Source organism: Phascolarctos cinereus, unplaced genomic scaffold (genome assembly GCF_003287225.1).
Source record: "Phascolarctos cinereus isolate Bilbo 61053 unplaced genomic scaffold, phaCin_HiC Scaffold_1;HRSCAF=81, whole genome shotgun sequence".
Classification (NCBI taxonomy): domain Eukaryota; kingdom Metazoa; phylum Chordata; class Mammalia; order Diprotodontia; family Phascolarctidae; genus Phascolarctos; species Phascolarctos cinereus.
Genome location: NW_027555514.1, coordinates 211,241,961 through 211,498,906, shown reverse-complemented (window position 1 = coordinate 211,498,906; position 256,946 = coordinate 211,241,961). Strand labels below are relative to the sequence as shown.

General features: G+C 42.9%; 5 protein-coding genes across 13 annotated transcripts; 3 read left to right on the top strand and 2 right to left on the bottom strand.

Moving 5' to 3' along the window:
* The first annotated feature begins 15,483 nt into the window (after positions 1 to 15,483).
* On the top strand, positions 15,484 to 95,984 carry FMNL3 (formin like 3). Of its 5 annotated transcripts, none has more exons than XR_013487617.1 (27): positions 15,484 to 15,992; positions 63,274 to 63,357; positions 65,309 to 65,389; positions 65,654 to 65,730; positions 73,024 to 73,107; positions 75,293 to 75,448; positions 77,251 to 77,359; positions 77,695 to 77,771; positions 78,101 to 78,194; positions 78,655 to 78,729; positions 82,464 to 82,574; positions 84,941 to 85,090; positions 85,777 to 85,878; positions 86,573 to 86,849; positions 87,332 to 87,400; positions 87,750 to 87,874; positions 88,086 to 88,288; positions 88,708 to 88,942; positions 89,104 to 89,172; positions 89,303 to 89,383; positions 89,536 to 89,665; positions 91,776 to 91,936; positions 92,553 to 92,654; positions 92,973 to 93,065; positions 93,540 to 93,663; positions 93,830 to 94,025; positions 94,666 to 95,984. XR_013487617.1 is itself a non-coding variant. In XM_020966044.1 (27 exons), exons 1-26 carry the CDS (start codon positions 15,867 to 15,869, stop codon positions 93,919 to 93,921), a joined length of 3,084 nt encoding a protein of 1,027 aa, XP_020821703.1. In that variant the 5' UTR covers positions 15,484 to 15,866; the 3' UTR covers positions 93,922 to 93,947; positions 94,666 to 95,984. The 5 variants fall into 5 exon arrangements, 4 of the variants coding, with proteins under 4 accessions (XP_020821703.1, XP_020821702.1, XP_020821704.1 ...); XM_020966044.1 differs by having other exon boundaries at positions 84,944 to 85,090; positions 93,830 to 93,947; XM_020966043.1 differs by having other exon boundaries at positions 93,830 to 93,947.
* A 345-nt stretch (positions 95,985 to 96,329) lies between these two features.
* PRPF40B (pre-mRNA processing factor 40B) lies at positions 96,330 to 113,535 on the bottom strand. Of its 3 annotated transcripts, none has more exons than XM_020966055.2 (26): positions 113,391 to 113,535; positions 107,544 to 107,624; positions 106,559 to 106,702; positions 105,984 to 106,049; positions 105,261 to 105,288; positions 104,998 to 105,023; positions 104,783 to 104,893; positions 104,296 to 104,416; positions 104,157 to 104,181; positions 103,750 to 103,926; positions 103,423 to 103,537; positions 103,263 to 103,327; positions 102,646 to 102,810; positions 102,414 to 102,522; positions 101,876 to 102,026; positions 100,925 to 101,076; positions 100,297 to 100,411; positions 100,055 to 100,146; positions 99,649 to 99,765; positions 99,060 to 99,197; positions 98,786 to 98,872; positions 98,446 to 98,532; positions 98,114 to 98,288; positions 97,496 to 97,557; positions 97,141 to 97,287; positions 96,330 to 97,004 (listed from the first exon to the last, which is right to left on the bottom strand). In XM_020966055.2, exons 1-26 carry the CDS (start codon positions 113,391 to 113,393, stop codon positions 96,912 to 96,914), a joined length of 2,652 nt encoding a protein of 883 aa, XP_020821714.1. In that variant the 5' UTR covers positions 113,394 to 113,535; the 3' UTR covers positions 96,330 to 96,911. The 3 variants fall into 3 exon arrangements, with proteins under 3 accessions (XP_020821714.1, XP_078012944.1, XP_020821717.2); XM_078156818.1 differs by having other exon boundaries at positions 104,344 to 104,416; XM_020966058.2 differs by having other exon boundaries at positions 100,925 to 101,058; positions 113,391 to 113,534.
* A 9,830-nt stretch (positions 113,536 to 123,365) lies between these two features.
* FAM186B (family with sequence similarity 186 member B) lies at positions 123,366 to 147,239 on the top strand. Its single transcript, XM_020966047.2, has 8 exons — positions 123,366 to 123,878; positions 124,624 to 124,849; positions 125,344 to 125,526; positions 126,122 to 127,805; positions 128,523 to 128,715; positions 141,526 to 141,713; positions 142,484 to 142,669; positions 144,731 to 147,239. The coding sequence occupies exons 1-8, from the start codon at positions 123,762 to 123,764 to the stop codon at positions 144,819 to 144,821; spliced, it is 2,868 nt and encodes a 955-aa protein (XP_020821706.1). The 5' UTR covers positions 123,366 to 123,761; the 3' UTR covers positions 144,822 to 147,239.
* A 20,886-nt stretch (positions 147,240 to 168,125) lies between these two features.
* Positions 168,126 to 180,560, top strand: MCRS1 (microspherule protein 1). The gene is made up of 15 exons (XM_020966240.2): positions 168,126 to 168,432; positions 169,719 to 169,826; positions 170,285 to 170,423; positions 170,860 to 170,998; positions 171,753 to 171,911; positions 172,084 to 172,193; positions 172,785 to 172,893; positions 174,981 to 175,119; positions 178,048 to 178,123; positions 178,663 to 178,691; positions 178,904 to 178,996; positions 179,296 to 179,378; positions 179,504 to 179,591; positions 179,867 to 179,994; positions 180,102 to 180,560. The coding sequence occupies exons 2-15, from the start codon at positions 169,817 to 169,819 to the stop codon at positions 180,186 to 180,188; spliced, it is 1,389 nt and encodes a 462-aa protein (XP_020821899.1). The 5' UTR covers positions 168,126 to 168,432; positions 169,719 to 169,816; the 3' UTR covers positions 180,189 to 180,560.
* Positions 180,561 to 180,573: 13 nt separating this feature from the next.
* On the bottom strand, positions 180,574 to 222,199 carry KCNH3 (potassium voltage-gated channel subfamily H member 3). Of its 3 annotated transcripts, none has more exons than XM_020966236.1 (15): positions 221,728 to 222,199; positions 217,765 to 217,998; positions 216,709 to 216,843; positions 213,820 to 213,953; positions 213,224 to 213,467; positions 212,718 to 212,875; positions 212,389 to 212,596; positions 190,757 to 191,041; positions 190,023 to 190,222; positions 189,343 to 189,592; positions 184,573 to 184,790; positions 184,037 to 184,368; positions 182,464 to 182,567; positions 181,708 to 181,787; positions 180,574 to 181,515 (listed from the first exon to the last, which is right to left on the bottom strand). In XM_020966236.1, exons 1-15 carry the CDS (start codon positions 221,801 to 221,803, stop codon positions 180,916 to 180,918), a joined length of 3,258 nt encoding a protein of 1,085 aa, XP_020821895.1. In that variant the 5' UTR covers positions 221,804 to 222,199; the 3' UTR covers positions 180,574 to 180,915. The 3 variants fall into 3 exon arrangements, with proteins under 3 accessions (XP_020821895.1, XP_078012941.1, XP_020821896.1); XM_078156815.1 differs by having other exon boundaries at positions 180,574 to 181,320; XM_020966237.1 differs by having other exon boundaries at positions 181,708 to 181,784.
* Between the last annotated feature and the right edge of the window lie 34,747 nt (positions 222,200 to 256,946).

Genomic DNA, 256,946 nt, shown 5'->3' with positions numbered 1-256,946 from the left:
CCAGGTCCTGTCTGCCTCTCTTGTTCCCTTTCCCTGTTGGAACATCTTCCTCTGATGATGTCCCCCCGCAAAAGATTGATTTCCTCATCAAGGTTCATGGGATATGACAGCACACGAAATATTAATTAAGCTATTCCTTCTTCCTTTCTCCTAATTTAAGGCCACCATAAATTTTTAGTACCTTAGGTCATTTTTATCCTTTGATGGTATCTCTTTATTTCTTCTTTTACTCTTTAGTTCACTTTTTTTTTAAAGCCTATAACCATGAGAGAATTGATTTTGTTACAGTTTTTCCCCCCTGTGGAATAACCAGGACAGGAATTCCAGACCAAAAGAAGGGCTGAAATTCTGCCACTCTGCACCAACAGAGCATTCCAGGTGGCTAATAGTAAATGATTACAGTAGCAGTTTACTGGAATTCTAAATGGGGCAAGCCCACAAACCTGTTAATCAGGTCAAGACCTTGCGGAGCTCAGACTGGGTGGAGGGTAGGGAGAGGGCTGAAATCAGACTTTGCCCTGAATCAGCATACTTAGGGAACATTGAAAATGTGCAGATCCCAAGCCTGAGCTGCCCATAAGATCCTGGAATAACACAAAACTCAATACCTCAAAAAAACAGCAACAGGACCAGCTTAGACATTCCCTCTAGAAATTCACAGAGCCTAACCCTAACATAAAGTTTGGAGTTATGCTTGAATAATGAGTGAACAAACAAGAGTCTCAACCATAAAAAGCTATTTTGGTAATAGGAACACTCAAGATTCAAATCCATCTGAACATAAATTCAACTAGAATTCCTGGCAGAAATGAAGCAAGAGTTCTTAAAAAGAGTTTAAATTTTTTTTTTTTAGGCAATTGGGGTTAAGTGACTTGCCCAGGATCACACAGCTAGTAAGTGTCAAGTGTTTGGTCTCAGGCCGTATTTGAACTCAGATCCTCCTGACTTCAGGGCCGGTGCTCTATCCATTATGCCACTAAAATTTTTTTTTTAATAAATGAAAAGAGTGCTAGAGAAAAAAATGGAAAAGAAATGAGAGCTATGGAAAAAAGAATTAGAAAGTGAATTAATAGCTTGGCATAAAATGCATGAAACCTTGCCCAAGCAATGAGTTCCCTGAAAATTAGAATGGACCAAATAGAAGCTAATGACTCCATGAGACATATATATATGTAAATGAAGCCAAAAGACTATAAAAGTTGAAAGAAGTTAAGGTGTACTCATAGCAAAAATAAACTGACCTGGAAAACAGATCAAGAAGAAAAAATGTAAAAAAAAATCAGTGAATGACCTGAAAGCCATGAATTAAAAGAGAACTGGACACTGTATCTCAAGAAATCATTAAAACAAACAAACAAACCTTATGCAAACCTCTTAGAAACAGAGGGCAAAGTGGAAATAGAAAGAATCCACCAGTCACTTGAAAGAAACCCCAAAATGAAAACTCCCAGGTATATTATAGCCAAAATCCAGAGCTTCCAGGTCAAAGGAAAAATGTTTCATGTGACCAGAAAGAAAGATTTGAAGTACAGAGGAGTCCCAGTCAGAGTTATACGTGATTGAGCAGCCACTCCACCATAAAGAAGCAGAGAATTCCTTGATACTTGAATCTGACTCTCATCTGAACTGATCAAAGGAGAGAAGAATACATACATACAGAATACATACATACAGAATACATACATGCATATATAGTTACACACACAAACACAGACACACACAAAACTGTTTACAGAAATGTATTTCACTAAGGAAACAGGAGGGAAGCAAAAGAAAAAGGGGAAATAAGTGGGAGAGTAGTACTGAGCAAAACAAATTCTAAATATATAAAAAAAATATTTATAGCAGCTCTTTTTTGGGGGTGGCAAAGAATTGGAAACTGAGGGAGTGCTCATCACTTGGGGAATGGCTAAAAAGTTATATAAATGTGATGCAACATTATCATACTATAAAAAATAATGAAGGAGATGATTTCAAGAAATTTGGGAAGATTTCTATGAACTGATGCAGAGTGAAGGGAGCAGAATCAGAACAATTTATGCAACAACAACAAAAAATACCTAAGTGGTTCAGTAGAAAAAGCACTACATCTGGAGCCAGGAAGACCTGAGCTCAAATCCAGCCTCAGACACCTACCAGCTGTGTGACCCTGAGCAAGGCACTGAACCTCTGTTTGCCCCAATTTCCTCAACTGTAAAATGAGGAATAATAGTAGCATTAACCTCCCAGGGTTATTGGAGAGAATCAAAGGAGATTATTTTTGTAAAGTGCTTAGCACAGCGCCTGGCACATTGTAGGTGCTGTATGCATGCTTTTTCCTTTCCTTTCTCTTCACTTTCCTATTAATAAAGACAAATAACTTTCAAAGACTTTGGAACTCTGACAGGGCAATAACTAACCTTAATTCTAGAGGTCTCATGTTGAAACATGATACTCCCTCCTGATAAAGAGGTAAAGGATTTAGAGTACAGAATGAGACATAATTTTTTGACTATGTCCAATAAGAAAATTTGTTTTGTTTGGCTGCATGTTTGCAACAGTTTTTTATTTTCTTTCTTTCTCGACTGGGGGCAAGGGATGAGAGGGAGAGCAGGATTTTTGCTGATAAAATAAAATAAAATTGAACTTTAAAAACCTAAAAGATTCATATAGTCATAGCAGAAGAAAGATATTTAACAAGGATATGCATTGAGATTATTCAGTTGAGTAAAACTACCCTGCTTCTGAGTTGCCCTGTGTGGTCTGCCAGACAAACCTCAGGCTGTACCTATAAACTCTGGCTATTTCAAACTGTGTTCAGGAAAGCAAGAAGAGATGTCAGTCCAGAGCCTTTAGTCCTCTGAGCCTATCTGGTGTCAAGAAGAGTTTCAATATCTTTTAAGGATAAGATACCTTACTTACATGGGTGGGGGTGTTAGCTTATTACTCTCATAACAAAGAGTATATATAGCTTATAAAATTGGAGAATAGAATTCAGAATAGACAAGGAAGGAAGAAAAATAAGGGTGAAACAAAGGAAAACTTCTTAGAAAAAAGTACCACCAAACTAGGATGTGTGAGGGTAGAGATTTTGAACCATATGCTTAGCTGGGCAAGGAAAGAAGAATCAAAAGAAAGGGAGAAATGGATAAATAAGTAAAGGGAAAGAGAAATCAGTTTAAATAAAGTGAAAGAACTTGAGATAATGTTGAAGAAACAACATTAATACCGTATTCTGTATTTTAGGCACAAGTCCGTGAGAAGCAGTTCTTATTAAGTATACATCTAGGGGGTGCGCTGGATAGTGTTGGACTTGGAGTCAGAAAGACCAGAGTTCAAATCCTTCCTCAGACACTAATGGTGTGAACCTGGCTCATCAGTAAAATGGGAATAATAATATCAACCATCTCACAGGGTTGTTACGGGTATGTAATGAGATGATGTATGTAAAGTGTTTTACAAATCTTGAAGTGCTATGTAGATGCCCGCTATTATTAGTAACATTATTCTAAATCTGATTATTTCTAGCTTGGAGAGAGAAATGTCCAAACTGACATAGTGCCCCTATTCTCCCAGACAGCTTTCTCCCCATGACAATTTGAAGTCACATTTATAGTAATCTTGAATAAGTAAAATGTCACAGAATGTCAGTTTCAGGTTAACATTCCACTTCATCTAGTAGAACAATAGTCACTTAATCTTTTGGAACACCCCTGCAGAACAATCCTCCTGCTTTGACCACTGGCGTCATTTGGTCACAAGTAACCTGACATAATCGAGAGGACCTCCTCCTCATTAGATCATACCCTAATTCCTTCAGAGGTGGGGGAAGAGGGGAACACCCACACATGGGTCAATAGCCTCAGTCACCTCAGGGGTAGGGAAGGCAATGTTAAGGAGATGTGAGATATTTCTTCTCAATTTGGTTACCACTTTAATTCATAATCCCAGGATCTTAGCTTTTTCCTAAAGGAAAAAGGGTTTTAGGCTAGAGAAATATTTATTTATTAATATTTTCAGTTGACCTAAAAAGGAAGCAAGAGGTTTTTACTTCCACATAGGAGCAAGAGACAAGGGAGAGACCTTGTAGAAAGGGCATCAGTGTACTGTAGTAGAAGCAAAAGCATAATGACTCAGTGCCGCCTAAAAGATAAAGGGGATAAAAGTATTAAAAAAAGTAAGTGTGCTGCATATAAGAAGCATATCTAAAAAACACATATGGAACGAAAATGAGAAGCTGGAAACAGGAAGTTCCAAAAAAGCAGGAGCTGAAGTTATACTATCAGACAAAGCAAAAATAAAAACTCATATGGTCAAGAAAGATAAACAGGAAAATTATTTAATGTTAAAAGTACCATACAACAAACCTATTTTTTTTTCTGGATTAAACTTGTGATTTCATTGGTTAGGCAACATTCAACAAAGATACTCCCTTTACCAATATAAGTTTCCTGCTCTGTAACTTAATAAGCTTCAAGAGTTTCCTATGGAGAGGTTAAGTGACCATAAGTGGCCATAATATGTTAAAGGCTCAATTTGAACCCAGGTCTCCTTAATGCTGAAGCTGGCTATCTCTCCACTCTAGTCTTCTGCTTTTCTATGCATACATAAACCAAAGGGCACAGCATCTAAATTCACAAAGTGAAGGTTAATAGAATTGCAAAAAGATATATAGCAACACAATATGTAATTATAAAAGACTTTAACATTCCTCTCTCAGAACTGAATACATCTAACAGAAAGATAACCATAAAAGAAAATATGGTGCTAAAAAATATTAGAGAAGTTAGATTTAAAATGCCTATGGTATCCCCTGAATGGGAACATTAAATAATATACAAATTTCTCAGCACTAAATTGTACCTTTACAAAAATAGACCATGTGCCAAGGCCCAGAGAAATTATAAATAAATGAAAAAAAAGCACAAATGCTAAACATATCCTTTATAGATCATATAGTAGGATAAGGACTAAACCTATGATTTCACTGGTATAGGGAACTGCTGGATGAAGAAACTCCATCTGGCAATGTGATCAGCATATGCTGTGCAATTTATAGTCTTTGAGATTTGGGCACTGAGAGGTTGTGATTTGCCCAGGGTCACACAGCTAGTGTGTGCCAGAAGTGGTATTTGAACCCAGGTTTTCCTGGCTTCAAGGCCGTGTGTCTATCTACAATGCCATTCTGCCTCTTGGACAATAATGTAACAAAGATAGTAATTAATAATACATGCATAAGCATGTATAAGACATGTACTAATACTTATTACATGTATAAGCATGTAATAATACATGCATAAGACATAAAGGAATATGAGAGGAGCTGTGTTCTATAGTCCTCAATGTCTCATTTTGTTTCAGTTGCAAGCATGAATGCTTAACTGGCTTGAATCAATCCTGGCCAAGAATAAGGAGATTTTGGGGTATTAGTCACTAAATTGTGGGGAAAAGTTAGAAAGGATTTTGCCTATGGAAGCAGGGGACCTGATTTTGAATCCTGTATTACTTACTACCTGTGTGATCTTAAGTCAGTCACCCAGTGTACTGGTGTTTCCTTATCTGGAAAATGAGTCCTAAAACTATGATCCTGTAAGCTGCTGAGAGACTTTAAATGCTTTGTGGCATTGTCAGGATAGATTGTGGGTAGGGTAGAAGGCCGCCTATAGGGAGCAACTAGTTAGCCTGTGACTCAATTCCAACAAAGGCAGCAGCTTGCCTCGTGGGCCAAACTGTTAGTCAACTAATACAGTAAGAAGAGGATAACTATGAAAAGTGACAGCAATTTAGCGGGGGCAGGGGATATGCTTGCTTACTTGGAGGATAACACACTGAGTCCTGGCTAAGACATGCAAAGCTAAAGATAAAGTTGATTGACTAAAACTTTTCCCACAGGCACCAAAATTTAGAGAGTATTACCAATATATTTTGTAGGTAAAAACATTAAGCCTAGCATTTAGCTATATGAAATAATTAATTAAAATAGTAAAGCACTTTCTCCCCCCAGTGGCTGCACTCAAGGTAAAATCCTCTCCAGATTGGGCCATGCCCAATTCCTTTTCATGGTATCAGCTTTGTTGGCTCAGAGACTCTGTCCTCTCACTACAGAATAGTGTTTTAAGATGTCTCTTACCACAAGTCGTTGTGTTCTAAGGTTTCTCCCCAGGATCCATTTTCTCTTGTTTACTTAACTGAATTTTTCTTAAAAATTTGAGAAGATCTTTTCTGCTGCTTGCCTTGGACACCATAGCATGCCACAGAGATAAGGCAAAGAAATGTAGGATGCTACTGCAGAGTCTCAGGGAACACACCTTTGACATCACATGTACCCTAAAGAAACAGTAATCTAATGTTTGTGGGTACTGGGTAGGCAATTTGATGACACTGTGATTGCAGAGAATAACTATGTAAAGTTCTTAACCAACAGAAGGGAGAAAAGGACACTGACATTTTACTAAATTTGAAAAGGATGCTTTTAAGAATAGTAATCAAAGGGGCAGTGATTGTGGAGCTCATGGAATAAGCTGGCCCAAGTGATCAAGGGGATGCTCTATGATGAAATGTTACATTGCACATAATGCTGTGTGAGCACTGAGAGCAGAGTTGGTGCTCTCAAGCAGGAAAGTGGAGATTAGATTGATGGTAAGATTAGGGAATAATTTATAAGTCTAAACGCTTTGATTAACAAAAGCAACAAAGAACAGAGCAATGAACTGGACACAGAACTAACAAAAACCAGAAATGTAACAAATGAAAAAACCCTAAACACAAAAACAGAAATTCTGAAAAACAAAGATAAACAAAATTAAAAACTCTCACAACCCCCCCACCCCCACTGAATTGATAAGTAAAACTAAGGCCTGTTTTTTAAAAAATAAATGTTTATTTTTTATAGTATTAATACAATCCTTAATATCAAAGCTCATTTCAAAGAAAGCAGCCTTATAAACTAATGCTTCACGGTCCTAGGGATAACACCAAATAGAGAGAAAAACACCAGATTTGGAATCAAAAGACATCAGTTTGGTTTCCAACTCTGCGACTAACTGCCTAAGTGACTTTAGAAAAGCAATCTTATGACTCTTAGTCTGAATTTTTCCATGTGTAAGATGAGGGCTGTAGACTGGGTGGTAATATTCCTTCTAGGTCTCAATATTAGCATTCTTGATCCACCCTTTATGCAATTTCTTGCCAACAAATCTGGGTTTGAACAAAATTGGGAATTAGAAAAATTTTTCTTTACCTCCTGCCAAACCCCATTCTATACCCCCTAATACCTTTTAGTTCCTTCATTTGTTTTTTGACGCCTAGTGAACATATTTTAAACCCCCAGATACCCAGAGATTTATAAAGCCCAGTGTTTCACTTATTTCCCCTAATCAAAACCTATCTACCTTTCCTAAGACAGATGTTCTATTAAGAAATTGAAACATTGATTTGGCAAACTGTCAGGTAGCCACATTTCCCTTTATGTTTGCAAAGCTAACTTTTTGAACCCAAATACAGGAATTACAGTGATCCCCATTAAATGTTATCTCTTAGATTCAGCCTGAAAATCTAGTCCATCAAGTTCTTTTTGAATTCTTACTGTACTATAAAGTGTTAATCATTCCTCTCAATTTTGAGTCATATGCATATTGGAAATCTATACCTTTATCCAAAGAAATGCATGCCTAAATCTAAATAATAGCAGTATTAAATAACATAAGGCCAATCATAGATCCCTGATCTACTTCTCTACACTCTAACATTGAATCAATAATTACTACTCTTTTCCTACAACTCTTCAAACAGTACTATTGTGTAATAACTATATTTCTATCTCATGCCTAAGAATAGCAAGAGTGCTTTGAATAAAACCTTTGCTAAAGTATACCTAATCTATATCTACACCATTTCTTGATTATATAGTTGAAAACTCAGCAGAAAAGGAAGTTATTCTGGTCTGATGTGTTTTCCATAAAGGGGAAAGAATGACTTTGTTGTTGTTATTCATGATTCCCTTTCTGTAATGTTCACTACTATCCTTCTAGTAACACATTCTCAATTTTTGCCTGGAATTGAAGTCAAGCTCGCTGTCTCATAGTATGCAAACTAGAGTGCATGGGGTATTCAAGGAGGACGAGTACTTCTGGTGTGAGGGCTTGTGAAGTCCTTTTCAGGGCTGCTAAAAGCTCATTTTTTATTTTCATTTTCATTTTATTTTATTTTATTTTTGCTTTTTGGTGAGGCAATTGTGGTTAAGTGACTTGCCCAGGGTCACACAGCTAGTAAGTGTCAAGTGTCTGAGGTCCGATTTGAACTCAGGTCCTCCTGACTCTAAGGCCGGAGCTCCATCCACTGCGCCACCTAGCTGCCCCCAGAGTTCAGTTTTTGAAAAGGAAATTAATAAAATAGATAAATTGTTAGATAATCTCATATTTAAAAATATAACCAAACAATCTACATCAAAAATGAAAAAGAAATCACAACCAATGAAGAGTGAATAAAAGTAATTGTTAGAAACTATTTTGCCCAACTTGTTTGTCAACAATAATAACTTAAAATGGATGGTCATTTGCATAAATATAAACACTCAGATTAATAGAATATTTTAATAGAGAATTTAAATAACCCAATATCAGAAAAAAATTGAACAAGCCCTGAAGGGACTCCCAAAGAAAAAGAAGAACCAAGACCAGATGGATTTGAAGTGAATTCTATTAAACATTCAAAGAACAAGTAGTCCCAAATTACATAAATTCTTTGCAAAAAATAGGGAAAGAAAGGATTCTACCAAACTCCTTCTATGAGATTAATATGGTCTATAGGAAGCAAAGTGGCGCAGTGGATAGAGCGCTGGCACTAGAATCAGGAGAATCCGAGTTCAAAGCTGACCTCAGATAAGTACTAGCTGTGTGACCTTGGGCAAGTCACTTAACCCTGATTGCTTTCCCCCACAACCCCTCCCCCAAAAAATTAACATGGTTTTTCTTTTTTTATTTTTATTTTTCAGCATTCACTTTTATAGGATTTTGACTTCCAAATTTTTTCTCCTCCCTCTCCTCTCCCTTCCGCAAGATGGCATACAATCTGATATAGGTTATACTTAATATGGTCTTAATAACTGAACTTGGGAGAGATAAAGCAAAGAACAAAAGCCATAAACAAATTTCTCCAGTGAATATTGATGCGAAGATATTTAATAAAATACTAGTAAAGTGGATCTGACAACATAGTTAACAGATGACCAGGTTGTGATTTATAGTAGAAATGCAGGGTTGGTTCAAGATGAAGAAAACTAACAGTGTAATAGTACAAATTAATAACAAAACAATAAAAAGTATGTAATATCAATAGATACGAGAAAAAACTTTTTTATAAAATACAACACTCCTTTATGTTTTTTAAAAAGTAAAAACATAAGAATAAATTGTTCTTTCTTTAATATGGTAAATATTATCTATCTAAAATTAAGAAAGAGATAGAAACAAAAATTCCATTTAAAATAACTACAGAACGTAGGAAGTATTTGGGATTGTACCTACCAAGATACACATGACTTATATGACTACAACTATGAAACTCATTTCAGAAATGAAGGAAAATATAAATAATTGGAGAAATATTTTTCATGGTTGGGCTGTGGCAATATAATAAAAATGACAATACTATCTAAATTAACTTACATATTCAGTGCCAATCAAACTAATGAAGTTTACTTTGTAGATCTGGAAAAAAATAAAGGCAGAATTTATCTGAAGGAAAAAATTTACGGAATGCCAAAGGAAATAGTGAAAAAAGTTGGAAGGAAAGGAAGCTAAACATAACAAATCACAAAAGCAGAAATCATCAAAACTATTTGGTACTGGTTAAAAAATAGAAAAATTGATCATTTGAACAGACCATGCAAGACCCAGAAGCAGTCAAATATAGTAGTAATATAGTATTCAATAAACCCAAGGACTGTACTAGGGTAAGGGCTCACTATTTGGCAAAAAATACTGGGAAAATTATAAAGAAGGTGGGAAGATTAAAATAAATACATAGCCTACACATAAAAGATGAAATCAGAAATAACTTAGAAGAGCAAGCAGAGAGACAACATTCATAACTACTGATAAAGGGAAAAAAATCTTTTTTTTTTCCTATCACAACTTCCTCTTCTCATCCAGGGCTTATCTTGACCACAGCCCCTTCTCTTTTTTTTTTGCTTTTTGGTGAGACAATTGGGGTTAAGTGATTTGCCCAGGGTCACACAGCTAGTAAGTGTCAAGTGTCTGAGACCAGATTGATAAAGGGAAAAATTCTTGACAAAACAAAAGAAAGAGAATATCACAGGAGACAAAATAGATGATTTTGAATACATAAGATTGAAAAGGTTTTTTTTTTAACAAAAAAAATTTAGCTAAAATCAGAAGGAAATAGTTACTTGGGAAATAAAATGTCTTTGCAACAAGCTTCTTTGATAAAGGTCTGATCTCCAACATATATAGAGAATTGATATATTTATGTAAGAACAAGAGCTATTTCCTAATAGTTAAAAGGTCAAAAGGAATTGGCCCATTTAGCTAACTCTTTTTTTTTCAGCTAACTCTTTTGTTTCTTCTACATATCTCTTAATTTTTTTCCTGATCTCCTTTAATTCTAGTGCCTTTCTTTTGTTGATTATTTCAAATTTATCCTGTATTTAGCTTGTTTGAATATAGCTGTTTTCATATTGTCTCTCCCTATTAGACTGTAAACTCCTTGAGAGAAGGAATTGTTTTTTCCCTTTCTTGGTATCCTTAGCACTTAGCACAGTGTCTAGCATATAGAAGCTGCTTCATAAATGTTTATTGACTAACTGATTGACTCCTACTGTCTTGTTAATGCCCCAAATCAGAACCTCCTAGTGGTCAGTGACTCGTCTTTTTCTTAAGAGGTAAAACTCAAGAAATTAATCTTTTTGTCAGATATTAAGCCAACAATCCTTGTATAATCTTCCCATAGTTTTCAAACAGTTGATTTACAACTTTTTCAGTTATAACTTTTAAATTAGCTGATGGACCACAATTCCCTACAGCCATCATAAAATCATTTTGCCTTCAAATAGATGCTTCTAGGGAACACATCAGAAGAGATCCTCAGAACAATTTTTGTCTCTCCACATTTTATCTGAGTCACTGTATTTCTTTATAAGTGGATTTTTATTAGTTTTCCTTAAGCAAATATTCTTTTCCAGCCCCTTTCTGCAACTAATCTGTTTCCATATAAAAGCAGCAATATTTTATACAAATCAATCAGGCTTCAATGAAGATACCCAAGCCTGAGGGAAGGTGGCCTGAGTCATTGCTTCCATAGAGGCAAGGTTGACCATTTTGAGAATACACTAAAAGAGTGCAGGCAAAGAAGCTAGGTGGTATTTGGATAAAACTATAGGCAAATAGGCTCATGAGTTAGCTATATTAGAGAGGAAGATTAGCATTGGTTTTTCTGAAGACAAGTTTACCAAATCAGCATTGGGAAATAGAGACAAGGGTTAAGAAGTGCTATCCCTTTTTTTTGGGGGGGGGTTAGTGAGGCAATCAGGGTTAAGTGACTTGCCCAAGGTCATACAGCTGGTAAGTGTTGTGTCTGAGGCTGGATTTGAACTCAGGTCCTCCTGACTCCAAGGCCAGAGCTCTATTCATTGTGCCATCTAGCTGCCCCTGAAGTGCTATTCCCTAAATTCAGAAAAAAAGGTATCCCATTCTCTCCAGATATTTGTAAACAATCAGAGGAACATGGAAACAATAACTGATTGATCAGTATGTGCCAATTTTCAGGTAAGACATATGGCTTGCTTGAGACGCACAATTATGAGAAAACTCCTTGCGTCAATCTTTGGATTTGATTGAGTTTTTGGTCAGCATAACTTAGGGTTTGATTAAAGGTCTCTAAATAGCCAACAAAGGGGGTCATTTCCCAGCCATGCAGGGCTAGGTTCAAACAATGCAATGAAGTTTTCTCCCGATTTCCATAACTGAGTGAAATTTTTCTCACAGGACAGAATTTGGACTAGACCTATAATTGAATAGAAAAGGAACTGAGCTAGCTCCATAACTGAGTCACAATATGGAGTCAGTGTGGTTTACCTATTTCCCATAATTAATCACTTACTATCCTAATTCCCTTAATTCCCTCACCAGCAGTGACAGTAGAGTGCCTGTCCTCATGTCTTTCTACTGTTTTCATAGCTCTAGGGCTGGGTACTTGTAAGCTTTCAGTGTTTCTAAAGTGGTATGTTTTGAGGGGAGGTCTATTCAGTTGCCCTCCTGGTGGTCTGAGTTGTGTGAGTTCCTGACCCAGGTTTGGGGCTATCGGCTTGATTCTAGTTGAGGGTTACAGTAGGCTTCAACTAGACTCAGTTACCATTGGCCTGCTAGGAGACTGTGAACTGCTGGCTTCTGTTTGGTTTGGGACTCTGCACTCTAGTACTAGTGTTAAGATTAGAGGTTTAGGGGTGCTGGGTCCTGGGTCACGATACGTGGGTCCTGCCTGAATGAATTCTACCCAAGCCTTCTTTTAGCCAAAGACAGAGTTTATTAGAGCATTGAACAGGGTGGGTAAGATTTAAAGAATCCACCATATTGGCCAGACTCTTAAGGAATCTAAGCATTTGTATCCTTGGCTAGATTGTAAGAATCTGAGCATTTGTATGGCTAATGCAGATGGGCCAGATTTTAAGAATCTGAGTACCTCAATGGAGGCCAGAAAGACTGTGGGAGGGATCTAGGAATGGCCAAGTAATCTGGGGTGACTGGAGGAGGGGTCTAAGGAGGATCTGGATGGGAGTAGCCAGTAAACTAGGGTGACTGTAAGGTAACAGGCCAGGGACCAGAACTACTTGGCAAGGGTGAATGGAGCCTAGATGGAATTAAGGGTGGGAAGTGGCAGGGGCCACAGGGAGGTAAGACAATGGAGGGCTAGGCTAGGTTAAAGGTAACAGAGAAGTGGGAGATTGGGCATAGGCATGAAAGACCAGTTGATAGGATTATAGCCTCAGGGGAACACCAGAGGTTTGGCCATGTGGGAAAGTCCCAGGCTTTTCCTTTTGAGTCCAGAAAGTCTTTTCCATTTAGGGGTTCAGTTCTCATCCCCATCACTGGGATCAGAGCCACGCACACAGGTACTATTTGCTTTGCTCAGTACACAGCTAGGGACCAACCTCATAACTACACCTTTCTACCCTAGATTTGTGACCTGGAAATGGGTAGTGGATTCTGTACCCAGTGCTTGCTTAGGGGTTCCCTGGGATCTTTTTTTTTTTTTAACCTCAGTGCTTTCTGCACTGTTATCCTGTCTTGGATCTCTCTGCTAACACACAGTGTATTCTTGGCCAACCTCAGTTCCCACGATCTGCCTGCATACTTCTCTATACTTTTCCCTAACTTTCACTGGGCTGGAAAAATGGCTCACTATGACTTTGTCTTAGCTTTTCTGATCAGAATTCCCATCTGTCGCATTATTTAGTTAGAGGTGCCTTGATCTGACCCACAAAACTTCTGAGTGGGCCCAAACTAGATTAAAATGTAATTGAGAAATGATTAACAAAATAAATAACACTACAATAAAACTTAGATAATGTTAATATGTGGTTTTCTAAGTCAATATCGTTATCAAGGACATCCAGGACAGGCAAGACTGGGGAGTTAGCAGGGGACAAGCTGCCTTTGCCCACTGCTTCCCCAGTTGCAAGCCAGTAGAGAGTTGAAATAACAGGATACAGTTCTTTTAGTGATGCAGGCTACAGCTCTTTTAGAGTGAAGGAAGAAATTCCTTTATTCAATTTTCACAAAAACCAGGTACATTCCCTCCCAAGAAGGAAACACTCTGAGCCCAGAAGTGAGAGTGAGCTTCAAACTATTAGTCTGATCCCCTTACCCCTCCGTCCAAGACTGGGATGGGTCCAAGTTACAATCAAAAGTTTCACAATTGATTAGGTTCACAATTCCATATTCTAATTAGAGAAACCTCTAATTAGTTACAATTGGTAGAAAATCCTGATCCTTTAGCTAGCATGTGCATGAGGTTCACTGAGCCTGAGTAGTAGCAGATTCTTGTGCTCAGACATTGACCCCCAACCTGATTGGACTGGTTCCTATGTTGGGCTGTATAGATAGGAGCCCTGCTGTCTTAACTGGCCCGAGAAATGTCATTCTCCCCTTAATTAGTTAGCCATTCAGCACCTTTCCTGTTTTTTTGCAACTTACGTAGGAATCTAATGATTCAGCATTTCTCACAATATGCACCCTGAATATGTTTTCATTTGAGTTTGCTCTAGATCTTTGTCAAGATGATATATGTATGTGTGTGTGGGGGGGGTGTTGGTGTGAGCTAGGCTCCAATGCTTCCTTTCATTCTGCCATCTTCATTCCATCTCCCAGTTTTGTCTTTATATCATGAGTACCTGCTACATAGTAGCTGCTTGTTGATTGATTGGTAGGAATAAAAGAAAGTCAAGAATTGTTTGTCTGAGCAGTTCGAGATCAAGTTGTTATGAAATAATGTTTCCTGTTGTCTTTAGGTGAATTCTTTGGTAGGATTTAGTTAGGTGGATAGGCAGAGATGGATATTTTAAGTTGTAGGAATGGGGAGAAATGGTAATAATTAAGTCAAGGAAGTATGAGAATGAACAAATGCTATCAAGAAGATAGTGCATAAAGCACTCTGGCTGTATCAGAGAATTTTTGTTGTGGATTGTAGGGAGTAAATTTGGAAAAGTAGATTGAGGACAGATTATGAAAAGCCTTGAATACCAAACTAAAGAGTTTGAACTTTATCTTGCAGATAGAACCAGAGGAATTTAGATTATATGGCTTTTACAGAGGAGTCTTGAGAAATGTAGAAATGTAGAATGTAGATAAGACAAGGATCACTGAGGAGTATTGGGAATATCACAGATACCCTGGTTTTGAATTCCCACTTTTCTGCTGTCTACCCTGGCTAGATAACCTTTCAAGGCCTCAGTTTCCTTTTTCTTTTTTTTCAGTTTCCTTTTGTATGCAAAAAGAGGGAATTGAATCTTTAAGTTCTCTTACTGCTCAAAATCTTAATACAGAAAGACACTTAAGAAGTGTAACATGGTGAAATTTGGGGATAAGATTAGCCTAGTGGTGTTATGGATTGAGGGGCCTGGAAGGAGAGGAATTCGATCTTCCAGGCAATTTTCAGATATAACGGGCTCTCCTGCAGTGGCTTTCCTAACAGACGCCGCCAGGGGGCGCTCCTCGTCCCCTGGTGGGAGGAGACAGGGGTGGAGTAAGGCGAGACGGAAAGGCTCTTTGTCCTAGGATTGGCTAAGACTCTCGTCAATCAGCTACGAGAGGTGGGACGATCTGTCCAATGACCGAGGGAGGGAGGTGGACCTCGTATGAATGGGTGGCGAGTAGAGCCAGGCTTAAGAGTGGAGTGCTAGGGAGGCTGAGTCTAGACTGAAGTGGGTGGGAGAGAGGAAGGGGAGGGGAAGGGAGAGGAGGGAAGGCGTAGGAAGGGAAGAACCGGGGGAGGGGGTGGCGGGGGGGCCTCGCGCGCACGGATGCGGTGCTGGGCTCCGGCGGGGAACCCCGGGAGGCTGCGCGGCTGAGCGCGAGCCCGGAGCCTCGAGCCCCTCGCGCCCCTCCCGCCTGGACCCTCCGCGAGGCGCTGGCGGCGCGAGCCCCTCGCGCCCCCACTTCTCTTCCCCCATCCCGCCGGGAGCCTCTTCGCGCCCCACCCGGACTCCTCAACCTGAAGGGAGCGAATCCGCCCCCCTCCCGGCCACACCGCCCGCGGCCAGGCTGAAGAGACGGAGGCGACGGCGTGGGGACTGGGCACAGTCTCCGGGGACCCGAGCACTTGGGGCTGAGGATCCCGACTCGAGTGCCAGGAGCCGGGGGGGCTCCGCCGGGATGGGCAACCTGGAGAGCGCCGAGGCTGGGCCGGGAGAACCGACCCCCGTGCCACTGCTGCTGCCCCCGGGCAAGATGCCGATGCCGGAGCCGTGCGAGCTGGAGGAGAGGTTCACCCTGGTGCTGGTGAGACAGACAAACCCCCTGCTTGCCACCCCCCCGGCTCCGACCCTCCGAGTAGAGCCTTGCCCTGCGCTCCCTGTTCCACCAACTCAGCCTTCCTCCAGTATTAGCAATCTCGGCAACCCCCCCCTGCCCCCATCCTACTTCCAGGGGAGCTCTGGAGGGGTCCCTCGTTTGGCCGAGATACAGCCAGCCCTTCCCTTCAAACTTCCACCCGAGCCCTAAGGGTCCTCCTCCATCCCTAACTGCTAGAGACCTAAGGGAGAAGTGTGGGCACCTCCCCCTTCTCCACCCCAGATCCAAAGATAGCCTTCACTAACCACTTCCCTTCAGTAGCCTCGATTTTCTCTTCTCTCTCCTCCTCCCCTTTTGCCGTCCCCATGCTTCTTCCATTAGATCCTTAGGCTTTTACTTAATTAAGTTCAACTAACTTGTATTATTCACCCATTTTGTGAGAGGCTCTCTGCTCCAAACAGTTGCAGATAAAAGAAAAAAAAATAGAAGATAGATTCCCTTGGACCCTGATTTGGGTTGGGGAATTGAGAAGCCTAATCCCCGTTCCACTTTTCTGGGTTATTCGGGTCACTTTGAGTCGATCAGTCTGCTAGATGGTAACATGGAGGTTTTCTTCAGAGTGGGCCCCCTCCCAGTTTGAGGGAGGAAATAGAATGGATGGTATTGCTTGGGGATGTGGGAGAGTGGAATGAGGAAAGATGCCATTCTGCCTACAATCATTCTAACTTTTTAGCAGTTTTGTCCCCAAAAGATTGTGCATGTGGACAAACTTAGACATTTCCAATGGAAACAACTCCATCATACATCCCTTTTTTCTTTCTTCTCTTGGGCCTGTTTTTTTTTTTCCCTTCTATACTTATTTTCAGTACTACTGTAGAGATACAAATGAACAAAAGTAGACAGGGCAGAAATTGGTGGTTGCCCAAATTCCTGAAGGCTTTCTGAACTAGAGGGCCATTAGGAAGGGACTGGAAGCTAGATTCAAGTTCAATATGGAGCAATAAGAATGTTTAAAAAGTGAACTGGAAGATGGAGCAGTTACTAACTGAAGCAGGAGATAAGTTGCAGGGGAAATAGGTCCTAGGTCACCTGGGTTCCTAGCTCCAGGGCAGCACTAAATTGTGTTTCTTGTATTAATGGTCCTGCTGAGCAGTCCTTTGACCATAAGTGTCAAACTATGGAGTTAGCAGCCTTCTTGAGTACTATCTGGCTTGAAATGGGGACATTAAATCTGGTGATTTACAGTGGAGCATCTAGAGATCTTGGACAGCAGTTGACCCAATTGAATCAGAAGAATTGGATTAGTTTGGCTTGGGTGAAAACATAGCATCAGTCTGTTTGGTACCAGAGCTGGACCAAAGAAGGCCCAGCCCATTCCTAAGGGGAAACAGTATATGTAGAATTAAATTAAATTTAGAACTAAAAAAGTGGCATCAGGACATTGGGACTGCCTCACTATACCCTGTAGTACTCCTTAATCCTCCCCCCTTTAACCCTCTTCCACATTTCCATAAGTCAGTGGGATGACTAAGTAATTACTAATGTCCTGTGGCCATCTCAGAGAAGGAGAGACAGGGACTTCATGCCCTGAGAACAAGAGCTCAACTGTTGGGGGAAAGAATGGGAGAGAATCTGAGCTCTTGGGTGCCTGGAAATCCCTACTATGCTGAAATAGGGTTACTACCCTGAGCGAGGAAATTGGAATTCAAGGAACCCAATGCATAAACTTCCAAAACTGGAGGAAAAGGAGAGACTTTATTAGATTAGGGGAATGCTATAGAGAAAGAATTAGGAAAGTGACCATCTGATCCAACCCCTTCATTTTTACTGAGGAAATTGAGAGGTCCAGTGAGTTACCCATAATCTCCAGCTTATTTATGGAAGAGCTAGAACTGAAACTCAGGTTTTAGAATTACATTCCAGTTTTCTTTCTAGTATATTCTTCTGCTTGGCATGTACAGATTTCAGCAAGGCTTTTGTCAAAATTTTGTTATGCCTGTGGACAAAAGAGAGAAATACAAGGTTACATGATACTTATAGTTAGTGGATTCATAGCAGATTTGAACAGCGTTGTTCAAGGTAGTATTGATAAATGTATCTCATCCTGGAGGGGCATTTTTAAGTACTCTATACTGTCAAATTAGAGAAGAGCAACCAAAATAGTTAAAGGACTTGAAACTTATGTCATATAAAGAACAATGGAAGGAAATAGGGTTATTTAGCCTGGAGAAGAGAAGATTTAGGGCAAATATGATAGCTATGTCTAAATATTAAAGAATTTGTCATGTTGAAATTGGGAGATGGAGATTATAATTATTCTCTGTAGTTCCAGAGGGGAAATTTCAGAGTCAGACTCTTGGCTCAGTATAGCTTCCTACCTGAACTGTCTAAAAATCAAATGGGCTGCTTTGTAGTAGTGAGTTCTCTGTAACTCTAAGTGTTCAAGCAATAGATGGCCACTTGTCAGGGCTGTTGTAGAGGGGATTTCTGTGTTAGATAGGATGTTGGATTGATAGTATGAAAAAGACAAGAGAACCAAGATTTAGTCTGTAACTAATTGCTTTATGCAAATTGCTAGTGTTGGACTAGATCTGGGGATCCTCACCTGGAACTTAAATTTTTTTTTAAATGACTTCAATATAATTGGTTCCTTTGGAATCCTATGTATTTTATTTTAGACATTTAAAAATGTTATTCTGGGAAGGGGTCTGTAGGCTTCCATAACCTAAATAAAAATACTTGGAATAGATTATCTCTTGGGTACTCTATGATTCTGTAATTCTATAAATGTCCTCTAGAATTCCTTAGTTCTTCAACCTGGGGAAGGGAGTGGTTGTTGTCAAGGGACAGTCATTTGCCTGAGAAGAGTATGGAATTTTTCTCAACCTTACTAGCCCAGAAAAATAGTAATTTCCTGGGATTTTGAATTCTTCTTTCATTAGGAGTTCTCAAAAGTTCCCTCTTGGTGGGGGAGGGGAGTAGAGACTTTTAATAATTGTTCTAAAAAGGAAAATTAAGATGTAAGGTAGTAAGTTGTTGTTAGGTGATAGAACCTGTAGAACAGAGCTGGAATCCATCCTCAGGAGTCCTGGTATGCCACCTCACTCTAAGTACTAACAAACCTTTGCTGAGTGAGAGTTAGCTGTTTGTGTTTGTTAGCTCTGGAATCTCTGCAGATACATCTTCTGTGTCTTTTTAAAAATATATTTTTTATTCTAAACTTAAACATTAAAAACCTGTCCATTTCCATGTACAAAGCAGAGCAGAGAGGATTGCCTAATGAAGCCACAAATATTGCATCTATCTTGCTTTTTTAAAATGTATATGTTCAACCCCTTATTTTTGAAGCTGCCCTGGGTTTCTTTTTGAACTTCTTTCTGTTATCGTTTGAGCACTTTAAAAAATGTTTCATTGACCCTCTTTCTTTGGGGGGAAAAGGATTAAAAAAACCCTTTTAGCAAATAAGTATGATCAAACAAAACAAATCCATGCAACTGCCATGTCAGAAAACAAGTCTTATTCTGAACTTTGAGTCCATCATCTCCATCAGGAAGGAGGCAGCATGCTCATCATCTTTCCTTGGGATTTATCATTGTATTGATTAGAGTTAAATCTATCAAAGATTTTCTTTACAGTGTTTTTTTTTTAATGTTTTTTTTTTTGGTGAGGCAATCAGGGTTAAGTGACTTGCCCAGGGTCACACAGCTGGTAAGTGTCAAGTCTCTGAGGTTGCATTTGAATTCAGGTCCTCCTGACTGAAAGGTTGGAGTGCTATCCACTGCGCCACCTAGCTGCCCCTGCAGTGTTGTTCTTGTGTAAATTGTTTTCCTGTTTATGCTCACTTCATTCTCTATCACTTAATTCATGAGTTTTCCCAGGCGTTTCTGAAACTGCCCCTTTGATGGGCATCCCCTTACTTTCCAGTTCTTTCTTATAACAAAAAGTGTTGCTATTAATTTGGTACAGATGAGTCCTCTTCTTTTCTTGATCTCATTGAAGTATAAGCCTAGTAGTAATATCGCTGAGTCAGAGGGTAACTTTTGGGGTGTAGTTTCAAATTGCTTTCTAGAATGGACTTAGCTCTATCAGCAGTGAATGTATTAATGTGCCTGTCTTAACACAACCACTCCAAAAACTGTCATCTTCCTTTTTTTAAGCCATCTTTGCCAATGTTCTGTGAAGTGGAACTTCATAGTTGTTTTAATTTATATTTGTCTTGTTAGAGGTAATTTGGATCATGTTTTCCCTCCATAGCTTGCCAGTTTTCTTTTGAGAATTCCTATTCTTATTTGTCTATTGGGGAATCAATTCTGTTTTGGATAGCAGTCAGACTTTTATCAGAGAAACTTGCTTCAAAGATATTTTCCCAATTAATTGTTCCTTTTCTAATTTTAATTTATTGCTTTTGTTTGTGCAGAATCTTTTCATTTTTATGTAATCAAATTTTTCCATTTTATCTACTTTGATCATTTCTATTACTTGTTTGATCAAGAACCTCTTGGTCCATTAACATTCATTCACAGGCTCCCCACAACAGAGTACTGAGAAAAGATGTCCCAGCCTTGCTTCTTTACTTGGTCAGTTTCTTTGGGAATCATTTGGCCTGAGAAGAGGATTTTTGGCAAGTAGGGGTAGTTGGTTTCTGTGGTGTCTCAGAGGTCACTTATGCTTTTATTTGGAAATCTAAGTGAAACCACTTAGCATTCTATTTAGTGTCAACCCCCAACTTCCCATCCTAGTCCCTTCCCTTTGCTTGGGAAGTGGGGCTGTTTGGTTGAGGTGTCTGCCACCTTAGCTTCTGGACTAGCCCATTAAAAATATCCTTGTGATGAGAAGCTGGAACCAGCATAGGTTCAAAACCAGAGTATCCCTTCTGTAAAGGTTTGGGGGTGGTGGTGAAGAATGTGACATAATAGCTAAATGCTGGACTTGGGGTCAGTAACAAAAATGAGGGTCCCATCTCAGACCCTCATTAGCTATGTGATCAATGACAGGTCACTTAACTTTTCTGGGTCTAAATTTTTCTCATCTGAAAATTAGGAGATTGTACTTGATGACCTTTGAGGTTCCCCTCCAAATCTAAATCTATAGTTTTGTAATTCTTTCTAGCCTAGGGATATGATTCTGACCTGTGAGTCAGTAAGGAGAGTTAGGTAGGAGAAACTGAGGTAGGAGGAACTATTTTCCAGGGTTAGCCTATCTTAATAGTTTGATATCACACAACCTCCTAAGATTCCTTACTCTCATTTTGAACAACACTTCCCCATTGTGTCTTGATCTGTAGAATGTTCAGTCATTTGGGGTATGGGTGGGGTTCTTTGGCCCTTTCTAAGCCTTCTCTTGTCTCAGAAGGAGAGGCATTGTGGGGCTCCCAGGTTTAGGAGTCTTGATTCCAACTGGAACAACCTTTCAGGGCCTATTCCAGGGGCTAAGATTTTGTCATCATTGAGCATTCTATGATATTAGTACAAAGAAGTTAAAGGGGGTTACAAAATCAACACTTTGGAGTGATTTCCACCTTTACTAAATGCATTGCAGACTTGAACTGGAGTCTGAAAACCTTGAAACCAGGCAAAGACCTAGTGCTACCTCTGTCAGGAAGATTCATGAGACAGAATTGGGGAATAGACTTGCTGAGACCCTAGCAAGGTCTTGGTTGGTTGAGATCAGATGACTTCTCAAAAGAAGAAAGCAGTGCAGCTGTTACTACTAGGTTCATATAACTTTTAGTACTGAAAGGGACGTTACAGATCATCTAGTTCAACTCTTTTGTTTTTTAGATGAGGACACCGAGACATAAAGTTATTGTAACTCTTCCTAGAATGATCCATTTGGTGGTAGAGATGGGAGTAGAAGAGAGGTCTCTAGATTCCCAGTTCAGTGTTCTTTCCCAAGGACTATACTGTCTTTTGGTTGGCCAGAGTGGGAATCATAAGGACTAGGGGGCAAAGTCCTCTCCTCAGCTAGAAAGAACCTAGGATAAGGATCAGTTTCCAAATGTGCATTTTGAAAATTTTTTTCAGGGGCAGCTAGGTGGCGCGGTGAATGGAGTACCAGCCCTGAAGTCAGGAGGACCTGAGTTCAAATGCAGCCTCAGACCAAACACTTGACGCTTACTAGCTGTGTGACCCTGGGCAAGTCACTTAACCCCAATTGCCTGGAAAAAAAAAAGAAAGAAAGAAAAAAAGAAAATTTCTTTCCAGCTCTGGGGATTATAGTTGGTTGAGATAATACATGGTGGGAAAAGGACCTTGACAACATCTTATTATAAAGGATCCCCTTTCTGGCCACAGACCTCACAAGGAAGTACCTTAGACTTCAGAGAAGGTCCTACTATTCCTTTAATTTACAAGTCTGATACAATTTAGGCTTTAGTTAAGATTTTTTAGGTAGTGCAGTGTGATGGGATGGTATTGATAGTAGACTTATTCCTGTTATTTGCAAATTTTTTTGCTCAGTATTATATTTTTGACTGAGGTAGAGGGATTTCTGTGCAATAGGAATTGTCTGATGTGATTCCTCCCCCCCACCAAAGCCTTTTCTGAATCCATGGAAATTTCCATCATACATCTTGTCTTTGCTTTTGCTTGGGAAGAAAAAAAAATTGTTTTAGTGTCTGAACAGTTGGGGTGAGTATACTGGACTCCAGCCCAGGCTGTCCAGGTGAGCTGCAGTTGCACAGTGTCCCCCCTTCTCTCCCCACCTCCCCCCTGGAAAAACCACCACAGCTGGTAGGAAAAGGAACTTATCTTGGCAGAAAGACCTAATCCTTTCAGTGAAGTGACAAAGGAAGCTGAGGTGGAGAGGAAATTAGATTGCAGATATCTTCCCCTGTCCCAGAGAGTTGCCTGGGGAGGGCAGAGCCCAGCTCCTTTCCTTTGGAGAAGACCGAGTCAGCTATCACCCTCCAGAATGACAATGGGAGTAACAGGCCTAGGGACTGAAATTGGGATCTGATCAGCTGTATGTGAGTTTTACTGCATTGGGCAAAGCTTAGGATTCCTTGGTTATTACTTTTAGTTTTCCGGAAACTTTGCATCCAAGTGAAATGAAGCAGGGTCAGAGGAAAACAAAGGCATCACTCCAGTTTGGAAATGAGGAAAGGAAGAATCCTTGTCTTCTGGGATGAAAAACTTCCTTATAATAATATAATAAAACTGACATTTGCATAGTATTTTACACACATTTCTCATTAGCACCTTCACCACAACCTTGTAAAGAGAGGTACTGTATCTATTGTTACCCAGTTTTCCACATGAAGATACTGAGGCTTAGAGTGATTTGGCCAGGATCACAGTGAAATCCATGTCTTCCTGACACTAGACCCAGTCCGTGATCTAGCCGTTCTGTTGCTGCCCCTTTGCCGTATGCATACCAGGGGGAGTGACCTCAGGAATTCTGAAGCTGTGGTCTATAGAGAGGAGATATGGACTTGGGAATAAAACCAATCAGAGGGAATCAGCATTTCAGAGGATTATTTTCAGTTCTTTTTCAGTTCCCTCAGAGAAACTATTTCTGAAAGGCCCTCTTTGCCTGCTTACTGTGATTGAGGTGGAGAATAGCTTGAAGGGAGGGGACAGGGACTGCTTTGATTCAGGTCTTTCTTGTGTACAGGATGGATTCCTAAAGCTGTGAAGCTCCTTCTGTCTTATTTCATTTTACTTTTATCTTCTTGATATTTTTTGTTTTTACATCACCTTCATTTGAGATGAAGAGAAGGGGAGGATAGGAACTCTGGGTGAATGGCTTTTATTAGAATATATTGTTTAAAAAAATGTCAGTAAAGAGTGAGGCAGAAGGGCAGTTAGGTGGCACAGTGGATAGAGCACCAGCTCGGGAGTCAGGAAGACTTGAGTTCAAATCCAGCGTCAGGCATATAACACTCACTAGCTGTGTGAGTGTGGGCAAGTCATTTAACCCCAATTGCTTCACCAAAAAAAAAAAAAAAGAAAGAAAGAAAGAAAGAAAAGAGTGAGGCAGGATCCTAGCTGAGAGAGTAGGTGGAGGGGGAGGTGTGAGATGTCAGTCAGTAACATTTATTAATCACCTACTATGTGCCAGGCACTGGGTCAAATGCTGGTGATACAAGGAAAGGTAAAAGATGGTTCCTGCTGTCAAGGAGCTCAAAGTCTAATGGGGAAGACAACGTGCAAACAACTATGTGCAAACAAACTATAAATAGGACAAGCTGGAAACCATCAGTAGAGGGAGGCCACTAGAATTAAGTGGAATAGGAAAAGGCTTCCTGTAGAAGGTTGAGATTTTAGCTGGGACTTGAAGGAAGCCCACGAAGCCAAGAGGAAGAGATAAAAGTGGGAGAATGTTGCAGGCATGGGGGGACAGACAGTGAAAATGCAAAAGTTGGAAGAGGGAGTTTCTTGTATGAAACAGCAAGAAGGTCATTGGATCAAAGAGTTCTTGGGTGGTTGGGTGAGTGGGTGGGCTGTACGGATGTTTGAGAAGAGAAAAGAAGGTTTGAAAAAGCCATGTAAGAAGTGGTTTAGAGAATCAATTAAGGAGTAGTAAAAGGATAACTTTGTTGTAGTGAAGGCTTAGTTGAACTTAGATGATATGAATTTGAAGTGGACCCAGTTAGCAAGATTCCTCCATTTCAGATGAGTAGCATGTGAGTAGGTGCTCACCATCATGAGTTATCCCTTATAGCAAAGATTAAAAAAGGCAAGTGCAAAAGAACAGTTAATCACAAGGGACTGTGTATAACTATGTGAATGTGTGAAATATTCCTCACTCAGTGAAGGATGGGTTAGGAGAAAGAGGGTAATATAAATTATTATGGTTTTTGGAGGAAAAGTATTCTTTGCAGTTCCTTCCTGTTTCACTTCCCCTGCTTCACATCCCAGGGAAGAATTATTAGCATATACAGAGCACTCTGAGATCCTTAAAAAGGTATGTATTTGTGAGGTGATACTCTAGGCAGAGTTATTTATATTGATTTTGCAGCTGGGAGAGGAGTCAGACTGAGGTGACTCAGTGATGGTTCACATCCTTAAGCCTGAAGCTTTACAGTTGGTTTTTTTTTTGTTGTTGTTTTTTGGGGTTTTTTTGGTCATGGAATCAAAAAATCTGCTCTGGAAAGAAATGAAGCTTGTTTGTGGCAGCTGCTCTAGAGCTTTTCATTGGCCTGATATCTTTCCTTGCCTAGCTTTGTTTTGGGCCTGCATTGCCCAGTCCAGTACTCCCAGCTTTTGTATTTTTTTTTAATATAAATTTATTTATTTTAGTTTTCAATATTTACTTCCACAAGCTTCTGTATTTCTTGGGACTTAAAAACCCTCTTCTTTACACCTTGCCCTGCTTGAAAACAAAGAAAGGATAGGTACAACTCCTGCATCCATGTTTCTTCATATTCTCCCAGTTTACCAGTATGCCCCCTTTATCTCACATGTTCATAGTCCTTAACTTGGCTTGTATATTGAGTTCCAGACTCCATAATCAAGGGTAAGATGCAGTGGATAGAGTGCTGGGCCTGTGGGTCAGGAAAACCCAAATTCAAATTTGAGATCAGATCTGGCCTCAGACACACACACACACACACACACACACACACACACCCCCATGTGACTTTGGGCAAGTCACTTAACCTCTGTTTGCCTCAGTTTCCTCAACTGTAAAATGGGGCTAATACCAGTACCTACTTCGAAGGGTTGTTGTGAGGGTCATATGAGATGATAATTGTAAAGTGCTTGGCACAGTAGGCACTAGATAAATGCTTATTCCCTTTCCTCCCTCCTCCCATCCCTATTACTTGTGTTGAGTTGGTTTGCCATTGACAGTGAGAATTTTAGAGTCATTAGGGAATCTTAGAAATCATCTTTCCAACCTTTCTAATTTTACAGATGAGGCAACTGAGACTCAGAAGCTAAATGACTTGCCCAAGGTCACACATTTGATTAATAGCATAGCTTGCACTACAGTACTGCTTCTTTTTTTTTCTTTTCGGTGAGACGATTGGAGTTAAGTGATTTACCCAGGGTCACACATTTGATTAATAGCATAGCTTGCACTACAGTACTGCTTCTTTTTTTTTCTTTTCGGTGAGACGATTGGAGTTAAGTGATTTACCCAGGGTCACACAGCTAGTAAGTATCAAGTGTCTGAGGCTAGATTTGAACTCAAGTCCTCCTGACTCCAAGGCTGGAGCTCTATCCACTGCACCACCTAGCTGCCCCTGCAGTGCTTCTTAAACTGTGCGTCGCAACCCCATAGTTTAAGATGCCCTGCACTAGAACATAAAATCTCTTTAGTCTTACTTTGCTCGTCTTTCCACAATGCCTCCGGCAAAAATTCTGTATACTTGGGAGGCATTGTTTTTTGTTTGTAATAAAGAAAAAAAGATTATTTTATTTTTCTGGAGGAAATTGTTGGAGAGATCCAGTGACTTTAGATAGATTATAGGTCAGGGGTTCTTGACCTTTTTGCATCCTGGATCCCTTTATCAATGTCTGTCTGGTGAAAGCCTATGGACCCCTTCTCAGAATTTTTTTAAATGCATAAAATAAAACACATAGGGTTACAAAGGAAACCAATTACATTGAAATACAGTTATCAGAATTTATTTTTAAAAAGTAAGCTCATGGACTCCAGACTAATCCCATATATTAGAGGTGTCAAAATTACAGCCTGTGTCTGGAGTTTGGCCCAAACCAGGTTAAAATATAAATTAGGAAATGTTTAACAAAATAAATAAAAATATAGTTCAACATAGATGATGTTAATTTGTAGTTTTGTAAGTCAATATATGGCCTGCAGGGATCTGTTTCTATTTGAATTTTACATCACTGGACTAGAGGAACTGAGAATTAGAGCTTTGTGAGGGAGGTTAGGTGAAAGGGATGGTTTAAACTCTTATAAGAGTTTGTGGGATCTTTACAGTACATAAAATGTTGATGATACTAAAAAATATTAACAAATGTGAGCTTTTCGGTGTACACAGCACAAAGAAGAGAAAAAGAGGACTGTATATGAAATATAAAACTGAATCTCTATTACATGTAACTTGTTTTTTTAAAAAATATATATATGTTTATATACACACACACAATAGTATCCATATTGCCTTGCTTATCCCTTTCTGAACTTCCTTCTGCTGTCTTCTATTTTTAAAATGTTTCGTTGACATTCTTTTCTTTCTTCTTTTTTTTTCCTGCATCCCTATCGCTGCTTCTTTTCTTCCCAAATAGAAGTCCTCCTTCATAACAAATAAGCATAATCAAACAAAACAAATCCACACATTGGTTGTATCTGAAAACATATGTCTCATTTAGCACCTCTAGCCTATCACATCTTTGCCAAGAAGAGGGAAGCACGCTTTATCAGTCTTCTGGAACCATGATTAATCAGAGTTCTCAATTCTTTCACAGTTGTTTTCCTTTACTTTATTGTTGCCATTGTAGAAATTGTTCTTCTCACTTCATTTTGAATCAGTTCATACATGGCTTCCCATGTTTCTCTGAATCCATCTCTTTTGTCATTGTTTTTCACAATGCAGTAATATTCCATTATAATCATATTTGTTCAGCCATTACCCAATTGATGGTGGAGTTTCCAATTCCCTTAGTTTCCAATTCTTTGCTGCAACAACAAAAAAAGATTGTATAAATATTTTTGTGCATATGTATCCTTTTACTCTTTGATCTTTTGGGGGTTTATGTTGACTTTTGGGGTGTAATTCCAGACTTCTTGCTTGAATGTTTGAACCATTTTATGTTCTACCTATAGTGCACTATGGTGCCCATGTTCACACAGCCTGCCAATAATTGTCATTTTCTTTTTTTGTTATCTTTGCCAGTGTGATGGGTTCATAACTTTTGAACCTTATGACTTAACATTGACTAACTAAGGGATCACTTACGTAGTGAAAGGAGCTGAGGTAATATTGGTAAGTGGGAAGAACTTGGTGTGATTTCCTTTTGGGGGGGCATGCTTTTTCCTGATGGGCAGGTGTTATAGGCAGGAATTTCAGTTGATTTTCTCCGGCTCAACCACAAATTTCACCTTAGAGGATACGTAGCACAGCTTTCTAAGCTCTTCTTCCTTCCAAAGATGTGTGGGTAAGGTATTGCTATATACTGCTTTGGAAAAGCCTCTCCCTATGGGTACTTGCCTGCCTGGGGTATCTCCCTGAGGTGAGCTTCTCTATTAAGCTGCATATCTGTCTGAGTATAGCCTGACCCGATTCCTAGACTCCTTACCTTTGGATCTCAGCATCTAGGTGGGTAAGGTTAATAATTCTGGCGAATATTGATGGGGCTTCAAGAATTGTTAAGTATTGTTAAATCCCATGTGTGCTACATGTGAACATGTGTAATGCCAAAATATGTCAAAATACAAGTTCAATGGACTATGCAGTCATTGGCTGGGATAGAAATGGTCACTGGAAGCATCTGTCACAGGATTGATATGGCTTGAGATCTCTGTATAAAATGCCCTTTGTTTGTGGCCAGTTCTAGAGAACTGGTTGGCATTTAGGATGCACTCTCAAGGCTACCCACTCAGTGTTCCCTGGACTCATAGGCTGTCTCTCAGGATCCCTTGACCCAGACTTCTTCCTAACATTCCTCTTGTCCCGTCACACAGATTGGAGGGTAGGGAGGACAAGTAACCGGGCTGTCCTTTCCTCTTCTTCCTTCGTGTGTTCTTTCTTGCCTAAGGAGAGTAACAGTACTTTTATTTCCCTGGGGAAGTTAGCGATTTTGTTGACTGTCACCACTCTTTGCAGGTCCAGCCTGAAGTGAGACTGGATCTGCCCCAAACCGAGGTTGGGTGTGAGAGTATGAGTGGGAAGCGAACCCTATCCTAAGGTTTGGTTCAGGAAGATGTTAGTGTTGCTTTCAGGAAGGACTATTCTCAAGTTAGGTTCAGCCAATGCTGGTTGGCCTGCAGATGAAAAATAAGTGAGTCCACAGTGAAATGTTTGCTAAGGATCTCTTCTCCACCATCTTATCCCTGGGACATTTTTTGAGGCATTTCAGAGGCCCCTCATGGGGATGACCTGTGAGCTGGTTTTGTGAGTGATTACACAATCCTTCCCTTCTAGTTATATGGGGCTCTCCCAGATAATTATAATTGTTAGTCTCAGAGCCAGTAATCAGGGGGCACTATCATTTACCCTCCTATTCCTCCATCCCCTTTGCCCTTCATCTTGTCCCCTAATCCATAGGTCCCCCTTAGGGTAAGGCTTCCTGTTCTCTAGCATGCTATGGCCTAGACCTGATTGAACTCAAAAGAGTACCAGCTTCTGCTCCATGGGCTATGGTATGGCCACTGTGTTTTTCTCTGTAGCTTTTTAGCTCTAGGTGTAGAGGCATCAGTGGGTATGGGGTTTTTGTGCCCTAGAGTGCCCATGCGCCTCCCTCTTTATTGCCCAGAGCTCCCCTTGGGACAAGGCCTCTTTTTCTTTTATTGCACTAGTAGGAATTTGTCCTGGGGTTTCTTTGTCCAGGTTACCTTCACCATCATGATGTACTGTCCAATACTGCACCACGTCCTGAACCCCAGGGGTGTCCATTAGAAACAAATGAGGCCTTAGGTAGGGAGAACTTTTGCCAGAAGCCCTGGATCTTTTCAGTCCTGTGGTGAAGGTTGGGATTTGCAGTCATATCTGGGAATTTTCATAGATCTAGCCCCACCATTCTAGTTTCTAAAGGAAGGCTGCTTTCTTTAAGGGATCAGTTCACTAGTCTAATTTCAGGGAGAAGAATCTCCCTTTCTGAGCCTTTGGATTACTAATGATACCTCTCAATATTGGAACAGGGTCAGGAGTACATGTAGCTTGTTGTACTTAGTTGTTTGCACGTTGTTGTCTTTGCCATTCCATGAATAATACTTCATCTCATATTCTGGCCTTTTCTCTGCCTGTTCCCCATACCTGGCATGCTGTCCCTTCTCTGCTCGGACTCCTGACCACCTTGGCTTCCTTTAAGTCCCTACTAAAATCTTATCTTTTATAGGAGGGCTTCCCTAACCCCTCTTAATTCCTATTTTAATGATTTCCTGTTTATCCTGTATGTAGCTTACTTTGTATGTAATTGTTTGCATGTTGTCTCTCCCTTTGGATTGTGAGCTGCTCTAGGCAGAGACTGTCTTTTGCCTTTCTTTGTGTCTCGAGTTCTTAGCACAGTGTCTGACACATAGTAAGCACTTAATAAATATTTATTGACTGATTTGTCTATTGGGGCTGTATTAATTTGGTGTGCTAAATTGAAGAGGCGCCAAAGATTGCCCAGGTATTTAAATTCTCCAATTTAACATGGCTTTTACTAATGTTGCACAGTTGGAATCAGTAAAGAAGCCTCTTTGCTGGATCGCGTTGTAATTTACTTTGCAGTTGGCCCAGTTCTCTGGCAGTGGGATCCTCTCCCATCACCCTCCCTGGCTCACTGGATTGGTGCCTTTCCTGCTTATTGAATTATTTGGTGCTAGTGACTGGGCAGGCTTTTTCAAAGCCCTTTACAACCTAGCCCTCTCATACCCTTCCAGTCTTCTTATACTTTATTCCTTGCCTCATACACTTTCATCCAGTGACAGTGGCCTCCTTGCCGTCCCACAAATAAGACACTCCATCTTTTGGCATTTTCTCTGGCTAACCCCCTCTCTTGGAATGCTCTCTCTCCTCATCACTGCCTACTGCTTCCTTTAAGTCCCAACTAAATTTTCATTTTCTACAGGAAGCTTTTTCTAACCCCTCTGAATTCTAGTGCCTTCCCTGTCTTTCTTACTTCTTGTTTGTGCATATTTGCTTGCTTGTTGTCTGCCCTGTTAGAGGCAGATTAAGTAGTGTAGTGGATAGATCTATCCATAAGTGTAGATGCCCTCTTTGCCTTCATCTCCTCCTGGGTCTTTTTCTTCCAGGCTATGTTTTTAGACTTGATGAGGCATGCTTCTTAGTCTCACTCTTGGGATTTACGCCTTATGGTCCATAATTTTGGGGTACCTGGATATCAGAAACCCATATCAGACCATCTCAGCACTTGAAGGTGTTTCTTCCTGTTGCTACCCTTCTAGAAACATGATGCCGTTGTACCAGGGCCTTCTCAGGGATGACAATCTGCTGTAAGAGGGCGTTTTATCCTGGAAAATAATCTTTATTTGCAGTAGATATGATTGTCGTTATAGGGAGGATATCTATAGAGTACAGCTCCCCATGGCCTTCTTCCCTACAAAGACACTAAAGGATCCCTCTCTCCACCCACAAAAACAGGAGAGATCACACTTATTCAAGAGGGTCTCATGCCCCTCACTCTCACTGCAAGTAGAGTAGGTGTGGTAATCCTTAGAGGCTCTTGGGGGAGGCCTTTTCCTATAAGGTGATTCCTTGCCATAGCCAAACCTGTGTCCCAGGGCATCTACCTGAAGAGTTGCTTATTAACTTGAGCTGTGTTTCTGTAGTGACCTGACCCAATTTCTGGCCAGCCACAGTAGGTATTCCCTACAGGAGATATAGAGCCCTTAAGAAAAACCTAGTTTGATTCTCATGGAAGTCTTTGTAGCCATTGAGTCTATATTTTGGTTTTTTCTTTTTCTGTTTTACAAAATCCATTCCACCTCACTCATGAAAATGACTGAGGTAGTTTCTCTGTGGGCCTCTCTTGTCTGAATCCCATGTTTATATACTTCAGAACAATTTCACTTCATACTGAGTAAAATTCTAAGATTTCATCTCTTTTGGGAAGGAATGTCACAGCTCCAAGTAATAGAGACCATTGACAGTCCCTCCACTCTTTACTTTTTAAGAACTTAAAAAAATTAATAAGTGTTTATTTTCTTTCCTTCTTCCTGTTTGTCAGGGTAGGGAAAGGAGGGAGAAAAATGAAACTCTTGTAACAAATAAGCAAAGTCAAACACATTGACCTTGTCTGAAAATACATTTTCTCTCTTAGCCTGTGTTTGGAATACCTCATTTCCATGTTGGAAGGTGAGTAGCATGCTTCATCACTGGTATTCTAGAATAGCGATTGGTCATTAAGTTGATCAGATTTTTGAAGTCTGTCAGTATTGTTTACTGAGACAGTGTTATTAGGCTATTATTTGTTCTGGTTCTGCTCAATTCCACTCTGTACCAGTTCATATGGTGACTTTCCCTTTTAAGGGAAGAGGATTAGCCATTGATCAACTCCCCTATGTCCAAGAATCACTTCTAGCCTCCCCTCAAGACCAGAGACAAGGATGCAGAAGACCAAAAAGGAAATGATGTGTTTTTCAGTACTCATTGGGAGATAACAATCCAGAGGAATCTGACCTCACCAGAGAGGGTCTAGTCCATCTTGGACATACTTGATGGAGAAACTTAGTTGAGACACAGATCAAATTTATTATCTTTCTTTTACTGACTTTTATATATTGCAGTTCTGCCAAGATTGTTTGTTTGGGGTGTTTCCTGGTGTAGAAACAAAATGCATCTAAAAATTAGTCTTAGTTTGTAGGCAGAGTCATACCCAAATTTAAATAATTAAAATGTAATTTTATGGTAGACCATCACATCTCAGTATTCTTTCTCTTGTGTAGGTCAAGGAGTGGAACAATGTCCAGTTACTTATTTCTTCCTTTCTACTGGCTTTGCCTTTCGGCTTGGAGCCAAATGGTTGGTGTAGGAAGGAACAGGTCACAAATTTTTGTTTGTCACAAAGTGGAAAGAGATACATCCATAGAGGACTTGGAGAAAGATATTTACCAAATCTTACCATGTCAGTTTGACTCCATTCCCTCAATACGTTTGGAACACTTCCTGTGTACTATTGAAGCAGAGAAGTAGGATATAGGATGAGATACCTGGCCTGAAGGAACTTCAAATCTAGTTGGAGACAAAATGTATGTATTGTATATAACTAAGGAACCAAAACCACTGTGTGATATTGTACAGTAGATGGTCCTGTAATGTGCAGAGGAAATACAAAATAAAGGAAGGAATATGTCAGGAAAGCCTTCTGAAGGACAAAGAACATGGATTGTCAGAGAAGAAGATGATAGCCAGTCCTTTTGACTTGAGATGCTACATGAACAAAGCAGTGGTGGGAATAAACAAGATACATAAAGAGGACAGAATAGTAGCTTGGTTGGAGCATAAGCACCTTAGTGAGATGAGGCTGGCCAAATATTAAGAATACGATGTTTTACTAAGGTTTTACTTGACCTAAATGGTGGCAGCAAGTACTTAATCAATAATCCCTGTCCAAATTTTCCAAGGGCACAAGATCTGGTTGGCAAAAAGTCCTGGAGTTTGAGGTAGTGCTGTGATTAGGTCCTATGACTAAGAGAATCAAAACAATTTTAAACTTCCCTTTTATGCCACAAAGTGAACAAACTTGTCGCAGCATGACAGATGTGGAAAACCATCAAAGTTGTTTCCTCTCATCTTTCAGATTTCTTAAACTGATTTTTTCCCTAGTCAGGGCCATTCTGTCCTCAGCCCTCACCTGCTCAGCCCACTAGGTACAAAGAACTAGTCTCTCTGAATGTGTAGACTGTGTTTTATATTTTGTACTCCACAGTGCACATACAGTGTAGGTGTTCCATAATTAGAGGTTGGTTGGAATAGAAATGTCATGTGGACTATACAGATTTTTATACTTTATAGAGTATTTGTATTTATATTATTTCATTAGATCATCACAAAAATTCTGTGAGGTAGGTAAGGAGATGTTACTACCTCCATTTCACATGTGATGGAACAGATAAAACTTAAGTAATAGTTCATATTTTTATAATGCTTTATGGTTTACAAAGTATTTTCTTACGACAATACTATGAGGTAGATAGGACAAACATTATTATTCCCATTTTACAGATGAGGAAGCTGAGGCCCAGCGTTAAATTACTAAAGGTAATACTGCTCCTGTCTAAGCTGGGACTTGGAGTCTTGCCAAGTCCATTGCTTTTTCCATCATACCGTGTTGCCCTTCACATGGAAAAATCCGTGAGATGTTCCAGTTGTGATGAAGCTTTTGCAGATGGTCTCAGAATGATCGCCTTCCCATGCTTGGTGCTTGGGAGATTCTACTCTGGTTCTCACTGGACCCAGTTTTGAGTAACTGCTTCCTGTGCCTCAACAGGTTCAACTTTGTGCTGAGCTGCTCTTGCTCCTGCCTCTGCTACTCAAAGGGCAGAGCAAAAACCAGCCTGGCTCCAGGATTTGCCATTCCAGCTCCCCAGCCTTAACCTATAATTTTGTGGTTTGGCTGGTTACAAAAATAAAAAGTGCAACCTGTAACTAAAGCAGAGTGGGTTCAGCGGAGAGGGAGCTTTTAATTTGCAGAAGTTCAGGACTGTATTTAACTGGATAGAAAACGTGTCTTCTCTCTAGGCAGAGTGACTGCTTCTGTTTTCTTTCTCTCATACCTGGTTAGGGCTCTGAGGAGAGCCAACACCAGTAGGTTTGTCAGGAGGAAGATTAAGGGAGTCAGGAGAGAGATTTGGGGAAATTGCCAGACCTTTATAGGTAGGTCAGACTGGGTGTCACAGAAAGAGCTTGATGCCCTCAGCTTGGATCCCACTTGGCCTTCAGATTGAGGAGCCCAAATTGGAAATTTTCCTGGGAGCTTTGATGACCAAGATGAGAAAAGGAGAAAGGAAGAAGTACGAGGGAGTGTCGCATGGTTTGTGGATCCCAGATACCAAGTGGGTCATACTGCTTGAAAGAACTGGACTGGGCAGTCTTTCAGAACTGTGTGCTGGGTAGAGTTAGCAAAGGCGCCTTGCTTGGGCTTAAGCCTTGTCTCTGTATGTCATCTGGGTCCTTGTTTGCACGTGGGTTGCTGATTTTCAGAATTGCCAATAATGTTTGTAGGATCTTGACTAGCTACAGACAGGTACCAGTTTGACAAAGGTTTGTTAAAACTAATTATCTTTTTAAAAAAAGAATCAATATGTAAAACTTTTCCAAATTTAAAAAAAACAGAAAAAGGCAATTATATATGAGACTATAAATCTCTATTACATTATTTTTTTTAAAGTTTCTAACAAATTTAGCACATAGTTTTAAGGCTTCTCTTTACTTCTCTTTACTCCCCTCTAAACTTCCTTTTCTCTGAATTAAAAAAAATTAGTACTTTGATACTCTTTTAAGTATCACCATCACTAATACTTTTATTCCTCTCCTACCACCCCCCTCGAGCAAAACCTACCTTGTAACAAATAAGCGTAATCAAGGAAGACAAATCTATACATTAGCCACGTCTGAAATTGTATGGCACGTTTGTACCCCAAGAGTAGACCATCACTCCTCTGTCAAGAGATGGGAAGCATGCTTCATCTGGTAGTCATAGTTGGTCATTTTATTTGTAAGGTAATGGCAGTTATGGGGCCCTTCTGGGGTGTCTTCCAATGGGATGCTGCAGTGGGCTAGGGTCAACATCCACACTGTGCTGGACGTGGGGCCTCACCCAGCGTGTGAAACACCCCACGGCTCCCTGGATCTGGGCTCAGTCCTCTAACTTGCTGTCACACCAGCAGCGCTACGCTCTCAGAGAGACCACGGTAGTTGCCACACGGTTATGTTTAGAGTCCTAGTCGTTACCCTTTTGTGGGGAAAGTGCTTCCCCTGTTTACCATGCTAACTCTCTAGCCCCTCTGCTGCCTTCACTTCTCACTAGGTTCCTCTTCCCCTCAGGCTGCTATCTTCTCTTGCTCTTCTGACGTTCTCTTGCTGTAGTAGTTACAGTTCGATGGCTTCATTAAGACCCTCCTGCCTCTCAGCAACTCACTTTTTATTTAAAAAGTCACAACTCCCTAAATTTCTTCTAGCTAATTGATAATATTTTCAATTATACCTCAGTCTCTAAATGTTTGTATGATTTCTCACATTCTTAAGTTTTATACTCCATCAGTCAAAGGACAGTTGCATGCAAATCAGGTTAAGTCCCTACCCTTCGTGGTTCCTCTTAAGTCACCACAAAGCTATTTTGTCTCTTTGGATAGTCGCTCGAAACTGTTTCTTTCTTCACATTCATATTCATTTGCACAGTTTTTTTAAAAAATAAATGTGAGATATTTTCCTGCCTTTTTATAACATTAAACTGTTCTCACACAAGTGAAAAAGGCCTTAAAGAGATAATGTATACTTTAAATATTAATCAGCATTCTTAAGTATTTCAAAATTATAATTTTTTTAAACAATGTTTTAATCATTGTTTAGATCATTCTCTTGCTTCTGCTGCCATTACTCTGTATCGGTTCATGTAAATGTTCCCAGATTTCTTTGAACCCTTTTGTCATTTCTTATAGCGTGGAAATTTCCATTCCATTCCATTCCAAACGTACATACATACATATATATCATAGTTTGTTCAGTCATTACTCTGTTGATACTTTGATAATATATAGGTAAATATAGATTATCATGCTACATAGATAAAACACTTATTTTATTTCCAGTTCATGACTGCAACAAAAAATGCTGCTATAAACATTTTCATACATGTGGGTTCTTTCACCCTTTAAAAAAAGATCTCTTTGGGGTATATGCCTGGCAATGGTATTGCCCGGTCAAAGGATATGCATAATTTAGTGACTTGTGGGGTATCATTTTAACTCTTGTAATCCTCTCCATCACTTCCTTTGGTCAAGAACTCTTCCCCTATCAATAATTGGGAAAAGTATCTCTTCTGTACCTCTATTTTGTTTATAAGGGACCCTTTATATGTCCAAGTCATTTGGAGCTTTTTATGGTGTATGGGATGAGATGTTTATCTAATTTAAATGTAATTTCTGCCAGACTGCTTTCTGATTTTCCCAGTAGTTTTGTTGAATAAAGGGAAGGGAAAAGGGGAAGTGCCAAGCACTGTTTACCTGTATTATCTCATTTGATGATCTCATTTGAAAAAGTAAGTCTCTAACCCAGTAGTTGGGCTTACCCAACACTGTGTCACTATGTTCTTTTGCTTCTAGATCTTGTGTACCTAATCTGTTCCACTGATCAACTTTTCTGCTTTTTAACCAGTAACAAATAGCTTTGATGATTTCTGCTTTACACAGTGTAGTTTGAGATGTGGTACTGATAGGGCCCTTTTCTTCCTACTATTGTTAATTCCCATGAGATTCTTGACTTTTTATTCCTTCAGATGAATTTTGTTATTTGAATCTGTAAGTTAATTTAAATAGAATTATCATTTTTATCGTATTGCCACAGTACAGCCATAAATTCTCTTCAGAAATACATCTCATTTTATTTTTATAAAGAGTATTTTGTAGTTGTGTTCATATAACTCATATTCAGACTCCCAGATGTTTTACATATTCTTTAGTTATTTTGAATGAAATTTCTTTTTCCATTGCTTTGTGATGGATTTTGTTAGTATGATACAGAAAGGCTGAATATTTTTGTTGGTTTATTTTATATCCTTGTCTTTTGCTAAAGGTATTGTTTCAATTAATTTTTAATTGAACGGTATAGTTCTCTAAGTTAGCCATCATTATCTGCAAAAAGCAATAATTTGGTTTCTTCTTTGCCTATGTTTTTTCCCTCAATTTCTTTTTCTTCTCTTATTACTTTAGCTAGGTTTTCTGAAACTATATGAAACAATAATGGAACCAGTGGACATCAGTGCTTTACCCTTGATCTTATTGGAAAAGTTCCTGGTATTTCTCCATTACTGATTATATTAGCTCTTTGTTTTAGATGGATACTACGTAGCATATTAAGGATAGGCCCGTTTATTGCTGTGTTTTTTAATGTTTTTACCAAATGAGTATTGCATTTTCTCAAGAAGTTTTCCTCATATCTTGATATAATCATGTGATTTTTGCTGTTTTTATTACTAACGTGGTCCATTATGATTGTAATATTGAGCCAGCTCTGCATTCCTGATGTAAATCCATCCTAGTCATTGTGAATAATCCTTTTAATATGTTGTTCCTTTGCTAATATTTTATTCAATATTTTAATATTGATATTCATCAAACATATTGGTCCATATTTTTCTTTTCCTTTTAATCCCCTCATTACAACCTGCTCTTCAGAGTTAAAGTTGGCTGTTCTTGTGTCTGTTTCCCCCTGACTCTGTCTTTGACACTATGTCTAAACCTCACTCTCTCCCCTTCTCCCCACCTATTTCACTGTTGAGCTTTGTGTCTTTCTACACCAAACTTGTGTGTGTGTGTGTGTGTGTGTGTGTGTGTGTGTGCATGCGTGCATGCACACCTGCGTGCTCATACTCCTCTTTATGGGGTTCATGAGGTGCCTGCTCTCTCTGTGCAATCTCCATGTTTATATACTCCTTGTACGCCTCAATTCTGAGAAACAGTAAGTTGCTTCCCCTTCTTCCTCATTTCTTTCTTAGTGTATTCCTTTTCCCCTACCTTTTCTTTTTTCCCCTAAAACCATCAAAATAGAACAAAACCATTTCCAGGCCCTATGCTTGTCTTTCTTAATAGTGATAATAAGAATAAGAATAGCATTTATATACTGCATTCAAGTTTATAAAACACTTCTACATATTCTTTCCTTTTTTTTGAGGCAGTCAGACTGAAGTGATTTGCCCAGGATCACATTGCTAGTAAGTGTCTGAGGCTGGATTTGAACTCAGCTCCTCCTTACTCTAGGGTTAGTGCTCTATCCGCTGCACCACCTAACTGCCCTCATATTCTCTCACTTGATCCTTAAACCATCCCAGTGAGATTAAGTGCTATTATTACAGTTTTACATATGAAGAAACTGAGACTGAGACAAGTTAAGTGACTTGCCTAGGATCACACAGCTAATTAGCATCCAGGCAAGATTTGAACTTCTTTTCCTTGACTCTAAGCCCTACATTTTATCCACTACTCTACCTTGTTGCCTATTACTTCCCCCTGTAACCCTTGAAGAGGGTGGGGTTCTTAAGGGATGCTTGTCTCTTCTCCCCCATTAGAGTGTAAGCAGTTCATCAACATTTAGTCCCTTCTAGTTGCTCAACTATATTTACTTTTCTAGGTTTCTCTGGTCTCCAGAATTTACATTTCAACATTTCTGCTCAGCTTCAGTATTTTCATTAGAAAAGTTGGGAAGTCCTAATCTATTCTGTTTCCCTCTGTAAGGTTATACTCAGGCCTATGCCACATAATATCCATCTAAAACAAAGAGCTAATATTATCAGTAATGGAGAAATACTAGGAACTTTTCCAATAAGATCGAGGATAAAGCACTGATGTCCACTGTTTCCATTATTGTTTTATATAGTTCCAGAAAACCTAGCTAAAGTAAAGTTACTCTTGGTAGCAAGTCTTTGTTTTTTGCATTTTGGATCTCAAGAGTTTTTCTTCTATATGGTAGTTTCATCATATTCACGTGTGATCTTGACTGTGGTTTCTTGGTACTTGGATTTTCTGACTTCTCATAATAGTATTTCTTTGACTTAGAAGCTCTGGATTTTGACTGTGGCATTCTGGATGTTTTCGTTTTGGGATTTCTTCCTGGAGGAGACTGGTGGATTCTTTCTATTTTATTTTTCAGTTTTTTCACTTTGTTCTAATATTCTTGTCTCACAAAGTCACCATTTTGTGGTCCATTTGTTTCAGTTATGTCTGACTCCTTATTGATCCTATTTTGGGGCTTCTGGCAAAGAAACTGGTTTCCCATTTCCTTCTTTAGCTTCTTTTACAGGTAAGGAAACTGAGGCAAACAGGATTAAGTAGCTTGCCCAGAGTCACACAGCAAGGAAGAGTCTGAGGCCAGATTTGAACTCGGGAAGATGAGTTTTCCTGACTCCAGGCCTGACATTCTCCATCCACAAGCCACCTCACTGCCCATCACTATTTTGTTTGCTCCATTGTATTTTGTAGAGAGTACTCTTACTTGGGCAAAGCTGTCTACCTTTAGCTGTTTATTCTCTTTCTAATTTTTTTCTTTTATTCTTTTTTTCCTGGCATCCTTTCTTCTAGGTACTCTTATAATCTTTGTGACCAAGCCGTTTTTTCCTCAGAGGCTATGCTTGTGATTGTTCTGGAGTTATTGTCTTCTGAGTTTACTTCTTGGGTGTCTCCTCCCCCAGAATATTTCTTCATTGTGTTGGGAGTTTTATTCCATTTACTTATGTCTCTAACCTCTCAGTTCCTGGTTTGAGACTTTAGGCCGGGCCTACACGCAAGCCCTTTTAGATCCTGTCTCTGATTTCCAGTGTTCCTCCTTCTGGCTTTCACTTACCCTAGCGTGTCTGGGATCAGAGCCCTGACAGGCTTCAGCCTCCCTTTAGAGTGTCTGTAGTCAGAACTGTGGGCTTTTGGTCTCTTAGAGAGTTCTTGTTTGAAGTGCTGTGGACTTCAGTCCTCCAGAGTATTCCCAGGCACAGTGCTGCAGGCTTCAGGGCCTCTTGAAAAGTCCTCTTTTGGAACAATTGCAGGGTTTGGCCTGTTTACCTGAGTTCACATTGGCTTCCCTGTTGGGACCCCTCAGTTAGCACCTGTAGGCTTTTGGGTGTCTTTGCATAGTGCTGAGCTCCTGTCACCTTGGAAGTCCCTCTGCTAATTATCTCAAGATTTTCTCAAATCACTCAGCTTATTTTCTGCCAGGGGAGGAATCCAAAGGAGTTGGGAGTCCAGGAGTAGATCAACAGCAGTGAGGTTAGAGAATATTGGATAAACCAGGAATTCCAAGACTGTTAGCTCAACAAGGGCAGAGTACAGTTCAGAAAATATGAACTTTTCTGAAAGCCAATATGGTGGTAAAAACACTGGAATGGATGCCCAGATGGTGTCTGACTTGTTCTCTGCTCCGCTAAAGTTGATCCTATTTCTTGTGTATCTGAAAGATTTATGTCTATGCTGCTGTAGGTATTTGGGCCTGGTTTAATCCTGGGTACATACTGGTTTTTCCACAGTATGGCCGAACCTCTGTTACAGTCATTGAAACCACATGACTTCTAGTAGTCTTCTGAACTGGAGAACAGAACAGCTACACTAGTCCAGACTGGTAACCTTGGCCTTTAGATTGACTTGGAGATTCTGAGGCTTAGGGGTGACAGAGGAAAAGAATATTGTTGGCCTGTGTAATTTTATTTCAGTGTGGCACTATCATAAATTGACAAAGCCTCTTTTCATTTTGGAAGAAAGTGATGAAAAGTAATGAAGAACAGGAACCTAAAAAGTGTCTCTGTACCTACTGTGGCCAAAGTATGCCTGGGTGCTTAACGTTATATTCTTCTGGGGTTTGGGGAGTTTTAATTAATGTTTAGCAAAATCAGCATCCTTGTAGACACTAATTGTGTTTGCATCCTTGTAAGGCTGAGCATCGGGTGAAATACTATTTCCTTTTGAAGTGCTCAGGTTTGTAGATTTATTTTCTGATACATCTGGCATCAGTACTTGGCCAAGTGATTGTCTTTGCCAGCTATTAAATGCTTCCTATATGCTTGGCAAATTACTGTTGTCATTGTGACTAAAGACCTAGGTGACTAGAATTAGCCCTTGAGTGTGTATCGCAGAATAATAGGTCCTGGTGGGATCCCAAAGCATTTAGTTGTCATTTCCGCAGAATCTGAAGAGTTGTCAACCCAGTCTCAGGGAGTTGAGAGGCATCGATACAATGAAGGAGTGTTTGATAGCATGTTTTTTCCAATGGGTTTCCTTTAAGGATCAAAAAGAAAACCATCCAGTGCAGGTTGGCTACAGATGTTTGAGAAAGAGCAAGTGCCATAAAATTATTAAAGCAACATAAGATGCTTGTGCATATTATGGAGACAAGGGAGGAAAAGATAGTGAAGGAAAAAGAAGTGCAAATTCATCTCATCACTTTGGGAAGGTTCTGAGATTCTGGGACCACAGAAGGTTCTCCTCCTGCCCCCCCCCCAAACTTTTAAAAATCTCATTTTTGGGAAGTGTGGTCTTGTCTGGTCAAGGAAAGAAATGTGTGATCTTTGAAGGTCATTGGAAATGCGAAACTGGTATCTGCTCTCTGTGGCAAGATAATTAGTGAAGTATGAGGCCAGTCCGTTAGCATCTTTCTGCAGTTGTGACATTTCTCTGGAAGAGATCAGTGCTTTTCTACTTGCTGGGAGGCAGTAGAGACCCTCTCCAATCTGGAACATTGTCACACATCACTTATAGAACTCAGAGCCTAGGTTTTTAGCCTCCAAGATTAGTTGTTAGGCTTTTACTTTCCAGAAACAAAAGGTCTTAGCCTAATGGAAAGAGCCTGGATTAAAGCATCAGGAGACTAAAAGTTTTAGAGCTAGAATCTTAAAGCTGCTCTAGTCGAACCCCTTCATTTTGTATGGCTAATCAAGGAGCAGAGTTAGGTCTAGAATCTGGTTATTTTGATTGCAGATTCAAGCTAGATGCCATGCTATCTCTTGATACTAGGTCTAGATCTTTCATTAATCTGTGTGTATGACCTTAGGCAGGGTATTTAACTTTTCAAATAAAATAGTTGATGTGAAAGCACTTTGAAGGTTTTGAAATGCTATACAAATATGAAGTATTAATTGTTATTGCAAGGGGGTGATTGCCCTTTTTGTTCTGCTCAGGGTTGTGGCTTCTTATTTTAAGATTAATATTTCAAGCCTCTAATGTACTCAGTTAAATCCAACAAATATCTACCATGTGTTTACTATGTGCCAGGCACTACTCTAGGTGCTGTTCCTTGACTTTATGAAATTTCACCTGGTTTCATCCAAACTATATGTCCTCGAGAATTTTTATTTAAAAAAAAAAAAGAGGAAGACTTTATTAGGTGATGTATAGACAGAACCTCTGTCCTTGGACCCTAAACAAAGATGGCAATTTTTAGACACACTGTGATATTCTTGTGACTGGGCAGCAAGAAATTTAGGGCTAAGGGAATAATAGAATCTTAGGTAGCATGGGGAAAGGGAAGGTCCTGAAGCACTTAATACTGGATTTATCCACACCAAACATGGTTTCTCTAGCCTGAACAGTTATGCTAGACCACATGGCTTAAAGGACTCTGGGAACTGGAGTATGTATTGGAAACTGTATACGTGTGCCATTTCAGGCTACAGTGTATATAGGCTGAGAGTAACTTTGTAACTATAGTGAAAGGTTCAAAAGCAAACTAGCTTGACACAGGAGCTAAAGCAATGCTTTTAGATGAGCTATAGCCCTAGGTTTTCATGATCCTGTCTCTCCTGGTTCTCTTCCTACCTCTCTGACTACTTCTCAGTCTCCTTTGTTGGATCTTCTTTCATATGGGTCACAGCTGCTACATGAGTGTCCCAAAGGTTCTGTCCCAGGCCTCTTTTCTTCTCCCTTTAAAATATATATATATATATATATTTTTTTTTTTTGGTGATTTCATTAGCTCCCATGGATTCAGCTGTCATCTTCATGCGGATTATTCTCAGATCTATTTGTCCACCTATAACCTCTCTCCAATAAACCTCCAGACTTGCATCTCCATATTATTGGATATCTCAAACTGCATGTCTTATAGACATCTTAAACTCAGTATGTCCAAAACTGAACTTGTCTTTTCCCACAAACCCTTTGGGACAGCTAGGTGGTACAATGGATAAGAATGTTGGGCCTTGAATCAGGAAGACTCATCTTCCTAGGTTCAAGTCTGACCTCAGATACTTCCTAGCTGTGTGACCCTGGGCAAGTCATGTAATACCATTTGCCTCAGTTTCCTCATCTGTAAAATGAGCTGGAGAAGGAAATGGCAAACCACTCCAGTATCTCTACCAAGAAAGCCCCAAATGGGGTCATAGAGAGTCAGATGTGACTGAAACGACTGAACAACTACCACCACAACCTTTTTCTTCCTGTGTTCCCTGTTACTGTCAAGGGTACCACCCTCCACCCAGTGACCCAGGCTTGCAACCTAGGTATCGTCCTCAACTCCTCATTCTCTCACCCCCTCTCATATCCAATCAGTGCTAAGTCCTGTTATTTCTACCTTGGTAACATCTCCATCCATCCTCTACTTAGCTGTCAAACTGAATTTTTTTTTGGTAGTTGTGTTTCAAGAAAGCTTTGTTACTGTAGGCACTTAGTTGAGATGGACCATTGGATCAGGATAAGCACAGGTCAGGCAGGGAGGCCCAGCTTCTTCTAGTCATGTTTCAGGCTTAGCCTCTCAGAGCAGGAACTCACTCACTTGCAGGTGGCACAAGGTGGTCAAGTGGTCGCCCAGATGCTTCAGCAGCAGCATCTCCTCCTCCAGGTAGTGGCTCTCTAGGAAGTCGTAGAGATATGGGTCTCCCTGGCTAGAGCCAAGGGTGTGCGGCTTCAGTAGGACCTGAACTGGCTTAGAGGCCGTGTCCTTTTCTAGGCTCAGGGCAGCCTCCAAGTTGCAGCAGTCCTCATCCTGGGCAGGTTTCTGCACAGCTTGGAGAAGGACATGGCCTCCACGCTGGTTCTGGAACCATGGAAGGCTCTTGGCTACCTTCATGCCAGCTCACAGAAAAAATCTGATACTCTGGGCAAAGCAGCATCATCCTGATTGAAATAAAAACTGAAGGGCAGGTAGGGCAAGTAGAGATTGGGTAGGTGGTTAACAAGTGACCTGGACCTCCCAGGAGTTTTGTTGATTTGGGGGGTGGAGCTTGTGACACAGGAGACAGGAGGCTGGCAGCAAAGGAGGTAGCTGGTCTCAGAAGCAGGGGACTGGTGACAAAGGAAGGTGGCAGCTTCAGAAAAGTGAAGGTCAATGTGAGGAGCCCTGGGGGGCCCTTGGATCTGTTCTGACCAAACACTATTGAAGCAAAAACAGAGATTAGGTGATGTGATCTGCAAATTGACCTTTTTTTTTTTTTGGCTAGGCAGTGGGGTTAAGTGACTTGCCCAGGGTCACACAGCTAGTAAGTGTTATGTGTCTGAGGCTGGATTTGAACTCAGGTCCTCCTGAATCCAGGCCCGGTGCTCTATCCACTGTACCATCTAGCTGCCCCCAAATTGATTTTCTTAAAGCATATCACCTTTGACCATGTCACCTCATTATTGCCTCCTGGATCAAATATTAAATCCTCTTTTGGCTGGCTTTTAACTCCTTCCATTACCTGGCTCTTTCTAAACTATTTAGTCTTTTTACACTCCTCCATGTAATCTGGGATTCCATGACAATGGCCTCCTTGCTGTTCCTGGTGCAAGGCACTCCATCTTTTGACTCAGTATTTTCATTGCCATCTGCTCTCATCCCTTAGGCCCCTGGCTTCCTTCGAGTCTTAGATAATGGCTTCTTTCTACAAGTCCTCCTTCATCTTAGTGCCTTTCCTCTGAGGTTATCTCTGATTTACCCTGTATATATACTGTTTGTACATAGCTGTTTGCATATTTTCTCCCCCATTAGACAGAGCTCCTTGAGAGCGGGGTCTATTTTTTGCTTTTGTATCCTGAGTGCTTAGAAAATAATAAGTAATTAATAAATGCTTGTTGACTGACTTCTTATGTTGGGACCTTCTCCCTCTCTCTACCCTTCCCCTCCTCCACCCCAGTTTTTCAGCAGCTTTTGTGTGTTGTCTTCTCCTATTAGAAGTAAGTCCCTTGAGTGTAGGGATTGTTTTTCTTTCTGCTTGTGTTAGTATTCCCAGGGTTTAGTGCAGTGCCTTGAACATAGTAGGGTGCTTAATAAATGCTATTCAGACTTAATTTGATCCTAAAATCTCAGTCCCTGATGAGGAAGTTGAAAGGACACCTAGGTCCAAGTGAGAAGAGTAGCCAGACTAGACCAAGAATACATTAAAGAAACCCATGCTGGAGCTGACCATATCTTGAAAGCATTGAGAGATGAATCTGTAACAAATTTTTTTCCCATTTAAAACTTCTGAATTTAAAAAACATCAGTTAAAATGAGCACTTCCATATAAACAATAGAACAAAGAGAGGGTTGTACATGAAATTACTTTTCTTTTTAAGTACGTAATAAATTCAACATGCTACTTTTCAAGCTGACCTGCTTGTGATTCCTTTAGCCTTTTCTTCTGTTCATTTCAAAAACATGTTTTAATGGTCTTTTTTTACCCCCTCATTTCTTGGACAGCCCTCTCCTTTTCTCTCCCCTCCCTTTGAAAAAAAAGAAAAACAAGATCTTTGTAACAAATGTGCATATTTACGTAATTGAGCAAAACATTCTCATATTGGGAATATCTTAAATGTTATATCTCATTATGCAAATTGAATCTTTTACCTTCAATTCCTCTGGAATTCCTCTGGAATTGTTATTTGGAGTTATGGCTTTTTAAAAAAGAAATCTTGGTATTCCTTCAGGGAGGGGAAGATGCTAAAAGAATGGGAAAATTGCAGATCATAGCAGAAATCTAAATCTAAATCTAAAAAAAGCCTATCTGGAGCACATCAATAACTATTGGCCCATATGTCTAATTTCTCATATTTACATAATCTTTATGAGAATAATCTACATGGATCTCAGAGGCACTCTTTTTTTTTTCTTTTCACATTAGTCATGTTGTAAGGAAGAATTAGAACCAAAAGGAGGAACCACAAGAAAGAGGAAACAAAACAAAACAGAAGGGAAAAAAAGAGCAAATAGTATGCTTCAATCTGCATTCAAACTCCATAGTTCTTTCTTTGGATGTGGATAGCATTTTCCATCATGAGACCTTTGGAGATGTCTTTGATCCTTGCATTGCCGAGAAGGGCTGAATCTATCAATGTTAGTCATCATCGCACAATGTGGCTGTTATTGTGTACAGTGTTCTCTTGGTTCTGCTCACTTCACTCAGCATCAGTCCATACAAGTCTTTCCAGATTTTTCTGAAGTCTGCTTGCTCATCATTTTTTATAGCACAATAGTATTCTATTACATTCATATATCACAGCTTGTTCAGCCATTCCCCAATTGATGGGCATACCCTCAATTTCCAATTCTTTGCCACCACAGAAAGAGCTGCTGTAAATATTTTTATACAAATGGGTCCTTTTCCCATTTTTATGATCTCTTTGGAATGCAGACCTGGAAAGTGGTATTGCTGGGTCAAAGGGTATGCACATTTTTCTAGCCCTTTGGGCATAGTTCCAAATTGCTCTCCAGAATGTTTGGATCAGTTCACAACTCCACCAACAATGCATTAGTGTTCCAATTTTCCCACATCCTCTCCAACATTTATCATTTTCCTGTTTTGTCATGTTGGCCAATCTGATAGGTGTGATGTGGTACCTCAGAGTTGTATTGATTTGCATTTCTCAGAGGTATTCTTCATGAAAATGTTGAAAAATATTAGTACTGTAGTCTGCTATTTAGGCACAGGTGTTTCAGAAACATTTTTAAAATGTAATATCCTAAATCTGAGCATTTCTAGCTACAAGAGAGAAATGTTGAGACTGATATAGTCCCCTCATACCCTCTGACACCTCTGTACCACAAGACAATTTAAGGAAACATCAAAATCTTTTTTTTAAACTATTTTTTGTTTGTGTGTTTGTTTTGTGAGGCAGTTGGGGTTAAGTGACTTGTCCAGGGTCACACAGCTAGTAAGTGTCAACTGTCTGGTCTGAGACTGGATTTGAACTCAGGTCCTCCTGACTCCAGGGCCAGTGCTCTATCCACCTAGCTGCCCCAAAACATAGAAATGTTGAACAGTACGTTAAATTACAGTTTTGTGTTAACATTCTACTCTATCTAATGGACTAGAATGTTAGATGTTTAATCTCATTAAAACCATGCATTTCTTTCTTTGACCTTTCTTCTCAAGGGTTCTAAGGGAACTTTTCCCCACAATAATTATCCTAATCTCTTCAGAATGGGGAAAAAAAGATACTATCCTTATTTGGGTATTAACTGTGATTCCTGTAGTGTAGAGGTGTCATAACACACTGCCTAGTTTGGCCTGAACCCAGTTAAAATGTAATTGGGAAATATTTAACAAAATAAATATATGATAGAACATAATGTTAATATGTGATTTTCTAAGTCAATATGTGGTCCACCAGGGATCCTTAATGTATGGTCCTGTTCTTATTTGGGTATGGCATCACTGCTTTAGAGGATAAGAAAGGCTGTGATTTGGAGGTGTTTCTTGTCCTGAGTTTGATTACCACACTTTAATCCATTTTTCCTGGCTCTAGCTCTTTTGTTCTTGACCTTTTACGCTTTCCTGAGAGAATTAGTTTGAGTCTAAGAGAAGAGGAGAAGGTCTGGAAAAGATACTAGAGTAGAGAAATAATTGCTTCTTAATATTTTCAACTGTGTTTTTTAATATGTTTCCACAAAGTGCTAAAAATGAAACAGGCAGGTTTTTAAACCAAAATATCTTTATTTTTATTGATATATATTCATACATGATATTCATTTGTGAATATATCCCTGATTTCTCCTCTCCCCTTATAACAAAAATCCAAAAAGATAGAGAAAAAACATTTCAGCAAAACTAAGCAACACATCAACTATGTGTCTGACACTATGTACGTATTATATGTCCATAGTCTTGTGCCTTGCAATAAAGGGAGGCAATTTCAATTTCTCAGCTCTTTTCTAGGTCGTTTGGTCATTATAATTATGTAGCTTTCAATATTGTTTGTCACGTGGTTCTTTCTATTTACATTGTTGTAGTTATGGCTATTGAGCAGCTAGGTGATGCAGTGGATAGAGCACTGGGCCTGGAGTCAGAAGACTCATCTTTCTGAGTTCAATCTGGCCTCAGACACTTACTAGTCATGTGATTCTGGGGAAGTCACTTAATGCTGTTTGCCTCAGTTTTCTCATCTGTAAATTGAGCTGGAGAAAGAAAGGCAAACCTCTCTAGTATCCTTGCCAAGCAAACCTCAAATGGGATCATAAAGAGTCGGACATGGCTGAAAGAACTAAACAACAATAAGTCATGTATGTTGTTTCTATCTGCTTGTTTTACACTCTGTAGCACTTCATAAAAATCTTTCTATATTTCTCCAAGTTCTTTGTATTATTTCTTATAGTGCAGTAATGTTTTGTTGCATTCATACACCCTGATTCATTTAGCCATTCTCTATTTCCAGTTTTTTGCTTCTTTAACAAATATTGTTGTGAATAATTTGGTGTTCTTAGGACCTTTTTTTTTTAATTCTTCTGTATTTAGTCTTTGAGTTATATGCCTTAGTTATATGGCCTCTCTGGATCTATGGACATTTTAGTCACTTTCTTAGCATCATTACAAATTGCTTTCCAGAACAGATGGACTGTTTCTCGGCTCTACCAACAGTATATCAATGTACTTACCTATCTTTTTGCAGCTGTTCCAGTAATGACCTTTTTAAAAAAATAAGTTTTTATTGATATGTTCGGTTTGTTACATCACCATAGTTATCCCTAGCATCCCTTCTGCTCCCAGAGGGCCATCCCATATGACAAATAATATTTTTTAGAGAGGAAAAAGTATCAGTACATTTATGTTGCAAAAATCCAAAAACATATGCAGTGTTTAATACCTGTAAATCTGCCACATTCACAAAGGAGTGGTTTGGGGGTTTCCTGTCATATTTCTTTATTTGAGTCCTGCTTGGTCTTTATAATTTTTTTACATTTACTTTTGACTTTTTTGGTGTATAGTTCTTTCCTTTTACATTATTGTCATACTCTGTATATTGTTTTCTTGGCTCTGCTTACTTCACTCTGTATCAATTCATATAGAACTTTCCATGTTTCTCTGTATTCATCATTTCTTATAGTAACAGAATTATTCTGTTATTTTCATGTACCACAGTTTGTTAGCTGTTCCCCAGTTGATGGGCATCTACTTTGTTTCCTGTTCTTAACTCTCACAAAAAGTGCTGCTTTAGTATTTTAGAGTATATGGTGACTTTTTTTTTTTTAGGTGAGGCAGTTAAGTGACTTGCCTAATGTCAGCTAGTGTCAAGTATCTGAGGCTGGATTTGAACTCAGGTCCTTCCGACTCCAGGGCCAGTGCTGTATCCACTGCTCCCCCTAGCTGTCCCAGGACTTTCTCTTTATTATGCCCATGCAGTGATAATGAACGCTGCTGAAACTCAAAATGGGGTAGTGAATGGAAAAAGTTTAAGAAGCCCTGGATTAGAGAATGTTTGAACAAACCATGGTATATCCATGTAATGGAGTGCTGTTTGTATCATAAGAAATGAGAAATTTGAGGAATTCAGGGAAACCTGGGTAGATTTGAAATAAGCAAAACCAGAAGAATGAGATATGTGATAACAACAGTGCAGATGAAGAGCTCACTAAAAGGAAGCCAAACGCTTAAATTGAAAAACCAATAACTACTCCAGCAAAATGATGAAGAAACATGGCTCTCTCCTCTTAATAGAGAAGCTGGGGACCATACAGGCAGAATGGTGCATATGTTACCAGCTGTGCTTGCTGGGTTTTTTTTTTTTAATTGTCATTATTAGCGAGGTTTCAGTTTTTCTGTACTGGGATAAATGGGGCCTGTATCCAGAAGTGACAGGTATAAAATCAAAAGGCATAAATAAAACTTATTTAAAAAAACAAACAAACAAGTGAAGGGAGTAGGCAAGAGACTTAACAGGAAATAAAAAAGACAAGAGTTTATGAAATGAAGTCCAGAAAGAGGAGTATGCATTTACTGGGAAGGTTTTAAGAAAAGGAATTGATCCTGGCAGTAGCATTTTAAAATAGCTAGGCCATGTCACTAGGTTGGCAGTGGGATGATAAAATTTTTCAGCCATAGCATCTCCCAAAGGCCATCTAATAAGGCATAGAGGAGTTACTCTCTGTGTTTTTGGAGAAGGAGCTCATATGGATAAAATCACAGATCATTAATGTATTAAATGAATGAAAAGAAGGAATCAAAGGTGACTAAATGTTCAGTCACCTCTTGCCAATGACCAAACACTTTAATAATGCAACACCAGAGCCACTGTATCCTCTAAGTGGTCTTTTTTCTTGTTAGGGTCCCTTATGTAGGACTACTACAACTCCTTGGGGAAAGAGAGAACACTGGCTGGCCAGTGGGGCAATGTAAGGTTCACAGGGAATGGCCAAATAAGCTGGTATATAAATGTGGTGGAAAATTACTACACGGGAGAATGACAAATAGGAAGAATTCTGAGATATGTGGGAAAACTTTTAATGAGATGACATGGAATCTCAAGCATAGAGCCCAAAGAACAATACACTCTGTTACTCCAACAGTGTGAATAAAGTCAACACTAAGAGGCAACAACAGGTAACATCAGTACCATTCTTTCAGATTTAAAGCGTATGACCTTCCTTTTTCTTAACAATTAGTAAACTACAGAATTGGAAAATGATATAATTTTTACTATCAACGCTATCACATTAGGCAATTTTTACTTAATTGTTTTTGCATGTTCTCTGGGTAGTATCTATTATATTAAAACAGAATGGATCAATACTTTTTTTTGGTAAATAGTACTTTATTTTTTACAATTGCATGTAAAGATAGTTTTCAACATTCTTTTTTTTTAGATTTTGAGTTGCAAATTTTTCTCCTTCTCTCCCTCCCCTTCTTCCCCAAGATGGCAAGATCTGATATAGGTTATGCATGTGTGATCATGTTAAACATATTTCCGTGGATCAATATGTTTTAGAAAGAGAATCTAAGGTTCTTTCCACAAAGACATTGAGAGTTTAGTTCTCCTCAGATGATTTGTTTCCATTGTGAGTAACTAGGAGTGTGCCTTGGTCTGGTTAACCACCAGTCTGAGGCATCACCGGGTTGAGAAACCAGCAAGCAGACCACGTTCCTGCCAGTGGCTGGTCTGCTGAGTCCTGTGAGTTTGGAAGAACTAACAAGCTTTTTCCATAACTGAGATTGTTAGTTGTTGACAGACCCAAGCAGGGCTGACATTGCTGGCTCTTCTGAAAGTGATTGTTGGGGAAAATTGGGATCCCATGCAGATGATAAGAAGTCAGAGTTTAGGCATCACTTATCTGAGGTTGGACTTAATGAAAAAGTAACTGAAAGCACTTTGTGAGCATCAAGTGCTACAAGAATCTAAAGTAATTCTGTCTTGTTTTTGCTTGTATATTATATTTACTTTGTGTCTCTCCTGAACTTGTAGCTCTGGCCAGCGCCATTTCCCCATGTGGTGTTCCTTTGCATTGTCTAGAAGTGGCAATTGGTTTGTTCTTGCTTTTCTCTTCCTGCTTAGGATTACTGAGAGGGACAGAGGAAGCTCAACTCTATTTGAAGAGCAGAGTATGATATAGCAATGAGCAGAACCATATTGCTTTGCTCCTAGCTTACCACAGAGAAATCACAGACCTATTGAATGTTAGGGCTGAGAGAGCATTGATAAAACCAGGAGGCAAGAATAAAAATTCTAAAACTCAGAGTGGTTATCATTTGCCTACAGTCCTAACAAAAACCCAGTTTTCTGGGAAAGTCTTTGGCCTTCTGGTCTAGTATTTTTTTCCTATGGAATGCATCTCTTTTCCCTTGTCTTTTTCAGATTCTATTGGAAGATCCTGATAAGGGAGCAGTCACCCAAATGGATCCATTTTTTTCTTCCAGATCTCTTGGTGACTTGTGCAGTAACTGCTCAACAAGACAAATATTTGGGTCACAAATTCAGTAGTGACCACATTGATATGGGCTTTGATCCCACTGGAGGTAGCTGCTGATTAACATTTAGGACCCAGATACTGAGGTTTCACTCTAGAAAGCCATGATCCAAGATTGTGTTCATCAACTGTCAGTGTTCAAGTCGAGGAGTCATCCATTTTTCAAATAACTTTAGGCAGAGAATGCCTTGAGTGTTTTCCTGTAAGCTTGGAAGTCTTGCTGACAGAGAAACTCTCCCTTCTATAAAGGAGCCCCAGTGTGGCTACTTCCTTAGGTCTTGTGAATGCGTTGGGCACACGGAAGAGTTGTGTACCCATAGAGTTAGTGGCAGCTAACAAAGAGTGTAAACCCATTTGGAAATTGCTGCCTGCTACTTCTTCACTTTCTCAAGTCTTTTGGTCTGGGGAAAGCCAGTTGATGAGAGTCACAGTGCCCTGCTTCCATCCTCCCTACAGTAAGCCAGGGGCTGGATCTACCTCTGGCCAAGTGTCATTAGCTGTTCCTGCTATTTCCTTTCTGCCACAGGATATAGTTCTCCCAAAGGCTTTTAGTAATTGACCAAGTCTCATTCCAGGACTGTCTGTCTCAGATTCTCTTCTCTGAACTCAAACTCCAGAGGTGGGGGTTGGGCAGTAGGGAGAAAGGCAGAAAAAGCAGCTTTGGTGTGCTTTGTCGTCATAGTTGACCACAGAGTCAGACTGCCTGGAGATCACCCAGTCAATAAGCTCAGTCCTCCCAACACTCCCACTATCGGCAGTTACTGCCTATAGGCTGGAGGAAAATGTGGGTGTTTTAGGGGGGAAACATGCCTTTTGTGTTCGGACATAACGTTTTGGCTCTTTACCTTTGATCAAACTTCTTTATTACACAGAATTGCATTTTATTTAGGAGTTAGGAGGAGCTAAGCAGAAACAAGATAAACAAACAGTGAAGGCAGTAGTGTGGGCTATGAGCCCTCTGGGAGGGCTGGGTGGAGGAGGACTCCCGCCCAGCGTACAAGCCAGCTGGCTTGTGTTAAAGTCACTGGCTGAAAATAACCCTCATTGTCTGGGAGCTGCTACTGCATCAGGACTGACTGTGGTCTCAGAGGGGAAGCAGGGCAACATGAATTGAGCGTCCTGCCATCTTTAGGTTGGTTCAGGAAGGTACTTAACTCACTGAGAACAATGGCCAGATGGGCCCCATCTTACTATAAGTAGAGACGCATTAAGGGTATTTGAGACTCTCCCACCTCTTCCACTGGAGTCTGGGAGTGGCCCTGGTGTCTGGAATTACCCATTTGGTGGCACCAGCCTGCCACTGGCCTGGGGTATAGGGTTTGCCTGGTTCTGCCGAGGACATGGCCAGTTCCGTATGGTCACAGAAGATATAGTTGATTTATATTGTAGTGGCATTTTGCCAATGGCTCAATGGCATTAATAAAAGCATGTGGTACTTAGAACAATGTCCTGTTTCATCTCCTGGTTCTAGACTTAGTTCCCTTGGATGGAAGGCTGAACCAGGCTGCAGGGGAACTTTCCTTTAGGGGGACTACAGCAGTACAGGTGGGAAATTTCAGAGACAGGAATATTTGGAAGGGTGGAGAAGGAGCTAAAGAAGTGGCTGCCTATAGCAAAACAGCATTTTATATTCAGGCCTTTATTTTAAGATTGGTCTCAAGGTGCTGGATTTGAGGTCAGACCACCTGGGTTTGAATCCTGGCTTTGCCACTTGTGTAACTTTGGTGAATCAGTTCCCTTCTTTGACCTTAGTTCTTTCATCTCTCAAATAAAGAGGTGGGATTAGATGACTTCTGCTAAATGTATGATCTGCTCGAAATAAGCCCACTTCCTGGGCCTTTCTCAAAGCCTCCCAAACTGCCTCACTGGGAAAGGTTTTGAACATTTTCTTCCTTTCCTTTTAAGCTTCGCCGTTTTTGCCTCCATTCCTGGGATTACTGTGATTGGTGTAAACCTAAACCAGAAGCCCTTTAAAAAAATAAATTCTTGTTTCTATTTTCTGTTTGGATTTTTCTTGTCCCAGCTCAGGGGGAGTAGATGAAGTCAAAGCAGAGACTCAATCCTTGGAGAAACCTCAAGCCCTTCTATTTTGTGATGGAGGGGGAATGAGGAACATAAGGCTAAGATCTTCCGACCACAGATCATAAGATCGTGTAGATTTAGAGTTGAGGGGGGAGCTTTGGAGGTTGTTAGGCTGAACTCCCCATTTCACAGATGAGAGGTGAAGTGTCTTGTCCAAAGTCACACAGATAGAAAAGGAGCAGAGTTGGGATCTGAACTGGTGCCCTCTGATTTCAGAATGGTGCAAAGCTAGGGATTCAAGCCCACAATCTCTGACTTTAAATCCAGGGTTCTTAAGAGGTTTGGCCCTAGATTAGGCTAGTATCTGCTCTGCACTGACCTGTGACTAAGGTGGGATGTCAATTTTAGACCTTTATCCAGAGCATCAGAGCTATTTCTGCTTCTTCCTTATTATAGACTGCATATGTGTGTAAGTAGCATTAGGGACTTCCCCCCCCACCCCCCAATTTTCTTATCCATTCTGTTTCCAATTTGATTTTCTTTCCTTTCCTACCCATTTTTCTGTTCTGACCATTTCGACTATTTTTCTCCCTCACTCACTAGTTTGCATCTTCTTCAAGATCGTGGCACTCAGTTTAACTAAATGTTTTGATCAAATCCTGGAGAGACAATGAGGAAACAATTGGTGTGGGTATCTCTGCAGGGCTTAATGTTAATAATAACAGCGATAATAATAACTAGCATTAGTATAGTACTTTAAGGTCGGCAGAGTGCTTTGTAGACGTTATCTCACTTGATCTTTACAACAACCCTGGGAGAAAGGTGCTACTACTACCCCCATTTTACAGGCGATGAAACTGAGGCAGAGAGTGACTTGCCCAGGGTCACACACAACACAGGTGACTGACAGAACATCTTTTTTTTTTTTTTGGCTAGGCAGTGGGGTTAAGTGACTTGCCCAGGGTCACACAACTAGTGTCAAGTTTTCTGAGGCTGAATTTGAACTCAGGTCCTCCTGACTCTAGGGCACTATACCACCTAGCTGCCTCCAGGCAGATTAATTGACCAAAGGCTGAGACAGGACTGATTTAGAAGTTGTCACTTTAGAGGCTTAGTACTGCTGATTTCCTGAAGTAGATGCTCCATTCTTGCAAGATTAAGAGCTTCACCTCACATTTATTTAGTGCTTTATGGTTTATGAAGTGCTTTACTACACAACAATCCTGTGAGATTTGTGTGGTATAAGTGTATTATCTCCATTTAACAGATGAGGAAATTGAGGCTCGAAGTTTGTAACTCCCCAGAAATCACAGGGAGTGAGAATTTCCATTCAAGTTTTGTGACCTCAAATGCGGTGTCCTTTTTGCCACCGCATGTCGGGGGGGGGGGATGTGTGTGGGGGTTTCTAATTGCTTCCTTCCCTATCACATTTCAGCACTGAAGAAACAACATATAGGGCAGGTGTCTGCTTCCAGATTTTTCTAAATGAAAATCTTTAGTTTGGCAAGAATCCAGAGGAAAGACTGAGAACAGGATAGCTTGTGGCCCTGGCTGATTCGCACTCCTGGCACCCATCACACATTTCCCCCATTCTGTGTTCCCTTAATTCCTGAGGAACCAAAACTTGATGGGATCCCATGCTTCACTTCTTCCATACACTTAGACTCTGGGCTTCCGTAGTGACTGGCTTTGCCACATGAATAAAACGCAGCTGGACAGAACACACATTCTCACCTTCTCACCTGTGTTGGAAAGTGGCCTGATGCTCAAGAAGGTATAAAGTGACCCAGCTAGTGTCACAGTGGCCACAGAGAAGACATCTTCCTGGTATAGCCAGGAAGTGATAACCACCACAAGGGTGCAGATACACTCTTCCCCCTCTTACCAACCCCTTGAAGTCAGTAGAAACCTATTTTCATAGCTTTGCCTTAGGGGTAATAGCCAGATGACTATGATATATACTCAAGATATGTTCATGGGTTAGTTGGAAGAGCACTGGATCGAGAGTCAGGAAACATGGGGTCTAGTCACAGCTCTGCTACTGATTAGCTGTGTGCAGATTATGTTTGTTATGCAGCATACTTTTATTGCTGTGTTAAACTCATTGCTTCCTATGCTAATATACAATATTATGCATGTATTATTGCTCTGGTGCATGTTGTATGTTTTTATATGTAAGATATATACATATATGGGCAGCTAAGTGGCACAAAGAGTCAGGAAGACTCATCTTCCTGAGTTCAAATCTGGCCTCAGACATTTGCTAGCTGTGTGACTCTGGGCAAGTCACTTAATCCTATTTGCCTCAGTTTCCTCATCTATAAAATAAGCTGGAAAGGGGAATGACAAACCACTCTAGTATCTTTACCAAGAAGACCCCAAATGGGGACAGGAAGAATCAGACATGACTGAAAAATGACTGCACAGCAATAACATACATACATATGTATATGTGTATATATTTATTATACACATGCACTTGGTCACAAATACAACTTTTGGATCATATTATGTACTGTGTTGAGATTTGTATCCCTAGTTTAATGTCATGTTATAGGTGCCATATCATTCATATATATGATATAAATATATGTTTACATGTATTATATGTGTGTGTGTATAGTAGTCATCTATTTATCAGTATTAGTTGCATGCAGTTTTAGTATGTCCCGTATATTAGGTATCTGGTATAAATGGCTGGTGGTTGGGTCATCTCTGTTGGGGATTGTTCCTTCTGCCAGCTTCAGGACCACTTGGCTATCTTTGGTCTAGTCTTCTAAGGTGTGGTGGATAGCTTCTCTGTGATAAGGGTAGGCTGAAAGATGTTTAGTCATAGCCATTACACCCAGCTAACAGAATCTAAGCAGAATGCCCTTCAGCTAAGGTTGCCTTTTCTTTTTCACTCTTTTCTCTTTCTTTGTCTGAGTTAGATATTAAGATATTCTCTGGTTTAGCAAGCAAATGAATTTGAACCAGGGCAAAAGGTAAACTAAGAAATAATGCTAAAAACAGTTCTAAGCTAGGCTTGTTATTTACTGACAGCAGTAGGACCCCCCCTCTCCCCCCATCCCTCTACCCATCCTTCTCAAGTGTCCCAGCTAATACTGCCTCTGCATGCCTCCAGGCATAGTTGTTCACAATATATTGTACTTGGTCCCTATGTTTCCATGGAACTTCTCTAATTATAGTGCTAACATTCCCTCCCTTTGGCTTAAGAAGATTCTTCCTCCAAAGTGACACACCCCACCTCACCACTAAGATGTGGGCAATATAATTTCCTGAAGCTAAGAATTCAGCCTGCTCTTTTCCAGGGTTGTCTCTCATCTGAACATCTCATGTTGAACACATCCAAAATCAGAATTCATTATCTTTCCCCCCAAACATTTCCCTCTCCAAAATTTTGCTATTACTGCAAGGGAACCACCATTTTCCCAGCCAGTTGTCTATCCTTGCAACCTCAGTGTCATCCTTGACTCCTCATTCTGACTCATCCCACAATTTTAGTGTTTTGTTAAATCTTGTCATTTCCAGTTTCATAGCATCTTCCACATATTCCCTTCTCTCTGCTCATAGCAGCCACCACCCTAGTTCAAGGCCTTATCACCTCCTTTCTACACTATTGTAATAGACTTCTGGTTGGTTTTCCACCTCAAATCTCCCCACTGCTGTCCATCCTCCACTCAGTTGCCAAAGTGATTTTCCTGAAGCTCAGGTCTGACTATGTCACTCCACAACTCACTCATCTCTTCTGCCCTGATTCAGTAAACTCCAGCAGCTCCTTATTACCCTTCAGGATAAAATAGAAAATGCTCTGTTTAGCCTTTAAAGCCTTTCATAAGCTGTTCCCTGCCTGTCTTTCCAGACTTCTTATACTTCATTCCTTACAGACACATGTGTGTATGCACATACATGCATGCGTGTGCACACACACACACACACACACACACACACACACACAAAACACAGCCAGTGTCTTTTCACTGGTTGTTCCTTATGCCTGGAATGTTCTCCCTCTTTACCTCTGTCTCCTGGTTTCTCTGACTTCACTATTCAGATTATGTTCTACCTTCTACAGAAGCTTTCCCAGTCTTCCCTACTGCTTATGTATTACCTCTGAGATTACCTTCTATCTACTCTCTCTATGTCCTGTGTGGACCTAGTTGCTTGCATGTTGCCTCACCCATTAGAATGTGAGGTTCTTGAGGGTAGGGACCAGGTTTTTCTTTTCTTTACCTCTCCAAGCTCTTAGTACAATGCCTTCCATATATTAAGCACTTAATAAATACTAGATTGACTGATCATGCTTCACTCCCTCCTCTCCAGCTTTTACCCTTCCCTTCTCAGGTTGTTCTAGGTCTAGAGCAATGAACCATTATCAAATCAACTCTGCCATTTTTCCTGGATGAGGTAAGTCATTCTGTTCCCTATCTGTGGCCCCAGTCATCATCCCTGTACTTTCCTGATCAAAATGCCCCCCCAGCCCCCCCCCCCCGGTATTTCTCTATATGCTATATGTTGTGTCTCCCATTAGAACATAAACTCCTTGAGGGCAGATACTATCTTTATTTTTGTATTTGTATGCTTAGTGCTTCACTCAAATAAAATACAATAAAAACAAGTAAATTCAATAAAATACTTTTATTTTTTACTCATTCTGCCCATCTAACCCCCATTCCAGACTTTATTATGCTTCTCTGTCAGCTACTCCCTTCTATTGCTTTGATAATGTATTTAGGAGGGGAAAAACCTCATCTTTCTCTGTCTAGGTTTTTTCCGTTCTAGAATTCTATGACTCTGGGATCATGCAGAAGCCTAGGTCAAAACTTCACTGTTTTTAGTATTGATTTGTTTGGTTCTATTGGCATCAAATCAGTTTCTACCTATATTGGAATGGAAACTTAATTCTTGAAGGACTCTGCTTTAATTTTTGGGTTTCATATGATGAGGTCGCATATTCAGGCTTCTTTCTCTATCCCATCTATTCTGTTATCCAACCATCTTTCTATCTTTAGTCCTTAATTTGAAAAGTTGTTAGTTTGTAGGTAGTTGCCCATTCTGTTTCCATTTTCCAGCTACTCCCCAATTTCACTCAGTTGGAAATTTTATTTACCTATTCAGGCTCCATAAGTCATATAATAGGGAGAGAATTATTAACACCTTTCACTTAGCAAGGGGCGGGGGAGGCAGAATGGTAAGAGGGAAAGATGCTATCTTCAAAATATAAAAATTTTTCCTTTTCCAAACTATAGCTGCTATATAGAACTATTAGTATAATATGTATTTCAGGTGTTGAAGAAAAATATTAATACTATATTCAGTGTTATAGGTTCAATCTGCCAGAAACAGTTTTACTAATTTAACATTATTCTAAATTGAAGCATTTCTAACTAGAGAGTGAAAAGTCCAAACTGACATAGTCCCCTATGCTTTTGAACATCTTTCTATGACAAAGCAATTTGAAGTAACATTCATAGAAATCTTGAATAAAGAAAAGGTCATGGATTGGTTAAAATACTGCTTTGGGGGTTACATTCAACTGCATCTAATAGAATGATAGTCACTTAATCTTCTAAGAGTACTCAATTCTTTGCTAGACTGCTCTTCTTAAGGATTGAAAGGGCTTCCTCCCTATGACCAATACTCTGTCCCCAGTGACTTCTCGAGATAGAGAATGCAGTGACCTTAATTAGACAAAAAGTACTTTTCATTTTACATTTTATCACCTTTAATCTATTTTCCGGAGGCATTAGTTTTGTTTTCGATTTGACCTTTGGTTTTGACTCTTCTATTCTTCTTTTTCCGAAAGGAAAAGTCTGAGAAAGGTTAAGCTGGAGAAAATTTTTTCTTAATATTATCCACTGAATTAAAAAGGCTCCAAAAATATGCTTCCACACAGGTATACTATGTGTTATAATAAAAGGATTTTATGAGTTGTTCTGATACTCCAACTGTCACATATAATACTCTTCCTGTGTTTCTGAGTTCCAAACAGTTGACATACAGATAAACTTTTCAGTTCAGCAATTGTGAGTATGTTGCATCTGTGTGTGTGCATTTCAGTGCCTGCTATGTTCCAGGCCCTCTGCCAGTTACTATGAGTTACGAAGATAAGTAGGTCTGCCCTTCACGAGTTCACAAACTCTTGGATTATCAGGTATATACAGTAAATACAGTATAAGACATGTGATAAATGCCATAAAAAATACAGATGAAGTAGTACGGGAGCTCAGAGGAAGAGATTAAATTTTGTTTGGAAGAAGGTCACATTCATGAAGGAGAAATCTGTTTTCTTTTTCCAAAAAAAAAGTTTTAATTTGCACTCTGCATCCATCACTTCTCTATGTAGAGGTAGATAGTGTGTTTTATCATGAGTTCTTTGGAATGGTAATTGGTCATTGTGTGCATCAGAATTCCCAAGTCTTTCAAAGTTGTTTGTCTTTACAATATTGTCTTTGTTTACAAATTGTTTTGCTTCCATTCACTTCACTCTGCATCAGTTCATACAAGTCTTCCTAGGTTTCTTTGAAACTGACCACTTCATCGTTTCTTTTTTTTTAATTTATTTTGATTTATCAACGATCACTTCCATAAGCTTTTGAGCTTTAAATTTTTTTCCACCTCCCCCTCCAAGAAGTGCGTAATCTGATATAGGCTATACATATACATTCCTATTAAACATATTTTCACATTAGTGATGTTGTAAGGAAGAATTAGAACCAATAGGAGGAACCACAAGAAAGAGAAAACAAAACAAAACAGAAGAAAAAATAGCAAATAGTATGCTTCAATCTGCATTCAAACTCCATAGTTCTTTCTTTGGATGTGGATAGCATTTTCCATCATGAGGCCTTTGGGGATATCTTATATCCTTACGTTGCTGAGAAGGGCTAAGTCTATCAATATTAATCATTGCACAATGTGGCTGTCACTGTGTACAGTGTTCTTCTGGTTCTGCTCACTTCACTCAGCATCAGTCCATACAAGTCTTTCCAGGTTTTTCTGAAGTCTGCCTGCTCATCATTTTTTATAGCACAATAGTATTCCATTACACTCACATACCACAAATTGTTCAGCCATTCCCCAATTGATGGGCATTCCCTCAGTTTCCAATTCTTTGCCACCACAAAAAGAGCTGCTATAAATATTTTTGTACATGTGGATCCTTTTCCCATTTGTATGATCTCTTTGGGATATAGCCCTAGAAGTGGTATTGCTGGGACAAAGGGTATGCACATTTTTATAGCCCTTTGAGCATAGTTCCAAATTTCTCAAGGAGAAATCATTTAAGATGAACCTTGAAGGATGGGTGGAAGGAAAAGCATGATAAAGTTTTAGAGAGAAAGCATTAGGCTTGCTCAAGAACAGCAGATAGCATTGTCTGACTGTTGCATCAGGTGTTTGCAGGCATGTAGTGGGAGAGGAGTCTGGTAAATTAGGTTGGAGGCATATTTTGAGAGGGCTTTGAGGCTGCCTGGGAGAGGCAGTGGGGAGTTCTTGAGAATTTTTGAGTATGAGTGTAACATAATTGGAGTTTTACTCTACAAAGGTTAATGCAGCAACAGGGTATAATTGATTAGATAGGCAAGAACTAATTTAGAGGCTGGGTTGGTAGTAGTGGAAGTGGTTGTAAAATTGGGGACTCTCTGAATATAAATATATAGGGAAAATAAAGATATTGTCCCAAGGAAGTTAGTGACAGGAAAAAACACCAAAACACACAAGAATATTGATAGCATTATTTGTGGTAACAATGTGTGTCCAACAGTTAGGGAAAGGCTGCACAAATTGTACTGTGTGGTCGTAATAGTCTGTAAGGAATAATGAATATGAAGAATTCAGAGAAACATGGAAAGACTTGTAAGAAGTGAAGAGGATGAATAAAGGAGAACTAAAAGGACAAATGATGACAATAACATAAAGACAACAAAGCATGAATCAAATACAAGGGACAATGTTGATGCCAAGTTAATAAAATTAGCACATGTGCTTTCTGTTAACAATTGGTATGGCGTAGGGACTGAACCCATGATTTCACTGATACAGGAAACCCCTACTTGAGGAAAATGGCAATTAGGAGTTTCTAGTTGGCTGAAGGAGAATAGAACTGTTAGGATACCTTAATGCATGTCTAGTGCCAAAGGAGACTTCAATCAGAGGGGGTCTGATCTGGAGCAGAAATGGCCCCAAGTGGGGTACAGATGATTAGTAAGCGAATATAGGCAAAAGTAAAGTGGGGGACTGGAGTTACTTCTGAGATAGAGAAGGTTAGACCTAGTGTGATTTCTGGAAGCCCAGGGCATGGGCAGCCAGATTGTTTTGCTCCACGTGACTCTTTCCCCTTTTCTCCCCTAAAGCCTACCAAGGAAGACCTGACAGGAAAAAGGGGAAGTAGTGGAAAATAGACAACAGTCCATCAGACCTTTCTAGCCTTTGAAGCTTAGATTATTTGAGCCTCTCTCTTTTGTTAGTGAAATGTCTTTACAGACAGCATGGCATGGTAGAGAAGACTGCCTTAGAGTCAGAAATCTCTTATCTGCTACATTTTGGTTGTGTGACCTGGACAAGTCACTAACCCTCTCGGGCAACTTTCCAAGACTCAAGGCTCCAAGACTTGGAGAAGAGCTGTTAGGCTGCATTGATAGAGGGGGTTTGCTCTCCATTAGTTCCCTGTACTAGTGAAAAATGACAGGTTCACGGACCTTCTTCTTCTGCTTGCCCCACTCCCATCCCCCAAAGTGCATTGAGGCAAAGTCAAGGGACCCAGGAACAGAAAAAAGGTGGTGTGGTCTATTTTCCATCCAGTTATTGTACCTTAACAATCACGGACTCATTTCTTTTTTTTTTTTCCAGAGCTCCATGAATCTGCCTCCAGACAAGGCCCGTCTGTTAAGACAGTATGACAATGAGAAGAAGTGGGACCTCATCTGTGATCAGGTACTGGGGTCAGCAAAAACAGGAAAGAGAGGAAAGGGGCATCACATGTGCCAGCCAGGCAGGTTTGCTGCTCCAGTTCCTTGAAGAATCCATTCTTGAGATATCAGACATTACTTGACCTAGCTTCTGGGGCTTATCATTCATGTTTGAGTGGGACACTTAGGATAGGGGTCTAGCTAAGTGGCAAAATTGCTTTTCAGTTTCCGCAGGACTTCTGGTTTGGTTTTTTTTTTTATTTCTCCAGAAAAGCAGTGACCTAGGGGGCAATTTATTGGAGGCAGGGAGTATAGTCAGCTCTAGACAGATTGAACTTTTTCAGCTAAAATAACGCAACACTCAGGTCTGTAGCACAGGGAATTCCTAGGTCAGAGCCAACTCCTGAGTCTTTCCCAAGGTAGGGGAATAGGGTTAGGCTCATAACGGATTCCTTGGAATTGGCAGGATCTTCCAAATGATATTTTATCCCTTATTCTGCCTCCAGGCAGTATTATCTATGACCTTTGCTAGGTCTAATTATTAACCTCTCCAATATAGGGAATATTCTTTATGCCCTGTCAAGTCTCCTGCCTCTGTGTCTTAGCACCTTCCAGGTCCAGAAATTCTTTATGACAGGGTTAGCCCTGTGCTTTGATTAAAAATCCATTTCTTCTGCTCTGCTCTGAGAAAATATGGAGAAGTTTTGGTCATGATTCCCTTCCTTACTGAATGGCTATTCAGTAATGTGTTATCTCCAGTTCAAATAAGCTCAGTTCTTTTACATATTTCTCATAGTTTAAGTCCTTTTTTTCTAATGCTAATTACCATCATTGTTCTTTCCTAGTTCTTCACATTTCATAGTGAGGAGACCCAAATTTGTCCAAGATTGTTAAGGATTTAACTAGTACTAAATAGTGTGAGAATATGATTTTTGCAGTTGCCTTCTAGAAGGTGTTATTTCTCCTTGGTCATTTAGGATTTCTTTGACATGTATATGAGGAAGCACTGTGTTCTAAGCACAACACTTAGAATTGAGAGACCTGGGTCTAAATTCTGGCACTGATATTTATTACCTGTGGGTGACTTGGAACAAATGACTTTTTTTTTTCATTTTTTAAAAATTAATTTATTTTGATTTAAGTGTTTGAGTTTTAAATTTTTCTCCCCCTTCCTCCCCACCACCCTCCCCAAGACAGCGCAGAATCTGATATAGGCTGTACATATACATTCCTATTAAACATTTTCACATTAGTCATGTTGTAAGGAAGAATTAGAACCGGCAGGAGGAACCACCAGAAAGTGGAAATTGGAACAAATGACTTATAAATGACTTCTAGAAAGGGGTAAGAATACTCCATAACCTACTGAACAGGGATGTGGTATGGAAAGCACTTGCTGAGCTTTGAAGTACGACATAAAGTGAGATCGATCGATCGATCATATGAAACTAAGCAAAGGGGAGATGTAGTGGCAGCTATAGTCCTCTTTGGATCCTCAAAATAAGAAGATCAGGCTCCTTCCTCAGGTTTCAGAACCTGGAAGGCTGGTTCAGGAGATGAGATATTTGCAAACTAAGCCCCATTTTTCTCTATCCCTCAGATATAGGCTGGCCTTGAAAACATTAGGAATTCATACAAACTCTATTGTCAGTCACTCGGCAATATTGATTGAGCTCCCATGTGTGTAGAGAGAATTGTACTAGACACTTTAAGCAGTAAGTAAGACATGTTTTTGGTTTGGCACCTCAGTGTTAGAGATTAAGGATGAAAAAGCCTTTCAGAGGCTCGTCTCCTGGAATAGCATGAACAGTTTGCATAAAGGGGTATATCTGTGGGAAAGGGGCAACATTTTAGGGCAAATATAGCAGGAGAAGGGGAGAGGAAGAAGACTAGAGAATGGGGAATATGAGTGGTGTTGGGAGAACTGATTCCCATAGTGAGTACTGTGACTGCTGTGTTGTGCGCTGCCCCTGCAGGAGCGATTTCAGGTGAAGAATCCTCCTCACACTTATATCCAGAAACTACAGAGCTTCCTGGACCCCAGTGTGACACGGAAGGTGATGTACCTTTTATGCAGAGTTTTGGGTTTTAATTTCTGTGCCCCCAGTGATCTTATGCAGTTAAAAGAACGTTTTCATTGGGAAATGGGGGTGGGATTGTGGGGGATTGATCTGCCTCTAAGGGAGAGGAATTGAGGTGCTCTTACACTTTAAGAATCACCTTAAGCTGTAGCTCTGGAATGCTGTGCTTCCTGCATTGCTTTTGTTCTACAAAATTGGGGTGAGGTCCTCTGGGAATGACTGAGAATTTGATGTTTGTAGAAGTTCAGGAGGAGAGTCCAAGAGTCGACCAAAGTGCTGAGGGAGCTAGAGATCTCTCTTCGGACTAATTACATTGGGTAAGTTGGACCAGTCCTCGGTGTCCACAAGCAGGGCTGGCTGTTGCAGGTGGAGGAATATTATTGTTCACTTAGAACTGGCTCATTGATCCCTCCTCCAACCTCTGCTCGGAAGAGTGGGCCTGTTCCTGTCATGGTTTTTTGCTCTGGACTCCTTATGGTTACAGGCTGTTCATTTTCTGGCTTCTTTCCCTGTCAGCTCTGCCAGCTGATGACTAGATAATACTGGCAAGCTGAGGCCTTTCTTGGGGTCTTCATCCTGCAGCTTTGTGTTTTAAAAAATTCCCACAGCAACAGGGACTAAAGTTTTTCCTGTGGGGTGGAGGCAAGGCTTGAGTCAAGGGAAATCCAGAGAAGCCTCAGGGAAAGTTCATTTCAACTGGGCTAGAAGCTGTGGCCCAGCTTTTGCTATTTAGGGCCTAGAAACCTAAGGGCTGTGTGTGCTCCAGGAGGATTCTGAGAAAGCAGATCCCCTAGTTGACAGAGCTAACCCTCCTAAAGAGAGGTTATATTTCAGACCCAGGAAAACTCTCCCTACAGAGTGGGGAGAGGCTCTTGCTTCTAGACTCTGTTCTGTTCTGCTAAATTGTTGAATTGGTACATGGGCACTGAGCTAATAAGTTTGGGCTTCTCAAGCCCATGAGAAGGTAGGAGAAGGAGCCTGGAAATAATGAGAATGCATAGAGTGATTGTTGTAGTGAGGGTGAGATGGAAAAGTGCACAGCTTTACTGGGTCAGAGCTAGACTGGGAAGGATATGTAACAGTTAACCCTGGGGTGGAGCTGAAGATAGGGAGATAAACTATAGACCAAGAACAAACTCTTAGCCTCATTTAACTATCAGCCTTAGACTAGAAAGGCCATTTGGTCTGAGGCCATTGACCTGAGTAGAATCCCTCTGTAACATTCTTAATAAGAGATCATCGGGCCTCCTGCTTGATGACCTTCAGTAAGGGGGAGCTCAGTATTTCCCAAGGTTCCATTTTTGCACAACTCTTAGCTGTTAGGAAGTTTTCTGTTATATCAAGCTGAAATTTGCCTCTCTGCGACTTCAGCTCCTACTTCCCTCTGGGGACAACTCAAACAAGTCCAACCCCTATTCTATAAGATAGCTCTTAAAGTGCTGAAGACAGGTAAAATGTTCCACATCTCCCAAACCTTATCTTCCTCAGGCTAATCATTCCCAGTTCTCTCACCAGATCCTCTCATATGAGGCCTTCCATCATTCTAGTCACCTCCTTCGGACATTTTCCTGCTTGTCTGTTTTATACATTATTATCATCCTATCCACCTTGAATAGCCATCCCATTCCCTCTTGGAATGCTCATTTTCTTTGCCCTCCAACAAGGCTAAAAATCATTTCTGTTGACCTCAGCATTTGTAACAAGCCTTGGATCATTCTGGGCTTTTCTTCAAATATGTGGGGAGAAGGGGCACACTTGGGGCCTGAGGGGAGACTAGAGTAGGACTGTTGCCAGCTCTGAATTCCCTAACTTCCTGTGAGTAGCAATGGAAAGAGTAGACAACAGAGCCCAGTGATGTCAGATGCCTTTTTGCCTCTTGTCCAAGCTGAATGTTGGCAGGTAGCCACCCACTCGTTTATCCACCCTACATATAGGTTGAGCTAGAGAGGGTGGGAGGCAGGCAGGACACCTGTTCTCTGCAGCAGTAACAGGAAACTCCATCAGAGACATTCCTGTCCTTTATAGCTGCTGTCCTACCTATGTGATTTCCCACTCACACTATCAAATCAAATATTGAAAACAGCTTTTGAGAAACTGGGGATCTTTATTTGGCAAATTTTTAAATGTGAGTAGGAGGAAGGATGCCGGGGTTTGATGTTGATGTTCCTGATTGGGCCTAATCACTGGAAGAGATGCAGACAACTTTCACAGATATGAGCCCCCCATGCTCATCCTGTCACATCCTCAGAGAATTAAGTAGCTTGTCACTGCCTGCATTAGTTCAAAGAGCTCTTCCCTGTCCAGGGCTTCACCTGTAGTTCTTACGAAATTCCCATTGTAGTCAAATGGAACAAGAAGTAAAGGCCACACAGTAGTAAGTGTCCTTTTTCCCCCTGATTTCTTCTATCTGATAACCTTCCTGACTAGAAAGGAGCTACAGCTATAGCAGTATGGCATTTGACCCCTTGTGAATCCTCTGCTTGTCTTCTGGACTCAGGATTTGCCAGTAGTTGTTAGAAAGGACTATACAAATCATGGGATTATAGCCTCTGGGATACTGGGCTCCAATATTAGAGCCTTCTCCTTGCCTTTTTCCAAACCATGGCCCTATTTCTTCTCCTCCTACTGGAGTGTAGATTCTGCTTTTAGGACTCTGGGCTCCTGTAGGTTAATTTTCATCTTATTTAGCCCAGAACCAAACTGTCACCCCATTTTTCAGACATTTGCAAACCATGCAGCTGTGTGAGTGCTCTTGAATTCCCTTCCCCACTTTCTAACCTTAGCTCTCCTTTATCTTCCTCTTTTAGAATATAAATAAGCAACTTGAGGTCCAGGATTGTCTTGTTTCTTTTTTGTATTCTCAGTATTTAGCAGACTGCCCAGCACATAGGAAGTGGTTTTCTTTTTTAGGATACTACTCTCTCTTGATTTTCTTCCTACCTGTTTTGACTGTTGTTTCTCAGTCTGTTTTACTGGATCAGCATCCACAACAAGGCCCCTAACTGTAAGAGTCCCCAGTATGTCTTGGCCCTCTTCTCTTCTTTCTCTTGATGACCTCATTCACTCACATGGGTTTAATTATCACCTCTATACTGATGATTATCTATATTTACAGCCTTGGGGGGGGGTGCGGGTTAAGCGAGAGGGGGAAAAAGAAAAAGAAAGATAGGATAGAGAGACACTTTTCTGGCAAGAGAAGGCCTCTCAGAAAGAGGCTGAGCATAGAGATACTTGATATGCTGGTCGTCCCCTGCCAGAGATGATTCATAGAACTGAAGGAAGAAATTGAAGTTAAAAAGAAACAACCTCAAAATGTAGAAGATGCTTGTGATGATAGATTAATCAGTCAGTCAGTAAACATAAATTCCTACTATGTGCCAGACACTGTGCAAAGGACTAGGGATCCAAAAACGGTAAAAGGTAACCCCTGTCCTCAAGTAGCTTACAGTCTAATGTGGGAGGCAATATGCAAACAAATCTATACAAAGCAAGCTATATATAGGATAAATAGGAAATAATTCAAAGAGGGAAGGCATTTAGAATTAAGAGAGGTTAGAAGCCTTCCTATAGAAGATGGGATTTTAGTTGGGACTTAAAGAAGACAGGGAAGTCAGTAGTCAGAGTGGAGGAGAGAGAGCTCTCAAAGCATGGGAGATGGAGTGTCTTGTTCATGGAACAGCCAGGAGGACAGGGTCACTGAGTGGAAGAGTATTTGGTGGACAGTAAGGTATAAAAACACTGGAAAGGTAGGAGGGGGCTAAGTTATGAAGTGCTTTGAATGCTAAACACGAGGATTTTATATTTGATCCTACAGGTGATAGGTAGCCACCAGAGTTTATTGAGTAGAGGGGCGAGGGTGACATGATCAGACCTATGCTTTAAGAAAATCACTTTAGTGGCTGAATGGAGTTGGATTGGAGTGGAGAGAGACTTGAGGCAGGTCAGCCCATCAGCTGTCCATGAGTGAGGTGATGCGGGCCTTGCTGGAGTGGTGGCAATGTTAGAGAAGAGGAGGCTTATTTAAGAGATGTTGCAAAGGTGAAATCGACAGACATTAGCAACAGGTTGGATATGGGAGGTGAGAGATAGTGAGGAATCCAGGGTGATTCTCAGGTTGTGAGAGCCTGGGGGACTGGGAGGGTGGTGTTGCCCTATACAGTAATAGAGAAGATGACACAAGGTGGGGAGGTGTTAGGGGGAAATTTAATGAGTTCTATTTCTGACATATTGAGTTTAAGAATGCTACTAAACATCTAGTTCAAATTGTCTCTTGGGGATGTGAGATAGGAGATCATTGGAGAAATTGGGGCAGGAGAGGGAGATATGAGAATCATCAGCATAGAGATGGTAATTAAATCCAAGGGAACTGACAAGATCACCAAGTGAAGTAGTATAGAGGGAGATGAGAAAAGGATCCCCAACAGAAGAATCCTGCAGGACAACTACATTTAGAGGGTGTGACTTGGATGAGGATCCAGGAAAGGAGACAGAGAAGAGGCTGTCAGATAAATAAAAGAACTAAGAGAAAATGTCCCCCTGAAAACCTAGAGAGAAGAGAGGATCAGTGAGGAGAGGATTATTAAAAATGTCCAAGGTTGCAAAGAGGTTAAGGAGAATGAGGATTGAGAAAAGGCCTTTGGATTTGGCAGCTAAGGGATATTTGGTATCTTTGGAGAAAGCAGTTTTGGTAGGATGAGGAGGTTGGAAAGAAAGTGGAGGCACCTATTGTAGATGTCCTTTTTAAAGAATTTAGCCTTAAAGGGCAGAAAAGATAGAGGTTGATAATTATGGATGGGGAGGAAGAAGGATCAAGTGAGGGCTTTTTGAGGATGGGGGGAGACATGGGCATATTTGTAGGCACAGGGAATGAGCCAGTGGAGAGGGAGAGATTGAAAATAAGTGACAGATATAGTGTGGATGACAGAGGAGGCTGTGTGTTGGAGAAGACAGGGTTAGCCTTGGTAAAGAGTAAGGACACCTCATAATGTGAGACAGGGGTGAAGGAAGAGAGAGTGGCAGAAGGCATCCAAGTGACAGGAGTTGAGGAAGGGAGAAGAAGTAGTACACAGCAAATGGTCTTGATTTTTTTCTGTAAAATATGAATCAAGGTTCTTAGCTAAGAGAGTGAGGGGAGGGGGAGCCATGAGAGGTTTAAAGAGGGATGCAAAGGTTTGGAAGAGCCACTGTGGAGAATGGGATGGTGAGCTGATAAGGGAAGTATAGTAGGATTGCCTAGCAGTAGTGAGGGCCACTTGAGAATATGTAACATAAATTTGTAGTAGACTCAGTCAGAATGGTTATGTGATTTTCTTCACCTTCATTCAGAAACACATGTTTAGGAACAAAGGTGACAATTATTGGGAGTAATCCAGGGATGAGAGTTGTCTGGGTATAATCAGTGCAATGATAAGGGGGCAAAGAATTCAAGAGAGGAGGACAATATAGAGTAGAATTGGTTCATCAAGAGGTGAAGATGAAGAAAAGAGGAGAAAGTGGCTAGTGCAGGGGATATGGCCTGGGAGAAAATTGAGGGGTCAAGGGCTTGAAGGTGCCAATGCAGACAAAGAGCATAGGGTTTTATAAGGGAAGGCAGAGGGAGAGGTTATTGTTGGGTAAGGGGATTTCAGAATTCTTGAACATTGAGGTGGTAGTTATGGGTGATGGCAAGATCAAGGATATGACCATCTTTTGTGTAGCTGAGGTGGAATGGAGGAATAGCTCATGGAAAGTGAGTGGGTTGAGGAGCTGAGTGTTTGAGAGGGAGTCGGTATATATGTTGAAGCCCCCCAGAATGATTCTTTATTGATACCTTTACAAATTATTGATCTTTTTATTAACCATTCTCAAGATGAAATCCAAGAAATGTTCTAAGAAGTTAAGAAAAACTTGAAAAATGAAATTCAAGCATTAGAACATTTTAGCATTAAAATTAAAGCTGCTGAAAGAACTGATTTGAATACCCAGTTATGTGCAAAGTATAACTTTGGACTTCAAATCCAGTAATCTTGCCATTATACCATAGACGGTCCCTGGAAAGGACAGGACTGGGGATGGTTTGTGCCCAGAGAAGTGGTAATCCAAAGACAAGATTTTGGCTCCCTGACTAGCATTTCGGAGTTTGACCTGTGACTCTGTCTTATCCTCCGTGTGTATTTTGGGCTAGGAAGGTGTGAGGTGGCACTGAGGACAAGAGAACAAACTCAGAGATGGGAAGAGAAGAAACCTGGTTGTCAGTACCCCGTGAATCAAAGGGTGCATCAAAATGAAATGGCAAGAGGAGCATCTAAGTTGGACTGCAAGAGAGTACTTCACGCCTTGGGGAGGGTTCCACAAGGGACAGAAAATGGATTTCTGAGCCGCTTTTACTTTGTTTCTTGCTTACTGTGTGCGTTGGTTTCTCTGCCTTGCTTAGGTGCCCTTTAACCTCTTCTCAACATGTCAAGGGCCTGAAAATAGCACTGTGGATTCAGACAGGAAATGAGATGGGGGTGGGGAGCTGGAGAGCAGACAGACAGGAAATGGGAGGCCTGTCAGCCCCCGGGAGAGGAAGCTAACTTGAGGCAGCTCCGGTGTCAGCTTCAGCCTGAGCCTGCTGCCAAATCTCCACCAGGCCTGGCTTTCTGGGCCAGAGCCGGCTTTTTGTAGCATGAAGGGTGTGGCCTGCCGTCATGGTGCCTGGTGTCCAACCTGTCTCCCCCACCCCAGCCTTCCCACAAGAGAGGAAGTTTGATAGAGATTGTCCTGCTAGAGCTGACAGAAAGTTACATACACCCTGAATGAACAGAAAACCCCAGAGATTAGGGAGCTTAATGGGTCCACTGTGTGGGAGTGATTCTATCACACAACGTAGGTGTGTCCAGGGCTTCTAGTTTTCAAGGTAATGCCTCTTAGTGGCATATTTTAGGATTGAAAAAAGTGGGATGTCCTGGACCCTGACACTTAGTTAACATCATCAAATTATTATAGAGTTGTTAGTTTGTGGCCATGATTAGGCATTTAAGGTATTATGTCCTGAGCCCAGAGATAGGGAAAATAGATTCTCCCATTTGCAGGACATTAAGTAGGTCTTAGGGCTAGTAAGATAGGTCTACCTCTTAAGGCTTTGGCTTTTAGAAACCCTCATCATATTGGAAACCACCCCTTCCCCTGGCTGATCACTCTGGGTTACTGTGACTAGCAAGTGTCCTTAATTCAGGTTTCAGTGTTTTTGTCTATCCTTAGCCAGGAAAAAGCAGCAGTCTAGAGCATAGGTGTCTGCATATGGCATGAACCAAATTGAAATATAATTGGGAAATATTTAACAAAATAAATGAAAATACAATAGAACATAGACAATGTAAATATATGGTTTTTCTAAGTGGGTATGCAGCCAGCATTTTTAATGGCCCCTGTCTCTTTTTGAGTTTGACATCACTGGTCTAGAAGGCTTCTGGGAAAGGGGCTGGTTCCTTCGCCGGTTTCAGGGGCAGTCTTTCAGACCAGTGTCACAACTCCAGGGACACCTTTGAAAGGGTCTTGACTGTTGTCACTGATGTTCCGTACTCCACCCTCACAGTGTACCAGCTTTATGAAGAAGAACAATGCTGAGTGTCTGCATTTCCTGTCTGCAGGTGGGTCCGAGAGTTTCTGAGTGATGAGAACAAAGGCCTGGATGTGCTGGTCGATTACCTGTCTTTTGCACAATGTTCTGTCATGTGAGTACAGTATGGAAGTTAGAGTTGAGAAAAGTAAAGGGAGTAAGCAATCATAGCCTGGCCTCTTGGTTTTCCTCTTTGACTTAAACAGGCAGTGACCTCTAGGCCGAGAGATAGACTGGATGGAGAAGTGCTTTTGTGGTTAAGTTTCAGGTTTTTTTAGTGGGAGGAGGAATGCTATTACTGGATAAACTCTCTCTCAGCCATTCAGATCCTAAAAGTCCTTATGGAAAGTAGAATATAGAACATGCTTTTGGAGAAGTAAGCCTGTATACAGGTAAGCAACCTTTGTTTCTCTTGAAATGATTGAGTGTACCACTGGTTACTTGGACTTCAGAGATCATTGGAACAGTCTTTAGAGGGGGTTAGAAGTACCTCTGATTGAAATGAAGAGGAAGCTTGTAATTAATGACTGCTGACATTAGGAATCCTTCCTTTTTTTTTTTTAATTTTTTTTTTGGCTAGGCAATGGGGTTAAGTGACTTGCCCAGGGTCACACAGCTAGTAAGTGTTATGTGTCTGAGGCCAGATTTGAACTCAGGTCCTCCTGAGTCCAGAGCCGGTGCTGTATACACTGCCCCCGGAATCCTTCCTTGAAAGCTGGTTGGAGGCACATTGACCGTGGGAGGAGAGTTGCTTGTTTTCCTTCCCTTCCATATTCCTTTCAGAGGTAGTACAGGTGGAGAAGGGCCTGAATCGAAGACAGTGCTGAATATACATTCACAACCCCACCTAAGAAATGAAAACCTACCTGGTAACTGAGAGAACACTAATAAAAATGATGATGGTGTTGTGATGATGATGATAACTAGCTTTTTAATAGTACTTTAAGGTTTGCAAAGTGCTTTGCTCCCACAATAACCCTGTGAGGTAGTTACTTTTAATAACCCCCATTTTACCAATGAGGAAACCGAGGCCAAGAGATGTTGTGACTTTTAAAGTTCTTCATTTGCCAACTTAATCCTGGTGCTTTCCTTTGTATGCAACCCACTCCCAGAAGTCTGATCAGTACTAGGAGTGTATATTCCAGTGCTCCTCCTGTGTCATCCCTTCAACCTATCCTTTTCCCACTTTAAGGAAAAAAAAAAGAACCTAATCTGCTTAGTAAAACACTTGGCAGCAATTTCAGTATTCAGAGAAACCCAGACCTAATCTGCTTGACTGTCAAGCTTTAGAAGACTGCTGTGTCTTATGCACTTCAGTCCCTAAAGTCTCTAACTTTTGTTTTGACATTGGCGTTTGCTCAACGAGATTCTAAGTTCCTTGAGAGAAAAGAAAGAGTTCTCTCATAGCTGACCATATTGTGACAATTTGTTATTGTTTTTCAAGTAATTTTTTAGTCGTGCCTGACTCTTTGTGACCCCATTTGGGGATTCCTTGGCAGAAATACTGGAGTGGTTTGCCATTTCCTTTCCAGCTCATTTTACAGATGAGAAACTGAGGCAAGCAGGGTTAAGTGACTTACCCAGGGTCCCACAGCTAGTAGTTATCCAAAGCCAGATTTGACCTAGGTCTTCCTGATTCCAGGCTGGTGCTCTATCCACTGCACCACCTAGCTGTCCCATTATGACCATATTGCTAGGCAAAGTCCTCTCTTCCACCATATGGCCAATCGTCATGATTGCCCTGAGGATTTCTAGCCCCTAGAAGTATGGACAGGAGCTCCAAGCTCTGTGGCCTTGTGGACACATGGTACCCTCATCACCCTGCCATGCTCATAGGCCAGAAAAAGCTATCAGAGGTAGATTCCTAGATACCCTGGAACTGTGGGCACATGATCATACCTGGTGCTCCCACTCCCCAGTAAGGCGGTTGATTTCACCACAGGGTCATAGCTTTTGATTTAGAACAAAAATAGATGTCAGAGGCTATCTAGTCCATCCTCCCTCATTTTACAGATGAGAATACTGAGGCTCAGAAAGGTAGGGTGAGTTGCCCAAGGTTCCACAGGTAATGAGGAGCAGAGACAAGATTTGACCTCCACTGTTTGTACTCCTTGATGCTGTCTCCCCATCTTAATTATCTTTGCTCCCCTCAGCCTGTATGTTGCTCTCTGCTCTCCTGGCCTTTGCTCTTTGTTGCTAGGGAGACGTGAATCGTTGAGGCCGTCTCCGGGAGCCTTGCCCGAGTCTCTTCTCTGTGTGCGTGCCTATGTGTATCGGGTGTGTGTCTTTCCGTGCTCCAGGTTTGATTTTGAGGGTCTGGAAAGCAGTGACGAAGGCGCTTTTGAGAAGCTGCGATCCTGGAGCAGGTCTATCGAGGATCTGCAGCAGCAGCCCAGTGTCCTGTCAGCTCCTTTTGCCAACAGCCTCGCTCGCTCTGCCCGCCAGTCTGTGCTACGGTATGTATCAGGCTTGCTGTGCGTACCAGCCTGCTTTCCTCTTCCTCCTCCTGCTCCTGCTCGTCCTCCTCTTCCTCTCCCCTGTGAGCCTAGAGCCTAGGTGATGGCAGTGAGCACTCATGGCCTTCCCTTTTCTCTCTCCATCTCTCCGCTTCCAGGGCTCGGCTCTCTTTCCCTCTGCCTGACAGTCTGTCCTCTGGTTTGTGCTCTCTCTGTCCCCCTGGCTCTGCCTAGCAGTTTTGTCTTGGGTAAGTACTTGTTCCTATGGCTGTGCCCACCCTCTTCTGAAATTATTCTCCCCTCTCACCCAATCTCCCAATTCTGTTACCCTTAACAGAAGGGAAGTTGTTTCTTTCCTTAAGCTATTTTTTTTAATCCTTTCATAACCATCTTACCCGGGGAGAAATCCATCTTCCATACTAGTTCTTTTTTCACATATACTTGTGAGTTCAGAGCCCCTTTTCTGTGTGGTGTTTTTCTTCTGCTGGCTAGCGTATGTCCTTCATTTTGTTCTCTGTTGGCTTTTTGGATGTTTTTATACTCTGTAAGCTTCTATAAGACCAACCAACCTTCCTTTAATTTCTTCCCCTTCCCTTGATTTTTCCTCCCTCTTTGGGGGACTTTTCTCCCCAAAGTACCAAATATACTCATATGTCTGGAATGTTTTGAAGGGCCATCACTTCTAGAGACAGAATGGCATAAATGACAATTCAACATCCCCGTTAGCCCAGTGATTCCTTGCCTTGGTTTCTTGTTTTTCCTTTCCATGGACTCTGCCCATCTCATGCCCGTACTGCTCTCCTGTGTTTTTGGGGGATTGCTCTTCATGTTCCATTATTCCAACTATGCACACGGGCCTCCTGAGTCTTTCCCTGAAAGATGCTGTATATGTTGTCAATTTTTTTTTTTATGGAATGCCTTATAAGATACTGGGTTTCTGGCTCTGAGGCTAAGGAGGTATATGGACATCTAGAAAATACAGGTCGAGATGTATATTCACCGGGATGCCTGCTTCTGGTACCTCGAGTCGGTGCTTAGCTCTGCCTTTCCTGGGATATCAGACCTGGGGTGGTAAGCAGGAAATTCAAACCCTAAAGGTTGTGTAGAATGTGTGGTAATGGTGGGTTTCCCTATAGATTAAGTTCTGGGAAGCTAATCTTGCTAGGTTAAGCAAATTAGTTATTGGGAGTAAGAAGGTAGAAAATTGAGAAATAGGATTATTCCATAGATTTAAGAACACGTAGCCCTGGAAGTTGTCTCAGGACTCCAGCAACAGATGGCTGGTTAAGAAGATTTTAGGAATTGAGATGTCATGTGTAGGTACCTGGGCCTAGACTCTAGGTTGGGAAATTAGGATAGTTGGCTGCTAGGGAGAAATTCAGCCTGGAAGATTAGCCTGCTGTTATTGATGTAATTTAAGGTTCCTGGAGCATCACCTGCCAGTAATGTCAGCTTCAACACTAAATGTTTAAAGACGAGACTTACTCTGTTTGGCTCCAGAAGGTCCAACCAGGGGCACTGGGTATAAGTTGCAAAGGAGCAAAGATAGGTTTGATGACAGGAAGCACTTCCTAGCAATTAAAGCTATAAAAAAAGTGGAATGGGCTGCCTTGAGAGGTTGGGGGGGGGGAGTTCTTGCATATCCTTAGTGGTCCTCTGGAAGAGGCTGGACGACCACTTATTGATCTTATTGATATTATAGTAGGGTTTCCTTTTGTGTACAAGTTGAACTGCTGTACGGCTGCTGAGTCCCTTCCAATTTTCCAGTTTTGTTATTCTGTAAAGCCTCCTCTCCTCCCCAGGTACAGCACACTTCCTGGAAGAAGGGCCCTGAAGAACTCCCGCCTTGTGAGCCAGAAGGATGATGTCCATGTCTGTATCCTCTGCCTCAGGGCTATTATGAACTACCAGGTACAAAGATGGCAGCTCTGACCTGCTTGGCCTTGTGATCCTTCTTGGGGCAGGGGGCCAGAGCCTGCTTTACCTTAACAGGGAGTATTTGTCAAACCAGAATTCTCCTTAGTCATTTGGAAAAGTATGGATAGGTGCCAAGAGGTATGATCTACCCAGAGTGCAATGCTCTGTGAACACCCTTAGTGAACCATCCCTTTCCTACCTGATAAAACTCTACATTTGGCTATAGCTTTATATCCTTCCTCAGGTAGAATGGAGGGAAAGTATCAGAGATCATTTTCCACCTTGCTCCTTGCTGAGTCTACTCATCCTTCTATTCTTTTTCCCTGCAGTATGGATTCAACTTGGTCATGTCCCACCCCCATGCTGTCAATGAGATTGCCCTCAGTCTCAACAACAAGAACCCCAGGTGAGACCTCTTGCCAGTCCAAAGTTGTGGAGACCTGCATACCTACCTATACAAGGAGCCCTGCTTTGTGGCTACTATGACCCTACCAAGGACCAGGGACTGATTTGGAGGAACTTTCTTCCATACATGGGAAAAATGGGATCACCATTTTCCCTTGGGTTACAGTAGCTTAGTGTGGGGAAGCTGGCCTTCCTGGCCTGCTGCTTTCTAACAACCCACTATCTCTAGGTTCCAGTGCTCTGAATTGCCAGTGGTTAAACTGAGCCTTTGATGGGGAGGTCCAAAGGTAGGGGAGTTAGGACCTGTGCATGTCTGTTTCTTGCCCTCAGGACCAAAGCCCTTGTTCTGGAGCTGCTAGCCGCTGTGTGCTTGGTGAGGGGAGGCCATGAAATCATTCTTGCTGCCTTTGACAACTTCAAAGAGGTCAGCCTACTGCTTCTGCCTGTGGGTTAAGGATGGTAACTGGGATGGTAGAAGGGACAGAGAATAGCTGGGCATCACCCGTTACAGTATGGGGATAATTGGACTGTTGGAGCTCTTGTGTGGGCATCAGCTGCCACCTAGAAAATGGGTCTTACCCTTGAGTAGGGCAGAGAATCTATCTTGGGTCTTGCCTCTTTTGTACCGAGGATGTTGTAAGCCAGCCTCTCCTAGGCCTTGCCAGAGAAGTTCATGACTAGCTGACGTGGGCTGCCCTTGGAAAGCTAGATCAAAGCATGTATGTCCAGGGAAGATGAAATAAGACAGCAGACATTTTGACCTCAGGTTTCCTGATCCAGAGTTTTCTTTTATGTTATCTAGACTGTTTCCCCTCAGAATTGCCCAAGGCTTGAGTGCCACAGTAGGTGGATCCTTGCACTGAGGCTGTGTTTGTTCCACACAGGTGTGCAAAGAGCTCTACCGCTTTGAGAAGCTGATGGAGTACTTCCGGAATGAGGACAGCAATATTGACTTTATGGTGAGGACTTGAACCTGGGTCAGGCAGAGCCAGGTTTTCTAGGGAGGTCCAACATGTGTACATAGCATATTCCTATAGGTCATAAACATTTGGAATGGTCGAGACTGTCTTCTGTTTTTATAAATTCTTCTTGTAGCACCTAGTGTAGCACTTAACACAATTTGACCTCAGTGGGTGCCTGCAGATTGCCTACTCCATTGTGCTTTCAGAAACCTGAGGCTGAATTCATGGCTGAACTTGCCTAGCTCTGTCTCTTCCTCTGTTTATGCAGCCTTGTCTTCTGTGGTCCTAGTCTCATCCAAGTAATTTTCATTTCATTCCTTCTCATTCATTTATATTCACTGACCCAGATTCCCATAATATGTAGTAAAATACAGAGTTGAGGACATTTGGGCCCCATTTTACGTATCACTTTTCAACCAGCTTGAAATGTCAATAGTATAGTTAACTTCTTTCCCATTGTTTTGACCTTCTATCCTTCTCACATCCTTTCTTTCATTCTTTGGGCCTGTTCATCCCATCAGTATTCCTGTCTTCATTTCTCTAGACCTCCTTCACCAGTTTTCCTTTTTTTTTTCTCAGCCAAAGACAAGGTTTATTAAAGATCCACCATATTAGCCAGACTCTTAAGGAATCTGAGCACCTGTGAGCTATTGGCTAGATTCTAAGAATCTGAGCACCTTAATGGAGATGAGATGGATCTTATATACAAAAAGGCTGTGGGAGGGATCTAGGAGTGGCCAAGTAGTTTGGGGTGACAGGAGGAGGGGTCTGAGGAATATCTGAATGGGAGAGGCCAGTAAGCGGGGGTGAACAGAATACCTGGGACCTGGACCTCATGGCCAAGGGAGAATGGAGCCTTGCTAGGATTAAGGGTGGGAAATGGCGGGGGGGGGTGGGTGCTGTGCCATAGGGAGGTAAGACAATGGAGGGCTAGGCTAGATTAAGGATAACAGAATTGGGAGATTGGGTATAGCCACAATGAAAGGCCAGTTGATGGAATTATAGCCTCAGGCAAATGCCAGAGATTTGGCCATGTGGGAAAGTCCAGGGTTTTTCCTTTTTGGGGGGGGCCTAGCTCCCACCCTCTCCATTCCCCCGTCAAACAAATGGGACCCAAATTCTTTTGGGGTAAGGGGTGAAGGTCTTGGCTTCTGAAACTGCTTCCTGCTGGCAAGGGACTTAGAGTTGTCCCTGCCTCAAGGAGGTCCCAAAGAGGAGATTGACTGAAACCAAGCACAGGCTGCATCCAGGGAACGATGGGGGTACATCAGCTTATACCCACTGTTTGCTACCAGCTGTAGGTGAATGGCCTGTAGTCTGGAAGACAGAAAAAACTCCAGGGCCCAGATATGATAGGATAAAACATCCTTAGCTCTGTTTGTTTCTTTTCTTTTCTTTCTTTTTTTTAAGGTAATTGGGGTTAAGTGATTTGCCCAGGGTCACACAGCTAGTAAGTGTCAAGTGTTTGGTCTGAGGCTGGATTTGAACTCAGTTCCTCCTGACATCAGGGCCAGTGCTCTATCCACTCTTAGCTCTGTTTGGATTCAGATAATTCAGTTTTCCAACCATGAAGTATCAAATCCACCTCATAGCCAGACTCAGAAATAGCCAGGTGCGTAACATTCCTTTTCAAAGGAACATAATAGGGAAACTGAGCCAGGAGTCCCCATCTTAGACTGAGGCTAAAATTGTCCTCTCAGCTTTTCTTGATGCAAAGCCTCAAGCTATGTACAGGGTCTGAGCACCAATAGCACATTCTCTGGGTAGCTTGTGGCATTTCTCTCAGATGGTGGATTATTGATTATCAATGCATTGTTATGATCCATCAGACAACTCAAAATAAAATCCTATAAGCTTTTACCTTAAACAGCAAGTTTCACTAATCACAGCTTAGGAAAAACTTTTCCAGGATTTACATCTCAAATTAAAATTGTCCTCGTGTAAAAAGCCCATCGTTAGAGATTACTTCTATATACTTGTAAATTTTCGCAAATCAAAATCCAAACAGATTTTTTGGCAAGTTTACGCATTAAAACAACAACCAACAATAGCCGAATTATTTTAGCAGTAACCAAATTATGAAAAGTTGCTTGACATAACGGATACAAAAAGTTCACCAATTTGAAACTTGAAACAAACCCATTACCAATCAGGTGACTTCAATTTTGTTAAATGCATTTCCAAATTACTTTACACAGATAAACATCTCATTATTAGCAGTTAAAACTACAACTTTAAAAGAGCATGCTTCAGAGGCCAGCTTCTTTACCTTGAGTAGGATGTGCTGAACCTGGGTAATGCTTCCAGGCAAAGGTTGCCATAGGGCCCAAGGCCATTGCCAAGGGGCCCACACTGTAGCTGCTGCCCTTCCCCATTCCTTCCTTTCCCCGGGTGGGGGAGGGCAAAATCAAAGGTGAGGGGGAAAAAGTGAAACTCTCTTCTCCTATGAGAGGGGTTAACAGATACCCTCTTGACTCAAGGGAAGGGAGTGGGAGAAAGAAGTGACCAGGGTTGTAAGGAGGTGTTTCAAAACTCCTTAATGATCAATCATAAAACCTCTAGAATCTGCCAAGATATTTTTAGCTGTTCTAACTTTCCCCTGTAACCTCATGAAGGAGGATTCAGGGATGTAGAGGGAAGGGAGTAAGTAAGTAAGGGAAGGGAACCAAAAAGCAACTGCAATTTTCCCAATTCCCTAGTGCCGAGAGAATTGGCAGAATTGGGCATACACTTCCAGAAAGGGCATTCATCCTTGTCCTCTGTGCTGCAAAAGGTGTACCCAGGTCTATGGCCTCAAACTGAACCAATGGACCGAGAGCCTGAGAGCGTCAGGCCAAGTACAAGACAGCCTTGTAACTGTCTGCCAGAAAAGCACCTCTAAGCCTTGGTGCTTGGAGAGTGATCCCAACTGCAAAGCAAGAAGGGAGGTGGGGAGGGGAGCTTTACATACCTTCCAGTCTTGGCTGGAGAAGAACTTGGGCTTAGGCAGCTTCCCTGTAATGGTAACCAAATGATGAGGTTTAGGGGTTCTGGGACCCCAAAATCACAACATGTGGGTCCTGCCTGAAAGAATTTGACCCAAGCCTTCTTTCAGCCAAAGACAAGGTTTATTAAAGATCTGCCGTATTAGCCATATTAGCTTAAAGAATCTGAGCACCTGTGAGGTATTGGCTAGATTGTAAGAATCTGAGCAGTGGCTAGATTGTAAGAATCTCAGCCCACCAGTTTTCCTTTGACTTAACTCAAATGAACGTCTTCTGTTTTATACCCCCTCTCCATCCCGTGACCCTCTCTCTCTGCCTATGCCATTTTCTGAAAATGCTCCTTGATGAAAGAGGAATGAGGAGAGATTGGATTCTCAGCCATGCTACATTCCTCCTCTGAAAAAAGCAATGCGGCAACTCTTAGTGGATATCTGTCACATGTCCAAGGAATTTCTTTCCCCTCTGATGGTGATGATGACAGCTGGCCTTTATTTCGTTCTCTAAGCTTTGTAAAGTGTTTTACAAATGTTATCTCATTTGATCCTCACAAGAACTCTGGCAGAATGGTGCTGTTATTCCTATTAGCAGAGGAAAAATGGCCTCTGCTAAAACATGAACATATTAAAGCTAAATTAATATGAACCATAAAATGGTTGCATGCCTTTTCCTCTCCCTCTGGGATTCTCTCCTCTCTGCTTTGTTTCCCAGGTTTTCTCCTTCATTTGGTCTCTTTTCCCCCTTCTCTAGGTAGCCTGCATGCAGTTCATCAACATTGTGGTACATTCGGTGGAAGATATGAATTTCCGAGTCCACCTGCAATATGAGTTCACCAAGCTTGGGCTGGAGGAGTTCCTGCAGGTGAGCTTTGTGGAGCCTACTCTAAAACATCTCTTTGGGCCGGCCTTCTTCTCATTGCTTTTCTCATGAGATACTCAGGCTTGAGGGGATCTGCTGTAGTTCTCTGACTGACCCTGACATAGCTTGAGGCTTTGCATCAATTGGCAATAGAAGATTCTCCACTCAAAGAATTCTTCAGTCTGACCCAAGTTTTTAGGGATGGGGAAGGAAAGAAGGAAGGAAACAAGCATTTCTGAAGTGCCTGCTATGTGCCAGGCACTGTGCTGAGGGCATTACAAACATCATCGCTTTTGATCTTTGCCACCATCCTGGGAAGTGAGTACTTGACAACCAGATTTTATGAGGCCTTTCATAATTAACAGATTCTTCTTCTTCCCTCTCTTCCTCTCATGCTCCTTCTATCATCCAGCACTCAGAGAGCTGCTTACCCCTGGTGATACAGCCTTCCTGGCCATTTTTTCAGTAGTCATAATACATTCAGACGTATTCACATCTTCTCTCGTAGTCCCTGACTCGACGATCCCCGGAGGAGGACTTACAACGCTCCTTGTTTCCTGTTGCTTTTCTGCTGCCATCACTCACCAACCTCTGCTCCTTTGAAGTTCCCTCTATCCAAATTAATCACCCACTACAGATCCTGGTGGTTATCTGCTACCCCCTAGGACATTTTTATTTCTTTCTCAGTTCAGTGCCTTCCTCTACTCTCACTCTCCTGAAAGACTTCAACATAAATGTTAATGCTTCCTTGAGCACCTCAGTCTACTCAACTCCCATGATCTCTCCCTTTCTCTCTGTTATACACAGCGTTGGTTACACCTTTGATTTTGCTATCACCTACAAATGTTCCAGTTCCATGATCTGAAATACCTTTATCTAGTCATTCATAGCTGTATCATTCCTGTTCTGCCAGAGCCTTATTCTGCCTAATCCTGTTTGTCACCCTCATGGTGACCTCTACTCCCTCCACCCCTCAGGACTTTCCCAGGCCGTCATCTATGCTCCTGGACAAACTCTTGCCCCCATCCTTGAGCCCTGAACTAGTTCATTTCTGTGCTGTCCTGTCCTCTCACATCCATTGCTCCTTTTCCCGATTGATGCTTTACCACAGCTCACTCTGTTTCTTCTCATGTGCAGAGCTGGAGAAGGTCATTCAATGATGCTGACTGAACTCACTAATAATTTGTCCTCTAATCTCAACCGGGCCATTTCCACTTCTTTTATTCCTCCTTCTCCGATTCCTTATATGACTCACTGTTGTAAACTTTGTCCTCAGTCAGTCAAAAAACACTCCACCATGCTTAGCACATAAATGGCAAAAATGGGCAGTCTCTGCCCTCAAGGAGCTCATGTATTAGTGAGGGAGACAGTGTGTAAATAACTAGGTATAAACTAGGTATAGTGAATAACTGGGTATAGACTGGAGACATTCAGAATAGATAGGAGGTAATCAGAGAGAGAGAGGAAGGCACTGTAGCTGGGTAGACCAGTAAAAGTCTGCAGAAGTAGTATTGAAGCTGAGTCTAGAAGGAAGCCAAGGACAGTTAGAAGTGGAGTTTGTGGGGCAGAGCCTTCCAGGAATGGAGGGTAGCTAGCTCACAGGTATGAAGCAAAAAGATGGAGTAGCGGACTCAAGGAACAAGCTTCCCGCACCTCCTCTACTCCAGCTCTTGTCAAGTAAAGATCTTGCCTCATACTTTGTAGAAAAAATTGAAGCCGTTTGCCATGAGCCTACCTCACAGCTAACTCATTGACATCATCCTACACTATTTTCTTTATTCCAGTTTCCGATTAACAAGTGGGACTTCTCTTCAACAAGATGAACCCCTTTTACGTGTGTCCTTGATTCCATCCCCTCCCATCTTTCCCAGCAGATAGCCTTCATAGTTAGCCCCATCTCTGTAATCTTCATTTTCTCCCTGTTGACTAGTTTCTTCCTTCCTGCCTACAAACATGCCCAAGGCCCCCCCATCCTTAAAGAACATCACTAGACCCTATCATCTCTACAAGCTGTTGTCCTGTATCTCCTTTTTTCTCATCCAGCCTCCTTGAAAAGGGTATCTACACTCATTGCTTCCATTTCCTTTCCTATCACTTTCTTCTCTGAAATTTGACTTCCAACTTCATCCCTCAACTGAATCTCTCTAGTTACCAAGTGTTATCTCTTAATTGCCAAATCTGATGGCCTTTTCTAAATCCTGATCCTTCTTGATCAAGATTCCTTGACATCCATCCAGGACTAGTCCTTCCCTGCTCGTCTCTCTATTCTAAACATCTATTATTCCATTTAGGATAGCTTCAGGACTTTTCTTGTCATTCTTCAACTCTATGCCTGACTCTACATCCCATACTTTCCATCTCTTCCCTAGAAGTCGAGGCATACAGAGAGTGAGAAGTTGCAAGTGCAGATTCAGGCATACCTAGATAATGTATTTGATGTTGGTGGACTGCTAGAGGATGCTGAAACCAAGAATGTGGCACTGGAGAAGGTGGAGGAGCTGGAGGAGCACATTTCCCAAGTAAGTGCCGTCTCCTTTGGCTGTCTGAGACAAAGTGGAGAAAGGTTTGGATTTCAGTAGTTTTGGTGTTTTTTTTTTAAATGAGACCATTGGGGTTAAGTGACTTGCCCAAAGTCACGTAGCTAGAAAGTGTCAAGTGTCTGAGACTGGATTTGAACTCCTGACTCCAGGGCCAGTGCTTTATCCACTTGTAGTTTTGGAGTAAAATATATCCTGCAGCCATCTTATATTGGAACCAGAGCCCTGGGGAATAGCCTGGTCTCTCTCAGACATCCTCTACACCAGAAAAAACTGAGACCAGGCTTAATTTCCTGGAGCTATCTCAGGCCACAACAGATGACCTCAGTGATGGAAATGAACCAGCCCTTGGGTCTGGCAGGGTGCTCAATTCCAGCAAGCAAATGACCAGTCATGCCAAGATCACCCGTACAGTTGTATCAGGGCTGTTGGCCATGAGAAGAGACCTTTGGGGAAGCCCAAGGACTTCAGTCTTGTGGAGACTTTTCTCTCATGCTTGTGCTTTGGGGGAGTGAACAACACTTGGCACTGAGTAACAAGTTCAGGGTTGGAGCTCAGTTTTAGCTTGGGGATAACAGAGGCTATGGGCAGTATTTTTCAATTCAAGTTCCTTTGAATCCCCAGAGCTACAGGAATTGGGTTGGGTCTCCTACTTTTTTCTCCTTTAGTTATCTGAAAAGTTGCTGGATCTTGAAAATGAAAACATGATGCGCGTGGCAGAGCTGGAGAAGCAGCTGCTGCAGCGGGAGAAGGAGCTGGAAAATATCAAGGTATTGGGGTTAGCGTAGGGAGTAGTCAGAAAGACCCAGGAATCCTTTTGCATGTTGGTAACCCTTTTACTTCCAAAGAGCTTTTGAATTCTTTTATTTCTCACTGTGGCGCCCCCCCCCCCCCTGAGGGAAATAAACCACCCTCCAGTTGGAAGTCAAGGCCCAGAGTGGGTCATTGTGTGACTCTTTCACGTGATGAGTCAGGGGTGGAAGTAGGGTTGAAGCCCAGTTATCAAGTTGTCTGATTCCCAACCTAGGGCTCTTTCTAGTAGGGCCTCATTCTCCTTGAGCTCCATCTAGAGCTGTTTGATGGGTTAGGGTAATAGATGCCACTGAGTCTACGTGTCATAGATGGAGGTGGCCTTGCCATTCCATTTTGAAGTGTGTCTCTTCTGTTTTGCCACTTGTGTTCTTTATGCTGATTCAGTTTGCATTAATTTTCATAAAGCTATGAAGTCAACTCTACTCCTTTAGAGTTTGTTCTCTTTACCTCCCTTACTCTGCTCTAGGCCTTTCCTATTCCCATTTCAGTAGCTTTGCTCCTCTGAGCACCCTGATAGAGACTCATTAAGAACCTCTCAGGTAGAAAATCCCTGAACTGGGGCATCCCTTGCCCTAATGCAGGTCCCAGGGGCAACTTCTGCCAACTCTCTGCTCTACCTCTCCCACCTCGTTAACTTTGTCTGCTATGCAGGAGACCTACGAAAACACGAATCACCAGGTACACACTCTTAGGAGGCTTATCAAGGAGAAGGAGGAAGCCTTTCATCATAGGTGCCACCTAGATCCACATACTCAGGCTTTGGAGTCGATGAGCAGTGATCTCACCAGGGTGGGCCCTACTGAACTCAATGAAAGTGTGTTCCCATCAGACCTCGACCTGGTAGCCCCACCCTCACCCCCAGAAGAGACACTGCCCCTACCCCCGCCGCCAGCTCCACCTCTTCCACCTCCAGCACCCCCACTTCCAGGTAACCATGTCCTTGGGATGCAGTGAGTTCCATTATTTAGGGAAGTACCTAAGGCAGAAGCCACATCAGTAATGATGATCTATTATTTATTCATATAGAGATCTATTATTCATTACTTTTTTTAAAACAAAGTAGACATTGTGAAAATGGTTAATACATTAGATAATAGAGCTGTAAGGAAAGGCTAAAGAACTAGAAACCAAACAGCTGAGTGGAGGACATGAGGGTTGTCTTTAAGATCATCAAAGAGATTAACCTGTTAGCACTCTTGTCTCCATGGACAGAAAAAGAGGGAAAGGGGAATTTAATCTAGAGACAAGGAAAAACTTCCACATTATCCTAGAGGGAATCAATAGAATGTGGGTTAACTGAGGGTTGCTATAGTAGCTGTTTATCTAGAAATCTTCTGAGTTAAAAGTTATGGAGGAGGGAAAGACCGGAAGGCATTTTCCCTATCATTCTTCTTCCTTTTCTTCCCTCAGAAAAATGTCCTCCTGCCCCACCTCTCCCTGGAGCTGCTCCTTCTGTGGTCTTGACTGTGGGCTTGTCAGGTAAGAGCCATCAGAACTTTCGGTGGTGGGACAGGAAGGCTAGAATTTGGGGCAACAGGAAAAATGGCTTTGTTGTTCATTCACGTCCAATACTTTCTGGCCTCATGGGCCACAGGGTTTTCTTGGCAAAGATACTAGAGTGGTTTGCCGTTTCCTTCTCCAGTGGATTAAGGCAAACGGGCTAAATGACTTGCCAAAGTTCACACAGCTAGTAAGTGTCTGAGGCCAGATTTGGACTCGGGTCTTCCTGACTCTAGACCCAACACTCCAAATACCAAGCCATCTAGCTGCCCCTAAAAATGACTTTAAATTCCTCCAATGACTTTTCACTGCCTCTCATCCATGCCAGCTATCCGTATCAAGAAACCGATCAAGACCAAGTTCCGTCTGCCTGTATTTAATTGGACAGCATTGAAGCCCAACCAGATCAGTGGCACTGTCTTCAGTGAACTTGATGATGAGAAGATCTTAGAAGTGAGACGGGGTTTGGGTTCAGAGGGAAGGAAGGCTTTAAGGGCCCCAAAATACTAACTTTGCCTCAGCTAATCCCATCTGTCCATTCCGTCCATTGGGCTGGGAGATGGCCATCACTTGGGAATGGTGCCTGATAGCCAAAAGCTTGGTTGAAACTGGGAGGGCAGTGGTGGAGCCAGGACAGCCAGATAATCTCCCTTGTTTCCACCAGGATCTGGACCTGGACAAGTTTGAGGAACTGTTCAAGACAAAGGCACAGGGTCCTGCTCTTGATCTTGTCTGCTCCAAGAGCAAAACCTCACAAAAAGCAGCCAGCAAAGTTACTTTGCTGGAGGCCAATCGAGCCAAGAACCTGGCGATAACTCTACGAAAGGCAGGCCGCTCAGCCGAGGAAATCTGCAGAGCAATCCATACGTAGGCAACCACACTGCCTTGGCTCTTCTTCTCCTTTTCTCTCTCCCCACTCCACTCCCCAAGTCCTCTTCCTCATCCCATCTGAGCTAAGTCAGGTGGGGCAGGTTAGAGTCAGCCCAGGATGCCAGGAAACCCTCCCTCCTTCAGCTTGCTCCTTGGGCATTTTCACTGCCTCCCAGAGAGGCAACTTTGGGAACTGCAGCCCCTGGTCTTTAATGATCCTAGAACTTTTCCTTGCCCATGTCCCAGTGGGAATTACCTCCCTTAGTTATGGTTCACCGTTCTCTCCCCATGGGCTTGTGGTGAGGGGGGGAAGTGGTGGGAGCAAGGGGTGGGATGGATGGAAGTTCCATCTGAGAAGGTGGTAGAAATGGTGGATAGATCCAAGGGGCCTGCGACCGCCTCTTGTTTGGCCTCAGGTTTGACCTGCAGACGCTACCCGTGGACTTTGTGGAGTGTCTTATGCGTTTTCTGCCAACGGAGGCTGAGGTGAAGCTCTTGCGTCAGTATGAGCGGGAACGGCAGCCCCTAGAAGAGCTGGCAGCTGAGGACCGTTTCATGCTGCTCTTCAGCAAGGTGGAGCGGCTGACCCAGCGCATGGCCGGTATGGCCTTCCTGGGCAACTTCCAGGACAACCTGCAGATGCTCACACCGGTACCAGCTCCTTCCCAGCTTCTGCTGTCATCCCCCATTAAGCCTCTTCAAACCCTGTTGCCATCCCAGAGTGTCCTGTGCTGCCTGTCCACTCAGTCGTTCCGCCCAGCCCCCTCCCTCTAGCCCCACAATTAACTCAGCTGCTCTGTCCTTCCTTCTAGCAACTCAATGCCATCATCGCAGCGTCTGCCTCCGTCAAGTCTTCTCAGAGGCTGAAGCAGATGCTTGAGGTAGGCTGAGGCCCACCGGCTGACAGGGAGGAGGGAAGTGGGCCCTGGCGTGTTTGCAAGGGTGCTATGGCAAAGTAGGAAGAGGCCTACCTGAGCAGGGCTTCCTATCTCCTCTGTGGCTTCTTGGCAGATAATCCTTGCTCTGGGGAACTACATGAACAGCAGCAAGAGGGGTGCAGTGTACGGTTTCAAGCTGCAGAGCCTGGATCTGGTAAGGATGGAGCTAGAGCAGGTGGAGACTCCAGGGAACACATGATGGGAGGAGGTTGGTGGCTCTGGGATTAGCAAACATGCAAAGGAAGCCTATGCTCCCATCTGTGCTCAACACCATTATGTTCAACCCTGTCTCATCTCCACCCATAGCTATTGGACACCAAATCTACTGACCGGAAGCTGACCTTGTTACATTTCATTGCATTGACTGTGAAAGAGAAGTACCCAGAATTGGCTGGCTTCTGGCATGAGCTGCACTTTGTGGAGAAGGCTGCGGCAGGTGAGAAGAACCAGGCTTCCCTGAGCCCAGGGCCCTTGAGTTGTGTGACGCCTCCCTTGCTGTCTCAGCTCCAGGACAATCCCAGGAAGCGAAGAGGAGGGGGAGCAGGGGGCACTTGTAGCTCCTTTGTTCTCTTTCTTTTTTCTTTTCCTTTTGACTACTTCAAAGTTTTCCGCGGGGGCCATGGCTGGGGCTGCCCAAAGGGGAGCCTTCCTCCAGGAACAGGGCCCTGGCCCAGCCCTTCCTAGCTTTGTGGAGTGGGGGGCAGAGAAAAGAACTGCCCATTTACTCCTTGCTCCTTTAGGCTTGGTTTGGTAGATTCAGGGTTTGTTTTTCTAATGATGTATATGAAAGTGCTTAAGAAAAGTTTCAGGTGCTGTTCCAAATGGAAGGTATTTTTAAAAACTGTCTTTCCTTGCCTGCTGTTCAGATGGACCTGGACAGAAGAGTAGGCAGGGGTGCTCTCAGAGGTAGTTATCTCAGAACTTCCTGCAAAGGGCACTACGTTTGGAGTCTGAGGGTGGGGGTCCACGTTCTACCTTTTCCGCTTCTCATCTCGGTGACTGAACAAGTCATTTTACTTCTTGGCCTCATTTCCCTTATTGGAAAATAGACCTAAATCTCTAAAGATATGATCCTATTTTCTCCTCAGAAGAGATCTTGTTTCAGAATGTAGATGGGACCAGGGCATGAGGTCACTGTCCAAATCATTTCTTGCTTAATAGGTAGACTTGGCTTGGCTTTCTGGGTGACCAGTGAGTGGTGGTTCCCAGATCTGCCTGCAGAGGCCAGTGTCTAGGATGAATAGAAGCCTGGGAAGCCCAGGATTGACACCTGACTGCTTCCTCTGGCTAGATTCTTCAGTTAGTCCAACAAAGCCTTTATCCATACCCGCCTTGTGCCAGGCTGTCTACTAGACGTTGAGGGTACAAAGACAAAGAGAAATGAAACATTCCTTGTCCTCAAAGAGCTTACATTCTATTGAGGAGACAGCATATACATATCTAAGTATGTGCAAAGTAAAAGGAGTGTGTGTGTGTGTGTGTGTGTGTGTGATCAGGAAAGAGTCCTGTGGTTGTGGATCTTCAGATCAATCCATCTTTATATGGCATTATCTCATGCCCATCATCTAGCTAATTCGACACCTGTACTTGCTGATGTTCTTTTAAAATAAATATAGTGCCCCAGACACTCCAGATGTGGTCAAAGTACAGCAGACCAATCTCATTCCTTGTTCTGGACACCCTTCTTCTTTTAATGTAGACTTTTCGGGGGCTGTTTTATCTCTCTGTTGATTAATTTTGAGTTTTATAGTCAATCCACTTAAAAACCTTTCCCTTCCTTGTTTTTGAGAACTTGATTTTTTAAAAAACCCAACTGTAAGATTTTGCCATAATTTATAGCTATTACATTTTGCCTTATTTTTTTGGTCCAGTGTTCTAGGTCTGACTCATCTGCTACTTGTCCTTCCCTAGCTCAGTGTCATCTGCAGATAAGCATGCCATCCTTGTCTTTACCCAGAGTATTGTTAAAAATGTTACAGGACAGGGAGCTACCTGCGGAATCAGTTCTAAGCTTACCGAGATGGTCTTTTCCTTTAGCCGTGAGGGAGGGGCACTGTGTGGGGAGCTATTGTGATAGTTTGGGTGAGAAACGAGGGAGACTATGGGGCCATTTGCATGTGGATGATGATTAAGCCCACGGGAGCTGATAAGGTGAGTGGGAGCATAGGGAGAGAAGGAAATAGAGCCCAGGCCAGAGTCTGGGGTCATATTCACAGTTATCAGGTGAGAACCCAGAAGAAGTAGCATCATGAAAACTCGAAAAGAGAGAGTATTGAGGAAGAGAGGGTGGCGAACAGTGTACAAGGCTGCAGAGAAGTCAAGAAGGTGGAGGACTGAGAAGAGGCCATTCAGTTTGGCAGTTAAGGTAACTTTGGAGAGAGCAGTTTCAGGCGATGAAATTGCAGAGGACGAGAAAGGTGAGGAAAGTGAAAGCAACAAATCTTGTTTGAAGGCAGCTTTTCCCCTCAAGGTGAAGTGGGCTGGGCAGGGAGGTGGGAATGCTGGTTCTCATGTATGTCCTCAGCCCGGGGCTCTGGTGTCCACAGTGTCCTTAGAGAATGTGTTGCTGGATGTGAAGGAGCTGGGCCGAGGAATGGAGCTGATCCGGCGCGAGTGCAGCCTTCATGACAACAGTGTCCTCCGTAACTTCCTCAGTGCGAATGAGGGCAAGCTGGACAAGCTTCAGCGAGATGCCAGGACAGCGGAGGTGGGGCCTTGGGCAAGGAAAACAAGGCGGTGGAGGGGAGGAGCACTCATTTCTCCATTTGGCTCCTGATGAGTTTCCTCACCACCACCATCAAAAAGCATTTATCAAACACTTGTGTGCAACTTTTTTCTTTTATTTTGTGGGGAGTGGGGCTGATGGGGGTGGTGGGTAGAACTCTACAAAGTGTGCTGTCCCAATACAGGGCCCATTCTTGCAGGGCAGACACACAAATACAAAGTAGGGATAATAACAATAGCTAACATTTATATAATACTTAGTATGTCCCAGGCACTGTGCTAAGCACTTATCTTATTTGATGCTCACAACAATCCTGGGAGGTGGGTGCTGTTTATTATCCCCATTTTACAGAGGAGGAAACCAAAGCAAATAGGTTAAGTGACTTTCCCAGAGTCACTGAGCTAGCAAGTTATCTGAGGCTAGATTTGAACTTAAGTCTTCCTAACTGCCCTAATGAGATTCCTCTATTCTATTTTGACTCACAGCAGGTTAGAGTGTATTGCTTTCCACGTTCTGAGATTTTGGTTCTCCTGTATTTGAGTTGGCCTTCTTGCTGCCCGCTCCATGCTGACCCCTTTTTTTCACTTCCTTTCTCCAGGAGGCTTACAATGCAGTTGTACGATACTTTGGCGAAAGCCCCAAGACAACTCCTCCTTCTGTATTCTTTCCAGTATTTGTTCGGTTTATCCGCTCTTACAAGGTATGGAGGAAGAAGGCTCATTAGTGAGAGGGAAGCCCCGGTTTGAGGGGCAGGGGCGCTGCGCTTCAGCTTTAGCTCCTCCTTCACCAGTGGGGTTGGAGGTGGGAGTTCCATACTGTTGAAAGGCCCCTTGGCTAGGGAGTGGTGGGCAGGGTGGGGACCCAAGCCCTTCCTGTAATTGTTTGGGGCAGGAAATGCCCCTCAGTGGGTGGCCACCTGGGGTTAATGTGGTCCAGTCAGCATCACCAGCAGCCTCCACCCCAGCCCTCCCCGCTTCGATTCCTCTCACCCCCATACCTCAATCCCATTGGTTCCCAGGAAGCAGAGCAGGAAAATGAGGCACGAAAAAAGCAGGAAGAAGTAATGCGGGAGAAGCTGCTGGCTCAGGAGGCTAAGAAACTGGATGCCAAGGTGGGTGGGGCAGAGAAGTGTGTGTGGGGGGTGTTTGTTTAAGGGAGGAAGGGAGGAATAAAGTATCAGAAATAGTGTGGAACTGAAAGCCAGGGGGAAAGTAAAGGTGGATGGCCAAGACCAGGATGGTAGAGTGGGCCCCCAGGTAGTCTAGGGGATAAAAGCCTAGCGAGGGAAAGGGATCATAGAGCTACAAGGGACCTCTCATCCAACATTAAAGGTCATCTCATTCAACCTTCTCATTCTTCAGGTGAAAAAATGAGGCCCAGAGAGGGTTTAAGTAACCTGCCTTGGGTCATGCAGGGACCAGATAAAGGGAAAGGGGCTAAAGAGATTCCTGTGCCTTGCTGTGGACACATGAGGATAGAGTACGAGGACAAAAGGGAGTCCTGGTTACTTCTCAGACTGAGTTTTGAGCAGGGGCTCCAGGCCAGGTCAGGATGATGGTTATGGTGCGTTTCCTTCTCCTCCCAGACTCCATCCCAACGAAACAAGTGGCAGCAGCAAGAATTGATTGCAGAGCTTCGGCGGCGCCAGGCCAAGGAGCACCGGCCTGTCTATGAGGGCAAGGATGGCACCATCGAAGATATTATCACAGGTGAGACTCCTTTCCGTCATAGGGCTCCTGCCCAGCGCTCCACATGAGCCAGCACTGAACTCGACTGTGCTGTGCTAGGTTGCCCAGTTGTTCGTCCTCTACCCACCTCCTACATCCCCATTCACTTGGGGTCTGATCAGTGTCTTCTCTCTCCTGCCGGCTGCAGTGCTGAAGAGTGTCCCCTTCACAGCCCGCACTGCCAAGCGGGGCTCACGCTTCTTCTGCGATGCAGCCCATCATGATGAATCAAACTGTTAGCCCCCAAGGCTGGGAGCCCCTGACAGGTACTGGGCACCTAAGCTGCCCAACTCTGCATGACCATCCCCTGGAGATGTCTGCTGCATGACTCAGATCCATTCCCTGTTAGTACCCAGCTGTTAAGATCACTCTCTGTCCTTGCATGTCCCTTTGCTCTGGGCACCACTTTCCCCCTGCATGCTTTCTTAGGATTGGGCTTCTTTGAAATTCTGAGGAAAAAGGGTCTTAGATTCAAAGGCTGGGGCTTTGGAGCTATGTCAGAGGAGACAGCATCAGGAAGCTTCTTTGGACTGGTGAAGCAGAGGGGCCTAGTGGTCAAAGGCAAGCACTTTATTGGGGGGACTGGGGAATTGGGGACTTATGGTTTAACATAATAGAATAGCTTCCAGCTGGAAGAACAAATGCATTCTTGCTATCATGCTCCCTGGCAGCTATTCTGTGCCTGGGATTTCCTTGCTGATTCTGTCTCTTAATTATTCTCATTTTTGTCCAGTGGCAAGAACCATTCTCCCTAGTTCCACTGCCCTTTAACCATTAAAATTCCTCAGTAGTCTTTATACTACTTTTTTCAGCTAATGCTATTCCATCCTGGCCTTTGGTCTACCTAGCAAGGCAACAGCAGCCTAAACCCTTACAGGGTCTAGTGAGACTTATTTGCAGGGGAGTAGGGACCAAATGGATGCTTTTGAAGATGGCACACCTTTGCCATGGCCTGCTCGGTAAGATGCTTGTTTCCATCCACAGGCCTGCACCACTGGGCCTGGAGCTATGCCCTGGCCCGAGCCCCAGGTCCCCACTGAGGCACCAATCACGGAGAAGGAAGCACTTCAGGCCCTCAAGTTCGTCTCTACAAGTTGAAGGGGGTTGATCCGGAGCCTTGGAACTGGCAGTGGCTCCCAAGCTGGGACCGCCACATTTATCCCGTCACTTCCTGTTCCCATCCCAGGCCTTGAGACTAGCTTCCCATTGGCTTCTGGTCCAGAAAGGGAGACAGTAGTCATCTTCTCTGTGGGAATCAGATTCCCCAGGCCAAGTCCCTGCCTAGGACCCAGGACCCATGCATTGTCTTTTACTGCACTTTGCTCTTAAGGCCTCTAACCACCTGCCCTGCTAGGGCATTCTTAATCCCTTCAAGGCAGCTCAGCCCCTTGTTTGGAGTGGGCACAGCCCCTAGCTGGATCAGGGTGGAGATGTCAGCTTCAGCACTTCCTGAGAACTTAGGCCCAGGGCCCTAGGCCTCAACCCAAGGGCATGAAAAAGAGAAGGAACAAATGATAGTGGCTAGATCCTGACTGGAGGAAGGGCAGAGACAAAACCCAGAGTATGAGCTGATGGGGAGAAAAGTCCTAGAGTTATTTTCTTCTAGACCCTTGGGTTTAGATGGCTGCCAGAACACTGGAGGCTGAGAAAATATTCCTCCAGTGCCTGGGGTCAAAACAGGGTAGGTTGTTAAGCCAGCTTCTGGGCTCATTAGTACTGATGGTGGAGGCTTTTCTACCTGTCCAAATCTGGTCACTGCCTGGCTTCTGAGTGGAGACTAAGGACAGAGCTGGGGAAAGAGGAAATAATTGGGATTGCCTGACCTGTTGAAGGTAAAGGAGGGGGGCATCTACAGCAGCAGGCTAAGCATTGGAATGGACCAAACCTGTGATTTTCTAGTGAGGAAATTGCTAATTTAGATCAGCACCTGTTTTGCAACTTAAAAGTCTTGAGCAGCCCAAGGCCCTGGGCAGGTAAATGACTTGGCATAGTCACACAGCCAGTAAAGGACAGTCAGACAAAGGACTTGCCATACTGCCTCTGAACGCTAAGTATTAAGGGAAGAAAACAACAGAAAAGCCTATGTACTGCTTTGCCAGGTTAGGGCTTTCTATTTGAGCCAAATATCTCCTCCTTGTCCTTCTAGCTCCCTCCCTTTTTCTATCCCCTGGAAGGGAATGTAGGTTATGCATCCCATTTTGTATATGGAAAACATTCCATCCCTACTTGTCTTGTGTGTCTATGTGTATATATCTCTATCTATCTATATGCTCCCCGAATGCCAACAAAAGCTTAGAGCATCACTGTGTGTCTGAGTTCTTTACCCTTAGGGTCATGGGTTGGCCCAGGGATGTGGTGTTAGGGGCAGTACCCCTATATTCCTTGGAGCACCGACTTCTTTCTGCTCAACACAAAGTAAGTAGTGACAGGCATGAGCTGGTTAACAAGGAACAGACTCCAAATGGTGCCTTGGACTGACTCTAGGAACACATATTAGGTTGGTTGATGATAAAATACTCCCCCCTGCTGGCTTTAGGGGGTGTAGCATCCATTGAGTTTATAGGTCTCATTCTACACTTATTGACCAAACCTTCTCTTCCTCTCCCTTGCCACCCCGCCTTAACCATTTAAAGACAGGAGTCTGTAGCCATGTTATAAATATTGTCATTATTAATCATTAAAAAAAAAACAAACACTGAGTTCCCAGGTTGGAGAGAGGAAGAGGTAGCGCCATTGGGCCAGGGTAGGAGGGGTAAGGGGCAGAGAGCTACTTTGAATGGCCTAGAATGTCTCCCTCCTCCCCCCACCCCCTTCCCAACTGGCTCAGTGCCCATTGGCAAACTGCAATTCTCTCACACAATGAACCTTCTTAGGGAAAGAGGTAATGACAAGTAGTAGTGGCACAACTCCCCCCTGCCATACCTCCTCACTCTCATATTGGCGCTGCCTAACCCCATCAGGCCTGGACAAGGGAGTAGGGGTGATGCCAGGGACTATACTGGATGTTCAAGATGACAAAGAGGGGAGCCTCTGAAGAGCCGCTGGGGCAACCTTATAGTGCTGACGCTGGCCTTTGGAGGGGTTTTGCCAAACAGGAACAGGATGCTTTAGGGACAGCGGGCATTGATCAGACTGAGGAAGGAGTCCTGGGCTGGGGAGCTTGGCTAACAAGGGTGGTACTAGGAACACAGGCTTCACACAGTCCCACAAGGGGAGAGTGAGTATCGGGGTCACTGCTGATCATCCAGCTGCTGTAGAAGTGTCCGGCGGCGCCGTTCCAGTTCCCCTTCACTCAGCTCACTCTCTGATGTGTCCCAGCCTGTCTGTAAGGGCAAAGGCACTGACTGACTGGTGACCCTAAGCTGTTAGGGCACAAGCTGACCATAAGCAGAGAAAGCACTGCATGGCACGATGGCAAAAATGCAGAGAACCCTGATGGGGGATCCCTGCCCCCCTCACCTTCTCTTTCTTAAGTCCAAGGCCAGGGGACCGATTCCGGGGCTCTGGCCTCCGGGCCTCCCTCTCTTTGTCCCGTTCTCGTTCTTTCTCTTCCATTTCCTTGCTTCCTTTCTCTTTCTCTCGCTCTATTTCACTCTCAGGACTGTTCTGTAAGACCACACCACATAACTGCTCAGTTCCTAGTGAAGGGCAGGAATGAAGGGAAGCCAGGGGCCCAAAAAGAAGACACGGAAACTGAGTCTAGGGCTGGTTCTAAGGGGGAGGAGCCAGAGGCACAAAGGAATTACTGTTGCTCTCTAGTAAAATGAACTGAGAACCACTGCCCCTGAGCCTGCAGTACCCCTTCCCCATTTACCGACTTGTGCCTCTTCTTCTTGCCTTTCTTCTTCGGCTTCTTTGACTTCCGGAAGCCATGATCTAGATTTGGAAGAGGGTGGCTCAGTATCCCCAACCTCTCTTGGGGAAGAGAGGAAGTCTAGACACTTAATTAGTCTAGCCCCAGGCCATCTCATCCTTCTCCTTGCCTCCAAGAAGAAATGTTCCTACAGCCATTCCAAAGAGATGGGTCCTTCTAATTCTAAAACGCCTTTAGTGTTGTCTAGAGCCTTCAGCCTCTCCCACTCTCATTTCTCCATTTGTTTCACCCATATTATAGTAGTAAAGTTCCTTCTGCCTTCTAACCTCAGATTCTCCTATGCAGTTTTGGCCCATCCTCCCTTTTCAACCCTCAATAATAACAAACTCACATTTATATAGTGTTTTAAGGTTTACAAAGTGCTCTACCCTCAAGGGATCTAAAAAAACAGTGAGCCTTCTTCCTTGAATGAATTCCACAGCATGTAACTCTGTCATTGATTCCCTCCTTCAGCTTTCTCTTCCACTGACAAACATCTTTTTATTCCCCCTTTTATTTCATACAGCTATTCCTAGGGTTCTCTACTCCCCCACAATAGGCTCTATTAAGTGACTTTGCCTGCTCCAAGAGGGGGGCGGCTGGAGGGAGAGCCCCGGCCCCCAAGAGGGCCACCCCCACTCTCAGCTGAATCGAGTGAAGATGAAGGTTCAGAGCCTGACTCAGAGGGATTCCATTTTCTTCGTTTAGAGGGCCGAAGAAGGGGTGGTTGCTCATCCTCCTCAGATTCAGAGCCCTGGAGAGATAAGGGGAGGAAAAGGCCTTCAGAAAGCCTGAAGATGGAAAGGAGAAGGATGGTGGAGAAATAAGAATATTTGTCCTACTTTCTAAATGATCCCTATCCCACCCACAGGGTCTTTGCCTCATCCCAACCATATTTTCCGACAACTCACCGAGGGTGAATGGGATCGCTTTCGATGATGTTTCTTGCCCTTTTTGCCATGTTTTCTGCCTTTGATGTGAAAATGCTGGCATTCACTCTGATGGGGAAGGAGGAAGAAGAGAATAGCTCCAGAAGTACCTCTCCTCTGCCTCACAACAACCTTTCAGCCTTAGGACATGTTCCCTCATTTACTTACAGTACCTGCCCACCCATCTTCCTATCCCCTTAGCTCCCTGAAAGGTTTTAAGGATAAGAAGTCACTCAGGTTAGCCTAGGCAAAGTCTGGGATAGTGGCAGAGCCAGAGAACCACAAAAAGGCAACAGAGAGGCAATGCTTTTCACCCCCTCACCTGTAAAAACTCTCTGAAGAGGCGTATCCGCTCTGACTCCAAGGTGATCTGTTCAAAGGCAGAGTCGCACACAAAGCGCTCTCGGACCTTGTCGGGGGAACAAGAGAGCCAAGCGTGTAGATGAGAATGCAAATTCAAGACCAAGCAAAGCTTGGGGGAGGCAGTAACCAGGCATAAGGGGTCTGGGGAGCAAATCAAACACTATCTTTGGAGCAAGAAGGAAGTCATGTAATGTAACCTCATGAAAAGTGTGGTGTCCAGTTAGTTTCCTCACCTCCTCCCAGCCAGTGCCAGGCTCTAGGGCAGGGGCAGCTTGCCTCAGCATGCTCCGAAAGGCAGCTTCCCTACGTCGAAGTCTCCGTGCTTCTTCCTTCTCTCTCTCCCGCTCTCGTGCCTCTGCCTTCTCCAGGAGCTGAAGGTATAAAAGATATCATCTAGGGTCACTTAAGATTTCCAGCCAGGAAAAGCCTAGAGGAGCAGGCAGAAGCATCACCTGGGCAGAGAAACACGAGGTAGGGGGGAGGCAAAGCTGTAATAGGTTTTTTTAAGGCAGGGTTCTCTTTCCCATATATCACAACTCCAGAGGGGGAACCTGAGGAGCCTGGGCTCACCTCTGGCAATCTGGGTTCCTCCCACTCGCTCAAGCTACTGGGTACCATAAGCCCTGAAATGCAGCTGCCTCAAAGACGAGTATATGAGAATGGGCAATAGGAAGGAAGAGGACTAGAAAGTATTTGACAATTGTGCCCCAGCCTTGCCTAAAAGAAAACAACTCTTCCTCATTGCATCTTTCACATCCTAATTCACTTCAACTGTCCTCTCCTTGGCCCCCATTCTGCCCTACCCCAACCCTGCCCCCTCACGCTGTTGAAGGTCAGCTTGATATTGCCAGCATCCAGTGCAGCAGCCCTCTTGTCAAAGCTGATGACATGTGCAAAGTCCTCAAAGGCTGTGTTCACTTCCACACTGAAACCTCGATCCTATGGATTAAGCAAATGGAGGGCATGATATTAAAAACTAGGCTTTCTGATACCCTGGTCCAAGGTTGGCCAAAGACTGCTGAGAAGGGCCCTCTCCCCTTCAAAATACCTCCTCTGCCCAATTCCTGAAATTTCACAATTAAGAGCTTTTTTCTTTTGTCTTAAGGCTTTGTCCCTCTGCTAAAAAAAAAATACCCCCAAGAAGGATTCCTTAAAGCATTATTAGTTTATAGTTTACTTGATAAGTTAGAATTGGGTCAGCTCTAATACCCTCCCAGGTCCCTCTTACCTTAAGGATGTCCTTAATGATTTTCTTCTCATCATGAAATCTGGCCTTCAGATCCTCTACATAAAACTTGAAGAGATCCAGAGGGGTGGAGCCTGCAGAGGAGGCAGGGAGGGGGGAGGGGACCTGGCTGGTGGCACCTTCCTGAGGTCTAGGGAATGAAGTTAAGGGCAGGGCAAGGGAGAGGTGATGCAGAGAACCGGTCAGGGGCAGGGAGCCGGGAAGGGAAAGCCCGGCTGCCTTACCCGGCTGGCCCAGCATGTTGGCAAAGCGGGCATCGGTGCTGACCGCTGGGTACAGCTCCATCCAGGTAGACATGGAGTGCAGCTGCCCTGTCTCGTGCAGCTCGTCCAGGAAGGTCTGAGCAGGGAAAGGCCAGTTATGGGGACAGGGACAGAGAGAGAGATGAGGAGATTGAGAGAGAAATGGAGATAGAGACAGATAAGCAGAGAAAGAAGGGGAAAACATGTAGAGAGAGGATACCTAGATGGTGAAATGCAGAGGTAGAAAGAGAGGAAGGAAATTTGAAACAGATAGGGAAACAAAGTCATAGAAACCTGTCTGAACCTGACACACCCCTACCAGCTCCCTGTAAGCACATCCCCAACATTGCCACCCCAGAGTTTAGGAACAGCCCATCAAAGACCCCACTGCCTATAAAATGCTCCCCTCGTTCCAAGCCCTGTGATCTTTGGTGCTTATGTGGTGCTCTCTGCTTCTAGAGAAGCTGAAACAGCAAGAATAAGGCTGGGAGTATATACAGTGGGACTCAAAGAGCAGAAGAGGGAGCAGAGCAGGAAGCAAAGCAGTAGCTTGAAGGTTCCCAGGGGTCAGATCTAGGGTCAATGCCCATCATGAGGCCAAGAGGGCTACCTGGAAGGCTTCGCGGTTCTTGCGATGCTGGCGCCTCTCCCGAAGTCGTGCCCGTTCACGCTCTTCCTCTTCCTCTCGCTCCAGCGCTCGGATATGCTCCTCAAAGCAGATCAGCGCATCCTCCTTGTCCATGTCTGCCCGCAGGGAGCAGGCTCAGCAGACATTGCAGGGAGGTAGAGGGCACCCTCTTAGAACCCAGCACCCCCAGTACTACAAGGATGCTTTCCCCACTGTCTCCCAAGGGCACCCAGGGTGAGGAAAAGTGAGACCCCAAAAGGTGGCACTGTCAACAGGGAAGGGTCTGGTGGGAAAGGCAATTGGGATGGAGGATTTGGGAAGGAATTGTTAATACATGAAAAAAAAAGTCCAGGTATTTGACCCTACAAGAGGGTTAGAGCAGTGACTGAAGGGGCTTCACATGAATTAGCAGGACATTTTTATGGAATTGGTTTTAATAAGGCTTTGCCACTCCAGAATGTGGCACTTCTCATATCATCAAGAGATTTGCCAACAACAGTTTGTATTATGTGTGGCCAACAGGGTCCATATTGTTAAGCCAAGTTAAGATTCTATTCATCTGAGCTACAAAAATCCTCATCAGCATTCAAGTCTTCTTGAATGTCCCAGCCTAAGGCTCTTCCTACTAGGCTACATGGCCTTCAGGGCCATAGCGAATCTCAGTGGAAGGGAGAGGGATGTTCCAGGGCGTCTTGAAAAGAGTCTGGGAGCCCTAGAGTCCGGGCAAGTACAGGGGAATCTCAGGGGGTCTGAGGGCACTAGGGATATGGAGGGTGCTGGGAGTCCCAGGAAGTTCAGAACATTAGGTGCTCCTGAGAAGTCCAAGATAAACATAAGAGGTTCAAGGGAAAAAGGGCCAGGTAGGTGCCAGGGGTCCCAGGAGGTCCCTGGGGAAGGGGGAGGGGTGGAGGGGTGTCGAGGCCCTGGGCTCACTCTGCAGCTGGTGGTCCTGGGCAAAGCTGGGGTTGTCCATGAGGTGCTGCTGAGCTTGGGACCAAGTAGTCTGGAAGCTGACGCTGCTCATTCCATCCAGGATGCTCTTTAAAGCCTGGATATTGCGGCGACGTAATTGTTTAGCCTGCTCCTGAGATGATGGAAAAGGAGGGAATGGTTAGAAAACATGTCTAGGGGAGAGGATGGGAAACCCAAGGCTCTATTTATGGGTCTGAGGCCAGGAGACAGAGGGATAAAGACCAACAATTTATTTTCCCAAGATGGGGCCCTGCTTGGGACCAGAAAGGAAGGAAACAAAAAAAGGATCTGATGGATACTATGAGAAAAACATGGGCCAGAGGCTGTCCAAAACACACTTATGGATTAACTTATGGACTATGCAAAATATAGTATAACTAAGCGGCCACTACTTCTGAGTCAAGACCTAGGGAACTGAATGAGTAACAAGAGGACTGAAGCAGGACCAGGAAAACTAGAATGAAAGGGTATTGGAAGGATCTCAGCTGATAAGTATTACCTTCTCCTTCTTGGCAAGGAAGAAGAGGACATCATCATATATTTCCTTACGGTCCCTCTCAGGTACTACAGCCCAAACTTCCAGTTCCCCAAACGTTTGCTCAGCTCGCCTAGGGTTATACAGGTAGACTATGAAGTCAGATGGCAGAAGGCACTGTCCCCCTGAAACGGTATGTTCTAGATACAGTTCATCCCCTGGGAACACCTGAGCATTCCACCCCTAAGACCCTCACCGGTATCGGGTAGTGGAGGTCATACGGTCATGCTGTTCTAGAAAGTGCTGAAGGGTCTGCTTGGCCTCTTTGGCCCTCAAACGGGCCTCTTCCTTTTCTTCTTTCTCCCGCTGTGCTTTGTAGGCATTGAATGCCTGCTTTTTCTCACTTAGTTTTGGCAGAGCACTGGGATGGAGAAGATAGGGTCAGGGTAAGTCAGCCCAAATTACCTGCATTACAAGTCACAACTCAGGAAGCACTGGTAATCAACCCAATGGTAGGTAGGAAATCAGTCAGTAGTAGGTATGAACACAGCAGAGGCCATGAAGGGAAGGGGACACGGAAAGGGCTGAGGTACTGAGGGTAGGGATGCCCATTCATTTCAGTGGCGTCTAAATCACCGATGAGCCTTTGCCAGGTCCTATAATCCTGAATATTTCCATTTGATCACGGTCATCTCTTGGGTGTCTCAGTCCTCTACTTTTATCCCCTCTCCCACCCATCCCAGGCTATTACCTTCCCGGCTCTTGCCCATCCCGATCCCTGAAGGGAACTAGGATCACTCCAAGTTTCCCCAGCCCTGTTGTTCCCATGGATAGGTTTTAGGGGTTGTCTGGGCTCCCCCTCCCCAGCCCTACCTGTAGCGGGGGTCAGTGACCACCATCTTCATGGCTTGTTCCCATGAAGCATTGGAGGGGACAGCCTGGAAGTGAGCAGGTGGATGATTAAGAGTTTCAAACTTCCACAAATTCCCCCTAGCCCTTAACTGAGAAATCATCCCATGCAAAGTTGCAGTACCTTGTCCCTTAGCAATTCCTTGAATGCCTGCTTTGCCTTTTCTCGGTTGCTCCAGCTGAAGCTTGACCTCTCTGGCTCGAGCTTTGGCTCTTCCTCCTCCTGCCGCCTAGCAGCGCTGGGAGCCACATAGGATTCAGCCAAAGTGCCCTCATCGTACCCCTACCCTCCAGCCTCTGGGTATCCTGCTCCCCTCCTCCAGGGAGGGATCCCCCCTGGGATCTAGGTACTGTTCTAGATCCCCGGCGAGGCACCAAGGTAGAGGATGGCAGATATGCCTCAGGGCACTAGACATAACTGACCTAGATACTGAAGTGCTGCAGCCTTTACCTGCTAGTGTTTTCCTTCTGATGCAAAAGCCCCTGATCCAGAGGCTGGGTAGGTTCTGACAGTTCACAGTCTTCATGCCCACCTGGCTCAGGCTCGATGAGGCCTGTAGGGACTGGGGCTGGTCCAGGAGTAGCAGGAGGTGGCTCAGGCTGTGGCTGGGGCTGTGGCTGCTGCTTCCTGCAATGACCCCAGCAGACAGTAGAGCAGGGGTACAAGATAGGGATGAGGTCATGGGTTGAGGTGGTCCTTCTACCATGGGCAAGACCAAGGGCTGAAAATGGACTGTCCTGAAGTGATATAGGGAGCTCTCTTCACATATATAACAAGAGGTGGGGGGCTCATTCAGTACTTCATACCCAAGGCTCCCACCAAGCCCACTGGCCCTGAGGACAGGTGGCCTCACTCACCCTGCAGCCTCCTGTTTGACCAAAGCTGCAATTAGGGAAGAGAGTTTGTGGGTCAGAGCACAGAGAGGGCAGGGGCTCCTGGTGCCCCCTACACCAGAGCCCCCAACCCAGCCCCCACCCTGCCCCTCAGACCCCTCACCCTCCAGTTCATCCAGGTCCTTAGGCCGGGTCCACCGGGACTCCTTACTCTGGTTGTTGTAGTAGTAGGGTTTGCCAGTGTCTGACTTGTACTCTTTCCAGGGGCACTGAGACAACAGCAACTGTAGGAGTATGGTAGGAATGAAGGGACAAAGTGTGCATCAGACAGCTGGGGTGGTCCTCTTTAAAGGATGTTAAGGGAACCATCAGAGTGGAAACATGGAGTGATTATCAAAAAGTGGGCCAGTTTCAGAGAGCAGACTTCCTACCCAATTAGTGGCTACACTGAAGACCTGGGTCCACAATATGCATGTTCAAGGAAAAGAAGGAATGTATGTTCAGAGAACTAAGGTATCCAGTCATAAAGGAGTGTCACACATACGAATGGGTAAAGGCGATTAAAACACAGAAGCTGAGACAAGCATAAAGATCAGAAATGTGGAGGGGTCAGGGCTGTGGTAGGAGCCAAGGATTCAAGGATCCTTCACCTCAGCTTTGGACTTGAGTACGCTGGGCTTCTCCCATACAGACTGCTTGTCATCTGCATTGTAGTAGTAGATTCGCCCATCAGGAGCTATGTGTTCACTCCACAAAACTCTCTAGGAAGCAGAGAAATTTTTTTCAGGCTCTCCTCCCAATGTCCACCTCTCCCCACTCCTTTGCTCTCAGGCTTCTCTCCTTCAGTCCTTCCTGGTGCACTCACCGTAGGGTCTGCTCCAGCCACAACAGCTGGAAAAGAAATTGAAAAAAATATCTAAGGCCAAGTTCCGACCCTGGTCTGATACCCCCCAGATACCTGGTCCCCCATCATCCCACCCCTGCCAATGCCCACCCTGGCCCAATCAACACCCCAAATTCCCTGGCACCCCAACAGGCATGATCCACGGCAGCTTCCAGACCACCGTCCCCCTCCCTCTATGCCCCCAACCTCCGAGCCTGGGGGGGCCAAGCCCCCAGAAGACTCACAGCTGGCGGTGTCCACACCTGGGGCCGTCTGCCGAAGAAAGAGGGGGAAGGGTCGGGGCCAAGCCCAGTGGTCCCCAGGACCCTAGGTCCTGGGGGAAGGGGAAGCAGGCCGGGCCAGGACCCAGGTGTCTTGGCTTTTAAGTGTTTGTGCTTCTTAACCACTTCCACCCACACCCAATAGCTGGAACCTTGAGATAGCAGGGGCAAATCCCATAGATGCTTCTTTCTTCTCTTTCCTTGGGTGGAAATGCTTTGAACAATCAAATCCCATGTCTCATTTCCCTCACTGGCAGACACAAACCCTACATCCTGCTCTGGCACCTTGACTTCCCATAGGCACTGACTGATAGGCACCAAAAGAATGAGTAGGGTGCAGTTTGACAATGCCACCTCCTTCGGTAGCATTAACGTGTATCCAACTAGGTGCTTGTGAATGTAAGAAGCAATGTGTATTAAGTTTGTATGCACATCTTAGTGAAATAGAAGAGCAGAAGAAAATCCGTGTGACTTCAGGGTGTGATGGGGAATTTATGGAACTAATTTGCAGCTTGGAAGTATACATGAAGTGATTGAGAGGCAAAGTTGGTGGATTAGATGTGAATAGAGAAGGTAAGAGAGGCAAAGTGAAGAGAGAGGGTGAGGGGAATTACCCCTTGCTTTGAGTCACACCCACAAGGCTGCAGGACAAAGCTCAGATGCCTAGGGGGCCCCCCCAACGCTTACCGCTGCAGTGACAGGTACCGCGGGCATCAGCATGCCTGGCATCATGGGTGGTACCATCCCTGGTATCTGAGCACAAACAAGGCAAGAGCCAGCCACATATGTCAGGATGGACATGGACTGGGTTGCAAATGAGGCAGGGCGGCAGGGAGACAGACCATCACTCAGAACATTGGGCACAGCAAGTCTTGGTCCTTGGGCTCTCAAGCCCAAGCTGGCAGTTCTACTCAATCACTCGGCAGTAAAAACTGCACAAGTATGCCCACCCCCCTCCCAATTCCCACGATGCTTCTGTCTTCCAATGTTCCCTAGAGAACATCAGTGTCTGCTGTCCACACCTTAAGAGTCATCCCCAGAAAGAACCCCCCCAAGACCCCACAAAGTTCCAAGAGACTGGGTATGTTCAATTTCCATTAGACTCATTGTCTAATTTGCATAAGATTTAGGCCAAGCCTACATAATTTCAACTAAGGCTCCTTCTGCCTTTCCCCCCCATTCTCATCCCCACCTTCAGGTAAACTGATGGAGCTAAGAACACTTATCTGTAGCTCCCTAGGAAGAAAGGAGATAAGTATTACCTGTGTAATTGGTGGTGGCCCCCCCATTGGTGGGAGCATCGGGGGCATCATGCCAGGGGGGATGGGAGGGATGGCAGGTGGTCTCTGGTTCATGGGAGGCAGCCCCATTGGGGGGAAGGGTGGAGGGATCCCTGGAGGGGGCATCTGGAAATGAGGAGAAGGGGCACTGAGCAGAGGAGGTGAGGCAGGTAGGAGCCTGGATGCCAACCCCAAACTCAGAATACTTGTGGATGATACATAGTAGGTAGCACCCTCCCTTTTCCTGGCCTGGTGGACTGTGACCCATAAAGGGGAACTATGGGATTAACAGGAGATCTTGCTGGAGTAAAAGGGTCTAAGTCATGCTCTGGGACTAGGCCTAGAATTCCCAAACCCTTATCTAATAAACACTGAAGCCTCTCAGGAAGCATGGGGAAGTGAAATGAATCTGAGTGGGAAAAACTAAGTCATAGGGTGGTCTACTTTCTAAGATCCTCTTCCCCAAACAGTTCCCCTTAGAAATGGAGAAAAGTAAGAACTGGTACCCAGCTTCCCCTAATCATCTGCCTACCATCCCCTCAGGTCTGATTCAAGACAATTCAGATCTTATGCCAAAATACAAAGAAAAGAAGAGAAAAGGACAGAAAGGAAAGCTCAGTTCCCTTCTTTCTCCTGAATGCCCTTGGCCCTGTTCACCCTTATACCCCAACCATATCCCCACATCAAATATATATTTAGAATGAGGACTTCTTCCTCACCTTTCCTTTCCCCCACCTGTAGTGCCTCACTTAGCAGGGGAAAAATCACACATATTTTTAGACATAGAACTTGTCACCAGCTCCATCTCCCATAAATATACCAGGACCCTCCCCTTCTTGTCCCTGGGCCAAGGGACAGAATGATGCTATAGGAAGACCATGCCCAGGAGGCAGCAATGGCCAGGGGAACACAGAGTTGGGGGCTGAAGACAGGAAGGGCCATCCACAGGGAAAGACATTAAACTTACGAAGGGTGGTGGCATCATGGGGGGCCCCGGTGGGAAAGGGGCAGGTGTTGCCAAGGGCCTGGGGCCAGAATCGGGAACCGACTGTTGAGGGAGAAAAAAATGGTCATAGGACCTAGGATAGGTACAGAGATGGGGTTTAGCAATTAGGCAAAGAGGGGGTGGAGATGGAGGAGCATAATACTTTGGAGAGGATAGACTCCAAGTCAAACATCCTGCCCTACCCCAAGCTGATCTCTAGTGATACTTTCCTCTCAAACTAGCCTCATTTCTCCCAGAGCCATGTTGAAAGTGCTATTCCAATACCACTTTCAAACCAGCAGTTTCCACCACATCAAAAGCCACAGGAGGTAGTTAATAAACTGAGGGAACATAGCTGCAAGGCCTTGCACCTTCACCTAAGGGCCTGTTTATGGGAGGAGGGGGAAAGAAGTGGAGGTCAGGGGCTGACTGATGTAGTTCCAGGGCAGAACTGGAGGGTCCAGGCAGCCCAAGAAGCCCCTGATGCTGCCCAAGTTCCCATTTTTACAAAATGACCACTTGGTATCAGAAAGTGTTTCTTGATATCAAAATGCAGACCCTCCCAGTAAATCTACTGCTTTCCTCTGACCCATTCCCTAGGGGAGCTACAGGGCATAGCCCAGACTAAAAATATTATCTTCACTCCAGTTTCATCTTTTGGTTTACCCCTTGTCCAAAGCCTGTTTTCTATTTTTCAAGATTCCTCATCATCTTGGGGCTCAGTCTCAGGAAAGGACCTACTAAATTGTGGAGAGATCTGAAGATTCTCTTGTTCAGACTTTCCTGTTATACTGCTATGTGATCTCTTCTGAATCCACCCAGGTCCTTCTCTTTAACCCTAGCACCTGCCAATTCTTCCTTCGAACTCTTGATCCTGGCAGACCCCTCATAATTTAGGAGGGTGTTAAGGCACTCCTAATTACTTCACTAAGACACTCAGATGTCTTTGAGACAAGTCTTCCTCCCTCAAGTACACAGCCAATGGGAAAGAGTGCTCTATTTTTCACTCTAGCATGCCATCTGCTCCCCTATCCCCAACTAATTTAGATGTTATGCCAGCCTTACCCCTGAAATCTAAAGTGGGAGAAAGACTAGAACAGGAAAGCATAGCTACCTTTGTCCTATACATCCTTGCCCCTGTTTATCCCCATGTCCTAACCTTGTCCCTTTATTAAATATCTAGATTTTCTCATCACCTCTCTTCCTCCCAAAGCATCAGTGGGAAGGGGAAAATCATAAACTTTAGACATGGTGCTTGTTACCAGCTCCGTCCTACCCCACTCCCTATAGATACACCAGGATCCCCCTTCCTGTCCCTAAGGGGCAGGATGGTGTCATAAGAAGACCATACTCAGGGGGCAGCAATGGCCAGGAGAACACAGAGTTGGGGGCTGGAGATGGAAAGGCTATCTGTCCTTGATAAAACAGGATCACAGAAGTCATCTATTAATAGAACAGGAATTTTTTATACCAATGGAAGTAGTAGAAAATTCTACCAATTCCAACAGGAATCTCTTCTAACAATGGGTCATTCAACCTCCACTTGAAGACATTCAGTGATAGGAAATTCACTACTTTTGGACAGTTCCAATTGTAAGAAAGGGCCCAACAGTTTCCCTGCATAAGAATTACAGTGACTAGCTAATACCTTCCATAAGAGACACAGAGGGGTGTAGTTAGTAGTTGGGCCTTGGAGTTAGGAAGACATTGGTTCAAGTACTGCCTCTGTGATACCTATTGGCTGTGTGAACTTGGGCTAGTCACTTAAATTCTCTGTGTCCCAGGCAACTCTCTACACTGTAAATTGAAGAGGTGATTTGCATTAGGAGAGGCACTTTCTCACCAAGATATCCCTACACCAATGAAATCATAGATATGTATATGAATATATGTACTTACTATATCTGATAACTATGTATGTCCACATAGCTACCATATCAACTTTATAAATCCTCCCTCTGTATTACTGCTCTTTACAGTTCCATCACTTCCTTTGAAACCCAAATTAAAACTTACCTCTTCCGAGACTTCTTTTTCTCATTAATTCCATTTCATCCCCACTTCTATAATTTCTTTATTATGTGCCATTCAGCACATACTTATATAGTACACGCTATATTGTGGTTTTTCTGTTCCTTATATGTTGCTTTGTAATTGATCCCTAGTCACTTCACGTGTCTCTTCCAAGAGAAAAATTTCTAGAAGATACAAACTCTTAGATTCTTTTTAATCCCACAAATAGATAGGTGCTCAGTAAATACTTAAATTCTGCTCCATCTCTGTTGGATAGCAAGTTTCCCCAGGGTCTGAACAATCCCGTCTTTGATGGAGAGCCTAGAATGATCTGGCCCCACTCTCCATTATCCATGGGGCTGGGACACCAACATATAAAATTTTCAGCTCCATTTATTCCCATCCATTTTCCATTCTTCCCTCATCATCGAGAAGAGGGCCAGGAGAAAAGGGGCAGTCACTCCTGTCTACATGGCTTCTTGCGAACAGCTCTAAGGAAAGGCAGGGTTGGAGAAAGAGGGGGAAGTAATATGTTTGGTGAGAAAGATGGATTACTTATAGATTTCCATTATCCAGAGACCTCATTCCAGGCTGCCAAAATGAGGACTCCCTGGGAAATAAACACAGATAAGCCTTATTAGCACTGTTGTATCCATTGTCAGCATCCAATTCTCTGCCCTAATGGAGGACAGCAGAGGCACAGATTAAACAAAAGAAATGGTAATTCATAAGTCTTTGCACTTCACTAAAGAATACAGCGTGGGCTATATATGTACCTAAATACACATAAAATAAACACACATAGAGACACGCACATATAATGTGGCAACTTTGCTTTCCTAATTAATTTTCATGGCAGCAGTGAGGACTTGGGGATATCTAAGTAGCTGTAATTCAGAAGAGGTGCTGAAACACAACCATCCATTAATGGGATTAGAAAGGGAAGGGTTATGTGTGTCATAACATAAAAATTAATCTGCTTAATGATGTATTCACAAACACTTAACCATCATCAATACTATCATTTATAAAAGGATGGCAAACATAATATATATATGTATATACACATATATTTCCTTCCACTTTACACAAAGTATGTGTCCTTAAGTTTTTTCAAAAACTGAATTAAAAAAAAAAGCAAGGCATACCTTTAAATGCACCAGGAAAAGTCATTATCTATTCTAAGTGAATCCTTTTGTAAAGTGAAGAAAAAATCCTAATTTAGCTGTTTCTTAAATTTAAACTTTCAAAAGTTTTTTTTAGACACACTTTTTAACAACATGCACAGACACATATTTGTATTTCTTCAAATTATCTGAGCATATTGATTGGGTAGGGTAGTAGGAGATAGTAACAGTAAAATATATGGTTGGTTTGGAAAAGTTATTTTGAGATTAAATGTGGCATATAGTCTTGGGCAATCAAGATAAGAACTTCTGCATAGGGCATTCAATTCAACAAGCATTTATGAAGTGCCTACTGAATGCTAGGGGTTGACATTGGCTAAGGCCTGTTTTGGACACCTCCCTGAATGTGGTGAGGGGAAAGTGTACATAGCAAATTCCAGCAAAATTTTCAGAGTTCTCCCTCTATTTCACATTCTCCCACACCATATATCCTACATGTCCTTTCTACTTCCTAATTTCTCAGTAATATAGAAGTTACACTTAGAGTGGCAGTCTGATAGGAAGTTATGTTGAACCACACCAGGTGAGATACTTATTGAGCTAGAATAAAAGATGCTGGGGTTCTCATGAAACAGATCTTGGGGAGGGGAGAAAGGACAATTGAAAATTACCCATCTCCAAAAATGTATTTACAGGGGAAGCTATCAGGAACACTTTCAAAACAATAAATTCATCACAAACCACATAGCTAAGGGACAAGGCTGGGGACTCCAAAAGATGAAGGCATAGAAGGGAGAAAGTAAATTGATGAAAGGGACTCCGATAGAGTTGTGCCACCGACGGTATTTCTTACAAGACCAATTCCGCCATACCTGCGCAACTCCACCCCCCACTCCCCAATCTTACTCCTATCACCCTGAAGGAAAGCCAATCTTGAAATCCCAGTGGATTTGGGAGGAACTCAAGAGCCTTATTCAAGTAGGTAGATAAATAGGTAATAAGGGCCAGACTAGAAGGTTTCTAGGTCTCTCTGGTCCTACTCTGCCATCTTTCTTGGTTGACAGTAGAAGTTGGAGATCTGAGAGATTTAAAGTCTCCCAAATGAACAGCTGCTTCAAATGGAGGCAGAATGAAGGCTGCAGGACTCCAAAGTCAACTGCACTGTGGCTCTCCACTTTTACCTAATTCCAAGTCTCTTCCCATTCTAGGCTAGTCTCCATTCAGCTATCAAGGTGATCTTCCTAAAGTTCAAGTCTGATCACATTCCACCCTCCCCCCCAATTTAATAAACTCTAGTGGCTCCCTATTACCTCCAGGATCAAACAGAAAATCTTCTGTTTGACTTTCAAAGTCCTTCATAACCTGGCCTTCCTACCTTTCCAGTATTTTACACCTTTCCCCCTTCCATATACTCTGTGATCCAGTGACACTGGCCTGCCTGATGTTCTATGCACAAAACACTGCATTTCCCAAGCCTGGAATTCTCTCCCTCGTCATCTCTGTCTCCTGGCTTCCTTCAAGTCCCAGATAAAATACTACCTCCTAAAAGCAGCTTTTCCAGATTTCTTTTAATAACAGTACTTTCTCCTTGAGATTATCTTTAATTGATCTGATATATTTCTATATATCTTATTTGCATATAGTTGTTTGGCCCACTGAGAGCTCCCTGAGGTCAGGAACTGTATTTACCTTTCTTTGTATCCCCAGAACTTGGCACAATACCTGAGGCAAAGTAGCCCCTTAATAAATGCTTGTTGACTTGACTCCCCAGTACTCCAGTTTCATCCATTTCTGGCTTAAACCTGGTCACTCTGATTCTATCACTTCAATTGCTTTCTTTTCAACCAGAAAGGAGGGGGGCAGGGTGTTCCTTCGCTCTCCATCTTTATTCCAACCCTTCCATCACCTGAAATATCTTGGTTGGACTAATGGCTCCCATCCCCAATTCCAATCTGTAAGTATTTGCTTTCCCTCCTTCATGAGCCAACTCCAGTGACTTTTCAAGGCTCAGTCTGAAAGCCTCCTTTGCATCCTCATCCCTTTTCCTGGTTTTTGGCCCCCTGTCTCTGCTCTCTCCCACTTTCTTGACTTTTCACCTCCTGTTCAGGGGTGCCCATATCAGGGCCTTCCCCATGGAAGGTAAATCAAGTAAGCAGGCCAAGACTGGGGAAAGGGTGGGGGGAAATCCTAAGGGGACTCCTAGCCCCTGAGGGGCTGAGAAGGGAGAAGGGGAAAGGGGGCCAGGGGAAAAGGGGGGGAGAGAGGAGGAGAAGGAAAGGGAGGAAGGGGGGGAAGAAAAGGGAGAATAGAGGGAAGAGGGGGAAAGAATGGGGGAGGGGAGGGGGAAAATAACCTGTGACTCCCCGTATTTCCTTCTCTATCTTTGCCTCACGCATCCCCCACCCCCACTTTCCCAGTCTCTCTCCCCCTTTTGTTGACCCTTCTTCCTCTCCCCTCCCCCCAGGTCGCCCCCACCCCTACTCTCTCTCCTCTCCCCTGAGCCCCACTGCCGCCCCTCCCCCGTCATATCCCGCTGCCTCCTCGTCCCTGGCCCAGCCTCTCCCCTCAGGTAGCCCGCCGGCACTTCGCCGCCCCCCAGTCCCTCTCCCCCCAGCCCCCACCGCCGACCCGGGCCGTAGGGGGCGCTGTGGGACCGGCCCAACCCCCACCCCCGCACGGGGGACGTTACCATGCCAGAACCTCCGAGCAGCTGGGCCGGCCCGGCCCACCCGCCAGTAAAAGCCTCTCTGATTGGTCGGATCGCGGGCAGGAGGGTGGGACCGGCAGGGAGAGCACCCTTTCACTGCCGGAGCACAGGCAGCTTCACCGAGTCACACCTCCACTCCTCCCCCCTCTCCCTCTCAGCCCCGCCCCCGCTCCCACCCAGGACACTGGCTCGTGCGGGAAGCGCGCGAACCGAGCTCCAGAATGATGGACGAACCGCCCGTCCAGGGCCACGCCCACCGCCTCCGGGCCGCGCAGCCGCCTGGGCGGCCCTGCGGGATGGTCTGCGGCGTGGGGCTCCTCCCTCCTCCCTCCTGCCTCCCTCCCTTCTTCACTCTCTCTGCAGGCTCCGGGACGGAAGTCGTATATTCCTTTTACAGCATCCAGGCTCTGCTGGAAGCCCTTCAATGATGGGGACCTCAGTACGTCTCCAGACAATCCGTTCCACTTTGGGCAGTTTAAATTTGGCACGGTACCTGGCACAAAGTACCTGGATCCTGCCTCTCTCCCTCCCTGCCTCTGCAGCGCCCCCAGGACAGAAGTCACTGATTCTTTGACGTTATCCAGGCTCTGCTGGAAGCCCTTCAGTGATGGGGACCTCACTACTCATAGAGACAGCTTAATTCGGCAGACACCCCGGCACATTAGCAGGCACTTAATGAATGCTGTGTCTAATCTGTCAATCTACAGTGATTAGGAAGAGCTCCATTTTTTTTCCCTCTTTACCCTGGGATCTCTAGCTGTTTCTTCGGGTGCAACAGAAAACACATTGGATTTGCTCCCAGAGGACCTTGGTTTGCATTCTGGCTCTAGTGTGTGGCCTTGAGGAAGGCAGGCACTGTTTTGGCCTCCGTTTCCTCATCTGTAAAATGGGGATAATAATAGCACCCACCACCTGGGTTGTTTTTGAGAATCAAATGAGATAATAATTGCAAGGCTCTTAGCACAGTGCTTGATGAGTAGTATTCGCTATATAAATGTTAGCTATAATAACAATAATGAGATAATAATACAATTAATGCAATTATTGTTATTTTATCTGAAGGTTGAACTAAATGACCTCTATTATACAAGGGTCATGCAGAAGAATCCCTCTTCCACAGAAAATCTCTTCTAACATGTGGAGAAAAATTCTCAACTCTCTGGATCCTGTCCCCTCTCCCCCTCCCCCTTTTCTCTGACTAAACCCAGTTGGACCATTAGGGCTGCAGAAAAGACCATAGAGATCATATCATCTGACCTCATTTTACATATGAGAAAGTAAAGCCCAGAGAGAGGCAGTCACTAACCTAAATCTACACAGTAAGTTAGAGGTAGAACTGGAATTGTAGTTCAGACTCCTCAGTCTAATGCTTTTTTTTCTTTCTTTTTTTTTTACCAGTAGAATGTAAGCTCTTGGAGGACAGCAATTATTTTGTTTTTCATATCTCAAGTGTCTTACACATAGTAGGCACTTAAATGTGTGTTGAACTGAATTCCACTAAATCCCACTTAGCATCTAGATTTATCCTCTGGCTCTCCCCAAATGTTCAGAACAGGGCTTTATGCATGGTGGGTATTTAGGATAGATGGGTTATGAATGGTTAATGACTGTACTTACCTATTCAATAATAATAATAATAATAATAATAATAATAATAATAATAACAGCTAATATTTATATAGTGCTTTTAATGTTTGCAAAGCAATTATTTCATTTTGTCCTCACAACAACCGTGGGTGTGGAAAAATTAGGACCTTAACTCATTATTGGTGGATGTGTGAGCTGATCCAACCATTTTGGAGATTATTTTTGAATAATTTTGGAATTATGCCCAAATAGTTATGAAACTGCCCATACCCTTTGACCCAGCCATACTACTATTAGCTCTGTTTCCCAAGAGGATTAGGGAAAATGGAAAAGAACCTACATGTTCTAAAATATTTATAACAACCCTCTTTATGGTGGCAAAGAACTGGAAATTGCAGGGATGCCCGGCAATTGGGGGAATGGCTAAACAAATTGTGGTATATATGTTTATGATGGAATATTACTCTGCTATAAGAAGTGAGCTCAGTGATTTTATTTATTTTGATTTATCAACAATCACTTCCATAAGCTTTTGAGTTTTAAATTTTTCTCCCTCTCCCTCTCCCTCCCCACCTCCTTCCCCAAGACGGCACGCAATCTGATATAGGCTATACATATACATTCCTATTAAACATATTTTCACATTAGTGATGTTGTAAGGAAGAGTTAGAACCAATAGGAGGAACCACCAGAAAGAAGAAACAAAACAAAACAGAAGAAAAAATAGCAAATAGTATGCTTCAATCTGCATTCAAACGCTGTAGTTCTTTCTTTGGATGTGGATAGCATTTTCCATCATGAGACTTTTGGAGAAGTCTTAGATCCTTGAATTGCTGAGAATGGCTAAGTCTGTCAAAGTTAGTCATCGCACAACATGGCTGTTACCGTGTACAATGTTCTCCTGCTTCTGCTCACTTCACTCAGAATCAGACCATACAAGTCATTCCAGGTTTTTCTGAAGTCCACCTGCTCATCACTTCTTGTAGCATAATAGTATTCCATTACATTCATATGCCACAAGTTGTTCAGCCATTCCGCAATTGATGGGCATCCCCTCAATGTCCAATTCTTTGCCACCACAAAAAAGAGCTCAGTGATTTTAGAAAAGCATGGAGAGACCTCCATGAAATAACAAAGCACAAAATGAGCAAACCCAAGAGAACATTGTATACAATTACAGCAGTATTGTTTTAAGAACAACTTTGAGCAACCATGTTTCTGACTTGGTTTAAAATACACAAATTAACTTCAAAGATCCTAAGAAGGAAGATGCTGTTTGAATCCAGAAGGGAATATTGCTGTAGTATGGGAAACGATTAGACGGTTGATTTAGAAAAAACATGGAAAGACTTGTATTTATGAAGGAAGATGCTATCTACCTTCAGAGAAACAGATGATAGGAGAAATAAGCATAGTATGGTCTTACATATATGTGTATGAGTATATTTATCTATGTTTATAGATATCTATGTGTGTGTGTGTATATATATATGTATATATATATACACACACACACATATATATTTAATTGTAGCCTTCTGTATGGGGAGGAAAGAGGGAGGAGAGAGGGGAGGAGGGGAGGAGAAAGGAGAAAAAAATAAAGTAAAAAGTGCACAGCAGAGAACAAAAGAAAACCAACAAGGAAGCAAAACCGGGCAACTTTGAAAGCAATGTGTAGTATTTATTATATAGGTTTTCTAGAAATGGAAATTTATTGTTTTATTTTGAATCTTCTCTTATGGTCTGCTGTGTACATGGCAATTTTTTTTTCTTTTCTCATTTTGTATTTAAGTGTAAAATTTAAAAAAAAATTAAAAAAAAAGAAAACCCAACAACCCTGGGAAGTAAGTGCTATTATTAAACCCATTTTTTGTTGTTCAGTCATTCAGTTATGTCTGACTCTTCATGACCCCATTTAGGGTTTTCTTGGCAAAGATATTGGAGTGGTTTGCCATTTCCTTCTCCAACTCAATTTTTTTTTCCAACACATTTTACAGATAAGGAACTAAGGCAAACAGGGTTAAATGACTTGCTCAGGGTCACACAGATAGTGTCTGCGGTCAGATTTGAACTCAGGAAGATAAGTCTTCCTGACTCCAGGCCTGGCAATCTAGCTTCTGCACCACTTAGCTGCACTCTACTTACATTATATAGGCAAACCACACTGTGGCCACACATATTTTATTGTGAAAAGAAAATGAACTTTTTCTTTTTTTAACCCAGACCTGTGGCATGTATAACTTTTGATGAAAAACTTCTCTCCATCTGCTCTGTAATTTGTAGTGTTAGTTTCCTGGTTGTGGGAAGGGGCAGCATTGAGAGGTTAAATGACTTGCTTAGGGGCCTCTAACCAATAGATGTCAGAGGGGAGACTTGAACATAGATCTTCCTCAGCGGTAGGACAGTTCTCTATCCAGTCCTTCATCCTGCCTATGGATAAGAAGTATTCTGTGCAACACTCAGCCCCATTGCTTCCCCCCTCACCCCACCCCAAATCCTCCCGATCACCCCTATCACTTCTTGAAACAAAGGGAAAAGGACTGGAGAAAAAGCTGTTTGGAATCCCCTAGGAACAGCTCAACAAATGGAGAAAGATTGGAGCAGGGTGCAAAATGGGAGGGGAGTTACTGTGGGGTAGGATCAGTCTCCTAGTCCAATTTCACCAACGGCTAAGGTTTCACAGCAGCTGCCAGCCCAGCCTTGCGCCACTTCTTTTTTTTTGAGGCAATTGAGCTTAAGTGACTTGCCCAAGGTCACACAGCTAGTGTCAAGTGTCTGGTTTGAGACTGGATTTGAACTCAGGTCGTCTTGACTCCAGGTCCGGTGCTCTATCCACTGCACCACCTAGCTGCCCCGACACCACTTCTTTTTCTGGTGGCTCTTTGGTATCTGCCTCAGCCCTACCAAATGCTCTCAATATCTGCCTCTCTATAAGGAATAGGATAAAAATGGTAGGCTGCCAGTTCAAATAGGAAGAACTTCAGCCTGGTAAATGTTCCCAAGCGAAAGCCAATAAACAAATGGGAAAGAAACTGGCTTGGGCATATGCATTTGCACCTGCAAAATCTCATCCATTTCCTAATTCCTCCTGATGCTTTATTGCTGTCCTGAGCCTCTGGTAGTCAATTCCTGCTTTCAATAGCCTACTGACAGGGTGCATCACACTTCCACAGAGAAGAAATGCATGGCAGAGACCTTTACAGAGGTAAAACCAGTCCAAGAATGTCAGTCTTGGTCATCTGGCCAGGATCCCCACTCTACATGGCTGCCTACTGAAGACCTATGAAATGTTCCTTGGTGAGCAGAGGGTCTGAGCAAAAGGAATCACATGTCCTTTAAGGATCATTTGCATACATAGCTTGGCAAAACTTCACCACTTTAAAACATTTTTGACTGAGTTGCCCGAGATTAGGACTCCTCCTTCTCCTGGAAAGCGTTAGGTAAAAACACTCACAAACTAACTCTTTGGTTTATGGAGGCCGTATGGTGAAGAGAATTGGAAGTTTTTCACTATAGTAAAAGAAAGGACAAAGCTAACTACTCTTTGCAGTAGTCGTTGGTAGTACCTGGGCAAATTAGCCCCAGGTAACAAGAATATTTGAGAGACTAAAAGTAGCTGTTCTAGGAGTCCAACGTGGTTGTAGCTCCAGGAAATCTTTTATTTTTTCTTTTTTTGCCTAGGCAATGGGGTTAAGTAACTTGCCCAGGGTCACACAAGTAGCAAGTGTTATGTGTCTGAGGTCGCATTTGAACTCAGGTCTTCCTGAATCCAAGGCTGGTGCTCTATCCACTGCGCCACCTAGCTATTCCTCCAGGAAAATTTTAAATGCAATTCAAGAAGCATTTACTGAGTTCCTACTGTGTGCAGCACCTGTGATAAATTCTGTGGGAGATACAGAATTTGTAGTCCCTGCTGTCATGGAGATGATAGTCCAGAAGGGACTTTGATATGTAAACAAATAATTATAAAATAATACCTGATAGGCAATTTGTAGTAGTACAAATTAGAGGTAAATAAAGTGAGGTGAGAAGAAAGCGGGAGGCCCAGCCCCATAGACCTCATCCCTGTTTCTCCCCAGGCCCTATCTTTTTTTGTCTTCTTATTCTACTGTTTCCTCTGGAACTCCACCTCCTACCCATACCCTGCCATTTCAAGGCTTAGCAAACTCTTCTACATGCTGGACCTCTTTCTCTCACTCTCAGAATCCCAGCATTCCAGGGCTGGATGGAACTGGAAAGCAAGTTGTACCAAGAATCTTTTTTATGTGTAAAAAACTGTTTCATAGTTAATTTCTCATCCCCACTTCCTTCTCTTAGTCTGTTTTCAGGGATTAGTCACCCAATTTCCAATGCAAGATTTTTAGAAAATGTATCCAACCCCCTAAATTCACTTTATAGGAATCTATTAACATGAATCTGTATTTCATTAGGAGTTCAGTAACTTATTTTATTTAGATACAAAGTACAAGCTGTAATCATGAACTAGTGAAGGGTTTTTTCTTTATCATTACATCTCTTCATTTTAATTTTTTCCTTCTAATATTTTGCTTTAAGCAAGTTTTAAATTTCTTTAATTTTTGTTGTGTGCTACATATTGTACATATACTGTTCTGATTTGTTTTGTCTAACCGTCTGTGTGACCCTGGGCAAGTCACTTAACCCTGACTGCCTCACCAAAAAAAAAAAAAAAGAATTCATTAAGAGTGAGACATGGAGTCTCTTCACAGATTTGGCATCAAAAAATGCTGTCACCTAAAAAAGGGCTGAGATGATGTGTAGAACATAGCTCTAGATATAAATAGACAAGAAGCCATTGCCCTATATTCTAATTAGTTCTAAATTGGGTGCTACTAGTAATGAATACAATGTATAGTTCAAGGATTCAGTAAAGATCTGAAACAAGAGAATGGCAAAAAATAGATAAACATATTTGGTGCTATCAGCGTGATAGACCACAAGAATTCCTCCAAAGTAGGAGAAGGGACTTTTTGACTGAAATAGAACATTGCCTGTAACAGGGAAATGCATGAGAGTCCGAACATTCTTTTTTTAAATTTTTTCTTTTTAGTGCTCCCCATTGCCTGTATATTGAGTCTGAATATTCTTACTACTTTTATTATGTTTTTAATCAGTTTTTTTACACTATGGCCTTTTTCTTGTAATACAGATTAAGCAACAAAATCAGTTTAGCAAAGCCAGCTGACAGATGAACCATGTCAGACTGTATACGCAACGTTGCATAGTCTTCCACCTCTTCAATGAAAAGAGGAAAATAAAATTTCCCTGGGCTGGGGGAGGAGAAAATAAAGCACTTAGCACAGTATTTGGCTGTAGTAAGTGCTATATAAAAGTTACTATTATTTAAAATGTTATTATAATTAACAGTGAATAATAACTGTTATTTTTATGCTTAACACAGCGGCTGGTACATCACAAGTGCTATGTTGTAAGTAAGGTGGATTTTAGTGTGTGTAAGGAGGATTTTTTTATTCCTTTTTAGATAATAGTTCTAGGATCCTAGATAATATTTCCCACGAATTATGGTTGAAAACATCACCACATGTGCAGTGAGATACAGGGATGACATAATGTATGCTTGCGCTGTGCTAGGTCATGACGATATTGCTAAAGTTAACCTGTGAGGCTATTGCTGGCAATGTGCCTTCTTTGTCTGTTGCCTTATAAAGCAAGTGGGCACTGGTCAGTAAGTGGGGAACCCATTTTGCGATTTGGTCCCCATCAAGGCATGGGGGGAATCTGCGTTTGCCTCAACCAACCCCCATTGAGACTTAGGGGATCTTGGAAGAGTTATACTCCATTCTTGCCCGTCCCGTGAAAAGTGTGATTAGGGAATGCGGTAGGAGTTGGTGCTCCCATCATCAGCAACTCTATTGAGAAGACTACACTAGAATAAAGTAAGCTTGTTTAACCCTCCAAAGCTGTCTTCCTGTCTGACCAGATCAAAAGGGAACCTGTGTTAGAATACCTGTTGGTGTTAGAAGCCCTTCTGTGTCCTCCTTCCCAACAAATGGTATTACCTGTGTGTTTTCCTGTGAAACATATATAAATATTAGCTATTATTATCTTAATGTGGCCTAAGATCACATCCACTTTTTTGGGGGGCTTATGTCATGCTGTTGACTTATATTTAGTAGGCAGATCAGAAAAACTTTCAGATTGTTTTATCAGATGATTGCTGTATAGACATGTCTCCTCTAGCTGAAAAACATGACCAAAAAAAAAAAAAGAAAAGAAAAGAAAGCGAAGCCTGCATGCCATACTTCAAGAACTCACAAAAGAAAATTGCTCAGATTTACTAGAATCAGAGAGCAAAGTGAAAATAGGAGTCTACTAGTCACCTCCTGAAAAAAAAAAAAAAAAAAAAAGGAAAAACTCCCAGGAATGTTATAGCCCAAATCCAGAACTTCCAGGTCAAATTAAAACGACAATGTCACAAGCAGTCAGAAATAGAGTCCAAGAATCAAATGACCATAGTTAAGATCATATCTTATTTACTGGGCACTGACATCCTCCCAGTTATCCCATCCGCCTCTATTGTCATTGAAACCTGTTATCTATGATTCCTCATTCTCTCTCACCCTCTATATTTACTCAGTTGCTATCTCCTATTGATTTTACCTTATAACACCTCTCCCCTATGCCCCCTCCTCTTTTCTGATACTGCCACCACTCTGGTGCAGGTCCTCATCACCTCACATCTGGACTATTGCAATAGCTTGCTGGTCTGTATAAAATGATCAAGGAAACAAAGGTTTGAGCTTCTGAGCATGTAGATTTGTTAACAATGCATGCCAATTGCCCAAAAAATCAGGACCAGTCACCTTCCTTAGCTAATAATAGGAGGAGTCAGATTTTTGTATATTTAAAAAATTAATCAAATAAGACCAATTAATTAAAAGAAAACAACTAATGAAGCTACAAAATTAAGTAATCTGATTTCTAATTGGTGGAAAGATTAGGGACTTTCCAAGTTGGGAGAAGAGTGAAGAGGTAAAATTCCCTGAAATCAGAAAAAGAGGTATCCCACTCCCCCCATAAGATTGTAAACAATCAAAGGAATGTGGTGAAACAACTGATTGACCAATACAGTATCAGATAAGATATATGGGTTGGTTTTTTAGATGTATAATTGTAAAAAAAAAAAAACCCAACTCTTTGTACCTTTCCAAGAAATCAGATTACCTAATTTTGTAGCCTCATTAATTGTTTTCTTTTAATTAATTGGCCTTATTTGATTGTTTTTTAATGCGTAAAACTCTGTCTCCCCCTGTATTTTGGGTCAGTGCCACAACTGAGGGAGGCAATTGATCCTGATTTGTTAGGCAATTGGCATGCACTGCTTAATACATCCATACGCTCAGAAGCTCGAACCTTTATTTCCTCAGTCATTTCATCTTTCAGCTACCACATCTCCCCATTCCAGTCTCTCTCCATTCATCTGTCAAATTTATCTTCCCAAAGGGCAAGTCTGACCATATCATTCCCTTATTCAATAAACTCCAGTGACTACTTATCACCTCCAGGAACAGATATAAAATTCTGTTTGTCTTTTAAAGCCTGTCACCACCTGGCCCTTTTCTGTTTTCCAGGTTTTTTATACCTTATTTCCCCCCACCTACACATGATTCAGGGACACTGGCCTCCCTCCTGTTCTGTTCACAAGACACTCCATCCTCCTGACTGTGCATTTTCACCGGCTGTCTTCCATGGCTTGAATTCTCTCCCCTGCCTCATCTCTGTCTCCTGGCTTCCTTCACATCTCAGCTAAAATCTCACCTTCTACAGGAGTCCTTTCCAAAGCCTCCTAGAAGCAGATATACAGGTGTGGGACAAGGTCTGAGATATTCTTAGGAAGAGGACTGAGAAGGGGGAATGAAGACAGAAGAAGGAGCTGAGTCACTGAGGAAAAGATCCAAGACTACAAAGGGCTCCCAGGCTAGCCATCTCTTCATTTCCTACTTGACTGCACTCTTTTTTTTTTTAAGGCAGTTGGGGTTAAGTGACTTGCCTAGGGTCACACAACTAGTAAGTGTCAAGTGTTTGGTCTGAGGCCAGATTTGAACTCAGGACCTCCTGACTCCACGGCCAGTGCTCCATCTACCGAGCCACCTAGCTGACCCCCTGACTGCACTCTTTAGACTCCATCATGTTCCTTTGAGGGTGCCTTCCCCCACCCCTCCTTTCAGCTCTTTTGTATTTTGTCTTCCCCCATTAAATTTTAAGATACTTAAGGATATGGACTATCCTTTTTTCATATTTGTGTTCTCAGCAGTAAGCACAGTACCTGGCACATACTAGGTACTTAATACATTTTAATGAAATTGACTGATTAGGTGAAGGAGTGTTAGAGACAGAACAGACTAGGCTGTGACTTTGTGAGCTTTTAAAGTTTGGGAGATTCTAGCCCCTTCCCCAGTTCAATTAATAAGTAAAGCACTTACCCTGTGTTTCTCAAAATGAGGCACATGAGTGTCAGAGAGATAGCTAGCTAGCTAGCTAGAGTCAGCACCCTACAAAACTGATGATGTCACCCTGGGTCTGAGGGCCAGTTCTGAGAACTCTGAGATAAATGGAACCCTATATCTGGCAGTTACAGGAGAAACTGCAGCAGAGCAAAGAGGATTTTTTTGAATGTTCCTACAGAACCTACCACTGGTAGTACTTTTTTTTTTTTGGTTTGTTTGTGTATTCATTTACATAAGCGAGGTTTCCAGGTTCTTCTTCCCTGAGATCTAAATCATCACCATGACAGAAAGTTCCTTTGGGAGAGACCTTACTAGGTGTCACCAGCTGGTGACACCTTCAACTGTGAAGGCAATCATCTCAAAGATTGAAGCAGCCCAGCTGAAGCGAGCCCAAGAGGTGAGTGCCATGAAGTAGGAAGATGGAAAGAAACCATTGATTCCATCACATGACATAGGTTAGGGGTGACCCCAGGGTCTGACATGTGGGCTGGGGGTGGCTTGCTGGGGTAGATCCAGAGATCCTAGATCTGAACCCTTGGGGTAAATCTTGGGCATGACCTAAACACCTATGCAGGACATAGGAAGGTCCAGCCAGAGTAGATACCTTTCCCAGATTTATCCCACAGAGGATAAGGTAGAACCAAACTGGCCTCCTGAGATGAGAGGAGCGGATACATAGGTGTGGGACGAGGTCTGAGATAGTCTTAGGAAGAGGACTGAGAAGGGGGAATAAAGACTGAAGGAGGGGCTGAGACACTGAGGCAAAGATCCAGGACTACAAAATGATTTTAATGAATGATTTTCATGGATTTTCATGGAGGGCAGGAGGGGCACAGAATCCTGGTCATGTATTATGTCTATTTCAGTTTCTTGTACGGGATTCTCTAAGCTGATTCAGATCAGAGTAAAACATAAACTTATAGGCAGAGCTTCTGGGATCTTTCCTGACAGTGCTCAGAATATGGGAGGGGGGTGCTCCTAGGGCCTCATTTTCCCCAAAAGGAAATGAGTTTCTAATCATTCATTCCCTCAGAGATCCTGGGAGGAGAGGCATCCAGAGCCCCACACCAACCCCAAGTGCTGAAGACTTGGTTGTTGTGAATCCCAGTGTGAATCCTCTCCCTTCCTGCCTTGGCCTATAGGACATTTCTATTGAGCTCTCTGACATCTTGGGCAATGTCAATGGTGTCATCAATCGCTTCCAAGAAGATTTAGGATCAGATCTGAAGGAGAGGAAAAACTATCAAGGGGAACAAGAGAAGGGCAAGAAGAGGTTCGTCTTGCTGGAGAAAATAGCCTCCTTCTCAAAGGCTGCTGAGACAAAGGAGAGGAACCTCTATGAAATCCTCAACTGGATGAGTGAATGGGGTAAGGTACTGCTTTAGGTGGTTCTGCAGGGGTGGGGAATCTGTGGCCTTTGAGGTCCTTGGGTACGGCCTTTTGACTGAGTCCAAGTTTTACAGAACAAATCCTTTTATTAAAGAGATTTGTTCTGTGAAGTTTGGATTCAGTCAAAAGGTCATACTTGAGGGCCTAGAGGACCACATGTGGCCTTGAGGCTGCAGGTTCTCCACCCTTAGACCCTAGCGTTTTAAGGATGGAATCCCATTATTCTTGTATAGGGGTTCAATTACATGAAGCTAGTGTCCCAAGAGAGCTCTCACCCACTTACTGATGTCTGGTATTCCCCTTTACTCCCTCCCCCAGGGACTAAAATCTTATAGAATTCTGGATTCCTTGAATCCTACAGTCTCACCACCATCAGTGTATAGGACTGTGCTGCCAGTGTCCATCTCTTGGCTCTGTTAACATGATAGACCATTCTGAGCCTGGAGGTCCCTAACCCTTTGCCTCTTCTTCAGGTGACAATTTGTCCTATGAGACCAAACCTAAGGAAAATGAAAAGGAATGTGACAAACAAGATGAATGGGTGGAAGTCATGGAGAGGGTGCTGCCACTTTCTCTCATTGCCACAGAGGGTGGCATCGAGTCTTTGATTTCCCTTTGTTCTAATCTGATTGAAGAGCAAAAGAAAAGAAAGCTAAGTGAGTCCTACATGCCCTGGGACTGGATGGGATGGGTTAGAGAGGGGAAGGGTAGGAGGCATTGATCCTGATGGAGGCTAAAGATTCTCTGGTTTAGTTTGAATTGGTGGTGATTGACAGGCCAGAAGACCATAGATGCTCAACTGGGGTTCTTTCTAAGGTATAGAGAACTATCAGAGATGGAGAAAAGCCCATGTTTTCAGGGTGGGATACCCCTGGGAGATGCAGTTGCTATCCCTGGAGGCAAGGGAACAGAGAGAAGAAAAACAAGGGAAAGAGAAGATGGGTTGATAATGTTTTTTCCCCCCTTGCTTTCTCAATGCGTGGAGGAGGGGGAGGTAAAAGGGAGTGAATGTCCATCAGCACACAAAATGCCTATGGAATCTGAAGGACTCTTCCCAGTTGTAAGACTCCAGGCTTAACAGAGTTTTCTTCCTGACAGACTACAGTGATCCCCATCTTGCCCCAACTCTCATTTAGACTAAAGTCCCAACAGAGTTAGATGGAAATTGGGCTGAAACAAATACTAGGGAATTATGCTAACTCTAGGTCACAGCAAGAACTCATTTTTTTTTTATTTTTCTGTTATCCTTAGGGCCTAAGGGCAATTTTTGGAAAGCCTGGAGGGAGAAGATTCTACATAAATCTTCCTCCCCACTTCAGCCTCTGAGCCCAGAGCAGATGCTTAAAGATAAAAATACCACAAATGCAAAGGTAGGTGAGGTCCAGGCAATGCTTCAGGAACTCTTGAACTCTGTCATATTCAACAAGGGAGAAATCAAAGCTATCAAGTACATATCTACCATGGTAGAGAACCTTAATCAGGCCTTGATCCTTCAGTTTCAAGAAAACCACAAGCTGGAAACCCAGTATAAAGTCCTAGAAGCAGAGATGTCAAAAGAGATAAACAACCAAAAACTCCTCTTCCAGAAGGAGCTTCAAGTCCTTGAGGATATGAAGAAAGCTCTAGAGATTCGGGTCCAAGCATCAGAGCAGAAATACCAACAACTTCTCCTGGAAGAAGAATCCATGAAATACCAGTTGCAGATGGGTGGAGGAGACAGGGACAGAAGAGACTTCACCGAGTATGTTTCTAGGCCCCTAAAATCTCAGGCCTCTGAAGAGATGAACCTCCCCATGACTGAAGAAGTATTTGAGACAGAAACAGAGCAAAAGCTTGAGGAAATGAAGGGACAATCATCCCTGGAGGAGGAGGAGGAAAAAGAGGAAGAGGAGGAAGCAGCTCAGCTCTTTCCAAACACCAAGACAAAAGACATGGATGTCAATATAGGCAGTGACTGCACACCCTTCTTGAAGCAGCCACTCCCAAAAATGACCTTGCACTCTGAAGACTCTAAGAACATGGGCATCCATGTTGAAAATGCCATAGACTCTAAGGACAAGGTCACTGCCTTGAAACCTGCGGGCTACAAAGGCAAAGATTGCATAGTTTCTGAAGAAAGAGAAGTGGTAGTCTGGATTGATGAAGAGAAGGATTCAGACTTACCCAGAGAAACCCAGGGAGACTTGACAGCTGAGATGCCTCTTGAAGAGAAGACAGGCCTCCCACAAGAAGAGCAAGCGGGGGAAGAGAGGCGTTGGCAGGAAAGAAGGAAGAAATGGCAGGCGGAGGAGAAGCGGTGGCAAGAGCAGCAGAAGAAGTGGGAGCAACTGGAAAGGGACCACGCAGAGAAACAGCAGCAATGGAAGCTGGAGGAGGAGCTATACAAGAAGAGGCAAGAGCATATTAACCACAGGTGGCTAATGAAGCAGAGAAGGGAGCTAAATGAGCAGAGCAAGGAGACTTACACGTCCTGGCCCCCATCTTCGAGGAAGGAGCTGGAGGAAGTAGCAAACCCCGTGAATAGGGTCTGCCGAAGCCAATCTTGGGGGAGGTTCCAAACACCTGTGATCTATGAACCCCAACTGCCCTCCGTCAGTCCCTTTGGATGCCAGGGGGCCCATCAAGGATCCATGAAATTGGGGCCTTTCCCCTGCATTGGAATGTCGGTCAAACCCTCTCCCTGTCCCTTCCCCAGTAAAGCCAGCACTCCTGGAAGACCGACCTCTCCACCGAAGGAGAAGAAGTACAGGGTGGATGTGCAGGGCCAGAGAGTGAACTTGGTGCTTTTGAATGAGGCCGCTGAGACCTTGGGCCTTCCTGCTTACCTGCATAGCCTGGCCAGGAAGTTGATCATTAAAGCACTCCACACAGACATCACCAGGCTCAGGTACCTGATCCAGAAATACAGCACCTTTAGGACGCTCCAGGGCATAAGGTAGGTGTACTTACTCAGCTCCATGAGCTGAGCTGGGGAGAGGATTTTGCAGAGAAAGGGAGAGAAGTCAAGGAAGGCAGTTAATTAGATAGGCAGCCTTGAGAGGCCTCCCTGAAGAGAGGCAGTGAGTGTGACCTGGAGAAAGGCTCTGGGGATGCCCAAGTAGACTTCATTCATTCATTTATTCATTAGCATTCATTTTTTTGAAATTTTGTTTCAAATTCTGTCCTTCCCTCTGGCCCCTCTCCCACTGATGGAGAAGGCAAGCAATATCATATCAATTGTACATGTGAGGTCATGCAAAACATCCAAGCAGACTTTAGAGGAATTTACTCTGGGTTCCTGCCCTGGGCAACCAATTTTAACTTCCTTGGGGCATTATCATATCCTCCTTGGAACTCTACCAGGAAAACTTTGCATTTGGCCTGGGGGCCAGCGCGGAAGTGGGGTTCATCTTTCAGGAGGGTTTCTTTTTTTCCTGTAATTCTTTTCTTTTAAAAAAAACAAGCAGTACTTTAAAAATAATTACAAGGGAATCCTAGGAAATTGTCCCCACTTTTCCTACTCCCTCTCTTTCTATCATTCCATTAAGCTTCCCCCCTCCAGGGTGGGGGGAAAACAGTGGGAAAGGCCTCTGATTGTAGAAGGTGGGATTTGAGCTGAGTCTTATAAGAAACCCGTCTATCCATTGAACTCCTTCCTGTTTTCTCTTCCCAGGCAGGATGTAATCAACCATATAGAAGCCAGCCGAAAAACCGGGAATGTCAATGATGCCCAAAACTTTGATATCCTTCTAGAAAAAATAGACAGGTGCCAGAGCCGCAGGCTGCAGACCTGGACAGAAAAGCAGAAAGCTGTGGAGAAGGACCGAGGAGATTGTCTGGAGCAAATGATATCCTTATTCTCCCAGGTGGGTTCTGATTTCCTGTTGCCTCCCTGGAACTCCAGGAGCAAGAAGTGTCAAGTAATGCTGAGGCCAGGAAGACATTGAGCTGGGAAAATGAGGAATGACCAGAGCTGGTGGATAAGGAGGGATGGTAGAACCACTTGATCTCCAAGGGAGCTACAGGAGAAGGAGGATACTGACAAATTGGATCACATCCAGAAGAGAGTTACCAGGATGTTGAGAGGACTGAAGGCCATGCCTCTTAAGGACTGGTCTGAATGGAACTGTATAGGACAAAACAAAACAGTGTCAAATACAGAATTGAAATCCAAGCTAAGTAAGGAAATAATAAGATAACCCCTCACTATCACTGATAACTTCAAGTCACCAGGCCCATGCAAATTACATTCCATAAAGAAGTGGAAGAGGTTAGTGCTAAGCCACAGTGATCTTTGAAAGGTTATGGAGAATGAGAGGAGGGAAGGACCATTGAAGAGCAAATGTTATCTGACTTTTCAAAAAAAGGGGAAGTCCACCAATTTTAGGCTAGAGAGTTTAACAATTCTAAACAAAATTCTACAATGTCTCACTAAGGAGATGGTTAGAAAATGTTTAGAAAAGGAAAGAATGATTTTAGAAGCTGGCATAGTTTCATCAAAAACAGATCATGCCAAATTAACTCCATTTCCTTTTTTGAGAGGGGTATTAAAAATTGAAAGGAATTCTGTGGATATAGTTTACCCAGACTTCAGAAGGACATTTGAATAACTCTCTCATACTCTCACTTTCTTTTTTTCTCCTTTTTTTTTTTGTCTAGGCAATGGGGTTAAGTGACTTGCCCAGGGTCACACAGCTAGTAAGTATTATTACGTGTCTGAGGCTTGATTTGAACTCAGGTCCTCTTGAATCCAGGGCCGGTGCTCTATCCACTGCACCACCTAGCTGCCCCTCTCACTTTCAATCCTTTGCAATCTGGTTTTTGATCTCATTAGTAAACAGAAATTGTGCTCCCCAAGGTTACCATTAATCTCTTAATTGTCAAATCTGACCAGCCTTTTCTTGATGTTGATCCTTCTTGACCTTTCTCAAGAATTTAACACTGTTGAACACCTTCTCTTCATGGATGTTCTGTCTTCTCTGGGTTTTCATGACTCTCTTCTCTCTTGGTTCTCCTCACCTGTCTGATCACTCTGTCTTAGCCTCCTTGAATGATTCATCATCCACACCATGCCCAATAAATGATGATGTACCACCAGGCTCTTGTTCTGGGCCCTCTTTTTTCTCTACATTCTCTCATTTGGCAACCTCATCATCTCCTGTGGATTAAATTATGCAAATGACTCCTAGATTAATTATGCAGATGACACTCATATCTCTATTTCCAGCCCTAGCCTCTTTCATGACTTAGGGAGTTACACAAAATGAAATCAATTACAGAATAGAGTCGATTTGATTTTCTCAGTTTATATGGCTAAAACTACCAGAGCTGGACGAGGAAATACACATCTGTTGCGTTGGGTTGTATGGGTTGACCATACTTTTATATAGAGAAAGAACAAAAGTCAGTAACAGGGACAGCTTAGCATATACCAACTGCAAACCAGTGCTTGATAATGAATAAGTAAGTGGAAGGGGAGAGGAGATGGATAGAGATATTTCAGTTCTTTCATATTCCCTGCAAGGCATCTGCCCTGACTAGAACTTCCCATGTGGTATAGTTGCAATGATATGGAACAGATTTCATACCTCTCTCTCTTGGTGTCCTAAGAAGGGAAATGACTTCTCAGCAGCTCAGGCCTTAGCGCTGCTATTATTGAAATTGTTTCCAGGCAGGGAAATGCCCCTCTCCTCTTCACTCTTTCTTGACCTCTTCTCTTTTTTTTTTTCTGGTCTCCCAAAGTTCCACCCCAGTACTAAAACCACAAGATATTTCCTGGCTCCAGGGATGAACAAAAATTCAAATTCCCAGAAGTCCATGGGCAAGATCTGGCCCAAATCTGTTAGTTCTTAAAAAGGTCTTACAAACTCAAAAATCCCAGAAGTCTATGTGGGTCCAGGCCCCGTTTAGGGAGAGGCAAAATCTGCCTTTTCCTCCTACCCCTCCTTTCTAGGGAATGATTACAATTTTATGAGGCTAAGTACTTCTGTGACTGAGTTGCAAGGAATAACACAATTGGTTGAGAACGCAAATTACTCATGTGTCTAAAGGATTTAAATAGTTAGGCCTTGAGGAGCTCAAGTCAGTCAAGGCATCAAAACTTACAGCAGGGGCAGCTAGGTGCAGTGGCCCTGGAGTGAGGAGGACCTGAGTTCAAATCCGGCCTCGGATACATGATACTCACTAGCTGTATGACCTTGGGCAAGTCACTTAATTCCAATTGCCTCACAATAAATAAATAAATAAAACTCACAGAAGTTGTGGAGTGAGATGTCTCTCCCCCCACCCCAATTAATCATATAGCTTTGAAGGGGAACCATGGGATCAGTAGGAAACTCTACATCTAGCAGCAAGCAGAGACATATATCAGGCAGTATAGATAGAGTCACTCAAAAAGGAAACAGCTTCAAGTAGTCTGACCACTGGCAATTGAAAGTAGGACCATAGAGAAGAGCAAACCCTGTGAACATATAATGAGGACTTCAGAAAGAGAGGAAGGTCTTCCAGGCTCTGCAGTACCAGGAGTTGTGAGTTGCTTTTGCCACATATGTTTCCTACATATATTCCTATCATTGCACTTTGAGTTTGAACCTACTATTTCCATGGATGTGGATGCCATGCATATTTGTGAATGCACCTCACTTTATGGGGAGGGAAATATTTTGTATCTGCTATTCTTACTATGCTGTCTTAGTAAATAACTTGCTAATAGCTAATTGTGTCTACTGGCTGACTAGTTTTTTTTTTTAAATTTATTTTTAGTTTTCAACATTCACTTCCACAAGATTTTGAGCTCTAAATTTTCTCCCCATCTCGTCCCTCCCCTCACCCCAAAATGGCATGCATTCTGAATACCCCTAATCTGCCCTCCTTTTTATCTTCCCCCCCTTCTCTTATCCCCTTCCCCGTCAATTTTCCTGCCGGCAGGATAGATTTCTATACCCCATTTCCTATATATCTTATTTCCCAGTTGCATGTGAAAACAATTTTTTTTAACTTTTGTTTTTAAAATTTGGGGTTCCAAATTTTCTCCCTTCCTCCCTCCCTACCCACTCTCACTGCGAAGGCAAGCAACTCGATACAGGTTATACACGTATAGTCATGCAAAACACTTCCATAGTAGTCATGTGGTGAAAAACTAAGTATATTTCCCTTCATCCTATCCCACCCCCATTCTATTCTCTCTTTTACCTGTCCCTCTCTAGAAGTGTTTGCTTCTGATTACCCCTTCCCCCAATCTGCCCTCCCTTCTATCATCCTCCTGATCTCTTGTCCCTTTCTCCCCCCTCCATTTTCTGAAGGGCAAGACAGATTTCCATACCCAATTGAGTATGTATGTTATTCTCTCCTTAAGCCAAATCTGATGAGAATATGATTCACTCATTCCCTCTCACCTTCCCCCCGTTTCCCCTCCACTGTAAAAGCCTTTTCTTGTCTGTTTTATGTGAGATAAATCACCCCATTCTACCTCTCCCTTTCTTCCTCTCCCAGTATAATCCTCTCTCACCTCTTAATTTTATTCTCCAGATATTACCCCTTCATCTTCAACTCACCATGTGCCCTCTATTTATTTATCTGTCTGTCTATCTATCTAAATACCTATCTATCTATACATACATATAATTTTTTTTCCTCCAACTACTCTAATACTGACAAAGGACTCATGAGTTACAAATATTATCTTTCCATGCAGAATGTAAACAGTTCAACCTTAATAAGTCTCTTATGATTTCTTTTTCCTGTTTACCTCTTTATGTTTCTCTTTGAGTCTTGTACCTGAAAGTCAAATTTTCTGTTCAGCTCTGATCTTTTCATCAAGAATGCTTAAAAGACCTCTATTTCACTGATTGTCCATTTCCCCCCCTGAAGTATCATGTTCAGTTTTGCTGGGTAAGGGATTCTTGGTTGTAATCCTATCTCCTTTGCCCTCTGGAATATTATATTCCAAGCCCTGTGGTCCCTTAATGTAGAAGCTGCTAAATCTTGTGTTATCCTGATTGTGTTTCCACAATACTTGAATTGTTTCTTTCTGGCTGCTTGCAATATTTTCTCCTTGACCTGGGAACTCTGGAATTTGGCTACAATATTCCTAGGAGTTTTCCTTTGGGGATCTCTTCCAGGAGGTGATCGGTGGATTCTTTCAATTTCTATTTTGCCCTCTGGTTCTAATATGTCAGGGCAGTTTTCCTTGATAATTTCTTGAAAGATGATGTCTAGGCTCTTTTTTTGATCATGGCTTTCAGAGAGTTCAATAATTTTTAAATTCTGTCTCCTGGATCTATTTTCCAGGTCAGTTGTTTTTCCAATGAGATATTTCACATTGTTTTCTAATTTTTCATTCTTTTGGATTTGTTTTACAGTGTCTTGATTTCTCATAAAGTCACTAGCTTCCAATTGCTCTACTCTAATTTTTAAGGAAGTATTTTCTTCAGTAAGCTTTTGGACTTCCTTTTCCATTTGGCCAATTTTGCTTTTTAGGGCATTCTTCTCCTCATTGGCTTTTTGGACCTCTTTTGCTTAGGCTATTTTTTAAGGTGTTGTTTTCTTCAGTATTTTTCTGGGTCTCCTTTAGCAAGCTGCTGACTTGTTTGTCATGATTTTCTTGCATCATTCTCAGTTTTTCCCCTACTTCTCTGACTTGCTTCTCAAAATCCTTTTTGAGCTCTTTCATGGCCTGGGACCAATTCATATTTTTCTTGGAAGCTTTGGATGTAGGAGCTTTGACTGTGTTCTTCTGATTTTATGTTTTGATCTTCTTTGTTACCAAAGACAGATTCCATGGTTTGACTCTTTTTGCGCTGCTTGCTCATGATCCCAGCCAATTACTTGAGTTTGTTATGGTAGGAGTCTGCTTCTCGTACAGAGAATGTACTGTCCCAAGATTCGGGAGTTTTGTGCAGCTGTCTTCAGAGATACTTGTAGGGACCTGAAAATTTCCAGTTCTTCCAAGATGCTACGAGGGTGAGGTGTTTCCTCCTCTCCTGGCCTGTCCTCTGGTCTATGAGTGACCACAAGCCCTCTTTTCTGCCTTGGAACTGTGTGGAGGATTTGCTTCCCCACTGCCACCCCAGTGCTCCTCCTCGCCCCAGGACCGCCACCCAGAACTGTGACCCAGATCCAAGCACAGGCAAAGCAAGAGAATCCTGCACCAGCACAGAGATCCCTGCACTCCCCCTCCGATCAGCTACTTGATTCTCCTGCAGTCTATGGGCCAGAAGCTCTGGAGGCAGCCACCACTGCGGGGCCACGCTTGGGGAATGGGGCTGGATCCATAAGCACGCTTCTCTCTCACCACTGCAGACACAGACTTTTCCTACTGACCCAAGTTGTCTTTGGCCTTCACGGGTTGAGAAGTCTGGAAACTGCCACAGCTACCCATGATTTGGTCCTCTGAGGCTTGCTCCAGGTTCGTTGAGTTCTGCTCACCCATGTTGAACTGCACTCCTCTCCCAGTCTGGCGAGATATACCTTTCCATTCAACCAGGTTGTCTTGGGCTGGAAATTTGTTTCACTCTGTCTTTTTGTGGGTTCTGCTGCTTTAGAATTTGTTTAGAGCTATTTTTCCCAGGTATTTGGAGGGGTTTGGGGGGAGAGCTCAAGCAAGTCACTGCTTTTACTCTGCCATCTTGGCTCCGCTCCTACTGGCTGACTATCAAGGGGAAGCACATTGATAGGGGCTCATGAGCTATAGTGTTAGGAAGATAGATCCAAAGAGTTACCCCGACAACCTGAGGTAGCAGCTACTCTCTGGAGAATCAAACTGTGAGTGTTAAGCTGGGAATGTAAGTTGAGAGAGTAACCCAGAGGGGGTGCCACACTGTTGTGGCCTCTTCAGGGGTGTATTTGGGTCTCTTATGCACTTGGAAGAATCCACTGGAGATATTAGCCATCCGAGACTCTCTGAAGAGGAAAATGCTCTTTATTTAGACTGTAGTTGGGTAATTTTCTGGCATGTTTTCCTTTACAGGTCAGATTAATTCCTCTGAAATAACTTACATGGTTTCATGTTTAACTATTAATAATATCTATTGTATTTCTCTACTCATTATGACAAGAATGGATTTTGTACCCTTAGAATACTAGTGACCAGAATATTATGGGAACTCATCCATGTTAATTTTTTTAAAAAATTGTAAGCAGACCTAAACTGCCTTCATCATGGTGACAAGCATATAGACAGCTTATCTGAGTTACTCTATGCACTGCAGATCCATAGGATAAAGTTTTTCTGATGTTCTAGAAGCCAGGAGTATTTGACCGCATATGTGGGAACCCTGTATCTCTTTGGCACCTTTCAGAGTTTGTTTTCTTTATCAAGTTAGCCTGCTTGTCCTAGTGGCTATTTGGAACTGGATTTCCTGTATGTTTCAGGGTTCTCATGTCACCCCCTTCTACTTCAGTAAACATAGTGGCTCCCTATTACTCCTAAGATAAAATATGGATACTTCTGTTGAAATTTAATGCCCTTCACAACCTGACTGCATCCTACTTTTCCAGTGTCATTATACATTACTTGAATTCCTACATTCTATGGTCCATTCAAATGATTCAAATAGAGGTAGCTGAAATATGGGCTCATTCAGCAGATGTACCACATCTGGACATGTTTGACAGGACCAGTGCTATATAGGAACTGAGCTAAGTTGAAAGCCTACTCCCTGAGAGACTCAGCTGGTATTTGAAGAGAGTCTGCTCCTGAGGTTCTTTTTAGGGGGAAAGATGCTATATCTTTGAAGTAAATATCCTTTTGTAAAAGCTTATTGATGTTAAGCAGTTAAATGGACCTGGGGTTCTAGTCTGCTAATGATGGAAGGAGCTCAATTAGTAGGGGATTCAAACCAATGGCATTATAGAAGAGAGAAACCCATGAAACCTTGAGGGATGACTAGTGGCCTGGGCCTGAGAGAGCAGGGCCAGAGAATAGATGTCCCATCAAGGAAAACTTCCTGTAAGAGATTTCATTTGAGCAGGGCCTTAAAGGACCAGTGGGATATCAATAGAGCGAGATTAAATGAGGGCACTTCCTGCAGATGGAATATACTGAACATATATAAAATGACCCAGATCATATAATTAATTAACCATTTAACAAGAGATTATTAAGCACTTATAGTGGACATATAGAGATGATCAGGAGACTCCTGATTTTCCTCCAGCCCAGCTGATGTAATTATGGAATGCCACAGAGACAAGGTATAAAGGTTTCAGATGAAGTGTTTACAGTATCTTTCTTTAAAGGGAAGTCAGTCAATGCTAGGGACAGCCACTAGGAATATGAGTTCTAGGAGAAGAGAGCTAACTATAAGGGGCAGCTAGGTGATACAGTGGATAGAGCACCAGCCCTAAAGTCAAGAGGACCTGAGTTCAAATCTGGTCTCAGACACTTGACACTTACTAGCTGTGTGACTCTGGGCAAGTCACTTAACCTCACTGCCTAGACAAAAAAAAAAAAAAAGAGAGAGAGAGAGAGAGAGCCAGCCATGGAAGAAGAACCTAACTCCTGAGAGGAAATCAGTCTCTTTTTGAGGGGTGGGCAGAGATTTCTCTCTCTTCATTTCATCATCACCGTCATCTATCTATTTATTTATTTTTTGTTTCTGTTTTTGGCCAGGCAATAGGGTTAAGTGACTTGCCCAGGGTCACACAGCTAGTAAGTGTTATGTGTCTGAGGCCAGATTTGAGCTCAGGTCCTCCTGAATCCAGGGCCGGTGCTCTATTCACTGTGCCACCTAGCTGCCCCAACCGTCATCTATTTATTAAGCACCTACTATGTACTACAGGTACAGTGCCAGGTGCACAAAGAGAAAAGAGAAAAGATGTGACAAAGGCAAAAGACAAAAAATTAAACAGTCCCTGACGTCTAGGTGATGCAGCGAATAGAGCACTGGGCCCAGAGCCAGGAAGACCCGAGTTCAAATCCTCACTAGGCAAGTCATTAATCTCTATCTGCCTCAGTTTCTTTAACTGTAAAATGGAGTAATAATAGTACCTACCTCCCAAGGTTGTTGTGAGGCTCAAATGGGATAATATCTTAAATGAGATAATATTTTATTTTATTTTATTTTTATGAGATAATATTTTAAAGTACTTAGCACAGTGCCTTGCATGTAATAGGTGCTTAATAAGTGTTTGGTGCTTAATAAATGCTTATTCCTTTCCTCATTCAGGACAAGCAATGTGTATTTGTTTACAATGGAAAATATCAAGCCTACAACATATGTGTACAAATGAGTACACTGAAAGTGTAGTTCAGGTACCAAAATCCTGAGAGTACTTGAAATGATGGACCCATAAGCCTGAGGCTAAAGGTAGAAGTACTCAAAAGCTCTTGGCACTAGTGATGCCCAGCCTGGTTGGCACTTTTTTCCTCTAAATTGATTGGGAAGCTATTCCCAGTCTGTAAAAACTCTCATATGGGATTAGATCCCAGGAGAGTTCTGGCATAAGTTCATTTAGTCACTGTGCTCCTGATTAAATTATTGTCATGCCTTTGTCAGATTTGGGGAACCTGGGGCCCAGTGACCATAAGGTTAGAATGAGACTAGGGGAATTCTGCATTCCCAGTGAGGGTACTTACCAAACTGCTTGACTGCATTGCAATTGTTTATGTAAGGATGCTGATCAGGGGAGACTTTCAATACATCAACTTGATAAACTTCCCAAGGGGGTAATCCTTTGGGGGTATCTGATGGCTAGCTCCCCATGCAGAAGGTGGACATGCCCAATGATCCCTTGTTGAGAGACCCTTCCTGATTCATTTGCAGCTACTGGGCTGCTCCCAAGATGATTGGCAGGTTGGGACTCAAGAAAATGACTCTGGTGCTCAATTGCTGGCCTGTGAAAGAGAATGACAAAAGAGAACCAGATTACCTTTTTCTCTTTTTTCTTTTCCCTTTTCTCCCTTTTCAACTTTTCTACTTGAGGATGGACCTGAGTACAGGAGAATGGGGGAGAGGGAAGAAAGACAAGCATGACCTTCTGCCCAGACTCTACCCCTCATTATCGGTTGATAATGGCTGCCCAGGGTAGAAGGGAGTTTCCTGCCCTGGCTCATGGCTTTTTTTGCTCCAAAAGAAAGCTCCTGCTGGTGGACTTTCCTAGTTCAAGAGATGGCAGAATCCAGGGTAATGCTAGATTTTTCTGAAGAAGAACACGGAAGAACCAAACATGTGCTTGTCCACTTGGCCCAAGAGGGGAATTCATGGACAATGGACAATTCATGGACAAATTCATGGACGATGTTTCTAAACCTCAATCTCCTGTAGAGAAGAGGATGGAATAATGGTCCCAGAATCTAGTCTCCTAGTCAAAGAAAGAATATAGTATTTTCCCCCTCCATTTTCTCCCCACTTCCTCCCCAAACCCAACAAACACCAAATAAAATGAGAATTTCCATATATGTTGTAGAACAGAAAGGGAATTGTAGAGGAAACTGCAAACCTTTACACATAGAGCTTGCTTTTTTCTTTTCTTTTTTAAATAATATTTTTTTCCAATTACATAAAGGACAAATTTTAACATTCATTTTAAAAAATGTTTGAGTTCCAAATTTTCTCCTTTTTGCCCTCACCTCCCTCCTCCTTAAGATGGATATTTGATATAGGTTACATATGTGCAATCATGGAAAATGTATTTCCATATCAGTCATGTTTTTGGAGAAGAAACAGACCAAAAGAAAAAAAAGTGAAAACAATGTGCTTTGATTTGCATTCAGACTCCATTAGTTCTTTCTCTAGATGTGGATAGCATTTTTCATCATGAATTCTTTGGAATTGTTGTGGATCATTGTGTTGCTGAGAATAAGCTAAGTCATTCGTAGTTGATCATCATACAATGTCACCGTGACTGTTCTGCTCACTTCGCTTTGCATCAGTTCATGTATGTCTGCCCAGGTTTTTCTGAAACCATCCTGCTCATCATTTCTTGTAGCACAATAGTATTCCATCACAATTATATACCACAACTTGTTTAATCATTTCTCAATTAATGAGTATCTCCTCAGTTTCCAATTCTTTGCCACCACTGCTATAAATATTTGTACGTATGGGTCTTTTCCCTTTTTCTTTGATCTCTTTGGGATATAGACTTAGTAGTGGTATTGCTGGATCAAAATTATAGTTTTATAGACTTTTGGGCATAATTCCAAATTGCTCTCCATAATGGTTGGGTCAATTCACAACTCCACCAATAGTGCATTAGTGTCCCAATTTTTCCACATCCCTTCTAACATTTATCATTTTCCTTTTCTGTCATATTAGCTAATCTATAGGTGTGAGGTGGTACCTCAAAGTTGTTCTAATTTGCATTTTTCTAATCAATAGGGATTTAGAGTATTTTTATATGACTATAGATAGCTTTGATTTCTTCATCTGAAAACTACCTGTTCATATCCTTTAACCATTTATCAATTGGGGAATGACTTGTGTTCTTTGCTTTTCTTTTAAAGTATATAGTAAATTCAACATGTAACTTTTTGTTTTTTGGTGAAGCAATTGGGGTTAAGTTACTTGTCCAGGGTCACATAGCTAGTAAGTCACAAGAGTCTGTGGCCAGATTTGAACTCAAGTCCTTCTGACTCCAAGGCCAGAGCTCTACCCACTTAGCTACCCTAACATGTAACTTTCAAACCATCCTGCTTGTCCATGATTCCTTCTGCTCTTCCTTCTGTTCTCTTCCCATTTTGGGAATGGTGGAAAGAACTCTATCCCTTTCCTTCCCACTGCCCTATCTTCACTGAAAAAAAAAGAAAAAAGAAAAGAAAAGCAAAACCATTGCAACAAATAGCCAAGCAAAACAAAGTCCCACATTGGCCATGTTAAAAAATGTGTCTCATTCTGTATCTTGAGTCACTTGCCCCTCTGTCAGGAGGTGAATGGCATGCTTTATTATTGGGGCTCTGGAGTCACGGTTGGTCACTGTATTGATTACGATTCTCAAGTCTCTCAAAGCTATTTGTCTTTATAATGTTATTATTGTATAATTTTTTCCTCTTGATTCTTATCACTTCATGCTACATCATTTCATACAGGTCTTGCCAGGTTCCTCTGAAATAGTCCCTTTTATCATTTCTTATAGAATAGTAATACTTCATTACATTCATATACTATATTTTTTCATTGATTCCTCTATTTATGAGAACTCTTTTAGGTTACAGTTCTTTGCCACCACAAAAGAACTGCTACAAATGTATATACAAATACATATATATGCAGTTCTTTTCCTCTTTCTTTGAGTTCTTTGAAGCTATAAGCCTAGTAGTGGCATTGCTAGTCCAAAGAATACATATACACAAATTAATGTCTTTGGGGACATGGTTCAAAATTGCTTTTTAGAGTGGCTGGACAAGTTATTAACTTCACCAATGGGATATTAATGTACATGTTTTTCCCATAGCCCTTCCAACATTTGCCATTTTCTTTTTTCATCATCTTTGCCAATATGATGGGTATGAGTTGGAACCTCAAGAGTTAGTTTAATTTGTGTTTCTAAAATCATTAGTTTTAGGAGCATTTTTATATTGTTGTTGATAGGTTGAATTTCATTCTTTGTCAATTGCCTATACATATCCTTTGATTATCTGTCTAGTGGAGAAATGATTCTCCTTATCATAAATTTGAATCATCTCCTTTTATATCTTAAAATGATACATTTATCAGAGAAACTTCTAAGATTTTTACCCAACTAATGGTTTCCCTCAAAGCAAGATTATTTCCTGGCCGAGTCTAGAGATTGCCTTGAAGGCAAAGCCAAATTTGAATCCTACAATCTGATCTTCTAAGCAGGTAAGGCAGACTAATTGGATGTGGAAATTTTGGGTGTTACTTTGTGAGTAACCCCAGTTTAATAGTTTAAAGACCTGGCCTTTTAGAGAGAAGTGGAGATCCAGGGTAGCATCTCTTTTGGTAAAAGGAGAGCACCACTGAAAGGGCCTCGAATCCAGAGCACAGGTAGCATTATTCTGTTATTATAATGGCTTGTATTTATGTGCTGCTTTATGGAAACAAAGCCCTTTACATCAATTAATTTATTTGATTCTCACAACTATCTTGTGACATAGGAAGGACGAACATTATCAGCTCTATTTTATAATTGATGAAACTGAGACTCGGAAAGATAGACGTGTTCAAGGTGACCCAGCTAGTGATAGAAGTAGGACTCCAACCCATGATTTTGGACTCCTTTGCACAACACTTGTATCTCCCACAGCACCTGACTCAGTACTGATCACTTATTCTCAGCACTCAAAAAAGGTACTGGTTGGATTGAATTCTGAGTAATTTACTTTCTGCCTTAGAAGTGCTGACATCAATTACACCATGGTACAGAAGCATACCTCTAAGTACAAGCCTTAATACTCTGCAATTTATCCCCACATTATTAACCCAGGGGCTTGGTTTAGAGGAGCGGGGCTCATGAATTGTTCTCTAAGGGTTCCCCCTCCTACTCTATATCCACAAACCTAACTCAGTTTTGGGCATATAGTAGGCCCTCAATATTTGACAATTATTTATTGATTCTTACGCTTCCCTGTCTACAACTGCACGTAGATCTTAATTCCTTAATATGCAATCTTTTTATGTTAGGCCCTAAATAATGTCAATGCCCTTGAGGAGAAAGTTGCTATACTTTCTGCCCTTCCCGTCTCCTGAAAGCCTGTCTCTGCCTTGTTCCTTTAGCTCCGAGGGGAATGGGGCCTGAACCTGAGCATTCCAGTTCTCATAGCCAGCCCAGAGAAACAGAAAAAAATAGCAACGGTGGCAGCACCAAAGAAATACATTTATTTTACCGGGGCTAGGGGATCGCAGCCCAAACAGTCCCTGATGGCTCAGCATCAAGAGCGTCCTGAAGTCCTGAAGATTGTTCGGTAGGTGGAACCATTGTTGCCAGGACGGTTAGACTGGAAGATGGAGGCCCTGGGATGAAATAAGTCTTAGGGACCAAAGGTTTTCTCTGGAGATAGAGGCTCTAAGTTAGCCCTCATTAATGTGTGAGTGGTTTCTTCTCACCTCCACTGAGAATGGTTCCAAGTTGCTATCAGGGTTGAGAAGAGAGTATGTATGGGTAGGTGTTCTGAATTGAGATCTGAGCATGACCTTGAGTACATTTCAGGCTATCAGAATGAGAGAGGAACGCTTTGGATGTCAGATTCCACTCCACTTTAGAATCAACAGCTGATATATTTGCAAACGTTTCTGTTCAAACACCTAGCACCCACCTTTCATTCATTTAGGTAAATGATCCAATTCTCCCCACTTTGGAAGCAGACATGCCAATAGAGGCTTCTATAAGTAAGCCCTTACATAGATAAAACTGGTCCCCTGACTGCCACATAGTGTGGGGCCATTGTGTGACCATCTCAGGGTCTCTCAGCTCCCATGAGGTCAGGAATATAGTATCTGGGTTCACATCCTACCTCCTGTTCAGTCCCTGTTTCTCGAACCTTCCCAGAACTAAGCAAGACCCACCCTGGGAAAAACTGAGTGGATCTCTTCTTCTCCAATCATAGGCGTAGAGCTGGGGAAGGAGAGGTGTGGAGAAGGGCAAGTGGGGGTGACAGTCCTTGGCTGGGAGGGGAAATAAGACCCAGGGTAGAAGAGAATATTGCTTCTAACTTCATCTCTCTTATTCTCTTAGAGAAAGGGGGAATGAGATAGAGGCTATCTGGAAGGCTGATCTGTCTACCTCCAGTTATTCAGTGAAAAAGAAGACCCCTGCAGGTATCATCTGGTCCCAGATTGGTGGGCACCCAGATTTTCCTCGGATAGTGGAATTAGATGCTCATTCCTCCTGCCACAAATGCCTGAAATCCCTAAAAACAAGGTGAGACTTGGGGGTTTTGAGGGCTAAGAGTGGTCAGCATGACAAAGAGCAAGAGCCAGAATGCAGCAATTCCATAAAATTTTTTTTTTCTTTAAACCTTTCTTAACTCATTCGATTAGAATAGAGTTGATGCTGGTTTCCATTTGCCAGCTATTTATTCATCTGAATGTGAAATAGGTCTTTTCTGTGCCTATTTTAGGTCTTTAGAATGGCATAAACATAACCTTTGGCTTCAGCATTTGTGCAATTCACAATATAATTTTTTTTAACCCTTTATACTTGCTTAATTACATCTGATAGAGCTTGGGTGGAGGGGAAGGATGTGTTGGGCAAAGGAGGATGATATAGCCTAGACCTAGTCTGGACCTGTGATTTCATCATAGTGTGAAACTGCCTCCAGCAGAGCACATTGGCAACTTACCTGTCACTTCTTGTCTTAAGAGAGTTGTCTTGAGCAGTGAGAAATTAAGGTACTTGCCCAGGATGACACAGCTAGTATGTGTCAGAGACAGGCCATGAGCCCAGCTATATCTGACTCTCAGATTGACCCTCTATACACTCCAGACAGCATAGTGAGGTTATAAACAACCCAGTACATCTGAGGGGTGGACCTCTGCTATCTCAAGGGCTTCAGTTTCCTTGTTGTTTCTAGAAGGAGCTGCTGGGAAATACTGGGGAGAGAGTAGGGTTTAGGTTTGTCAATGGCTTCTCTCTTCCTAGCCTGGGTTCTGTGAGGTCTTTTCATTTTTCCCAATGGAAAAACTGGTCTTCTTTCAACCCCAACTTTTTATGTCACTTTTTTTTTTTTTGAGAACTCCAAGCTGTTTAAACATAAGCTATCATATCTTCATTTGACTGAGTCCCAGTCTGGCATCACATACCCCAATCATACATTCACAAATCAGTGATCTCAGATATCCATATACTCACAGATATACATAATCCTCATTAGGCCATTCTAAAAAAAAATCGTGCAACAGATGATGCTTCCTTCCTCTGCTGTTGACCTCCCTTCCTCCACCCTCAGAGCTGCATCTCCAACTGCTCAACAGCCCTTCCCCACTACCTCCTTACCCCAACTAAAGCACCTGGTTTGTATCCCACCTGGGTCAGCCCTTGGAGAAGAATGACGATAAGCTATCCCGACTTTCCCATCAAAACCTGCCCTGTGTCTCATTTCCTCCCACCTAACCCTGTAGTGGATTCTCACTTAGTTAATTTGATAAACTAATCTGAGTCAATGGGTGCTACTGAGTTAATGTTGCCCCTACGTAGCCGTTGTAATTGAACAGGGAAGGAATACCATTGGTCAAAGGAGTGTGATGCCTAATGATGAGAGAATGCCTGGCAGAGGAACCTTTTGGTGCTCCTCAAATCATCCCACATATGGCAGGCTATGCTTTATTTCTTGCTCTGCTGCCGCACCCATATGGACAGAGTCATAGATAGCAGCAAGCTTACCACATTTCAAGACTGATACATAAGAGGGTGAGAGTCATAGCTTACATACGGGCTTGTGCACAAGTAGTCATCAATGCACAAATCTATAGATTAAAAAATTCTAGTAGGTAGGAAACCAGAGGAGAACTGTGGGAAAAAGATTGGGTGAATGAATAAGTAAGAGGAAGAAGGTAAAACTGAGTAGGAGAGCATCCATTCTCTTGTCCACCTCCACTCATGTGCTCTGTGCCTCCCACTCCGTTTCAACCTTCCTCCCCGCTCCTTCCTCTTTCATTTATCGGACCTCTTTGCCACACTCCTTCTCTTCAGGCTCCCCGCCTACTTTTGATAACTTGGGGAATCACTGGTCAGCACAGTAACCGCAGGAAGCTGCTGTCAACAAGGTAGAGAAGCTACAGATAAGGCATTTGGCAGGAATGCAGGTTAGGTTTCATGTCCAGGCCAAATAGGACTGCAGCTGTGAACCTGACTCCCAGGGAGGTTGGTCAGAAAGGGTCAGATGGGCAACAGAGAGCTCTTTTTTTTTTTTTTAAAGCACACCATGTTGTCTCTGAGCAGACCTCTCCAAGGCCTTTTTGGAAGCTGTATTTACTCTTTCAGATCACCAAGCATTTTCAAAAGAATATCCACCATTGACAGAGACAATGAATTCATTCATGAGGAGTCAACTGAATCAATGGCTGAAATCTGAGCTAAGAAAGGAATATAGATAGAGATATTGGACAACGTCTGAGAGATGCCTCTTCCTTCTCCACCTCTGCCCCATCCACTCTGATCCGCTAGCTTCTACAAACCTCATCTGTACGTGCTTAATGAATAAAACGGACTTCTGTTATTTTCTTCATCTCTTCACTGATGCCCACATTTCCCCCAACTAAATTTTAAAAACAAAGGCTGTGACTATTATAACTGCCTCATGACCAATACAAAGCCTTTAGTAAATGTCAATAAGTGGCACTGGGCTAGGAATTGTCTAAGGGGAAGTACCCAAATGATGTTTCCATCTTCTGAGAATTCACACTATTATGATTGATATGATCTAAAGCAAGGGTAATTATATAAGGAGAGGACATAAACATAGAACCTTCATGGGATATCTCTGCCTAAAGTGCTTTAATCAATATTTGTTTAAAAGCTAGATGAATGAATGACTCGAACATTTAAAATAAAAGTAGTGGCCCACCAATACATAGGCAGTAAAATATTACTAGCAAATCCACATCAGATGAAGTATAATGAGGTGGAGGGTAAGGGCAAATTTTTCATTAGGAAAAAGAACAGGAGATATGCTAAGGGTATAGTTGTGTGACTTCCAAGTCTGAATGGGGTTGGATCAGGGAAAGAGTATCAGCAGCAATTGTCTGATCAGTCCAGGAAGGTTTCCTAGAAACAACTTACCTTTTCTGGTTCTAGATATCCTTATCTTTCTACCCCTACTTCCTGCAAAATCTAGCTTAAATTCTACCATGAGTAAGCCTGGCCCTGCTCATTTTGCTCAATACTTCCCTTTTCATGCCCCCAGTCTTGTAGTCTCGGTTTGTATGTAGCTTTGTATACTTTATTATATGTTTGATTTAAAGTGCCCCCATGGACTCATAAACTCACAGAATTTAGAGCCGGAAGGGAAGTCAGAGAAACAGATCCAGAAAAGGAATTCAAAACCCAGCTCTTCTCATTCCAAATCTACGGCTCCTCACAATAAACACACGGTGCCAATTCTCAGGGTTCCTCCTGCCTACTTCTTTCCTGAAAATGTCAGTGCCTAGTTATAGTGCTCTGTAAACAAATGTGTACATGTCCTACCTAGCTCTTCCAGGAGCCCCTTTATCTTTGAGTCTCCCCAACACATTACAGGGCACTGCATGGGATAGGTGCTTAATAACTGCTGATCTAAATGTAAACAAAAAAAGATCCCTAAAAGGAGGCTGAATTCTGAGTAACTGAAACATCAATAACGGTCCTCTTGGCAGGGAGGCAGGCAACTGCTAGGGTAGAATGTTTATTCATTCATTCAACAAGCATTTATTAAGCACCTGCTAGTCACTATGCTAAGTGCTGGGAATAATAATAATAATAATAATAATAATAATAATAATAATAATAAAGGAACCAATGTCCGATCTCAATGAAGTTACATTCTGTTCAGGAGAAACAACATCTATGTGAAGAAGTAAATACAAAATATGTACATGCAAGGGAGGGCTAGGAAATGGGGAGATCAGGAAAGGCTTTCGGTAGAAATTATACTTAAGTAAGCTGAGTTTGGGGCAGCTAGGGTGCCAGGCTTGCAGTCAGGGAGACCTGAGTTCGAAAAATCCAGCCTCAGACACTTACTAGTTGTGTGACCCTGGGTGAGTCACTTAAGCCTCTTTGCCTCAGTTTCCTCAACTGTAGAATGAGCTGGAGATGGAAATGGCAAACCACTGCAATATCTTTGCCAAGCAAATCCCCAAACAGGAATATGAAGAGTAGGACATGACTCAACAACAACAATGAAGTTGAGTTTTGAAGAAAGCTCGGCATTCTATTTGGCAAAGGGGCATGTGGAGACAGCCTATGCAAAGCCAGAAGATGGAATTTTAATATGCAGGAGGGTGGGAGTGAGAGGATAGCAAATAGACCAACTTGGCTGGAACATAAAATGCAGGAAGGAGAACAGTGTGTAATCAGCCTGAAAAAAAAAATGGGTTTATGCCAGAAGTAAGAGGTAGCCAGCCACCAGAGTTCCAGGTGCAGGGAAGCTCTGTGGAAGATGGCTTGGAGAGGGCAGTGTTGGTCTTCCCAAAAGTAGAAAGATCAATTAAGAAGCTATTGAAGTCGTCTAGGCCAGAGGTAATAAGGGCATAAATTAGGGTGGTAGCAGTGTTGATGGAAAGAGGGATTTGGACATGAGCAAAACGGGGGGGGGGTAGACTTGACAAGATTGGCATTTGATCCAGTATGATGTGGGTGAGAGCGATGAGTCGAAGATGACCCCAAAATTGTGAACTTGGGAAATGAGGTAGGGAGAAGGATTTGGGGGATTGTGAATTGTTTTGTATATGTTGTATATACTGCCAGGCATGGCCACTAGGATTGATATTTTTGCATGTTTTTCTTTGTTATAAGGGAAAGCTCAATCTGGAGGGGATGAAGAGGGGGGGATTATTTCCAGAACTGACTGTTTTGTAAAAACAAAAGGTACCAATAAAACTGATTTTAAAAAATGCTTGTTGAATCAGATTAAATACTTACCTGTTGACTAGCTGACCTCATTGCCTTTTCCTTCCCTTTTTCGCTCCATACCCATCTTTTTCTCCCCCCCCTTCTCTATTTCTACCTTAGTGATGTATCTAAGAGGTCCCTTCTTCCACTCTTCTCACCTTTCCCTATTCCTGCTCTTATCATCATCAAGCATTCATTCATACTTACCTTTCCAGTATTATCTCAAGGAATCTTTGTCACCTTGCTTACCATGGTCCCTACAAACCTATTTGCAGTTTAGACTCCAACATTCCAAGTGTAACCAAATAGCCTACCATGGCCAGTGCCAACGTATGGGATCAGTGGTGTGCAATTGTGCTGACATCTTATTTAGTTACAAGAGAGGCAAGGATAGAAAGAGCTCTAAACTTGGTTGGTGCTCAAGTCCTGGTTTTTCCCTTACTAGCTATGCGTCAACCAGACTGAACTGGCCCGTAACCTGTGGATGGCCAGAGCCGAACAGAGCAGGCTAGAGACAGGAGAGTCAGGAATCAAATACAAGTTTAATTTCAAAGTGAAGGGCATGGCTCACAAGCAAGGAGAGAGACCAGACACATGTGCTGAGGTCCTGCCCCTAGTGAGGGAACCAGAGGCAGTGTGGGGAGATCTCAATACTTACACCAAGGGCTGCGCAGTGAGCTGTAGTCCTGACAACGAGGGGTAAACAGCAACAATGTGACAAGTTTGATTCATAGTAGGGCTTCACGATCAGAGCTTGTCTGGTGCTTGTCTGAGCCCAGAGAACACCGGCAGTACAATAATTATGTGAGTTTGCCAGCAGGTGAGATCATCCAGAGGTGAATGCAAAGGATTGTTGTTATGCCAAGCTCAGGGCACAGCCTGCTTGCTGGACTTAGCTCTGGAAAACAGGGTGTCTCCTAATAGCTTGACATATGTGACTTAATCTCTCATTACCTCAACTTCTAAATCTGTAAAACAGTGATAATACCTGTTCAAGTGAGTTATTGTAAAGAAAGTGACTCTGAAGCACTATATAAATATGGAAAAGGTTTGGATAGATTTCCTAGCTTGAGAAAGTCACAGGCAGAGCCAGGCAGCATGGACTTGGAGTGGATGGGCAGACTTGTGAGGCAACCATGACAGTGTAGATGTCCTATGGTGAAAGAGAGTAATTGAGAGAGACTGGCAAATGTGACTGACATACAGGCATGCCTGTTCCCCTGCCTGGGTTAATTCTAGTTGTGATAAGCACCCATGGGACATTTGAGTAGTGCCCCCTTCCAGTGCTGGAGTAACAGGAACAGGTTCCCAGGGCCATGAAAAATTGATCCTTTGCTCCTATTGGCCCATGCAGTTGTGACCATGAGAATCACCAGAGTTCCAAAGTGTTCCAAGTCAGTCATGAACTGTGTATATAGCTCCTGTTATACAAGCACAGGGAGAAGAGAAGTCAATCATAAGACACTAAACCAGGGGTAGGGAATGTGCGGCCTCGAGGCCTCATGTGGCCCTCTGTGTCTGCCAGTGCGGCCCTTTGACTGAATCCAAACTTCACAGAACAAATTCCCTGAAAAAGATTTGTTCTATAAAACTTGGACTCAGTCAATAGGCTTAAAAGTAGTCTTAAGGCTGCAGGTTTCCCACTCCTGCACTAAAATAACCTAGTGGGGGCAATGTGCTGGTTGATTGATAGACGGCCATACTCCCAGGATCTTGACTTTTATAGGACCCACAGATATTACCATTCTTAAATAAATATGAGCTATCATTATTATATACATGCTAAATTACTCTAGATAATTATTGGTAAGGTTTGATTATTAATGGTGTTAAAAGAGATACTTTTCTGGCTCCTCCAGGAGAGATAGAATGGCCCTGGGTCATAGCAAATTACAGATCAAAGGGAAACCCAGGTGGTAGAGAGAAGAAAAGATGAGGAAAGAACAGATGGTAAAGAGAAAATGTTTGAGTTGGGGCATTAGGAAAGGGCTACTTCAGTGGTAGCCAGAGGTACCTGAAGGCAATAGTTCATCCTAAAGAAGGAGCAGTTACAGGGATACCCTAAAAGGATAGAATTATAAATTACAGTTGGAATCTTGTCCCTCCCAAAGGCAGAAACTTGAGAGAAACTTGAGCCTCAGAGAGGTCAAATGACTTGTCACCTGTCACACAATTAGCTGGTAGCAGAGCCCAGTATCAGTCCCCAGTATCAGGTCTCAGTCTGCAGGTCCCTAGTCCAGTCCCCCTTTTTGACATATCACAAAGATGTACTGCTCAGGCACCTAGGAAAAGGAATTCAGGAAAAGCAGAAACACAAGAGAGAAAGTTGAGAAATTGTAATATATCATACAGTCAGATGAACTGTCGTCAACATGGGAAGCAAGGGATGCTGTGATTGGCAGAGATAAGGACGTGCTTTTAAAATGGAGGCAGGAGAACAGCAACAGAAGACCTGCGTTTGCTCTGCTGTTTAATTTGTGTGTGACCTTGGGGTAATTAATTTAACCTGTCTGGACTTAAGTGTCCTCATGTGTAAAATGAGGTTGGACCTGGTGATCTCGAAGGTCCCTTCCGGCTCTAAATCTAGGATTCTATGAATAAGAAAGTGAAGGTAGGTGATGGAAGGAAGATCTTGGACTGGCAACCAGCTAGACTGACATAGACTGAGGAATCTTTTATTTAGATTTGTCTCCTAGGCTGGACTTATCTACATAGAGTATGTACCCTCACAAATTCTCCTCATCTACAGGTTTTGCTGTATTCAACAAGACTGGCCTGACAGAGTGCTGCTGTCATGAAGACTGCTACATGAAGATATGGTGGGGAGGGAGGAATGGGGGTAGGGCTACATTACCAAGGTTATAGCCACAAGACAAAGCAGCTGTCCCTGGTGGGGAGGAGGGGTGATGATGGCAAAGAAGGAGGTTATGGATCCCCATGCTGAAGTAAATATATTTTTCTTTATATTTAGTGCATTTTTTTTTTCTGGAGAAGCAGTATGATATATTTGAGAGCTCTGTACTTAGAAGACCTGGAAGGAGCACTAGATTTGGAGCCAAGAGAATCTGTTGGAAATCCCAGCTCTCCCACCTGTGTAGCCTTGGGCAAGTCACTACATCTCTGGGTCTCAGCTTCCTCATCTATAAAATGAGATTTGAACAGGTTATTTGTTAAGGGTCCTTCTACCTCCTAAATCTTATGATCCAGCATTCTAGGATTAAGTTCTAGTTCTAGACATATACTGAGTGACCTAACTTCTTTGAATCTCAGTTTCCTCATCTGTAAAGTGGGGATAATGATATTCTCACTACTTATCTCATGGGGTTACTGTACTGAAAGCCTTTGTAAACCCTACAGTGAGTTATTCTTAATGTGAGTGATTATTAGTTAAATAAATAACTTTGTTATCACCAAAAGACCATTAGCATTTATATTTTTTTTGGGTGTTTTGAGCACCAACTTTGTAACAACAGCCCCTTCCCAAGAATAGACTTGCTCAGTATGCCTCAGGCATATTAGTCCTCTTTGACGGGGCTGGGACAATGGGGCAGCCAGCACCAATGAACTGAAGTGTCCACAGAAAATCCCTTGCCCTGGGGGAACCCCGGATCACCTCTAAGTTACTGCCCAGGCTAGTGATGGTAGCAAGGTTGAGTGGAAAGAACACTTGATTTGGCACCAATGGACTTGGGATGTGGGGAATCTCAGCTAAGTCACTTTGCCTCAGTTTCCTCATTTGTAAAATGATGGACATGGAGTAGATGATTTCTAAGAACACTTCCCAGTCTAAATACTATGATCCCAACCAAAGCTCTGACCTACTAGCCTTGCAAGCAGAAGAGAGAAGGTCTGTGTTTCCCACAAAGAGCCACACTGGGGCAGCAAAGTGCTTGTTCAGGTGTCACGTTAAACTAAAGGAAAACTGGTCAGAGAATTAGGCATGAACTAATTTTATTTGTATCTTAAAAGCTGAGACCGTTGGAAAGATGAACATAACTTAGGGTGGTGGAGGCTAGCCGGGGAAGATCTAATGGCCTTTTTCAATCCTCTTCCTTTTTTTAAAAAAATTTTCCACATTCTCTGCTTTAAATCTCCTAACCATCTTATCCCCTCAGACTTTCTTCTATTCTTCCTCTATGTTACCTCAGTTGGTGATTTCATCAGCTCGATTCTTATCTCTCTTCCATGACTTCCATACCCAGTCTCTCTTCTGAGCTTTAGTCCTACACCACCAACCGCCTCTGGGGCATCTCGAAGTAGACATTCCATAGACATCTCAAATTTAGCATGTCCAAAATAGAGCTCATCATCTTTCTTCTCATCTCAACTTTCCTATTTAACTGTCCGGGGCACCAACTGTCATTCTCCCAGTCAGTCAGGGCTCAAAACCCCGGCATCATTCTTGACTCCTCACTTGCACTCATTCAGTCTTTTGTGAAATCTTATCATTTCTGCCTTCTTAGCCTTGTGCACTTCCTCCTTCTTTCCATTCACACAGCTACCACACTAGTACATACCCCCTTCACCTTTCACCTAGATTACTGCAGTAAATAACCTTCTAATTGGCTCTCTTCAAACCTCTCCAGATCCCATCATCCCCCATTTAGATGCCAAAGTGATTTTCCTACAATACATGTCATCGGCTCCTCACACACTATAACCCATAACACTGGTTCACTTGCTGTTCCCCACACATGACACTTCATCTTTATGATGGCTGTCCTGAACGTCTAGAATGCTCGGCCCCCTCACCTCTGCCTCTTAGTTCTCTTGGTTTCCTTTAAGACTCCAGCTCATATACAACCTTCTATAGGAAGCCTTTCCCACTCCCTCTCTTCCCCACCCGCTCCCTCCAGCACCTTCTTTTGGAGATTATCTTCCACCTATACATGTATGTCTTGCACGTATACAGCTGCTTGAATGTTGTCTTCTTCCATTAGAACATGAGCTCATTTTTGTCTTTCTTTGTATCCCCAGAACTGAGCATAGTGCCATAGTGCCGCAGAAAGCACTTAATAAAGTCTTGTTCACTTACTGATTTCCTGGAGGGAAAGGGATGTGTCAGATCATCTTGTGGTCATTTGGACCCTGCAGACCTTGGTCAAAGATATCTCCTACCTGGTCTATTCAACATTCATTCAACAAATGTTGACTATCAGCTCATGTACTAGGCTCTTGGGGTGACACAGGGGTACATACCCTGTTCTCAAGTATTTGACACCCCAGGAAGAATTACAAAGCACTGAATGGAGCACTGGGGATACAAATACAAAAGTCAGATAGTCCTTGCTCTCAAGGAGCTCACATTGTAATGGGGAAGATGACATATAGAGGTTTCAGTTTCAGGTCAGATGGAAGAGTCCCAGAGTCCTTAGGGTGCAGGGACAAAGCAGATGTAAATGCCACTTTTAAAAAGTCATTTCCACTGATATCATAATCAGTTTCAGATGTACAACTGCACACAAATGACTATATGATAATCAGGATATGATCACATAGTACAAAGTAACATGACACAGGGTGAGGGAAGGATCACTTCCAGCTAAGGGTGATGCTGTAAAATGCTTCTCTGCATCCACTACCTTATTTGAGCTGCACAACAACTCTGGGAGGCAGGTTAACAACAACATCATTTTACAGGTGACAAGACAAAGGCATAAAGAGGTTAGGTGGATCTTCCAAAGGCACAGAGCTAGAAAGTGTCAGGACTGAATTTCATAACCCTGGTCTGTTGTCTCCACTGTTGTTCCTCCCGGACCACAGCCATCAACTTTTTTTGGTCTTGCAGTCACCACTGCCAGTCTGGTAAAGTCAACAGACATCTACTCTAAATCATGTTTTCAGATGCACAGAGTAAAATACAAAGCATTACAAAGAAAATGAGTTCTACTGGGAAACGCATGTTTTGAAATAATGACAAAAATAAGTTTACAGACCTCAGGTTAAGAGCCCCTGCTAAAAAGGCAGCATGGCATAGCTTAGGACTTGAGAATCAAGATCTGGGTTCAAATCTTGCCTTAGATACTACTGGCTGGGTGATTGTGTGGCTCTAGGTAAGTCACTCAACCTGGGTCTCAGTTTCCTTATTTGTAAAATTGGTAACAGTACTTACCTGCCAGAGGTGTTGTGCTTTGGGAATGTTTAAGAAAAAGGCTTAGGAAGAGAGTGGGCATAATAGTCATCATTAAGTGTTTGAAGGGATCTTACGTGGAAAAGGGATTCGATTTATTCTGCTTGGCCCCTAAAAGAAGAACAAGGACTAATCCTGAGTTAGAGGGCTGGCAATTTCAATTCATTACAGAAGACTAGCTGTACCAAACCAGAACAAGTTACCTAATGACCATTTGTTGAGGATGTTAGATTGAGTGATTTCTGAGGTAATAGATTCTATCATGATTAGGCATCTAATTTAATTCAATTCAAAGAATACTCATTAAGGGCCAATCAAGAGCTAGTGAGACAGCTTGTAGGAGGTTCCTGTGTTAGAGCCAAAGTTACAAAGAAGAAAAAGGACACAGTCCTTGTGTTTAGGAGCTTACGACCTAATAAAGCAGGAACAGAAACGCCCATAATACAAGGCAACGATAGAGCTGACACGTATACATAATGCTTTCATTTTCTAAGAGCTTTACGTATATTATCTCATTTGATCCTCAAAACAACCCTGTGAGGTAAGTAGGTATTATTATTATTTCTACTTTGCAAATGGGAAAACTGAAACTCAGGGAACTTGATTTGCTTGTGTTCACATAACTAGCTGGGTTTGAAACTTGGGCTTCTCCCTACTCAGAAGTCCATTGTCCTTTCCACTACTCCAGTGTGATAAGCCAAACAAAATACTTGGGGAAAAACTCAAGAGGATCAAGAGATCATTTTCAACCAAGGGAATCAGGGAAGTTTTCATGGAGAAGGTGGCACTTGAGGTAGGCTTCAAATCCTTCAATTCATGGAGTTGAAGAGAAACTATATTCTAGGCAGGGGGAACCAGCTTGAGTAAATATTCGGAAGTGCAAGACTGTAGGGCAAGATCAGGGGATAGCTAGTGGTCCAATTTGGCTAGAATGTAGAAAATATGAAGTGGGGGATAATGTAAAATCAAGTTAGAGAGGTAGATTGGAGCCTGTCTGGGTTGGGGAAAGCACAGGTCTTAAATGCCAGAATGAAAATTCTTTATTTTTATCCTATAGGCACTAGGGAACCTATAAGGTTTTTGAGGAGGGTGGTCAGCGATATGGTCAGATTTGTGCTCTAGGAAAACTGTTTTTGGCAACTGAGTGAAGGATGAATTAAGAAGGAGAGAAACTGAAATCAGGGAGACCAGTAGACTATTACAATAGTCTAAGCGAAAGACTTGAACTACACTGGTGTCCCTGTGATTAGAAAGAAGGGAAATAGATAGAAAATATATTAGGGAGGTATGATTGACAGAATTAGGCAAATAGTTAAATATGGGAGTTGAATAAAAGGAAAGAGTTAAAGGTGACTTTGATTTCAAAATTGGGTGACTGGGAGGATGGTGGGCCCTCAACAAAATAAGGAAGTTTGATAAGGAAGATTTAAAGCAAACGATGATGAATTTCCCTTTGGCTATGTTGTATTTGAGGGCCTGGTTGGGATAGCCATGTAGGAATATTTAGTAGTCAGCAGATTTAGGAGTTATCTGTATAAAGATAACAGAAACCATGAGATCACAAAGGAAGAGAGTTTAGGGAGAGAACAGGACAGAACTTTGGAAACCCACACTTAAGAAGCACATGAAAGATGGCATAAAAGGAAAACAAAGAGTGAACAATGTCAAGGAAGCAAGGGAGAGAAAGTATCTAGGAGGGGACATTAAACAATTAAAATGCTACAGAATCAATGAAAGACTATTTATGGGATCAAGAATTGGAAGGGTTTTTAGAAGGAGTCTTGTGTAACACACTCGTTCTACGGATGGGGAAATGAATACATGACTAAAGCATTTAGTAAGCATTTTCCACGTGCAGAGCCCTGTGCTAAGCCCTTGGGATACAAACAGAAAAGTAAGACAGTCCTTGTTCTCAGGGAGCTCACAGTCCAGGAAAGTTTCAGTAGGAAATCAGCTGGAAAAGTCCCAAGGTCCTTAGGGTACAGCAGCAAAGCAGACGGTCATGCCTCTTCTTTAATGTGACTTCCACTGATGAAAGCATATCAGTTTCTGGTGTTGAGCCATTTAATAGCATCAAGGACTCTGTTTTCAGGGTCTTTAAATCAAGACTCCCTAAGGTGAAGGGACCTGCCCAAGGTTTATGAAATACCCACTACTAAAGGTTAGAAATGATACCTGTCTCTGAAATATAGTAGCTTAACCACAGTCAATTTGCCTCTCTAAGACCATACATTATTAGATGAGTTGCTCATCTGCATGGTAGAAGGAATTTCTACACTGGGATTTCTCCATACTGAAGAAATCACTGGTGCCCCCACCCTATTGTATTCAGCATTATGGGAAATATAAGAAGTCGTTCCTGCCTTCAGAGAGCTTGCAGTCTAACTGAGGTTATATAACATTCACATGTAAGCCTACAACTAACCATGAAGTATGAATTAACAAGAAGTAGAGATCATGTTTAGCTATAATTTAAGAAAGCTCATATGCGGAAGGTTAAGTCTAGAAGGATGGAGAGGATTTAGATAGAAAGGGAGTGGGTATTCCTAATAGAAGAGACAATATAAACCCAGGCACAGGAGCAGCAATGAATCCAGGTATTCGGGAGGCACCATGATTGAGAGTTATGGTAGGGACAATATCTGCCATGTGGACTAGGCTAGTTTTTTGTTAAATATTATTAAAACTGTCTTCCGGACTTGATTGGCTCAGGGGACTAATAACTTTACCTTTCTGGTAGCCTAAATACAAAAGCAAGCATAAGAGGAGGCAGGGGTTCTTTTCCCTCAGGCTTATCTTGTGTACCTACATGGCCAACACAGAGCCAGAGAAGCTATGTTGAAGTGAATCAATGCTGTATGTCTCCTTGAGTTCTCTGTAGCTTTTAATATTGTTGACCCCTCCCACCTTCCAGGATATTCTTTCCCCTTGGGTTCCATCCCACATTCTGTTCTCTCCTGGTTCACCTCCTGTTCGACCCATTCTTTTTTAGTTTCTCCTCCTAGTTTATCATCTATCTCCTGCCCTGTAAACATAGGTGTTCCTCAAGGGTGCAGACAGCCTACCTAAGAAAAAGCCATCATGTTGAGCAGTGAAGAGATCCTTGATAACCTCGGAGAGAGCTGTTTCAATTGAGTGATGGGGTCAAGATTGAAAAGGATTTAAGAAGTGAGTAGTAGATGAGGAAACTAAGGCAAAGTAGATGAATTTCTAGGAGTTAGATTTTGAAGACCAATCACCTTTCCAGGCATCCAGTTTAGCAGGCCCAGGGTCCTCCTCAACTCTTCATTCTTTCTCCCCATCTCTACACAAATAGAGTTAGTTGCCAAATTTTGTCAATTCCACCTTCACAACATCTCTCCATTCACACCACAATTTCTTTGTTCAGACCACCATAATTTCTTTTTTTTTTTTTAGGCAATTGGGGTTAAGTGACTTGCCCAGAGTCACACAGCTAGTAAGTGTCAAGTGTTTGGTCTGAGGCTGGATTTGAACTCAGCTCCTCCTGACTTCAGGGCCGGTGCTCTATTCACTGTGCCACCTAGCTCCCCCTAGGACCCCTATAATTTCTTACCTGGACTATTACCATAACCTCCTCCTCATCTCCTTGATTTCCATTCTCTCCCCTCTCCAACCCTTCCTCTATACAGCTACCAAATGTTCTAAAAGCATAGCTCTGACCATGTCACTCCCTTGCTCCAAAAGCTTCAGTGACTCTCTACTGTCTCTAGCATAAAATATAATTTAAGTGCCCCTTTGGGGCACTTAAAGCCCTTCACAATGTGGCTCTAGCCTTTCCTGGCTATTTTCACATTCCTCTTACACACTCTACATTCCAGCCAAATTAGATTGCTTATGGAGGGCATTAAGTGTCAGGTCAAAAAGATTGTATTTTTATCCTCTTGGCAATGGAGAGCCACAGAAGGTTTTTGAGCAGGAAAATGACATGGTCAGACTTCGCCTTAAGAAGATTATTTTGGCAACTGGGAATACGATATTTTGGAGAGGGGATAGTCTAGAAATAGGGAGACCAATTAAGAGGCTCTTATTATAGTAGTCCAGACAAGAGGTGATGAGGGCATAATTTAGATAATGGCTATGTAAATTGAGGCAAATGTCAGATGGTAGAGATGTTGTGGAGGTGGATCTGACAAAACTTGGCAACTTGCTAGACGCAGAATGCAAAGAAAGAAGAGTCAAGAAGTACTCCAAAGCTATTAACCTGGATAACTAGAGCGGAATGGTGGTATTCTCAATTAAAGTAGGAAAGTTAGGAGGAAAGGAATGTTTGGGGAGAAGAAAATGAATTTCATTCTGGTCTACAGGCAATTGTTGACTTGCGAATGAAGCTGAGGAGAGATTTTAGGGCTGGATAAACAGATTTAGGAGTAATAAGTGTATTGATAATATTGTGGATTCTCAGAGTAGAGACCTTTGTCTCTCACTTAAAAAAAAAACTGAAGCCATCTACCAAAGCCTCCTCCTTCTCTACTCTACACCTTAAAATGCTATGACATTAATTATCTTCTTTTTTACTTCAGTCTCCTATGGAAGGAGTGTTCCTCCTTGTCCAGTCTAACCCCTTGATTCCATTCCTTCCCATATCCTAGAGTAATATTCTTTCTCTCTCTCTCTCTCTCTCTCTCTCTCTCTCTCTCTCTCTCTCTCTCTCTCTCTCTCTCTCTCTCCCTCTTCCATTCCCTCCCCCCTCCAGTCTCTTCTTATCTAATTACTTTTTCTCTGCCCATTTGTCCATTTAAAAAAAATCTTTGGAGAAGATGTGGGAAAACTGGAACACTTATGCATTGTTGGTAGAGTTGTGAAATGATCCAATCATTTTGGAGAGCAATTTGGAACTATGCCCAAAGGGCTATAAAAATGTGCATACCCTTTGACCCAGTAATACCACTTCTAGGGCTGTAGCCCAAAGAGATCATACAAATGGGAAAAGGACCCATGTGTACAAAAATATTTATAGCAGCTCTTTTTGTGGTGGCAAAGAATTGGTAATTGAGGCGATGCCCGTCAATTGGGAATGGTTGAACAAGTTGTGGTATATGAATGTAATGGAATACTATTGTGCTATAAGAAATGATAAGCAGGTGGACTTCAGAAAAACCTGGAAAGACTTGTATGGACTGGTGCTGAGCGAAGTGAGCAGAACCAGGAGAATGTTGTATATAGTTACAGCCACGTTGTGCGATGACTAACTTTGATAGACTTAGCCCTTTTCAGCAATGCAAGGATCAAAGACATATCCAAAAGTTTCATGATGGAAAATGCTATCCACATCCAAAGAAAGAACTATGGAGTTTGAATGCAGATTGAAGCATACTATTTGATATTTTTTTCTTCTGTTTTGTTTTCTCTTTCTTGTGGCTCTTCCTATTGGTTCTAATTCTTCCTTACAACATGACTAATGTGAAAATATGTTTAATAGGAATGTATATGTATAGCATGTATCAGATTGCACGCTGTCCTGGGGAGAGAGGGAGGAGAAAAATTGAAAACTCAAAAGTTTATGGAAATGATTATTGATAAATCAAAATAAATCAATAAAAAAATCTTCACTTGACCCCACTATCTCCTCAAGCCATTGACCTATATTTCTTTTCTCTTTTAATTAATTAAACTAACAAGCATTTCCTTGTGCCTACCACACTGAATCTCTAACCTTGACTTTTCTGTTCATGGTACATGCTTTGCCATAAGGAATTCATGGCACACTGAATATTTAAGTCAGTGACACTATGAGAGGGTTGATAGGTTCATGTATATGCAGTTTCCCTTTAATAAGAACTGCTACTTTTGTTGAGTTCTTTGTGAATTCAAGGTCTGATATATTTTGAGATTAGTATATTTATGTAATAAACACGTTTTATTTTGCCTTTTTTTTTTTGCATGAGGCAATGGGGGTTAAGTGACTTGCCCAGGGTCACACAGCTAGTAAGTCTCAAGTGTCTAGAGGCCAGATTTGAACTCAGGTCCTCCTGATTCCAAGGCCGGAGCTCTATCCACTGCAACACGTAGCTGCCCCTTATTTAGCCTTTTTCAACAACATTTTAAGCATCGTACCTCTTCTGCACTACTTTCTAAATTTATACTTACATTCATAGGTTTGCAGGTTAGGTCCCCAGCAGGACAATCATTACCTCAAACTCTGGGGTACTCTGTAGGCCAAGTCTCCTACTACTGTAGCTCATAAGCCCCTACCAGTATGCTTCCCACTAACTATCAGCCAGTAGACACAATTTCCTCTTAGTAAAAAACATTTCCTAAGATAGCATATTCAGAAAAATAGCTACAAAATGTTCCCTCTTCTCTATAAATCCAGGACACAAAAGTACACACAGCATTGATGAGAATAGAGGGCACAAACTTAAAAGTACAGTAGTAAGGCACATATGTAGGAAACACACACGGTTAAGATCTTGTGCATTCTCTTCAGATACTACCAGGCCTAGAAGCCCTTTCTCTCCCATGGAGTCCTTACAAAGCTTTTCCCAAACTACTGGGTACATTTCTCATCTAGATTCCTGGGGTCTTCTCTTTTCCACAGCTTGATTTCCAATTCCCAGGCCTAGCTCTCTCTCAAGTCTACAGCTGGCCCTATTCTCGGCTGCCAGAGATCACAATCCTTGAAGCTGTTTCCAGCCTCCTGAGACTGACTCTTGATAGCCATATCTATCTGAAGTGTATCTCTACTTCCGCAACTGTGCTTCAAACTCAAACTGATTCTCCAGCTGCTGGATAATGTGGTTTATTTGTTTTCTAGATAAATAGCTCCACTGCCAGGAGCCAAGGCCAATGTATATATAATGGTGGGAGAGGAGGGAGAGAGAAAATCCTCTCTCTCCCTCAATGGTAAAGAGAACTAGATCTTTCTTCAATTTCAAAATGCCTGACTGTCTCTAGGGTTTAGCTATTTAAAACCTTGCAAGGAAATGGCTAATTTTTTATTTGTCCAATGATTTTTCACCCTTAATGACTCAATCAGAAAGATGTTCAGACTTTGTAAAGGGATAACAGGGTGTTAACACCTTGTTAACACACTGAAACCTCATCATCTGTAATTATTTTATAACTACATCAACTGAGCTGAGGGGAAGAACCTTTCACTTACATAACATTAATTTAAAATGATTAAATTTAATATGGATAAGCTTTTGATTAAACAAAAAAGGTGAGTCAATGCCAGAAAGCAACAATAATGAAAATGAGAACAGACTGATTACAAGTGGAAGGTCCATATAATTCATACATGTTGTCTCCTGGTATACTTTATAACCAAAATACATTTCTTTTTGGCTAGGCAATGGAGTTAAGTGACTTGCCCAGAGTTACACAGCTAGTGAGTGTTATGTGTCTGAGGCTGGATTTGAACTCAAGTCCTCCTGGCTCCAGGGCCGGTGCTGGATCCACCGAGCCACCTAGCTGCCCCAAGATAATTTTTACATTTTGGATTTAGATACAGTGAATCTGATAAAATATCCCAAATGTGTGGCATGTGGGGAAAAAAAAAACCCAGGAATGAATGTATGGTTCTTGGTAAAGTGAAAAGATACTTGAATATTAAACATGGTCATGTATCAGGTAAAGAAAAGAACTATTTTAGTCATTTGTTGTCATAGTATAAAATAAAATCTATGGAAAAGAGCAACTACTGCTGAAAAAGTATAAGTAGCCAGCTATATAGTTGTCGATATGGCAGTAATGAAAATGTAGCCTTCTATTACAGCTGAGGATTTAACTTTGCTTTCTTTAACAGAAAGAGTCAATAATGTTAGGTAAGAGTACTGAGAAAGAAATATTCCTGGCTCCAATGTCAGTTAAAGATTCCCAGTGGATTGATTCTCAGATATTCAAAAGAATGTAGCTGGAAAAAGTGAGTGATGGCTGAATATTTGCACTACAGCTCGATGACTCAACTGATACAAGTAAAAAATGTCAGTTACTAAGTTATATCAGATTTGCTGAAGAAGATTCAATTACTGAACAATTCTTTTCACGCACTGAATTACCTTCAGTGTCAACAGGATAAGATACATATAATTCTATCTCCAGCACCTTGGAGAAAAATTATCTATCTTGGGAAAACTGTCTTTCTGTTTGCATAAACAATGCACTTGCAATGACTGGAAGATTACAAGGATTCATTTCAAAAAAGTAAAACAATGTTTTCCACATGTAGGCTCAAAGCACTGCTTCATACACTGTGAGGCTCTGGTAGCAAAGAATTTTAAAATGTTCTGGATTTGGTGGTTAAAATAGTCAAATATGTAAAGTCAAGAGCTCTTAAGATGAAACTTTTCAAATAAATGTACCAGGAAGAGGTATCTTATTGTGACATTTTGGTTCTTCATAAGGATATTTTCTTATTATCAAGGCATAATGTTCTCACAAAAGTTTATAAACTATTAATCAATTTTTTCCAGTTGAAGGATATAAACTAAATACACATAAATAATCTGTTATTGGTCAATAAAACCTAACAGGAATAGATAGATAAATTCCATTCAAAATAATTGCAAAAGGTATACAATACTTGGGAATCTGCCAAGACACAGCCAGGCACCATATGAATGCAACTACAAAATCCTCTTTGCAGAAATAAAGACAGACCTAAGTAACTGGAGAAATATTAAATTGTTCATGGGTAGATCAAGCCAACCTAAATTGATTTCTTTATTCAATGCCATGCCAAATTGCCAGAGAAATACTTTATAATGAAAATAATGAAAAAAAAATAGATGAACAAAAGATAAAGAATCTCAAGGGAAATAATAAAAAAGTGAGAAGGAAAGGGACTATCAGCACTAGATGTCAAGCTACACTAAAAAAGTAATCACGTGGTACTGGTCTAAAAAGAAAAGGCTGGTTAGCATAACAGACTAGGTATACAACACACAGAAGCAAACTAACACTGTAGCACAATGGTTGATGAACTCCAATACCCCAGCTACTGGGCAAGAACTTACTATATGAAAAAAACTGATGAGAAAATGGAAAACAGTTTGGAAGAAATTCGATATAGATCAGCGCCATATACCAAAAAACTCCAAACGGATCTACTGACCTAGACATCAAAAGTGACATCATAAGCAAATCTATAGATAGGGGCAGAGTTCGTATTCAAACAAGAAGCAGTAACACAGAAAATAAAATGGACAATTGTGATTATTTAAAATCAAGAAGGTTTTTGTACAAATAAAACAATGCAGTTAAAATTAGAAGGGAAGCAGATAACTGAAGGGAAAAAAAATCTTTGCAGTAAGCTTCTCTGATAAAAACTTCATAGCCAAGATATATATGCAACTGATTCAAATGTACATGAGTAAGAGCCACTTCCCAATAGATAAATGGTCAAAGGAAGAAATACAAGCTATCAACAACCATATGAAAAAAATGTTCAAAATCATTAGTGAAATGAAAATTAAATCAAATCTGAGGTTTGATTGACAAAGATGATGAAAGAGGAAACTTGTTGGAGGGGCTGGGGGGAAATAGGCACCTGATGTACTTTTGGTGGATATGTGAATTGAGCTAGTCATTTTGGAAAGCAATTTGTTAACTATGTCCAAAAAGTTACTAAATTATATATACCCTTTGACCTAACAATTACATTACTAGGCCTATAACCCAAAGAAATCAAAGAAAAGTCTATATATGCTTGTGTATATGTGTGTGTATGTGTGTGTACAGTTCTAAAATAGCTCTTTTCACAGTAGCCCCAAACTGGAAAATAAGGGAGTGCCTACCTATTGGGTATTGGATAAACAAATTATGGCATATGATTGTAATAGAATATTATTATGCCATAAGAAATGACAAAACAGACAGTTTCAGAAGAAACTGAGATTTGTATGCAAAGTGAAGTTAGCAAAGCTAGGAGACCAGTGTATACAATGTTAACATTATAGAGAAAAGCAACTTTGAAAGACTTCTAAAGTCTTTGACCAATGTAATGACAAGCCACAAATACAGAGGACCCAGGATGAAACACTCCACATGCCTCCTGCCAGAGAGATATTGGATTAAAAATGCAGAATGAGGGGCAGCTAGGTGGTGCAGTGGATAGAGCACCAGCCCTGAAGTCAGGAGGACCTGAGTTCAAATCCCGCCTCAGATCAAACACTTGACACTTACTAGCTGTGTGATCCTGGGCAAGTCACTTAACCCCAACTGCCTAAAAGCAAAAAATAAAATAATATAAAATAAAAATGCAGAATGAACCAGAGGGCAAAATAGAAATTGAAAGTATCCACTGATCGCCTCCTAAAAGAGATCCCCAAAGGAAAACTCCTAGGAATACTGTAGCCAAATTCCAGAATTCCCAGGTCAAGGACAAAATATTGCAGGCAGCCAGAAAAAAACAATTCAAGTATTGTGGAAACACAATCAGGATAACACAAGATTTAGCAGCTTCTACATTAAGGCACCAGAGGGCATGGAGTATGATATTCTGGAGGGCAAAGGAGATAGGATTATAACCAAGAATCACCTACCCAGCAAAACTGAGTATAATCCTTCAGGGTAAAAAATGGTCATTCAGTGAAATAGGTGACTTTCAAGCATTCCTGAGGGAAAGACCAGAGCTGTTTAGAAAAGTTGACTTTTAAATACAAGACTCAAGTGAAACATGGAAGAGGTAAACAGGAAAGAGAAATCATAAGAGACTTATTAAGGTTGAACTGTTTATATTCCCGCATGGAAAGATGATATTTGTAACTCATGAGTCCTTTGTCAGTATTAGGGTAGTGGGAGGGGAAAAATTATATGTATGTATGTATGTATGTATGTATGTATGTATGTATGTATAGATAGATAGATAGAGAGAGAGATAGAGGGCACTGGGTGAGTTGAAGATGAAGGGGTGATATATGGAAAATAAAATTAAGGGGTAAGAGAAGATTATACTAGGATGAGAAAGGGAGAGGTAGAATGGGGTAAATGATCTCACATGAAACAGACAAGAAAAGGTTTTTATAGTGTAAGGGAAATGGGGGAAGGTGAGAGGGAATGAGTGAATCTTATTCTCATAGGATTTGGCTTAAGGAGGGAATAACACACACAATGGGGTATGGAAATCTATCTTACTCTACCGGAAAATAAGAGGAGGGACAGGGTCAAAAGAGAGAATAGAATAAATGGGGGTAGGATAGGATGAAGGGAAATATACTTAGTTTTTCACAACATGACTCTACTATGGAAGTGTTTGGCATGACTACGCATCTATAACCTGTATCAAGATGCCTGCCTTTTCAGTGAGAGTGGGTGGGGAGGGAGGAAGGGAGAAAATTTGTAACCCAAAGTTTCAAAAACACATGTGAAAAATTATTTTTCTTAAAAAATAAAATGCAGAATGAGACACACATTTTTGGATATGACCAATGCAGGCATTTGTTTTGCTGAATTATGCATATTTATTATGAGGGGTTTTATTTTTACTTTTAAAAAAATGGTCAATGGGGGAGGTAACGGAAGGTGAAAAAATTCCTTGTAGAAATAAAAATTTTAGAAAGTTTTAATAAACTGAGAAATGAGTTCTTAAACATATTTACCTTTGAACTTTGTTTCTCAGTTAAATGATGAAGTACTCTTCCCCCTTCCTTCTCCCCACCACTCATTCCTCCTCTTTCTCTTCTTTCCATCCCATTCTTTGTAAATGTAGAGGATGGAACATTGTACATAATGTCAAACATTTTCAATGTATTAGTTTGCTAAACTGGTTTTTAAAACTCTTTTCATTCTTTATTATAAGGAATGGCTCTTTGGGAGGGGAAATAACCTATTGGGAAATGTAGGTGATGCAAAACTAAAATATATCAATAAAATATGTTTTTCAACGATGGAGTACTATGTAAAACTTGTCTATCTGGCTGATATTTTTGTCATTAAATGGACAAATTTATCCTGAATGTGAGTATGCAAAGGAAAGAAGAAAATGTGCTGACTTTAAGTAATTCAATGCTTTCTGAAGAAAACTTAAAATACAGAGATCACAAAAGACCTTGAAATGTTTCTTCTTATTTCCAAGGCAGATCCACAGGGGGAGGTATGGACATCTGGATTGACTTTAAATCATTTCTCAGCCCTTAAGGATAAAGGCAAACACTACTTTTCCTCCCCAGCTACTGATATGTGACTTAGGTGTGCAACTGGACCAGCATGCTACAACCTAAAATCTGGTGAACTATCATTACTAAAGGTTTGGAAATTGGCAAAGGGAGAGTATCCAATAATAGAAGAATAAACAATAAATCTGTTATGTTTTTCATAGTCAATAAATATTCGTTAAGAGCTTTCCAAAGTTCTAGGGATAGAAATAAAGAAAGTCAGCCTCTGCCCTCAAGGAATTTATAATCTAAAGGGGGAAGACAATATGCAAAAGGAAGCTGAAAAGGAAGGAGGGTACCTGAAGAGATCTGGCATGGTGGGGAGGGGTGGCAGGATATTTGTGGAGTCAAAACCAAACAGAGCCACATCCCTTTGCAAGCTGGGAATATTCTAGGTACTAACAAATGCAAAGAATAAATGTGAAGGATAATCTTTCAGTGGAAAAGGGAACGTGGATGCGTTGGTCATCTACCCTTGAATAGAACCTTTCTGTACAACTAAGTCCCTCCTAGTGTGGGGTATCTTGAGTGGGATGAAGTCCACAAGGGTCCCATGGTAGCTGTGTGTGCCTCAGGGGACCTTAACACCTGGCAAGGCTCAAAGTAGACTCAGCAGCCATGATGGATTCAGCGCTCAGGTGTCCCCCAAACAGTCCATTTCTTTCTCATTCTCTATATTGTGCTGGGGTCAAAAGGAAAATGTCTAGGATATGATCTAGATGTGTAAATAATACATATATCCATCTACCCTAGAAAATTATTAGTAGCAAGCGCTCTCTCTCTCTCTCTGGCTCCACCTCTACCCAGTCAACACTGGGAAAAAACCCAAAAATCTCCTTTACTCACTGGGTTAATTTAGCTTTCCCTCCCTCAATCCTACTCCAAGCATTTAGTCAGACAAACTCATGTTGGATAACCATCTGATTTGTAAAGTGTAACAAATACACAGACCCTTCACCTTGGCTTTGCACTGTCTCTCTCAAGGCCAGATCAGACTTTGGGCTTCTGCTCTTCAGGAATAACTGTGGTAGTTACAGGGAACTCTTTCTGAAGTATAGCCAGTACTGACTGAGGAACCCAGGGACTTGGGAACTCCTGAGGTAGCCACTTCTCTAGAGAGCATCTTATGATTACCATTTGGTTACTGATGCTCAAGAAAAGGAGCAGCTGAGTGCCAGGAGTCAGGAAGACCTGAGGTCAAATATGGCCTTAGACACGTACTAGCTGTGTGACCCTGGATAAGTCACTTAACCCTGTTTGCCTCAGTTTCCTCATCTGTAAAATGAACTGGAGAAGGAAATGACAAACCACTCCAGTATCTCTGCCAGTAAAACCCCAAAAGGGGTCATAAAAGAGTTGGATACAAGTGAACAATAACCAAAAAAGCAAGAAAAATAAAGAAAATGAAAAAAGATTTCAATCTGCATTCAGACTCCATCAGTTCTTTCTCTGGAAGTAGACAACATTTTTTATCATAAGTTCTTTTGAACTGTACTGTAGGGATCAGAATAACTAAATCAGGGGCAGCTAGGTGGCGCAGCGGGTAGAGCGCCAGCCCTGGATTCAGGAGGACCTGAGTTCAAATCTGCCCTCAGACACATAACACTTACTAGCTGTGTGACCCTGGGCAAGTCACTTAACCCGATTGCCTAGGAAAAACAACAACAACAAAAAAACAGAATAGTTAAATCATTCACACTAGATCAACATACAATGTTACTAGGTACAATGTTTTCCTGCTTCTGCTCAACTTCATCTTGCATCAGTACATATGTCTTCCCAGGTTTTCCTAAAACCACCCCCCTCCTCATTTTTTTATAAGACAACAGTACTCCATCACAATCACATACCACAACTCTATGCAAATGAAATGGGATGGTTAGGAAAAGGGGTGAGTTGGGTAGAAGTTAGAAGATTTTATCCTGGACGTGTTGCATTGGAGATGTTAATGGGTCATATAGATGCCAAGGGGCTAGTTTGGAGCTCAGAAATTAAGTCAGGGTGCTTGATGGGTTATCATCATGTAAACTGAGACGCTTAAAGACCAATGGGCTTGCGCAGCGCACTTAACTTGAAAAAGGGGAGAATATGACCCGGAAGCCGGTAGAAAACCTCAACAGGACTCCAACTGCGGTGATGGAGACTGTGCTGAGGTGCAAAGGAATGGCAGGGACCATGTTGATGTCATCCGGTTATCTTGGTACAAGCCCAACTCCTTAGCCAAGAAGGTGCTCGGGAAATGCGTGGGGATGATGGCCACAAAAAGAATGAAAAAGAACTGTCCTGGAAAGGGCACCCAGGGCGATCCCGGCTCTGGAGTAACTGCAGAATCCTATTCCAGCCGAGCATGGACTCTCCCTCCACCTTGAACTTGAGCGTGCTCTCAGGCTCCTCCTCCCCTTCTCCCCCGCCCCTTTCCATTGCGCTTGCGCAGTCCTTTCCTTTGCCATTGGCATACGGCCAGCTCCTTTTGCTTCCCAGTCCTCTTTGCGTTTGGCTGAACACTATTCAGGGATAGATGAAAAGGCGAACGTCCTCGGTGGGGTTGTGTTAGTGGTACTGGCATTTGGGGAAGCTTCCTCTGCTGTTCCCAAAAGGAACAGGAAGCGAGGATTATTTACCTTTACCAAGATGACGGCAACCCTACTAACATGGCTGCCACCACACCTCTCTCCCTTCCTCTCTCCGCACCAGTATTTGCTACAGGAAGTGTTCCTGTGACGAACCGGAAGGGAATAGGCGTCCTTGCCCAAGACCCGGAATTGGAAGTATTTCACGAAAGTCGGTTGAGGCCCTGCGGCTGCTGCCGTCGCCGCGGAGAATACTGCGTTGGAGCCGGCGGCCCAGGAATGGTGAGACTCCCGCCGCCCCGTGGTTTGATTCTGAGAATCTGACGGCAAATAGAATGCAGTCCACCACTAGGTTTGGGGGCCCGCCCCGGTAGCGCCCCGAAAACCTGCGCATGCGCCCGCAGAACCGGTCCGCGGGAGAGGGTGCGCATGCGCAAACTCCCCGTGCCGGGGGTGAGTTCAGTGGCTTTCCCACGCCCCCTCGGGGCTTAGACCCTTGGCTGTTAGTGACAGCCCAGAAAGGTGAATTTCTTTTCACCTGGTTTTGATCTGCTTGGGAGGAGGTCCTTGCTAGCCCACGAAAAATAAGACTCCTCCCCCCTCGCCCCTCCCCGCCGCACCCCGGAGCTGTGGGTGAGGGTAGGGGAAAGAGAGGGACACAGAGGGAGTAGCAACTAGGGGTGAGCTCCCTCGGGGTAGTGAGGGCCTAGGGCTGGTCCTCTTACCCATTCGGGGCCTAAAGGCCCTCCAAGCTGTACACAGTGATGTTTGGCCCCTGGTGTTTTTTCTGAAAAACCATACCTACTAATATACCTGCTTGAGGAAAGAGAGTTTCAGCCCTTTCAGAAGCACAGCCTGACCCGGATTTGCCCCGTGAGGCAGTATTGCAGTGGAAAGGGCCCTGGGCTTGGAGGCTACAGGACTTAGTTTTATTACTGGTAACCAGTGATCTTGAGCAAGCCCTCCATGGACCTGAATTTATTCACCTTTCAAATGAAGTGGTTGAATTAGATCACCCCTTCAGTTCCTTCTAGCCGTTAATCACCGATCACATTGCGGGCTGAAAGAAAGAGCTGGGGGGATTGAGAGCCATAGAAAATCCCAAGAGTTTCATTTTGTAGCCGAGAGCATCGACATCCTCTGTCCAACAAATCTTTCACCAGAGCTCCAAAGGAGAGCAGAGTAAAGCACCTGAAAGGTTTCATCACCTTTTAACTCCTGTCTGCCTTATGGTGGAGTTGCTAACACACAGCCTTACCCAGGAAGGGAGTAATCCAGGGTAGTAAGCTGGAGTTACTTCATAGTTGGCTGAGTCAACAGGGGTGAAAGTGATAGAATATACCATTCTCCTTCTTCATGGAATCCTAGAGGCTCCTTCTTAATGGAACCCTATAGGGCTGTTTTTAGCTGGCAGAAATTCTGACAGAGAAAGATGATTTAGCAAATGGGGGTCCCAATCCTTTTCTGTCCTCAGGGAATTTGGAGCTATGATGGGAGCCAGTTTAGGGAAGGGAGGTGGGGACTAATTAGGCAACTCCATCTTGGGGAACCACTTTTCTTTTTTGCAGACTTCCTTCTCAGCCTCTCAATTCACCCTGTCTGAAGCCTTGGATGAACCTGTGGGACTCTTCCTATCCCTTTGGTTTGGCATTAAGAGACTGGAAGGATGGACAAAGGTAGTATCAGATCAGATCAGCTCCCCTGACTTCCCATCATATTAGCCCATACATGCCACAGTTTTCTCTTAGTCCTAATTAAGCCTCACATCCTTCCTGGGCCATCCCCTACTCATCTCACAGCAGGGGCTACATTTGACTCCATGGAAATTTAGCTCCTGTTTAGAGGTAGCTACGTTTTGGTGACAGATCTGTGCCTACAACCCCATGTTGTCATCACTATTCTGACTTTAGCACCCCTTGTGTAGTATAATATGTGATCTCAGGAAAACTACAGAATTTAGAGATCTGGTTCCCATCTTCAGGGACTTCTAAGGCTGTATTAAACACTCAGATAACTGAGAAATGGGGAAAAAGAGGGCAAAAGCACTGTGGGGAGGGGTCGTCTTCTGTTGGGGATGAATATCTTATGTGGGACAGTGATACGAAATCAGATCTTTCTTTCCCTCTTCCTCTAGATGCTCAGGGACTGTTAGATTCATCTCTGATGGCATCTGGCACTGCCAGCCGCTCAGAAGATGAGGAGTCATTGGCCGGGCAGAAGCGAAGCTCTTCCCAGGCTTTGGGCACTATTCCCAAGCGGAGAAGTTCTTCCAGGTAGTAATCATTATTGGGATAAGAGCAGGGAGAACTCCCAGTTCTCCCCTTCCCCCGTACACTCTCAACAGGAGATTGAATCATGAGTATATGAGACTGTCTGGGGCTGGAAAAGTTCCATTTTCTTCCATTTCCTCCATTGCCAAACTTATTTGCTGCTAAGAACAAAGGAGGATAGATGCTGTCCTAAAAGCATCATTTGTATAGTAAAAGATGAAAGATTCATTGACACCTCTGTAGGGGTAAAAGGTGCTAATCAGATTAGACAGCACCATAGGGGAAGCCAGTGCCCTACCATACCCCATTCCCAACTCAAAAAATGTCTCTTGGATCCATTAACCTCTGTCTCTTTCATGAGGCTACAGTAACTAAATCCCTGGAAGAACTGCTAGGTGTGAGGGTTAAGGAGGTGATAACTGGAGCAGATTCTTTTTAGGTTCATCAAAAGGAAGAAATTTGATGATGAGTTGGTGGAGAGCAGCTTGGCCAAATCATCCACTCGGGCCAAAGGTGCCACAGGAGTGGAACCAGGACGTTGCTCAGGGAGTGAGCCTTCTTCCAGTGAAAAGAAGAAGGTGAGGAGAAGGGCTGGGGACTCCCTTAGCTTTCTTATTCATAGTGCTAGAGCTGGTTTTCCGTCAGTACCTTTACCTTCAGGTAGAAGGCCATTTTTGATTTTGAGGGGCTGCAGGGTAAGAGCCAGGAACATTCCACCCCAGCCCAAACTCTTGCATACTTAGAGGCAGTTTGTTTCTTACCCACCTTTTCAAATCCATATCCTTACCCAGAACCTCCTCCTTCCTCTGTCTCTCCCCTCCCTTCCCCCCCTCCCTTCCCACTCATTCTGTACAGCATCCTGTGTAGGAGGCACTCAGCATGTGTCTATTCTTGGAGCAGGCAGCCCATTCCCAGCAGTGCTGGGGCGTAAAAACAATTTCCAGGTGGCATTGCTCTGGCCCTGGGCACTACGCCAAAGGTAGCATTCCCCTGGCAGTCATGAGGAGTGTAGGGAGGGAAACAGCAGCAGCAGATAATAGACCCCATGCTGATGTCAAGGACTGCTTTCTACCCCCAAGGGCATGGGAATTGGGGAGAAAAGGGGTAAAACGTGGAGTAACTGTGGTAGGTATGCTTACTCTCTGGATTTCCTCTGTGACGTTGGGCTCAGCTCAGGCCCATTGAAGAGAAGAATGCCACAGAAAACAGACAACTCTAATCTGGTGTTCACTTATCCTAGGATACCAGTTTTGGAATGTATTCTTCTAGTCAGGACAGCTCCACTCCTTCCCTCTCCCCCAGCCACATTCAGCCCACTCCCAACTTCCCTAGGTATCCAAGGCATTGAGCACACCAGTACCCCCCAGCCCAGCCCCTGCCCCTGGCCTCACTAAGCGCATGAAGAAAAGCAAGCAGCCACTACAGGTGACCAAGGACCTGGGCCGCTGGAAGCCAGCAGACGATCTCTTGCTCATCAATGCTGTGCTACAGGTATCACTACCACATGGTTCATCACCTGTGTCCCTTCCCACCCCCCACCCCCTCACTCCCAGCCAGACCGGAGCCTGTTGTCTGGCTATCCCAAGGGCAAAATGGGAACTGCTGTAGGACATCTCTCCCCTGGCTAAGATTCTTCCAGTAACTACCTTCTGGGGCCTTGCAGACCAATGACCTGACATCAGTCCACCTGGGTGTGAAGTTTAGCTGCCGTTTCACCCTTCGGGAGGTGCAGGAGCGCTGGTACGCCCTGCTGTATGATCCTGTCATCTCTAAGTGAGTATGGTAGAGACAAGTCAGGGTCAGAGAGGGACACAGGAGTTGTTGCCTCGTATGATTAGGAGGAAGGATTCCTGGATCACCTTTCTGGTATCCTTATTCCTTATACTTTTCGAGAATTAAGTGATCGAATTAGGCAGCCAGTTTCCACTGTGGAGAAATTCTTCCCCCTAAATCCTTTTAGTCCCCAGGAGCCCATAGGTTCTGAATGGGACCCATCCTGCTCTCTTCAGGGCATCATGTGGTGATAGTGAGAGAACTGGATTAGAAGTTGGAAGATGTAAATCTTAGTTTTATTTCTCCCACTGATTATCTGGGTGATCCTTGACCAAGTCATCTGCTTTCTTGGGGCTTCAGTTTCTTCGTAAAATGAGAGCAGTGGCTCCTTGAGGGCGTGAGCTTTGGCTATCTTTCTCAAAAGCGTTAGCTCCACAGATGGAAAGATTCTCAGACTGCCCACTTTAAATGGAGTCGGGTATCTAGAATTTGGGTCCTGATGGCCATTGGGTACTGCTAAGAGGTAGGAGCCACAGAGGGCTCTCCTTCCCTCCCTTAACCCCCACTCCTTTCCTTTTTTCTCCCCTCCAGGTTGGCCTGTCAGGCAATGAGGCAGCTCCACCCAGAGGCCATTGCAGCCATACAGAGTAAGGCTTTGTTCAGCAAGGCTGAGGAGCAGCTTCTGAGCAAGGTGGGATCGGTAAGATGAGGGGCCTGTGCTGGGGCAGCGGGGAAGGGAAGCAGGTGGAGTTGGTGGGAGGGGAACATGTGGTGTTGGGTAGAATTGAACTTGTACCTTGACCAGACCAGTCAGCAAGCAGTTATTAAGCACCTGCTTTGTGTTAGGTACTAGTAATATAAATATAAAAGTGAGACAATCCCTCCTCTTAAAAGAGTTTATATTCTATGTGGGGAAGATACAGGTTGTTCAAAGAAAAGCTAAGTACAGGACATATGCAAAATTCAGTACAAAATGATTGAGAGAAGGATACTAACAACTGGGGAAGTCGGGAAAAGCTTCTTGAAGGAGGTGAGCCTTGAAAGAAACAAGGGGTTCCAAGAGGGAGGGCATTCCAGACATGGGAGGTGGCCTGTGCACAAGCATGAAGGTGGGAGATGAGATGTCATGTATAGGGAGCAGCACGTAGACCAGTGTGGCCCAGGTTAGAGGGCATCAGAGCTAGTAGTCAGTATATTAAGCCTTGAAAGAGTTTGGGCTTTAAAGGGCAAATGGAACAGTTTGTATTTTATTCTAGAGGCAAGAGGGACCCACTGATGCTACTTGAGCACAAATGACATTGTCATATTTGTGCTGTAGCAAAATCAGTTTGGCAGCTTTGTTTAGGGTAGGTGGACAGGGGAGAGATTGGAAGCAGAAAAGTGAATTAGGAGGCTATTGTACCAATTCAGGCCAAAGGTGATAAAGACCTGAACTAGGGTGGCGGCAGTGTGAGAAAGGATAAGGATGATATTTGCAAAATGTGTTGAGATAGAACTGGCAAGACTTGACAGCTGATTGAACATGGGAGGCGAGTTAGAATGAAGAGTTCAGATTAACTATTAGGTTGGGAATCTGAGGGGCTAGAAGAATGTTGTGTTGCCAACAGAAATGGGGAAATTAGGAGGACTAGATGAAGGGAGATAGATGGGTTATGTATTGAACGTGTTGAGTTTGAGTTGCCCATGAAGCATGAGGTGACTTCCCTTGGACATCTAGAGATGTGGGACTGGAGCTCAGGAGGTAAAAGAGGGCTGGGTATGTAGGCTTGTTAATCATCTGCATGGAGATAATAATTGAATCCATGGGAATTGAGGTTACCAAGAGAGAACCCCCCCTCCCCAGGGTAGAATTTTGGTGTATTTTCAAGCATGGCAGAATGTATGTGTGTTGGGGCTGGTGGGAGAATAGAGGGTAGGGAAGGGCCACGGACAGCAGTACTGCAGGGTAGACTGAGAACTGATCAGGCAGGACGAGAACCAGAAGAAAGTAGTCACAGAAACCCAGAGGAGAAAAAGAGCCCCAGGAAGAAAGGGGTTATTACCTGTGTCAGATGTTACAGAGAGGAGAAGGGTAAGGGTGGAGAAAAGACCATCATTGTTTCAGCAATAAAGAGATCATTGGTGACCGTGGAGAGTATTTTAGTCCCATTTTCTGTGTGGGGACTGAAACTAAATTAGAAGGAGTTGAGCAGTGAATGGGGAATGATAAAGTGGAGGCAAACCAGAGACTGGAAAATTGAGGATCTTGGGATCAGAAAAGACCTTAAAAATCCATATTTGAATGGAACATTGCTGACCAAGTGAGGAGTTATCCTGCTGCTTCTTGAAGACCCCCCAGGGACACGTTGCCTCCAAGACAAACCATTCTCATTGGTTCTTATTGTTAGGATTTTTTTCCCTTTATATGTTGAACCAAAATGTACCTTTGCAACTTTTCTTATTGAAGCAAAACAAGTCTAATCTCTTCTCACTCTCTGGCTCTGTATGTCTCTCTACACATGTATATGTTTTATACACATGCGTGCGTACACATACATCTGCCTGTGTGTGCATGCTAGCTTCCCCATCCAGTACAGACTAGGTGGGCTTGTGTATCAGTGACATTCAAGTATAGGCGTGTTCCTGGCAACAGCTCTTCTCGTTTTGGCAGGCCCCTTAATGGGGCTCTTGGGGAGGCTGTGGTTCAAGTTAGAACCAGCTTCCTTGAGTTCTGCTCTTTTCCCCTTTGCCACGTTGAGGGGAGGAGCTCAGACTTCTCTGGGTGCCGCGTGGCTTTTGTTCCTCCAGGCCAGCCAGCCCTCCCTGGAGACTTTCCAAGACCTGCTGCACAGACACCCTGATGCCTTCTACTTGTCCCGCACAGCCAAGGCCCTGCAGAGCCACTGGCAGCTCATGAAGCAGTACTATCTCCTGGAGGACCAGACAGGTAACCAGCTTCCCTGAGAAGGAGCCGTCCTCCTGCAGATCCAAGGGGAGGGGCAACAGAGGAGAAGGCAGCTGCTGGTATGGTGGTGGTGGGGGGGGAATGGCCTGAGAACAATTTCCACTGAAGCTGCTTTGTGTGGCCATGAGCCCTATGCACAGTCAGTCCTGGGCATCAGCACAGCAGACAACTCCAGACTGACCCACAGACTACCCACAGTATAGCATAATGTGATGAAGAACATCTGGATCAAAGTTAGAAGACCTGAGTTCAAATCCTGGGCCACCCGCCACCCATCTTAAAGTCATTTATTACTGAAGTAGGCATGATTTAATATGGGGGGGGGTGTTCATTAGATATTTCTCAGTTGTATTAACAATTTTTTCAACATTTATTTTTTAAAATTTTGAGTTCCAAATTCTCTCCTACCTTCCCTCCACCCCTTGAGAAGAAATCAAGCAATATACCAATTATAAATGTGAAGTCATGCAAAACATGTCCATATTAGCCATGTTGCAAAAGAAAACACACACACACCCCAAGAAAAATACAGAAAGTGAAAAAAATATGCTTCAATCTGCACTCAGAATTTATCAGTTCTCTCTCTGAAGATGGATAGCAGTTTTCATCATGAGTTCTTCAGAATTATCTTGCATCATGTATTGATCAGAGTAGCTACATCTTTCACAGATGATCATTACAATATGGCTGTTACTTTGTACAATATTTTCCTTGTTCTGTTCACTTCCCTTTGCCTCAGTTCATGGTTTTCCTGAAAGCATCCTGCTCATCATTTCTTATAGCACAATAGTATGCCATTCCCCAGTTGATGGGTACTGCCTGAGTTTCCAATTTTTTGCCACCACAAAAAGAGCTGCTAGAAGTATTTCTGTACCTATGGTTCCTTTTCCTCTCTCTTTGATCTGTTTGGAATACAGACCTGGTAGTGGCATTGCTGGGTCAAAGGGTATGCCCTTACGGCTTAGTTCCAAGTTGTTCTCCATATTGTTTGGACCAGTTCATGGCTCCACCAACAATGCCCTCATCCCCTCCGGCATTGTCATTTTCCTTTTCTGTCATGTTAACCATTCATCCTGGCCATGGTACAAACTCATACAAAGCATTTCACCTCTTTGGGCCTTAGTTTTCTTCTCTGTAAGATGAAGAGGGCTAGACTAAGCTCTAAGGTGCCTCTCAGCTCTGGTTGCTGTGAAGTATGTTCCCTGAAAATAGGCAAGGAAACCCAAGAAAAGAGGGACTGCTGCTGCGTATGCAGCATATGCCACCTCATGTCTCTGTAGTCTACTACAGGAAGAACATGTCCTTTCACTTGGATAAATTAGCACAAACTTGTGTATATCTCGTTATAACATGTTTTTTACAGTGTGTTACATAGCCCTTTGCTTGTGGGGTGATTGTGAGGATTAAGTGAGGTATCACAGTCACTTAGATTGATGTCTGTTGTTATTCTGTGGCCTCCCTAATCCAGCTGGCCAGCACAGCTGCCTCTAGGTGTTGATAAGTTCCTACAGGAGGTTTTCTCTCAAGATGCCGATCTTTATTAGAGCCTGGCCTTCTGATGAATCCTGGAATCAATTCAAGGGACGGCTATCCATTTCTTGGCAGTGGCCCAGCCTAGGTTCCTGGTTCTTCCTCAGAGCTCAACAGTGTAAAATATTTAGGGAAGCAGAAAGAACTGAGGCAGGATAAAATTTTGCTATAATAGCAAAAAATTCAGCCTTGTCACACACTTCACAAGGTCATTACTAGCTTGAAAGTTATTGTGTATGAACTTGCCTGTTAACTAGAACTCTGTCATCTTTTAAACGTTCTCTTTTTTTTTGAGTTCTAAATTCTCTCCCTCCCTCCAGCTCCTCCCCCGACCATTGAGAAGGCAAGCAATATGATACCCATTATACATGTGAAGTCATGCAAAAAGTATTTATGTTAGCTATGTTGCAAAAAACAAAAATAGACAAAATAGAAAAACAGTATGCTTCACTTTGCACTCAGGAGTTCATTAGTTCTTTTTCTGGAGGTGGATAGCATTTTTCATCATGAGTCGTTTTTAATTTTACTAGATCATCGTCCCAATCAGAGTAGCTAAGTCTTTCGCAGTTCATCACTGTTAACAATATTGCTGTTACTCCATGCTCTCCTGGTTCTGCTCACTTCACTTTGCATCAGTTCATGTAAGTCTTCCTAGGTTTTTCTGAAACCATCCCCCTTGTTATTTCTTATAGCACAGTAGTATTCCATCACAATTTAAATATCACTTTAAAAGTGATATTTTTGCCTTTTTTCTCCCTTGAGGTTTTCATAGTTACTCCTTAATTGAGGAATACTTCATTGCTAGCATGCTTTCCCCTGGGAGTGGTGAGGGGAATTTCTCTAATCCACATAAAAGTATAAATTGTGGATAATACATCCATCCTCTCTCTCTTTCCATTCCCTTTTTCCCTTCTTAAATCACATTTAGCCAATACATTTGTAGTCTGATGACTACAATCCCCTTCTTCCAGCTTGGAGGAAATAGGGCGATGGGAACTAGGCCAATCTGGAATCTGTCCTAGGCCTCTCTGAAGACTCCTGAATATATCACTTTCAGGGGATTGAGTCTTTTGATCTCTAATAGAGGTTATCTACAGCTTTAATGTTCTCAGTGTGCCCATTTCACAGATTCACCCACCTCAGCCTCCATACTGGTACCTGGGATAAAGAGGACTCTGGAATTCTAGGGACAGCTTGGGTATCATACACATAAAGTGGGATGTCACCTCCTTTCTGTGGGGCATATCAACTTTTTCTTTCTGCAGTATGATAATAAGTATGCATACCATTCCAAGGGTCCTATTCTTTATAGTAAGTTACTCACATAACACGATTATCTCATCAAAATTAGCGTTGACCCTTTCCATGTTCTCCATTCAGTGCATCCACTGCCAAAGGGGGACCAAGTGCTGAATTTCTCAGATGCCGAGGATCTGATCGATGACAGCAAGCTCAAGTAAGCAGTTGGGAATGTGGGGAAGCTGCTTTTTCTGCATTGGGTTGGGGTTTTACTTGCCCATTTCACCATCCTGTTTGGGAATTTGGGGGTGTCACTCTGTCCCCGATTCTGAAAGTTCCCTGATTCCTTCCCCCAGGAGGGTTGTGGTTGTCAGACTACAAGTGTAGACGGGATTGGCCAGATGATATGATTTAAGAGGGGAAAAGAGGAAAAGGAAAGGGAGAGAGGAAAGAGGTATCAAGCCGGAATTGTAGCAATAGCTTCTGGGTTCCTGTTGAGTGAAATGGATTGCTGTCTTTCCTTAATTGCCCTCCATTGCCTGCAGTCTGTTTCCTTTTGGGTTTCCCTAGCTTTACACTGCAGCCTTGGAGTCCCAGGCTGGGTCCTTTCTGCCTAGAGAAACAGTTGTACTTAGCTAGCTCTCTAGAGCTCTTTGGCCCTGTGGTGGTGAGGGGAAAGTCTGGGGGACCACTTCTCTGTGGGGTATATGGTTTGGGGCCTAAGTCTAACCCATTTCTCTTATTGCCACCACTCAGGGACATGCGAGATGAGGTTCTGGAGCATGGTGAGTGGCCTGTTACAGCTGAGGATGGGTGTTCTGGGGCTGAGGGGCAGGGAAGTAGGGAGAGGACGGAGGCTGTTGTGAAATCTGTTATGAAGTCCAAGGGCATTAGCGTCGCTAGCTAGGTGGCATTCTGGAGGGGGTATGCGACAGGGAGGACTGTGGGGTTCACTCTCTGCTCCCCTCACATCTTTGGGCCCACCCCTCATCCTCAGAGCTCACAGTAGCTGACAGGCGGCAAAAGCGGGAGATTCGGCAACTGGAGCAGGAGCTGCATAAGTGGCAGGTGTTGGTGGACAGCATCACAGGTGAGGACCTTTCCTTCTCTCCCACCAGTCCTTGCCACCCCTAAGAGAACTGCTGGGCTTGAACTTTTTCCTCTCCTGCTATCAGAGGGCTAGTCCCCATTCCAGTTTTGTCCCTGGGCTCCTGTTATTCAGGTAAACTAGATCATGCCCCTTGATCTTTGGGCACCTGAATCATCTTGCAGAACAGACAGTGTGAACCAATGCGGTGACTTCCCCGTACTCCTGTGTGGTCTAGAGGGAGTTAAGGGCAGGGTTTTCCTGCAGAGGCAGACTCTTCTTCAGCCCTGCTCCTTCCCCAGGAATGAGTTCTCCAGACTTTGATAACCAGACCCTGGCTGTGCTCCGTGGACGCATGGTGCGATACCTGATGCGTTCCAGGGAGGTAAGGAATCCTCTCACTTTTTCCTTCTATGTCTCATTTTTTTCTCTCTCCTCTCCTCTCTTCTTCTTTTCCTTATCTTCTTCCATAGCTTGACGTACAGCCTCTAACTCTTGGTGTTTCCTCAGATTACCCTGGGCAGAGCTACCAAGGACAACCAGATTGATGTGGATCTATCCCTGGAGGGCCCAGCCTGGAAGATCTCCCGAAAGCAAGGTACCCCAAGAGTCAGAGCAGAAAGGAAAGGCCACTCATCTTTCCCACTGCTCCCAAAAGTTCTGGGTTCTGATTAATTTGGGTCCTGCCCAGATCTAAGGTGGAGAGGCCATTGAGATGGTATTTGGTGGTCCCCTCCACATTTGGGAGCCTGAGGGTCTTTCCCTCTTTTGCTTTGGGGAAACTGCTCTCTGGAAAACCAGGAAGAGGTGGATGGGTTTTCTTGGCCCTAGCCTTTCTCCATGCTTCTCCCATTTATCTTTCCTGAACCTTAGGTGTCATTAAACTGAAGAATAACGGCGATTTTTTCATTGCCAATGAGGGTAGACGGCCAATCTACATAGATGGGCGGCCTGTCCTATGTGGCTCCAAATGGCGGCTCAGCAACAACTCCGTGGTGGAGGTGAGATGCGGGGGGAGGGGTTACGGAGAGAGGGTTTGGGGCTACCTAGGACCTCTTCTGTGTCACGACCTGTAAGCCCTAAGAATGATCTTTCCTGTTGCCTACAGATCGCCAGCCTGCGCTTTGTCTTCCTCATCAACCAGGACCTCATTACTCTCATCCGGGCTGAGGCTGCCAAGATAACTCCGCAGTGAGAGAGGACAGGAGCCAGCCAACTTCTCTCTGGCCTCATGGCCTCTTTTTTCCCACAACAGCCATGCTAGCCTGGGAAAGCAAGCTCCTCAGAGATTTCTTCTGTCCCCTGGAGACTGTGGTTGGAGGGTATCTCCTAAAGCCCCAGATGTGGTTGATTGAGCCTCGAGGCAGGGAGGAAGGAAGGAGTCCATTTGGGAGGAAATCCTGACTCCCGTAGTAGGAGATACTAAAGGGAGACAGAGTATCCTTATTTGGGCTAGGACCCAGCATGCCATCTTTTCAGCAAGGTCAGTTCCACATTCTACCCAAGAGGCTGCCTCTCCCTGACAAACTTTTCTCCTTTTGTAAATAAAGCACCAAGCTCCAAATGATTTCTTTTATTGTTTTTAAAAAAAGCATTGAGAATGGGGACATGATTGCTGGGGTTGGGGAGACATGCAGGGAACACAGGGACTCCACCCCTCCAGCCTGCAGAGGGGAAGTGAAGAGGGGGAAACAAACCAGGACTGGATACCCCAAGGAAGCAGCTACCTTTTGCCCTTAGGCCCTTGTCCTCTGGGCCCTGAATCCTGAACCAGTGCTGAGCTGGGCCTTTACTCCCCTGCCCACGGCCCTGAGCCAGCAGGAAGGATGGGCCTATGTGGCACCCGCCACCCCTTCCTTCCACCTGGGAGGGGTAGGGTAGCAGTGTGATGGGACAACACTGAGTCTTGGGTGTAGAACAGTTCAGACCCCTGTGCCTTCCTCCTGAGACCACTGGACGGTGCTGGAGCCATGACAGCCGATCAACACCATCTCTAGGCTGTGGGGATCCCAAGTCAGAGACAGGCTGCCTGGCCTTGGTCGGGGCTCTCCAGTGCTAGTTTCCTCAGCTTGGCCTGAGGAGGGTTCCTGGGGCCCAGTCCCAGCCAGCTCATCAGTGGGTGGGGGTGAGGCAGCTGTGCTAGGCACAGGGCCAAGTTCCGCAGAGCCTGGGGGCTCCGAATCTGACACAGAGGTCCAAAAAGCTGTAGCCTGGGGCCAGGGAGAGCTCTGAGAGGCTGGAGGACCCCAAGGCCAGGGAGCTGTGAGGGGTGGGGGGCCTGGCTGGTGTCGGGGGCAGGCTCCGCGGAGGAAGGATCCAGCTGGGGGCTGCAGGCAGTAGGAAGGGGCACCAGTGTCCACACAGAGGGGCTGCAGGAGTCCAGACCCCCTTGATGGGCAAGGACCCTCTCCTGCCCTGGGGGATAGCCCCTCCCCATGGGGCACCAAGAAGAGCTGCACCACCTGTCGAAGGGACTGTAGCCCTTCACGCATGTGTAGTACCTGTTCCGACAGCTCAGCCACCTGCCCAGGGGTGGGGATGAAGGGGTCAGAGTGCCCAGCCCAGGCCATAACCTCCCTGCCTTCCCCTCTCCCTTCTCCCACCTCACCCCAGGGACAGGGGCACTCCCCCTTCTACTTGCTACAAGTTCTCATGGTGGAGGGGTTACCTTCTCCCTCCCCTCCCCAGTTGCTTTATCTCTTCCCTTCACCCACCGCTCGTTGCAGCTTGTCCAACGTATCTGTGCTTCTAGCCTCACTGGGCCCGAGGGGGATGGTGAGCAGTCCACTCTCTGCTGGGGGGGAGGTTGAGGGGAGAAGTAGGGCTGGGTAGGGCAAGAAGGAGGGCCTGGACCTGGGCCCTGGTCTGCCCTGGAGCACAGGTGGACAGAACTGCCTTTATAATAAAGGCAGGAACCATCCTGGCAAGGGAGCACAAATCCAACCCACCTCCCAACCCCCTGCCTCAGACATGGCAACATTAACTACCACACACCTAGTAATCTTATCCCTTATTTTCAACCAGAACCTCAACTAACAGCCTAGGCAACAAAAAAATCTTCCCTTTATTTAAAGTTTTCCAGGAAAGAGAGTCCTATTTTTTCCAGGTGTTCTTCACTATCATAAGATTCTTCCATCTCTCTAACACCCCCTTCCCCGCCCCTATTGGCAAAAGAAGAACTACGAGCCATTCTCTAAGGTCCTTTCCAGCTCCAAATCTGTGGTTCTATGACCTGTTTTAGGAGTCTGTTAGTCTGACCACCTCCCTCCTGGTGCCATGTCCTCCTGACTAAACCTGGCTCTTCCCCTTGGCCTGCCTCTTAGGTAGTGACCCCACAGCACAGCAAAGTAGAGGAAGACAGTCTATGCGTACAGGCGTCCCTTTTCTGCCAGTTTTAGGACTGGCTCATGGCTTTAGGGATAGAGAAGAGACCCCTCGCCCACGGTCCCATTTCCCACTCAGCCCCATACCTGGACCTGGGGAGGGACTCCTGCATTCTGGACCAGGTTGTCCCACACGAAAGATGAATTTTGGCTGATCAGATCCACAGCCATCCTCAATGCCATCCACGACCCTGTGGGCCCAGTTTTCAGAACAATTAATACATTTCTGTTCCTTACCTGTGTGCTCAGTACCTGTGATAGGTAAGAGCTGTGGGGCACACAAGACGTCGGAAAAGATATTCTCTGCCCACAGGAAACTGACAATCTCAGTGGGAAGACAGGACTAGTCTACTCAAAACAAAAAAGAATACTATAAAACAGGATGAATTGTATGGTACTAACTGATGCTATGGCAGTTCAGAGTAGATCAAAGAGGGCTGGAGGTTTCATGGAAGTGAGGATAGGAAAGGTATTCTAGGGGGAGAAATCCATTTAATCCCCAAAATAGGATTAAGAGAAGGATGTTCACGAACCCTTTCTCTCACCTCTATCAGATCTCTTCGTCCCACCCCACCAAAAAAGCTTTCTAAAGCCTGGCTCTGTACATCTTTCTAATTTTTCACCCTTAAACTACCCGCAAACACAAAGACTCCTGTCCATCTGTGGCCTCTCCATATTTGCCTGACCCTGATCTCCGAGAGGTTCTAAGCAGCCACTTCCTCTGGTCCAAAATCTCCATCCCTTCACAGTCCCTTTTTTCTTAGTAAAACCTCTGGTTTCCACAGGATCAAGAGCTGGACAGCCCATAGATATTAGGGCACTTGGCCAGTCACATAAGAAAGTGAAAGCAGATGGCACAAAGGTCTTGGTTGTGTTATTAAAAAATTAAGAATGAATGCTGTAAAATTGTCTTTGGTCTGATATGCTTAACCTTTTTGACTCTCTAGAATCAGGTTCCAAATGGGGAAAGAAGGAAGGAAGGAAGGGAAGGATTTATTAAGCACATATGTGCCCAGGGACTATGCTAAGTACTTTACCAATATCTCATTTGTTATCATTCAATAATGTGCATTTCCTCAGAGAGATCAGAACCAGTAAGTAGATGGAGAGAATGTACCTCTGTTACCCATAGGAAGCAGACCAAATTAAGAAAAGTCACCCTTTTGTTTACACCTTGACCTGAGTCAAAGAAGGAACATGAGTTTTCCAGGAAGTCAGCTCTTCCCCAAGGGCATATATGACATCATTAAAATTATGACTGTTCTATTTGGTAAAGCAAAAACAACTTAAATGAGGTACTTTGGTTTTCCATTGTTTCCCATGACTGTCGAATATAAAGTGGAAGTTGCTTAGGGAGAGAGGTTATTCTGATTATTTAAATGAATTTATATGTTAATAAATTGTCTTTGACAGATTTGGATTAAAACATAAAATACAGAATTTTTAAAATTTTCCACGAGTAGTAACAGAAATGGGCCACTGGTTCCAAATTCGAAACACTTTCCACCACACTATGTTGCCTGGCTAGAGAAGACTTGTGTATGGGGACATCCTATCTTGTCTTAAGTGGGTAGGAGTCACCTGGAGTCATGCCCCCATCCAATGTCTTTAGTTATTTCCCCAAGAGGCCCCTGGGACCACATATTATGGCCCTACTCACCTGGGACTTAGGTCAGGGGGGGCATTCCAGGATATGGAAGGCAGCCTCAGTCCCTCCAGGCCCAATGAGCGCGAAGCACGTGCGACCTCAGCTTGTGCCCCTCCTGCCTGGCTCAGCCGTTCTCGGGCACCCAGGCGGGATGGTGGGGCCGCCCGGCGAGGGGATAGCAGCTTGGCAGCTGAGGAGGCAGAGGCACAGCCTGGAGATAGCAAGGGGCTAGAAGGTTCATCAGCTGGGGTGGGGGAAGCTGTAGGCCCTGGCTCCCCATCTGTCTCTTTCTCCTCCAGAGTAGACATCAAGGTATTGTCTCCACTCAGTGAGCTCGTATCAGCCTATAGACCCCATAGACAAGTGGGAAGATAGGTGATGTCAAGTGGCACTCCCTTACCTCCAAGGCCTACCACTGATTTTGGTAGCCATCTTATAACTCTTCTGAAGGCTTCATTTTGCAGACCCACCACCCTCCAGATCCATGGTCCTTCTACCTTTGTTTCCAGTTCTTCCCTAGGACCTACCCCCCTGCACAGGCCTTTTACCTCATTATGGCCTGCACCAGCCCCTAGGTTGTAGCTGAGCTCCCCTCGGAGGCCACGGCTGAATCGTGGGGCAAACTCGGGGTAGAGTGCCAGGCTTTCATGGAGTCCAGCCAGCTGGAGGCACTGCAGAGCACAATAGGTCAGGCCCTTCACATCAGCGTTGGCCTTCACCACCTGTTCTCGTTGGGGTAGCTCACAGCCAATCAGATCGCCCTTCCCTAGGAGAAGGAAGACCCCCATGAGTAGAACACAGTTTGGCCCCAGTCTGGAAGCAGCAGAAGGGAAGATGAAGAGTAGAAGGGATCCCTCCTATGAGTAATGGCGCACCACCCTTGGGCTAAGGTAGGGTTTTGTGGGGGGGTTTTGTTTGTTTTTGCCGAGCTATTCTACAGAGGTAAGGAGACAGAGCTGGAATAAAAAGGGGAGGATGAGACACGGCGCCACAGTCTTTACTCCAGTGTGGCCCCACCTCCATCCCCTAATATCCTTTTCATCACCTTCTTTTTCCTCTCTCCTCATCTCCCCAACATACCTAGCATGGTGAGCAGAGTATAGAAACACACACAGACTCATAGAATCTTGGAGCTAGAAGAAATCTCAGAAGCGGGAGTTCAACCTCCTTCCCAATGGATAAATCTTCATTTCAGCATCGTTGGATGTCATTCGGCTTATGTTTGAATACTTCCAGTGATGGAAAGCTCACTACCCCATAAGTAGTGAGTGCGTTCCATTGTTGCACAATTCTAATGATGAGAAAGTTCTTATAGTAAACCGAAATCTGCCTCCTTGTAATTTCTATCCACTGCTCACATCATGGTTATATTGAGCTTGTGATCACCTAAAACTTCTGCTTGTCAATAATAATAATGATGATGATGATAAATAGCTAGCATTTATATAGCATTTTAAAGTTTGCAAAATGCTTTACAAATGTTATTTAATTTTAGGAAACTGGGTTAGGCAGAGGTTAAGTGACTTACCCAGAGCCACACAGCTAAATGTCTGAGTCTGCATTTGAACTCAGACCTTCCTGATTTCATGTTCAGTGATCTACCTTCTTTTTCATGTGAAGAGCTATCAAGCAAAGTCTCTACGATCTTATACTAATTTTTAAAAAACCCATGTGCCAGACTTTACATTTCTCTATATTAAATTCCACCTTTTTGGAGGGGCAACATTCCTGTCTACTGAAATATTTTGCAATCCTGTTATTTTAATCTAAGACATGAACTATCCTTCCCAGTTTTGTGTCAACCACAAATTATACATACATACACATATATATATGTATGTATGTGTGTGTAATATATACATATGTGCATGTGTATGTATATGTATACATACACACACATATATCCATACTGCATATACATATTCATCTAAATTGTTGATCAAAACGTTGAACAGACCTGCTCTAAGATAGACTGCCTCCATTGGTTGGATATAAATGGTTGCTGTGTGACCACCTAACTTTACTATTATTCAGCCCAGATTTCTTCATCTTGTTCATAAAGAAATTGTGAGAAACTTGGTCAAATGCCTAGGTGAAATCCAGATACAATAACAACCCAATTCTAAAAGAAAAATTACTTGTTATGACTTGTTCTGAGTGAGTCCATGCAGGGTACTAGTGATCAATTAGTGATCAATAATTCATTCTAGATATAGTAAGGGATGGATCCTATGGAACATGGGTGAGGATAGTTCTGAAGGGGCCATCCCATGGAGTTTGTGCTGAAATGTCCACTTGTTCACTCACCTCTGAAGGATTTGTTGTTTAGGAATGATGGAGCATACCTGGTTCCCTTATTCTGGGACAACTGGCTAGGGAAATGGGGGAGGAGGATGTAGTGTAAGAGTTGAATCAGAAAGGATTGGCCACTAAGCCAAGAGAAGTGAGTAACTTAGTGAACCTTAAAAATGGAATGATTCAGCCCTGTCACTTCCTTCAAGTCTCTGGGTACCATCACCCAACTCTGAGATTTCTCATGAAGGTGGCCTTCTTTACCCTAGCAGCTAATATGGTGGCTAGAGTAGGGTCCTCTGCTAGGTAGGCTTGAGCTTGGGCCTCTGCCTGACTCTTCTGCCTTGTGTTTCTTTGCCTAATCATAGGTGACCAAACAATAATCCTGAGATGGGTGTGTTTAGTCTGGGAGACAGTCTTTTGAGAATTGAGAGGTCAGAATATCCTGGGTCCTGCCTTCTCTACATGCATTCCACTGCTTCCTGGAGAAGATATCCGCAGACAGGGAGGATGAGTATAGGCTATGGTCTGGCTTGCCAGAAGACATGGACCTGAAGGGAATTGTTTAGACAGTTGCAGAGCCAAGGTAAAACACAAAATGCCTATTCAACAGTTCCAAAAGCTGTTTCATATTCTGAATAATGTTCAAGTCCCATCTTTCAGGGTGTAGAAGAATTACAATTATGTTATCGTGGCTGCTTAGGTTTTTCAGTCAATACACATTTGTGGGTCTTGTTTCTGTCAAATATTTCTTTTATGTACAGAAAATAAATGGCTGTCCCATATCTGATCTACATTGTAGTACACTGTATATCTTTCTACATCCCTCACCACGAACACACTACATATGAGCCAAATCTAAGCTTTAATCACTTTCCCCCAGAGCTCTGGGGAACAGGGGTATAAAGAACCAATAAGTATAGGATAAAGACCCTTGTTTAGGTGATCAGGTTCCCTGGAACCAAACCCTATCTGTATATGCATGGGTCCAGAGATTTAAAAAAAAAAAAGGCCCTTTAGTGTATAGGAAGAAGGCACAGTACTTTAGCCCAAAGGCCTAGCAGTGGCTTTTAATTTTTTTTTAATTGCATAGAATTTTGTCAGGGATCAACATAAAACTCATTTAGTCTGTAGTTTTCAGAATCCACTCTGTTCACTTAAAAAAAAAATTGGGACATCTTCCTATCTCCTGTTCTCAATAATTCTCAGTCACTCTCAAGGTTTCCTGGCGATGGGTTCACAATCCTTACTGCAAGTTCTTTCAGTGTCCAGGGATGTAATCTGGTCTTGAATCCATTTAAGTGGCTAGATTCTCTCCTATTATCTCTCACCTCTACAGGACTTCCAATTTCCCTTTAACCATATTCTTCTACCACCTTCCCATGTGAATGAAACTTATTTTAATGGGAGAAGGGAATGAATGGGGCAGCTAGGTGGTGCAGCGGATAGAGCTCTGGCCTTGGAGTCAGGGAGGACTTGGGTTCAAATGTGACCTTAGACACTTGACACTACCTGTGTGACCCTGGGAAAGTCACTGAACCCTGATTGCCTCACCAAAAAAAAAAAAAGGCAGGAGTGAAGAAGCAACTGGATTGTTCTGTTTTCTCTCTGCTGTGATAACCATCATGCTCTCTTCCCCATGCGATAGGCCTGTCTCTTCCTCATTCTTCTGCTGATTTTAGCTTCTTTAACATTTCTCTCAGCCTTAGCATGTCTTTTTTTATAAATTTGTGTTCATGCTGGGCTTTAAGTCTTCCTGACATTCTTATACGTCTGCAGCATTGTTTGGTACTCATTTTTGGTCACACGTCCCTCTTTCTCCATCTTCTGTCCACGTCCATTTTTAGTTTGGGCCTTGAGAGAACTCCCCCCAAACTTATGATTTCTTGAGGCAGCTAGATGGTGCATTGGATAGAGAGTGCAGGGGCCTAGAGTCAGGAAGACCTGAGTTCAAATGTGGCCTCGCACACTTACTTAATAACTGTGTGACCCTGGACAAATCATTTAACCTCTTTTTGCCTCTTGTTTCCTCCAATGTAAAATGGAGATAATAATAGTACCTATCTCCCAGGGTTGTTTGTGGTGATCAAATGAAATAATATTTGCAAAGAACTTAGCAACAGCGCCCAGCACATAGTATTTGTTTAATAAATGCTTGTTTTCTTCTTTCCTTAGATGTCTCCTGTTTTTCTTCTTCATTGGGATTCTTTGCCATTGTATTGTTAGAAACTGCTTTCTGAGGGTTCCCCACCCCTCCTTTTAGAGTTCACTGGATCCACCTGGTTTGTTTTTTTTTCCCCCCTGCCACAGTCATTTTCTCCTAAGTATCTAGGTCATTCCACCTTGCTTATTGCTCAGAATTAGAGCTGAGGTAGCAATGTCCCTCATTGTTTCCCCTTCCTTCTGAGAGACGGAAATTGTAGGCAAGGCAAGTGAAGAACTTATCAGATGTTCTGGATTTAGCAGAATGAGATTTCTAACTGATGTCTGGATAGCTAACATCTCCCATTACAGGTGTTTCGCCTCTGTACTAATTTGTGATCTGTTTCAGGAAAATATCATCCACAGCATCCACCTGCCCAAGAAGTATATTTCTATAATGACAGTACTCCTTTTATCCTCATCTACATGCTCAAATGCTCTCTAGGAGGTCCTTAGGTTCAAAGATTTCTGAAAGATATTTTCTCGGCATACAGCATTGCTCGCCTCCCTTCTATTAGATTTGTTTCTTTTGAACAAGGCACACCCTACTATTGTTCCATTTGTGAATCCCATGCTACTGAGCCTTTGAAATTGTATTGAATCTCCTTTGCGTTAAAATCTCAATTTCACCTTTTTTTTTTAACCCACACCTGCATATTAGTGTAGGGACAGCTAAGGCCTTAAGTATCATTCCTTATGCATTTCTGTGTTATTTTCTCCTTAGATTTACTAGGAACTTTTTTCTATAAAATAGAGTTACTTCGATTCTACATTGCTTCCTGGGCCCATTTCTCCCTCCCTCCCTCACCACCCACTTCACAGACCTAGGATGGCGAGCACAGTGCCACCCTTGAGCACCTCCATGGAGCCAGAGCAGACGAAGTAGAGAGCCTGCAGGGCATCACCCTGGTGGATGAGGTACTCGCCAGGCGTGCAGAAGGCTGGACGCAGGGCCAGGGACAGTGCCCGCAGGCAACCTCGGCTGGCTGCCTCAAATAGGGGCAATTGCAGGACTTCCTTATGTAGGTGCATCGCAATGTCAGCCCGGAGTTCGTCTGGAAGGCTCTGCAGCAGCTGAGGAAGGGTGAGGGAAAGCTGGAGCACAGGATCCAGCCTCGCCCTAAAGACCCTCGTCCCCTACCCTCCTTGCCCTGAGTCTCATGGCCCACCTCCTCCAAAATCAGCTAGAGTTACAGAATGCCAGAGCCAGAAGGGCTCGTGGAAATTCCCTAGCTCAACTCATTCCCTCCATTTTAAAGAGAATGAAAAATGAGACCAAGAGGGGTTCAGCGACTAGCCCAAAACTCCACAGGGAATTGGCGGAGCCAAGATTAGAACCCAGACCTGGGTTCCAGCCACTGAGATCTTTCCATGCATTATGCCATGAATACCCTATTGTGCCAAGACTGGTAGGTCAAGAAAAGCTGCCTTGGCCCCATTCCACCCCTGGCTCAAGTGGTCCTTGGCAGCATCAATCTCTACGTTTGATGGGGTCCCCACTCACCTCTGTAGTATCAATGCCATTATTGACAGCCCAAGTAGTTTGGAAGTACTCAAGCATTCGCTGTTTGAGGGGCTTAGGGATGCGGTGGATGCGGATGTAGTCCCGAAGGTCACGAGTACGGCTGTGGTAGAGGAAGCGGCGGGCGTACATTCGCTGGATGATGGCCGTCACATTCCCAAACACCACTGCATGCATCAGCGCTGAAGGAGAGGGGCATCATAGCTTGGGGGGCACCACCAGGCTTGGGCCCCAGGACCTCTCAGGAACATCCCTCTGTTCCTTATTTCCTCCTGAAATGGGTATCTAACCCTCTCTGATGGGACCCCCCCCCCCACTCTTCTGGGCCTAGAGCCCACCTGCTAGCATGCAGGTGCTCCTTTGGGCTTTAGAACTCTCGGGTCCCTGCTCCTCAACCTACCGGGATCCAGCTGCCTTCCCCCTATCTCTCACATGATCAGGAGGCCCTGAGCCTGGAATCCTAAGACAAAAGGGAGGGCGAGGTGTCTTGGGTAGAGAATCAAAGGTGGGGAATCTGAAGTGGGAGTCCAGAGGAAGCAAAAATTTAATGAGTAGTGGAGGGCATAAAACTTGGAAGGGAAGAGTGTTGAAAAAGGCTGAAAAGCCTGAGACAGGGGCCCTGAGGTGGATGAGGTCAGGGGTAGGAAATGTGTGGCAGGAAGGCCAATGTGGCAAAGACACATAGGGCCCAAATAGGGGAACCTAGGGGGTCTCACCCCCAATCAACATGGTGCAGATGGAAAAAATCTTCTCTGTGTCCGTGTTGGCCGACACGTTGCCGAAGCCGACGCTGGTAAGGCTGCTCAGAGCGAAGTAGAGGGAGGTAATGTAGGCACTACGCAGGGATGGGCCCCCCAGCAAGGCCAGCCCCGTCCCATTGGCTTCAACGCTGCCGCTACTGCTGCAGTTGTCACCCAGGCCAGAGCTGTTCCCCACAGTTCTGCCTCGCCCCACCAGGTAGTAGGGCGTCTCTAGTCGTCTGGCCAACTCCTGCAGCCAACCTAGGTGAGGAGCGGAGCGGGAGATCAGAGTGGAGGTCATAAACGGAAGCAAAGTCGTGGCCCATACGTGGGCTGTGGGGTCTAGGTCAGTCCTGGGTTACGTGTATATTTCACCAGGTCCAAACATGGACAGGTGTGTATGTTCGTATGTTCTGCCGTGCTGAGCCAAGGGCATACACAGCACAGCCGGGATGGATATCAAAAGACCTGAGTTTTAAATCAGGTTTTGACATTAATTAGCTGTGTGACCTTGGGACAGTCATTTAAACTCTCTGAGCCTCAGTTTCTTGTTTGATAAATGGCAATAATAATATTTGCAGTACCTACCTCACACAAATTCTGAACAAAATACCTCGTAAAACTTATAGCAAAGTTATTCTTCTTCTTCTTCAACCGTCCCAATGGATCCTCACCTGCTCCTCTCCCCCATCTTCCTTCTATCTCTTCTTTCCCTACATTCAACCCTTCCCCCCAATGAGGTAATATTTGTAAAGCACTTAGCAAAGTGCCTGTCACATAGTAGATGCTTAATAAATGCTCCTTCCTCTCTTCCTCCCCCGCTTCCTTTCTTCCTTCCTTCCTTCCTTCCTTCCTTCCTTCCTTCCTTCCTTCCTTCCTTCCTTCCTTCCTTCCTTCCTTCCTCCTTCCTTCCTTCCTCCTTCCTTCCTTCCTCCTTCCTTCCTTCCTTCCTTCCTTCCTTCCTTCCTTCCTTCCTTCCTTCCTTCCTTCCTTCCTTCCTTCCTTCCTTCCTTCCTTCCTTCCTCCCCATTCCCACAACATGCTAGTTTTCACTTCATATTAGGAAAGCATCATCCACAGATTCCATCTAGCCAGGCAGTATGTGGGACACTAAACAACTCAGAGACACGGACACTAGGGCTAGGCTTCATCCGATGGTGTGAACTGCAATGTTCTTGCCCAGCTCTGATAACCTCTGGCATCAAAGACAGCTGGGGCAAGCACTGGGGATAGTAAAATACAGCTTATTCACAGCGTCAGATATAATTCTCCTATAGGTTTGTTTGGCAGAAGGGGCTAATACACAGGGTAAAAGAAGATTACTGGGAGTATAAAGAGAGGAAACTAAGACAGAATAAACTACTGACCACTGATCTGATCTGTTTTGCTTCTGCCCACTCAGGTCAAGAAGGCCTCATCTGTCCTCTCTGCTGGGAACAGCTGATCCATCTGCTTGGCGTCTCCTCCAGAAAGCTTTGTCCTCCCAAAGAGTGGGTGTGCTCATCTCAACAGGTGCACACATGCAGTTGGCTGGCGAATTTCCAGCCTCATTATACCGTGCACCTGATACCAGCTCGCCTCATTGAGGCTCTGGTATTCGTCTGAGATTAGAGAGGTGTGAGCCTTGAGGACCCTCCAGCCCATCACCTCCTGAGGGATCTATCCTGAACTCTAACCTAGGAGATACAGAGATCCTTGAAAAACTCTTAGCAATGTCTCCCCTGCCTAAGTTTTAGGAGAGTGCCATAGAAGCTTGGGTTTCCCTTCCAGGAGCTCTAGAGAAGAGAAAATAGCATCATAGGCACCAGTAGGATTAATGGCACCCTGAGGTTTGAAGAGGTCACTCCAGTGCCTCAGGAACCATGACACACAGGCGCAGAACACATACTACCCATAACTCCACCATTTTGTATGACACCCTTCCTCCTCCCATACTTTTTTTTAAGGCAGCTGGGGTTAAGTGACTTGCGCAGGGTCACACAGCTAGTAAATATCAAGTGTTTGGTCTGAGGCTGGATTTGAACTCAGGTCCTCCTGACTTCAGGGCCAGTGCTCTGTTCACTTCACCACCTAGCTGCCCCTCCCATACACATCCTTGAAGATCCCTCTATACTTCCTATGACCCTTTACTACCAATTGGCCCTCAAGCAATTATTTACTTTTTCATTCATCCATCCTCTATCCATTCATTCAAAAGCATTTATTATGTGCTTACTATATACAATGTACAGTGCCAGGCAATGAAGAACATTAAAAAAATGAACATTTACCTTCATGGAACCTACAGACTAGGAGGGAAGATGAGACATATATACAAACAACTCTAAGATAATAATGGGATGAGTTGTCAACTGACGGTACCAACTGAGTACGAAGGGTTAGAAAAGGAAGGTGTCATCTCCAGCTAGGCAAATTACTTAACCTCTGTTTGCCTCAGTTTCCTCATCTGTAAAATGGGGATAATGATAGCACCTACCTCCCAGAGTTGTTCTGAGGAGCGAATGAGATAATAATTGTAAAGTGCTTAGCACAGTGCCTGGCACACAGTAAGCGTTATATAAATGTTGGCTATTAAATTAAAAATATATAAATGTTAGCTATTTTAAAAATGTTAGCTATTTTTAAAAGTGTTATATAAATGTTAGCTATTTTTAAAAATTCGATGATAGGGTCAGGATAGGCTTACAAGACTGTGAAAGAGCACAGGAGGACATTCCAAGTGAAAAGGATTGCACCAACAAAGAGAGAGGTGGAGGAACGTCAAGGGATTTTAAAGAAGTAGTAAATAGTTCAGTTTGTCTGGGATGGAAAGCTTGGCTTGGAATCAGGAAGACCAGGGTTCACCTCTAGCTGTGTGACCCTAACTGTGGGATAAGTCACTCTGAGCTGAAGGGGAGACTAGAAGTCATAGATGGGTTGTAGTCCGCTTCAAGCAGAGAGAGATCCCATACCTACGGAGTGGTCCTCTATTGCTCAAAAAGGTCTAAGGAAGTGTGGAGTAGAGGAAGATATGGCTGCAAAGGTAGGTTGGGGCCAGGCTGGAGGGGACTGACCGTCTGAGGTTAGAATCAGAGATAAAGATTTGAGTAATCCTAGGATGTGAAATCCTAGCATGAAAGTAGTCACTGATGCCATAGGAATAGATGAGAATATGCAAGGAAGGAGAATGTGTGGGATGAGAAAAGGGATTTGGGACAGAAGGGGAACACTCACATTGAGGAGGTGAAAGGAGGAGGAAGACCCACTAAGGCAGAGTGGTTAGAACAAGAGGAAGAAAGCAAGTCCTGCAACATGACAGAAGCCAAGGTTTTCATGGAAGGGGTGGCTAACAGTGTCAAAGTGCTTCATTAGCTGGAGAGGGTGAGGACTGCGCACTTGATTTTACAGAGGGAACAGTTCTAGTAAGAGGTGGGGGTTCTGGGAGTGTGTGTGTGGGGGGTAGAATCCAGATTGCAAGGAGTTAAGCAGTGGAGGGGGGGTGGAAAAATGAAGACAGCAAGCACGGACTACTCTTTTGAGAACCATTGTTGTGAAATGAAGGAGAGAGAGGATAGAAGCAGAAAGGTTAACAGAATGAAGGAGTTATTTTCAGAACCGAGACACCTGAACACGTTTATAAGTTCAGTGGAAAGAGACGGGAAAAGCATGAGGATGCAAGAGGAAGGAAACAAGTGTTTATTAAACATCTAATATGTACCAGTCACTGTGCAAACATCACAACAACTCTAAGAGGTAGGTGCTATTATTATAATACCCATTTTACAGGTTAAGAAACTGAGGCAAACAGAGGATAAGTGATTTGCCCAGGATCACACAGGGAGAGAGGGAAATAGATATTTGCATAGCACCTGCTATGTGCCGGGCACTGTGCTAAATGCCTTACAATATTATCTCATTTGATCCTCACAGTAACCATGCAAGGTAGGTGTTATTATTATCCCCATTTTAGAGTTGAGAAAATTGAGGAAAATGGATGTCAGGTGATTTGCCTAGGCTCACAGAGGTAGTAAGTATCTGAGGCTGGATTTGAACTTTAGGCTTTCTGACTCCAGTGTTTTATCCACTGTGACACCTAGCTGCCAAGAGATGATGGGGATGATGACTGTCTAGGTCCTGGAGTAAATAGGAGGGAGGGAAGTGAAAGAAGAAGAGAGAATAGAAGGCAAGGGGTTGAAATCAAGGGCACAGTTGAAGTTAGCTGGAGAGAGAGACAGAGAGAGAAGGAAGGGGAGGAGGAGGAGGAGGAGGAGGAGAAGGAGAAGGGGAAGGAGAAGGAGGAGAAGGAGGAGAAGGAGAAGAAGAAGAAGAAGAAGAAGAAGAAGAAGAAGAAGAAGAAGAAGAAGAAGAAGAAGAGGAGGAGGAGGAGGAGGAGGAGGAGGAAGGAGGAGAAGGAGAGGAAGAGGAAGAAGAAGAGGAAGAAGGAAAAGGAGGAGGAGAAGGGGAAGAGGAAGAGGAAGGAGGAGGAGGAGGAGAAGGAGAAGAGGAAGAGGAAGGAGGAGAAGAAGAAGGAGGAGAAGAAGGAGGAGAAGAAGAAGAAGAAGAAGAAGAAGAAGAAGAAGAAGAAGAAGAAGAAGAAGAAGAAGAAGAAGAAGAAGGAGGAGGAGGAGGAGGAGGAGGAGGAGGGAGGAGGAGAAGGAGAAGGAGGAGGAGGAGGAGAAGAAGAGGAAGAGGAAGGAGGAGGAGGAGGAGGAGAAGAGGAAGAGGAAGAAGGAGAAGAAGAAGGAGAAGAAGAAGGATGAGGAGGAGGAGGAGAAGAAGAAGAAGAGGAAGAGGAAGAAGAAGAAGAGGAAGAGGAAGAAGAAGGAGAAGGAGAAGAAGAAAGAAGAGAAAAGAGAAGAGGGAGAGAAAGATAGGAGAGAGAGAAGAGAAATGGGGGGAAGAAGGAAGAGAGGGAGGAAGGAGAAGAGGGAAGAAAAGAGAGAGAGAGAGAGAGAGAGAGAGAGAGAGAGAGAGAGAGAGAGAGAGAGAGAGAGAGGAGCGCACACTATTTCCTCCTCTAAGGAGAGATGGGTCAGTGAAAATACTGAGACTTTCAGAGGTAGAAAGGAGGGAAGTTGAGGGAATCTTAAGCTGGAAGGGAGATCATCTGCTGAAAGTGTGTTTGGAGGGGTGGGAGGAGGAAGGGGGGAAAGCTGAAAGAAATCATACAAGATTTGGAACAGCTGCTGTGGGGAATTCAGAAGGGAGGCAGCACATGATGAATAAGGGAATGGCTAGAATGGTGTTAAGGTTAGGCAGCATGGATTTTCAGAGGGGCCTGACAAGCGCACCTGTTTTGAGACTTCTGAAATCCTCGGTGTCCAGGGGGAGGATCAGATAAGATGGACTTCAAGGTTGATGATGACTGGCATGAGGGGCATGGTCAAAGGGGTGGAGATGGGATACCAGGCTTTTATCCAGGGCAACTCCCTCAGATACCCTTCTATCTACCCTTCCCCCATGCCCTATGACTCCATGTTCTCCCTGGCAGATTCTTTTTGATGCCCACACATCTCCAATGACCCACATGTTCTACGTAGCCCTTATAATGTACATAGTCCTGCTGACTTCTCTCTTGTTCCTTATAACCCCATATTCGCACTGATACCACTCTGCCCCACACACAAGCCTTTTGATGCCCTCCCCACACATTTCCCATGATTGCACATGCAAACCCTATGATGTCCTCCATATGACCTCACCCATATGCAAGATCCATGGCATCACTGTATAACCTTGCTCTGATGTCTACACAAGCTCCCTATGACCTGTATGTTGAAAAGAGCACTGGATATGGGGTCAAAACACTCAGCATCAAATCTCCAGTTCTGCCTACTGCAAAGCCTCATGTGTGACCTTGAATTTCAGTTTCCTTTTCTGTAAAATCAGGAGGTTGGACAAGACGATTTCTAAGATCCCTTCTAATCTATGCTTTCTGACCCTATGATAAATTGTTTTTAATTTTTTAATTTAACTTAATTCAATTTTTGATTTTCAGAGTATGATGTGTTCTAAGAGAATAATTAAGGCACCTTGGGAAGAATTATACTGAGAATACCTATAGAGGGGACACTGATAACATGGACTATGTCCAGAAGAGGGTGAACAGGATAGTGAGGGAGCTCAGGGTCTTGTGCGTATAAGGATTACTTAAAAGAACTGGGAATGATTATTTTTGAGAAGATTTGGGCAGAAGCATGAAGTAGATGTCTTCAGATTTAAAGGACCAAGTTCAAATCCAACCTCTGCCCTCTTGCTACATGAGTGAATTTTGCCAAGCTCCTTAATCTCTCTAAGCCTCAGTTTCTTTATTTGTAAAATGAAGGGATTCAACTAAATGATCTTGATGTTTGAAGGGTGGTCACGTGGAAGAGAGATTATATTTATTCTGCTTGAGCCCAGCAAAATTCAAGGACCAGAAGAGAAGAACATTTCAACCCAACATAAAAGAAAAACTTCACAACAATTGGAGCTGCCCCCAATGGAAAGAAATGCCTTGAGGAACAGTGATTTCCCTGTCACTGGAAGCATTCAGGTGGAGGCTGTATGGTTATTCACTGAGGATGTTGGGGAGGGCGGGAGTCTGTACAGGCAGGAATTGGATTAGATGACCCCTGATGTCCCATCCAACTAGAAGGAAGCATGCCTATTAAAATATTTCACTGCTTGAGATCTCTCAGCTCTCGATGGGGAGTTATCCAGACAACTGTGGGAGGGGGAGGACCAAGGGCCACCAATATCCTGGAAGGAGAAGGGCAGTTGGGTAGCTCAATCCCTAAAGTTTCTCCATCTTCAGATGAGGGAGGAAAAGATGGGCTCTAGATCTAAGACCTAGATGCCTGAGAATTGGCAGGATTGAGAGTTAAGTCATCTAGGCAGTAACAGCTGGCTGAGAAAGGGGTCAAGGACAGCATGTCTGTCAATGTCTGTCAATAGTGTCTCCCTCTCTGAGGAACGTCTTCACCATAAACCCAAGCTGTTGGAGATGGGAAGGAGGAATATTATCTTCTCTTAAGGGTTTACTCAGTGGAAAGAAGTTGCTAGAAAAAATGTTCTAGGACTAGATAATTTTCAAGGCTACTTTAAGCTATAATAGTCTATCAGTCCATGATTATCCCTGGTATGGGAAGTGTGTGTGTGTGTGTGTGTGTGTGTGTGTGTGTGTAGTCCTAAGGCAGTCTATCTGGAAGGAGCCTTGCTCATGGTCAGGACTAGAAGCACTGGAATCTGGTGCTTAAGGGTCCCAAGGAGTGCCAGTTTTCATTGGAAGGGGAAACTGAGGGTTGGGTTGAAAGGTCAACTTAGGCAGCTTGGGGCTTTCTCAAGGGGCAAGATAGTGAGCCACAGGAGAATCAGGCTAGAAGCTAGTCTGATGGGAATCTGAGAATCTTGTGCCATATTCTTGGGCCAAATTCACAAATTTATGGTAGAATTCCCATGATTTGTAACCGGCAGTTCTATTAGCGTTGTAGCATAGAAAAATCTCTGGTTTGTCAAGTCTCATCTTTCTCAGTTTCCTGCAAAGGCACAAAGACCGTCATCTCCAAGAATCCCTGCAAGAGCCCTTCCCTGACCACTCCAGTCCTGCTTTGGAGGTGTCAAGCCCCAGCATCACATGACCAGTAGGCTGCCCAAGGTTGGAGGTATCAATTCTAGTCCCAGAGTGGCTGGCTACTACCCTTCCATTGTCCCTGCCTCCCTCTCTGTGCTCCCTTGGGCATCTCCAGCTTAGCTGGAGGCAGCTAGGTGTTTCCTGTGATCAAGGAAGACCTGAGTTCAAATTTAGCCTCCCACACTTACTAGCTATGTGACCTTGGGCAAGTCACTTAACATCTTTCTGCATCAGTTTTCTCAACTGTAAAATGGGGATCGTAATGGCATCTACCTCCCACGGTTGTTGTGAGGATAAAATGAGATATTCATAAAAAGCACTGAGCATAGTGCCTGGCACATCACAGCTTCTATATAAATGCTCATTATTCCCCTCCCTTCCATTCACCTCTAAGCTCTTTGACAGGAAAGTCTGCATCCCATTTATCTTGGATTCACCCACACCAGCACAGTGACTCCAGACAGCAGAGGTCTAATGTTGCTATGAATGAAATTAAGCTGAACGTTAGCAAATTCCCTTTAGAAAAAAAAAATCACAACCTGTCTCCAGGTGAGCTAAATAAAAAAAGAAAGGGAAATTCCTAACTGGTTTAGGAAAGAAACATGACAATGAAAGAGAGATTCAGATGGGGCTGCACCTCGGGGATTTTAGAAATAGTACTGGGCTTGTAGTCAAGAGACCTGGGTTTGAAGTCTGGTTCTAATAATCACTAGCCACATCTCTCAGAGCTTCAGTAAATTTGAAATACTATAGGAATGAGTTATTATTATGGTGGTGGTTGTGAATAGATCTCAGCTCTTGCATGTGGCCCATCCCATCCATGCTGGGATCCCAATTCCATACTCCCAGAAATGTCAGGGTGGCTGTATAGTATCTGCTGAAGGGGCAAGCCCAAATGAAACTGGAGACTCTGACCGGTGATGATCATCTAGTCAAATGAGAGAACCCATAAGTGTATGGCATCCATTAGACTGTAAGCTCCTTCAGGGCAGAAGACTCTTGCCTTCTTTGATATTTCCACTGCTTAGGATAGGACCTGTGACACAGTAAACATTTAATAAATGTTTATTGATTGATTGATCAAGGGCCTGCTTGGACAAGAGGACTCCCAGGAAGGTTCCAGAGAATTGAAAGACCCTGATGTGTTTCCAGAAAAATTTAAGAACTCTGGTAAATAGGAACCCAAAAATTTGATGGGGGTGAGTCATGCTGTGTGACTGAGACCCTTTCACGGGGTTGGGAGTTGGGATTTAGCCCAGGGACACTTGAAACTTCCCCAGAGATAAGTAAGGCTAGATACAACGGTGAAAAATTCAGAGCCTAGGTTTCCCATAAAGTATCCTAAATAATCTACTCCTTAAATAAGTTTCAGAAAGAAGCCTCTACTCATCAGAGATAGAAAGAAAGGTCCTATATACACCAGAATATTTATAGCAGCACTTTGGGTGGAAACAAAAGAGATGCCTGTTGAACAGGGAATGACTAAAGAAGTTATAGCACATGAATAGGATATTACCATTCCCTAAGAAATTATGAATATGAAAAATTCAGAGAAGCATGGAAAGACTCATATGAACTGATGCAGAATAAAGTAAGAAGAACCAGGAAAACAATATTGCACAATGATGACAACCACCATATAAATAGAAAGAATGCTTAGCACAGTGCCTGGCACATAGTAGGTGCTTAAAAAATGTTTACTGATTGAAACCCAAACCCGACCACTCTGTAATTACAGAAAAAACAGAATTTTGAGTTGGAAGAGATCTCAGCAGCTATCTAATCCAACCCAAATGCAAAAATACCCCCTCTTTAGCATATTGCAATGCAACATTGCCCCGACTTGGAGACCTCTAGGGAGGGTAAATCTACTACTTTAAAGTCAAGCCATTCCATTTGTAGACAACACCTTTAGGAAGGTTTTTCTGATGTCAAGCATAAATTGGCCTCTTTGCAAATTCTACTCGATGATCCTGTTTCTGACCTCTGGGCCAGACAGAAAAAATCTAGTCCCTTCTCCAGATGACAGTCCTTCAATCACCTGAATGCAGCTATCATGCCCTCCCTGCCCCCACAGTTTATTTTTCTCCAGGTTAAACATCCCCCAGTTTCCTTAACTGATCCCAATACATCATGAACTCAGGGCCCTTCACCATCCTTGTAGCCCTTCTCTAGACATTCTTGATCTTATCAGTATCCTTCTTAAATTATGATGCCCAGAACTGAATAATACTCTACATATGGTCCGACAAAAACATAGAACAGTGGGACCATCACCTCCTTGTTCCACCAAGAGGTACCCTCCTAAGGGAGCCCCAAATTACATTAGCTCTTTCGATTGTCACTTCACCCTGATCCCTATTGAGCTTGCAATCCATTCATTATTAACGACCTGAAAAGAAATGAGAAAAATCACCTCTCTTCATTGGAGAGTTGGGAGAGGGGGATACTATGGGTGTTGAAGCCCAGCTCTCTGGGTTTCACAAACAGACTTCACCCCTTCCAGGGGTATGACCATAGCTTTGGGCTAACATGAGCAGAGCATCTCTATCCACTTTAATCTTCCCTGACCAAGAGTGTTTATTGAGCCCCTGATCAGCTAGTGCTGCTCCCCATCTCTGGCAGATAATACTCCAACTTAGTACAGGCCAAAATATAGGGCGGTGGATTGTGGTAAGTCCATAATTCAAGTTTAGTTCTACATATGTAGCCTCTGAACTTCTTAGTGATGGTCCTCCTCAAAGTCAAGAACTCCAGTTCGTGTATGGGATACGAGGTTTCACTGTCAGTGTCTTCTACTGCTGAACACAACAGATCTCCAGTGACCATCATTTTCCAAGCCCAGGACTATTCCTTGGCACACAAGGCTAGCATGAGTATTCAGGATAGAGGGCTTCACAGGACAAAACTAGTATAGGTGGGAAATATTTGACCAGGTCTTTAAAATCTTGTTCATATTTCTTATCCCAATGATCTCCAAATAATGTTGAAAGAGCCACACAAGATTTACCTTTCTTGCCCTTCTGCTTTTGATTTTCTACAATTATAAATCCACAAGTAGATTGTTGAATGGCTTAGCAATGATGGCATAATTCATCACAAATTTCTAGCCATCGTATCCTAGAGAAGTCATTAGTTGGTGGAGGTTCTTTGGACTTGGTGAGTAGGTGAGCACTCTTGAGCTCTCTGGTACACACTGTTCATTCCATGAAACACATGACAGAGACTATGCAAAACTGACCAATGAACAAAGTGACCATCTGACACTTTGTTTAGACTTTCTCATGTGGTTTCAAGGTCTTTCCAAAGCCAAGGAGATCATATAGGTATATCAACATTTCCAGATAATTTATATATTTCACCACCTTCTCCATAAACTGTTAAAATGTGATTGGTGCCCCCAAGATCCCTTGAGGCATAGTCTCAAACTGGAATACTCTTGGCTAACCAGAAAGTTGTGTTCCCTATTTTCCTCTGCCACAGAGATCTAGTAGTATTTATTGCATAATTACAATACTGAAAACCACTGGCTGCCCAACAAACAGCTTGAACTTGGGGCACAGTGTACTAGTCCACCTTAGTTCTCTTGTTCAGCATCTGGTTTTCTACACAAATTTGGATCCTTCCAGTCTTTTTATGGCCCACCATTATTGCAAGGCATATGGGCTCCAGGACTCTCTGATGATGCCATTGACCAACAATTCTTTCAAATGGTATTTGAGGGTTTCCATATCTGAAAAAGCTATCTTTCAAGACCACCCTTAAAGGACCAGATGTTGTCACCCCTCAGGTACACCTTACATCCCACTCATTCAGCAAGAGCACTCCAGTCCTTACACTGAATTTCTTCCTCAAATAATCCTTCCATTTCTCAGGCACTGGAGAGTCACCAAAGGCAAACTTTCTGAATGCAATGAAAAAGAATTTAGTAAGTGCTTACTATATCCCAATCACTGTGGGGATACAAATAGAAAAACATGACAGTCCCTGTTCTCAAGAAGCTCACATCCTAATTAAATGAGACAACATATATAGGAAGGTTCAGCTTCAGGATGGATGGAAAGGCCAGGCAAAGCAGTAAGGCAGATGATAAAATCCAGTGGACCTTAGGGAACAAAGGTAAGGCAGATGGCCTTTTAATGACTATTGGGAAGGGGGTAGTAGAACCAAAGGTCATATAATAGCAGGTAGCTTTATGTTATCCCAGGCAGAAATGGGGATTGCAAAGGGGAAGGTGTTTAATATCCAGCTAAGAGTAGGTGTCCAGTAACTTGTGGGAATATGGCAATGGGGATTGAGGAGTGGGGGGGAAGGGTTCCCCAAGGCCTGCTCTTGAGATCCTACAAGTCTAGGTGGACAGTTTCAGTAATAGGCGATAATGATCTTAACTTCTTCAAGATCTGGATTTACCCTTTTCCATGATCCCATCAGAGTTTCCTAATGTTGGTCCAGTGATATTTGACGTGTGCTATATTAATGATGGAATAGCCTCTTGAATGCACTCAATAGGGTTGTGACTATCTAGTCCACATTTATAACACAAGATAGCTCAACCTGGTCATCTGCACTCTGAAGATACTGTTCTGGAATAAGGCTGTTTGGGCCTCCAGTGACAAGCTCTTTTCCCCTTCCATTATGGCTTCTCCATCCCCATAGTCCTGTACCTGTACTTTACATCCTTCAACATGTTCTAATGATGGTGTAGAGCCTACACAATAGAATCAGCAACTCAGTGAAAAGATATTTCTACAACTCATAGCCCTTTGTAGATTAATTCCTGTGAAAAAGCACCAAGCTAAAAAAAAAAATAAATTAAAAAAAAAAGAAAGAAAGAAAAAGCACCAAGCTTCTAACACCCACAAAGCCATGATAGTTACTATCTCGTGATGTGCCTCCATGTCTCCATAATGCTGAGAAGCAAACTACTTCAATTCACTTTACAAAGTATAATAGTTATTTTACAGCAGGTGATCTGACCTGGGGAAACATCTGAAAATCCTATTGTCCCCTTCCAGTAAGATCAAGGGTAGAGCCAAGGCGTCAATCATCACCACTATTATTTGATAAAGTGTTAGAAATGCTAGCTAGAAAAAAATTGGGAGAATAAGCATAAGCATAGGAAATATTCATTTGCAGAAAATATGATGGATTACTTAGAGAACCTGAGTCAACTAAAGAAATTAATTTGAATAAACAGTATCTGCAGCAAAATTGCAAAATATAAAATAAACCCATATAAATCATTGGCATTTCTACACATTACCAACAAAATCCAGCAGGAAGTAATAGAAAGAAATTCCATCTAAAATAACTATATAATACATACAATACTTGCTACCTACCCACATATACACAGGAACTATACAACTGCAAAACAGTCTTTACAGAAATAAAGACAGATTTAAGTAATTGCTCATGAGTAGGCCAAGTCAACATAATAAAAATGACAACATTACCTAAATTAATTTACTTATTCGTTGTCATAATAGTAAACTACCAAAGGATTACTTTATAGAGCTAGAAAAAAATTATTTAGAGGAATAAAAGATCAAGAATCTCAAGGTCAAGAAGAAAGTGAGCCTGAGCAGTATCAGGTCTCAAACTCAAAATCTACAAAATCATCAAAACCATCCAATACTGGCTTAAAAATATAGAGGCTGATCAATGGGAAAAAATAGGTATACAAGATATAGAATCAAACGAACATGGTAGCATAGTGTTAGATAAACCCAAAGATCCTAGGTATTGGGGTAAGGATTCACAATTCAAAAAAACTTCTGGAAACCCTAGAAGGATGTCTGGCAGAAATTAGGTTCTAATTTTCATATTTCACACTATATATCAAGATAAGCTCCAAATGAATAAATACATGACTGATGAAATGTCATATCATAAACAAATTGAAGAAACAATGGCAAAATTACCTCTCAAAATTATGGATAGGGGAAGAGATATAGGCAGGATCAAAAAAGATGACAAAATGGACAATTTTGATTATATAAAATTAAAAAAAGCTTTTGTACAAATAAAATCAATGCCATTCAAATTAGAAGAAAAAGTTAACTACGAAAAAAAATCTTTGCAGTAAGTTTCTCTGATAAAGTTTTCATTTCCCAGATATGTAAAAAATGATTTGAATTTATTAAACTTATTACAATCCATTATATTGTAAGCTCCTTGAGAGCAGGGATTGTCTTTGGCCTCTTTTTATATCCCCAGTGCTTAGCACAGTGCCTGGCACGTAGCAGGCATTTAACAAATGTTTATTAAATTGCATTGAATTTATAACAAGAGCTATTCCTCAATAGATAAATTGTCAAAGAATATGAATAGTTAGTTTTCAAAACTATCAATAACGACATTTTTAAAAATACTCCAAGTCATTAATAATTAGAGAAATACAAATTAAAGCAAATTTGAGGTTCCATCTCTGATCCATCAGATTGGCAAAGATGAACCAAAAAAAAATGACAAATATTGCAGGGGCTGTAGGAAAACAGGCACCTTAATGTACTGAGACTCCTTTAGTGGAGCTTTCAATTGGTACGGTCATTCCAGGAGCAATTTGGAACTATTCCCAAAAAGTCACAAAAATGTACAAACTCTTTGATCCAGCCATACACTAGGCCTACAGCCCAAAGAAATCAAAATAAGAGAAAAAAGATTCATATGTACAAAAAAATACTTATAGCAGCCCCTTTTTCAATGGCAGAGAAATGGAAACTAAGAGACATGTCTATCAACTGAGGAATGGATGTACAAATAATAATATGAAATGATGGAAGTGATGATTTCAGAGAAACCTGGGAAGACTTGTATGAACTGATGTTGAGTGAAGTGAGCAGAACCTGAAGAACAATACATACAAAAGCAACAATAAAAAGGCAGACAACTTTGAGAGACTTAAATGCTGTGATCAATACAATGATAATCAATGATTTCAGAGTACTGAAGATGACATATGCTATCCATCTCCTGACAGAGATACAAAATGAAACATACATTTTTGGACATGGCCAATGTGGGAATTTGTTTTACTTGACTATGTATATTTGTTACAAGGATTTTCTTTTCTTTTTTTTTTTTTCAATTTTTGGGAGGAGTTGGTGGGAGAGAGAGGTGGGTTAGGAATAGAGTCTTCCTGCTAATATAATAAAAATGACAATCCTGCCTAAGCTAATTTACTTATTCAGTGCCATACCAATCAAACTACCAAAAAATTATTTTATAGAGTTAGAAAAAATAATAACAAGATTCATTTGGAAGAACAAAAGGTCCAGAATATCAAAGGAACTAATGAAAAGAAATGCAGGGGAAGGTGGCCTAGCAATTCCAGATCTTAAATTGCATTATAAAGCAGCAATCATCAAACTGCTTGGCACTGGCTAAGAAATAGAGTGGTGGATCAGTGGAATAGGTTAAATATGCAAGACACAGTAGTCAATGACTATAGTAATCTATTATTTGATAAAGCCAAAGACCCCAGCTTCTGGCATAAGAACCCACTCTTTGAAAAAAACTGCTGGGCAAACTGGAAAAGAATATGGTAGAAACTAGGCATAGACCCAAATCTCACACCATATACCACAATAAAGTCAAAATGGGTTCATGACTTAGATATAAAGGCTGATACTATAAGTAAATTGGGAGAACAAGGAATAGTTTACCTGTCAGATCTATGGAGAACAGAAGAATTCATGACCAAACAGGAGACAGAGAACATTATGAAAAGCAAAATGGATCATTTTGATTACATTAAATTGAAAAGTTTTTGCACAAACAAAGCCAATGCAACTAAGATTAGAAGGGAGGTAGAAAATTGGGAAAGAATTTTTACAACCACTTTCTCTGATAAAGGCCTCATTTCTAAAATATATAGAGAATTTAGACAAATTTATAAGAATACAAGCCATTCCCCAATTGATAAATGGTCAAAGGATATGAACAGACAGTTCTCAGATGAAGAAATTAAGGCCATCTATAGTTATATGAAAAAATGCTCTAAATCATTATTGATTAGAGAAATGCAAGTCAAAACAACTCTGAGGTACCACATCACACCTATCAGATTGGCCAACATGACCAAACAGGAAAATGATAAATGTTGGAGAAGATGTGGGAAAAGTGGAACACTAATACATTGTTGGTGGAGTTGTGAAATGATCCAACCATTTTGGAGAACAATTTGGAACTATGCCCAAAGGGCTACAAAAATGTGCATACCCTTTGATCCCGCAATAGCACTTCTAGGGCTATATCCCAAAGAGATCAAACAAATGGGAAAAGGACCCACATGTACAAAAATATACATAGCAGCTCTTTTTGTGGTGGCAAAGAATTAGAAATTGAGAGGATGCCCATCAACTGGGGAATGGCTGAGCAAGTTGTGGTATATGAATGTAATGGAATACTATTATGCTATATGAAATGATGAACAGGCCGACTTCAGAAAAACCTGGAAAGACTTGTATGGCCTGATGCTGAGTGAAGTGAGCAGAACCAAGGGGACTTTGTACACAATAACAGCCACGTTATGCGATGACTAATATTGTTAAACTGAACCTTTCTCAGCATTACAAGGATCTAAGATGTCTCCAGAGGCTTTGGGATGGAAAGCGCTGTCCACATCCAAAGAAAGAACTATGGAAGTCGAATCACTATCACTTATTTTTACCTTCTATTGAGTTTTGTTTCATCTTTCTGATGGTTCCTCCTACTGGTTTTAATTTTTACTTACAACTTCACTAATGTGAAAATATGTTTAATAGGAATGTAAATGTAAAGCCTATATCAGATTGTGTGCCATCTTGGGGAGGGTGGTGGGGAGGAAGAGGGAGAAAAATTTTAAACTCAAAAGCATATGGAAATGATTGTTGATAAATCATAATAAAATAATAAAATTAAAAAAAAAAAGGAATAGAGTCTTCCCCTCCACTCCCCCAATGAGAACAGGGGTCAGACGGAATCACAGATAAGCAAGACAACTTCAGAAGTTACACACTGAATTTATTATGTACTTTAAAAGAACAGCAAGCTCTGCACAATAGAGATTTGTAGTTTCATGTATACTACTTTCTGTTCCACAGTGTATGTGGAAATGCTTATTTTATTTGGTGTTTGTTAAGATCTTAATAAAAAAAAAAAGAAAAGAAAAAGAAAAAATCTCGCTGTCTAAAAATTGTTTTTGGACAAAAAAAAAGAGCCTGAAAAAAAGTTTTTTTTAATGCATCCTTGCCCTGTTAGAGCATCCAAGATGGTGTATCCTGGATGAGTACCCATGATGAAACAATGAAGGATTTAGGGAAGTATGGTAAGATATGGGGTGAAGTCAGAAGAACGGGGAAAAAAAGATACACAACGTAAACAGAAAGAAGAAGAACAACAATAATAACAACTACTACTACTACAACAAAACCAGAATGTGGTATAATTATAGTGACCAGGCTTGGCTCCAAAAAGGAGGTAACACAATACACCTCTCCTCCTTTTTTTCTCTTTCTTTTAAACTCTTCAATACAAGGAGTGGTTTGCTGAGTAGGAAAGGGAAAGGTATATTCAGAAACTAATATAATACGACAGCAAAAGGCATCCATAAAAATTAAAATGATAATAACAAAAACAACCTAAGACTAGATTTAGGTACTTTATGTCTATGATTCTGTGACTTGCTCAAGGTCACATGCCTAGTATGAAACAAAACTAGGGTTTGAATCTAGGTCTTTTGACTTTAGATTCAGTTATTTTTCCCCCCAATACTCCACACTGCATATCTCATAGACCCAGAGATGATAAAATGTATACTGTGTAGTTCCAGGAAACAGTGGGTGGAACTTCCAGTAAATATGCATTTAATGTAAGTAAGAACTTTATGATTTAAGCTACACACTTGAACTTAAGTGGCATCTGGGTGACACAGTGAATAGGATGTTGGACTTGGAATCAGGGAGACAAGTTCAAATCCTGCAACAGACATTTGCTAGCTCTGTGACCCTGGGCAAGTCACTTAATCTCCATGTGCCTCAGTTTCCTCAATTGTAAAATGGAGATTATAACAGCACCTACCTCCCAAGGTGGTTGTGAGAATCAAATGTTAGCATATGTACAGGGCTTTACAAGCCTTAAAATGCTATATAAACATTAGCTGTTACTTGGAATTGAAGAGCTTTTCACACACACAAAAAAAATTAACACAGTTCAATAAAGAAAGTGGTTGAATGAGAAATCTTTGTATCAAATATCTCACATAAGGATCTGAACTAGGGCAGGGAGCAGGGGGCAAGAAGGGGTGGCTGCATAACCTTTGAGGAATGGGGTCTGGCATCCTAGTGGGGCCAGTCCTGCTCCCTAGAAGTTACTTGGGGCAGAGCTGAAAGCTGATGAAAAATGAATTACCCAACACGGCAGGAGTCTGAAACAGCTTTGAGGTTCAGCCCCAGGGATAAAACCACCATCAAAGGGGAAGAAATCAGACAGTTAGAGACAGGGGAATATAAGGGAAGGGAGTCTGAAATCACCAAATATCTTTCTCTCACAAGAAAGAAAATTCAATTAAAAACCTAGAGCACAAACAGATAAATCAACTGAAAAGATACTAAAATCGTAAGGGGAGAAGAGTAACAATCTTCTAAAGGATTTCAAACATGTCTAAATAAATATTGCAAGATAAAGGAAATCAATCAACACTGAGGAAACACAGAACCCTAAGTATTCCCAAGAGAACATGAAAACCCAGCAACATGGTTCAGAATGTTCCTGAGACAGATCAGAACCATGAGATAAGAATTTAGAGAACAAATGGCAGGATCCATGTCCTGTATAGCAAAAAAAAAAATGGCAAAGAGGAAAACTGGAATCCATGGCAAGTCTCTCCCAAGAAGGGAAAGAGAGAACAACAGATTGGGGATACAAATGTACTAGTGACAAGCAAGTCATGCCAGATAACCTCATTTTCCTTTTATGGACAGGATTATTAGGCTAGATTTGGGAAATGCTGTAGATAGAGATGACTTAGATAAGAGGTTCTTAACCTGGGGCTCGTGAACTTAAAAAACCAGCAGATAGATGTATATATAGCTGGTTTCATTTGTAGCCCTATATATTTTTTCGAATGCATTTAAAAACCTTATTGTGAGAGGGAGTCCATAGGCTTCCTTAGGCTGCCTAAGGGGTCCAGGACAAACTCAAAGGTTAAGAGCTCCTGACCTAGATCCCAGCAAAGCACTTAATAGTCTCTTATTCTTTCCTTGTGGAAAAGATGGAGCAATGTGGGATTAGATGATAACGTTAGTTAGGTGATTCAAACCTTATTGAATGGCAAAACCCAAAGAATGGAAATGGTTGATGCCAATGTGGAAGGTATCTTGTAGAAGGCCTAAAGGCTCTGTCCTTGGTTCTGGGTGGTATAACATTCCTATTCCTTATTCATGCTTCTCAGATTTGCCAGTAACACAAAGCTACTCTGGATGACAGAATCAAGACCTCCAAAGGGGGTGTGTGTGATGAAATAGTACATGTAAGCTGAATCTAGTTAGATGGTATTTAATGGGGATAAATGTAAAAAGGACTTACACATTGGTTCAAAACATCTAATTAACACGTAAAATATTGTGTGTAGGTGGGGGGAAGACATCACTAGAAAGCCACTTATGTAAAAAGGACGTGGGGGTTTTAGTGGGTTGCAAGTTCAATATTTGTCCAAAATGTAATGTGGCAGCCAAAAATCTTAGGTAGCACTAAAAGAGCAGGGGAAGCTACCCAGGTGGTGCAGTGAATGGAGTGCTGATGCTGCCTTTTGTTGTAACAAGAGGCAGATTTCAATTCCACCCAATCATGTAATGAAGGAAGAGAAGGTATAAGAAGTTAGGACTACTGTTCTTCCCAGGAGGCCCACCCTCTGCCTGGAGCTGGCTCAAGGTCAGGGAATTTCAAAGCGATAAAAAAAAAAAATTCTGCCTAGAATATCCACTCCACTCCACTCCCACCCCCATCCTCCAGTCAGGAGTTCAAACCCTGCCTCAGACTTTACTAGCTGGGTGATCTTAGGCAAGTCACTTAACCTCTGTTTCAGTTTCCAAAATTATAAAATCAGGTACCTCTAGGGCTGTTGTGTGGATCAAATATTTGTTAAGTGCCTGGCACATAGCATGTGCTTGCTTCTTTCCTTCCTTCATAGCATCCAAAACAAAGCATTGTTAATCCTGATGCCCTAGTGAGATGCTATCTGGAGTGTGATGTTCTATTCTGGATATCTGAATATTGATAACCTGGAAAGCTTTCAAAGGAGGGTGACCAGGATGGTGAAGAGTTTCCAGATGATTTCTGGAACCAAAAGGACTAGGAATATCTATCCTGAAGGACATGATAGCAGGCTTCAAGTATTTAAAGGGCTCTCTTGGGGAAGAAAGATTAGACCTGTTCTATTTGGTCTTTGAGGGAAGAACTAGGAGTAATAGATTAAAAAAATTGCAGAGAAAAAGATTTAGGCTTGACACAAGAAAAAACCTATCAACCAGAGCTGTCCCACAGTGGAATGGTCCTTTCCTCCTTCCCCCTCCCAGAGAGCCATTCCTTGTTAGAAAGGTTTGTTTAGTTTTTCAAAAAATATAAAAAGAGGAACAAGGAGAAAAAAATAGCAAAACCTATCAATATATTAGTGGGCAGTTAGGTAGTGCAGTGGATAGAGAGTAGGGTCTAGAGGCAAGAAGATCTGAGTTCAAATCTGGCCTCAGACACTAGCTGTGTGACCCTGGGCAGCTCACTTAACCCTGTTTGCCTCAGTTTCCTCATCTGTAAAATGAGTACAAGAAGGAAACGGCAAGCCACTCCAGTGTCTTTGCTAAGACAACCCTAAATGGGGTCATGAAGAGTCAGGCATGCGTGAAAACAACTGAATGACAACTAAAACCAAAACAAAACAAAATTGATGTTATACTCGATGTTCCACATCTGTGGCCTCCACCTCCTGTAATAGCTTCTTAGCATCTCTTCAGGCTTCCAATCTCTCCCCACTCAATTCATTCTATATAGGGTCATCAGATTAATTTTCCTAATGCACAACTAAGATCACAACACAGCCATACTCTAAAACCTCTCATAGCATCTCGCTGCCTACCAAATCGAGTCCCATTTAGCTCCAAACTGTCTCTCTCCGGACTTCTCTAACACTATTCTCCCAAATATCCTGTTTTCAAATCTGGCCGCAGACACGTAGCTGTGTGACCCTGGGCAAACTGGACACTTGGCTTTCTCTAGAATATGAACTGGATCCCTGCCTTCATTTCATGCTATTCCCTAAGCCTGGAATGCCCTCCATTAATAAGCTTTACCTTTTGACATCCTACCCATCATTCAAGGTCCAAATAAAATATTAAATTCCCTATGAACTTTTCTCTGGCTCCCCAACAAGAAGTGATTTCCCTCTCATTTGATTTCATGGTACTTCATTCTCCCTAAATGTCCTGTTTGTAAATGATCATTTGCACATTGTATCCCCTCCCACCCCCACAAAGATTGTGAGCTCCTCAAGAGTAGGGCTTGTTTTTTGGTTTGTTTTTTTTTGCCTTTCTTTGCATCCCCAGCACTTAGCACAGTTCCTGGCATATAATAGGCAGTTAGCATGACTGACCCATTTACTCTTAAGCACTTGATATATTCCAATTAGCATTATATTTATTTCTTTTCATGTCTTATCACTATATAATAAGCACTTTGAGGGCATTTATGGTTATATTGCTTCCCATGCACACAGTAGGTTTGGTGAAGGTAGGTTTCTTTTTTAAAGGAATATAAAAAGAAGAATGGATGAATGAATGATTGACACTCCCCCCACATACTACCCATCTATGTTACAGACACACCCCTAGGTGTGATACATTAGTACATTATTCAGGATCTCTTCACTTATGCTGTAATTACTTTCATGGACCCCACACACAAACACACACACACATACATGCTTGCATCATGCCTTTGCAAGTAGCTATTTTCTGTGCTCCCACCCCCACCGTGCCCACCGTACCAATTTCAGGGAGCTCAGACTCGCTGCTCTCAATCTCCTGCTGCCCGATGTAGAACCAGATGCAGGCCACCCAGTGGGCAAGCAGGGCAAAGACAGCCATGAGCAGTGTCAGCACCACGGCACTGTACTGAGAGTATCGGTCCAGCCTCGGAAGCAGCCGGAGCAGCCGTAAAAGCCTCACTGTCTTCAGCAGGTGAGCCCCGAAGTACTAGAGGAGGGGAGAGGGAGGTCACTTCACTACTAGCTCACACCTGACTCTCGCTGGCTGCCGAATGCCCTAATCACTCCCCACCAGGCTTCCCTTCCCACCAGGCACTGAGCCTACTGACCACATTGACTTCAAAGGCGTGTAGCAGGTCAAAGGGCAGGGCAGCAATGACATCCAGTAGAAACCAGGTGGTGACATAGTGGAGGCAGATAGAACGTGGGGCAAATACAACCTGTCCTGATTTGGACACGAATGTGGTGCGGAAATTCAGCACAATGTCTGCAGGGAACCCAGGGAGGACAGGAGTGTCAACATGGAGGGAACAGGGTGGTAGAGAGATAAGGCCCCCTTACAGAGGGACGGATGCGTGGGAAGGGGATACTGCAGCATCGGGGAGGTAACAGGGCTGGGCCACTTTCTCCAGATGAAGCTCATGGGGTGAATATTGAGGCTGAGCTAGAGAAAGAGGCTGGACCACACCTTAAAAGGATAGGGGGAAGAAAGGTCACCAGCATGGACCCTCTGACAGGGACCGGGACTGTGGATCCTAGCTGCTGAGGGCCAGGGCCACATTGGGGTAAGAAGGGACAACCGGAGCCTGAAATCTTACGAGTAATGTTGTTATACCAAGGATGAAGAGGACCTCGACAGCTAGGTCGCAGACACTGGGTGGGCCTCGTGCCTCACTGGGCTCTCGGGCAGCGCTGACACAAACACTGTAGGGGACGGTGACAGCTACATAGAGCGTGGCAAGCAAGATGAACCCATCCCAGGTGGCCCGTAGCGCCCCACAATGCAGCAGGATAAAGGGTGATTTCCGGATGGCAGCTACTTTATACTCAGGCAGGTTTGGCTTCTCCCCAAATACACCCTAGTATGGAGAGAAGGATTAGGGGAATATACACATTCTCTTCCCACACCCATGCCCCAGTCCCACCAGGCTGGGACTCCTCTAGGGCACAGTGCCCAGGAGACTGGGGCATGAACTCTTTACATTTTTCTTGAGTGTGTCAGGGAAAGAGTGGCCTGAGCCCTTGGGATCTAGTCTTCCTTGAGGGATGGGGAATTATGGGTAGTGGTGAGAGTCCCATCCTGCCTTCTACCAACCCATTTGTCTCTCTTGCCTTCTGAATATTCCTGCTTTTCCCCCTCTCCCATTTCACCACCCTCCCAGCCCAGCCCAGCCCAGCCCAGTCCAGCCCAGTCCAGTCCCCTCTTCCAACCTTGTTGAGTTTATGCTTGCTTTTTGGCTGCTTCTGCAGGTGCCCAGACAGGTGATAGAGCACAGCCCGGCTCCGACGCCTATTGGCATTGAAGCCCTTGGACCCTGCCCGGCCGTACCTACGCCGCCCACCACCTGTGAGAAAGGGGCCCTTGAGGATGATGGGGCAAACAGGAAAACAAACAGATAGACAAACAACTAACCCACAACATTGCCTTGTGGTATAGAGTGAATCGGGGTACCTTTCTTTTGGTTTAAGTTAAATAATCAATTCTCTTGAGGGGATTGTTAATGAATTAACCAATCAATCAGTTAATAAATATTTATTCAAGAGCACCCTCCCTCAACAAGAGGAGCATCTCTCCTCCTTCCCAACTACAGGCTGGTTCCCTCAGAAAACTCATGGGCCAGTTTCCTCCTCTTCCTTGTCCCCTCCCTCAGAAGAGAGAATGGTCTATTAGAAACAAGCAGATTAGAACCGCTGGAAGGGACAGACACAATAGGGTACAGTACATAGCAAGTACAGGACATAGTATATAGATACTATAGGATATAGGATACAGACACTATAGGATATAGTATATAGCAACCTGGAAGGCAGATCAAGGCATTCACCAGTAAATCAGAGATATGCAGGGTTGTGGGAAGGGAAAGGGTGAATGAAGAAGCCAGGTGGAAAGAGGACAAGTGACAGTGAAGAGGCCTAGGTCTTTCTGCAAGCAGGCAAAGATGGCTGGGACAAGTCTAGGATCTTGGATGCCCTAGCTCCCAGGCCAAGGTTATGCTGAGGTATAAGGAAGAAAGAATATTAGATTTGGAGTCAGGGGACCATCATTTGAATCCCAACTCTTCTGTTTATTACTTGGACAACTTTCACCTCTCCAGGCCTAGTTTACTCATCTATAGAATCAGGGAGTTGGAGACAACGTCTTCTAAGGTCCCTTTCAATTCTCAATCCTATGATCCTATAATAACAATGCCAATGAAAGCAACATTTGCAGAGCACTTCGTAGTTAAAAATTATGTCCACATCCATTTACTTATTTTATCCTCATGAAAATCCTGTGAAGTAGGTGAAACAAGTATCATTACAGGTGTTTTACAAAGAAACTGATGCTGAGCTAGGGTATCTTATCCCAGAATCACACTGGTAGTCATTGAGAGTTCAAACCCTAGTCTTTCTGACTATGAATCTTACACTCTTTCTATATATAAGGCTGCCTTGTTTGAAGCAGTCCCGAGGTCCCCATCTTGAGAGCTCTGTGCAAGCAATCTGGTTAAGCAGGTGCTGGCCTTTTTGGGAAGGAGGCAGAAGACCTGGATTGCAGTCCTGGTTCTGACACAATAGCTTTGTGAGCATGAACAAATCACAAGTTCTAAGCCTTAGTTTCCCCATCTGTAAAATGGAGATAACAATGCTGCCTTACCTGTCTCTGCAAGGACAGTGTAACCTTAAATTACTATACAAAATATGAAGTATTGTAATTATTACCATTGTCATTATCATTACAATAGAGATTCAAACATGATAAGCTTATTGGCTTAAAAGTGGCTGAATAGTGTAGTGGATAGTGTTGGATCTGATATCAGAAAGACCTCAGTCCAAATCTGACCTCAGACACTTACTTGCTATGTGATCCTGAATAAGTCACTTAACCTATTTACCTCAGTTTCCTCATATATAAAATGGGGAAAATAGCATCTACTTTCCAAGTTTATTATGAGGATAAAATGAGATATTTGTCAGGTGCTTTTCAAATCTTAAAGCTCTCTATAAATTATAGCTATTATTATTATTAATGCTTTTTTCTTCCAATGAAAGGAAAATCTAAAAAATTTTCCTAACAAGGTGAGGGACCAAAAATGCTTCCCCCTCCCTTTCCGTGAAGGGAGAGAGGTGAAAGGAAAAGATAGAGAAGGGGCGTGTGTGTGTGTGTGTGTGTGTGTGTGTGTGTGTGTGTGTGTGTGTGTGTAAGAGAGACAGACTGAGACAGAGAGAGGGATAGGGGAGAAAGGGAAAGAGAGAGAGAGAAGGAGAGTGGAGGAAAGAAAGAGAGAAGGAGAAGGGGGAAAGAGGGAGAGGAAGAGAGAGGGAAATGGAGAGAGGAAAGAAGGGAGAAGGGAGGGAAAGAGGGATGGGGAAGGGAAGAAGAGGGAAGGGAGGAAGAAGGGGGAGGGGAAGGAAGGACAGAGGGACAGAGGGAAGGAGAAAGGGAAGGAAAGAAGGAGGGAGAGGGAGAAGAGGAGTGGGGTAGGGAAGGGAGAGGACAGGAGAGGAGAGAAAAGGAGAGAAAAGAGGAGAGAGAGAGAGAGAGAGAGAGAGAGAGAGAGAGAGAGAGAGAGAGAGAGAGAGAGACAGTGTATGATTGAACAAAGGGGTACGGAGGCAGGGTTTTCCAGACAGTAAGGAGAAGGAACTGGAGACGAGTGTACCATACGCAGTGCCAGCCAAGCCCACTCTGTGATTACATTTTAGTTAACTTTGGTTCACAAAGCTGTATTCTATACGGCTCCTAGATTTACATGTTCTTATGGGTGTTTTTGTTGTTCTTGTTTTGCCTTTTGAAAAAAATTCAACCTGGTTTTGACTAAACCGAGAAGACAAAGGATTTTTCCAGGTTGAGTGCTGTGCTGGAAGACAGCTAAATTGGGGAGCCAGGGCTAGGAAGGCACTGTTGTCCCCCTTGGCATGGATGATCCCTTATCCCATCAGAATAATCAGGTCACTTTAGTCAAGCCAACCCCTCTGGAAGAACACAATCTCCCCGAGGGCGGGGGCTTCTATGTCTTCATTTTCTCTGGATCTCTCTCAGCACCAGTCACAATGCTTTGCCACCCATAGGAGGCATATGATAAATGACTGCTGAGCAGATCCATCATCCATCCTCACCTCCCTCCTTCCAGTTGTCTAGTCCCCCGCGGTTCTTGGAGTCACTGATGTCCTTGTGGGAGACCAGGAAGAGGGCCACCTCACCTTTCTCATTCTTGATGGGTACTACATCCAAGAGGCACCAGAAAGGGAGACCTAGGTACAAAGACAGAGACCCTAGCTCCAAGACTCTGGCCCTGCTCCTAAAAAAATCTGCCCTCCCCCTAGGGAAAACAGTTTCTCTGGGAGGAGAAGAGGGGAGGGAAGGAGAGGGGAGGGGGAATGATTCAGGCTAGAGAAGGGAAGGATATGGGTAACTTAGTCACTGGCTTTGTTTATATCATGAAGGGTTATCATGTGAAGAGGAAGAATCACCCACTGTTTGTTTGAATTGAGGACTGAGCCAAAAGGAATAGGCTGGGGCTGCAGTAGAAGTTTGTCACAGTGTGTCTAAGACAGAGACACACTCTCTGATGGGTGTGTGGGGAGGGGCACAGGTACATGCATATATATGTAAAAGAGATTTTTGTGTGCATATCCTTGGAAATCTGTCTTAGATAGTAGAAAGAACTTCCTATTAGTGTAAAGCTTAGTAATGAGGATGGGGGGGTAGCAGAGTCTGAGGCCTCTCCTACCCAGGAGAAAACAGGAGGGTTTCCAGGATGGGCTAGAGGACCAGATCAGATTATCCTGCCATGAAGTAGGGGGATAGATATTATGGATCATGAGTAGGTTGAGTGGGACAGAGAAACAAAGGCATGGATAGGGTTGGAATAGAAGGAAGCACAATAGAAACAAAACATAAAGGAAGAAAGAGCTTCAGTTTGCTGCTAATTAAGCTAATAACTTTTTTAGAGTGGGGCACATGGAAAAGGGAGGATGGGTTCAAAATGGAGAGGGAAGAGGGCATGGGGTGCAGAGGATGGGGAGGCAGGCAAAGGGGATGGAAGAGGCCTAGATGACAGGGAAAAGAAGGGATAGAAGAAGTAGACAGAGGAAGAGTAGGAAAGGGTGGAATTAGCTGGAAATGGGAGCCTTTGGCAAGCAAGTAGAGGTGGGGAGTTATCCCTGGCTTACCACTCTTTCTGTATAGAATCAGCTCAGCCTTAAACTCCTTGTGCTCATCTAAGGCCTTTCGGATCTGCTGACGGACAAGGTCACTAGTGTCAGGACCATAGAGGAAGGAGCAGGCACAACCTCTCTGCATGACCTCAGCCCGAGAAAAGCCGGTGAGGTCACAGAAGCCATCAGAGCAGTAAACCACAGGGAAGGATCCCCGAACCTGGGCATTGCCCAGCACGAAGTTACTGTCTGCAAGAGAAGTTACAGTCTGTCTGTAAGAAAGAATTATGTGTATGGCCTGGGGAGGGAGAGAAAGAGAGAGGAGGTAGGGATAAGGGTATGTAGGTAGTATGTTAAAGCAGGTTGTTAACCAGCTTGATCTGAGAGGGACTCAGCCTCTTGGGGATGAGAATTCCCCCAGTCCAATTTCCATCTTCAATCTATTTCTGTGGGATGGCTTCAAGAAGCCCTAGGGAAGGGGAAGGGGGAGAAAAATCATGAAGGAAACACAAAGAGGACTCTAGAGTCTGGATTCTCAACTCTAGAGTGAGGCTAAGATTTTATTCCTCCCCTCTGGGGTTCCTGGTCCACTTCCCCTTATTCCCCAGCTCCCAGCCCTACCAAGCTTTTTTCTCCAATACCCCCAGAGTAGGACAGTTCTTCCCCTAGTGGTGTCAGATATGACCAGAGAGTGGAGGACTACTATTACCTCCATCCCTGTGAAGATCTGGGACCTAATGAACCAGGGAGTATAAGTGTGAATGAAAGATTATGTCTGCAGTGTTCCTCTTCTTCAGACTCCAATTCTGTGTCTTTAAGTTAGCAGTCTCTGGAAGTAAGCGTGTGTGCCACTCATGGGTGTTTGTACACTAGACAATTCAGCAATTATTTGTTGTTGTTTAATGTCCTTGTGCATTTTTTCCTGGTGTGTGTCTGTCCTAGACAGCTTGTGTGTGTGTGTGTGTGTGTGTGTGTGTGTGTGTGTGTGTGTGTGCGCTTAAGTATCTGTCCTGGTTTATGTGTTGTGTCTGTGTGTGTTAATGTGCGCCCTTTATGCTCGTCTTCCTTCCGTCTATCCTATTCTTCCCCTTTGGGTATACATCCTTGATGATCTGGTGACCTCATCAGCTTACACGGGCTTCACAATCATCTCTAAGCAGATGACTCCCAGAGCTATATATCCAACCCTTCTCTCACTCTCCTGAGCCCCAATCTCTCATCACCAATTGCTTGTTGGACATTTTGAACCAAGTGTTCCACAAGCATCTCAAACTCAATTTATCCAAAATAGAATTGCTCCCTGTCCCAACCCCAAACCTAGGGGAAGGTAAAAGCTGCCACCATTCTTCCAGTTAACCAGATTTATAAACCTGATATCATCCTTGACTCCTTAATATCAATCACTTACCCCACATATCCATTCAGTTGCCAAATCTTGTTATTTCTACTTCCCTAACATCTCATGTTTGTTTGTCTCCAGCACTTTAGCTCAGGTCCTCATCACATCTCACCTGTGGCCTTCTAATTGGCCTCTCAGCCTCAAGTTTCTCCCGACTCTAATCCATGCTCCACATGTTGCCAAAGTAATTTCCCAAAGTGTAGGTCTGATTATGCCACTTCCATATTCAATACACTCCAGTGGCTTCTCATTCCTTCTAAGATCAAATATAAATTTCTCTGGCATTTTGAAGCCGCTCACAAACTGGCCCCAATTGACTTTTCCTGTCTTATTACACATTCCTCCCTTTCATATACAGTACAACCCAACCAAACTGGCCATCCTCACACGTGGTATCCCACCTCAGAGTCTCTGTTCTGGTCATCATCCATGTCTGGGATGCCTCTACCCTTAGAATCCCTAATTTTTTCCTAGACTCTATTCAAGCAACTCCTACAAAAAGTCTAGTTTTCCCTAGCTACTAGTGATTACCCCACAAACTCAGATTTAACTTTGTATATACATACATATATATAATATGTACATACATATTTGCATATGTGTGTAAATACAGATGCATAAATGTATATATGCATACACATTCGTGTACACACATCCGTGTATATCTTTATGTGCATACACACATACACTTGTAGTCTCCTCTGGCTAAGGGGACAGGGCCCAAGTACTGTTTCACTTGTCCATTTCACTTGTCCATTTATTTCCCCAGCATCTAGATAGTAGTCGGCACATAAAAGACAGTTTCTTGTTGGTTGATTTGTCCTGGTATATCTCTCCCAGAAGGCTTAAGGGAGTGTGTATGTCCTGTTTCAGGTTATTAAATGAATCTTGGATAGTGTAGATGTGTGAGTGTCTCTTTTATGTTCATCTTGGAACATCTAGATGAGAGTGTAGGTGTACACGTGGTTAGCTGCTTGTCCCTAATCCTTCCTTGGCTCCACTCATGACTGGCTAACCCACTCTGTAGATCTCCTAGGCTTCCTGCTTCCTCCCACTTCATTCTGTTCCGCCTCTGGAGGATAGGCTGGGAAAGTCCCCTTACTGACAGACCCCTGGGCCCTGGCTAGCTGGCCCTAGCCCTGAGATTTGAAGCAGAGTGGCCCCCTAGATGATGGCTGAAGATGTAGCTGGGGGTGGTGGTGGTGTTGCTGAATCAGAGGGCTAGACTGGTGCCAAACATATGGAGAGGCAGATGGTGGGAGCTCCGTCAGCTCCCAGCATCCTTCCTTCCCACCCAACCCCCATTCTATCCCTCACCAAGTGACTGCAGAGACCATCCATGGGGAAATGGTATGGGAGTGGGGCTAATGGAATGGACAATTACTAACTTGTTCACACACACACACACCTGCTGGCCCAGGTGCAACTCTGATGACTTCCTCTGATTCCAGGATATGGATGCCTGAAGCAGCACATAGGTGCCATGGATCCCAGAACAATGCTCTGCTCCAAAGCCCCAATTCCAGGCTCCTCAGCCACTCCTAGGGAAGTGTGAGCCCTCAAACCCTGATATCACTTGACTTTCTTTTTTCCTATGGAGGTGGAGGTTACTATAGCTTTACTGGTTGTTCTCACCAGTTGTTGCTTTAATATGGCTGGATTATCTGTCTTTTCGGTGGAGTATATATATATATATATATATATATATATATATATATATATATATATATATATATGTAGGTGAGAGATGAAGCTCTGGCTGGTGAGAGATGCTAGGCTCCCCGCTGGCCAGTTCTGTTTCCTCTTTCACATTCCCTTTTCAAAGCTCCTTTTTCTGACCTTGAACCCTCAGCCCGATCTTTTAGGATCCCTATCCCACCATGGGTCTAGTTGAGTGAGGCGGGACAGTGGGGGATAGGAGACTGCTTCAGGTCATTTGCAAGGGTGTCTCCTCCCTTCCATTCATCCTTCTGTGGGGGAGGGTGAGAAAGGCGCTCAAACCCCAAACCATTAAGCCAACTACAACCTGGAGGACTCTGGTTACCTCTGCCCCTCTCCTCCCACTCACTCATGAGTGTCTCGTCCCCCTTCCCAGGAAGAATTTGATTGGACGAAGATCCAACTTCAAGAATTCTGCAAAGTAGGAATGGACCTGGAAGGGCCAGGAGATCTGAGGGCAAGGTCTTTGGGGTAGATTTCAAGGGGTCCGGAAACTTTAAAAAATATTTTTATAATCTTATTTCAATATAATTGGTTCCCTTTGTAACGCTGCATTTTATTTTATGCATTTTAAAAGCATTATTCTGAGAAGGGGCCCATAGGTTTACAAAAATGCCGAAGGGGTCCATGACACAAAAAAAGATTAGGAAACCCTTCCTTAAGGGGGGTGGGGTCAGTAGCCCCCATGGGGATATTTTTTGTGAGGGCAGCTGGAGATTCTTTGGGAATCTAGGCTGGTAGGTGTGTGTGTGTCTGTCTGTCTGTCTGTGTGTGTGTTTGTCTGTGTGTGTCTGTGTGTGTGTGTGTAATCTTCCACCGGGAGAGGGGTCCCGCCTGGAAAAAGGGTCCGGTGAACTCACGCGTCCCGTCGAAGCGCGTGGCGATGGTGTCCAGAAAGGTGTTCTGCGGCGCCAGGAGCCCCCTCATCGCCGGCATCTTAGGCTGCAGCGGTCGCCCGCCCCATCCCTCCCGGGGCGCGGGGCGGGAGGGGACCTCAGCGCCGACGTGGGGCGGGGAAGGAGGGGGGAGAGGGTGGGCAGTCCTTTCCTTCTCTGCCCTGCCGCGCCCTTCCCCGCCCCGCCAGTCCAGCGGGCGCCGGGTGCTGCCCCCGGCGCCGTCTCCCCGGGCGCGGGTCCTAGGGCAGCTGTCTCGGGGAGCAGCCCAGCCACAGCTCCGGGGCCCCAGTGCGAGGGGGCGTCCGCTCCGTCGGGGTCAGAAGCATGTCTCTGAGCTCCTCCTGTGGTCCTCGGGTTCGAGTCCTGCTTCCCACCTGCTGGTTTGGGCTCGGGCCCCGCTCCAGGTCCCTGCGGCTACCTCCGTCTGATGAAGAGATGCGGCTCCCAACCCGCCCCCCCCAACTTGCCGCCTGCACCGGAGTAACCATGGAGACAGGGCACACCCTGCCAGGGCTGGCTCCTTAAAGGAACAGGCTGCCTGCAGAAGTACCAAGTCTGAGGCTTCTCGGAGGGATGGGGCCCTGGATTGGGGAAAGGGGGTACGCAGTGGAAGCAACCGTTCAGTACTCCTGGTCCCCACCCCACCCAGCACCTCGCGCGGCAATAAGCCAAGCAGAGATTGCCCCGTCCGTTCTGGCCTCTCCCACTGTTGGAGGAGCCTTCCTTCTATACAGTTTTTGCCCAAACCTTCTCTACCGAGAAGCCAGGGAAACCCTGAGGATGGAGGGTTAGGTTTAGCTGGAGTGAGGGAACTCTCGGGGTCAGAAGCTGCTCATTCGAGACTGAGTCTCCATTGAAAAGTAGAAATCTGGACTTAAGTAATTATTGAAGGTTAGTAGAGTTTAGAGATGCTAAAGTTGAAAGTGGTGCCGTCTAGCGAGCCCAAGATAGAGTTGGACTAGGAAAAGGAGGGTGTGAGTGGCGCCTCGGATCCGAGCTGCGGGATAAGATACCTGATTTCTAGTCTGGGCTCTTCAGTTAGTCTTTCTAGGAAATAAGCCGAACTATAGTCCGGTAATGGGAGTAGTAGGGCAGAAGGACTGAAGGAGGAACTACAGGAGGGGAGGGGTTGCTTTGGTTGCTTAAAAGGGGCCCCGAGTGTTGAGACTTGGCTACTGAGAGATAGAGCAACCCTTTAGAATAAGGGTTCTTGATCTATTTTGTGTCGTGGACCTTTTCGGCATTCTGGTGAAGTCCAAGGACCCCTTCTCAGAATGTTTTTAAATTCATAAAATAAAACAGTGGGTTGCAAAGGAAACCGACTATATTGAAATAGTTATCAAAATAAATTTTTCACAAAGTTCAAGAAGTCCAAATTAAGAACCCCTGATTCAGATTTATTATGCGTCTAATCTCTAAACCCTGGAAGCCAGAGCAAAGTCAGGTAGTGCATTTTGCTTCAGATAATTACCTTCTACTCCTGAATAGAATGGCCTTCGCAGCAACTACTGGTGTCAGGGAGGAGGGCGGCTGGAGAAGGAGAGAAAGGAATGTTCTTGCCTTTTCGGGTATGGATTATGGGGTTATACATGTTAAGAGCTGGAAGAGAACTCGAAATCACTTAGTTCAACCCCGCCTCGGAAACTCTGGAGATTAAGCGACTTGCCCAAGGTCGTACTAAGAATAAATGGTAGAGCCAATATTTGAACTAGATTCTGACTCCAAATCCAGTGTTCTTTTTTAGGAAAATACGAAATCACTTTTTTTCCCCCAAAGGGGAGAAGACACTGTGTGTGGGTGGGTGGGTGGGGGTAGCTTTTCCACTAGGGACAAATCTGGGACCCGGGAAATGAGCAGAATGACCTCTGTCTAGTCCTATTGCCGGGAGAACAGTCGAAGTGACCTTTGTCTAACCTCTAGGGAAAGCCAACTATATACCGAGTTTCGCGGGATCCTAGTCGCTTCCCTACCTCTGGGTCCAAACTCTCTCAGGTCCCATCTCTTCCATCTCCTCCCACATCCTCCTTGCCTTCTAGAGCCCTCTCGCCCCCCGCCCACCATCTTTTTTCCTCTTTCCCCCACACCCCAGCTGCCAGCTCCCGACTCCTCCTCCCTCCCACTGTTTGCCACTGAGCGCAGCAGCCGCCTTCGCTGAGCAGAGCCGCTAGGGCCAAAACAGCAATTTGTCTCCAAGTGAAGCTGAGGCTATGCAAGGCACCTACCCCACACCCCTCCCGCACTCTCCATCAGGCTCGGGGGTGGTGGGTGGAGGGGGATTGGCAGATTAAACTAATAGACGTTGTACACACTAGACGAACTCCACTACTTTCCTCCTCTCCGCTCCATAGGTGGACCAGATCAGAGCCGCAGACACCTGTATTTAAATGAGCCGGGAAGCTCATTTAAATGACTGAAGGAGGTAGTTGGGTCTGCAGCGTAAAGTGAAAGTGAGATTACCCTTCTTCCTCTACTCCATCACCTGCCCCCCTCCCCATTGAACTGGGGTGGGAGAAGGATCTTTGCTTATTCTTCCGAAGTAACCCGCACCATTTAGCTAAGCGCTTAACAAATGCTTGCTGACTAACTCCTGAGCCAGGTGGATCCTGAGAGGTGGTAGCCCCCGCACTAAGTCTCCTCCACCAGAGGAGAGGAACTCCCTGTTAAAGGGCCAGACGGATAGGACCTCCTGTATCTAGGTTGGGGGTTATTTAATGTCTAGTCACCGCTGGTCCTGGCCTTTTCAGATCCCAGGTGGCCAGTTTTAGTTGTCAGAGGTGTGCAGATGTTCAAAATGGCCCTGATAATCCACTGTTTCTTCAGAACCTTGGGCAGGCCTCACCTCTGGGAATTCTATCCAGCACCAGGCCTGCTTGTGGGAGGAAGGTGAGAGACTTTTCAGACAAGACCTGGCTCCATTTCTTATCACACCTTCACCTTTAGGGACTGATTTTCATTCCATCTGTAGTAGGTTGTGAAAACCATGCTTCCCACTACCACCCAAAAGAGAATAATTGGAGAAGTGGGTGGGGAACCCCCCCATAACCCTCAAGCTTGGTCTTTCCATCCTTAAAAAGCTTGTTTGATATATGGTAATAAGGTCTCAGTCCAAACTCCTCATTTGGGTTTTCCCAAATGTGCTGATCCCACAGACTCTCTTAGACACCAGAACAGGGAGGAAAGAAGCACTGAGAGGCCTGGAATGAACTGCAGAGGTGATGGTGACCTCTAACCTTACTACAGACTGTCCTGGACTAGGATTAGTCCTCCCATCAAGGACTCCTTGAGAAAAGAGAATTTTTTATTTTGGTAGGGGGAGTCTTTTTCAGAGAAGGACTGGAAGTCTTTGTCAACAAGAACAAACCCAGGAGGCTATATTCTGAAACTGCTGTGGGAGGCCTGTGGGAGTTTATCTACAAAAAGGAACAAGAAGAGAGGTTGGGAGGGGAAAAGCAAAGCAGAGAAAACCTCGAGACACAAAAGAAAAAAAAAGCTTCCCAATCATAGAGCAAGCAGTCAGACAATGTGTAAGGGATGAGATGAGAACAGGTGGCTGTCGAGGAACGGAGCTAGTGCTCCTCTCCCCTCATCCTAGTCTCACCTCCTCTCTGCTCTGCTCTCATCTTCCCAGCCCAGAGTAGTCTGGCTAGCTCGGGCAAGGAGTTAACATATCAGGACCCTGGCCAGGGATCCCTTCTTCTATGGCCAGTTTTGTATTTATAATGGCTGGTACCATTACAATATGATTCCTGGGAGGAATAAAGGAGTTATTCCTTCAGTGCTTTCCAGAAAGATTTTTTTTTTACATCTTCAGCATTAGGAGCCTTTCCTCCCCATCCCAGTGCACCAAATTATTTATCTTTTTATACATATACTTTCTCCCCATCTTAGCTATAAGCTCCTTGAGGGAGGATTTCCTTTTTGTTTGTTTGTTTTAAGTCTCCAACACCTAGCTCAAGAACTTGCACATAGTTGACTCACAGTAAATGTCTGGTCTGACTTGACCATAAGCAAATACTCAGTACTGACTTGCACTCCATATATTCTCTTAAGGTCACCTAAATACATGACGTCTGCATTTCCGATTATTACATCCACTAACATTTTACTCTGCATTAAGGTTTTGTCAGCAGGATATAACAGATTCTCTCAAGTTGGAAAGGCTTTAAGTATGGGCCTGATGTTGGATTTATTGTCGTTTATTGCCTGAGGACCAACTCATTATCAGGTTGACCACTGGGCAATATATTTTTCAGACACAATAACTCTCAAAATCCATCTTGATAGCAGTCGTCATATGTACTGATGTAAGGAGGTCTACAATGATGAAATAATTCTTGGAGTATTAAATGATTCTTGGAAAAGGTTCTTGGAGTATTAAAGTCCCACCCTTGCCTCAGTCCTTTTTGTCAAGTCAAGCCAACAAACATTAAGCACCTACTGTGTGATAGGAGCACTGGGGATACAAAAAAAAAAAGGGGGAAGAGAGAGACAGAGACAGAAACAGAGACAGAGATAGAGAGACAGAGACAAAACCAGTCCCTGCTCTTAAGGCTACATGAAAACAACCATTATGAACATTTATATAGGATAAATTAGAGACAATCTCAAGGGGAAAGTATTAGGAGAAACATTGAGAATGGCTTCTTACAGAAGATGGGATTTTAGCTAGGACTTGAAGGAAGCCAGGGAAGTGGGGGGAAGGCAGAGATGAAGAGGGGGAGAATTTTGGGTATGGGGGACAGTCAGTGGCTTTAGGTCTCAGTGGAATGAGTGAAATTCCAAAAGATTTAAGTGCAGAAAGTTGGGAAACTCAGGCTTTGAAAATATGAAGGGTAACTTCTTCTGATCCTTTACTTACTCAATAGGTAGTGTTTAAAAGAAATTCCTCAACCCTGGAGTCTGTTTTGGGGAATGGGTAATAAGAGGGAATAGAGACAAATATTATCATGCAAGAATTAGGAATACAGTCTTGCCATAGGTTCAGTGGCACTCTAGTTTTTAATCAGTCCCAGGCTTTTCATCATAACTGATAAAAGAATTAGTTCCCACAGAGTCAGAGACAGGAAGAGACTGATTTTCCAGGGTCTTCTCCCCATTCCACACTCTCCCCATCATAGTTATTGACTAACTGGTAGCTTTGAACTTGAGTTCAAATCTGGCTTCAGACACTAGCTGTGTGATATTGGGCAAGTCACTTAATTTGTCTACCTCAGTTTCCTCAACTGTGAAATGGGATAATAATAGCACCTACCTCCCAGGGTGGATGTGAGGATTAAATGAAATAGTATGTGTAAAGTACTTAGCACAATACCTGGAGTGCTTAATAAATGCTTGCTTCCTTCCCGTACAGAGAATAGACAGACACTTTCCATTCCAGGCTCTAAAGACTATAAGCTTCTGGAAGACAGGGTAGTAGGGTCTGATTGATATGCATAGCACCTGGCACCCTGATGATGTGTATGCCAATCTGCCCTCCCTAGGGCTGGGAAGAAAGCCACATCCCTAGGAGCTCAAAGCTAAGATGATACAATCAGTCCCTGGGCTAGGTCCAAGGCATCTCAAAATTGAAGATAGAAAATCAGTGAGCAAGAAAAAATTCCTGAAGTTTAGTCATCCCTCCAGATGGTTAAGTGAGAGGAAATAGGCACCTAATGTTGTGGGAAGGGTCTAGAATCAACATAAGGAAGGACTTCCTAACATTGGGATGATTCCCACACCAAGAATGGGTCTAGAATTGTTGTCTTCAGAGAACTTTAGACACAGGCCAGAATCAGTCTGTCAACAAGCATTTACGAAGCATCTACTAGGTGCACTGGGGACAGAAAGGGAGATAAAAGATAGTCCCTGCTCTCAAGGATCTCAAAGTCTACAAGAGGACACACATGGAAACAACTATTCGTGAACAACATAATAAATTGGAGATAACAGAGAGAAAGCACTAGAATTAAAGGAAATTGGGGAAGGCTTTCTGTAGAAGATGATATTTTATCTAGGTCTTGAAGGAAGCCAAGGAAGCCAGGAGATGGAGGTAAGAAGGGAAAGGATTCCAGACATGGGCCTGGAAATGGAAATACTCAGAGTTGGGAAATAGAGTGTCTTGTGTGAAAAAGGCCAGTGTTAGATCCCAGAGTAAATGGTTTGTGTGGGGGGGGGAGGAAGTAAAGTATAAAAAGACTGGAAAAATTAAAAGAGACCAAGTTTTGAAGGACTTTAAAGCCAAACTGGATTTTATATTTGATTCTCAAAGTCATAAGGAGCTACTTATTGAGTTTATTAACAAGGGGGTGGCATGGTTGGGCCCTGCACTTTAGGAAGATCAATTTGACAACTAAATGAACTGGAGTAGGGAGAGACTTGAGCCAGGGAGAACAACTAGATAGCTATTTTAATAGCTTAAGTATGAGATATTGAGGGCCTGTACCAGGGTGGTGGCAGCGTCAGGGGAGAGAAGGAGGAATATAGAAAAGATGTTGTGAAGATAGAATTGAACTCGTGAACTGATTGAAACTGGGTTGGGGGAAGGTGAGAGAGGGGTATGAGTCAAGGATGACACCTAGGTTGTGAGCCTAAGTGACTGGGACAATAGTGTAAAAGTCCATAAGAATGGAGAGCTTGTGAAGGAAAGACCTAGACGTGTTGGGTTTAAGATGTTTATAGATATATGTCCAATAGGTAGTTGGAGATGCGAGTCTGCTGGTTTAGGAGAAAGGTTAGGGCTGGGTAAGTAGATCTGAGAATTATCAGCATAGAGAATAACTTAATCCATGGAATCTGATGAAAACACCAAGTAAAAAAGAGAAGAGAAGAAGGCCTGGGCCAGAGATCCCAGGGGAATGCCTATGGTTATCAAGCATGACATAGGTGAAGATCCAACAAAGGAGACTGAGAAGAAAGGGTCTGAGAAGGAAACCAGGAGAGACTAGTGTCAGGAAGAAAAGAGTAATCAAAGAAAGCCTCTTCTGCCTGGGACAGTTTGATGAAGATCAGGTTATAAAATTTAGAGCTGGAAAAGCTACCCACCTAGTTCAACCTTCTCATTTTATAGATGGGAAAACCTAACTTAGAAAAAACTGTCTAGTGATTTGTAATGAAATACAGACAAGTTTCAGCAAAGATTCAAACCCAGACTCTCTGGTTTCAAATTCAGTGCTCTTTAAAAAAATTGCTGCCCTTTCTTTTGTAAATAACATGGAAAATATAACAGAGCTGTAATTTTGGTTGTCATCCAGCAATGTATATTAGGCACCCACTGTATGTCTCTAGAGTTATTACATTAATTTTTACAGTTACTGCCCTCCTGAGGGCACTGAGTTGCCTTAGGATAGATTATTTGAGCTTCAGTTTTCTCATCTTTAAAATGGGAGTTCATATCCCAAGGTGACATCTCTTTCAGATAAGCCCTCACCTCAGTTGCATTATGGGGATAATAATATGTATAACTACCTCCCAAGTGTTTTTTGTTTGCTTTGCTTTGTTTTTTGGTAAGGAATAAGCAAGTTAGTGTATATAGCGCTTTGTAAATTTAAAAAAAAACATGTATATATATATATATATGTATATGTGTGTGTGTGTGTGTGTGTGTGTGTGTGTGTGTCTCCTCTCTGCCATTGGCTCAAGCCCCTAATGGCTATGTTCCTCCCATTTTCAGGGGTATAGGCACCCCAGTTCCATTTAATGACTTGAAATCATTTAGTTTTTGCAAAAGGATATCTACTTGAAAGATATAATAAGAGCAAATATACAAACATTTCCTATTCCTACCCCCTATTCCCTAATACCTCCAGGGCATACTTTCCCCTAACACCAGCTCAGACTCTGGGTGAGAAGCTTGAAACTCAGCTCAGTTCCTACCTGGCACTGGTCTGCATTCAAAGTTCACATCCCAAGGTGACATCTCTTTCAGATAAGTCCCCACCTCAGCTTCCACTGCCATAAGTCAAGGTCATTTTTTTTTGGCTAGGCAATGGGGTTAAGTGACTTGCCCAGAGTCACACAGCTAGTAAGTGTTATGTGGCTGAGGTCACATTTGAACTCAGGTCCTCCTGAATTCAGGGCCGGTGCTCTATCCATTGTGCCACCTAGCTGCCCCCAAGTCCAGGTCATTCTTGAAGACTTCTGCTTGCTCCTTGGGATACCAGTGGAACAGCTGGCTCTGAATCTGGCTTCTTGTAGCTTGCTTTCCTGATTTTTCAGACTTCTTAAGTAAGGTCAGAGATTCCACTCCCTTCACCAAACACCACTAGCAAAGTAGTCACCAGTAAGAATAGAATACATTAACGTTTGCAATGTGCATTACAAATATTATCTCATTTGATCCTCACAACACCCCTAGGAGGTAGGTTCTATTATAATCTCCACTTCACAGATGAGGAAACTGAGGCAAATATTTGTTAAGTGACCTGCCCAGGGTCACACAGCTAGTGTCTAAGGCTAGATTTGAGCTCAAATCTTCCTTACTTCAGGCCCAATAATCTATCTATTTCACCACTTAGGGACCTGAATGAGGCAATGGGATCACAGCTGAACCTGATAGGTCTTTTTGAATGCCCCTGCAGTCAATATCGAAGCCTTCGATAAGTGTTTAGCTAACCAGTTACAGTTATAGTCTTTCCAAGGCACTTTCCTTAGATGTCATCATGATTTTCCTGGATGCAACTCCCTAGCATCCTTTATGTGGAGAGATGCCATGATAGGTAATCTGGTCATGCAGCAGACCCCCATTACACATGTGAGCTATCATTATTATTTATCCTCTTCAGGTAGTTTTTCCTTCTTCCTGATGAAAAGGATTCTTACTTTAATATTCACCTGAAGAGCTGTGATGTCATCGCTGTGGATATTTCTTCCACTAAGGTAGACTGAAGGCCCTTCCATGCCTTGGTAGAAGGTTTTTTGAGAGTTGCTTTGGCAAAATCAATCAATCATCTAGTGCAGCATGTCTTTTGGTAATAAGCATCTCTGAACTTAGCTGAAATGTTCCAGACCACACTCAAATGGCTTGGTGGGCCCCACTAGACCTGGACCCATATAGTCTTTGAGAACTCTAAGTTCTCTCTCTGCATCATGGTGAGGCATTAGATTAGGAATTTGTAGAGGGCAAAGTATTTAAAGCACAAAAATGGCCAAAGTCATCACCTGTCTGGAAAAGTAACAATTTCCCTTGTTCTCCAGACGTGGTGGCCCTGGTTTAGTGCTGCTCTGGAGGATGTGTTTGTGGAAGATTCGAAAAAGGGAATAAGGTCCACTAAGATTATTTATACTGTCTTAGCTTTAGAGCTTGAAGGGGCTTTGGAGATCATCTAGTCCAACCATCTCACTTTACATGTGAGGAAACCGAGGTCTCGAGAGAATTGACTTACCCAAGGTCACACAAATTGCAGAGCTAGAATTTGAGTCCAAGTCCTCTGACTCCCAGTCCCAGGTCTTTTTTCACTATGCAAGGTGACATCTTTACTCCCATTTTACAGGGTAGCATAAGGGGAATTAGCATTCTGAGAAAGAAAGCAGTAGAAGGCCTAAGTGCCAATAAGAAGTTTGAAGGCAATTAATATCTTCTTTTAAAAAAAAAATTAAATAATTCAGGAGAACCTAAGTTCAAATCCAGCCTCAGACGCTTACTAGCTGCATGACCCTGGCCTAAAAAAATTAAATATATTTATATATTTTTAAAAATTAACAAAATCTACCCCCCATTGGCAAAAAAAACAAAACCAATAACAACCAACTCTTGTAACAAATACAAACAAAACAAATCCCTGTGTTGGCAATGTCCAAAAATTTACATCTCTTTCTGCACCTTGAGGTCCATCACCTCTCCATCAGGGGGTAGAGAGGGTGCTCCATCATTGGTCCTCTGGAACTGTGGTTGGTCATCACATCAATTGTAATTCTTCAGTCTTTCAAAGATGTTAGCCTTAACAATATTGTTGTTACAAGATCATTGATTTTTGACTGGTGAGGTCCACAAGGATAGGACAGGAGAGGAGGCAGAGAGAAAATTTTTTAGCATCAAGTACATTTAGAAACCTATGCATTGTCTTACAGTAGGTGGTAGAAACTGTCCTGCCATTTACACACACACACACACACACACACACACACACACACACACACACACACACACACCCTTACCTCAAAAGAGAGGCTTTTTGGTTTTATGGGAATAATATGTTATAAGAAGGAAGTCAAAGGGCTAAAGTGATCTTGAGAAGCAGTTTCATCTATCTCTCTGCCCCAGGCAAGGTTATACTTATAAATTATTCAAGATATAGGACAACTTCTAGGATATTCCTCTAACTAGTAGTTACACTGGTTTTTATGTCTTCTAGTGGCAGTGAGGGGCCACTATAACAAGGTTCAAAAGATGCATACTGTGGGGACATTCTTCTAAAACTATAGCTCACCCTCTCACTATTTCCTATTGATGTGCTTCCCGTGGGCAGGAAGTAGGTGAACACAATTAATTCATGGCAAGGGCATTTGCTAAACTGGCATAAGTTAATACAGTAGCTACAAAACATTTCCCCAGTGAACCTGGCACAGCCTCTCCCACGAATACACACAGCATCCAAGGGAAGAGTTAGAGACAGACTCAGAGTATGATGGGAGTGAGGTATATGCATAGGGAACACACAGAGCTAACGCAACTCAATCCTCTAGTACTGTAAGGCCTTGGAAATCCTTTATTCTCTTTGTAGAGATTTTTTTTGCAGCTCAGCTTTCCATTGCCATCCATAGCTGGTTCTCTTTGCTTCAGGCAGCTGATGGCACAGTAGATAGTGCACTGGGCCTGGAGTCAGGAAGACTTAAGTTCAAATCTGGCCTCAGACACTTACTAGTTGACCCTGGGCAAGTCACTTAACCTGTTTCCTCATCTGTAATATAGGAATAATAACAATACCTACTTGCCAGGGTTGTTATGAGAATGAAATAAGATAATATTTGTAAGAAATGCTTAGTATGGTGCCTGACACACAGTAGGTGCTATATAAATGTTTATTCCCCTTCCTCTTCCGCCTTGCTCCTTAAACTGCTTTTGGTCTTGTGCCTGCTTTTACGTCTGTCTGGAGGATGTGTTTCTGCTCCCTCAACTAGACTTCAGTTTCTTTTAAAATGACTCCAATTTCTGACTGAGGTGTTTTCTTTTGGGGAAGTAGATGTGCTATTAGAGACAATAGCTAATGGGGCTAGTGGGTTGAGGGGGAAGAGAAGAGAATATCTTTTCTTCCCAGGCTCCTGACTTTTTCCAACTCACCTGAACTGCTGAATTGCCTTTTCTGAAAGATGAACACCTCTCAGTCAGCTCTCTGAGAAACGTGAGTTGTTATTTTGATTACAGCCTACCACAGTGCTTGGCACATAGTAGGTGATTAATAAATGCTTGCTGGTCAATTCTAAACCACAGCTTCCTTTGGTCACCCAGTAGAATGGCTCAGAGAATTTTCTATGAGGAAATTATTATAGCTAACTTTTTCATCTTGTAACATCATTTTCTCTTATTTGTTAGCAGAAATGAAGAACAGTTTGTCATAATTGTTAGTATCATGCTTTGTAGATCTGAATATCACTGTTTAGTCATTATCCTCTCTATTATACTAAATAATTCCATTTTTCTAAATCCCTGTGGTAGTACTATTTCTCTCTCCACTCTTCATTTTGTAAAGTGCTGTCCTTTCAAATTTGGATAATTTTATTTGTGGAAAGGGGAAGAAGCATAGACCATTCTGAGAAAATATGAAAAAAGCAGCTCCTCAGAGAAAAGTCCTTGGGGAGAAACAGATAGTTCTTAGAGGACGTGAGACAAAAGTAACCCCTCAGAGAAAAGTACATACTGAAGGTAAATAGCCAGAGTGTCCTATTTCTCAAGCAGTGTGTATATACATACACACGTGTCTTTATGATGACTTTAAGGCTAAGGTCTGGAAAACCTGAACATTTTGTAACTATTTTTCTAACTGTGGGACAATTATATATTGCCTATTTGTGTCAGATCTGACAAAAATGTGAATTTTAGTTTTTCACCCCTTACAGTAGCTGGTAGAAACTGTACTGCCATTTACACACACACACACACACACACACACACACACACACACACACACACACACACACACCCCCTTACCTCAAAAGAGAGGCTTTTCGGTTTTTCTATATATATATATTTAAAGTGAATCACTTCACATAAGGAGAGTAATGCTTTGAGGCAAGATTCAGTCAACAACCAAACTAGAAGAACAAAGAACAGAAATAGAGAAGATGAAAAAAAGTCTAGGAAGGAGACTGCCCCTTGTTACTTGAAGAGATCTGAGCCCAGCTGAGTTCAGCTGAGCAGACTGTGCATGGGAAAGCATCTGGGCCGAGAAAAGAATTTAGAGCTTGCATTGGCCCCTGCTGCATTGATTGGAATAAGACAAGTTTTGCATCTACTGCTAACCTAGTTGGACAAAAGCTTCACTGCTAGTTGCTGACTGGGGGGTGGGGGAGTGGGGGAAACATTTCTATTGGGACCCATTTGGAAGAATCCTCAGCTGGTTGACAGCTAGTTGGGGAAAGGAGACATTTGCCTGCTTTACCCTTTACTGCCACGTAGGGGTTGAGAGAGGGAAAACCTCTCAAATGTTTGCCTTGTGGTTTTTCTTTTCTTTTTCTTTTTTTTTTGTGCCACTTTTTGTGCAGGAAGGTGAAACCTCTTAGAGCCCAGCCTAGAGAGCTGACCTGAATGACTCTTTAGATTCCAGACTTGCAAGAACTGCATAAAAGAGTGCCTTAGAGGCCAGCCAATGAGTGGTTTGAGAACAACAGCCAGCAGAGAAGAAGCCTTATCAATCAAGTGACTTTTGGTGCAGACTGTTTCCTAAGGAGTTCAAGAACACCAAAACCTGAAGTCCAGAAGCATGAATTGCTCTGGGCATACAGTTTGCCCTCCTCATGTGCCTCCCTGCTAAGTTTCTGGAAGCTTGTGCTCACTCTGTGTTATACATATTTGCATTGGTAGGAGAATATGACCAGGGTTTACATGTAGGCTATTATGATTATTCTTGATTTGTATTCGGTTTAGTAAATGTTTTATGATTGAGAGTTAATGGTGTTATCTTGGCTGATTTGTTTAAATGGGAAACACACTGGTAGGAGCTCAAGAGCTACAGTTAGGAGCTTTAGATGCATAGCTTCCCCACATAAGGGTTAGCCCCAGTACTCTGACAGTGATTCATAGCCACCTAGCTGCCTACTTTGTAAAAATTTCTCAATCTGCCAACATGAGTGCAGATGGAGCGAATGAACCAACCCAGCCCAGAGAAGAGAGAAGACTTGGGTGTTGAGGTATTCACCCTCACAGCCATGCCCATGCTACCTACTCTATGTATAAATCAGATCTCTCCCCTCCATGTACTGGGAGAGTGATCAGAAGAAACCCTTGGCAAGCTGTTTCTCACCAAGTGCAAGTCTTTACCAGGCCAGGTAAGTGGCAGAAGATTGTTTAACAAACTTCACCACCCTAATGAAGTTTGTTTCAGGTGATTATTTTTGGAACTGTCCTTTATGTTTTAGGAACTGGCTATATATGAGACAATCCCTCTAAATGACACTCCCTGCCTCCTCACTTGTCTTTTTTTCCTCCATCCTCCAAGGTCTTTTCAAAGACAAAGACTCAGCCTAAAGCCAATTTATTCCCTGATGTAGGGCCAAAACCTGCAGATGAGGTTGCAGCTGGGCAGTGATTCAGAGGCAGCCAGTAATGACTCAGGAAAACAAACACGGGAAAATGGGAAGGAAGTGGTGATTCTGAAAACTGAGGCATACACACACACACACACACAAATATGTACACACATATGTGTGTATGTATCCTATGTACACAGATATGGCAGCCAGTTATGTCGTGATTGCCAAGGTAAAAGGTATTGACTTCCCCTTTTCTTTCCTCCCTGTGTTACCTTCCAGGGCCTTGTTTGTTTGTTTTCCCTGCAAGGCTGTCCTTAATATTCATTTTAACCTGATTTTGTCCACCACAAAAAATGTTGTCACCCAGCAGACTCTAACTTGACTTGGATTTTTAAAAAATTACCTTTGAGATGATTTTGTCAGAGGGCTAAGGAGTCAAGGGCAAGGTAAGTTCACCTTCACAAAACAGGCCAACACATTTCTATAATTCCAGTCCATTGGGGAAGACTGTCCAGGAGGAACTTTGGTCCCAGTTGTTTGTTCTATCCCTTTTCACTAAACCCCGTCTCGAAAGTGATCATCCCACTGGCCAATAGAAAAAATGTTTAATTACTTTATGAGTATCCCAACTTTGGGCTTAGACTGCTAAATTCACCTGATCCTCCTCTTTTCTCTCTGTGGGATCACTCTGGCTTCTGTGGATTTGACTCTCATCTGTATGTGAATTATTCCCAAATTTACATATTCTATATTCATCTCCAGTCCCACCCCTCCAACTGTCTACTTGACATTTTCACCAGCACTACTTTGATATTTCTCTGACTTTTACACCATGCCTGAGGAACCTCATTATTGGGAAACCTCATCATCCTGCTTTAAGGTCAGCCTTGATCCCACCTCACCACTACCTTCTTCACTTCTTCATTTAAGGAGGAAGCTCAGGACAGATGTCTCATTTCCCACCAGGCTGCACTACTTTGGAACTTTTCTGGACTTCTCCAGCATGCCCCCTTGCTGGATACCCTTCCCTTTTTCAGCTTCCTTTAGTGTGTTGGCTTCTTTCATTAGATTGTATTCATGTCTCCAGTACTTAGCACAGTGCCAGGCATGTAGTAGAAATTAAATAAATGTTTATTGATAAGATGTTTATTTTATTTTATTGACAATGTACCAAAGGTGACTTAAACTCAATGTGTCCAAAACTGAACTTATTATATTTTACCTTCCTAACTTCCCTATTTCTATGGAGAATACTACCAATCTTCCATTTGAATAGATTCTAGATTGGTGAGTCATAATCTACACCCTCACCAGAGCTCTGTTGATTACCCACACCACTTAACAATACTTACCTTTGTTAGGTTAAAACAAAAAAAAACTTGATTGAATCACTCATTCTGATCTGGTGAGAATAGGGTCCTATATACCTCCTTTGGTCAGTCAGGGCCATTGCATGAGAAACTTGGTCATGCTCTGAGGAACTTGTTTCAAAAGGAAAAGTTTTCTCAGACATAGATATTGATTCTGAGGTTTGGAAGCAGAGAAGAAATAGAAGTAGCCCTAGCTGGGGGCAGTGAGGTGGCCCAGCGGATACAGCACCGGCCCTGGATTCAGGAGGACCTGAGTTCAAATCTGGCCTCAGACACATAACACTTACTAACTGTGTGACCTTGGGCAAGTCACTTGACCTCATTGCCTAGCAAAAAAAACCCCAACACACAAACACCCCCCCCCCCCAGAATTAGCCCTGGCTGAGCCAGAATGCCCAGGGGCAAGTAGAAAAAGGAGCAAGAGAAGGTGAGACTGAGTTGTGGCAGAGGACAGAGATATTGAGAATGGCCATTGGTCTTACAGATATCTTCAAGCAGAAGATTCAGGCTGATGCCAGCAGTCTTACCCATCTCCAGGACCAAGGGAAGTTCTAAAAAAAGTCTGCTCTTTGCCCAATCTCCCTTCCCAGTTCCTGTCTATACACAGACACCATAATTTATTTAATCTTCTGCTTCCTTACCCAAAGGTTTCTGAGAAACCTAACTCTTTCCTCAACCATAAAGAGGCCAAGGGTTAACCAGAAATTGATGTAAATGTAAATTAAGGCAGATAGCCAATTTTCTGCCTAACCATTAGGAATTTTCCTAATTGAGAGCTCCAAATGATTGTGATTGCACCCATAATTTTTGGTGCAAAATAAGCTCCACTATGTGGACTTTAGAGACCATTATATTGCCCCTGAGTTTAAAATGAACTAATTATTGTAATACAGATTCTTTTTCTTTCCTTTTATTCTGCTAATTTTAAAACAAATCTACAAGATCCAAAGATAGTTCCATCATGGTGAACTGTCACTTCACCAGTATGTCCCTTGGTGGCTAGGTCCCAGGGGTGTGTTAGAGCCAGCTCATATGGGCTCCTGCTGATTGTTATATTTTTCAGACTGAGCATTTTACACCTTGGAAATCAGGAAAAGCTACCAATCAGAGCTTGATTTATTGTTTTGTTGATTATCTAGACTACAAACTGTATACATTGTTACAAACAGAAAAGATAAACCCAATCCTGCAACATTTCCAGGGAAGCTCCCCTGAGGAAGTCTCTATGGAGAACTAGGTCCAGCATGAAGCAGGACTATTATAGGACTAGTTGGCCTCTGACCCTGACAAGATGCACAGCTTAATGGAAAAGCCTTAAAGACCCTGCCTTTGCCAAGCGGGGAAAGGAAATGAAGCTGTGAACTCAGAGACTTCAACTGCATACATAACCGTGAATTATCTAATAGCCTTGGCCAAACTGAAGCAGTGGCAAAGATGGTTTTTGGAAAAAAATGTTAAGTGAAGAGGGGAAAACTGCTGCCCCAATTCCTATCTTGGGTAGCCAAATACCTAGTGAGGCTACTACCAAGAATGATGGTACCATCTGAGGACAGAGACTTAACCATAATGACCCCACGAGACTACAGGGCTGGGCTGTCCTAACCCCAAAGCATCTATACAGACTGCTAAAGAAATGAAATGAATATTGACTGATATTCAAACTTCATTTTTTTATCTAAAAATTTTAAAATTCTTTGTATTTTTAAAATTTATTTTAAAATTCATTTAAAAAATTCATTTTATTCAAAATTCAAATTTTATATTCTCTATCAGTTTGTATTTAATGTAGACCAATATTATATTTCATTATTGTGTGATTATATTTTATGCAAATGGATAAATGATGTAAAATCTTCTTTTTGTTTTATTATAATTTTTTTAAGCTGGGACAATTTACTTTTTGCCCTGCACAGTTTTCATTTTTGATTTCTTGAAATATAACTATCTTTTGTCTCAGTTTTTACTTAACCATTAGTCATTGAATGGGCATTGCCTCTGATAAACTGAGACCTGGGAAAGACCTTAAAAAAAGGCCAAGGTCCACCTGGCCATCACCAGTCGTTTTGAACTTTGTCTTGACACTGGCCTCTTTGCAAGTCAAGACATCGCCAAGTCAAGACATCACCCTCACGATATCATTCATTGGTCCTCTTTGAGAACAAAAGGACCACCACCACCAGCAAAATCATCATGTTATGTAGATCAGCTTAGAAATGTCTTAGATAAATACTTGATTCCATACCTCAGGAGCATTTTCCTATCCATGGTACAAGGAAACTAAGCAGAGAAATTGTTGTTTGTCCTTTGTTTTTGAAGAGTGATACCTTGACTCATATACAATTTGAGTGAGGCATAGTTACACAGTCATCAGCCTCACTCTCTTTCAGAGTCATCAAAGTCCAGTGGCCATACAAAAGTTGGGATGACTGGTGATGGGCTAGGATGCAATAGATGACCTTGGTATCTTTGATGTCTGACCAAGCTCTAAATGCTCCACAAGACTTGCTTCAGCTGCCTTCATGGAACAAATTGTTCTCACCTGCCCATTCTGCCAGGGTCTTCACATATTTGAGGGTAGGATCTCCCTAATTCACCAAGAGGTTTGAGGCCTGTCAGTTACCTTCAACCTGGTTTAGCCCATCTACTCAGACAGTTTTACTGGGGTGTGGCTGCTGTGAATGCCATAGCTTCTTGGAGCCAAGGGTGAGAGTTGGGTGACTGGTTGGACACCAAAGATGGATGAGCAGCCCTGAAAAGGGCTCAGCAAGCCTTAACACTAGAGGGTCTATTCTTCCCTTAACACCCCTGTAGATGCTGACTCAGCTGAAGGAATTCATAAGAACTATAGGGGAAGATGGACCTAAGGACAAATTTATCCCACCCAGAAAAGTAGTAACAAAAAGGTAAGCTGGTCTTGATGAGGTCTAGAGGTTTAGGGGTGCTGGAACCCCAAGATCATGACACGCAGGTCCTGCCCAAAAGAATTTGACCCAAGCCTTCTTGCAGCCAAAGACAAGGTTTATTAAAGATCAACCTTATTAGCCAGACTCTTGAGGAATCTGAGAGTCTGTGAGGTATTGGCTAGATTCTAAGAATCAGAACAGTGGCTAGATTTTAGGAATCTGAACAGCTTAATGGAGACAAGATGGCCCTTATATACAGAAAGACTGTGGGAGGGATCTAGGAGTGGCCAAGTAGTTTGGGGTGACTGGGAGGAGGGGTCTAAGGAAAATCTGAATGGGAGGGGGCAGAACCAAGATGGCGGAGTGAAAGCAGTGACTTGCTTGAGCTCTCCTCCAAACCCCTCCAAATACTCATGAAAAGTGGCTCTAAACAAATTCTGAAGTAGCAGAACCCACAAAAATACAGAGTGAAACAAATTTCCAGCCCAAGACAACCTGGATGATTGATCAGAAAGGTGTATTGCACCAGGCTAGGAGTGCAGTGCCATGCGGTGTGGGTGCACAGGCCTCAGCAAATCTGGAGCAGGCCTCAGAGGACTGAATCTTGGGCAGCTGTGGAGGTTTCCAGACTCTTCAATCCACCAATGCCAAAGACAACTTAGAAGGTCAGTGGGAAAAGTCTGTTTCTGTTAGTGCTGAGAAAGGAAGGTGGGGTTTCAGCTCCATTCCCCAAGAGCATGGCCCTGGGGGGGACAGCTGCTTCCCCAGCTTCCGGCCCACAGACTGAGGGGGAATCCAGTGGCTGATCAGAGAGGGATTGCAGGGATCTCTTTGCCAGTGCTGAGGCAGGAATCTCTTGCTTTGCCCATATTTGGATCTGGGCCACAGTTCTGGGCGGTAGTGCTGGGGTGAGGAGGAGAGCTGGCGAGGTAGAGCTTGTAGTGGCTGTGCAGAGGAACCCCTCCTCACAGTCACAGGACAGAAAGGAGTAAATTGTAGTCACAGGCCAGGAAAGGAGTAAACACCTCACCCCTTATTATACCACCTTGGAAGAACTGAAAATTTACAGGCCCCTACAAGTATCTCTGAAAACAGCTGTACAAACACCTGAAGCTTGGGACAGTACATTCTCCACATTGCAAGAAGATTCATACCTTAACAAAGAGTTTTAAACTCAAGTAATTGGCCAGGATCATGAGCAAGCAGCACAAAAAGAGTCAGACTATAGAATCTTACTTTGGTGAAAAAGAAAATCAAAATATACAACCAGAAGAAGACAACAAAGTCAAAGCTCCTACATCCAAAGCCTCCAAGAAAAATGTGAATCAGTCCCAGGCCTTGGAAGAGCTCAAAAGGGATCTTGAGAAGCAAATAAGGGAAGCAGAGGAAAAACTGAGAGTGATATAAGAAAATCACGAAAAACAAGTCAACAGCTTGCTAAAGGAGACCCAAAAAAATACTGAAGAAAATAACACCTTAAAAAATAGCCTAACCCAAATGGCAAAAGAGGTCCAAAAAGCCAATGAGGAGAAGAATGCCCTAAAAAGCAAAATTGGCCAAATGGAAAAGGAAGTCCAAAAGATTACTGAAGAAAATACTTCCTTAAAAATTAGAATAGAGCAATTGGAAGATAGTGACTTTATGAGAAATCAAGACACTGTAAAACAAATCCAAAAGAATGAAAAATTAGAAAACAATGTGAAATATCTCATTGGAAAAACAACTGACCTGGAAAATAGATCCAGGAGAGAGAATTTAAAAATTATTGGACTATCTGAAAGCCATGATCAAAAAAAGAGCCTAGACATCATCTTTCAAGAAATTATCAAGGAAAACTGCCCTGAATATTAGAACCAGAGGGCAAAATAGAAATTGAAAGAATCCACAGATCTCCTCCTGAAAGAGATCCCCAAAGGAAAACTCCTAGGAATATTTAGCCAAATTCCAGAGTTCCCAGGTCAAGGAGAAAATATTACAAGCTGCCAGAAGGAAACAATTCAAGTACTGTGGAGACACAATCAGGATAACACAAGATTTAGCAGCTTCTACATTAAAGGACCGCAGGGCATGGAATATAATATTCCGGAGGGCAAAGGAGATAGGATTACAACCAAGAATCACCTACCCAGCAAAACTGAGTATAATCCTTCAGGGGAAAAAATGGTCATTCAGTGAAATAGAGGACTTTCAAGCATTCTTGATGAAAAGACCAGAGCTGAATAGAAAATTTGACTTTCAAATACAAATGGAACATGAAGAGGTAAACAGGAAAGAGAAATCATAAGAGACTTATTAAGATTGAACTGTTTACATTCCTGCATGGAAAGATGATATTTAAACCTCATGAGACCTTTGTCAGTATTAGGGTAGTTGGAGGAAAAAAATTATATGTTTATATGTAGATAGATAGATAGAGGGCACAGGGTGAGTTGAAGATTAAGGGGTCATATCTGGAGAATAAAATTAAGGGATGAGAGAGGATTATACTTGGAGAAGAAGAAAGGGAGAGGTAGAATGGGGTAAATTATCTCACAAAAAAAACAAAAAAGAAAAGTCTCTTACAGTGGAGGGGAAACGGGAAGGTGAGAGGGAATGAGTGAATCTTATTCTCATAGGATTTGGCTTAAGGAGGGAATAACATACACATTCAATTGGGTATGGAAATCTGTCTTACCCTACAGGAAAATAGGGGGAGAAGGGGACAAGAGAGCAGGGGGATGATAGAGAGGAGGGCAGATTGGGAAAGGGGTAATCAGAAGAAATACTTCTGAGGAGGGACAGGGTCAAAAGAAAGAATAGAATAAATGGGAGGGCAGGATAGGATTAAGGGAAATAGAGTTAGTTTTTCACAACATGTCTACTATGGAATGTTTTGCATAACTGCACATGTACAACCTATATTGAGTTGCTTGCCTTTTCAATGAGGGTGGGGAGGGAGGAAGAGAGAAAATTTGAAACCTAAAGTTTTAAAAACATATGTTTAAAAAAAATGTTTTCACATGCTACTGAGAAATAAGAAATACAGGAAATGGGATACAGAAGTCTATCCTGCCCTACAGGAAAATAGAAGGGGAAGGGGATAAGAGAAGGGGAGAGACAGAAGAGAGGACAGACTAGGGGAAGGCATATTCAGAATGCATGCCATCTTGGGGTGGGGGGAGGGGAGATGGTGAAAATTTGGAACTCAAAACTTGTGGAAGTGAATGTTGAAAACTAAAAATAAATAAATTTATATTAAAAAAAAAAGAAAATCTGAAGGGGAGTGGTCAGTAAACTGGGGTAAACAGGACTCCTGGGACCTGGACAATGGAGCCTAGCTAGGATTAAGTGTGGGAAATGGCCAGGGGCCATAGGGAGGGCTAGGCTAGGTTAAGGGTAACAGAATTGGGAGATTGGGTGTAGCCACAAAGAAAGGTCAGTTGATGGGATTATAGCCTCAGGCAAACGCCAGAGTTTGGCCTTATGGGAAAGACTAGGGTTTTTCCTTTTTGGGATTTAGCTTCCATCCTCATCAGTCTGATTCAGAAAGAAATCCAGAAAACAGATATTTCTTCTGTTACTGTGGAGAATATGTCATACAAAAACCTTGTATGCCTGAGAAGAGAATGTAATTTTGGTGTTCCAGAGGTTGAGGTCTACAGCTGATCTGCTTTGGAAAAAGGACATGAGACTAGTGAAGGTCACCCTGATCTCCACAAACAGTAACTATGACTTCTTAAGTCACTCCTAATGGGTTTTTCCCACCAAGACACATAGAACTGCACTGCTGTTCTAGGTGATGGAGCTCCAGTGACATTGTATGCTAGTCATTCTAAAGAAAAATTTGAAGAAAAAACCTATACAGTCTCTTGAAGGTCTGGCCTTGGAGGACTGAGTGACAAGAAACTATCTTTACGGGGGCATCTAGGTGGCACAGTTGATAGAGCACCGGCCCTGAAGTCAGGAGGACCTGAGTTCAAATCCGGCCTCAGACCCAACACTTGACATTTACTAGCTGTGTGACCTTGGGCAAGTCACTTAACCCCAATTGCCTAAAAAAGCCAAAAAAAACCCTGTCTTTACCTGGGATAACTTGAAGCAACTTTAGAGTTCTCTCAAGTCCTGTGCCTAGACCAAACCTGTGCAAATGTAAAAAAAAAGTATCAGCTTTAATTGGAACTAATTCTAATCTATTTAGTGAAGAGGTCTAGGACTTTTGGGGTGCTGCTGGAACCCCAAGATCGTGGTACCAGGCCCTGCCTGAAAGAATTCAACTCAAATCTCCTTCAGCCAGAGGAAAAGTTTGTTAGTGATAAAACACAAAGGCCAGGTGATGCCCATAAGGACCAGCGGGCATGAGTGGTTCTCAGCCTTGTGAGCCTGAGATTCTCAGCCCCGAATGAGGGCCAGGGTAGATCTTATATACTTTGAGTGACCAGGGAAGGATCTGGGAAAATGATCTGGGAAAAGGGTCTGGGTGAGAATTCCCAGAGATTGGAATGTCTAAGAGATTGAATAGACAATGGGAATAGATAATGAAGGAACTGAAAGGTATCTGAATGAGACCAAAAGGTAGGCCAAGGCTTTCAAAGGGAGATGAGGGGCTGGGGCCTGTAGACAAGGGGAGCCAGATTCCCTTTGGGGCAAGGGGCAAAGACCTCAGCTTGGGCCACACCCCATCATTTCCCCCTCAAACAAATTTGACCCAAATTCTTTTGGGGAAAGGGGCGAAGGTCTCGACTTCTGAAACTGCTTCTTGCTGGCAAGGGGCATAGAGCTGTCCCTGCCTCTCTGGGTCCTGTCTGAGGGGTCAAACTTCAAAAACCTGGCTGACGCCAGGTTCAGAGGGCCAGAATCCTTGGGTTGGTATACAACCTGAGCAGTCATCTGGAAGTTGATGGCTCCAACTCTGGAAGAAAGGAATCTGGCAAGAATATTTAGTAAATATGTGATGGGGGCGTGGCCCAAACCAAAGGGAATCTGACTCACAGGCCCCAGACCCTCATCTCCCTTTGAAAGCCTTAGCCTTACCTTTTAATCTTATTCAGATGTGCCCTAAAAGAATCTGGCTCCCTTTTGTCTATAGGCCCCAGAAAAGCCTTCCTTTATCTCCTTTTGAAAGTCCTAGCCCCACCTTGATTTGAAAGATGCCTTTCAAACTTCTGCCTTCCTGTTCCCTCCATTATCTATTCCCATTGTCTATTCAATCTCTCTGACCTCCCCAATTAGAATTCTTACCTAGACCCTTTTCCCAACCCCCTTCTCTGACCACCCAAAGTTACTTTAGTATTTATGATCTACCTTGGCCCTCATTCAGATGCTGAGAATCTCAGGCCCACAAGGCTGAGAACCTCTCATGCCCGCTTGTCTTTACAAGTGTCACCTGGCCCTAAGTGTTTTATCACTAATAAACTTTTCCTCTGGCTGAAGAAGATTTGAGTTGAATTCTTTTAGGCAGGGCCTGGTACCGCGATCTTGGGGTCCCAGCACCCCAAAACCCCTAGACCTCTTTACATGGACCAAAAAAACACAAAAATATGATCAGTAGTGGAATGAGAATAGGAACCAGTATAGAAAGAAGCCAGGACTCCCATGAAAAAGATTTTGGAGCACTGAAGTTATTGTGAATTCTTGCATCCAACTAGCTTTCTCCAAAATATGAGCAGTGCAGAACTCTATCTGCCCAGAATTGTTATACATGCAACAAAATGTGTTTGCTAAAGCACATACACTCCCACTGGAGGCAAGCAAGTAGTCTAGGGCTATTCTGTTATCTAGAACTACTTTTGCTAAGGAATCCAAAGATTGTTGGATTTCCTGGAGACCATAAGCTGTCACATTTGCCAACTGGTGAATAATCTGTGTAAGCTTAGAGAGAATATGTTCATGCTGTAAGTTATACCAGGACATAAGATAGTGCGCTTCCTTTTTAAGAGACCAGAGGACATTTCCCCAAAATCCATGTTTTGCCTTTAAGTTAGAGACTGTGGGCTGTTTGGCATTGAAAATGGAGAAGGGAGGCACTAAAAATCCGAGGGTGCACACCCCGAAGTCTTTGTAGGGTGTCAAACATTGAGTGACCAAAACAGTAGTTCTGGGGTCTTGCCATGTGTTGGCACTTTGTTTCACCTTTTCCCAAAAATTCTTGTCACAAGTGGTATCTGCACAAGTAGTGCAGGTCAAAATATAAGCAGAAACTCTAACAAGCCCTCACTCCACAGGGGTGTTAACTTGTCTAGTGGCCTTGGAGCTTGTCTCCCAAGTAAGGGAATATTCCCCTGTGGAGAAGCAAGGTGTAAATATACAAGAAGTAGCCCATAGAGAAATGGCAAGCATAAATGGAGTGGCATAAACTTCTGAAAAAGTCATATTGGGAAGGGGGGCTTTGTGGAGATGAGAATTATGTGTGGGTGTGAGTGTTCTAAAGAGCTTCCCAGTTTTAACTAGGGAAATATTTCCCCACTTTCGGAGGCCAAATGCAAATTTAGAGGCTTCCTCAATTAGAATGACTGTAGCAGCCACCTCCAGGAAGCTTGCAGGCTTTCCAGTGGCTCCCAAGGACTGAGTTAGGGGCTTGGAGGTCAATTTATATTTTAAAATCACAAAAGCCTGATCTGGGCCCCACTCTTCTGGGAGTGAGTCAGGACCCAGAGGACAGTCATAAAGGGGCTTAAACAATCAAACTATTATCAGAGATCCAGCGTCTACAAAATCTATCCATGCCTAGAAAAGTTCGAAATTGTTTCTTAGTGGCTGGGACCAGGAGTTGGTGGCCCAGAAACTTTACAGACTGGCATGCTATCTGGACTTTGTTCAAAGAGACCCTATAGCCTTGAGCTCTCAAGAGATTAAGCACTCTTAAGGCAGTGGACAAAGAAGCCTCTTGGGTGGGGCTACAAATACGGGGAAGGGAAAATACTTTAGGGTCTTGAGGTCTTGGAGGTGAACAACAGCTGGGGTGGCAAAAGTATCCCAAATTGTCTCCCACACTTCCAGGGGAACATGGGGAGGTCTGGCACATAGAAGGAAAAGGGAGATGGGAGGCTTAACTAGAGAAAATTGGCTCCCCAACTTCACCATCAGGTTCCTTCCCAAAGAGGGGGCAGGGCAAGAGGAGAGCATAAGAGAGGAGTGTTTAAACAACAGATTCTCCAATAGGTAGGGGGAGGGGGTATGTCTGGAGACATCTCTCAGTTACCTCTCGAATGCCCATGAGTCAAGGAGTGAATAGGGCCAGAGTAATTGGTTAAAGCAAAGAACATAGCCATGATAAAGTGGGTAACCTTGCCTTCAGCCTTGATTTCTGCCCAGGGCTTGGTGAAAGAGATGGAGAAAGTGGGAGTGTTGCCCGGACCCAGGTTCCCTTGTTCTCCCCAGTCTTGAGAAGACTGGAGGACAGGGTACTGGGGAGCTGCTCTATCACTTCTCCTACCTCAGGGACAATCCTTTCTCCAATGTCCCTCCTGTTCACATCTTGGGCAAGGTCCTGGAGGTGTCCATCTTGGGGGCTTCCTCCAAGGGGGTGCCCTGGAGGGAAACTCCTTGGACCAGTGACCCTCATGGTGGCATTGAAAGCAGGTTTTCCCACTGCCCAAGTTGCCAGGAACACCCTTGGGTCTTTTCTTGACCATGGCAGCAGCCAGGAATTGAGCATGTTCTTTGTCTCTAGCCCTCTGCCTGCATTCTTTCTCCTCTGCTGTAACTAGGTCCCTGTTGTTAAAGACTCCAAAGGCAATCTCCAATAACTGGACCTGAGGGTCCCATTGCCAATTTCTGTAGTTTCCTCCTAATATCTGGTGCAGATTGGTTAATGAAATACATGCTAAGGATTGCTGCCCCTTCTGTAGAGTCAGGGTCTAAATTTGTATACTTTTTAATGCCTTCTACTAGCCTATCTTGGAAAAGGGCAGGGTTTTCCTTTTCTTCCTGAGTAATTCCCTTAATCTTTTGAAAGTTTACCTGCTTTTGAAAAGCCATTTTCAGGACTTCTAAGAGGCAAATTATCATGTAGTCTCTCTTTCCCCTATCCTCACTCTTCTGATAATCCCACCCCAATTCACTGGCAGGAACAGCAGCTATTCCTAGGGGGTATTTTATGGGGTCATTGCTAGCAAAACGATCTCCAAAGTTTTGGGCTTGTTCCCAGATTCTCTTCCTCTCCTCAGGGTACAACAGGTGGAGAAGAGGACATGCAAATCACCCCAAGAAAGTTCAAATTGTAGGACACATCCCTGAAGCCCTCAGTAAATTTAGTGGATCTTCAGAGTATGACCCAGCCTTTCCTTAATCTGGGTGAGGTCTGAAATGGAGAATGGAACATGCACCCTAAGTGTCCCATTAGGAGAGGCAGGTACTTCCCTTAAAGGAAAAAGCCCTGAAGGCCCTGCAGGAGCAGGGTCTTGTGCAGGAAGGAGGTAGGAAGTCCCACTTCTCATGAGTGAGGGACTGGAAAGTGCCAGCTGAACTGGCAAGGCCGAGGAATCTGGCTGGCAAGGGGAAAGATTACCTGACACTGGAGGAGGGGGAGGGATCAGGGGAAAAGATGCCACAGCAAGACCCTTGTCTGGAGCCTGAGGAGGGGTCCCATCCGAAGTAGAGGTCTGGGGAGGAGGCACCGAATTGAGAACCTCGTCCAGAGCTTGAGCTGGGGTCTCTCTGGAAGTAGAGGCTGGGGTGAGGCCCTTGCTCAAGGCTTGAGTAGAAGTAGCCTCTAGAGCAGGGGCCTGGGGAGGAAATAGAGAGACCAGAGGAGCAGAAGGGAGGGTCTGGAGAGAATGAGGAACAGCTGGAAAGGCCAGAGGACAACGGGGTGGAGATAGGTGCTGGGGAGGTGGTGTTGATGGAGGTTGGGAAGAGGGGATGCCATAACTGTAGGAGCCATAAAAGGATCGTCCAAAAGGTCCACTTGGTCCCCACTCACTGCTAGTGGGGTGGCTCTAGCTATGAGCATCTTACAATCCTTTCTGAGAATGGGATCTCTAGAAAGCTCAACAAAAGTCACTAAGTAAGACATCTCCACCCATTTTATTTCTCTGTGACAATATTTTTCTAACTCTGAGAGGGTCTTTACCCATAATGTCCCAAAAAGGGGCCATGCCTCACAATTTTCCAGGTGATACTGAGGCCAAACGATGTTACAAAAATGCACCAGCTTTTTCTTTTTAAGTTCTTTACAGAAGCTAAGATATTTCCAATTTAGTAAAAGACAGCCCAAAGGCAAATTATTGGGAAATGAAAAGGATTGACCTATTGTGGGCTAGGGGAAAGAAAAAAAAAAGCAAAGAAAGAAAAAAAAAACATACATTCAACAGTTTCCCAGTTCCCTAGTGCTGAGAGAACTGAGAAGTTTGAACCTACGCTTCCTGATAGGGATTCCATCCTCTATGCTAAGGAAGGTATACCCAGGTCCAAGAGCTCAAGCAGAGGCACTGGACCGAAAGCCTGGGAGCATCAGGCAGAGTTCGAGACAGTCTTGTAGCTGTCTGATCTAAAGGAACCTGAGAGGTCAGGACTGATAAAAAATTCCAAGGCAAGCCTGGCTAGCTGCTTGGAAATCCAGGTCCAAGTGCTCAAGCAGAGGCACTGGACTGAAAAGCCTGAGAGCATCAGGCAGAACTGGGGAGCGGGAGGCTTACCAGTCGTGGCTGAAGAAGAGTTTGAGATTTGGCAGTTATTTTCCCGGTCAGGGAACCATCTGAAGAGGTCTAGGACTTTTGGGGTGCTGCTGGAACCCCAAGATCGTGGTACCAGGCCCTGCCTGAAAGAATTCAACTCAAATCTCCTTCAGCCAGAGGAAAAGTTTGTTAGTGATAAAACACAAAGGCCAGGTGATGCCCATAAGGACCAGCGGGCATGAGTGGTTCTCAGCCTTGTGAGCCTGAGATTCTCAGCCCCGAATGAGGGCCAGGGTAGATCTTATATACTTTGAGTGACCAGGGAAGGGTCTGGGAAAATGATCTGGGAAAAGGGTCTGGGTGAGAATTCCCAGAGATTGGAATGTCTAAGAGATTGAATAGACAATGGGAATAGATAATGAAGGAACTGAAAGGTATCTGAATGAGACCAAAAGGTAGGCCAAGGCTTTCAAAGGGAGATGAGGGACTGGGGCCTGTAGACAAGGGGAGCCAGATTCCCTTTGGGGCAAGGGGCAAAGACCTCAGCTTGGGCCACACCCCATCATTTAGGATGCTAGCATAATCATGCAAACAACAGACTGGAACTCAACACTTTTGTGCTGTGATGATCCATGCAGTTTATGCAGAACCATACAGGAAGACAGAGTCAAGTTGTCACAGGGAACAGTGTTAAGAGGTCTGGGCTTTCAACCTTTGAAGCAGATCCAGAAAAATTTGATTTTGGGTACAAGAGGAATAGAAGGAATGATGACATAAAAGACTAATAATAAGCAGGTAGCCCTACTCACTACTAGAAAAGGAAGAACTAGAAATTTAGGACACATATGATACCAATACAATACCATTTGACTGAGGATTCCATTCTCAAGGGTTCTATGGTGGTAGAGGATGGTGTTACTTCTCTCTCAAGCACCAGGGAAGAAGAAGGTTTGGGCCAGACAAGTTTCCAGGACAAACGCCTACTGGGTCCATTGTGGTCCAGGGCTATTAAACCATTGTTACACTTTTCTTCCCCCACAATTAATCAATCAATCAATCAACCACGTCTCATTGTTCTCTAGTTGAAAAAGAGAAGTGTTTCATCTGGGAAGGGGAGGCTTATGTATACTCAGTGTAGAGACTAACAGTAGATTGTTACAAGAAAAAGAGAAGCTAACCATGTCTTGTATTGATTTTTTTTAAAAGGCAATCTAACAGGGTATAATAGAGAGGAAACTAAACTTAGCAACTATAACCTTGAATGTCAAAGGACTGAACTTACCCATTAAACAGAATAGAGTTGGGAGAGTGGGAGTTTTAATGGTGATGTAAAAAACAAAACAAAACACACACTAAAGAAAACAGAAAAGATTGTCAATGAAATATTTTTAAATGCACAGAAAAAGAGCAGAAGAAAATTCAAAAGAGGACCTAGACAAGAAAAGCAGTATTGGTATTACCATATTAAATTTAATGTATATTTAAAAAAAAACAAGTTGCAGATGGTAGATTAAGTTTCATATGGACTCATCTTTTTCTGTCTTTTGTAAATGTTAATGTTTGTGCTTATTGATTAAATTTAACAAACATTTTTTATGTCTGTTATTGTATATATTATGAATTATAACAATAGTGCAATGAAAACAGTATTGGCTTTGCAGTCAGAGGGCCTGGATTCCAATCCTGGCTTTTCCACTTAGAACCTATGTGACCTTGGTCATTTAACTTAGGCTCTCTGGGTCTCAGTTTCCTCATCTGTAAAATGAAAGGTTGAAGTAGATAACTACTAAGGTCCTTTTCAGCTCTAAATAAATGCTTTAGACTGATTGAACCTATGATTATTACATATCTGGTATTAAATGGGAGAGGAGAAGACAAAATTGATGACAAGGAAAAAAAGATGTTGGATGTTCCTATCAAGGTGCTAATGAGATGAGAAGTCATCAAAAAAAGTTAAAAAAGTGTCAACTCTCAAGTTAAATTTTGTAGTCACACAGCTATGATTACTAAGTGATTTGTAAATAGTAAGTGCATAATAAATTGCAATTTTCTGCCATGGCCATGTAAAAATCATAGTTTAGTCTTTCTTTTAGAAGACAAGGTAAATAGATTCAAATGTCTTTCTGCTCTTGAAATTTTCAGGGAAAATGAAATTGCTTTGAAAAATGTTTTCTCATTTAGAAAAAATCTGAACTTAAACACCAAATAAAATGAGCAAAAAGAAATGTTTATTAATAAAGATTGGCAAAAATGTATTTTCTGGGAGTCTTGTGAATCTTGCAAAAAAAAGCTTTAAGCTAAAAAGGAAGTAGGAGGGAGAAAATTGCTTATACATATCTACCAAGTTAATTATCATAGAGAATAGCTACAAAGTTGGAAGAAGAACAGTAGCAATACCCAAAAATTCAGAGAGGACAAAATACAAGGAAGAAACCAGCAATAGAAGCTGTGGCCTCAGCTATCTGTACACAAATATATAATGTAAAGTAACAAGCGAAGTAAATTAGAGATCCTAATGTAAGGTGATAATGAGGTGGTATAGTGGGTAATATCTGAGACCTAGAACCAGGAAGACCTGAGTTCAAATTCTGACTCAGAGGCTTACTAGCTGTGTGTCTACGGACAAGTCATTAACTTCTCTGTCTCAGTCCTCTGGAAAAATGAGGTGGTGGCATCAGATACCTTTTAAGTTCCTTTCAGCTCTTTAGAGCTGATTTAAGGATCTACTTAGCATAGGTGTGAGACCAACATCTAAAATATAACTAAGGCTATGCCTTATTCTTTTTTTAAAAAAAAAATTAATAACTAATTTATTTTGATTTATCAACAGTCACTTCCATATGCTTTTGAGTTTAAAATTTTTTCTTCCCCTTCCTCCTCACCACCCTCCCCAAGATGGCCCACAATCTGATATAGGATATATATAGATACACACACACATATATATACACACATATATATACACACATATATACATATATATACATATATATGCACACACATATATATATACATATATATATATGTATACACACACATTCTTATTAAACATATTTTCAGATTAGTGATGTTGTAAGTAAAAATTAGAACCAATAGGAGGAACCACTAGAAAAAGGAAACAAAACTCAACAGAATAGAAAAAAAATAGCAAATAGTATGTTTTGATCTGCATTCAAATTCCACAGTTCTTTCTTTGGATGTGGATAGCATTTTCCATCATGAGACCTTTGGAGATGTCTTAGATCCTTGTATTGCTGGGAAAGGTTAAGTTTATCAATATTAGTCATCGTACAACGTGGCTGTTCTTGTGTACAATGTTCTCTTGGTTCCACTCACTTCACTCAGCATCAGACCATACAAGTCTTTCCAGGTTTTTCTGAAATCAGCCTGTTCATCATTTCTTATAGCACAACAGTATTCCATTACATTCACATACCACAACTTGCTCAGCCATTCCCCAATTGATGGGCATCGTGTCAATTTCCAATTCTTTGCCACTACAAAAAGAGCTGCTATGAATATTTTTGTACATGTGGGTCCTTTTCCCATTTGTATGATCTCTTTGGGATATAGCTCTAGAAGTGCTATTGCTGGGTCAAAGATTATGCACATTGGTTATAGCCCTTTGGGCATAGTTCCAAATTGCTCTCTAAAATGGTTGGATCATTTCATAACTCCACCAACAATGCATTAGTGTTCCAATTTTCCCACATCTCCAACATTTATCATTTTCTTGTTTTGTCATCTTGGTCAATCTGATAGGTATGATTGTGGTACCTCAGAGTTGTTTTGATTTGCATTTCTCTAATCAGTTGTGATTTAGAGCATTTTTTCATATGACTATAGATGGCTTTAATTTCTTCATCTAAGAACTGCCTATTCATATCCTTTGACCATTTATCAATTGGGGAATGACTTGTATTCTTATAAATTTGACTTAATTCTTTATATATTTTGGAAATGAGGTCCTTATCAGAGAGACTGGTAAAAATTCTTTCCCAATTTTCTACCTCCCTTCTAATCTTAGTTGCATTGGCTTTGTGCAAAAACTTTTCAATTCAATGTAATCAAAGTTACCCATTTTGCTTTTTGTAATGTTCTCTATCTCCTATTTGGTCATGAATTCTTCTGTTCTCCATAGATCTGATAGGTAAACTATTCCTTGCTCTCCCAGTTTGTGTATACAGTATCAGCCTTTATATCTAAATCATGAACCCATTTTGACTTTATTTTGGCATATGTTGTGAGATTTTGGTCTATGCCTAGTTTCTGCCACACTCTTTTCCAGTTTTCCTAGCAGTTTTTTCAAGCAGTGGGTTCTTATCCCAGAAGCTGGGGTCTTTGGGATTATCAAATAATAGATTACTATAGTCACTATGCCTTATTCTTAAAAAAAAAAATTCCTTTGTCCTTATGAACTTGATAAACACTAACAACGGTGAACTTTCAAAGGATAGAAAAGATTATATATCACTCTCTTATTTATAGCTTGTCTTTTAAAATACATAATACTTTTCACATATGGTGGTTCCCGCACAATGTGGCTTTTCTGTATCCTCTTATGCATTTTCTTCTGTGTATTTTAAAACATTTTATTTACATTGGGGGGGGAGTATTGCTATCTTTTCCCTGTAAAATGCACCCATAACTCTCCCTGCACCCAAATAAAAGTTTGTGTTTATAACAAGTACAGTTTGAGCAAAACAAATCACCTTCAGGAAGTGCCTGAAAATGAATATCTCATTCTTCATTTGTAGTCAATCACCAGTCTGCCAAGAAGTTGGTGTCCTTTAGAGTTATGACTGGTTATTGAATAGATCATAGTCCTTAAGTCTTTCACTATAATTTTTTTTTGGGGGGGAGGCAATCGAGGTTAAGTAACTTACCCAGGGTCACACAGCTAGTTAAGTGTCAAGTGTCTGAGTCTGGATTTGAACTCAGGACCTCCTGAATCAAGGTCAGTGCTCTATCCATTGTGCCACTTATCTGCCTTCCTTTCTTTTTCTTAATTTTTAAAAATTTTAGACAAATGCTGAAACTTAAATACATAATAAGAAAAAAAGAAACATTATAAACAAACATAAAATTTAAAAATGTCATGTGCACAGCAGAACATAGGAGAGGATTCAAAATATATAGCAATAACTTTTCATTTTACGAAAGGCTATGTTAAATACTGTGCATTATGTTGAAATCTGTCCATCTATTCTTTGCTTCCTTGTAGGTTTTCTTTTGTTCTCTGCTTACACACTTTTTACTTTGTTCTTTTTTCCCCATCCTTCCCCCCCCTTACCCACCACCCTAAGGCTACAATTGAGCATTGGATGTATTTATATATAGGTATTGAGATATATATATATATATATATATATATATATATATATATATATATATATATATATATATATAGATATAGATATATATAGATATATATACATACACTCATGCATATATATATATACATACACTCATGCATATGTACACATACATGTATATAATACATGTATATATAAACATATACTTTCCATAAGAGATTCTACTCCTAATCTTTGTTTTTATATGATTTTTTTACAAGATTTTTGTCATTACATAAATTGTTCTTCTGGTCCTGCTCACTTTGCTTTGTAGTGGTTCATACAAACCTCAGGTTTCTCTGCATCTGTTCCTTTTGTGATTTCTCATGGTACAATAATTCATCATATTCTATTATATATCCGCTATATTTATTATATTGATGCACTATAATTCGTTTGGCTATTCTCCCACATCTTCCAAAGTTGATATTCAATTCCCTTGTGACTATTCCCTCCCTGAGTCTGCTGTCTTTCTATTCTCTATCCACACCTGTTTCTGTTTCTTTGCTGATTTTATGCAGTTTCGCACCAGACTCTGTGTATGTGTGTGCATGTGTGTGTGTGTGTGTGTGTGTGTGTGTGTGAGAAAGAGAGAGAGACAGACAGACAGAAAGACAGACAAAGAGAGACAGAGAGACAGAGACAGAGAGACAGAATGTGATGTGTATGGAGGTGTGATGACTATGTGCTGGAGCCAAGTCTAAGTGGCTTTTAAGAGCAAATTGTTAAATTTTCAGTTGAAAATTTACCCCTCAGAAATCAATAACTGCTACAAATCAGGACTTGATTTAACATTTTGTTAATTTCTACACTTAAAAAAAGTGTTAATAATGCAGACTAAACTTAAAAGTGTATATGTGTGCACATTTTCCCTCCAAAGAGCTCAGTTATCAAACATTTACCGGCACACCCCTGTATTGCTCTGTAAACATTACTTGAGCTCAGCAGTAGTACAATAGAGGTCATCACTAGGCTGGAGGAATAATGAAAATAATAATAACAACAACAATAATAACTGGAATTTATATTGTTCTTTAAGGTTTGCAAAGTGCCTTCATTCGTTATTTCATTTGAATCTCATAATACACCCAGAGAGGGTTTAACCTCCTTTTGACCATCTCAGATGTTTTCTGGAATTGTTGAGTTTTCTTAACCCTTCAGGTGTCTTATTTCAAGTTAAATTTTATTTCTTAACTCTTGCTTCCAGCCATTTCTTCCAGCCATTCTCACAGAACTTGTGGCCAAGTTATTTCTTTCTCTTCCCCCATCCCCTGCCCCCTGAGATTCACTTGTACTTATTGTGGAGTTACTGTCTTTATTTGATTTACCTTTTTGGTTCTGTGAACCCATAGTATTGTAGACTCTAGTGTTTTCTTCTGTTGACTCATGTTTTCTTTGGTTTTGCTACTCTGCTAGCACTCAGGCTTAAGGTCTGTTTATCAGAGATTATACTGGCTTCTATCATACAAACCCTTTCCTACCTTCTGTCAGATTCTGGCTGTCTTTTTGTGTAGTTCTGAATTGAATGAAGGAGCTAGCTTCTCTTTCTCTTTGTTTTTCCTTACTATTTTACCTTTACTCTTGTCAGATATTTGCTGCTACTGTGTATGGGAGATCTGGGCTCCTCTACAAATTTTCACATCACTTTATTGCTAGTAGTCTCCAAAGGGAGTGTAAGTTCTGGACCTTGGTTATTGTACTGCTCTGCTGGACTGGGTGGGAGCAGAGCAGGTAGTATGTGGGGTGGTGACCAGGCCCTTCTGGACCTTGGTCATCCCCCAGGTTGGGTGGTGGTGAAGGATTATGTACTTTTGTTTTTTAAAGAGCAAGATAGGTAAAAGCAGGCTGTACGTAAAATATTGTATACAAAGATGATATATTTGTGTCAGAAAATCCAGGAACCAGAGGGGAGAAAAATAGTGAACAGAAGTGTCACATATGTGGCCTATAGGCCACATTATGGCCCATAACATTCCCAAGTAAGTCATGAACAAAATTAAAAATGCTAATTGGGAAATATTTAACAAAATACATAAAATGCAATAGAACATAGATAACGTTAGTCAATGATTTTCTAAATGAATATGCGCCCCAAAGGGATCCATCCATATGTAGAGTTTGGTAGCCCGGGTTTCTATTTGATTTTGACACCACTATTGTACAACATTTGGGATGTAGTCTAAACCACTAGGACTGAAATAGGAGATAAACAAGGAATTTGGACAATCTCAAATAAAAAATACAAAATCAGGCTGGCACAGAGGAATGGTATAGTAGTGATGGGGGGTTTTATTTATCCGG

Excerpts from the sequence above, each read along its gene's own strand:
- FAM186B (XM_020966047.2), top strand. The coding sequence starts at position 123,762 with ATGACAGAAAGTTCCTTTGGGAGAGACCTTACTAGGTGTCACCAGCTG. Across the intron at positions 124,850-125,343 it reads CAACTGGATGAGTGAATGGG|GTGACAATTTGTCCTATGAG; the intron begins GTAAGGTACTGC and ends CCTCTTCTTCAG. Across the intron at positions 125,527-126,121 it reads GCAAAAGAAAAGAAAGCTAA|GGCCTAAGGGCAATTTTTGG; the intron begins GTGAGTCCTACA and ends TGTTATCCTTAG.
- PRPF40B (XM_020966055.2), bottom strand. Across the intron at positions 103,927-104,156 it reads GTCAAACAGGAGGCTGCAGG|GAAGCAGCAGCCACAGCCCC; the intron begins GTGAGTGAGGCC and ends GGGTCATTGCAG. Across the intron at positions 100,147-100,296 it reads CAACATGCTGGGCCAGCCGG|GCTCCACCCCTCTGGATCTC; the intron begins GTAAGGCAGCCG and ends CCTCCTCTGCAG.
- FMNL3 (XM_020966043.1), top strand. The coding sequence starts at position 15,867 with ATGGGCAACCTGGAGAGCGCCGAGGCTGGGCCGGGAGAACCGACCCCC. Across the intron at positions 87,401-87,749 it reads CTTGACTGTGGGCTTGTCAG|CTATCCGTATCAAGAAACCG; the intron begins GTAAGAGCCATC and ends CATCCATGCCAG. Across the intron at positions 87,875-88,085 it reads ATGATGAGAAGATCTTAGAA|GATCTGGACCTGGACAAGTT; the intron begins GTGAGACGGGGT and ends TGTTTCCACCAG.
- MCRS1 (XM_020966240.2), top strand. Across the intron at positions 171,912-172,083 it reads TCATCAATGCTGTGCTACAG|ACCAATGACCTGACATCAGT; the intron begins GTATCACTACCA and ends GGGGCCTTGCAG. Across the intron at positions 179,995-180,101 it reads GCAACAACTCCGTGGTGGAG|ATCGCCAGCCTGCGCTTTGT; the intron begins GTGAGATGCGGG and ends TGTTGCCTACAG.
- KCNH3 (XM_020966236.1), bottom strand. The coding sequence starts at position 221,803 with ATGCCGGCGATGAGGGGGCTCCTGGCGCCGCAGAACACCTTTCTGGAC. Across the intron at positions 213,954-216,708 it reads AGACAACTGGAAGGAGGGAG|GTGGTGGGCGGCGTAGGTAC; the intron begins GTGAGGATGGAT and ends CCTTTCTCACAG. Across the intron at positions 181,788-182,463 it reads GAGTCCCTCCCCAGGTCCAG|CAGAGAGTGGACTGCTCACC; the intron begins GTATGGGGCTGA and ends CCTCCCCCCCAG.